We start from the raw sequence: 257,076 nt of genomic DNA, 5'->3' as shown, positions 1-257,076 counted from the left end.
ATTTACATTTCTTATGACTATGGATTGAATACAAATGTATTCAGTCCGACGCCCAGATCTACTCATATTTTGATTGGATTTTGGAATCTCAGGCATGTATCACGCCTTCTGAAATAATCATAGCTTCAGGCACTATGGAGGGATTAACCTGCAAAGACAAAATGCATTCCAGCTGTAGACAATAGGCAGGCAGATCCCCTCAGTCAGCAGTGCCTGAATCGGGAGGGGGGTGGTCCCTACATCCAGGGATGTTCAAGGAGCTAAGTTGCAGGTGAGTGATGTCAGATCCTCCTGGCTTCCAAATTAAACAAATGTACAGGTTTATCTCCAGGTACAGGGATCCTCTAAGGCAGTGGTTCTCAACCTTTCTAATGCCGCGACCCCTTAATACAGTTCCTCATGTTGTGGTGACCCCCAACCATAAAATTATTTTCATTGCTACTTCATAACTGTAATTTTGCAGTGGGAGGAGTAGTGCCATGTCGTTGGTGTCAGTGGGGGGAGTAGTGCCCCATCGTTGGTGTCAGTGGGGGGGAGTAGTGCCCCATCGTTGGTGTCAGTGGGGGGGAGTAGTGCCCCATCGTTGGTGTCAGTGGGGGGGAGTAGTGCCCCATCGTTGGTGTCAGTGGGGGGGAGTAGTGCCCCATCGTTGGTGTCAGTGGGGGGGAGTAGTGCCCCATCGTTGGTGTCAGTGGGGGGGAGTAGTGCCCCATCGTTGGTGTCAGTGGGGGGGAGTAGTGCCCCATCGTTGGTGTCAGTGGGGGGGAGTAGTGCCCCATCGTTGGTGTCAGTGGGGGGAGTAGTGCCCCATCGTTGGTGTCAGTGGGGGGAGGAAGAGTGCCCCATCATTGGTGTCAGTGGGAGGAATAGTGCCCCATCATTGATGTCAGTGTGGTGGAGGGGAGAATAGTGCCCCATCGTTGGGGTCAGTGGGGGGAGGAATAGTGCCCCATCGTTGGTGTCAGTGGGGGGAGGAATAGTGCCCCATCGTTGGTGTCAGTGGGGGGAGGAATAGTGCCCCATCGTTGGTGTCAGTGGGGGGAGGAATAGTGCCCCATCGTTGGTGTCAGTGGGGGGAGGAATAGTGCCCCATCGTTGGTGTCAGTGGGGGGAGGAATAGTGCCCCATCGTTGGTGTCAGTGGGGGGAGGAATAGTGCCCCATCGTTGGTGTCAGTGGGGGGAGGAATAGTGCCCCATCGTTGGTGTCAGTGGGGGGAGGAATAGTGCCCCATCGTTGGTGTCAGTGGGGGGAGGAATAGTGCCCCATCGTTGGTGTCAGTGGGGGGAGGAATAGTGCCCCATCGTTGGTGTCAGTGGGGGGAGGAATAGTGCCCCATCGTTGGTGTCAGTGGGGGGAGGAATAGTGCCCCATCGTTGGTGTCAGTGGGGGGAGGAATAGTGCCCCATCGTTGGTGTCAGTGGGGGGAGGAATAGTGCCCCATCGTTGGTGTCAGTGGGGGGAGGAATAGTGCCCCATCGTTGGTGTCAGTGGGGGGAGGAATAGTGCCCCATCGTTGGTGTCAGTGGGGGGAGGAATAGTGCCCCATCGTTGGTGTCAGTGGGGGGAGGAATAGTGCCCCATCGTTGGTGTCAGTGGGGGGAGGAATAGTGCCCCATCGTTGGTGTCAGTGGGGGGAGGAATAGTGCCCCATCGTTGGTGTCAGTGGGGGGAGGAATAGTGCCCCATCGTTGGTGTCAGTGGGGGGAGGAATAGTGCCCCATCGTTGGTGTCAGTGGGGGGAGGAATAGTGCCCCATCGTTGGTGTCAGTGGGGGGAGGAATAGTGCCCCATCGTTGGTGTCAGTGGGGGGAGGAATAGTGCCCCATCGTTGGTGTCAGTGGGGGGAGGAATAGTGCCCCATCGTTGGTGTCAGTGGGGGGAGGAATAGTGCCCCATCGTTGGTGTCAGTGGGGGGAGGAATAGTGCCCCATCGTTGGTGTCAGTGGGGGGAGGAATAGTGCCCCATCGTTGGTGTCAGTGGGGGGAGGAATAGTGCCCCATCGTTGGTGTCAGTGGGGGGAGGAATAGTGCCCCATCGTTGGTGTCAGTGGGGGGAGGAATAGTGCCCCATCGTTGGTGTCAGTGGGGGGAGGAATAGTGCCCCATCGTTGGTGTCAGTGGGGGGAGGAATAGTGCCCCATCGTTGGTGTCAGTGGGGGGAGGAATAGTGCCCCATCGTTGGTGTCAGTGGGGGGAGGAATAGTGCCCCATCGTTGGTGTCAGTGGGGGGAGGAATAGTGCCCCATCGTTGGTGTCAGTGGGGGGAGGAATAGTGCCCCATCGTTGGTGTCAGTGGGGGGAGGAATAGTGCCCCATCGTTGGTGTCAGTGGGGGGAGGAATAGTGCCCCATCGTTGGTGTCAGTGGGGGGAGGAATAGTGCCCCATCGTTGGTGTCAGTGGGGGGAGGAATAGTGCCCCATCGTTGGTGTCAGTGGGGGGAGGAATAGTGCCCCATCGTTGGTGTCAGTGGGGGGAGGAATAGTGCCCCATCGTTGGTGTCAGTGGGGGGAGGAATAGTGCCCCATCGTTGGTGTCAGTGGGGGGAGGAATAGTGCCCCATCGTTGGTGTCAGTGGGGGGAGGAATAGTGCCCCATCGTTGGTGTCAGTGGGGGGAGGAATAGTGCCCCATCGTTGGTGTCAGTGGGGGGAGGAATAGTGCCCCATCGTTGGTGTCAGTGGGGGGAGGAATAGTGCCCCATCGTTGGTGTCAGTGGGGGGAGGAATAGTGCCCCATCGTTGGTGTCAGTGGGGGGAGGAATAGTGCCCCATCGTTGGTGTCAGTGGGGGGAGGAATAGTGCCCCATCGTTGGTGTCAGTGGGGGGAGGAATAGTGCCCCATCGTTGGTGTCAGTGGGGGGAGGAATAGTGCCCCATCGTTGGTGTCAGTGGGGGGAGGAATAGTGCCCCATCGTTGGTGTCAGTGGGGGGAGGAATAGTGCCCCATCGTTGGTGTCAGTGGGGGGAGGAATAGTGCCCCATCGTTGGTGTCAGTGGGGGGAGGAATAGTGCCCCATCGTTGGTGTCAGTGGGGGGAGGAATAGTGCCCCATCGTTGGTGTCAGTGGGGGGAGGAATAGTGCCCCATCGTTGGTGTCAGTGGGGGGAGGAATAGTGCCCCATCGTTGGTGTCAGTGGGGGGAGGAATAGTGCCCCATCGTTGGTGTCAGTGGGGGGAGGAATAGTGCCCCATCGTTGGTGTCAGTGGGGGGAGGAATAGTGCCCCATCGTTGGTGTCAGTGGGGGGAGGAATAGTGCCCCATCGTTGGTGTCAGTGGGGGGAGGAATAGTGCCCCATCGTTGGTGTCAGTGGGGGGAGGAATAGTGCCCCATCGTTGGTGTCAGTGGGGGGAGGAATAGTGCCCCATCGTTGGTGTCAGTGGGGGGAGGAATAGTGCCCCATCGTTGGTGTCAGTGGGGGGAGGAATAGTGCCCCATCGTTGGTGTCAGTGGGGGGAGGAATAGTGCCCCATCGTTGGTGTCAGTGGGGGGAGGAATAGTGCCCCATCGTTGGTGTCAGTGGGGGGAGGAATAGTGCCCCATCGTTGGTGTCAGTGGGGGGAGGAATAGTGCCCCATCGTTGGTGTCAGTGGGGGGAGGAATAGTGCCCCATCGTTGGTGTCAGTGGGGGGAGGAATAGTGCCCCATCGTTGGTGTCAGTGGGGGGAGGAATAGTGCCCCATCGTTGGTGTCAGTGGGGGGAGGAATAGTGCCCCATCGTTGGTGTCAGTGGGGGGAGGAATAGTGCCCCATCGTTGGTGTCAGTGGGGGGAGGAATAGTGCCCCATCGTTGGTGTCAGTGGGGGGAGGAATAGTGCCCCATCGTTGGTGTCAGTGGGGGGAGGAATAGTGCCCCATCGTTGGTGTCAGTGGGGGGAGGAATAGTGCCCCATCGTTGGTGTCAGTGGGGGGAGGAATAGTGCCCCATCGTTGGTGTCAGTGGGGGGAGGAATAGTGCCCCATCGTTGGTGTCAGTGGGGGGAGGAATAGTGCCCCATCGTTGGTGTCAGTGGGGGGAGGAATAGTGCCCCATCGTTGGTGTCAGTGGGGGGAGGAATAGTGCCCCATCGTTGGTGTCAGTGGGGGGAGGAATAGTGCCCCATCGTTGGTGTCAGTGGGGGGAGGAATAGTGCCCCATCGTTGGTGTCAGTGGGGGGAGGAATAGTGCCCCATCGTTGGTGTCAGTGGGGGGAGGAATAGTGCCCCATCGTTGGTGTCAGTGGGGGGAGGAATAGTGCCCCATCGTTGGTGTCAGTGGGGGGAGGAATAGTGCCCCATCGTTGGTGTCAGTGGGGGGAGGAATAGTGCCCCATCGTTGGTGTCAGTGGGGGGAGGAATAGTGCCCCATCGTTGGTGTCAGTGGGGGGAGGAATAGTGCCCCATCGTTGGTGTCAGTGGGGGGAGGAATAGTGCCCCATCGTTGGTGTCAGTGGGGGGAGGAATACTGCCCCATCGTTGGTGTCAGTGGGGGGAGGAATAGTGCCCCATCGTTGGTGTCAGTGGGGGGAGGAATACTGCCCCATCGTTGGTGTCAGTGGGGGGAGGAATACTGCCCCATCGTTGGTGTCAGTGGGGGGAGGAATACTGCCCCATCGTTGGTGTCAGTGGGGGGAGGAATACTGCCCCATCGTTGGTGTCAGTGGGGGGAGGAATACTGCCCCATCGTTGGTGTCAGTGGGGGGAGGAATACTGCCCCATCGTTGGTGTCAGTGGGGGGAGGAATACTGCCCCATCGTTGGTGTCAGTGGGGGGAGGAATACTGCCCCATCGTTGGTGTCAGTGGGGGGAGGAATACTGCCCCATCGTTGGTGTCAGTGGGGGGAGGAATACTGCCCCATCGTTGGTGTCAGTGGGGGGAGGAATACTGCCCCATCGTTGGTGTCAGTGGGGGGAGGAATACTGCCCCATCGTTGGTGTCAGTGGGGGGAGGAATACTGCCCCATCGTTGGTGTCAGTGGGGGGAGGAATACTGCCCCATCGTTGGTGTCAGTGGGGGGAGGAATACTGCCCCATCGTTGGTGTCAGTGGGGGGAGGAATACTGCCCCATCGTTGGTGTCAGTGGGGGGAGGAATACTGCCCCATCGTTGGTGTCAGTGGGGGGAGGAATACTGCCCCATCGTTGGTGTCAGTGGGGGGAGGAATACTGCCCCATCGTTGGTGTCAGTGGGGGGAGGAATACTGCCCCATCGTTGGTGTCAGTGGGGGGAGGAATACTGCCCCATCGTTGGTGTCAGTGGGGGGAGGAATACTGCCCCATCGTTGGTGTCAGTGGGGGGAGGAATACTGCCCCATCGTTGGTGTCAGTGGGGGGAGGAATACTGCCCCATCGTTGGTGTCAGTGGGGGGAGGAATACTGCCCCATCGTTGGTGTCAGTGGGGGGAGGAATACTGCCCCATCGTTGGTGTCAGTGGGGGGAGGAATACTGCCCCATCGTTGGTGTCAGTGGGGGGAGGAATACTGCCCCATCGTTGGTGTCAGTGGGGGGAGGAATACTGCCCCATCGTTGGTGTCAGTGGGGGGAGGAATACTGCCCCATCGTTGGTGTCAGTGGGGGGAGGAATACTGCCCCATCGTTGGTGTCAGTGGGGGGAGGAATACTGCCCCATCGTTGGTGTCAGTGGGGGGAGGAATACTGCCCCATCGTTGGTGTCAGTGGGGGGAGGAATACTGCCCCATCGTTGGTGTCAGTGGGGGGAGGAATACTGCCCCATCGTTGGTGTCAGTGGGGGGAGGAATACTGCCCCATCGTTGGTGTCAGTGGGGGGAGGAATACTGCCCCATCGTTGGTGTCAGTGGGGGGAGGAATACTGCCCCATCGTTGGTGTCAGTGGGGGGAGGAATACTGCCCCATCGTTGGTGTCAGTGGGGGGAGGAATACTGCCCCATCGTTGGTGTCAGTGGGGGGAGGAATACTGCCCCATCGTTGGTGTCAGTGGGGGGAGGAATACTGCCCCATCGTTGGTGTCAGTGGGGGGAGGAATACTGCCCCATCGTTGGTGTCAGTGGGGGGAGGAATACTGCCCCATCGTTGGTGTCAGTGGGGGGAGGAATACTGCCCCATCGTTGGTGTCAGTGGGGGGAGGAATACTGCCCCATTGTTGGTATTAGTGACACAAATGATGGGGCACTATTCCTCCCACTGACACCAATGATACTTACCTTGCTGACCCCTGCTCCAGCCTGGGCTCGCTCTCTCACTTACCTGTCAGCTGTCTTCCTTCTCTGGCCGCTCTCCTCTTCACTCGCTCCCTCGGTCTTCTTTGATGTACGTGCGCTGCCGCTTGGCTCCTCCTCTCCAAGCTCCACCTCCTCGCCGGTGATTGGCCGCCTGTGTGCCTCTCCTGAGCTACAGTTCCGGTGGCCAATCAGCGGCGAGGAGGCGGAGCTGCTGAGCGATCCCGGAGGTGTGGCCGGGTGACAGCAGCGTATCATCCCGCCCACACATCGCCGGAGACTGCAGCGGTGTCTCGGTTCCTAAGACCATCGGAAATATGTGTTTTCCGATGGTCTTAGGCGACCCCTGGGAAATGGTCGTTCGACCCCCAAAGGGGTCGCGACCCCCAGGTTGAGAACCGCTGCTCTAAGGGAAGTAGTGAATTCTTTGATGGTCTGTGGGATCAGTGGACTTTGATCTATGCCTTTCCTCACCAGAAAAATTTGTATCTGCTTTGTAGGATTGAAATTGAGGGCATTCTGGCAGATATTCTGTGGGCTCTGCCAAATCATCACAGTCTGATGTTCCAAAAAACCGATTTGCCATCTTGATTTGCTGGCTTTAATGGCATTGTTGCTGAAGCCCAGGTTCTGAGGGACAAGGGCATCTTTAATTCTGTGCTTCCTCTGATGCTTAACCACTTCAAGTCCGGACACTTTTACCCCCATCCTGTTCAGGCCAATCTTCAGCTTTCAGTGCTATCACACTTTGAATGACAATTGCGTGGTCATGCAACACTGTACCCATATGAATTTTTTAGCATTTTTTGAGACAGATAAAGCTTTATTTTGGTGATATTTATTCACCACTGGTATATTTATTTTTTTTGCTATATAAATGAAAAAGTCCAAACACTGTGAAAAAAAGTGTTTTTCTTATAAAATTTTACAAATAAATAATTTTTCTTCATAAATCTTGGCCAAAATGTATTCAGCTATCTTTTTAGTAAAAAAAAATAACCCAAATTACCGGTAGTTTATAACCAAAAATTTAATTTTTCTAAACATTTTTATATTATTGTTTTTTTTTTTACATACTGTCACCCTAGCAGCACAGTGTCACCATAGTGACACTGTACTACTTGTGGGGGGTGATGAAGATATATTTTTTTTTTTATAACACTGATTGCTGTTACACCCATAAAGGCTGTAAAAGCAATCATTTCTCCTCACTGGCTGAATTCTTGCAGCCATTGAGAAATACTGTGTGACCTGTGATTGGTCACAGCTTGTCACATGGTACAAGGCTGTTGTGAATAGCCTTGTACCATGTGACCTCTGTGATCATTCACATATTTCACACGTAGTAAGCAATGATGTCAGAAGTGACATCTTGCTTACTACTCTTCACGTGATCAGTGATTGACCAATCAGTGATCACATGATCAGGACCTCACACAGAGGTCCCGTACATCACGGTGTAAGTGTCATGGGGTAAGTGTGAGCTGGCGGTCCTCTCTGATTTGTGTACATGTCCGAGTCCTCCCAGTGCCATCTGACTGTAACTTTGGGTATTGGGGCCACCCTTGTTTAATAATGAGGGTCACCCCTGTGTAATAATGGGGGTCACCAGTTCTGATTGTGTGCACCCACCTATGTACTCTGTACCATGTGATCATATGTGGAGGTCCCCTCTGATCTCTATACAGACAATTCACTACAACTCATCCCTGATCAGGTTTGTATGCTTTGCTGTCCTTTGCTAAATCTGGGGTTCTCAATTTGTTATATGTGGCTCCATTCTCATAGACGTAATGCTACATTGCACTTTTTGTTCTGCACTTTGCAGGAAGGGAAACGTGGGTTTCAATAAGGAGCCCTATGCATGGCAGAAGCTCATGCACCCTTTTGGCTTTCTTTAGGGCTTGCTCACACTTTGAAGTGTGTCAAAGATCGTGTGCTTTTCGGGCATTCCCACATGTTGCATTTTAGGGAAGCCCTTTACTATCAATGGGCTGCCATGTGCACTTGATGCACACAATTTGAGACCTGATTTTTAAAATCATACCACACCAAACTGCATGGTGTAGATTTACTATACATTTTGGCAGGCACGAATACATGTACATTTGCTATGTGTGAGCAGGTGTCTTATTAATGGCACCCATACACATCTGCAAAATGCAGCGGGTTTTTGCGGGGTGCAGGAAAATGTGCAATTTTACTAGCATTTTCCCACACTGCACCTGGTGTGAACAAGCCTCCACATTGGTGCTGAGCCCTGTACAGCATGAAGAGACATTGACCTTTTTTTGGTGTAGCGCTGAGCTGCATGCATGGACACACAGTGGCTGTTTGGACGCACCTGTACCGAGTTTGGAAGGGATGGGTACATACCGTCTGCATTCAGGGCTACATACCTATCCGTGCAGCCGCTGCATCACCATTTACACAGCCTACACACTTTGCACTGGGAAAGAAATGTGAACCAACAGCTCTTCATTCTGTATGGGGCTCAGCTACCCTGTGAATGAAGACTTACAGCTTCGCTCGTTTCACATTTTGAGGGCTCATTAATATGTGCTTTGGTCTCTAAAGAGCGATCAGAGTGTTCCATCTGAGTGTTCAGATTCAGAGCCAACGCCAGCAAAAGGTTGCTTCGGCAGTCAACTTAGAGCGCCATCCGGGTGGGAGGGGGCAGTAAAATGCACCTTCACCTTTGTAGACAAAAATCATTGCACCAACCCTGACTGCAAGTAAATCCCACGGGCTTCCTGTAGTGCAGGTGCGGGAGAAGAGAATTCGGAGCATTGACAGCCTGATTTGAATGGTGACTCTGATAAGGGAGAAGTCTGCATTCATGATCCTGAACTGTGAAGTGAAGATCCTCCAATGATCAAGGTGAGGGAGAAGTGAGCATCAACGTGTTTTCCCCAATAGAAATGCAGGAAACACAGGGAGCTGTTAGAAATGCCTGTGCCCCCCTTTAATAACAGCCATTGTAATGCCACTTATATTCCTGACCTTTTTAACAGGGTGAAAGTAAACTGTGCAGCATAGGTGTTCGCTTACTGTCACATTAAAAGGACAGGAATATCTGGGTGGCATTACAATGACTGTTATTAAAGGAGGGGGCACAGGCATTTCTAACAGCTCCCACAGTGGATCGCTTTTCAGAGTGCAGTTTAGTGGCCGCTAACAGGTGTTCAGGAGGTGATATTGTCACCCCTTGAATGCCAGTTTTTGTTTTTTGCCAAATGGCAGTACACAGTATAATAGTGTTAATGCATCGCCACAACAAGCCAAGTGTATGGCTCACAGTTGAGGTGCAGCCCCATTGACTTGAATGGTTTGAAAGTCAACATTCCACATTACATTTTTTGCAGCCATGGCATGTGAACAGCCTCCCTCAGCTGTAATTTAGACCTTAGGTCAGTGGCCAGGGGGTAGTAAAACTGGGGCTCAGCCACTTCTTTTTAAAGCCTCCCAAGAGCCCATTTATGCTCAGTTCACTCTACATTACATACGCCTCACACCTGCACTCTATGCATTACATACTTCTGATCCCTGTACATAGGCTTAAATTTTAAGCCCCTTCTACTGTTAACTCAGTTTTGGCACACCTGCATGATACCTCATAATTCTCCTCTGGGTGCCCAAGAGGGGGTCATAGCAGGCAGTCTGTACAAGGCCTCATGATTGCTAATGGCAACCCTGCTGATAGAACATGCAGAGGGAGAGCAGAGCTCTGATTCACTGCATTGACAGCCTGATTTGGCACCCTGATTTGGCACCATTCACTGGCAAAAAGAAAGCACTGGAGGGGGGGGGGGGGGTGTTTGAGAAAATAGAGGTTAATAATAGAACTCACAGGTGGGAGAGAATGCAGGTGGGAGCCTACAGCGAGAGCCAGAAGAGACTGGCGAGCAAGCGGCTTGCAGTACAGGAGACATTGTGTTGGGAGAGAAAACTGCAGCAGAGAATGCTGTGTACAAGAGAGGCATGAAGAGTGTAAACCCCCCATTCACAGCAATGCGATTTGACAGTTCAAAATCACCTGACAAGTTGCACCCTATTTGTGCCTACGGAACGGTTCAGATCAGTGCAAATCTGACTTTGCAGTGCAGCACTGGTTTTGTAAAAGGTTCCTGCACTATTTTTTGTTGACTTTATGTGCGACTTGCATAGACATCTGTCAATGAAGTTGAACAGATATCTGGCAAGCCGCGCATGAAATCACACTGATCAGCGGCTTTGAAATCGCACCACGCCAGGTTTGAGAGGGAGGCCCAGAGGATTACTGACTATTTCTCGATTTCAGAGTAGGAGAGATTGATCGCCCCTCTCAATGTTAGCGCAATTTTGCCAGGCACACTAATTATTGTCCTCTGGGTAGCCAAGGCTGACCCCCCCCCCCCCCCCTGAAAAAAAATGATCTACAGCCCTGCCTAAACAGTGTACGTTTAGGAGATATTTACCTTCCTATAGGTAAGCCTTACCTATAGGTAAAATTCAACTAAGGGAGTTTACTGCCATTTTAAGGTGCTTCAAGTTGGTCTTTAAACCACTTCCCGTCCGGCCGCTGTTTATAAACGGCAGGACGGTGGCAGTCCAGGGGCGGGTTGCCGTTCATAAACAGCACATGCATTTTCAAGCTGTGTCCTCCGGACACAGTGCAACACCAGTCATTGGACGGGACCTCTGTGCGAGGTCCCGATCATGTGATCACTGATTGGCCAATCAGTGATCACATGCAAAGTAGTAAGTAAGATATCACTTCTGACATCATTGCTTACTACGTGTGAAATCTGTGAATGATCACAGAGGTCACATGGTACAAGGCTATTCACAACAGCCTTGTACCATGTGACAAGCTGTGACCAATCACAGCTCACACAGCATTTCTCAATGGCTGCAAGAATGCAGCCACAGAGAAGGAGAAATGATTGCTTTTACACCCATAAAGGATGTAAAAGCAATCAGTGTAAAAGAAAAAAAAAAAATCTTCATCACCCCCACAAGTAGTACAGTGCCACCATGGTGACACTGTACTGGTAGGGTGACAGTATGTAAAAATAAAAATAAAATAAAAATGTAAAAAAAGGTTTTAAAAATTATAATTTTTGGTTATAAAACTAATTTGGTTTTTTTTTTTACTAAAAAGATAACTGAATACATTTTGGCCAAGATTTATGATGAAATATTATTTGCAAAATTTTATAAGAAAAAAAAACACTTTTCAAAATTTTTGGACTTTTTCATTTATATAGCAAAAAAAAAATCCCAGTGGAGAATAAATACCACCAAAATAAAGCTTTATCTGTCTCAAAAAAGGTAAAAAAAAAATAATATGGGTACAGTGTTGCATGACCACGCAATTGTCAAAGTGTGATAGCGCTAAAGGCTAAAAATTGGCCTGGACAGGAAGGGGGTGAAAGTGTCCGGACTTGAAGTGGTTAAGTTCATCTGGGCCCTGCCTTGACCCATTTGTTACATACATCTGCTGGCGTTTGCAGTATTGCCTCAAAGAACATGTGTCTTATAATGTTCGATTAAGAAAACTGGAGTTTTGCCTTACAGGTACAATCCTTTTTTTGGAGTACATTGCAGGACACAAGTTCCCTCCACTCAGTTTTTTATGATCCGCTCCTATTATTGCTTGCTAAAAAAAAAAAAAAAAAAAAAAAAAAAAGGGAGAGGCTTGGTGGGGGTTATTTAGGGCTAGCCTTACAGCTTTGTTTGCCAATGTTCAGTCACTTTAAGGAAGTTGCATAACCCAATGGTCTAAGGCCCCATGTACAAGGGACACTTCTAAATGATGGAAACCGACTGCTGGAAAACGTAGGTTAAAAAATTATTTTTAGCCACACTTGCATAATGCGTTTATGTGCGTTTTTTAAAGATAAGCACAGGAGAACCTCCCAAATGCCCAGAATGCACTGAAAAGTGGTAAATTATTAACTATTTCAGACTGTTTCCGAGAAATACAGAGAGTAGAAGCAGAGACAGCAGTATGTGTTGAGATAATTAGGTGTGAGTTGCTCATTAACATTTCTTTTGTTTCCAAGGGTGGGAAAGGTGTCTGGTGGAGTGAGTCATTAAGGTCACCTGGCAGGGGGTCTTCATGAGGAATTTGAGGTGTGAATGGTCATTAACATATCTTTTCTTTCCAAGAGGTCTGAGGTGTGAATTGGTCATTACAATGTGTGACAAGCTTGATAGGAACATCCTGTGTTCAGTGTTTTGTGCATCTGAGTACCTTGAAAATGCTTTGCATTTATTTCTTCATGATGAAAAAAGGCTCTGGACAGCTTTGGGAACTGGAAGAGTTAATAAAAATGTTTTCCAATGCTTATAAAACGCGATTTGCTGCATTTAGCGTTTGAAATGCTGATAAAATCGACAGCTGAACGCAAGTTTTCTGCATTCAAAAAAACAACTGTAAACTCAAATGCCTGTACATGGACACATAGGAAAACATTAGGGAGAGTTCAGGGGCTGCTTAAAAAAAATGCTGAACAGCTCCTAAACGTGAGTTTATCAGCTGCAGTGTACATGAGCCTTAAGACTTGAAGAGCTTGTGTCTTGTAATATGCTCCAATAAAAGGATTTTAGTAGCAAGACAAAATCCAGCAGTACTTACTCTCTCCATGCTCTGGTTCGGTCACTGGCGTCCTCCTCTGCTATCAGTCACCTTTCAGGTTAAATCATTCCCAGCATTATATTTCCTGTAGGGTATCAAGATCCAACCCCAGGATCATGTCTTCAACCTGCCCTGGAATCACAGGAGAATGCTGTAGAGAGGTGTTTACCATCCATATGTGACACTTGTCTGCAGCATTAACAACCCACCCACAGCCAGGTGATGAAGAGGCCTGATGAGATCATGTGAAACGAGAAGGGAGAGAGGAACATGGATTTTGGGCTTTCAGTTAATAGATGCTAATTATTGTGTAAGTGGTAACACTTTCAAGTATTTAATACTTAACAAAAAGATCAGTCACCCCGACAGTGCCTTCGCCTTTCTTTTTTGCCCATAAGGTAGTCACAATCTACAGCCTTGGATGAGAGTGTAGAAATGCTTTATCCTGCCTACAGCAGATAACATTTTTTTCTCAAGATGCTCCTTTCAAGCCTAGGCACCATTACTGGTAGAGCTCAAGAGCTTCTTTTATAAAAAGGTACAGATTAGATGATCAAATGACGTACATTGTGACATTTCCAGCATTTATTCACACACAATTCTAAAAGTAGGGATTGGCCCATTTTAACAAATGGTTGAGCAAATGGACATTTGATCATCTTCTCCCATTGTTATGGAGGCAAAGACCAATCAACAACAGATTTTCAAATTTATAAAGAAAATGATACCAATTTGAAGTTGGAAAATGTGTTACTTTTTGAAAGCACAGATGCTGTTTATGCAGCTACGTTGTCAGTTTATTAGGAGAATGTTTAGTTTTTTGTAAAAGCACATCCTTTAATTAAACTACTTACAGCAGCCATCTGTGCACAATTGAGAAGTGCCCATGTTTAGCAACTTAAAGTGATCAATTGTTTTTTGTGCTTATTGTAGAGCTTGTTTTAAATATATGGAGCAAGCACGCCACATAACAAAAATGCTTTAGCTATAAATTTGAATTAGGTATATACATACAATTACACAATAGGTACAAATATCCAAGTATGTCAAATCACATCAAGCATACTACAGCATAGGTATTCATTCCACTGTTAATTCCAACCAACAAAAATGCATGCATGCATACATACATATAGGTACAGTGAACATAGCATCCTTCTGTAGTGTGTACCAGGGGCGGACTGACAACTCATGGGGCCCCCGCGCAATAGGGGATCATGGGGCCCCTGTGTCCTTGCCCAAACTCAAAAAAAGCCTATGAAAAAGGTAACAAGGGTATCCCATGGGGCCCCCTACTGACCCCGGGCCCTCGGGCAGTGCCCGAGTTTCCAAATGGTCAGCCCGCCCCTGATGTGTACTTGTCTCAATCCAAAGCACTGAGGGTCATTTCTGTCTGCGGCCTCACTCTGCTACTACAGGTTTTCCTGACTGCAATAGAAAAAAAGGTGACCGTGGAGGGAACTCTAGCACATAACTTGTACATATTCTGCATCATTCCAGTTTACTGTGGGGGCTCTCTTCACTAAGCTGTCCAGTGTGTAACTTGAGATCCCTGCCCAATGTTGCTAGAGCTGAGAAAAAAAATCTTTTGATCTGTGTGTTTTAGAACAATCTACAGAAGAAATGGTTGTCAATAAACGGGTACAACTTATGTAAGAGGATTTGTTTCATCTCTGTGCATCACCTGAGGCCAGCCACTTCATTGGGTATATGTAAGGGTTTTCATCCACTTTAAGTCATATAGAGGCTGATGTTCAGAAATACATACAGAAACTCTGTACCCAGAAGGGAGTAATAAGAAGGATAGCGGAGTCAGACCCTGGTGAAAAGAGAAATGAGCAGGAAAAAGCAGGATGGACCTGGAAGTGATATTCCTGGAACCAGAAGTGATTTGGAATAAGTAGTTCAATTTTATTATTATTATACAAGGTTTATATGTCGCCAACAGTTTGCTCAGCGCTTTACAATAGAACGGGAGACAATACAGCAACAATACAAGAGGGATAGGAGGGCCCTGCTCCTTGGAGCTTACAATCTAGGATTAGACACAAATTCACAAAAAGAACATTGGGGAACTGGGGAAAGTACAGAGAAGGGAAACCAAACTGATAAGAGGCATGGAGGAGCTCAGCTATGAGGAAAGATTAGAGTAAGGCCGGCCATACACTATACAATTTTCTTACAATTTTCTGTCCAATTTCTGCCTAATTTCCTTTAGATTTACCTTCAACTATGTAGTGCAAGGGCCTGCCTAATTGGATACAATTATTTATTTATTTCAGGTACTTATATAGCCCCGTCAATTTACGCAGCGCTTTACATATATATTGTACATTCACATCAGTCCCTAACGCTCAAGGGGTGTACAATCTAAAGTCCCTAACTTACATTCATACACATACTAGGGCCAATTTAGACAGGATCCAATTAACCTACCAGCATGTCTTTGGAGTGTGGGAGGAAACCAGAGTACCCGGAGGAAACCCACGCAGGCACAGGGAGAACATGCAAACTCCAGGCAGGTGGTGCCGTGGCTGGGATTCGAACCAACGACCCGAGTACTGCCAGGCGGAAGTGCTAACCATTTAGCCACTGTGCTGCCCCATTTAGCCACTGTGCTGCCCCAATTTAAAAAGTTATTTAGGTTTGACCTCATATTATATGGTTTTTGGTAAATATAAGGCAAAAATCTGAAGAAAAATGGATAATATATGGCCAGCCTATCTGAATTTATTCTCTCTTGAAAAGAGGAGATTAAGGGGGGATATGATCAACAGGTAGAAATACATCAGTGGTTCATATAGTGAACTCGGTGTAGAGTTATTCACCCTGAGGTCATCACAGAGGACAAGGAGGCACTCTTTACCTCTGGAGGAAAAGAAATGTAATCTCCAAACATGGAAAGGTTTCTTCACAGTGAGAGCTGTGAAAATGTGGAATAGACTCCCTCAAGAGTTAGTTCTGGCCAGCTCAGTGGATTGCTTTAAAAAAGGCCTGGATTCTTTCTTAGATACACAGAATATAACTGGATACTAACATTTATAGGTAAAAGTTGATCCAGGGAATATCCGATTGCCTCTCGGGGGATCAGGAAGGAATGTTTTTCACTGCAGGAGCAAATTGGATCATGTTTTGCTGGTTTTTTTGCCTTCTTCTGGATCAACTGTGGGTATAGGATAACTTTTTTTTTTTTTAAATGGTTGAACTGGATGGACTTTTGTCTTTTTTCAGCCAGACTATGTCGCATACTGTCAGCCGGGGTAAATAGCTGCAAGTAGCAGCCATTGAATTTATGGAGCATGTGATTAGCTTGTGAGTTAGGCAGTAGGTTCTTCATAAAGGTATACAGTTTTCCTACTCCTCTGTCTTTCCATCAGGGTCTAGCTTAGGTAGCCTTCTTATTACTCTACTCTGGATACTGAATTCCTGTGTGTATTTCTAAACATCAATTCAACTATGCCAAAAATGGTAAGGGAAAGGGATAAATATTAAAGTCCACTGCCTCACCTTAATAAATGGTGTGGATCTAATTACCTTTAAACCAAAACACTAAAGAAAAAACAGCCATAAAGGACCCACTGGTGAAGAAGGTTCCCTGAATGATCCACGCAGTGTGACTAATGCAAAAATTAATTATTCCTCTATTTATCAAAATATTAAAATATTAATATATAAAGCAAATATTAAAAAGTACATAATCAAAAAAGCAACAAATTTATACCTTCATCATCCACCATTAAAAATGACAACACTGTAAATCCGATGTGATCTGGGGCATCGTTACCTCAGTGGTCATTTTTAAAGGAGTTCATGCCATGCAGGAACTAAATTTAAGGTATTGGTAGCCCACTTTTATTAAGAAACAAAGTCTTTACAATGTATGACTTCTCAAGCGGGGGGGGGGGTTCAGCTTCAGCAAACACAACTGAAAAAAATACAGAGCTACCTGCCTCTTAAGGCTCACTCATCCTCAGTCACAGGACAGGGCCAGTCCTAGCCTCTAGGTAGGGGTTCTTCTGACACCCCAGACTCCTCCAAGACTCACTGTTTCCTCTGGTCCCCAGGACTCTCTCCCAGTTGTCTCAGCATCTAGTCTGACCCAACTCTCTCAGTCCACTTACCTGGCACTTTTCAGACATGGAGTGCTGTCTTGATTGGTTTGCCTCTGTCCCAAGACAGAAGCACACCTCCCTTCTGGCTGCAGCAACTCCATCTCCTCCTCCTGCAACTGCATACCAGACCATCATTGTAAGGGCTGTATGCACCTGGGTGCACACCCTGCTGGTTTCCCATAAAACCAGGACACTGGCCTGGATATTTCTTTCACTATGAAATCTCCAAAATATGGAGCCCCATCCAGAAATATCAAAATCTGGAAAAAGCTGCAAAAGCAGTTTTCTCCACTCAAAATCTATGCTCCATATTCTTGTAGTAAGCAAATGTGCAAATCCTGTGTCACACCACATAAGGTCTGGACTACAGTAAACCATTTTCCAATAACACATGCATCCCAATCTGGCTACCAGATAAGGTAAAGCCAAAACTCCAAAATATAGTACATGCGTCCACTCCTGCTGGAAAAAAATAAATACATAAGTCTATATGTCTAGGCATAAATGCCCATAATTACAACCGAGTGACATTATCACATCTGGAAGCAGCAATGGTCAAGTCCGCCATGAGTATCTGACATCGGCAATCCAGTACATAGTGCACAGCATGGCACGAGACAACCAATAGTGGAGATAACAAGCCGCAAGTCCAGCTGGATGAGACTGGGGTTAAAACCCCAAGGGGACCAGCAGAAGTGGAGATATGTACTAGATTTTGGAGTTCTGACTTTACCTTATCTGCTAGCCAGATCAGGATGCATGTGTTATTAGCAAATGGATTGCTGTAGTATAGATTTTATGTGGTTTAACAACATTATCAATTTTAATGGTGGATGGTGAAAGTATTTAATTTGTAGCTTTTTTCAATTATTTTTTACTTTTTAAAAATATGTTTGATAAAGCGCTGCACAAACTGTTGTCGCTATATACATCCTATAAAATAAAGAAATTAATTGTTGCATAAAAGTCTCACTGCATGGATCATTGAGGAAACCTTCTACACTTGTGGGTACTTTACCCTTGGTTTTTCTTTGTAGTATTTCTAAACATAAGCTGCTACATGACTTACGTAGTGCTCACAGGGGCGGACTGACAACTCATGGAGCCCCCGGGCAATAGGTGATCATGGGGCCCCTGTGACCTTGCCCAAACTCAAAAAACCTTTGAGAAAAGGTACCAGGGGCATCTCATGGGGCCCCCTACTGACCCCGGGCCCTCGGGCAGTGCCTGAGTTTCAAATTGGTCAGTCCGCCCCTGAGTGCTCACCATACCTATACAGATGTAGTTGTGTTGTGTGGAATTACCCATATGGAAGAAAAATATATTTTAAACATATTCCTCCCAAATATATTGCCATATATTTGAAATGCTACAATTTTGGCCATATTCAATATATTTCAAAATATATTTTGAAAATATTAAAACACATACATACATATATATATATATATATTATACACACACACACATACAGTGGGGATCGAAAGTTTGGGCACCTCAGCTAAAAATGTGTATTAATGTGCATAAAGAAGCCAAGGAAAGATGGAAAAATCTCCAAAAAGCATCAAATTACAGATTAGACATTCTTATAATATGTCAACAAAAGTTAGATTTTATTTCCATCATTTACACTTTCAAAATAACAGAAAACAAAAAAATAGCGTCTGCAAAAGTTTGGGCACCCTGCAGAATTTATAGCATGCACTGCCCCCTTTGCCAAGCTGAGACCTGCCAGTGTCATGGATTGTTCTCAATCATCGTCTGGGAAGACCAGGTTATGTCAATCTCAAAGGTTTTAAATGCCCAGACTCATCTGACCTTGCCCCAACAATCAGCACCATGGGTTCTTCTAAGCAGTTGTCTAGAAAACTGAAACTGAAAATAGTTGACGCTCACAAAGCTAGAGAAGGCTATAAGAAGATAGCAAAGAGTTTTCAGATGTCAATATCCTCTGTTCGGAATATAATTAAGAAATGGCAGTCATCAGGAACAGTGGAAGTTAAAGCAAGATCTGGAACACCAAGAAAAATATCAGACAGAACAGCTCGCAGGATTGTGAGAAAAGCAATTCAAAACCCACGTTTGACTGCACAATCCCTCCAGAAAGATCTGGCAGACACTGCAATTGTGGTTCACTATTCCACTATAAAGAGATACTTGTACAAATATGGTCTTCATGGAAGAGTCATTAAAAGAAAACCTCTTCTTTGTCCTCACCACAAAAATCATCGTTTGAACTTTGCAAATGAACATAGACAAGCCTGATGCATTTTGAAAACAAGTTCTGTGGACCGATGAGGTTAAAATTGAACTTTTTGGCCGGAATGAGCAAAGGTACGTTTGGAGAAAAAGGGGCACAGAATTTAATGAAAAGCACCTCTGTCCAACTGTTAAGCATGGGGTTGGATCAATCATGCTTTGGGGTTGTGTTGCAGCCAGTGGCACAGGGAACATCTCACGAGTAGAAGGAAAAATTGATTCAATAAAATTTCAGCAAATTTTGGATGGTAACTTGATGCCATCTGTGAAAAAGCTGAAGTTAAAGAGAGGATGGCTTCTACAAATGGATAATGATCCTAAACACACCACGATATCCACGGGGGATTACATCAAGAGGCGTAAACTGAAGGTTTTGCCATGGCCTTCACAATCTCCTGACCTCAACATAATTGAAAATCTATGGATAGACCTTAAAAGAGCAGTGCGTGACAGACAGCCCAGAAATCTCAAAGAACTGGAAGACTTTTGTAAGGAAGAATGGGCAAAGATACCTCAAACAAGAATTGAAAGACTCTTGGCTGGCTACAAAAAGCGTTTACAAGCTGTGATACTTGCCAAAGGGGGCAGTACAAGATATTAACTCTGCAGGGTGCCCAAACTTTTGCAGATGCCATTTTTTTGTTTTTTGTTATTTTGAAAGTGTAAATGATGGAAATAAAATCTAACTTTTGTTGACATATTATAAGAAGGTCTAATCTGTAATTTGATGCCTTTTGGAGATTTTGCCATCTTTCCTTGGCTTCTTTATACACATTAATACAACTTTTTAGCTGGGGTGCCCAAACTTTCGATCCCCACTGTACATACATACACATACTGCATGTTGAAATGCATTTTTACAAAATATATGAAAAATATTTTTAAAAATACATTTCAAATATACTGTATGTCTTTAAAAATACAAATCTACATTTTTGGCTTGCATTTACAAATATATGTAAAATATATATGTTAAAAAAATCTGAAGAATATATTTAATATATATATATATATATATATATATTCTTCAGATTTTTTTAAACATATAAAAAAGTAATTTTAATATATATTTTTACATATATTTGTAAATGCATGCCAAAAATGTAGATTTATATTTTTAAAGACATTCAGTATATCTGAAATGTATTTTTAAAAATAATAAATATTCATTTCAACCTGCAGTGTATATATATATATATATATATATATATATATATATATATATATATTGGAAACTCCTTGGTACCTTTTTCATAGGCTTTTTTGAGTTTGGCAAGGACACAGGGGCCCCATGATCCGCTATTGGCCGGGGGCCCCATGAGTTGTCAGTCTGCCCCTGGCCTACACTTGTATACAAACTGATTCTGAGAGCAAAATTTATGAGCACTTCTTTTCTCTAAATCAGAAACCAAAATTAAATAATGCATGAAGATGAACTAGTAAAACTGGGCCCATTGGTCATGGATGTGAACAGGTGTACAGAGGGAAGTGGTGTTAAGCACTGTATATGACATATAGAGAAACTATGTATATTCTATACAGCTCGGTGTACAGAGAACTGACAGATGTGTGCCATTAGCTGCAGCTGCTGAGCTTGTACAATGCAATGAAAGGCTGTCAGTGGCTGCAGTTATTTGTGACTGTTCACACAGCCAGAAGCTACCTGCAGGGATCATGGCTGGGTGCAGAGGTAGACTGACAACTCATGGGGCCCCTGTGTCCTTGCCCAAACTCAAAAAAGCGTATTATAAAAAGGTACCAGGGGCATCTCATGGAGCCCCCTACTGACCCCGGGCAGTGCCTGAGTTTCCAAATGGTCAGTCCGCCCCTCGCTGGGTGCATTTTGTGCATACATCTGGCAATTCTAGCCACAGGAATACGCAGATTCTTGCCACTGGAAATTGCAGCTTGTGTAATGGCTCATGCAAATGGAGCACATTATGTACACCACAACATACAGAGTTAGGCCTCATGCACACAGGGCGTTTTTGCAGTCACTTTTAGGGGCATCAGGAGTTTGTTTTTACTGCTTCCAAACAACCACGTTATCCTATGTTTCTGTGGACACAGACTTTTAGAAACCTTTAGTAGCAGTAGCGTTTACCAGCAGGAAAAAAAAACACAGAGCCAGTGCGTCCAGGAGCAGCAGTGTTCACGGCTATATGCATCTAAATGTGCCTAAACACGTCTAATTGGTAGGTGAGTTTAGTGCTTGTTCATTTCAATGGCCAGAATAAATTATCATTTTGGCCAATGAGATAAATTAACGCCCAAGCATTTGACACTTGTAAACGCACCTAAATGCTTGTAAAAGCAAGTGGTGGATACTTTTACAAGCGTCAGGCATTTTATTCTGTAAAAACGCTGCTGCCAGGAGAGTTTTTTTTAACTGCTTTTCCGCCACTCTATAGCAGAAATACTGCTACAGGACAGCAGAGGTATGCAAAATCACATACATATACGTGATTTCGCATTTCCGGGTAGGGGGTGTGTATGAGCGCCCTACCCATGCTGCTATTCGCAGCCTCAGCTGTCAATCACTGGGTCCCGCCACCCGGTGATCGCTGAGTATTACTGACGGGGGGGGGGGGGGAAGTAAACTGTATGTAAACAATACAATTCTCTCCCCTGTCAGCTCCAGCAGACTGCTATGCAGAGCCATACAAAGCAGTGTGCTTACAGTTGAAAGGACAGCCACAGCTTACTGTGAAACAGCACACAGTTAACCCTTTGATTGCCCCCACATGTTAACCCCCTCCTGCCCAGTGTCATTAGTACAGCGTCAGTGCTTTTGATTAGCACTCATCACTGGTGTCACTGGGGATGTCAGTGACACCAAGTCAATTCCCCCAGTGCCAGAATGCCTGCTGCAAGTCACTGATCGCCGCCATTACTAGTAAAAAAAAAAATCAGTATGTGTAACGCCATTTGTAAACACTATAATTTTCACATAAACCAATTAATTCAAACGCATCAGGACTTTTTTTTTAGCAAAGACATGTAGCAGAATACATTTTGGCCTAAATTTATGACAAAATTAAATTTTTAATTTTTTTACTGGACAAGTTTAATAGCAAAAAGTATTGTTTTCTCAAAATTGTTGGTCTTTTTTTCCTATAGCGCAAAAAATAAAAAACACACAGGCGATCAAATACCACCGAAAGAAAGCTCTATTCATGGGGGGGACAAATTTAATTTGGGTGCAGCATTGCATGACCACGCAATTGTCAAAGGAACACAGCGCTGTAACACAAAAAATGGTCTCGTCACAAAAGGAGGGGGGGGGGTAAATCCTCTGGAGGGCAAGTGGTTAACACTCTAAATGCCTACAGCATGGAATGTACAGCACCAGAGTGTGTAGAGCAGTGTAAAGAATAAAGCACATTTCCTTTTGGATATATTATCCCATACTGCTATATAGTTGGTGACTAGAAGTACTGCAGCAGGGCTGTGTGTCATGTTTGTATGTGAGGTTTGTTAAATGTACACACAACTGCTGATAAAAAAAAAAATAGCACAATGAAAAGAGTGGTGATCCAGCACAATGTACAAAGCAGAGCAACTTGAAGCATGATGTGTACAAAGTAGAGCTATGTGGGGAATAAAATGTACACCATGGTGTACAGAGCAAACTACAAAGTAATCAGTACCAGTACACAAGGCAGCGTAAAGTATAAAAAAACACAGCACAGTGTTACCTGGTCCAGGCAATTGTCATTTTCTTATTTTGCCAGTTTAGCAATGCCTTTCTCAATGCTGATTGATTTGTCTTGTCTGACCTACAATTGGAAAGTTTTACTAGTTGAAATGGAGAGCACTGAGGCTGCAATCAGTGTTACCAGAACACAACAGTGTGCACCTGGCCTGAGACACAGGAGTGAGATTACTTGGTGATAAATCAGTACTACAGTAATATGTGATAAAAGGCACTGCATACAAGTTGTAATGATACAAAGTAACCAACAGGATACAAAGTAATCATCAGTGGCTACATGCAAAAGTAACAGAAACTTATCTATAGATAATTCTATAGAGATAAATGGAATAGAAAAGCTGATTAGAATGTGATGGAAAACTAAAACCTTCTAAACAGCCAACACAGAAACATTGGGAAGGGCACCTGCTGGTGATCACTGAATGCACAACCAACAGGATAGGAACCGGTTCTTAACCACTTGCCCTACAGAGGATTTACCCCCCCCTTCCTGACCAGGCCATTTTTTGTGTTACGGCGCTACATTACTTTAACTAACATATGCGCGGTCATGCAATGCTGCACCCAAATGAAATGTACGTCCTTTTTTCCCCACGATTAGAGCTTTCTTTCTGTGGTATTTGATCGCCTGTGCATTTTTTATTTTTTGCGCTATAAAAAAAAACCCAACAATTTTGCGAATTTTTTTTTTTTTTTTACTATTTACTGTAAAACATATCTAGTAAAATCCAGGCCATTTTTTGCATTATTTTAACTGCATTTAACTGCATTATTTTGCACGGTCATGCAACGCTGCACCCAAATTAAATTACGTCCTTTTTTCCCCACGAATAGAGCTTTTTTTCTGTGGTATTTGATCGCCTGTGCATTTTTTATTTTTTGTGCTATAATAAAAAGACCAACAATTTTGAGAAAAAAAACAATATTTTTGACTTTTTACTATAAAACATATCCAGTAAAATCCAGGCCATTTTTTGCGTTCTTTTAACTGACAATTGTGTGGTCATGCAACGCTGCATCCAAATGAAATTTACATCCCCCCCACAAATAGAGGTATTTTTTGCACTTAAAAAAAAAGAACCAAACAATTTTGAGAAAAAAAAACCCAATACGTTTGACTTTTTGCTATTAATCATGTTCAGTTAAAGAAAAAAATTTAAATCGAATTTCCGGATAAATTTAGCCCAAAATGTATTCTGAGACATGTCTTTGCTAAAAAAAAAATCCCAATATGTGTAAATTAATTGGTTTATGTGAAAGTTATAGTGTTTACAAATGGCGGTATATATACTGGGCTGTTTTTTTTTTAATTTTTACTACTAATGGCAGCGATCAGCGACTAATAGCGGGACTGCGGTGGGCATTCTGACACTGGGGGTAACTGAGTTGTTGTCACTGACATCCCCAGTGACACCAATACAGTGATCAGTGCTAATAAATACCCGGAAATGCAAAATCATGTATATATACCAGGGGCGGACTGACCATTCGAGCACTCGGTCACTGCCTGAGGGCCCAGGGTCAGTAGGGGGCCCCATGAGATGCCCTTGGTACCTTTCATTGGCTTTTTCATAGGCTTTTTTGGGTGTGCGCGAGGACACAGGGGCCCCATGATCCCCTATTGCCCGGGGCCCCATGAGTTGTTAGTCCGTCCCTGATATATACGTAATTTTGCGCATCACTGCCGCCCTGTAGCAGTATTTAAAGGTTAAAGGAGAAGTTTACCTTTTAACCGGTGGCGCCAGGGAGAGAAGACGGCCGGTGAAACCAGCCGTGTTGAAGGACAGGTAAGAGGCTCTATTTTAAAAGTCAGCAGCTACAGTTTTTGTAGCTGTTGACTTTTATTTTCAGCTAGAACTCCGCTTTAAGGTTATGGGTTAATTATTATTAATGTATTATTACAGTATTTATTTATAATTATTTTTATTAATTTTTGTATTTCTTAAATTCATTATTATCATCACCCTAACAAAAAATAAATAATTAATAAAATAGTTAATAATAAAATAATAAATTAATAATAATAATAAAAAAAGAAATACAAGCTGATGGAAAAGCTGAAGCAGAAAAACCTAGCAAAAATGATGCAACAGATGATATTTTTCTCTATTGCCTAATAAAAAAAAACCCCAAAGCTCAAAAACGCTGTATGAAAACGTGCAAAAATTGCAGTAAAATATGTGCGAAAAATGCTACGCTCAGATGTGAATGGAGCCTGAGTGAGTTTAATTACCACCTCAATCAGACACAGAACCTGTGTAGTTAATATGTTTTCGGTTTTAAAGGGATGAGGTGGCAACCCTAACCACGGCCCTGTGGAGGGAACATGTCGGGAACATGTGCACAATAATGCGTGTCCTGACATGCATGTAGGGTTGCAACCTCATCCCTTTAAAAATGAACACATATAAATTACACAGGTTCTGAGGCTAATTTTACGCACATAGTGCACTAAGTGAGTTTAATTACCCCCTTAATCAGCCACAGAACCTGTGTAATTCATATGTGTTTGGGTTTAAAGGGATGAGGTGCCAACCCTACATGCAAGTGAAGCACACTGGTGGGCGGGATCAATACCTGTGATGTCCAATAGAGAGGGAGCACTCTCACAGAAACCAAATTGAACTGTAATTCCTTGTATTTGGATACGTAGTAATAATACAAATTGCGGTGACACCGGTAGATAGTGATGGGCTGAACACTCCCAAACATTTGAACCTACTGAAAGTCTGACCACGGACTTCAAACAAGGACAATTCACTAAGCAGTATCTTACCACATCTGAATATGCAGCTACTAAAATACCGCATGAGTTATATTATTAAGTCCTGTGATATTTTAGTAGCCAAATTGTTCTTTACTGTTTCAGCTCTCAGCGGGATTCCCGAAAACCATACTAGACCCTTATCCAAGCATGCAGCCCAGCAAGTCAGGAAAACGCCCCCCCCCCCCCGAACCTTACCAGATCACTTGCCCTCAACATGGGGGGGGGGTGCTTTGGGGCAGGGCCCCCTCCCCACAGCACCTTGTCCCCATGTTGATGGAGAGAAAGGCCTCTTCCCGACAACCATGGCTGGTGATTGTTGGGGTCTACGGGAGGGGGGCTCATCGTAATCGTAAGCGCTGAGCAAACTGTTGGCGCAATATTAATCCTGTATAATAATAATAATCTGGAAGCCCTCAGATCCCTCCCCCTCATGTGAATGAGTACATGGTACCACTACTCATTCACAAAAAAAAGTGTAGTGTAAAAAATGACAGGAGACAGTCTTTGACAACTCCTTTATTAACCACTTCCAGTCCGGACATTTTCACCCCCTTCCTGTCCAGGCCAATTTTCAGCTTTCAGAGCTATCACACTTTGAAAGACAATTGCGCGGTCATGCAACACTGTACCCATATGAATTTTTTAGCATTTTTTTAGACAGATAAAGCTTTATTTTGGTGGTATTTATTCACCACTGGGATTTTTATTTTGCTATGTAAATGAAAAAAGTCCACAAATTTTGAAAAAAAGTATTTTTCTTATAAAATTTTGCAAATAAATAGTATTTCATCATAAATCTTGGCCAAAATGTATTCTGTTATCTTTTTAGTAAAAAAAATAACCCAAATTAGTTAATAGCCAAAATTATAATTTTTAAACTTTTTTTTATATTATTATTTATGTTTTTTTTTCATACTGTCACCCTAGCAGTACAGTGTCACCATTGTGACACTGTACTACTTGTGGGGGGTGATGCAGATTTTTTTTTTTTACAGTGATTGCTTTTACACCCATAAAGGCTGTAAAAGCAATCATTCCTCCTTCTCTCTAAGAATGGCTGCATTCTTGCAGCCATTGAGAACTACTGTGTGAGCTGTGATTGGTCACAGCTTGTCACATGGTACAAGGCTGTTGTGAATAGCCTTGTACCATGTGATCTCTGTGATCATTCACAGATTTCATACGTAGTAAGCAATGATGTCAGAAGTGACATCTTGCTCACTATGCATGTGATCACTGATTGTCCAATCAGTGATCACATGATCGGGACCTCGCACAGAGGTCCGGTCTGACGATTGGTGTTCCACTGGATAGCGGTGCTGCATGCTCCCAGGGAGTGCGCACAAGCAGTTTATAAACGTCCACCCGACCCTGCACTGCCACTGTTCGGCCGTTTATATACATGGGCCGGATGGGAAGTGGTTAAAAACAAAAATAAAGAAAATGAAGTAGATCCAACGTCAATCACGATGCCTGCCCCCACCACTGATCACTGGCTCCCACAGTCTGACAGCTGCAACAGCCTGACAGTTCTTAAATACTGTGATGACGTCACAAAGGGGACATGTCATCATGCGCTGTGATTGGCCAAAGCATTGCACCTAACCTGTGGTCAGGTGCATTGCTTTGGCCAATCACAATGCACTGTCAGGGTGCAATACATTGTGGGGCGCTGCAGGCGAACAGCCCGCTGAACGCCATTACAATTCTGGTGTTCGCAGAACACACGAGCGGCTGATGTTTGAGTCGAACTTATGTTCGACTCAAACATCTAGCCGAACCCTATTTGTAGGCAGTAGTACTCTGTTCTTATACAGCATATACAGCGCGTTGAAAAAGTATTCATACCCCTTTGAAATTTTCCACATTTTGTCATGTTACAACCCAAAATGTAAATGTATTTTATTGGAATGTTTTGTGATAGACCAACACAAAGTGACACATAATTGTGAGGTGGAAGGAAAATAATAAATGGTTTTCAAAATGTTTTACAAATAAATATCTGAAAAGTGTGGTGTACATTTGTATTCAGCCCCCTTTACTCTGATACCCCTAACTAAAATCTAGTGGAACCAATTGCCTTCAGAAGTTACCTAATTAGCACATAGCGTCCACCTGTACGTAATTTATTCTCAGTATAATCATAAATATCAGTTTTTTTACATCCACTACAGCAGGCCATACATGGGTCGATTTCCAAACAATTTTTCGACTGAAAATCGAAAACATCATTCTGTAATCCGATGGTGCCACCAATGATTTCAAAAATCTGAATGAACACTTTATTGATTGAACTTGATTTTTTTGAAGTACTTTATTTTGATTCACACTTTTTTTTTATGGTTTTTTGTTTTTCATATTTATACATTTTATATATATATATATATATATATATATATATATATTGTTTATTAATATATTTTTTTCTACTATTTTTTCTTCTAATATATGTTTATTTCTTCACTTTGTTTTTCTGGTTATATAATGGTTTGTACCACTGATTCATGTAGCGTAGCATTTTTTCACTTCACATTATGATTTTAAAAATCTGTCGTTTTTCACGAATTTTCCAGCATACCCGATAATATGGGCAGCACAGTGGCTAAATGGTTAGCACTTCCGCCTGGCAATACTAGGGTCGTTGGTTTGAATCTCAGCCACAGCACCTCCTGCCTGGAGTTTGCATGTTCTCCCTGTGCCTGCGTTGGTTTCTTCCAGGTACTCCAGTTTCCTCCCACACCCCAAAGACATGCTGATAGGTTAATTGGCTCCTGTCTAAATTGGCCCTAGTGTGTGTATGTATGAATGTAAGTTAGGAACCTTGGATTGTACACCCCTTGAGAGTTAGGGACTGATGTGAATGTATAATATATATATGTAAAGCGTAAATTGACGGTGCTATACAAGTACCTGAAATAAATAAATGAAATGGGGAGGAACCATGAAATTGGGGAGGAACCATGAAATTCGGCCAGTGCCATTGCCCCACTAACAGAGTGAATATTGTCCGATTATTCTTAGGTCTGATTTTCGAACAAAAAATAGTTCAGAAATTGACCTGGGCCTACCAATGCAAAAATGGACCGTTTGTCAGTTTACATCCTTTTTTGTGTTCATTCCATATTTTTTTTTTTTTTTACAGAACAAAAATAGGGCTTTGATGTTGGGGGATGTGTATGTAAATGGGCATTATTCCCCACTAGACAAAGCACTTCCCACAGGTGCGTTGCATTTTTGCGGCGGTTTCCATTAATTTCAGTGGAGGGATGCATTTTGGTGTTTTTTTTACCTGAACAAGCATGCACCAAAAATACAGCCAGTAGCCAGCGCCATAGGATTAAGGCCTCATTCACACCTGAGCATTGCGATTTTTTTGCACGTTTGCAAACATTTGTGTAAGATTTATTGAGACGTTTTTGTATTGGTCAATAGAAAAAAAATGCCAGAAAACCACTCTTGGTCACGTGACATAACGCGCATTTCAATGTATTTTTATGGGAATGAAAACATGCCAAAACCACATCAATCTTCCCAAATGGAGCTATGAAAGTAAACTTTTCTGAGCTTTAGGCGTTCAGCTTCAGGTGAACTGGAATGGAGATGTGAACCATCTCCACAGAATATTATTGATTTTTTTCTCCCTGAGCGTTTTGAAGCTTCGACTGAAGAGCGCAGCAAAAGCGGACCATTGTGAAATGGGCTGTAGTAAACAACCTGCTTTGTGTTGCCTTGACAAAACACTTGATTTCAGTCACACCGAATCCCACTTTGAAATCATGTGACTTCACTTGAATTCACACAATGTCAATGTTGGATGTCAGTCTGACTTCAGGTGCGACTTTGGAGACATTGGTGTGACTTCATAAACTATGTCTACGCAAGTCGCACCTGAACTTGCAAACAGTAGCTCATGAAGTACTTTTATCACCGCTTCCATTGCTGACAACAGGGTGTAAACTATCAAATCATGACAAGTCGCACCAGCGTGACCGGTACGTCTTTATCTGATGCTTGCACAACTGTTTCAGCTACTTTTAATACCTTACTTTAGTGTGCAGTGCAATACTATCAGCCACCTTTACTCCCCTTGACCTGTATCATTATTACTATGCAATGTGTATGGCCTGATAAGAAGGCAGAACACAGTCTGACTGGAAGAACACCCAGCCATGACGAGCCCTCAGCACGGACCTCTATACAGAGGCCGCTCTATTAGCTTTGTTCCACTGAACTGTACGTAGCGTCGGTCGCAGAGGACGACGGGACACGTAGTTCCTCGGCCAGTTATCGCTCTCCTCAGTCGCCTTGTGGACGGACCACAACTCCCAGAGTGCAGTGCGGCGGAGGAGCATGCGCTCTACTATGTGACTTTAGTGTAAGCACGGAGGGAGGAAAAATAATGAAGGAAATAAAATAGACTGTGTGTAGAGTCGCAGCGCCGCGGTACGAGTTACACCTGCGGCCGGCTGCACACTGGCTTTCCGTAGAGGGCTCTGCTGGTAAAGGAAGCGACTCCCGGCGCCTGAGGCAGCGTCACTTCTTTAGGTAAGGCAGAGCCCGCGGGAGTGTGTGCGGCGGATGGCTGGAGCGGAGCCGGTGCTTTTATTGTGCAGAGAGTCGGTCTAACTCCGCTTCGGGTTGCGTGCTGCCTAGCGGACTCCTGATTGGCGCTTTTGATACGCGGGGGCGGGGAAATTCGCTACTGCTTGGTGAGGCAAGCAGCAATTATTTGTCCGCACCCATGGAAGATAACCCGCTTCCAGATATCAGGATTGGCTGTGTGCAGTACTGTGATGTTCCTCGAGGGCCCTTGATCCTGGGTGTGCTCTCTATAGATATTTCATCCTGCAGCCTAGTGCAAAGTTGTGGTGTTCCCTTTTATTACACGTCAGTACAACTGATTGGGAGGACTGGCTACCTTTGACCAGGGTGGGGATAAAATGGACCAATGAGCCCTTTCATAATGGGGGCGGTTGTCTGTGGACTAGGCGATGAGCGCCATCGCTCCTCATTGATTGGTGACCGTGATTTACTGTAACACCTTCCCGAGCGAGCCTGCCAGGAAGGGCTCACTGTACCAATTGCCTCCTCATCCCTTTAAACCCAAACACATATGAATTACGCAGGTTCTGAGGCTAATTTAATGCAGATAAGGCACTAGGTGAGTTTAATCACCACCTTAACTCCTTGGCACTGGTGCATCCTGGCCCTTTAAGGGTTTCAGAAGCTGGGGGGTGGGATTTTAAGGTCATGTGACTGCCGTGATTCGTCGTCACATGATCGGGAAAGGTCCCAATCAAAAGAGGAGATTGGGACCTTTCCGTGAGTACCGTCTGTGTGTGCTGGGTGCGTGCAGGGAACACGCTCTCAGCACATATGTTTTTCTTAATTGCTCACAAATGTGTGGTCACTCGGCTTCAAGGCCCAGATATCGGGAGGCCACACATTTGTATGCAGCCGTCACGAAGCGGTTAATCAGCCACAGAACCCAGAGGCGTAGCTAGGGGGGCACATATGCACCCAGGTGCCAAGGTACAGGGGTGCCAAAATGAGGTCACAAGATCACTGCAGAGAGGAGGGCAGTGAGCCGGGCATGTGCTGGAGGGGAAAGTAGAGAGCCGAGCCGGGTGAGTAGTGCCATGGATGAAGGGGGGGCAATGTGATCGGAACGGGGGGGTGTCTACAGGGACCATATGAAGTGCGGGGGGGGGGTGTCATGAGGTGACCGTTCGTCCCCGGGCGCAAAATATCCTAGCTACGCCTCTGACAGAACCTGTGTCATTAGCCTCCCTAGCGGTCTGATTATGTTCATATTTCTGTGCTCAAAGCGGTACATTTTTTGCATGGAAATATGAATGTAGGCCTGTCATTTTTAGGAATAACTCACTGAAATCTGTCCGCACAAGAGTGTAGTAAACATCCCGGGTATGTTAAAACTTGAAACCCAAAATCATAAATTATAATATAATGAATAATCATAAAAAATAATAATATAATAATACATTTAAGTCAATAATATAATCAAACCAAAAACACTGAAATTGGAAATATAGCGCCAAGTTCACACATCACTGAGCAAAGTCGCAAAATTGTTTTCAGTGTCTGATGACGAATTTCCCCACAAATCATTATCACTCAATTCTGCAAGTGGTTCTAATTTACTATCGCTGTTTTCTAGCTGATCTAAAACCACTTTTGACCTAAAAGGACGCTTTTTGGACACCATGAACTTTTCTCAGTTTCCAGGCAGAAAGAACAGTAAAAATGTTGAAAATCAAAAACATTGTAATCCGATGGTGCCACCAGTGATTTAGAAAATCTGTCGTTTTTCATGAATTTTCCAGCATGCCTGATAAACGAAATGGGGAGGAACCACAAAAATCGGCTAGTGCCATTGGCCAATTATTCTTAGGTCTGATTTTCAAAAGAATGACCGGCCTAAAGGCCAAGGCAATTTTGTGCATGTGCCATTGCCTATGAATGACTAGTTTATAGATGATATGTGAATAGTAGCGTGTAATCAGCGGTGGTGACACTGCTGGCTACACACTGTTGATATTCACTCACCAGCCACTTTATTAGGCACACCTGTTCAACTGCTTGGTGACAGAAATTGCTAATCAACCAATCACATGGCAGCAACTTAATGCATTTGGGCATCTAGATGTGGTGAAGAGGACTTGCTGAAGTTCAAACTGAGCATCAGAATGAGGAAAAAAGCAGATTTAGGGACTTTGAACGTGGAATGTTTGTTGTTGCCAGACGGGCTGTTCTGAGTATTTCAAACACTGCTGATCTCCTGGGGTTTTCATGTACAACCATCTCTAGGGTTTACAGAGAATGGTCCAGAAAAGAGAAAATATCCAGTGAGTGGCAGTTGTGTGAACCAAAATGCCTTGCTGATATCCGAGGAGAATGGGCAGACTGGTACGAGATGATAGAAAAGCAACAGGAACTCATGTCAATATGGACCGACACCTTGTTGAATCTTTGTCACAAAGAATTAAGGCAGTTCTGAAGGCAAAAGGGGGTCCTACTAGCAAGGTGTACCTCAATAAAGTGGCCGGTGAGTGTATACATGCTGGCCCAGAGCTGTGGTGGCGGCCAATGGGGTCCATGTATGATGTGTGCACATGAATGTTAGCAATTATGTCCCCAGAATGAGTTTTTTGCTGCCAGGCGCTAATGTGTGAATGGCTCCACAGAATTCTGTATTACTGCATAGAGATGCATACGAAACTACAGGGGTTGTACGAAAATATGGAAACACTGCATGATTTGCAGGTATGAAAGTGACGACATGTTTGGTGTTGAAAGCGGAAGTGATGTAATGTTCTTTTGCTTCCGCTGTGTGATGAGATACTTGTGCGATGAAACTGCAGAGCTCAATCTCAGTCTTCTAAAGCTTGTGTCCACAAAAACTGCGTGGAGGGAACTCCATAAGCAAAACATTCGCGGGTGAGCTGCAATTGCCAAACCACTAGTGACCAATATTAATGCTCAGAAGAGGAGAGAGTGGTGCAACACCCATAAATCATGGATTATCGATCGATGGAAGACACTAATGTAGTCTGGTGAATAGCGCTTCAGTGTTCCCAACCACCGGATGTGTTTGTGTGGCAAACACCGTCCCAAGCTTATGACTAGGACTGTTGTGTTTAAACGGTAAAGCACAGTGGCGACCAGGGGCGGACTGACAACTCAAGGGGCCCCCGGGCAATAGGGGATCATGGGGCCCCTGTGTCCTTGCCCAAACTCAAAAAAGCCTATGAAAAAGGTACCAGGGACATCTCATGGGGCCCCCTACTGACCCCGGGCCCGAGTTTACAAATGGTCAGTCCGCCCCTGGTGGCGACACAATCATGATTTGGGCAGCCATATCTTTTTGATCTGCAGGCCCCATCATCACCTTGAAAGGTAGAGTTGCTGGCAGTGACTATGTACAAAGTTTGACCATGTGCACCCCATGGTGCTGACATTGTTTCCCAAAGACATCGCCATTTGCCAAGACGATATGCTCCAATTCACACAGCTTGTGTTGTCAAATCATGGTTTGACGAGCATGCAGATGAAGTCTCGCACCTTCCCTGGTCGCCGCAGTCACCGGACCTCAATATCATAGTCACTCTGGTCAATTTTGGAGAACAGGGTTCAGGATCGTTTTCCACCTCTGGCATCTCTGCGAGAACTGGAACGATTTTTGCATGAGGAGTGGTATCAGATTTCATTATCCACCATCCAAGACTTGCATTATATTGCCAAAAGTATTGGGACTCCTGCCTTTACACACACATGAAGTTGTAATGGCATCCCGGTCTTAGTCCGTAGGGTTCAATATTGAGTTGGCCCACCCTTTGCAGCTATAACAGCTTCAACTCTTCTGGGAAGGCTGTCCACAAGGTTTATGATTGTGTCTGTCTATGGGAGTGTTTGACCATTCTTCCAAAAACACATTTGTGAGGTCAGGCACTGATGTCTGATGAGAAGGCCTGGCTCGCAGTCTCTGCTCTAATTCATCCCAAAGGTGTTCTATTGGATTTAGGTCAGGACGGTGTGCAGGCTAGTCACGTTTCTCCACCCCAAACTCACATGTGTTCATGGATCTTGCCTTGTACACTGGTGTGCAGTTATGTTGCAACCGGAAGGGGCCATCCCCAAATTGTTCCCACAAAGTTGGGAGCATGGAATTGTCCAAAATGTCTTGGTATGCTGATGTCTTAAGAGTTCCCTTCACTGGAACTAAGGGGCCAAGCCCAACCCCTGAAAAACAAACCCACACCATAATCCCCCCTCCACCAAATTTTGCACAATGCAGTCAGGCAAGTACCGTTCGCCTGGCAACCGCCAAACCCAGACACATCCATCAGATTGCCAGGTAGAGAAACGTGATTCATCACTCCAGAGAACACGTCTCCACTGCTCTAGTGTCTGTGTTTATAGGTAAAAAAAAAATACAAAAACAAAATGCGTACTGTTTTTCTGGGCTGTACTACGGGTACAAACAGCAAATAACATACACATATATGGTATCGCTGCGATCGTCAAGAGCTGAAGAATTTATTTTGGGTTGTTCTTTGGTGCCAGGTTATGGTAGTGACAAGAAACACACAGCTAAATAAATTATTATATTTTTTTTTTTTTACTATTTTGGGCCAGTTTTCCTTTGATAATAAAAAAAAAATCAGGAGATTTCCATTAACATTTACCACCAAATGAAAGCCCAATTTGTCCTGAAAAAAACAAGGTATAATTGACCTGGGTCTACAAAGCAGTTGTGATATGTACCGTTTTACTAACAGATGTCAACGTTGCAAAATTGTGCTTAGGTATTTAGATTTGTTTTACCCTTAGGCGGGAAGTGGTTAAAGCAATATTAAACCTCAAGCAAAAAATTTAATATATTGCAGCTTACCAATCATTTGCTGTGGTAGCTTTGGAAGAATGAGTAAAGAAGGCACAGCAGGCAGACAGCATTGCCAGTCTGGAAAGGGGGGAGGGTAGTGTTAAATGTGGTAGCAGATTTGAATACACCAATATTTGGGCTAACGGTTTCACATGAATAGATAAAAGCTGATCATTTTAAGCACTCCTGTCAGTGGTAAATAGGTTGTCTCATCCATGTAAACTGATACATCCTGCTCTGGAGCTTCTGCTTTTGAAAAACACTTACTGGCTGGATCACCAAATAAAAATAGAGGAAAAAAGCCTAAAAAATAAAAGAAATGCAGCCATCACATCTAAGAAATGGTAATCTGCAATATATTTGCTTTTGGGTTTAATACTTCTTTAAGCCATAGCAGGTTCAGGCCAGAAATGCAGGGGGTACCAGAGAGACAAAGTGTAATATATATATGTGGATTTTACAAGGATCTTTGAGGCTGACCAATATCTTTCAGCAAGTCAGAGGCATTGCTAGATTTTGGAAAAAAAAGGGTAGAGCTGTATTCAAGGGCCCCTGGATAGCGGAAAAGACAACAGAAGTTCTAATCTGTCCCACTATATCCAAAACCAGAAAAAAAAGAATTTGGTTTGACCTAAAACTTTAAGCAAACCGTCCCAAAGGAAAATGTTCATAGCAGCAAATAATACATATTACTTGCAAATTGGACGTAGAATGACTTTTTCATTTTTTAATTGGCGGTTTTCATTTTATTTACAGAAATGTCTGTTTTAACATCACCAGTCTTGCCAAAGAGTACCGAATTCCTGGTGGGAAGAGACGTTGTAAAAGATCTAATGTCTGCCTTGGAGCAAATGGTAAAATAAGGCAATTACTAAAATGTTTGGCTTTATCTGTATGTATAAATGTATATAAGGTGTTGACATTGAGTGATGTATACAACCTCCTCCATGCAGCAAAGAAGAAGTGGCCATACTTGCACTTAGTAAAAACAATTATATTGTTTGGACATGCCTCTGTGCTGAATTAGAATGTACAATCGCCAATACAAATACTACTTGCTGGACAAGCAGGCACCACCAGGACAGTGCAGTTCAATTTATGCACAGTGCTAAGAGCTTCCAGCTTCCAGGTTTTTTTTTGTCAAAGCTTAATTGAACAAGCTGAAGTTAGAAGCAGATTGGCTACCATGCACAGTTGCATCAGATTTTGCACTCTCCAGCTTTTGTAAATCAACCCCAATAACTCACCTGGTAAAAAAAAAAAACTAGTTTGACTACCACTTTGGATATCAGAGGATTTACTAAGGCTCCATGCACACTGGGTGTTTTGAAAATGCTGGTAACGTTAGCTGTGCAAAGTCACGTTAAAAACATGAGTTTTTTTAGCGTTTTTTTTTTTGTAAAAAAAAAAGTCCAAAAAACAACGGTTTGCGGCTTTTTGCTGCATTTTTCAGCGTTCGAGCTTTTTAACAGCTAAAAACTCTAGAAACCCACTAGTCCTGTTTTTTTTTTTTTTTTTTTCCAGCCAAAAAACGTCCCTGCCAAAAAACATTGATTACAGTCTGTGTGCATGGACACATAGGATAATATGCTGCGGAGTTTACTGGCTGTAGAAAAAAAACGTCAAAAGCCAAAAACAGCCGCTGTAAAAACGTTCTGTGTGCATGAGGACAATGTTTTTCTACTGTTTATTTTGTAACTGCACTATAGATCTCATTTTTTTTTCTTTCTCCTTTCCTGATTCTTCTTATATATCTACATTTGGTATTATCTGATATTCATGTTATTCATAAACAATTTGAAGTAGCTTTGATTGGATCTGTAATTTTTTTTTTTTTTTCCTTAACCACTTGCCTACCGGGCACTTATACCCCCTTCCTGCCCAGGCCAATTTTTAGCTTTCAGCTCTGTCGCACTTTGAATGACAATTGCGCGGCCATACAACGCTGCACCCATATGAAATTTTTAGCATTTTTTTCACACAAATAGAGCTTTCTTCTGGTGATATTTAATCACCTCTAGGTAAAATTAAAAATTAGTGAAGCGCTTGTATCACATGAATACAATCATGTATCTCCATATAGTGTAATTATAAATCAAAGTGACCACTATATATAATAAATGTGTGTTGACTCCCTCTAGTGTAAAGAAAAAATAGTGTCAACCAAAATAGCTAAATAACACACATTAGGAAACTAAATATATAGTGCATAAATCAAATATAATGAACAGAATATATATATACGTGAAAACAGAATATTGGCCACATACAATGGTGTCTAAATTATACATAAATGATATATGCCATAGGTGAACAAGACAATATCAAAGGTGAAAAAAATATTCCATGCATGTGACTGTGCTTTAAGCTGGAACACACACGTGATCTCCACTTCTAAGTGCAAGTACTCTCCTTCAAATGGCAGCAATGCCTGCTCACCTCCCTTCCTCGACCCACACAGGGCCTCAAAGCAGTTACCACCTCAGTGGTGTATTCCTCTGGCAGACTCCTTATTCCTCCTCCTCTCTTATGCAACTCATAAAAAGACAAGAAAGCCTTCCATAGTGTAGTAAATTTAATAGGCAAAGTTAAAAATTACAAAGTTTTCCACTCACATGCTCCTTTCCATAAAAAAGCGTTTTTCCCAGCCTGTGGGTAGATATGCATGCACCTGGGGGAATCCAATATGGCCACTGTGTCCGGACATACGTCACCAGGAAGTAGACAAACCGACGCGTAGCGTCACGTGCGTCGTGACTTCATCAGGGTTCATCAGGCCTGATGAAGTCACGACGCACGTGACGCTACGCGTCGGTTTGTCTACTTCCTGGTGACGTATGTCCGGACACAGTGGCCATATTGGATTCCCCCAGGTGCATGCATATCTACCCACAGGCTGGGAAAAACGCTTTTTTATGGAAAGGAGCATGTGAGTGGAAAACTTTGTAATTTTTAACTTTGCCTATTAAATTTACTACACTATGGAAGGCTTTCTTGTCTTTTTATGAGTTGCATAAGAGAGGAGGAGGAATAAGGAGTCTGCCAGAGGAATACACCACTGAGGTGGTAACTGCTTTGAGGCCCTGTGTGGGTCGAGGAAGGGAGGTGAGCAGGCATTGCTGCCATTTGAAGGAGAGTACTTGCACTTAGAAGTGGAGATCACGTGTGTGTTCCAGCTTAAAGCACAGTCACATGCATGGAATATTTTTTTCACCTTTGATATTGTCTTGTTCACCTATGGCATATATCATTTATGTATAATTTAGACACCATTGTATGTGGCCAATATTCTGTTTTCACGTATATATATATTCTGTTCATTATATTTGATTTATGCACTATATATTTAGTTTCCTAATGTGTGTTATTTAGCTATTTTGGTTGACACTATTTTTTCTTTACACTAGAGGGAGTCAACACACATTTATTATATATAGTGGTCACTTTGATTTATAATTACACTATATGGAGATACATGATTGTATTCATGTGATACAAGCGCTTCACTAATTTTTAATTTTATTTTGCACTTATTGGTATCAGCTAAGTGACAGCAGCTGTATTTTGTCAATTATTCCCATGAGCGCAGGAGGATCCCTTATTAATCACCTCTAGGTGTTTTCTTTATTGCGCATTAAACAAAAAAAGAGCAAAAAATTTAAAAAAAAAGTTTTTGTTTCTATTATAAAATTTTGCAAACAGGTAATTTTTTCTCTGTCACTGATGTGCATTGATCAGGCTGCACTGATAGGCAGCATGTTGCATGGCTTACAAGGCAGTACTTCGTAGAGAAATTGCTGGAAAGTCTTTTTAATGGATAAAATAGGGATTGAGGGACTTGGTATGAATGCTAGTGCTGCAGGAATGGTAAGTAAAACATCGATGAGTGCAAATCCCGGTCAGTGAATTTCTTTGGTAGTTGGAGTTTTTTAAACTACAGTCTGAGCCAAAGGTAAAGTGCATGCCCCACAGTTTAGTCATGCTTTGCTATGGAAAAGAGCCCTCGTCTGGGAGCGTTTCCAGCAGTTTCATCCTGCACCCCAGTCTGTCTCATATGACAAGCCCATGGAAGACTGTGGGGAATTCCAAAACATACAGGGAAACCTATGAACAGGATGCAGCTGCTGAAAACACTTCCATGTGCACATGTCAGATTGAATATCATCATAGCGTATCTTTAGAAAGCTAGAGAAAAAGTAAAAACACACACTGAGATGAAAAAGCATGTATGCCTTTCTGTCACTTTGCTAAGGACATGCCTTCCTTTTTCGGTCATAAAATCTACAGTAAATATTTTTTTTACCCTATTTTTTCAGTTCTGGTTTATACTAAAGTGTTTCGCTTTTTTCTTCTTCCTTTTGTAGGTCGCTGAGTTTGCCAGAGTAAAAGCAGAAGTAGCATGCATTGCAGTGTATGATTCGGAAGCCCTCATAGCTGGTAGCAAAAAAGGAAAAAGCTTCTTGGAGGTTAGAAATGATTTCCAGACAGATTTCATACAATACTGTAAGTATATTCACACAATATTGGTGCCCAAATATTCTTTATTGATTTTTTTTTTCTTTCTTCTACATCTGGTATGTTTCCTATGGCATCAATACTTGGTACAGTATAAAGTATGTTGTCCCCCACTGGATCATCCACATTTTCTAGTGTTGCACTCTTCTGTAAAATCGTATTTTTCAGCAATGACTTATTCTTGTCACTCTTTCATCGGCTTAGTGGAGCATCCAGTTTATGGTTGTCCAATGCATGATGGATAATGCCTATGCAGCTAAGTTATCATTGAATTCTTTCTTTCTAACTCATGATCTGCTTATCTGGTCACTAATTTTTGGTGGACAGATCTCTTGGATAGAGTCAGAGTTCCACAAACTTTTTTTTTTTTTAATTTTAATTCTGATAAACAGGTGTATTATACTGAGAACATTTGACACTTTGACATAGACTTGTGACTTTAAATATACATATTAAAGTAGGGTAAAGCAACAGGTTCTCTTCCACCCCCACTGCATTTAAAGCGGTAGTAACTGTTGTATTAGAAGAAAAATACTAATGCCTGCCAGTTAAGGGCTTAAAGTGTTACTAAACCTACAACAGTAAAATCAGTCTGTATATGCAGTAAAGCATGTTTTTTATACTCAGTGGAACCTAAGGGGTTAATCCTCCACATTGTGTTTGATCCTGTCTTCTCTGATTCCCCCCTTTTTTCTACTGTCCCCAATCCATCTGCAGATAGAACAGAGCCTTGGGGGGCAATCTGCACATGCTCAGTTTGGCGTGTATTGCTAGAGAGTTTTTTGTTGTTTTTTTTTTTCTTGGGAGAGTGCATGTGATCAGCACGGGCAAATCAGTGCTGTCCAGACATAGGGTCAGCGGTTATGCAACCTCATAGGACAACCATGGGAGAATGAAAAAACCTCCTACAAGCTTTAACGAGTGCCCTGCTCAACACTGATAGAAATCACAAGACTGCTACATACTGCTGATGAGAAAACTTATTTAGCAGTTTCTATTTACTAAAATATTCACATTTCTATGTTGTGTGTACTGTGGGAGACCAGATATAGTGAATGTAGGCTCCTGGGTTTAGTAACACTTGTTCTAGTATTCATTGCTTTACTAGCACATTATGAAACATATACAGAAAGTGCAGCGCTTATGTCCAAAGCATGTGAAGAACACAAAATTATTCCTGTGTAAACTTCTATAGGAAATAATTCTACAAAAAAAAAAAAATATATATATATATATACATACATACATACATACATACATACATACATACACAGGCCTTGAAATTTCTGCTCGCCAATGAAAAGTGGAAATTATGGTGGGGGCGAGTGTGTCCCCTAGGGCCGTCTTGCTGAGCAGGCTCGGAGCTCAGGCCGGATCTGTTATTGACACTGGGAGCTGTCAGACTGCTCAAAAGCTGAGCGCAGTGAAAGCAAAGGAAGGAGTGTGTGCTGTGCTCTCTGTCTCTCCCCAGAGTACAGTACCCGGATCTGTGAGTGAACAACAAAGTACTGCAACTTTTTATAGGGGTGTGTGTCTACCTAATTTCAGCTCACTCTGGTCACATGATCCTCTGTCAGCCAGTGGTGGCTCCAGGGAAGAGGAGAGAGCACTTAACAGCGTGCATGTGTGTGTGTTTGTGTGTGTCTGTGTATGCATGTACATGTGTCTGCGTGTATGTACATGTGTGTATCTATACGTGTGTGTGTACGTACATACATGTGTATGTATGTACATGTGTCTGTGTGTATGTACATGTGTCTGTGCGTGTGTATTTCTGTGTATGTACATGTATCTGTGTGTATGCGTGTCTGTACGTGTGTGTGTGTACAGGTGTCTCTGTTTGTGTGTGTTTGTTGGTGGCAAGTAACTCTTAAGGCCTGGCTAGTAGCTCAGGACTTGAAATTTTAAGCCCTGTGTGTGTGTGTGTGTGTGTGTGTGTGTGTGTATATATATATATATATATATATATATATATATATTTAACTTAAATAATAAAGTCCAAAAAGTGCTGTGTTCAGTAGTGTTGTAGAGATCAATCATGACCAGTGACCTCTGTGAAGAGTGCATCTGTGACAATCCTCCAGCACTATGCACTCACCAGAAGTAAGAGGCAACTAGGCTCTGTACAGAAATCCCTCCGAAAGATGTAACCTTTCCACTGCAGGGATAGATTGCCCATGAGCAAGAAACTCAAGAAGAACAGGTCGGAATGGAGGTCCTACGACGCAGCTCTTTTATCTAGGATTTACTATCTCCGGATTGATTGCTTATCCATGCACTGGAGCTGATACATTTACCTTAGAGGGATCCCTATATAGAGCCCAGCTGCACTGGATATTGTGATACATATGTGACATGGATGTATAGAATGTATGTGTGAAGGATGATTGACACTCAATTGCCATAATTTTAGTAGGATAAATCAGTGGAGAAGTAACTGAGTTTAGAATAATAAGACAAGGACATTGTAAAAATCTGTCAAGGCTAGACCTATGATTCATAGTTACCAGATGTGCAGTCACAATCAGTCAAGGACTCATAGTTACAAGATTTATAGTCGGAACAGGTCAAGGTTAATAGTCACAATAGATACACAAACAGAGTCTACTGCGCATGGCAGTAGACAAGGACACTGCAAATTATGTATATAAAAGACGGTGGATTCTAGGGGAATTTGGGACTTGAAGACACGGCAGACGTGCCTTGCGGTGATTTCCCAGATTCCCCTTTGCTGATTGCTGAAGTTCCCCAATCGTTGGGTAACGGGTGATGCTACAAAATCCGGTGATGTATTGATGCTTTTTTCTTGCTATAATATGATCTAAATATGATTTGCAATTCTGACAATTCCTTTGTTATTATACTAACAGAACTTATTCAATAAATCATGTTTTGCTTTAATATTTATTAAGCCTAATCCGTGTATTAGTGAGCGATTGTAGTAAAAACACTTTGTTAAAAACACTTTGTTTTGAGGCAAAACAGATATTTGGCCATCTATCCCTGCAGTGAAAAGGTTACATCTTTCGGAGGGATTTCTGTACAGAGCCTAGTTGCCTCTTACTTCTGGTGAGTCCATAGTGGTGGAGAATTGTCACAGATGCACTCTTCACAGATGTCACCTTATGTCACTGATCATGATTGATCTCTACAACACCATTGGACACTGCACTTTCTGGACTTTATTTATGATTTAAGTTAATGTTTTATTTATATATATATATATATATATATATATATATATATAATTTTTTTTTTTTTTTTTTTTTGTATAATTACTTCCTATATAAGTTTACACAGGAATAATTTTTGTGTTATTCATATGCTTTGGACATAAGCGCTACACTTTCTATATATGTTTCTGTTTTTAGTGGACTTAGGAAGGGTTACCGCTTTGTGCTAGCTGCTCATTCACTAGTTCTTTTTCTTTGCCCTCACTAGATATTTTTGACACTTTTTTGATAGCATATTATAAAAGACTTACCTTGAAACAAAGCCCTCCAGTGGCACCCTGTCACTGCTGACAGGGCTTCCAGCTTCACTCAGCCTTCCTTCTGGGTTAAGGGGCTCTGACCATTGAATAGCCCAACCACAATTACATCACCCCTGCACATTCACATGGGAGACATGGCAGCAGAACAGAGCTCTGAAGAGACGGCATGAGCAGGCTGTCCCTTCAGAGTGCATTCGCCTGTGACGTAACTGACTTCAGAAACAGTGAATATCTCCTAATTGGTGCACATTTGAGAGATATTCCATGTGCCTACAGGTATGCTTTTTTTTAACAGCTTATCTGTAGGTACAAGTATCCAAGCAGTGTTTTACTATCTCTTTAATACTCATCTTCCCTTTTGTTTGCCATCAGGGGAAGCTCTTTTGTAAGCTCAAGCTGGATCCCAGGAAGAGATTACACAGGGCTGAGCCCCCATGTGATAGTGCTGGGCAATTGCCAACATAATTTCAATACCCAGAATTACCCTACATTTTTTGCTGTCAGACAGGGCAGGAAAGGAGCAAGGGAAAGGTTAGCTTATTTAGAGGCAGGTCTAGGCATTAAAGGTATAGCAAGGCAAAATATATATTGCTTACATGGAACACATGCCCCCTTTTTTATCTCTTCAACCACTTCAATACTGGGCACTTTCACCCCGTTTCTGCACAGGCCAACTTTCAGCGCTGTCACACTTTGAATGACAGTTGCATGGTCTTGCAACACTGTATCTGTATGAAATTTTTATCATTTTTAGATGGCACCTTCTTTTGGTGGTATTTAATTACCACTGGGTTTTTGTTGTTGTTGTTTTTTTTTTAAACAGACTGAAAATTAAAAAAAAAAAGTTTTTCTTAGTTTCTGTTGTATTTCAAATTTTGCAAATAAGTCATTTTTCTTTTTCCCTGTTGTGCGCTGAGGCTGCACTGATAGGCGGCACTGATGAGGAGGCACTGGTCAGATTGCACTGATGGGCACTAATCAGGGCACTGATTAGTGCCTTGATTACCCATGTAAATAATGTACTGACAGTCTTGCTGCTTATTGCCTCTCCTTACCTCACACAGACACAGTGGGTGGGGGGGTGGAGATTTGCTAAAGCCGGTTCACTGGAATCTCATGCAGCTGTGTATGGTAGCCAGTCAGCTTCTAACCTCAACTTGTTCAATTAAACCTTCGCTATAAAACCTGTCAGGCTGGCCATATACTATACAATTTTCTGTCCAATCTCTGCCCGATTTCCTTTAGATTTACCTTCAACTATGTAGTGCAAGGACCTGCCTAATTGGATATAATTGAAAGTGTTGTTTCGGTTTGACCTCATATTCTATGCTTTTAGATAAATCTAAAGCAAAATTCTCAAGAAAGTTGTATAATGTATGGCCAGCCTTAGTAAATAAATCCCAGTGTATAAGGAAAAGACTGTCGATAATCGGCAAGTCTGTTTTACATGTGATCAGCTGTGATTGGACACATCTGATCACATGGTAAAGGGCCGCTGTGATTGGCCCTTTTCCCTGATCAGTGATCAGCTGTGTCCAAAAGACACAGCAGTCAGATTGCACCCGATGTGTGTCCCAGGGGACATCCATGGGCACCCTTCCAGAACTGGATAACCGTGCTGTAGTTGCCTATAGCAAAGTCGACGAGGTCAAACATGCTGCAAGTATAGAAAAATAACTGTTGACATGCCAGACATATAGGTGTTGATTGACTAAAACTGGAGAGTTCAAAATCTGATGTAGCTCTGCATAGAAAACAATCTGCTTCCAGTTGTTTGTTTTTTTTTTTTTGTTTTTTTTTTGGCAGAGCTTGATTGAAGCTGAAGATAGAAGCTGATTGGCTAGCATGCAGAGCTGCACCAGATTTTGCACACTCTCCAGTTTTAGTAAACCAACCCTATAGTGTACTTCCACCATTCATCTTTGGCATAACAGGGCTCTGAATTCCTAAATGCCAGCCCTGCCTACTTCATTTCTGATGGATTACAAAGAGCACAGCCCTCTCCTTATCTTCTCCTTGTTCACAGGCAGAGAGCACAGAAATGTATTCGCTCACAAGAGGTATGGCAAAATTGGCATGTATTTTAAACGCTTTAAAGCAGTATTAAAACCAAAATGTATTTTATTGCAGCTTACCAATCATTAGATGTGGTGGCTACATCAGTTTTCTTTTCTTTGGCTTCTTTTCACCTGGTGATCTGGCCTGTAACACATCTCCTGTATTAGTGAGACACAACTCCTAAATGAATGAGCATAGGAGGCACAGCAGGTGAGCAGCATTGTTCGTCTGGGAGGAGGGGTGTGTTTATATGTACTAGTAGACTAAAGTACGCTAAACAAATTCAAACCAGCTCACCCTTTATAATCAGTTACAGCAAACCATTTTTTTCTTTTTGGGATAAAGGCATTATATGAGTAAATAAAAGTTGATCATTTTAATCATCCCTGGAAGTGTTAAGTAGTTTGTTTCATCCATATAAACTGATACATTTTGCTGGAGAATTGGCAAGCTGCAATATAATGTTTGCTTTTTTGGTTTAATAACTGCTTTAATGGTATCTTTAGCAGACCAAAATGGAGCATATAAGAGAAGTTCATTGTTGGTATTTATGTACACTTTAATCACTTGAGTCCTAAATGCCACGGGGACAATGGGTATTACTTCCAGCACCATTTTAAAATGGTACGTGGACTCAGTAGTTCCTGTGGCATTTAGTGAAAAAATCAGCTTCTGAGCTTTAATTCTTTCTACAGATTGCTTTATAGGCGCACAATGTAGAAGAGAATGTAAACTTACAGCTTCTACTGTTGTACAGCTGCATGAGAGGGGTTTGGATCCAGTATTCACTAACTAAATCCAGACCATGAAGAAGAAAAGGTTAAAATAATAGAAAAATAAGTGTGTGTGTAAGATATCTATAGAGAGATAGATATATATTGAAATATCTCGTAAATATAAAGTTGCAATAGTAGTGCTATGTGATCTGGATAATAAAGTGAACACAAAAAGCAATTGCACATCTGTGTGAAAGTCACCACTGTTATGTTAAATTGAGCCCTCGTCAACGCGACATAATCTTATCTAATGTTTCACTAACAATTTATGCAGTCCTTCCTTGTTTCCTGCTTGCAATTCAAAATAGTGCTGAAATGGGAAAATAAAACTTCTTTAAAGTAAAACACATGCTGTATGTTCAATTTGGGCTCCTTTCTTGCAAAAGGTCTGATGCAGGCCGCTAAAAAAAAGAAATAGGAGATCTGTCCCCCTCCATCTATGTGGATTGGAGGGCATTTGGGTGTTAAGGGACAATGAAGTCTGTATACACCCAGCCGCCCCATAGAGCACAGAGGGCTCTGTCTGTGTCCGTTCTGCACAAACAGAGCAAACATGGACCTGTCATCCACCTGCTCTGCTGAGCAGGGGAACAGTGGATAGATCCTCTGCTGATCTAAACAGAGCCTTGGGCTTCACCGTTCTGCTACGTTACATAAAAGTCTCATTGATATTACTGTAATCGGCAGACTTTGTTGATTATATGTTAGAGTAATTATATGCGGGTCAGGAAATACAGAATTCTTAAATGCTGCATTGGGGAAAAATTTTTTCTGTCCTGAGTACAAACTAGGGAAATAAAAATATAGGTAACCAAATCTGCTAAAAAAATAAAAGCCTGTTCTCCTCCCCAAAAAATGGTGTATATTACAAAAGGTATAAACTGCAGAACTAAGTCATGCCCAAAAAACTCTCAGGGACTCAAGGGGATGAAGGAAAAAGGCAAGAGGGTAAGTAAACCTGTTTTAGGCTGGTCATACATTATACAATTTCCTATGCAATATTCCTTTTAGATTTACCAAAACCATATACCGTATTTTTCGCTCCATAAGACGCGCCTAGGTTTTAGAGGAGAAAAACAAGAAAAAAAATATTCTGAACCAATGGACTGCAGACATAGTACAGGAGATGACCAGAGACTGCGGACATAGTACAAGAGATGACCAGAGACTGCGGACATAGTACAGGAGATGACCAGAGACTGCTGACACGGTACAGGGGATGACCAGAGACTGCGGACGCAGTACAGGGGATGACCAGAGACTGCGGACACGGTACAGGAGATGACCAGAGACTGCGGACACGGTACAGGGGATGACCAGAGACTGCGGACACGGTACAGGAGATGACCAGAGACTGCGGACACGGTACAGGGGATGACCAGAGACTGCGGACATACTCAGTTGTGTATTTAGATTTTGTGCTGCCCTAGGCAAAACAAAAATCGTCTGCCCACATGGACACCGACCAACACAACCCCCCTTCCCCCTCCCGCGGAAAGAGAAATGACATTGACCAACAACACCCCCCTACACCCCACTTGGGAGAGCCTTCCACTAACCCCCCCTGGCGATAGAGACACTCATCTTCACAGCTCTGGACATCCACGGGAGTGAGAGCCAGGCTCTACATACACCATCAAACAGCCCGCATCCTCTCTTGGATCCCACCTGGTTCCCATGGTGCACATGACCCTTCTTTCATCCCTTCTTCTAGGGGGAGGTGCTGCCCCCCTGAAAAATGCCGCCCTAGGAAAGTACCTTGTTTTCCTTGTGGTAAATAGGCCCCTGGACATACTACAGGAGATGAACAGAGACTGCAGACATAGTACAGGAGATGACCAGAGACTGCAGACACAGTACAGGAGATGACCAGAGACTGCGGACACAGTACAGGAGATGACCAGAGACTGCGGACACAGTACAGGAGATGACCAGAGACTGCGGACACAGTACAGGAGATGACCAGAGACTGCGGACACAGTACAGGAGATGACCAGAGACTGTGGATCTTTGGGGAGGGAGGGGGAGCGGGTACCTGAATTTGACAGGTACCCGCTCCCACTTTCGCAGAGTTGTCCTCCCTTTAGTGTGGGTATCCGGCTGTGACAGGTCCCAGAAGACGCCGGACCATTCACAAAGCTCAGCGCTTCTCGCGCATGCGCAGTTGGCACCCGGTTGTCAACAGCCGGGTTCCTACACTAAAGCTGCCGGCGCGGAAAGACTGTACAGCGCTGGACCGAGGAACAGGTAAGGTCCTGCTGCAGAGAAGAGCTGAGCGGCCAGCCCGGTATTCTGACACGGTGCCGGCGGAGGAAATACCGGGCCGGCCTCTCCATATTCGCTCCATAAGACGCACTGACATTTTCCCCCCCTTTTTGGGGGGAAAAAGTGCGTCTTATGGAGCGAAAAATACGGTAATATGAGGTCAAACCTAAAAACACTCAATTTGGCAGGACCTTACACAACATAGTTGTTGGGTAAATAGAAAGGAAATTGAATAGGAAAATTGTATAATGTATGGCCAGCCTTACCACACTCGTGCAAAGCACAGATTTACTTTAATTGCATACAGGTGGCTGTATGTTTACACTGGTTTCGCCCTCCGAAAAGCAATCTGAGGGCATTTGACAGGCAATGAGGAAGTGTTATATGTTATCCCTAAGAACCCGCACCATTCGAAGTGGTCGCTGAACGTGACAGATAGTTTTTGCCATGGCATGTGTATATCTCTGTCCGCTATCTATGCAGGGTAAGTTCAACTTTTTATTAAAAATAATAAATGCACATATTTCTGCAGAAAAAATGCATTTATTATTTTTACCTGCAGGAGCCTGGAGAGCATTGCACCCATGATCATTGGATTGGGGGTGCAGTGTCAAGCTTCTGCAGATAAGGCCTGCAGCTTTCCACCCATACCTTCATACGGGCTGTTAGTTTGAAAGTTGCAGTGCTTGTGAATGAACTATAAGGGCACTCATCAGCCCCCTCGCAGTTCATTCAGAACTACAAGCTGTCTGCTGCGGTGACTGACGGTGCTTTTAATTCAATCATTAATTTACAGGAAACTGTGAATGAATGATGTAATCATATGTGCAGAGCCCCAAACGGCCATTCTGATTTTGAATTGTGACCGTGGATGTGGGGAGAAGATTCCCCCTCCCCCCCAACTGCTGTCACACTGAGGGTGGGATTGGTGGGGGAGATGGTGGGAGCTGGAGCGTAACATGTTCCACCATAAATATGAGTGGATGATGTAACATGTTCCTGAAGGTGAAATGATCTTTAAAGGGGGAACGGTTGGGATGGGGAGGGGGTTTTAAAAACATATCACAACTGCATGTTTTTACTACCCCCAACTGCAAGTGTAAATGAGGTCGAAAGGGTATTGGTTGCATGAGAGCTTATGTAGGGATTTTGCAGAAAAGGAGCTAAATACATGTGGTCTATTCATCATTAAGATGCAGCAATGCATGTTAGATGCCTTAGTGCATGGAGGTGCCAATAATTTTTAATGTCGCTCTAACTCACTAAAATCACATGCCTGTATTGCAGCACATGGTAATGCACTACTGTGCATTGTGGTGCGCTGTGTTGGAAAAATATTTTCTAATTAACTGTTCTTTTCAGCAGTGAATCAAAATGCGGAATTTGGGAGCCTTTTTCTCTATATTGTTAATATAGTTCTGTATTTTTAATCACCACCACCCCTCTTTTTCATTTGATTGCACAGCTAAATATTGTAAAGTATTCACCACTCTTTCTGTTAATGTGCTGTCACCATCTTAATTTGTGTTGTAACAGTAATGTCTAACGCCCTTTCTTTGTTTTAATTACAGGCAACTTGGATAAAAATTGTGTTTCAGAATCTGTAACTAAGAGATCTAGATTAAAATCTGAGCATTCACATATTGAATATCTCTGGAAAGCAGTGGAGGACTTGTTCTGTGTATGCTACGGTAATGTATGTTCTGTTTTAGCAATGTCTCTGAATACTCCAAATTAACAGCTCTACACAAAATGTTATTTCAAATGTCAGTGCTCCATTCATTGTAAAAGAAACACCAGTGCTTTTGCTATGGTAGGTCACTTGCAGTGTTAAAGTGTATTTCAGAGCAGAATAAAAAAACGCCTCCTCGCAGGTGATTGGCCGCCTGTGTGCCTTTCCTGAGCTACAGTTCTGGCACCCAATCATCGGTGAGGAGGCAGAGCCAAGTGGCAAATACGCCCCTGCCGGTGTAGCGGCAAGAATGCTTGATCGCCACTGAAACTGTGACATGCGCAGATGCATCAGGGACACATCTTCATGGGGGAACTGATCTTGCCGCTACACCGGCGGGCCGGATAAGTGTCCTCGGCAGGCCACAGTTTGAGGACCCCTGCACTACATTGTGTTTCAATTATTTCTAGCCTACTACTATTAATCTGAATGAGCTTGAAGTTTACAAACTTATTTTATGAATGATCCCACACATGTCCTTCCTTGGATGCAGCAACACTCATTCACTATGTCCTGTGAATATGTACTGCTTGTGTCACACATTTCACAGAGCCTGCTTACAGAACTACAGCTGTGCTGAGAGGAGGAGTACTGTGGGTTGTGTTGTCCTTAAAATTTGAAATTATTCCAAAGCAATGAGCAGAGGAGAAGCTGCAAGTCATGCTGGGAATCCAGGCAGTTGTGGAAAGAGATGGCAAGCAGACAGGCAGCACTCACAATATAAAAATACTTTTAAGTAAGCTTGGAATGTCAGAAATAACTATTACAGGCATATTTTGGTTTACGAACACCATGGTTAACGTAATTTTTGGTTTACGAATGAAAATCCATTGAAAATAATGGCTCGGTTTACAAATTATTTTCGCAATATGAACGGAATAATTGGTTTTCAATACAGTTAGTATTTTTTTTTCTCTAATTGTGTCCCTGTACAGTACTATGCCTTTTAACGTGCACTTTATAAAGAGTTTTGAACAGATAAGACTTTTTTTTACTTTTTTCTGACCTCCAGAACGCATTAATTGGTTTCCAGTGAATTTAAGAATTAAATTTTAATCCTGTCCCTGTACAGTACTTATGCCTTTAAAGTGCACTTTATAAAGAGTTTTGAACAGATAAGACTTTTTTTTTTTTTTTTACTTTATTCTGACCTCCGGAATGGATTAATTGGTTTTCAATGCATTCCTATAGGGAACTGCATTTCGGTTTACAAATTTTTCGCAATACGAAAAGTCCCACAGAACGAATTAAATTAGTAAACCAAGGTACGCCTGTATTGCTATTAGAATGTTGAACTTCTGAAATAAAAATGTTTTCTGTGATTGTAGATCTACTCTTTAAATATTTTAATAAATGTGTCCACTGAGTGGTAATAGATTTCATCTAATATCTAATTCTTTTTTACAAATTTTAAATGGTTGATTTTTGAAATGTATAAATATATATTTTCAATTAGGTAAAGCTTTAGGAACATCCGCTCCAGTGCCTATCCCTTATGACTTGTTAACTAGAGACCCCACTGCTGTTACAGTCTGTGGACTCCCAGAAGAAATATCAGTCAATGAGCCATCCATGTATGATATTCAGACAATACATCAGATCTTGGATAACAAATCCAACATATATTTTAATATTAGAAGGTGAGGCATCTACATTTGAATTTCCATATGCGTTTTTAATGGTATCAGTTTGGTTTATTGCTGTTTGAATCTAAGGATTCACCTTTTCAAGAACGTATACCTATACACTTTAAAGCATTTACGGTTATCACAGGACTGCGATTTGAGCTCTGTAGTCACTTGCAGCAGTAAGGCTTCCCACCTGTTAGCTAGGTGTCTCATCACACAGCGGAAGCAAAAGCGTCTTACATCATTTCTGCTTTCAAAGTGAAACACATTTTATCACTTTCACAACTGTAAATCATGTAGTGTTTCCATATTTTTTTTTCCGTCTAACCCCTGTGTGTGTGCTCGCACATAGTCATTTTAGAACACCCTATCTTCATGTAGTTTAGCTAACATTTAGGGTGCCTTGTGGAATCATTAGAATTTTAGCCCCTTTTTGTGGATGCTTCTGCCATAGATAAGTATTGTGAAGCAGGAAAAAAAAACACCTGTAATTATAGTGTAGTGATGATGTTTGCTTTACTTGCATGCTGAAAATCAGTGGTATATCTTCTATGCGTGCTATATGTTCAGGTGTAAGAAGTAAGTGTTGCTGAGATCAGAGGTTAGTAGTAGGTGACACTGAATTCAGATGTCAGTAGTAAGTGGTTCACTCATAAGTGATGCAGGGATCAAGGGTCACTTGTAAGTGATACAGGGGTCAGGAGTAGGTGACGCAGGGATCAATAGTAAGTAACTTATTGGTGACCCAACATCTAATGTTCCCTATTCAACACTAATTCTATTATATGTAAATCAATTCAGACTTTATTTAACCATGCCTTTTTAAGCCACACCCAATATTCAGGGCAGTTAGAAACATACCCACATTCTGCCGCTGTGCACACCACATTTTCCTATTTACTCGCCAGAGGGCCCAACTTCTAATCTTGCTCCCAGGCCCACTGGTTTCAGACAAGAATAATGTCAATTTCAAGGGTAGCCTGTGCTGTATTTATTGTTGATAACTGTCATTTTAAGTTCTACATTTTAAATCATTTGTTACGTAAAGCTTTGATTACTTTTTTATGTTTATTTTTTTTATTATTTTTCTTATCAGGCCCTTTCCCTATGGGAATAACTCAAGTAAGTAGCTTTTACTTTCATTCTTGTGTGGTGGGGTTTTTTTTTTTTTGCTGCCTTTTCTGCTTATTTTTATAGTTGGTGTTTATTTAAAAAGCGTTCGTTGGGATGTAGAAGTCTTAATAGTGCAAATCACTGGTGGTTTTGACACAGTTTGTGTTATGAACTTAATTATGTATGCTTCTTTTGTAATTTTGTTGTAGACGATGACCTTGCAGGTGAAACCCAAACCTCTGCCTCGGAAAGGTATTGACTTGCTTTCAGTGGGTGTTTTATGTAGCATGTGCATAATTTAAAGAAAAAAATCTTCCATGAAATTAAGGATATAGTTAGTAACAGCTCTAAATGTGGTTTCTAACTGTGAATTTGCACAGAGAAGCACTGGCTACAACTTTTTTTTTTTTGGCAAATAATCACAGAACATATTTGAGGGCCACCTTTTAGTGCTATACATACTTAATATGAAAGTACATGCGCTCATATCTTTGCACTCTGTTTTCTACTCCTATCAAAATTAAGAATGTACCGATATCTGTATAGGTGCCAATACCGAGTATTTTCACGAGCCATTAGAATACAATAATCACTGTTGGTGGTTATAGCCGCTGGCATTGATCGAACAAAAATAATTTGACATGCCAGTTGTACTGAAGTAGTTAGAGTACAACCTGCCTGTCCATAGATGGATCATAATTTGGCCAGTTCCTGCTGAATTAGTTGAATTTCAATCTGTCAATGGCCAGTTTAAGACAATTGGATACTCCCTGGATCAACAGTCTATGGTGTTATCACTTAAATAGTAATAGCCAATTTTCTGTGCATTTAGAAACACATTAATTTTTTTTTTAAATATTCTACTTAGCTGGCTAGACTAGTTCATATAGATCAATGCACATTTTTAATGTAAAGAAGTCTTTCCATGTGCAGAGTAAACCTCTTTTCTTGCAGATGCAAAGAATGCCCCCTTACTATTTGCAGTGACCTTGAAGTTAGCAACCACGTTCACTATGTGGCCAGTTTTTGTATTTATACATGGTGATCTTTCCTCTTTTTAAATGCCTCTTTTCAAGGAAGAATACACTAGTTTAGTTGATCCTTTCATTATAGCTCTGATCCTCCATGTCCAATTGCCCTTCTTTGCATATCTTCAGTTCCTAACATCCTTTTTTTTTATGAACTAGTGCCCAAAACTGAACTGCACATTTGAGCTGAGGTATTACTAAAGATTTGTGCTATTGAAAGATTGTCTCTCACTGGAGTTTATACCATTTTTAATACGAGTATGTTCTAGAAACTGCAGCTTGGCATTCCATAATTCTATGAGCTGCCAGTACACCCAGATTCTTCTCCATCATTACTCCTTCTGGTGTACTCCCCCCTAGGATGCATGAAATGATGCAACTCTGTATTGATGTAGTGAATGCTGAAGTTAAGCTTTGCAAGTTTAAAATCTATAGTCAGACTGGTTTGAGATGATCGAAAGGCAACAGTAACTCAAATAACCACTCATTACAACCATGGTATTTAGAATACGTCGAACCCTGAAACAGATGGGCTACAGCAGCACAATATCACACCAGGGGCCACTCCTGTCAACTAAGAACAGGAAACAGACTACAATTCACACAGGCTCACCAAAATTGGAAAATAGAAGACTGGATAAATGTTGCTTGGTCTGATGAGTCTCCATTTCAGCTGTGACATTCAAATGATAGGGTCAGAATTTGGTGTAAACAACATGAAGCATGGATCCATCCTGCCTTGTATCAACGGTTCAGGCTGGTGGTGGTGTAATGGTGTGGGGGATATTTTCTTGGCAGACTTCGGGCCCCTTTAATACCAATTGAGCGTCGTTTAAATGCCAAGGCCTACAAGAGTATTGTTGCTGACCATGTCCATCCCTTTATGACTACAGTGTATCCATCTTCTGATGGCTATTTCCAGCAGCATAATGCACCATGTCACAAAGCTCAAATCATCTCAAACTGCTTTCTTGAACATGACGAGTTCACTGTGCTCCAATGGCCTCCACAGTAATCAGATCTCAATCCAATAGAGCACCTTTGGGATTTGGTGGAACAGGAGATTCACATCATGGTGTGTGTGTATATGTATGTGTACATGTGTGTATATATATATATATATATATATATATACACACACACATATATAATTAGTATGTGTGTGTGAAAAAGTATTTGCCCCCATCCTTTTATTTCGCATATTTGTCACACTTAAATGATTCAGATCATCAAGCAAATTTTATAAGTAATTTCTGCCCCCGTCCCTTGCTACATCATGCATGAACTGTAATTAACCATATTTTTTGGAAGGCTTAAGTTAAATTTCAATTGCCACACCCAGGCCTAATCACTGCCAGGCCTTTTGAATGAAGAAATTGCTTAAATAGAAGCTGTCTGACAAAGTGAAGCATGCTAAAATCTCAAAAAGCAACACATTCCGCGATCTAAAGAAATTTAAGAATAGAAGGGAAATGAAGAATTTGACCTGTATCAGCCTGGAATGGGTTACAAAGCCATTTCTAAGGCTTTGGAACTCTAGAAAACCATGGTGAGAGCCATTATCCACAAATGGAGAAAATTTGGAACAGTGGTGAACCTTCAAAAGAGTGCCAAGCATATCAAAATTTCTTCAAGAGCACAACAACTCATCCAGGAGGTCATAAAAGAACCCAATACAACATCTAAAGAACTTCAGGCCTCTCAGGTCAGTGTTCATGATTCAACAATTAAGAAACAGACTTGGCAACAAAATGGCATCCATGGGAGAGTTCCAAGGTGAAAGCCCCTGCTGACCATAAAGAACACAAAGGCTCATCTCACATTTGCCCAAAAACATCTGGATTATCCCCAAGACTTTTGGGCAAATATTCTGTGTAGTTTTTGGAAGATGTGCGTCCCATTACATCTGGCGTAAAACTAACACAGCATTTCATAAAAGGAACATCATACCAACAGTCAAACTGTGTGGAGGTAGTGTGATGATCTGCTGCTGCTTCAGGATCTGGACAACTTGCCATAATTGATGTAGTCGTGAATTCAGTGCTCTACCAGAAAACCCTGAAGGAGAATATCCGCCCATCAGTTTGTGACCACAAGCTCAAGTGCACTTGGGTTATGCAGCAGGACAATGATCCGAAACACACCAGCAAGTCCATCTTTGAATGGCTCAAAAAAAAAACTAAATTAGGGTTTTGCTGTGGCCTAATCAAGGTCCAGACTTATCTCAGATTGAGATGCTGTGGCATGACCTTTAAACATGTTATTCATCCATCGAAAATCCTCCAGTGTGGCTGGGGTGGGCCACAATTCCTCCACAGCGATGTGAAAGACTCATTTCCAATTATCAAAAATGCTTGATTGCAGTTTTTACCGCCAAGGGTAGCACAGTCAGTTGTTAGGTTTAGGGACAATCACTTTTTGACCTAGGGCTAAGCAGGTTTGGACAGCTTTTTTTCCCTTTAAACACTTGCCTTCCAGAGGATTTACCCCCTTCCTGACCAGGCCATTTTTTGCAATACGGCCCTGCATTACTTTAACTGACAATTGTGCGGTCATGCACCCAAATTAAATTATGTCCTTTTTTTTTTCCCCCACAAATTCTTTCGGTGGTATTTTGATCACCTCTGCGTGTTTATTTTTTGCGTTATAAACAAAAAAAGACCGATAATTTGAAAAAACAAAACAAAACATATTTTTGACATCTGCTATAAACCATATCCATTAAAAAAATCTAATTTCGTCATAAATTTAGACTAAAATGTATATTTTTTAATACTAGTAATGGCGGCGATCAGCGACTTATAGCATGACTGCGGCGGGCATTCCGACAATTGGGGGGACTGACTGTCGCTGACATCTCCAGTGACACTAATACAGTGATCAGTGCTAATAAAAAGCACTGACCCAGTACTAATGACACTGAGTAGGAAGGGGGTTTACATGGGGCGATCGAAGGGTTAACTGTGTGCTGTGTGTGTTTTTACTGCATAGCAGAGCAATACAAAGCAGCGTGCTGGAGCTGAAGGGAGAGATCTGTATTGTTTACAAACAGACCTCTCCTCTGGCATTGTTCTTCGGCGATCACCAGGTGCCACCAGTGATGAATCTCTGGCCGGGACCCAGTGATCGACAGCTGAAGCTGCCAGTGGCGACGCAGATAGGGCATGTGCTCCTCCTACCCTGAAATACAAAACCGTGTGTGTGTTTTTTATTTTTATATATAATAGGGTGGTCGGGAAACAGTTAATAAATTAAATCATCATTTTAAAAACTGCATTTTGTGTTTAATCAGGTTATCTTTGTGTAATAATAAAATTTGTTTAATCACTTGCCCTCCTGAGGATTTACCCCCCTTCTTGACCAGGCCAGTTAAGGTAACAGTGCTGCGTTACTTTAACTGACAATTGCATGGTTTTGCAACGCTGCATCCAAATTAAATTTACGTCCTTTTTGTTTTTTTTTCCCATGAGTTGAGCTTTCTTTCGGTGGCATTTGATCACTTGTGAGGTTTTTATTTTTTGCGCTATAAAAAAAAGCGACAATTTTGAGAAGAAAAACAATATTTTTTACTTTGTTTTGCTATTAAACATGTAAAGTAAAAAAATTTTAAAAATCAAATTTAATCATAAATTTAGGCCAAAATGTATTCTGCTACGTCTTTGCTAAAAAACAAAAATCCCAATACATGTAAATTAATTGGTTTACATTAAAGTTATAGTGTTTACAAATGGCAGCAGATACTGGATTTTTTTTTTTTCTAGTAATGGCAGCAATCAGTGACTTATAGCGGGACTGCAGCGGGCATTCTGACACTGATAGGAACTGACTTGGTGTCACTGACATCCCCAGTGACACCAATACAGTGATCAGGGCTAAAAAAAAAAAGCACTGGGCAGGAAGGGGTTAACATGAGGGGCAATCAGGTTTAATTGTGTGCAGGGAGTGTTTTACATAAGGGGTGGTGTGTGTGTGCTTCATTGTAAGCCATCCAGAGCAGTGTGCCCAAGCTGACAAGGAGAAGGACTGTTAGTAAACAAAGCAGTCCTCCTCCCTGTCAGAGATGCTCGGTAATCACCAGCTGGGACCCGGTGACTGACAGCTGCGGCCTCGAATGGCGGCGCGGGTAGGGCGTGCGCAGGCCCCCTACCCGGAAACACAATATTACGTGTATATACGTGATTTTGCACACCCCTGCCGCCCTGTAGCAGTATATCTGTGGTGTGACAAATATGCAAAACAAAAATTGTGTGTGTTCTTGTCCCAGAGACACCGCAGAAAGTAAGAGGGCTATTCACACTCATACAGTTGTCGTCACCAGAACAGGGTTGCCTGTTTTGATGATTTACCAATACCTCCCTTTCTTTGACAACTAAAAAACTGACATGAAAAACTGAGAGGTCCTCTGTATTCCCAAGGCATTGGTTGGCATTTTGTCTATTTAACATTAATTTTTAGTAATCTTTCATAAATAAATATACCAGTAGAGTTGATGTACTAGTAATAATATGGTGGCAAAGAGACATGTATATAGAATGGATTCTGAATATTTTTTTCTCTGTTATTACAGTTCTTACCCTGTTCAGGTGAAAACTGAGCCGAGCGATGACTCTGGTATGTCACAGAAGGATTACAGCTGTTTACCAGCTTATACTAGTAATTTTTACAGCAGGGGTCTGCAGATTTTTAATAAAGGACAAGTTTACGGTCTATCACACTCGTACCATTTGGGGGCCAGACTGGGGTCTGTAACACATAAAAAAAAAAAAAGTGCCCCAGTATTGATGTTTAGCAGAATAAAAATAAAATGGCATTAATAGGAGTAAAATCCCCCTAAATCACTGGTCAGTGGGAGTTAAAAAAATCCCTCTTGAGAGTACAAATGAGTCAGTAGTCAGAAGAGCTTGCTCTTGCTTCATGGTCAGTGGGGGGTAAGCAATGTTTCAGTGTTAGTGGTAAAAAAAAGAGTAAAAAATATATATGCATCAATGGAATTGTGTGTTAGTGTTAGTGGACAGATTGGTGCCCTTGGTCTCTCTGCTCAACAGTGCCTGTTAAGCTAAATTTAGACATGCGGTTGGGGGAGAGGGGGTGAGGTGATAAAAATGCTCAGTTGAACTGCCTCAACTGACCCCCCTTAAGATACAATGGTAACAGACAGGGGTGTTTACATGCCCTTGTCGCAAACATGTTGAATGTGACCCATTCAAGAAAATGAGAAAGCTCTGAAAACTCCTTGTGGCACACTTGTTGGCAAAAATAGGGTTAAAACAGGTGGTGAGGAGGCTTCACATTGCCTATCAATCACCTCTGAAAGGTGATCTAAACCTGGATTGCTCTTAAGAGGACTAGCGGGTTTAGACACACATCTAAATTCAGTCCCTATATTGCCAGGCACTAGAACACTGTCTTGGGTGCTGGCACTCTATACACAGTGGTTCCCTTCATTCTAGATTGCAATGATAAAATCCTGCATTTGGGGCCTTCTCCTTGCAGTGGGCACTGCTGTAAAGTGACTGTAAGTCAGTAGAAATGTTTGTCGTACAGTAGGGGGCAAGGAAGCTCCTTTTTACAACTAGGAGAAGCCTGTAACTTGCTTTAGTTCTGCTAGCTTCTCCTTTTTGTTTTATTTTAAATTGCCAAAGTACATATCTCTGCAGATGTGATCATTTAGTTTGCTATGCCATATCAATACATGATTATGAAAGCATGATGAATCATCATTGTTTATAATGTAACCATATGCCGATTATTTTATAATATTAGGCATTCGCTATCTAGGGCAGTCTTTTATATTTGCCACTAGTTCACATCAACTTCTACTGTTTTTATATAAAATGGCAACGAAAAAAATTACTTTATATCTCTGAACACTTGCTAATGGTAACTGCCCCCAAAAATGCAGCTTGTAAACGTACAATAATACATACCAGTCCTAATACCAGTGAAAGGAATGTTCATTCTTGCTACAGCTGGAGTCTCCGTATCTGACTTTTCCAGGTGTGTTGGATGCTGGAGTCTCCCCTCTGCATGCTTTAGTTCCACCATTTAGCTCTGAACGGAAGCTGTGGTGACGAAATGGCTCATGGGGGGGACTGCTGTGCTTAGAGAGGAAATGGATATCCTTGGAAGTGTTTGATGCTGAAAATCCTACTGGTGGTTGTAGCTCTGCAAGAGATTAAAGATTCCATTTACCGATACCTAGAGTATAAAGTAATTCTTATTGTATATATTCTTGTGGATGAAACACCATTTAAAGCAAGTGTTTTATAATGTAACCCTGTAAATGATATGTTTGCCCCTGGAAATAACCAAAGTATTACATTTCAATAACTTTAGCTATGGATTTTTATCATTTCCCCTAATACTGTCATGTATACGAACTCTCTTAGATGTTTCTAAGCATTTATCTGTCTTTGTATTTCCTCTGTTTATCATTACAAAAAAATAAGTGAATATTTTTATTATATGTAATCACAGATAATGCATTTGAATTAACCACAGTCATAATAAAAGAAGAGTCCAATGATCGAGATTACTATCAGTTCTGTTATCAAGGTAATAAATATGTATGTGCAGAAAAAAGGTCTATAATGTCTAGCAATGTGTACTCACAGAGGTGACTCGGAGTGTAATGCAGGCCATAGACGGGTCGATTATAGCCGAATTTTCATCCGCACGTCGGCCGTTTTTCGCGGATCTCCTCATTTATTTTTATCGTTCATACTGGAAAATCCGTGAAAAACGGCCGTGCAAGTGTTGGCAACGGGGCCGACAGATATTTCGTTTATGGGCCGAAAATTCGGCCGATAAACGGCCCGTCTATGGCCTGCCTAACCCGTATTTGTACAGCACATACAGGATTATATAGTCTAGAAAAAGTATGAAAGACATTGGGGGAGATTTACTAAAGCTGGAGCACTCGGAATCTGGTGCAGCTGTGCATGGTAGCCAATGAGTTTCTAACTTAAGCTTGTTCAATTAAGCTTTGACAATAAAACCTGGAAGTTGATTGGTTTCTCTGCAGATTTGCATGAGATTTTGCACCATGCAGTTTTTGTAAATAACATCCATTGTATAACTGTGTTTTGGTTCACCTAACATTGGGCACTCTTTGATTTTTTAGTACTAGTACCCATTATTGTGCAGGAATACAGGTATTACAAATTATTCAAACAAATGGATTGTATATGGTGCACGAGGATCCACAAGGCAGATAATGTTTTTCCTTAAAAAAACAGACAAAAATATTTATTTATTGAGAACCTAAACAAAAATTGTACACCAATATTAGGTTATCCAAGGGGAAACGTTCTGTATTTCATGGATAACCTGCTTCTTCAGGAGAGCAAATTATAAATCATACATTCTTTACCCATAATGATAAAGGAAATTCATGTATTTATATTGCTACAATATACCGAGCTATTATGTTCAGACGGTTTGTACAGTGTAACTTTATTACCATTATGGTTGTATAATGTATAACTTATAATTTTATGTTCAGTTTGTAGAGGTACAAGTGGGTTATCTGAAACGCATAGAGAAATACAGAAATTCTCTACTTAGATACCTGGTGTTGATCTGTGATATTGCTTACGTATTATTGAGGATAGCATGTCTACTATTTCTACCAAGCATTTGGGTTTCCAAGGAGATTGAGCTGTATGAGGGAATGAGTCACTTCCTGTCAGTAAGCAAAGTCATACAGGAATATTTTTAATCTGTAAAAGGTTTTTATTAGGTTTTCAATGAATAATAGTTTTTGTATGTTTTTTTTTTTTTTAAATATATTTACTGCCTTGTGTATCTTCTTGCGCCATATAAAGCTCATTCGTCTAAATAATTTGTAATATACCAAATCATAGGACGCGGTGCTTTCTTTACACATCCACCTCCTTGTTCCTTATCTGCAGGAATATCTTCTATGCAATCTCCTATATGTTATATAAACTTACTAAAGGAAGAACCTTCTGGTGTACACTTACCACTTGTTGAGAACCTGTGTAGTGTTGTAGCAGAATAATATGCAGTATATACAATATAGTGGAGCCGTTTTGGGGGGGAAAAAAGCAGTTTAGCTTGTACAATTGAGCAATGTAGAAGATATCATGTATAGCACAATATATGTAACTGAACATTTGTGAAGTATATAATGAACAGCTGGATTCTATGGAATATGGAACATACAGCAGAGTTTATGGAGTGGGGCAGTGTAAAATATATAGTTTACTGTGCACTGTAAACAGACAAAACGCGTTGAATATATTCAGTACGATATATATAGAGTAAACCAGAGTAAAGTGAAGTATATCATGTTCAGTAAAGGTTTATATAGTCAAGCTAAGATATTACATAGTGTGTGAGGTACATTACAGAGGGGAGCTGTGTGGGGAATATTAATGTATAGCACAGTGGGGAGCATCTATAGCACTGTTTGAAATCTCTAATATACAGGGCCCTGTGTAAAGCTTAGCATTGTGCTGTATGAAGTGTACAGCTCAAGGTATGTAGCCAAGTGGCATGAAGAATATAATGTACAACACAGTGTATGCAGCCTAGCAACGTGTACTATATCATGTATAGGCCACATCTGAAGCTGAACAGTGTGGAGAAAATAAAGAATCGTTAAGTATTACTGTACATTAAATGTGAAAAGGTTGGACCATTTTGGTCTAAAATTACAAATTTCATTTCCCATCACTTTGATATAACCAATATTTGTTGCTCACAATTATCTTTAGGGTATCTTTAAGGATCTAGAAATCAATCTCAAATAATGTATTAAAAAATACATTATTTGAGATTTCTTCTATATTACAGTGCCTTGAAACAGTATTCATACCACTTGAAATTTTTCACATTTTGTCATGTTACAACCAAAAATGTAAAAGTATTTTATTGGGATTTTATGTGATAGACCAACACAAAGTGGCAATTAATTGTGAAGTGGATGGAAAATGATAAATGGTTTTCAAAATTTTTTACAAATAAATATTTGAAAAGTGTGGTGTGCATTTGTATTCAGCCCCCTTTTACTCTGATACCCCTAACTAAAATCTTGTGGAGCCAATTACCTTAATGAGTCACCTAAATTAGTAAATAGAGTCCACCTTTGTGTAATTCAATCTCTGTATAAATACAGCTGTTCTGTGAAGCCCTCAGAGGTTTGTTAGAGAACATTAGTGAACAAACAGCATCATGAAGGCCAAGGAACACACCAGACAGGTCAGGGATAAAGTTGTGAAGAAGTTTAAAGCAGGGTTAGGTTATATAAAATTAAAATATCCCAAGCTTTGAACATTTCACAGAGCACTGTTCAATCCATCATCCTAAAATGGAAAGAGTATGAAACAACTACAAACCTACCAATACATGGCCATCCACCTAAACTGACAGGTCAGGCAAGGAGAGCATTAATCAGAGACGCAGCCAAGAGGCCCATGGTAAATTTGGAGGAGCTGCAGAGATCCACAGGCAAGTTATGAGAATCTGTCCACAGGACAACGATTAGTCGTGTACGCCACAAATCTGGCCTTTATGGAAGAGTGGCAAAAAGAAAGCCATTGCTGAAAGAAAGCCATAAGAAGTCCTGTTTGCAGTTTCCAAGAAGCCTTGTGGGGGCATGGCAAATGTGGAAAAAGGTGCTCTGCTCAGTTGAGACCAAAATTGAACTGTGGCCTAAAAGCAAAACGCTATGTGTGGCAGATAACTAACACTGCACATCACCCTGAACACACCATCCCCACCATGAAACATGGTGGTGGCAGCATCATGTTGTGGGGATGCTTTTTTTCTGCAGGGAAAGGGAAGCTGGTCAGAGTTGATGGGAAGATGGATGGAGCCAAATACAGGGCAATCTTAGAAGAAAACGTGTTAGATTCTACAAAAGACTTGAGACTGGGACGGAGGTTCACCTTCCAGCAGGACGACAACCTGAAACATCCAGCCAGAGCTAAAATGGAATGCTTTAGAGAAAAGCATATTCATGTGTTAGAATGGCCCAGTCAAAGTCCAGACCTAAATCCAATTGAGAATCTGTGGCAAGACTTGAAAATTGCTGTTCAGACACTCTCTCCATCCAATCTGACAGAGCTTGAGCTATTTTGCAAACAAAGAATAGAACAAAAATGTCACTCTCTGCAGCTGTAATTGCAGACCCCGAGTCAATACAAAGTATTGACTCGGGGTCAGCCCAAAGCATACAAATGCACACCACATTTTTCAGATATTTATTTGTAAAAAAAAATTGAAAATCATTTATCATTTTCCTTCTCCTTCTACTTCACAATTATGAGCCACTTTGTGTTGGTCTATCACATAAAATCCCAATAAAGTTTTTCTGGTTGATGACAAAATGTGGAAAATTTGAAGGGGTATGAATACTTTTTCAAGGCACTGTAGCTTGGGAAAACAGTGGCACTCTAATGTCCATTGACTCCCTCTACCCTAACTTTTAGAAGTCTACTACTCTTAGATTGACCTATGTTTTCAGTCGTCGTCCATTAAAATTTGGAAAAAACTACATTGGGGTTCTTGGAATCTTTGAACAATTTATACCCCTAATTCAAATCTGATGTAACACCTGAAAAAGCACAATATATGTATATAAATAAGATACTATAGTTTTATTTTATCCAGTAAAATGACATTGCACAGCAAGTGCTTCTTTGTATATTTTTTTATCAGGTCATATTGTTGTGCAGGTTATGATGTATAGTGTCATATGTGCTAAATATGCTGATAGCTATACCTGGACACTGCTGTGACTTTGCATGTAATTATTGCTCTATATGTATTATTGTACATGAATCTTTGAATAAAGTCAAGTTTTAAAAAAAAAATGTTACAGGAGGGAAGGTTTTACAACTACAGTGGAAGATCCCAAAACCCCCATCCTCAGGAGCCTCTACCTCCCAAAACATAGAGCATCTAACCACTCTACCCAGGATTCAACTTTTAAAAGTCATCCTTAGCTTTCATATGCATACCTTGGGCCACAAAGCCCTCTTTCCAAAAAAAAAAAAAAAGCCCCCTCACTCCTAAGAGTGGGAGAACATCTGTCACAGTTTGCCTGTCTCTGGGTCCCAGACCTTTTGGGTTCAGTCTGTGGTTGCAAAGTCTAAAAAAGATGTTACCTATCCATGAACAAAAATCTTACTGTCCTTATAGTTGTTCCTCCATTTTTAAGTATTCTGCATACAGAAAATTTAAGACGCTCCTAAATGCTCATTTTGCTCAAAATTTAGCTTTACAACCAGCTATCACTGCAATTTCTGCTTATCAAACTGAATCTAATTGGACTAGGGACTTAGAACAATAAATAGGATCCTATCTTCCAGGAATGAACCCTGGTCAAGCATTTACCATCACTGCCCTCCACCCTACTTTTGTGTGTTGATGCCCTAGAACGATTCTGACACAGTTTTTCATATCTGTACATATGCACAGAATTTTATGGCATAAAGCCAGTGAAGCTGAATCTACCTGTAAAAGATGCCTAACTTGTGTGCTCTTTGAAAAAGGACACCTCTTTAATGGTGTGATTGACCAGTTCCTAAGAATATCACAAGTGGAAAGGTCCTTCTTCCACAACAGAGGCTACAAAACCCCCCAGTTCAGGGGATTCTACCCCCCCCCAAAAAAACAAACAAAAAAAAACGGGGAGCAACCCATCACTCTCCTCAGGTTTCATCTTCCAAGCTAAAATTCAGCCCTTCCTTTTGGCACTATTTGGAACACAAAGCCCTCCAAGCCTACCCCCAAAGGCTCCTTTTACAATGAAGAGGAGCCCTGAATCTTAAAAGTAGGGGTCATCTGTTACAGTTTCGAACGACCTAAATCTATGGGTGCAAGCAGTGGTTTCAAAGGAGTACAAAATAAGAGTTTCAGATTCTACTGTATCTCCTCTTTTTTGTTTTCTTTTAAACTAGCCAATATTTGCCCTAGTCAGATTTGCAGACTGGCTTGATCAATCTCTTGTAACATGGAGTGGTTGTCCTTGTCCCTCTGGAGGATTTGTTTAAAGAATTCTGTTCAAACCGCTTCATGGTACCAAAACCCAATTCATCCTATCCTGGACCAAAAATCCCTAAACCAGTACCTTCATGTTCCAAAGCTTTGCAAGGAATCTCCAAGGTTGGTTATTTTTTATATGAGACAAGGGGAATACCTGTCATCATTAGACATTCAAGATGCCTACTTATATACCCACCTCATCAGCACTTCCTGCATTTCTCGGGTAGAGGCACCCTTCCAATTTGTCAAATTGCAGCTTGCCCTATTCTCTGCATCCAGTGTATTTACAAGGTTGCTTGAAACCCTATGTATTGCTAGAGCGTGTGATTGGCACAGGGCCAAGCACTATCCAGACAGGATCAGAGGTTATGCAGCCTCCTAGGACAATAAGGGGAGAATGAAAACTCCTCCTACCAGCTTTAACCAGTGATCAGCTGGACACTGATAAAGTTACAAGACTGCTATATACTGCTGATGAGAAAACATATATAGCAGTTTATATTTACTAGAATAATTGCATTTCCATGTTCTGTGTACTGTTGAAGACTGGACATAGTGAACTCAGGGTCCTGGGTTTAGTAACACTTTAAGGCCTTTACTGGCTAGTCATGCAGTGGGGTACCTTGATGCATGCGATGGAGCATTGTCTTGCATAAATATCATGGTCTTCTTGAAAGATGCAGACTTTTTCTTGTACCACTGCTTGATGAAAGTGTCTTCTAAAAACTGGGAGTAGGTTTGGGAGTTGATTTTGAGTCCAGCTTCAACACGAAAAGGTCTAACTAACTAGGTCATCTTTATTAATAACAGCCCATAGCAGTACCCCACCTCCACCTTGTTGGCGATTGAGTCAAAGTTGAGCTCTGTGCCCATTACTGATCCAGCCATGGACCCATCCATCTGGTCCTTCAAGAGTCACTCTCATCTCATCAGTCCATAAAACCTTTGAAAAATCTGTCTTTAGATATTTCTTGGCCCTGTCTTGATGTTTCAACTTATGTGTCTTGTTCAGTGGTGATCGGGTTTCAGCCTTCCTTACCTTGGCCATGTCTCAGAGAACTGAACACCTTATACTGCTGGGAACTCCAGGAAGGTTGCAGTTCTGGAATATGACAGCACTGGAGGATAATGGGTTCTTGATAGCTTCACGTTTGATTCTTCTCAAATCTTTGGCAATTTGTGTCTTTTTTTTTTTTTTCTTGACACGTTTCTTGTGACCCCCGATGACTATTTGCAACAAAATGTTTGATGGTTCTGTGATCACACCCCAATATCTTCAAGAGTGCTGCTTCCCCCTTAAAACTTTTTACAATTTTTGACTTTTCAGAGTTCGTTAAATTTTTTGCCCATTTTGCATGAGGAAAAGAAGCTGCCTAATATTTATGCACACCTTGATATAGGCAGCAGTCATTTAAATGGCGGACCGCGGTCCAAACACGGACCGAGCGACGCTCCTGTCCAGACCGTCAGCCTGCCAGTCTAAAATGCCAGATCCCTGCTGCTCAGCAGTCATTGGTTGCTAGGTCCGCGTGTGTCTCGGCAACCAATGACATCGTGTGTGCTCCCCGCCCCCTGCTGCTCGCTATCACTTCCAATGCCTTGTCCCTGCAAACTATAGTAATGGGCATGCTGATGGGCATTATATGTTAAGGGGGCACTCTGGTGGGCCCATATTGTGGAAAGGGGCACTTTGATGGCCACACACGGTGTAAAGGGGCACGCTGATGGGGAAATATGATGGAAAGGGGCACTTTGATGGATACAACTGATGTAAATGGGGCACTCTGAGGAAAATTAATATGATGGAGACACCTGATGTAAGGGGGCACTCTGATGGGAATACCTGGTGTAAGGTGGCACTCTGATGGGGACACCTGAAGAAAAGGAGCATTCTGATGGCAACACCTAATATAAGGGGGGGCACTCTGATGGGAACATCCTATGTAAGGAGGCACTGTGATTGGGAAACCTTATAAAATGGGGCACTCTGATGGGGACAAATGATGTAAGGGGTATACTGACTGGTGGCACCAGATGTTAGGGGGTGCTCTGACAGGAATACCTGATGTAAAGTAGCACTCTGATGGGAACACCTGATATAAGTTGGTACAAATTGTACATTTCTAAATTTTTGATAGAAATACAGTGACTACAAACTTGAGATTTGGACCTCGGCCAGAAAATTTTTTTTAGTTACCTGACCTCCTTGAATTTTAATTCAATACCCCTGGTATAGGGTGTTGATCACCCTTGGGCCACACTCGCCCTCATTACACAAATACACATCACCTAATATGCTTAAATCCAATAAGCATTCAAGTTTATACAGCTTGGCGTTGGACAATATACATGAAAAATAATGATTTGGGCAAAATACTCATTTGTCTAATAATTGTGCACATAGTAAAGCACCTAAATCTAATCCTTAAAGCTGAACTTCAGGATTTAAAAAAAAAAAATCATTTAAATGTGTATTTAACGCTGAAGCGTATTCCATAAACACAACCATAGGGCCCTTTGCTAAGGCAGCACATTCATTTTGAACAAGCTGGCAGCATGCTTTAACATGCAAAAAATGTTTAAACACTGTGCACCACAATGCAGAGATGGTTTACATCAGTGTGTTGCTCTGCATTCCAACATAGGTGCATTGTGCTCCACCACCTAGGTGTATTGGAGTGGCATTCAAAATAAATGACGCTGCAAAGCTGTATGTCTAACGTGTTGTGGTAACGTGGAAAAATTTGCCTAGGGCTATAGCTTACCTATTGTTATGAATGGATTTTTTTTGCAGAAAAAGTTGCATGGTGCCTGGCAGGGCCTTACAGTGATGATGTCCAGAATGGGAAGAGAAGACAAGTCATGAGTTTGTGGAATTAAGTAGAGGACACGTTACTTAAGAGTGATTAATGGTTAATGGACACTAATTGTATTGTAGGGTTTAGTTACAATTTATGCGCTCCCTTTTTTTTTTTTTTTTCGTGCTGCTTTCCTAAAAAGGGAAAGAACCTCATTACGTTTTTAGTTTTGTCCATTCAGTTCAGCAGGATTGATGTGTTGCATACAGGTACATAGAAGTGTCAGTTCACATACATGTGGATTGGATGTGGTTTGAACCACATTCAATGTGCATAACATGTGAAATAACATTGCTAACTATGGTGCCTGTTCACATATGTCCGGTGCACTGGTGGTGCGGATTCAGTGCAGTTTTGAAATAGTCATGTATGATTTCTGAGTGAGTCAGCTCTTAGAGGGAAAGTTGACCATGAAAAACAAGCTGAAATGAAACCTAACTATTTAAAAGTTCTGGTAAACTTTAAAATACCTGCTGAAATCAATTTTAATGAATCAGTGAAAATGCTCCAGGCAGATGTTACCTGTACCTTTTTTTTTTTTTTTTAATTGCAGTAATTAGATAATTACGCCTAATTTCTATTGTTTTTTTTATTATGCTAAGGTCATGGTTTTGGTGAGGATTCCAACGAAGCAGCAGATATGGAACATAGTGAAGGTATTGCTTTCTAACAGCCTAATTATATAAAAAAATATTCTCAACAAGAATATAGGAAAATAATAATGCTGGGGTTGTTTTTTTTTTTTTTTTTTTTTTTTTTTTTACTAAATGATTTTTTTAAACTAAACTTTTTGAAAAATAAACTTTTTTTTCTAGCAGTACTCCTAATTGCTTTGCCCCCAAAATGCAACAGGCTGAAGATCAGGGCTGACATTAGTTATATAGGACAAAATCCTATTCTGGTCCCTTGACCAGGTCCCCAGTGAAAAAAAAAAAAGAAATATTGGCAGTTCCTTGTCTGCTTTTCTGCAGCTTGAGTACACAGGCTGCACTTGTTATAATCTGCATGTGACTACACATAACTCGCATATTTAATTGGTACATTTGTTATGTTGTATTGATAGTATTAGCAGTTTGCTAAATGTTATCACTTGTTGCTGGTATTTACCTTTTTTATTGTCCTTTCCTGTCTTCAGGTGATGACTATGGACCACCTCATAAGAAGCAGAGGAGTGCTGGAACAACATCAGCCAATCACCAATGCAAGAGAAAAGCCAAAGAGTTCAACTTTGGTAATTTTTTGTGAATTACAGCAAATTAAACCCCTGTAATGTCAAATGTCTATTTAATTTCTTGACACTCGGATTATTGAATTTGTGGCTTCCCTTCCCTTTTTATTCACCATGGTTAGATTTTTTTTTTTTTTTTTTTTTTTTTTTTCAATTTGCATTTACTGGTTTCAGTGTTTTTTGTTTGCTCCTTCAGAAAAATGGAATGCCAGAATTAATGAATTGAGGAAACAAGTGGAAGAATTGTTTGAGAAAAAATATGGTATGTTGTAATTTTTTTCTTTCATTGGCAAAATCTATAGATCTGTACTTTAAATACTGACACAGATAAATGTGTCATGGCACTTAAATTACCTGACGTGGTTTTCTGAAATCATGCCTTTTAATTCAGTAAGCTGGAGTTACATCTTGTAAACTTTGTTTTTGTAGACCGCAGATAGCCAAATGACGGCTACACTGCGGCCGGCCAGTTCTGGGAGGGCGTCATATGACGTCCTCCCAGAACGGGCTCCCCTGCGCGCCCCCGACGATCCTATGGACACAGCTGACTCCGTGATCACGTGATGTGGTAAAAGGCCAATCACAGCGGCCTTTTACCACATGATCAGCCGTGTCCAATGACACGCTGATCACTGGGAAATGCAATTGCCGGTTCTCGGCTGCACTTTCCTCCCTCTGTTCGATATGAATCCCCACTGTTTATTATTGGCCACATTAGATTGTTTATCTCCAAGATATTGTTCTCTAGGTGCACTTAAGCACCTCTTCAACAATGCTTTGTGGAGATTCTTTCTCATATCCCTTTTCCACAATTCTTTCTGTAATTTTAGCTTGGATTGGGCCAAAAAAATCACTATCACGGTGACAATTCCTTCTAACTCTCATTATTGTGTAAAAAGGTTGTTTGATCCGGTCTTCTCTGATCCTTCTTTTCTACTGTCCGCAATCCATCTGCTGATAGACCAGAGCCTCGGGGAAGGGGGGGGGGGGTTGCACATGCTCAGTTTGGTGTGTATTGCTAGAGAGGTGTTTTTTTTTTTCTTGGGAGAGTGCATGTAATCATCGCAGGGCCAATCAGCACTGTCCAGACAGAGGGTCAGGGGTCCTGCAATCTCATTAGACAATCAGGGGAGAATGAAAACTCCTCCCACAAGCTTTAACCAGCACTCAGCTGGACACTGATAGAAGTCACAAGACAGCTCTAACTGCTGATGAGAAAAGGTATTTAGCAGTTTATATTTAGTAAAATAATTGCATTTCATGTTCTGTATACTGTTGGAGACTAGATATAGTGAATACAGGGTCCTGGGTTTAGTAACACTTTAAAGTGATAGTACTCATTCTATCCCTAAACAGTCCAAACCATGTAGTATTAACCAAATAAATATTTAATTAATGTACAATTCAGGATCTGTTTTTGTACTGATAGACTATTTTATGTGTTTTTTGTTAAAAGCTGAAGCCTTAAATGCAAGTGGTCCAATAGCCGTTCCATATCACCTTTTCCAGTCTTATTCAGAAGATTTGTATGTTGAAGGACTGCCAGAAGGCATCCCATTTAGGAGGCCATCAACATATGGAATTCCACGCCTCGAAAGGATACTGCTGGCGCGGGAAAGAATCCGTTATGTCATCAAAAAGTATGTATTAAATTTATTTATTTTTTTTTATAATTTTAAATCTGCTTCCTAAAAGAAATGTACAAGTGTTTTTACAACACCTGCAGCAAAAGATATCAGCTTATTATGTAAATAATGTGTTTTCAGAAAACTTTTTCTATGATAAAATGTACAGTATATGTACATGGGGACATACATATTTGTTCAATACAATTGCAGGATCAACTTTCTGCAGTGCTACACAATGACTATGCTGTATGGGCCACTGATAGAAAACAATGCACTCCCCATCTGGCAGGTCGACAAATGTGTAACAAAATATTACAAAAGACCTCCTGCGCTTATATGGAATCCTAGCCTCAGAGAAAGCTGCTGGCATTAAACTTATACCCAAAGTAAGCGAATAAACAATTAAATAAACAGTGCAGCGCTAATAAATATTACATAAAAATATCCAGTGAATGAAATACATAAACTCAATATATACCCCCTCAAAATATATATGATTAAAATGGTAGTGTCATGCGTGTAATCCCTCATCGGGAATATACAGTGCAATAAGTGACAAATATACTCATAAAACAATATAGTTTCTAACAACGTACAGTGCTCAAAGTAAGTGAACCAATATTCAAAAAAGGTCTATTATAGTGGCAAAAACAGCCACTTGAGTACCAGCTGTAGTACCGCTTTATTAACAGGCCATTTTTCAGATTCCAGTGCTTTGGTATTTTGACAGTTACCCAGTCGTGCAAGACTGTACCCTAAATAAATGTTATTTTTTTGAGACCGATAAAGCTTTCTAGTGGTGGTATTAATTAATTAAATATTGGGTTTTTATTATTACACACTAAATGTGATTCACACACCAAACAAATAAGTAAAACTAGTTCAACACTCTCAAAAAAGAAATATTCTATAAACCATGCTAAATACCTTATGTTCAGCCTGAAATACTGTATATTGGTGACAATGGATTAAAAAAACTATGCATGAATATATCAGCAACCTTGTAAAAAATTATATATTGGAAGGTTGGGGTGACCATCAGGGGGTAGTAGGTCAAACCCCAATAGGTAACAAAGTACCACGTCCCTATATAGAATATTGGAAGGAAGAATATGGAAATGGACTTTCTAGGCACATGAAAGGAATAAAATCAATGTTCCTTTATTGACATCACATCATCTCTAAAATGTATCTTGTATGATATCATTGCACAATTAGCCCACAGCTAATATCCCATGACCCACCAACCACATAGAATGATTGCAAAAGATGGTAGCAATATTGATAGTACCAACAAAAGTAATCCTTCAAAGAGGTAGGGGATATTCAAGCTCTGCCGGCTGCGCCTGACATGTTTCACAACATGTTTCACAACTGTTGCTTCCTCAGAGGCTAGCAATTTATCTAGGGAGGATAAATATACTTAGACAATATATAGAAACACATAAAAGATTACAAAACACCATGGTATGTTAAATGGTAGTATTCACTTCCAAAATTTAACCAGTATGCACTGGGCAATGATAAACTTCCCTGGTTCCAAAGGCTGGTCCCCTCAGGCCACCCACAAGGAGAGCAACCTTCAGAGGTCAGGTATGAGGGAGCAAAACCCAGGTTAGGGCGAGCGAAGGGCCTATGGGGCTCCTCAGACACAGTTTTCCACGTGTTGAATGACAAGGCTACAGATAAAAATGTCAGGCGCAGCCTGCACAGCTTGAATATCCTCTACCTCTTTGAAGGATTGCTTTGTTGGTACTATCTATAGTGCTACCATCTTTTGCAATCATTCTATGTGGTTGGTGGGTCATGGCATATTAACTGTGGGCTAATTGTGCAATGATATCATACAAGATACATTTTAGAGATGATGTGATGTCAATAAAAGAACATTGATTTTATTCCTTTCATGTACTGAGTTTCTGTGCTTAGAAAGTCCATTTCCATATTCTTCCTTCCAATAACCTTGTAAAAAAAACTGTGAAAAGCATCACAAAAAGCCAAATAAACAATATCCCCCAGTCATCACACGCAGTGATATATGTATACATACATACATACATACATACATACAGGTGAAACTCGAAAAATTAGAATATCGTGTAAAAGTTCATGTATTTCAGTAATGCAACTTAAAAGGTGAAACTAATATATGTTATAGACTCATTACATGCAGAGCAAGATAGTCCAAGCCGTGATTTGTCATAATTGTGATGATTATGGCTTACAGCTCATGAAAACCCCAAATCCACAATCTCAGAACATTAGAATATTACATGCAATCAATAAAACAAGGATTGTACATAGAACAATATCGCACCTCTGAAAAGTATAAGCATGCATATGTACTCTGTACTTGGTCTGGGCCCCTTTTGCAGCAATTACTGCCTCAATGCGGCGTGGCATAGAAGCTATCAGCCTGTGGCACTGCTGAGGTGTTATGGAAAACAAGGATGCTTCAATAGCGGCCTTCAGCTCTTTTGATTGTTTGCTCTCTTGTCTCTCGGCAATGCCCCAGATTCTCTATGGGGTTCAGGTCAGGTGAGTTTGCTGGCCAATCAAGCACAGTAATCCCACGGTCATTGAACCAGGTTTTGGTGCTTTTGGCAGTGTGGGCAGGTGCCACGTCCTGCTGGAAATGAAGTCGGCATCCCCATAAAGCTTGTCTGCGGAAGGAAGCATGAAGTGCTCTAAAATCTCCTGGTAGACGGCTGCGTTGACTGGACTTAATGAAGCACAGTGGACCAACACCAGCAGATGACATGGCTCCCCAAATCAACACAGACTGTGGAAACGTCACACTGGACTTCAAGCATCTTGCAGTGTGTGCCTCTCCATTCTTCCTCCATACTCTGGGTCCTTAGTTTCAAAATGAGATGCAAAAGTTGCTCTCATCAGAAAAGAGGACTTTGGACCACTGGGCAACAGACCAGGTCTATTTTTCTTTAGCCCAGGTAAGACGCTTCTGACGTTGTTTATTGACAAGAGGAATATGACATTTGAAGCCCATGTCCAGAATCTGTCTGTGTGTGGTGGCTCTTGATGCACTGACTCCAGCCTCAGTCCACTTCTTGTGAAAGTCCCCAACACTTTTGAATGGCCTTTTCCTGACAATCCTCTCCAGGCTGCAGTCATCCCTGCTACTTGTACACCTTTTTTGTGTGTGTGTGTGTATGTATGTATGTATATGTGTGTGTGTGTGTGTGTGTATGTATGTATATATATATATATATATATATATATATATATATATATATATATACATTTTTTTTTTTTCGGAGCTCTGCACTAGTTTTACTAATTATTCTCCAATTCTTTATTTATAGCACAGAGTATGAATTTAAAGCATAACTTCGGCCACATAAAATTAATCTAAGTTGCTTTTCCTTGAAGACCAGCAAGAACAGCAGATTTGACAATTATAATTTTATGGCCAGAGTTAGACTTTGCACATATACCCTGTGCCAAACTAACCACTATATTCACATATTCCCCTAGCCGCAACAGTCGCAACCCCCCCCCCCCCCATACCATTTGTCAAATTTGAAACCAGCGCAGCCGTGTAGGGCTCCGCCCACATGGCCACGTCATTCATTCATGGACTCGTACATCTGGTACGGCAAGCAGATATTCTAACAGGTCTGCAGGAGACCTGCATGGCATCAGCGATCTACTGATTGCTGGTGCAATGCTTTCCAGGCTCCAGTAGACAAAAATAATAAATGCACATTTTTTTACCTGCAAAATAAGGTGCATTTATTATTTTTGTCTAAAAGGTAAACTTCTTATTCAAGATTTTTAAAATGTTATATAACACTATTCTTTTGAAATGTACTTGAATCTGAAATTCACATTGAAGCATTCTCCAATTTATCTCTAGACCTGAACTTCTGAACACTACAAAAGAAGCCATGGCTGTTGACAAATCAAACACAGGAGGTAAGTTGACCTATTTCAGTGCTAATTTCTGTATTAATGGAGACAACTTCTTTCTAACCCTATTTAGTAAATAGCTCTAATTCTTGAGGAACAACCAGAAGAATCTGAATTTCTTTACTTTTGATTTTTAGATTGAATGATTGATTGAATCCTGGTTATTTCCCACTTATAAATTGACTAAACTCTGGTTTGAACAAAAAAATATATATTTAAGTATATATTAACTCAAAAAGTACCTTCTATTGCTCTCAGCCTCCTCCAAATTCCTTCTTTTTTTTTGTTAATTCTTTTTTCCTGCTGCCATTTTTCCTCCAGTTAAGCTGGCAATATATGGTCAGTTTTTTACTTGTTCAGCTAGTGGGTTGAATTTAAAAAAAAAACAACTGACCCCTTTCCCCTATCCACAGATTTGATCTGGATGCTGGAATCCTCCACACTGTGTCATTGTATTCTGACAGCGGGGCTCCCCCACTGCCAGAATACACTGATCAGCGTTGCAGCTGATTTGGCTGTGAGCGCAGATCAAATGGAAATTTTCCATCAAGGATATTCTATCGATCGACTTCTCATGAATAGGAATGGTCATAAATGATTTGAAATTTGTACTTTTACTGCTCAAGAGGGTGGCCAGCTTTTAGAGGGTGGTTATTTTTACAGAGTCATTAAGTAGTGGGTGTGTACGGATCATTTTGTGTCACTGAAAGTCTCTATTAAATCAATGATCTAGTTACATTTCTGAGTTCACATAAACTGTAAAACTCTTAATATACTTTTTTTTCATTTGCACATTAGTGAAAGAAGAGTGGTATACAAGAATAACAAAATTAAGGAAAATAGTTGACCAGCTGTTCAGTAAAAAGTTTGGTAAGAATCATTTTAACTCCCATCTATTTTTATGTGACATTTATTTCATTATTTTATTTTGAAGTCTCGCAAACTGTTTTGTTTGTGGTCTGGTCCTACTTACTTTTCAAGGCTGATTTTTCATTTTCATGTGTACCTATTATAAAGCAAAATGGACTTAAATTCGTGAAAACACTCCCAAAACAATTTTCTGAATTCAAAAGTGGCATAGAGTTATTCTCTTTCTCCACATAGGAAGTCTTCATTCCATTCATACAAAAAAGGGGGAAAGAAGGCAAGGAGAAGGAGTGCAGATGGACTTTAGAGGCACAGAAACCATAAACACATATCCGTAAAATCACCTGTACTTTATTTGACAATAAGTCATGACAAAAAACATTTTTGATTTAAAAATTCATTGTGCAATGTCCCTGCACACAATGTCCCACATCCCACCATATTGTAAGGAACGAAACTAGTGATAAGACATACTATAACCACCAGGATGGACTTATGGGGGGGGAGTGAGAGACATAAAGCCGCTAGAAGGATGGCCCAACATGTTTGGCAACAACAATTGCTTCTTCAGGAGCTAAGTAGTAAAATCTAAAATAGATGTATACATTATATTAAATATATCAAATTACATCATATAAATATGTAAAGACTTATACAAGTATATCATAAGACTTACATATAATATCAATGTGCACCAAGCAGCAGTAAACCTCCCAATCCTAGAGGGCAAACCTCCTCCACCGTTCCCACGAGGCAAAGGACTATCCAGGGGCCAGATATGGGGGCACAATAATGGCCAACAGCCAAGAGCCTCACAGGTCTGAACCGACCCATAAAGAAGGGAACAAAAATAATATATACTGAGACTCAAACCAAAATATGCACAAGTATATGAGCTACAAGTCTTTTCTTACATCAGGCCATACCAGTAATGGTAATACTAGTTAACTAAGTATTACCTTGAAATAAAGATCAGGATTTCTTGCGAGCAGAAGAAGGCCTTGTTCCCGAGGCTAAGCAGAAGATGTAAAAAAGAATAAGGGGTTCACCCCCTAATATCCGGAAAACAGGAGGGACCGTAAAGATATTACAATAAGACAAGTTTTGAAGGTAGAGGTGCTCCCTGAAATATTGGATTTAGGTGTAGCATACAACAAAGTTTTCCTGTCCTGAATCAAAGCTCTATTATATGTTTTGTGTAATAGTGTTTTACTATATCCATGTATTAACAGACGTTGTCTTAACAATTTAGCTTGATGTTTAAAATCTTATAAATACATACAATTCTGCCGCAAGCGGATATATTGCGCAAAAGGAATGCTTCTAACTAGTGCAGGAGGATGAGAACTATTAGCATGAAGTATCGTGTTGCCAGCAGTTTCCTTGCGGAACAAAATAGTGGCAATACATCCCGTAGTGTCTACAAAAATGTGCAAATCCATTCAGCTGCCTATGGAAGGATTGATCAGACAATCTCTGACTTGGGAGAATCTCTTAAAAGGGATCAGTGCATAGGGCAATTTGGCTACAATGCTGGACTGGGGAACTGTTTTTTGTAAGAAAAATTTGATCTGCATCCCCTTCAACAGACAGTACATCTTTGAGCAAGCCATAGATGTTCTTATCAAGGATGTTACTGGTGGTAAGAGTACTTTTTAAGGAGAATCTGACTGTATGAGCATCAAGAAGCATTTCTTTCATTTCTTGGCTTCAGCAATGAGGCTCTTCAAGCTTGGCTGCACATAGTTTGGCATTCTAAGTAGATCAAGTCCTCAGACCAGCCTTCCTTGGCATGACAGTGAGGCCCCATCTTCCAGAGTGAGAGGACATCTGTTACCCTTTGCAGGTGCTTGGACGTATTGCATTCCAGATGCTTGGTTGTGAGAGGTGATGTTACGGGACTACAAACTTGAGGTTTGTTCCCTGCTCCCCCTTTGCTTTCTTCCTTCTGCCAATTTGTGAGGATACACAGGAAGGTCTGATCTCCATCTCCACCTTCTGGACCAAGATGTCTTAGCTTCGGTCTCTGCTGTGCAGTGGTTCCAGTGGTTTTTGTGCAACCTCAAATATTACAGAGGTGCAGGTGGATCCTGAACTGTCAAATATTGCTACTGCAAAAACTCATTGTGTAGAGTAACTGGGCCTTAACATGTTTCAGGCAAGAGTTTTACATTTTCAAAAGTAGCGCCAGCCTCCTCTTTTTTGCATTGGAGTCTTGGAGTTGATGGTAGCCTCCTTTTGAGGCGTTTTACCTTTGCCCAATTTCACTCCAGACATCTGCAACCCAATATTCTGCTATTGTAGGGCAAATCTGCCCTACCTCTGCACAGGCCTATTCAGTTGATGTCAAGGACAACAGTTTGCGGTTTAAGAATCTGGCTGTGGAGGCCTGGGAACCTTTGTCAGTGCAGGGAACTCTGCTACCTACAAACATCTTGAAATGTTGGCCAATTGGTTATCCCTTCACCTTTGGACCAACCTGTTGGAGGACCATCTACAATCACTATTCGGTCAAACTGCGGTGCCCTACATCAACCATCTGGGAAGAACCAGCAGTCTTTTTTTTTTTGGAACAATGGTTAGAATGGATCCAGTCCTGGGCAGAACTGCACGTTCCAGCCTTGTCAGCTGTTTACATTCCATGCATAGGTATCATGTTACACATACATTGTTGTTTGTTTGCTTTTTAAATAATTTTGTCCCTACCTCACTCTGTAGCTAGGGGATATTCTGTGTAGTATTCTGTGGGCAGAGGAGGATGTGGTACACTGACCAGGTATGGCCTCTAGCAGGTGCACCGTGGGCTCTGCCAGCCCATTGAGATCTGTCTTGAGGGTCAATTTGCCATCTGCTTCTTGATCACTGGCTTTGATTACATGGCTGTTGAACCTAGGTTGTAAGGGACGGGCATATCTGAGTTGCTGATTCCTACAATGCTCAAAGCAAGGAAGCCCACATCCCACAAGGTCTATCATTTGATATGAAAGGCTTACTTCATTTTGTCCAGTTGATCTTACTCTAGGAGTTTCTCCATAAGACAAATACTTTTCTTCCTGCAGTTAGGTCTGAACCGGCATTTGGCTTTCAGCACTATCAAATGTCAAGTCTTTGCTCTTTCTATTTGTTTCAGAGACCATTGTCCACACAGGCTTTGATTAGGACTTTTTGTGCAGGGGTCTCCCATGTGATCCCCCCCCCTCCTCCTTCCCCCATGGTGACGGTGGTGTTACGGCCCAGGACTTGCTTCTTGTGTAAGGTTGTCTGTGCCTTTCACCTTACCCTGGACATTTGTCCATTGCCTGGATGTGGAAATCTACTTCTCAGGCACTGTTCCTTTCAGAAAAACTGATTTTCTTTGTCATTCTAGATGGACTCTGGAAAAGCCAATCTCTTGTTTCACCATTTCTAAGCTGTTTTCAGCCAGACCATTTTCAGGCTTCTAGTATTAAGAAATTGGGTCCCCCTTTTGCTGGTAAGGTGATTTCTAAAGGCTATAGATTTTTTTTACCTTCATGCATGCTTGCCATTGGTTTGTAACTCAAAAATCGTTACATCAGCATGCAATGATGCATGCTGATGTGAAATTGAGTCCACTTTAAGTAGCTCCTGTGTTTGTGGCTGTTTCTTTTGTGTTATGGGACGTAGTGTACATGAGTTTTCTTTTTCTTTTTTGTGTTTTCAACTTTTTAAGCTGGCATCATTTCATCCAAAAGGACAGTCATGCCCTGTATATGACATTCTCTTCGAAGGTCCCAATTAGGACCAATGCACACTGTGTGGTGACAGACGGTTTACCGCATGGTAAAATGTCTGTCAGTGCAGGGACACACAGGAAACAATTATGCACCACACTGCCCCCTAGTGGAGCCAGCAATGGAGAGCTGTTGCAGCAGTAAAGCACCTGGACTGCTTTCCATAAAGTGTGAACTTGGCCTTAATGATCAAGTGAGCTTAACCACTTGTATGCCAAAACTGAAAAAATGGCTCTGGAAAACATCTTAAAATGCACATTGCAGATTAGTTAATTCCCCCAAACAAAATATATATATTCCCAATGCAAAGATTGGAACCTAAAATGGTGGTAGTTGCACTTTGTCACATGCTATTAGCGCACATATTTTATCAAACACAAATTTTTGGAAAAAATACACTAAAGTTAAATTTAGTGCACACAATCACAATATATTACACATTTCTTTTGGTAAAATAGAAATGATGAAGCTGTGATTTTGTTTTTTATGTTACTTTTTGTTCAACTTTATTTTTTTATAAATATTGCTGTCACCTACTGCAGAGGGGCCAATAGCCGTTATGTGATGTGGTTCTTTTTACTGAAATATCAGAGGGTCTGACCCCCTTCCAATGAACTTAATAAAGAGCAGATCAAAAAAATGACAGCCAAACTCAGAAGTGACATAATACACTTCACTTCTATGTTCATTCACTGGAAGGGATATCAGGGAATGTATAGTTGCTGGTTTCCCTCGAGTCCACCTGTTGACACTTGCCATGCTGGTCCCAGCAGGTGAGACAGCGGAGCCAGGGATACACGGCAGGGGCATTCGGACAAGGGGCAGTGGAAGTGATCAAGTGGCTTTACAGCCACTCCAATCACTACCACTTGAAAGCCCAAATCCCCATTTATCTTCCGCCATTTGTAAACGGTACTGGTATACACGTGGTTAAAAAATTAGTGTGCTTTAAATAAAGTTCAGTTATTCTTTTTTGCCTGCACCCTTCCCAGATTTATACTTACCTTTTACCCCGTTTTTTTTTTTTTTGTTTTTTTTTTTTTTTTAAAATAACTTTTTGGATATGGAATACGTTTGTGCCCTGGCCAAGATGAGACCGCTGAGTAGTTACCATAGTTTTTCATGGGGCTCTGTCCCAAGGCCAGAAACACTTGGGATGTGATCCCAAAAAGGTCTATAGGAAGCTACTGTGCATGTGTGAATACTTCACAGATTTTCAGAAAGAATGCAAACAATCACATGTGCAGGATACAGGTATGTATGCATCTGGGGAATTGGCAAGGGTGGGTAGTTTGGTAAGTACACTTATCTTTAAAGGTTGTCTGGCCACTTGAACTTCATCCAGGTTGAACTTCATCCTTCTCTGCTGGTTCCTCACCCTTTCTGCATGCTTTGCAAAGGGCATCCCAAGTGGCTGTCATAACGTAGTGAAAGAAATGTCCAGGAAACAACTGCCACTTTCCTAAATGTTGAGGCTGCAGTTACTGCTTTTCATCAGCTAGCTAACATCAGTGCTTCTCACATAGGCACAGATTTTATTGATGCTTGTATAATTATATAGCGATACTATGTTAGTGAATAAATATAGCATCTAAGGTGCATTACAGTCATTTTTGTTTAACTGCTTCCCGTCCGCCCTATAGCAGAAGTACTGCTACAGGGCGATACGGGTGCGCAAAATCACGTGTATATATATATGATTTTGCATTTCCAGGTAGGGGGCTTATGCCCTACTTGCGCCGCCAATCTCTGGGGGGGGTGGTGAGAGAACTGTTTGTAAACCAGTTCTCTCCCCTGTCAACTCCTGCACACTGCTTTGCATGGCTGTATTGGCGTCACTGGGTATGTCAGTGACACCAAGTCAGTTCTCTCCTCTACCCCCCCCCCCCAGTGTCAGAATGCCACGTAAACCAATTAATTTACATGTATTGAGATTTTTGTTTTAGCAATGACCTGTAGCAGAATACATTTTTGCCTAAATTTATGATGAAATTTGATTTTTAATAAATTTATATTTACTGGACATGCTTAATAGCAAAAAGTCAAAAATATTGTTGTTTTTTTTTCTCAAAATTGTCAGGTTTTATTATTTTTATAGCGCAAGAAATAAAAAATGCACAGGGGATCAAATACCAACGAAAGAAAGCTCTATTCGTGGGAAAAAAGGACATACATTTCATTTGGGTGTAGCGTTGCATGACTGCACAATTGTCAGTTAAAGTAATGCAGCGCCGTAACGCAAAAATGACCTGGTCAGGAAGGGGGGTAAATCCTCAGGAGGGCAAGTGGTTAACCAAGGAGATCATAAAAATCCCATAACATGGCTAACATAACACAAGCTATTAAAAACATTATTAACTTTTCAGCTTCGTTTTATTATTATTATGACCTGATACTCTAAGAGCTTTCTTTCTTTAATAATATTGAATTATTAAGTATCAGTTGTGTTCTGTTTTGTTTGTAGCTGAAGCTTTAGGAAAAACTGAGGCCATGCTTGTACCTTATCAGAAGTTTGAGGCTAATCCTACAGATATGTATGTAGAGGGATTGCCAGAAAACATACCTTTCAGAAGTCCCTCCTGGTATGGGATTCCAAGACTGGAGAAGATCATTCAAGCTGCTAACCGGATAAAATTTGTTATCAAAAAGTATGTGGTTCTCTTCCTGTTTTGGACATAAATTGTCATCTGTATATGTAATACTTCTGTAGGCTAATAAAATAGGCTATCGACAAGAATTGAAGGACTGTACATTGGTTCAGAAAGTTTTATCATATAGAATTTTCTGTGTTACTATCCTAGACACTTGGGGGATGGTTTAACCGTTTCCCGACTGCCCTATAGCAGAAATATTGCTACAGGGTGGCAGGGGTGCACAAAATCACTTGTGTATATTTACGTGATTTTGCATTTCCGGGTAGGGGGCGCGTGCACCCTACCTGCGCTCTCATTCACAGCCGCGGCTGTCAATTACCGGGTCCCGGCAGGCGATTACCGACGATCTCCGACGGAGAGGAGAACTGTTTTGTTTACGAACAGTTCTCCTACCTGTCAGCTCAGGCGCACTGCTTTGGATTGGATGGCTGTGCACAGCCATCCAAAGCAGTGTGCTAACAGTGAAGCACACAGACTCCGCCCCCTAGTAAAACACTCCCAGCACACAGTTAACCCTTTGATCGCTCCTCATGTTAACCCCTTTCTGCCCAGTGCCACTAGTACAGTGTCAGTGGCTTTTTTTTTTTTTTTTTTTCCAGCACTGATCACTGTATTAGTGTCACTGGGGATGTCAGTGACACCAAGTTTTTTTTAGCAAAGACATATAACAGAATATATTTTGGCTTAAATTTATGCCTAAATTTGATTTTGTTTTAATTTTTTTTACTGGACACGTTTAATAGCAAAAAATCAAATATATTTTTTTTTTCTCAAATTTGTCAGTCTTTTTTTTTTTTTTTTTTTTTTTTTTTACAGTGCAAAAAATGTAAAAACCGCACAGGCGATTGAATATCATCGAAAGAAAGCTCAATTAGTGGGAAAAAGGGATGCAAATTTCATTTGGGTGCATGAATGCGCAATTGTCGGTTAAAGTAATGCAGTGCCGTAATGCACAAAAATGGCCTGGTCAGGAAGAGGGGTAAATCCTCAGGAGGGCAAGTGGATAATAAATTGAAGAGTGGAAAATCTTGTGCAGCTCTGAATATAAATCAGTCCTCTTCCAGGTTCTTTTGTCAAAGTTTTAATTGAACAAGCTGAAATTAGAAGCTGTTTGGTTACCATGCACGAATGCACCAGATTTTGCCCACTCCAGTTTCAGTAAATCAACCCCTTGTTGTACAAACGTGCAAATAACAATAGGGTAAGTGAGCGCAAAATAAAACAAGAAAAACCACAACACAGCAGCTGGCATACAAGGTAAATCTCAACACCTTAAAACTAAAAATCACATACAAACAAGGTATGCAGCGCTAGACAGAAGATATAAAGAAAGCTGAGTTCCCAATAGTTCCGTATAAACGAAATGATGATGCTAGTAGCCTGTTCAAGTTCCGAATACGGTAATTAAACCATATCAGTTAGAGTGAAAAAAATGTTCAAAACAGCAAGACATCAGTTTGCAATCCTGAAGAAACCAACAAAATTATGCGCTTACCACAAGGGCATACAAACAAGGCGTTGTATGCATATACACTGGTGTATCATCAGTGGGCAGGGGAGCCTGGTTCACACTGCAGACAACATCCGGTCTCTAGGAGGACGCTCAGGAGATGTCAGCACACACTCTGGGATCCCATCCAGCTCTTTGATAGGTCCACCGGCGTCCAGCCTCACAGTATATACTCCTCCTATGGTGGTCCACCTTTCATGACTCGCAAATGAATGAGTCATAAAGCAAAAAATGGTATGATGGTGAAGTATGTCTTTATTAGGAATTTCCAAAAGAAGGTAAAAAACTCACATGTGAAAATAGCGAAGCTTATAAGAGCCAGGTCAGATGTCAACCATCTTTGTTGTACAAAGTTCAGGACACAATACATTACTGGGATCCTGAACATTTTGGTAATGTTAATTTACAGTCTACAGTTATCCACAGTTTCTCCGTTCTGGATGAGTGTCGGCATGCGCGTTTTTTATGTGTTCCAGTGCGTTCTGGTGCGTTGTTCCTCTCCCCTTTTTTGTTTTTCTTCATCTCAATGAAGAAAAAGTGTTACAGATTCTTTATTGGAAATCCAATTTCCTGACAGACTATCTGTAGTGTGAGGCATTCAATCCTGAAAGATGGTCCCTGCTTTTGGAAGCATTTCTTGAATTATGCCAGCATTGGGGATTGTTAGTGTTAAATTGTTCATTGTGAGGTAATATAATGATTTTGTTTTCATTCCAAGCAATCCCCTACACAGTTTAGTATTACACTCTGATTTTGGTGTATTAATATGAAATATTTAATTCAGAATGCTTTGATGTTGAACCTTTTTTTTTATTTGTGTTGCTTATTTCTCTTCTTCTTTTGTAGTTTTCACTTTTTCTTTATTACATAGGCCAGAGCTGCTTACACAATCAAATATAGAACCGAACCGAGCAAATATGGGAGGTAAATGTGGCAGTGCTTGAAATTTATTGCATAAGTAGAGATATCAGAGTGCTTGTCACTTTCCTAATATTTTAGTACTAGTAATTGTATATTTGAATAAAATGCTATATACACACTTTTTTGTCTTGCTTTCCTAGCTAAAGAAGACTGGAATATCAGAATTACTAAACTAAGGAAACAAGTTGAGGAGATATTTAACATGAAGTTTGGTAATCCTTGTGTTCTATGTTTTCACTAGTGTCATTAAGCCATTATTGACTAAATTACAAAATTAAAAAAAAAAGAATTGATATCATTATTACCATTTTTCTTATCTATACCACCTGTATTTATTGTTCCCTTTTATAGCAAATTATACTGTTTTATGTTAGGTGGTGAAGCCATTTTCTGATTATTATGTAATTTATATAAATGACATACAACCATTTCTTGTTAAGGCTTTGGAATTCCTACATTGCAGGGCCCTTATACATTTATCCTGTTGAATGTGGCTTGGGGAACCGTAGCACCTATTGATCTTTAACTAGTATACAGCTATATCCTAAGGTTTTATATCATTGGATCTTTTCGGAGAGTATCTCGTCGCATATTTGGGCCGTCAGGTCATTGTGGATTTGAGGCCCCTGTGCCCATCCCCAGACTTGTTACACATGATGCCAGGCTGCCATTTTCAGTAAAAATATACCCCATAATTTAAGGTCCTGTAACAGCTCCGCTCCTTGCAAAATGCATTGACCTGCGGATTGGGACCTATCTACCTTATTTTACCTGGTTTGGATGTACATAGTATATAGGTTAATGTTTCCTAATCTCTTTGGAGTATTGTTTTTATATCAGATTGTTGTATATGTGTTCATTTTTATAAATTTCTTCTTTGTATGTTTTATTGAGGTATTATAATAAAATTTTCTATATATCTCATGATGTGCCAGTAAAGTCCAATAATTGCTGTGGGGATGTTTTCCCACATTCTTTTTTGTTTGTACATAACTGGATGTGGCACAGTGGAAGTCTTAGAAGTAGTGGATATGTATTGATTATTTTCTGAGAATGATATTGTTTAGTGTCACTTTAAAACCACCTTCCCTCCTGCATTCTGTAGGTCAGTGTTCTACCAGTTTGTTTTGCATTCTGGGAGAGCGTTAATTAGCATTCCATCATCTGAGCACTCCAATAAGCGCACCTATCTGTGGGCCAAGCTGCTATTAACAACTTCTGGCATCCTGCTAGAGTGAGAACCATTCTGTGTGGTTCTCAGAACATATGATCACCATGGCCAGTACTTTGAAACAGAGAATGTTTGCTACTATAGCTTGTCCATTGCTCAATGAGCATACAGTTCTTGTTACCTGCGCCAATGTTAGCAATAAATAAAGACCTTAAAAGACTATGGATTACTTTCCTCTGCATATGCACTTTTTTCCTGCATTGCCTGAGGCATTTAGATATGCTAAGTTTAAAATGTTGTTGTGGATTTATTTTTTATTAGAATTTCCTTGAATTTTTTAAGTCCGTTTTTGTCTTTCAGCACAGGCATTAGGACTTTCAGAACCTGTAAAAGTCCCTTATCCAGTGTTTGAGTCCAATCCAGAGTTCCTCTATGTTGAAGGATTGCCAGATGGAATTCCATTCCGGAGTCCCACTTGGTTTGGGATTCCTCGGCTGGAAAGGATTGTAAGAGGAAGTGCCAAAATCAAGTTCATTGTGAAAAAGTATGTACAAAGAAAATATCTACCTTTTTGTACCCAATTGTATGCTTGATAGTAACAAATAACAGAGCCTTGTAGTTGTTTGCATTCATTTAAATAACAAAGTATTTTTTACATAGTTATTTTAACAGATGTTAATAGGCAGAGTGGGTTGTCTGCTTGAGGCAAGACAGTTGACAGACCAGCAACTTTCAGACTTTAGGCTACCTCTGACTCTCAAGACTCTAAAGCTCTTTTGGCCCTACTTCTCTTGGGGATCACAGGAGTGCACTTCGTTCTGCACTCCTGTGACCTGTATTCAGCCGACAGCTAGCTAAAGTCCACTGTCGGATGACGTCACTCAGCCTGTCCACACACTGGAGGGATCCTGGGTTTAATGTTGGGATCCACCCAGTTGCCTGGACCAGCAGCTGGCTTGGCGTCTCAGGGAGATGCTAAGAGCCTGAGCCAGCCGCTCTCACTGCATGTCAGTCACCAGCTCTCTGCTCACTGAAGTCCGAGAACTGAGTGATCAGCAGACTTTTATCGCTCCATTCTCGGTGTAAAGCCTGCAGGGGACAGGCGCAGCATGTATCAGTCTAGATGAGTGTAAATTTGTAATGCATGGATTCCAATTTTTTTTACTTAGAGTATGAGTGCTGTTGCTCTTCTTTTCAAAGTACTCGTTGATACCTATTGCTAGGAAGAGTAGGTAGTGGGGTGGTTTAGGAGGTGGGGAGGGGAGTTGGGTGGTAGAGGGTTAAGAATTAATGGCACCCAAGCGTGTCTACAAAAGGCAGCACATTTTTGTAATTTTTGCAATTTTGCACGTTACTGCACTTGTAGTTGTCTGTAGGTTGTAAAAACCCTCTCTTCCCACAAATCCCCCCTCCTAACACAAATCCCCCTCCCCCTTCCACCCTAATCACCCTCCCAACACAATCCCCCCCGCCTAGCACAACATTCCTTAAAATCTCCCCTTTTCCTAGCACAAATTCTTTCCCTACAGTAGTGACAGCAGCAGGAAGGGGGTATGGGTTGTACCATTATCGGGGAGAGAAGATCCCCTGCTAGCTGTCACAGCAGAGAGGAGCGAAGGATAATTCGTTTGTAAAATATTACACCCTGAGTATGGGTGTAACATGTTATGAAAGGAGAACTTATCCTTTAAGACTAGTGAAATAACCTTTTTAAGCCTACTTTCCACAAGCTCGCCTGTTGAAGTGGCACTGCTTTCAGAGGCGCTTCTCGAGACTGTCAATAGAAATGAATAGGAAGCTGCAGCTTGAACCTTGTATAAAGTACTTGGGCCATTGCACTGCCTGTAAGCGGTTTAAGATGTGCAGCCAAGTAATGGCTATCTGGATCACCAATTGCAAATTCATTTTTAGCTGGTAAAAAAAAGCTTGCATCACATTACTAAATGTTTATACTAATGTCTCTTTTCTCCCTTCACAGACCTCAGCTTGTAGCACCCCATGTACCTGCTGAACTTGCTAGTAAAATTAATGTTAATGGTAAGAAATATTTTCGGGTTTCAGGCTTTGCAAATATTTCTGCTTGAACTGTTTGTTCTGTTTATGCCTCTTTTGTGGACTCAAGTAAGAGAAGTGCATCATTCTGATTACTGTTCATAATTTTGTCATAATATGGAGCGTGGTTCTAGATTTTTCTATTATAACTTGAAAATTACTGTTTTGTAGCTGTTCAGAACTTGGCCGAAAAACAGGATCAAGAGGAGGGTACAGATGAAGGTAAGATGAATGCAAAGGAGGAGTCATACTTAGACTATTGAATCTCAAAAGTGTGTTATATTTGAGTTAACAAAACACCAGAAAATTCCCCTCCAGTTCACTCTCTCTGACTTGCTGGTAACATTAGGGACATGTGCTCAAAACTAAACTGAAAAATGAGACATGCTGTAATAACCCATACAGGGTGGGATTAACATTTTTAGGTATTATTTTAAATAAGGTGCACATATAGAAATGCACATGGTAATCTCAATTCACTGTAAATGAAACCTAACATAACACTTTATAATATCTTTTATTAAATTACTACTTAAATTAAACTGTGAAGATATGAAGAACAGCGTAAAGTTGTGGACTTTTATTTCCTATGTTGGCTTTATTTTATCCTTACCACAATGGGGATAACCCAAAGGCAATAAGAAATGTATGCGACTTTTAAAATTGTAAACCGTATTTATCAAAGAACTTTTCTGCACTATATAAAGTGGGTACTATTTATACTGGGTACCTTGTTCCCTTAACCACCTCCCGACCGCCATATAGTGAAATGACGGGCGCAAGGCGGTTCTCTCGTTGTGGGAGGACGCCATATGACTCGTCCCATTCTAGCCATGCATGCGCGGCTTCGGGAGCGTGGCGATCGGTGGTGCGCCGTGTCCCTCGGACACAGCGGATCACCGATCAACGGAAAGGGCCGAAGATGTCGGCTCGGTCATGATCAGCTGTGTCCAATCACAGCTGATCGCATGTAAATAGGGAAATGCTGGTTATAGGCATTTCTCTCCACACAAGATGTCACGCTGCGGTAATCCGCATCCCTCAGAGGGGACATGTGCACTGATCATCAGGGCACTGATGATCAGTGTGCCCTGATGATCTGTGTAGCCCCAGCAGTGCCACCTGTCAGTGTCCATCAATGCCAGCTGTCAGTGCTTATCCGTGCCACCTGCCTGTGCCCACCAATGCCACATCAATGCCACATATCAGTGCCTACCAGTGCACATCAATGCCACATATCGGTGCCCATCTGAGCTGCCTTTCAGTGTCTTCCATCAGTGCCAGTCAGTGCTACCTATCAGCGCCAGTCAGTGCCACCTATCAGTGCTGCCTATCAGTGCCATATATGAGTGCTGCCTTTCAGTGCTCATCAGTGATGCCTGTCAGTGCCCATCAGTGCCACCTACCAGTGCCTCCTCATCAGTGCCCATCAGTGCAGCCTATCAGTGCCCATCAGTGCAGCATTAGCGCACATCAGTGAAGGAGAAAAATCAGTTATTTACAAAATTTTATAACAAAAGCTAAGAAAAAACGTTTCTATCCGTCACAAAAAAATGATAAAAATTTCATATGGGTACAGTGTTGCATTACCACGCAATTGTCATTCAAAGTGTGACAGCGCTGAAGGCTGGAAATTGGCCTGGGCAGGAAGGGGGTATAAGTGCCCTGTAGGCTAGTTAAACCACTGAGATATACTATGTTTACATTACAGCCTTAGGGCTCATGCACATGGTCACAATGAGGCTGTTCAGCATGCAAGCGTGTACAGAACTTGAGTAAAATGTTTTCTAATACAGTTGTATAACTCTCTTATAAATAAGCAAAGTCCACAATACATCAAAACTATTGTTTTTGCTACAGTGGGTAGCACCTTTTCATCTATGATCCAAATATTTGGCTTTGGTGCTGTTGACCTACAGATTTCATCTTCTGTTATTATGATTTGGCCAATCTTATAAGATTTGGACACCTTTAATTCAAACTAGAATGGTGGGACCGTTGTGACTATGGAGATCGTCTAAAGATGCAGTTTCAAGTGGATGGCTACATTCTTAACAGCATGGATGTACAGTTTTTTTGGCAGGGAAAAAGTCCTTTCAGTAGATTTAAAAGAAAGCTGTCTTTCGTTCATTGGAGGACACAGCACTCCTTTCAATCATTACACCTGTACTGTGTTCTCTAGTAAGCACAGAGAAAATCACTTTGTTGAGGACAAAAAAAAAACCCTATTATCTCTTTTATACATTGAAAGACACAGCACAGTTGTAATGATCTAAAGCAGAGCTATGTCTTTCAATCAACACAAAGAAAAGGATTTTACAGAGAATACAAAAATTCAATTATTCAATAAGAAATTGGAAAACCTTTTCATGATGGTACATGAGCTTATAAATAAAAAATAAAGCTAAGAGTTTGGATGGTGGTTGCATAGAGTTCTTTGACCCAAAGCAGCTCTGGTTAAAGGAACCCATGACACCTCACACACAGATCAATCTGTGTAGCAGAATGTTTTCTGCAAAATACACACAAGCATGCGTACTAAAATAATAATAACAATTAATTATTTCATCCCAAAACCCAAAAATTAAAAAAAAACAAAATTCCTGATTCCATCACCTAATTTGCTGTATGTATTTACTTCTAATTCATATTCAAGGTTTTTTCTTTAGAGACTTTTTATAACACCAGAGTATTTTTTCCTACTTTTTCACAGAAAAATCAAAAACGGTTTCAAGTCCTCCACCACAAACGAATGGCTCTACGACTGTGACCTGCAAACAACGAGGAAAAGAATTCTCATTTGGTAAACAAGAAAATTAGAATATTACACATTTAACAGTTAAGGACCCTTCATTTGAAGACATATTTTGTTCTGATGAAAACATAGCCGAACTGCTTTGTAGAATCTCTGCTTTAAAAGGAAAAAACAAAACAAAATGTACAAAAAAAAGTTATATAATAATTTGTTGTGCTTTTTACCTGTTTAAATGAAAAAAGTAGACCGTTTATAAAATTGAGAGATCTTCCTATGACTTTTTGTTATGACACTTTTTTACTCTTAATCCATCTTGATATTTTTTTCCATAGCTTAATATTTTTAGGAAAAATTTCAAACCAATATGTGTCAGGTTTAACCTTTAGCATATGCTTCTGCAGAAGTGGGCCTTCAGTCATAGACAAATTTGTTGGTACACTTCCATGAAAAAAAAAACCCGCATTTTTTTTTTTAAATTGACAAAATTGATTGATATCAATCATTTTTACACCGTATTTTAGATGTATCTGTGGTCAAAATGCAAAATCATATATTTTATTTTAATATTGAATTTCAAATCTTTTTAGCCTACTTTTTTTTATTCTGGATGATCTTGAAGTATGTGAACTGGATGAAAAATCCCACACAGTTACTACTTTGAATGCAGTCACACACATTCACTTCGTCCTGTGAAAATGCACTGCTTGTGTCACACATTGTACAGACCTCTCTGTCTAAAGAAGAAGGACTTTAAAAAGGCACAGTCAGTATAGGAAACAAGCCACATCATCGGTGCTTGCCGACAGCAAGGTACCATGGGATATCTGGTCCTCAGAATTTGAAAGTAAAACAAAGGAATGAGCAGAGGAGAAACTGCAAAGCATGCAGTGAATCCAGCATGTTTTTTAAAGAGCTGTACGTCAAATAGGCAGCATTCACAACATGAAAGTTAACTATTGTTTGAATTGCTATCACAATGCTGCTTTTAAAAAATGAAAGAGTATGCTCTGATATAAGATCTCCTTTAACCACCTCCAGTCCAGACCAATTCTGGTATTTCTTTCATACATTTAACTGCTTTCCCACCGCCCTATAGCAGAAATCCTGCTACAGGGCGGCAGGGTTGCGCAAAATCACATGTATGTATGTATGTATGTATATGATTTAGCCAGAGGGATGGGTTCTTGTAATTTTCCACCCATTGCACTGATCACCCTTGACTGTCCATCGGATTCCCCCTGTTCCCCAGGGGCTGGTAACATGTCATTTACTGGCCCCTTCCATTCCTTAATGACAACAGCGAGTACTTGGTACTGATCACTCACTGTGTTCATTCATAACTATGAATGAACAGGAACCTCTGGGGAATGTTTTCTTAGTCCCTTTCTCTGTCTCAAAAGTGAAATTTCCAGGATTTGACAAACGCTAGAAGCAGATAGACCCTGGAAAGTAAGCTGCTCCATTTTTCCCTATGCAATCTTTCTCTTGTCCATTCTTTTTCATCCACCTTTTCATTATTAAAACACTCTTTCATACTTTCCTCCCTGCTTTTTGTGGTGCAGCTACTTCCAACACGACTTGTAAAAGTGACCTTGCTCTGTTCAATCTGGTTATACATCTGTACATGTGGATCTGCTATCAACTGGTGCAAGGGCCTATCTAATGTGATATATATTGAATGCATTGTTTAGTTTTGTCCTCTTATTACATAGTTTTGTGGGTCTGGAGGAGATTGTGCAATTGGATTGTATGGTGAGCTCAAGACTCACACATGACTGCGGATTTTACTAACGTGGTACTGGCAGAGAAGAATATAATAACATCTGCAGACTGGAAATAAAAAGCAATAACACCCAAAAAAAAGTGAAATTTCAGGGTTCTGTTTAAACCCATGATATTTTACCAAAGCCCCAACAGGACTGTAAAAAAAAACAATTGTAAAAATTAATGAAAAAATTTAGATTGTCAAATGTAATAAAAAATGTTAAAAATAAAAAACTGTTGACATGGTTCACTGCTCTGACACCATACAATGCCCTCCCACAAAAGCATTGTGGAAAAAAATGTGGAAAAAAAAATGAAGGGCTCATTCACATATGTTCTCTTGTGCATACAGTGTGAATAAGCAATGTTATTCTATGAGGATTCAGCAGCTGTACAAACACAGCCACAGATCTTAATTTGACAGGTGTGCAGGTGTTGGGTTAGTGGCCCCAAAAGCACACTGTCTGTGTTTGGCACTCTACACGGGCATCCATATGTCAAATTAGGACCTGCGGCTGTGTTCATACAGTTGCTATGTCCCCATAGATTAACAGAGGCTTTCAAACTGGGCCAGGCCCATGGTCTCTCATGCTCGTGTAGATTGACTAGAAATGTGGGCAGAGGTGACCAATTTAATTGTAATTTTTGGGGGGAATACAACAAGGAGTTGTATGGAAGTTTGGAAGGTTAGGAGGAGGTGATCAGTTGACCTTAGGATGGGGAAAGAAACTGCCTGCATTTAAAGTAGGTACTGTTTATAATCCTAGAAGGCGTTACCAGAATCAAGAGTAGGCCATAGCTGCATTATGAATATGCTTCTTTGCTCCCTTTTAATGAGGGTGCTATCACCAAATAAAACATTGGGAGGCTCTGTAAATAGAACCCGTACTAGGCTAGGCAATTGCTTATATGTTGTCAAGCCATATTGGAGATATCCAGCTACTATCAGAGCATTGGGGTCAGCCGAGGCTTGTTCTGGTGAGAAAAGTGGGACCTGGTGCCAGAAACCTGTCAGTAATTCGTGGACGGACTCCCAAAAGTTGGGTATGCGTTGTAGGGGTAGATTGTAAGCTCGAAAGAGCAGGGCCCTCGAACAACTTGTGTATTGTTTTGTTACTGTATTGTCTCATGCTCTGTCCCCCACTATAATGTACAGCAGTGAGCAAACCTTTTGGCGCTATATAAATACTGTATAATAATAATATAATTAGCTGCAAGGCGATTGGGCAGTCCAGAAGATATTTTATCCATGCATTGTAGCATGTATGATGCATGTGTTTTTATGCTCCAAAAGCAAAGTCTGATTTTGCTTGAAATTCACCCTGGTACATGACCTATCTTATTGTCAGTTCACCCCCCCCCCACTAACCCCAGTTAGCAACTGTCAGGCTAAGTAAGAGCATGATAAGAAATATCTAAATTAAGCATAATAATAATAAACACTAAGTTCAGTGATTTATTTTTTTTTTTATTAAGTACATAAAGCTTGCAATCATCCCCATAGAAAAGTTTGACACTGATCTAATGTTGCATATTTTTCCAACAACAGAGGCTTGGAATGCTAAAATCACAGACTTAAAGCAACAAGTTGAAGCACTCTTTGATAAGAAATGTGGTGAGTATTTGTCAATTCATTTGTGTTACTGTGGCATGTTAACCATATAAATGAAAAATCACTATTTCTGAAGGATCCTGTATGTTAAAAGTGCAGCTATGCCCAGCCTATGGACAAACCATAAAAAAACTTTAAAATAAGTCTTCACTAACATCTCTAGCTGCTTGTACTGTACTTAAATCTACTTGTACTTAAAGCAAAATTCAGGGAGATCTAAAAGACATAGATTAATGCAGTTCTGTATCTTTTAACACGTCTTACTAACATACCAGTATCATTACATTAAATGTATTTGTAATGCAAGCAATGTAATTACCTGAATTTGTCTTGGTATTGGCCTCTTGCAATCCCTGGGGGTTAAATAGGTAACACAGGGGGCCAATCAGATGTGCTGTAGTACAAGGGCCATGCTCTTAGGAGGAGAGGGCAGAGGATAAAGATGAGATCTTAAGTCTGATCCTTCTACTTTCACCGTTTTTAGTCACAGGCTGGGAGAGAGATGAGACCTGTGTTACTGAACTGGATCAGAAGAGGATTTTATCCTTGTTGTTTCATATTAGAATGAGAAGATGGTTACTATATTGCACTGTTTAAATGTTTGACATTTTGTACATATCAGCGATGGTCTAATTGTGAGACTGATAGATGAGATAAATGAGGCAGAGGATACAGCCTTGAAGCTCTCAAATATATGACCGCATACCAGCACGGGTACAGCCCTGTCTGAATATTGGCTTGCACATGTATGCCAGCTCAGAGTTAGTCTTAATTACCACCAGTTCCCTAAACTGAGAACTGGCGATACTACTTTAACCATTTGCCAACCACCCATAGCAGATATACTGATTTGTCACAGCAGAAGGTGATCAGCGTGTACCGGCCAATGGATGAGTGCCGTCACACGCTGATCGTCTAGGAGACTGACAGAACACAACTCTGCCTATGTAAACAAGGCTGAGCTGTGTCCTCTGAGTGGCAATGTGTTGAATTTTCTTTCCTTGCAAGGCAGGGATTAGAATCCAGCACATTACGTAGTCAAAATAGCACAGTACCCATTACACTTGGCTAGGCACACAGTTAACCCCTTGATCACCCAAGATGTTTAACCCCTTCCCAGCCAGTGTCATTAGTACAGTGTCAGTGCATATTTTTAGCACTGATCACTCTATTAGTGTTATTGATTCCCACAAAGTGGCCGATTGTCCGCCACAATAACGCAGTCCCACTATAAGTCACCGGTCGCTGCCATTTACTAGTATTAAAAAAAAAAATGAAAAAGAAATTCCAGTATATATACCATAGTTTGTAGACACTATAGCTTTTGCGCAAACTAATCAATATAAAGTTATTGGTATTTTTTTTTTTACGAAAAATATGTAGCAGAATACATATTGGCCTAGATTTATGAAGCAATTTGATTGTTTTTACATTATTTTTAATTGGATATGTTTTATAGCAGAAAAGGAAGCTCTATTTGTGGGGAAAAAAGACATACATTTCCTTTTATGTACAGAATTGCATGACCACACAATTGTCAGGTAAAATAACGCAGTGCCATATTGCAAAAAAAAATGGCCTGGTCAGGAAGGAGGATAAATATTCCGGAGGTCAAGTGGTTAATCCGCTTCCCGACCGCCCTATAGTAGAAATACTGCTACAGGGTGGCATAGGTGCGCAACATCACATCTGTATTTACTCGCCGGCGCCCAGTGATTTCCAAAGATCTCTGATGGGGAGGAGGACTATTTTGTTTACTAACAGTCCTCCTCCCTGTCAGCTGAGGCACACTGCTCTGGATAGCTGTGCTCAGCCATCCAGAGCAGTGTGATTCAGTGAAGCACACTGACATGGCCCCCTAGTAAAACACTCCCTGCACACAGTTAATCCTTTGACTGCCCCTCATGTTAACCCCATCTTATCCAGTGCCAATAGTACAGTTTTTTTGTTTTTTTTTTAGCACTGATCATTGTATTGGTATCACTGGGGATGTCAGTAACACCAAGTCAGTTCCCCCCAGTGTCAGAATGTCCACTGCACTCCCGCTATAAGTTGCTGATCGCCACCATTACTAGTAAAAAAGGAAAAAAATTCCAGTATACATACCGCCATTTGTAATCGCTATAACTTTCACATAAATTAATTTACACGTATTGGGATTTTTTTTTTAGCAAAGACAGGTAACAGAATACAATTTGGTGTAAATTTATGCCGAAACGTGATTTTTTTTTTTTTTTTTTTTTTTTTTTTTTACTGGACATGTTTAATAGCAAAATGTCAAAAATATTATTTTTTTTCTCAAAATTTTTTTTTTTTTCTAAACGCAAAAAAATAAAAAACGCACAGGCGATCAACTACCACCGAAAGTAGGAAAAAAAAGGACGTAAATTTCATTTGGGTGCAGCATTGCATGACCACACAATTGTCAGTTTAACACAGCGCCATAACGGCCTGGTCAGGAAGGCAGGTAAATCCTCAGGAGGGCAAGTGATTAAAAAAAAAAAAACAGACGTCACACTTACCTGCTCTGTGCAATGGTTTTGCACAGAACAGCCCCAATCCTCCTCTTCTCTGGTCCCCTGCTGGTGCTCCTGCCCCCCCCGCTGAGTGCCCCCAAAGAAGCTGCTATAAGACCCACAGAGCATGATTCAGCTGCGTTTGCTCCTTACTGGCTGTGATTGACAGCAGCAGGAGCCAGTGGATCTCACTGCTGTGTCTCAGCCAATGAGGAGCGAGAGACCTGGGAGAGCCAAGGGTCCTGTGCACAGCACTGAATTGCAATCAGGCTCAGGTAGGTATTAGGGGGGCTGTGGGTGGGGCAGCGCACAGAAGGTTTTTTTTGTTTTTGTTTTTTTTCTTTATCCTTCAGCCGTTACTACCGCTCTTTAAGAAATGGTCTCTATGGCAGTGACAAGTCTTAAAGCAATTGTAAGAACTAACTAAATTTATCACACGCATCAGTAAACCAACACTGGCACAAATTCTTGCCTGACTTATGTGCAGGTAGTTCTTAAAGGGAACTTCTGCCAGAAATATGTTAATGCTATATTGAATTCCCTTGAGTGTGTTTCAAATTAAAAGGCTGAGGTGGCATTCTGCTGGAATTATTTAGTTAGGATTCCTTTTTCTGTTGTTGTACACTATTATCTAAACTATAAATAAATGGATACTATATTGTGAATGTAATGTATCCTTTAGGAGAAGCATTGGGAATGAAAGATCCATTCAAAGTTCCATTTGCCTTGTTTGAGTCCTATCCAGAAGACTTCTATGTGGAAGGTCTTCCAGAGGGGGTCCCATTTCGCAGACCGTCCACTTTTGGCATCCCTAGACTGGAGAAGATTCTTAGAAATCAATCCAAGATTAAATTTGTCATCAAGAAGTAAGAAAAATGTACTGAGAATACTATGGCCTTTACTCAGTGAGGTGCAATTTGTAGTAACCTATAGCAACCAGTCTGAAGAAAACGGGTTGCATCGAGAAAGTAAATTGTTTGTTGCTGATTATTTTGTAAGCTTTTATGTTTGTAAATGTGTCCTAAAATGTATTAAATGTATGTTTATTGCTTATACATACAACTTTGGTAATATTATGTTTTTTTGGTAGACCAGAACTGTTTGAAGCTGCAGCTAAAGATTCATCATTACATTATCCACAAAGTAAGTAACATTTTCATTTTTGTAATGAGCCCTTTTTGAGAACCACATTAACTGCTTTCCGACCGCCCTATATAGGATATACTGCTACAGGGTGGCACGGGTGCGTAAAATCACGTGTGTGTGTGTATATATATATATATATGTACAGGTGATTTTGCATTTCCAGGTTGGGGGCGCGCACCCTACCTGTGCCGACATTCACAGCCGTGGCTGTCCGTCACTGGGTCCCGGCCGGTGACTACTCGCCGACGCCCAGTGATTGCCAAAGATCTCCAATATGGAGGAGAACTGTATGTAAACAATACAGTTCTCCTCCCTGTCAGCTCGTGCACACTGCTTTGGTTGGCTGTGCAAAATTACAGTGTGATTACAGTGAAGCACACACACAGAGTTTACTGTGTAATGGCTTAACACGGTTAACCCTTTGATCGCCTCTTATGTTAACCCCTTCCTGGCCTTTGCCATTAGTACAGTGTTAGTACTTTTTTTTTTTTTCTAAGCACTGATTACTGTATTGGGTGTCCCTGGGGATGGCAGTGACACCAAGTCAATTTCCCCCAGTGTCAGAATGCCCACTGAAGTCCTGCTATACTATAAGTCGCTTATCGCCGCCATTACCAGTAAAAGCAAAAATTCCAGTATCTATACCGCCATTTGTAAACAATATAACTTTCACATAAACCAATTAATTTACACGTATTGGGATTTTTTGTAGCAGACATGTAGCAGAATACATTTTGGCCTAAATTTATGACTAAATTTTATTTTTTTTTTAACATTTTTTACTGGACATATTTAATAGCAAAAAGTCAAAAATACGTTTTGTTTTTTTCCTCAAAATTGTGGGTCTTTTTTTTCTTTTATAGCATAAAAAATTAAAAACACACAGGTGATCAAATACTACCAAAAGAAAGCTTTATTTGTGGGAAAAAAAAGACTGTCAATTTAATTTGGGTGCCCGCACAATTGTCACTTTAAAGTATCTCAGCACCGTAATGCAAAAAGTGGCCTGGTCAGGAAGGGGGATAAATCATCAGGAGTGCAAGCGGTTAAACCATATTGATGTTTACTTTAGAATACTACAGTTTTCTTGTGGGTGTGCAGGGCATGTACTGTATATTGTAGAAGTGTCATTGAGGCTCGTTAGTAAAAACTACAGTGAAGGATGCAAAAATTTAAATTGTTCAAAAGCTATGTTAAATTTGTATTTTCTTCTAAAAAAATGTTTATTAAAGTATATGTATTTTGTATCACTTTTTAAGAGAAGCTACAAGTCCAAAACACTCCAACCACAACATCTGGGCATGAACATCTTAATATCATTCAAGTATCTTTACCAGGTATGTAGTACAGTTACTCAGTTTAGTAGAAATATCTGTTTATAAAATGTTCTGCATTTTCATTCAAAGTTATTAAGTGACCATGTCTGTGTAAAAAAAAAAAGAATGCCTAAAAGATTTCTGCAATAGAAGAGCATTTATACTCTCCTCTCCAACAGCCTGTGTCTCCTACCATTCCTCCTTCCTACCATTGCAACCTTCATCAGTCTCTTGGGCTTTCAGGAGTGTTCGATACCTGTGTTCCCCATTGCACACTTTGGTTTCTTACTCTGACCCCTATGTTGCTACAGGGCACAGAGATTGGATGAAACTGGGGGGGGGGGGCATCTGATTCTACCGAAAATATTGAATGTTGGAGATGTTGACAGTAGCTGCAGTGCTGGAATTATAGCTTTTCTATAGTATGGACATTCCTTTAGGATTTTCCTTTACCCTAATAGGGTTGGTTTATTAATAGTCACATACACGGAGTAGTTTTAATCCAGTAGGACCGTGTGTCTCAACCGGGACTCTGCAGGGTTGAACCTGATATGTTGCCGCCGTCTGCCTCTCCACTCGTGCTTCACCAATGTCATTTGTAACCAGTTGTAAAATTTGTGTAAAAAGTAATTTTGTTAAATAATTGTTCTTAACAACTTGCTGATCATACCAGTGTTCGTGAGCTGTAGATGTGAACATTATTTCAGGGGTTCCTTGAGATCTCAAACTTTTTGCTGGGGGTTCCTCGAAGGTAAAAAGGTTGAGAAACCCTGCATTAGGGTATCCAGCGCAAAAACCACACTAAAGATACTGAAATCCCCTTATGGATGGATGGATGGTAAATATAAGGAATTGGTGACTACTGCTAGCAGGAACCACAGTTTGTAGAATGAAGGTGAGCATAACATTATTGGACACTATTCAATTTGCGTGTATAAATATAGCCAACGGTGATCGAAATGGAGGAGTCCTGGCTGGATGTAACTACCTGCACTTCTTGGCCAGAGAGGTGATGAAAGCCAGCACTGTCAGCAGAAGAAGAATAGGAACCCGCCGGAGGGGGATCACAGAGCCACTCTCAGAACCAGGGTCTTCCACAAGTGTTCTCGGGGATTAGTTAAGATGAAGTCACAATTGCGCATTTTGATTGTTGGGAATTGATACTCCAAAATGGTAGTAATGTTTCTCACTTCTTAAGGACTTCAAGATTGACTTTACACAAGATGTTGCTCTTTAGATACCAGAGGATTTGTTTAATCATTAGCCACAAAGAAACTGCATGGCCTTCCCTCCTCCCTGATGACCGGAATTAATGTTTTGAGTCAGTGAGAATGCATGCAGTTTTTTTTTTGTCACCAGTCATATGATGACGCTGTACTGCACTGGTGACAGTATGTAAAAAAAAAAAAAAAATTGGGGGGGGGGAACAAATGTAATTTCTTAATTTTGACAAAAAATTACAGCTTCAGAAACCTTGCCGTGCATCTTACTCAATACCCCAGACTGTCTACTTTACAAAAAGGGGTCACCTGGGGGGTATTTGTACTGACCTGGAATTTTAAGGGCCTCAAGAAATGAGGCTGTCAGTACATCAGAATTGATCAATTTTCCAATGCATACATATATACCATAGTTTGTAGACACTATAACTTTTACACAAACCCATTTAATATACGCTTACTGGGATTTTTTTTTACCAAAGACCTGTAGCAGAATACATGTTGGCTTAAATTTATGAAGAAATTTGATTTTTTTTTAAAATGTTTATAGGATAGGTTTTATAACAGAAAGTTTTCAATATGTTCAGTCTTTTTTTCATTTATATAATAAAATAAAAAACCCAGTGGTGGTCAGATATCACCAAAAGAAAGTTCTATTTGTGTGAATAAAATGAGAAAAAAAAAATCTCATTTGTGTACAGTATTGCATGACTACGCAATTGCCAGTTAAAGTAGTGCAGTGCTGAATAGCTAAAAATGGTCTGGCCACGAAGGGGGTGATAACTAAATTTTGTAAGTGTGTGTGCTCTATATATATATATATATATATATATATATATATATAACGTGCATATGTAATAAAATGATGGACCCGAAGACCTGTATATATTCTGAAACGGCTAACATACAACCCTCTTTCCTTGCATTGAATCCCACTAGGGACACTCTTTGCATTGCCTTTGTATGTTTTCTGTGTAAGTTATCCTCCCTCAATCCAAAATCATGCAGGAAGTTAACTGGTTTTGACCAAAATTGTCCCTACTGTATGTGAGGAACAGTTCAGTATTCTTCATAAGGTGCCATGGAAAAGTTTCTGTGCTAAACACATGAAATAAATACAGTTCAAACTATGTGATATTTAATAACCCTAAATAAAGTTTGTATTTCAGATGGGGATAATGAGAAAACAGGAAAAGTAGACAAAGCTCGCCAGTTAAGGGAACAAGTCAACGAACTGTTCAGCCGGAAATTTGGTAAGCTGTACAAAGGCACTGTTTTGTACTTTGTCAGAAAAGAAGTAAAAATATAATCAAAGTTTTCTCTCTTTGATTGTACTTGTAAAAATGTGATCATGGTTATTAGGGAATGATCAGATTATCAACTTTTTCACATCACTCACATATATTGCTTAGCACATCTGTATTAGCTCCTGTTCACATCAAGCCCGACTTTGAAATCGTGCGACTTACAGTGAAGTTGCACGTTTTCAAAGTTGGGGGACATGCCGATTTCAAGTGCAATTTGCAAGACATCTGACACAGATGTCTATGCAAATCGCACAAAAAGTAGTGCATGTACGACTTTAGAAATCGGTGTGGCTCCGACCAAGTCGGAACCGCACCGATTTGACTGCTGTAATTGTGGTCAATAGGGTGCGACTTGGCACATGATTTGCAAATCGCATGCCAAATCGCACCCGATGTGACCAGGGGCTAGAGGTGGAGTTCTGGCCAATGCCCCCCCCCAAAAAAATAGCAGTTAGCAGCTACAAATACTATAGCTACTGACTTTTAATATTAGGGCTCTTACCGGTCAAGTGCTGTTCTCATCCCGATTTAATTCTTCAATCAGCTGTCGGGTGCTGGCGACATCTTGACTAAGGGAAACCTTGTGGCTTCACAGCCATTTTCCTACTATGAAAACATGAAGCGCTCTGTACTTTGTGAATGGTCTGCAGTCCTCTGGGACCTGTGAAAATGTCCCAGAGGGCTGTGGGGGGGGGGGAAGGAGGGGGGCTGAACTTTTATGGTGAAGTGAGCCGGATGTGAGAGCAGGTACCTGTCAAAACCAGGTACCCACTTCCCCCTCCCCTCCCAAAAGGTGCCAAATGTGACAACGGAGGGAGGAGGCAGATAAGCGGAACTTACACTTTTAGATGGAACTCCGCTTTAAGAAGAAATACATTATGAGTCAAAAACATTTGACTCAAAGACATTGTTGAGTAGTATTGAAATCCGAGATTTTAAAAGATGATCTGTAGCAGGGTTTCTCAAACTGTTCCCACTGGGGCTTTACATGGTAGACTGCTTACCTAGTGTAGACAGCTTGCCAGGTGTCAGTGTTGAATATTATAACACAACCTCCATTTTAGATTTTGGGTAGCTTTACAGATAAACGAAGGCATTTTGGTTCTTTCAGACAGGGGTGAGGAGGGGTATTTACTAAGGCTGGAGAGTGTGAAACGAGGTGCACTTCTGCATAGAAACCAATTGGCTTCCAGATTTTATTGCCAAAGCTTATATGAACAAGCTGAGGCTAGAAGCTGATTGGCTGCCATGCACAGCTACACCAGATTCTGAGTTAACCAGTTTTAGTAAATCTACCCCACTGCCTTTAAGATTTTCTTGTGACCTCAAATGATTTCCTGCACTGGAAATGCCATTTGGACAGACAATTCTGAACAGTATCTGCTATTCAGAGTATGTCCTTAAGAAAAATACTCTGTCTATAGATTGCCCTGGAAGGAGACTATTATATTAATATATTGCTGTAGAGTGAAAAAGCAATGTGGGATGATTTGTCTGGGAAAGGAGTGTGACAGCTATATTGGATAGAGACCGCTGTGTTAGTAGTTGCCATGTGAATATTTTACCTTGGAGAGAGTCTTCAAAGTGCAACAGCTATTAAGGGCTGTTAGCGAAGTTGCCATTCATTCTGCAGCATGCATATTGTGGGGGTTGCTGGATTTTTTTTTTTTGGCAGATGCCATTTAGAACTGGTTCATACCATGCTTGCACAGGAATTGCACAGGAACATGCTGTGCGTTCTTGTGTGATTTACACCGCATTCAAAGCGCAGTCCATTTACGATCTGCACCGGTTGTTAATCATAAGTTAATTACACCTCAAATGCAGGCCGCAAACACAGTGCATTTTCCTGCACAAGATCACATGGTACAAAAGTATCATGCAATTCGGTTGCAATGCGTTTCTAAAAGTAGCGAATGCATTACTTTTGGTGCGATGTGATTTTAGCTTATTCAAACTGAATGGGCTGAAATTGCACCACACAGAGCCGCATGTGAATTGCACTGGAATGCACAGCACTTTTCTATGCGATTCCTCGCTAGGCTCGGTGTGAACTGGCCCTTACATCGTATTACCACTAAGCAATGGTACATTTTCACATGTTCACGTGTTGGACTAAGGAAGCATCTTATGTAAGGCCTGATTTAAAAATTGCATATTTTCAGATAAAGATTATTTGGTGATTAAATTATTTCTTAATAATCAACTCGTATGTACAGCATGATCCATTGGGTGTCTCCTGTAACCAGCTGAGGATGCCACTTCATAATTTATCTGTTGGTCATAAGTTCATGTAATATCCTTTATTGCTCACCAAGCATTACTCCCTACTATTACTACATTTCCTTAGAGGGATATTACACAAATTCTTTCGAACACTGAATATTACACTACATTTGTACATACATTTTCTTTTTTGTGTCCAACAGCCTGGTAGGGATGTACTGTTCTACCACAGGGCACAGTGTTACTGCAACCTGGGGAGGAAGGCACATATTTATATTACATACTGTGCCAAGCAGAGCTGCCCTGTGTTGTTTTTTTTTTTTGTTGTTTTTGTTTGTTGTCTTTTTTGGAGCAGCACATCTGCCATAAATGTGTTAGTCCATGGACCAGTTGTCCACCTAATGCTTTGAGTGTAAACTTTTGCATGTCGAAACATAGTATAGTATATATGTGAACTCCAGTTCTGTTTTTGCAATGTCATTAACATCTCTTTGCTGCTTTGGCTTGTGATATACTATGTAATCATATAAAAAGAGATGTAATTCAGCATTACTGTGCTTTGATTCTGTTTGAAATTCAGTACCTGTTCCTTTCAGCACATGCCCTAATAATCTAAGGAATGCCCTGATAATCTAAGGAAATTACAATACATATTGTCACTATTGTAATGGCCCTAGTATATTCAATGTTAACACAGTGTGCTAACATTTGGCAATGCTGTGTTTATAGGTGAAGCCATTGGAATGAACTATCCTGTGAAAGTTCCCTACAGAAAAATTACTGCCAACCCTGGATGTGTAGTAGTAGATGGAATGCCATCAGGTGTTACATTCAAAGCCCCCAGTTACCTAGAAATAAGTTCTATGAGAAGAATTCTGGACTCAGGAGAATTCATTAAATTTACAGTTATAAGGTGAGTGCAATAATATATACAGGATACTGTCAGCTGATGTTGGTTATTAAAAGACATGTTTTTGCACCTAATTGGACCTGGATATACGGTTACCCATTTTGGAAGTGAGAACAGTTAAAATACCATGTTGCTCAAAAAATGAACAGGTGAAAAGAATATTAAACTGGAGCTAAATATAAAATATAAAAAAATTGCAAGCAGGTAGCTACATGAGTAGTTCAGCGTGCATTCCTGGCAAACTCCTGCTGTGATGCAATTACTGACTCTAAGCACATTCATGTGATGATGTCATCCCCACCTGCCAATAAAGAGGCTGAAAACGTGACGTTGCCGACGAGGGATGTAACTGTTGCTTCACCGGAAGGTGGAGGTGATTATTTTGCAGAGTTAGTTCTTCTTCAAAAGACCCACAGAGTATTTGTGTTTTGGTCATGTGGAGGGCAGCAAACTGTGTTTTATAAAATGATATGTCTTGGTACACAGACAGCATAATGAGTAGGAGAAACAAATAAATGCAAACAAGTTTGTCTTTTAGCTTTGTGTTATCAATTGCATCTCAACTGAGTACAATTCTCTTTATCTAGTTACTGGCAAGATTGATTTTCCATTGCTATTATGGTTCCTGTGGTTGAAAATCCCAATCGGGACGGCTGAGACAGCAGACTACACATACACTAAAATTTTGCCTATTCAGTATTCAAAAGCATGTCATTCAGTCACCCTGTCATTGAAACAGGCATCTGCATATTGGGTAAAAAGCATTTTATCTGCCCAAGAGCAGGCTGTGTTGTGCAGGAGTACATTTAGGCCTGTTGTATTACATGGATTACATATCTGATTACAAAAGTTGTATGTACTTTATTGGAGGAAGTCTTTGAAAAGTAATTGAACACCACATTTCTGGATAAAGGAAAAAATAGAAACAGCACTTTTTTCTGAAAGGTCAGAGTTTAAACAAACCACACAAGCTTTTTTTCTGGGTTAAAAAGAGAAGTCCTCAAACATGAATTTCCTAAATGGAGTAAAATACACCATCACAAACAGTGATGGTGTAAGAAAAAAAAAAACGCACAACAAGCTTCTAATAGTTTTCTTTAGTTTTGAAAAGATTAAGTAAATGGAATATATCAGAAACATTAATATTCTATTTGTACATTTCTTATAGACCTTTTCCTGGATTGGTGTTAAATACTCGTAAGTATATATATGGCCTGAAAAGCATATTTGAATGTTCCTTAAGGGTCGGCACAAAAAGTTTCCATATCAAAGTTGATGTTTAATGGCCAATTATCTTCTGAGGTCAAATAATTAGAGTTTTATTTGCAATGAAAGCGTCACTTTCTGTCTCAAAATAATTGCATAAATGTTTGGAAAGGTGTTTGTGTGAGAGCATATCTAAACAAACAACCTCATAATGGCCGTGGAGTTATCAAAACAAGTAATTGAGGAGTAAGGTCATACTCTGGAGCACCACTAAATTGATATAGTTGATTAGTAAAAAATTAAATTCAAATGACTCAAAAAAAATGTCCACCAAAACTCAGTGATTGGGCAAGATGGGCAGTAGTAGCTCTAAAGGAATTGTAGCAATCTATGGCTGATATATTGAGGAGGCATGCAGTTGAACAGGTATAATATGGATGCTCCACAAAGTGCCTTATAGAGCAGTTATGAATAGAGAGCCATTGCACAAAAAAAAATGTGGATCAAATTCTGTTTGGATGAAGGGTCTAATTTCAGACCTCTATTCCTCCCTTGTGACCGCCACAAGCTACGGCAAACTCTCTCTTGTGGTGGAATGGGAAACAGACCTGAGCAAGACTTTGGATTAGATGGCCTGGAATAACATCTGGCTAATTTCTTCTAAGTGCTCTCTAAAATTGCCTCACGCAGGAGAAAGCATTTAAATTGCTTCCTCGTTGGTACGTGAACCCTGATCGTGTATATTGGTTTGCTCTTGGTGCATCTTCAATGTGTTTTCGGGGCTGTAGAAAGCAGTGTACCTTACTCCAAATTTGGTGGATCTACCCCAAAGTGATATACTTTTGGACACAGGTGTATGCTGTGATCAGAGCTTTACTGAACATATCCTTGGCCCGTAATCCGTTGAAAACTTTGCTACGTAAGCCTATAACAGCTCTTATCTAAGAACCAGAGAAGATTGGTGGGTTTTGATTTCCTGGCAGCCTGTCAAACACTGGCCAAGGGTTAGCACCTTTTACTCTGGATTTACTCACCTTTTATTCTGGATGATACTCATGCTAAATTTTTGAATTGTGTATAAGGACAATTTGAACCTTGACCACTCCTTACTTTCAGGAAACTTCCAGCTGTGGACTTGTGATTGTGTCCTTTGGGATTCCCCCCCCCCCCTTTTTCCTTTACTTCTCTAATTGTTCAGTTCTTCTCTTTATTTTTGTGTCTCAGTAGTTTTTTTTGGTTTTTTTGCTTGCTGGCTTGACAAGTGGCTCTCAGGTAGTTTCCTCTCCTAGGTTATGGGTTATACTAGTTATTTACGGGGAGCACTTCCTACGAAGTGGGGCTGTTCCTTTTGGCATTTGCACTCCCACACCCTGTCTATATTTACTGTATAAGATGTTATGACATTATCATGTCAGTCTTTACTTGCTTGCCGATATACTGTATTTGGCATATCTGCTTACCTTTTTCACCTCCTCATCCATATAATATAGTTTTTTGCACTATTGTCCTGTTCTGTATGAAAATTACTGTAAAAAAATTAACATTTTTGTAAAAGAAATCCTGTTTGGAGATTGTCAACAGGCCCATGGCAGTTTCTGGTTTGATGAGACCAAAACTAAAACTTTTGACCTTGGCATTAGACCATTTGTATGATTGAAAGCCAACATTGTTCATTACCCTGAGAACAGCATCCCCAAAGGGAAGCGTGGTGGTGGTTGCATCATTTTGTGGGGATGATTTTTATTGGCAGGAATGTTGGTCAAATATTTAGCTTCATTATTCTATGCTCATTGCTCTTAACTTGATCTGTTAAAATGTACAGGGAACCAATTTCCCCAATACGAGAACCAGAACTTTTAGATTTTTTTTTTATTTTTATAAAAAAAAGACCAAGTAGGATTTATCCCAACCTTTCAAGCCAGTAATAACATTGGAGAATCCTTTTATTAACATATAAAACAAAAAATATCTTAGGCTGCACTCCACAGATACCAGGCTTTTGATTCTCACTCCTGGCCTCATTTGTTTCATGTTTTTCTTAAATAGGACTTTGACCCTCATTGTGTTAATTGGATTTACTCCTTAGGTTGGCCATAGACAGTGCAAATTTCTTTCCTGCAATCTTGGGTTGATCAAATCGATCAACTTGGGTACATTCAGCCTTCCTGTACATGGTTTGAATCTTGGCCTTTTCCTGCTGAACAGGCCGAGACTCAAACCATCCATGGGCAGCTTTATATCTTTCTCCAGTAATTTTTATAAGATACTCATGTTTTAAATGAGCTAGTTTTAATATCAAGGGGGGAGAGTCCCAATATAAGGGGTTTTGAATTGGCAGGCATGTCACATATTATTATTATACAGTATTTATATAGCGCCAAAGGGTTTGCTCAGCGCTGTACAGTAGCAAGGGGGACAGAACATGAGACAAGACAGTAACAATACAATACACGAGGGTTCGAGGGCCCTGCTCTTTCGAGCTTACAATCTAGGAGGGAGGGGAAGGTGGTACAGGAGGAAATGGCTGTGGGGGATGGAGTGGTGGGAGTAGTGGAGGAGGTTAGTTGTTAGGTGGGGTCAGGTGTTAGGTGAGGTTGGGGTAGGCTTCCCTGAAGAGGAGGGTTTTCAGGGTGCGCCTAAAGGTGAGGAGGGTACGTGACAGTCTGATGGATTGGGGTAGGGAGTTCCAGAGGATGGGGGAAGTCCTAGAGAAGTCCTGAAATCGGGCGTGGGAGGAGGAGACCAGGGAGCTAGAGAGTAGGAGGTCCTGTGAGGAGCGGAGGGCACGGGTAGGGTAGTATTTGGGTATCAGGTCATGTAGTTTGGGGCGGCGTTGTGAATGGCTTTGTAGGTCAGAGTTAGCAGTTTGAATTTGATGCGTTGGGCAATCGGGAGCCAATGAAGGGATTGGCAGAGGGGGAAGGCAGATGTGGAGCGGTTGGTGAGGTGGATGAGTCTAGCCGCTGAGTTCAGGATCGACTGGAGTGGGGATAGCGTTCGTTTGGGTAGGCCGGTGAGAAGGGAATTGCAATAGTCCAGGCGTGAGATGATGAGGGAGTGTACGAGTTGTTTGGCATGCCTTTTTGTGGAAAACACCTTACTTTTTATTAACCTCACTTCCTAATCTTTGGACACTCTCCATAATGATGCAGAGATACTTAAGTTAACAATCAACAATGCAAAGACTATGGCCCTCAATATATCTCTCCTAATCAGCCCTAAACTCTTCAGTCTCTACTGTACCTTTTTTCTAATCTTGTCTCAATACATAAATCTCTCAAAGTATGTACATTCATAGGTTAACAGTCATTAAATCTGTACTATTTTTTATTTCCGTTATAAATAAATACCTTGACATCTGAGTTCATGTTGTTAGCGATACTTTAATTGTCATTTAGTTCAAGTACGCACACACTTATCATACCTCCCTCCTTTCTCTTTTTCTTTTTTTTGTTTTTATTCTTTTTTTTTTTTATAATCATTTGATTATCTTGGACTGTCAGAGTTTGACCCTTCTATCAGAGTTTCCTTCGTGCATTAAAAATCCTAATAAAAAAATACACCAGTAGAATTTTGTTTAAATATTTTAAGAGCAGAGGCCTACAACAATCGGTGGCCCTTGAAGATTTGTGCGAGGCTATCAAATTTTCATTTTACTTCCCAGCGGAAGAGCTGGCATCCGGGCAGAACACTACTGACCTCTGCCCAGTACCAAAAGCACTTCCAGCCCTTCTCCCCAGCAGCAGGCTGATAAAGTGGAAATCGTAACCCCAGCTGACATGCTTGCAGGGGGGCAATTATGCCAGTCTCTGCCCATAACCAGTCCCAGTAGAAGCACTGGCAACAGGACAGATGGTCTACTACCTGTGGCTAACACCTACAGTGGCACGGGAACCTCAGGGAGAAGTAGTCAGTGTTGCTTCTCCCCAGTGGCAATTCCACAGTCCAGGAGAGGAAGGGGTCATCCTCCCTCCCCAGTGGCAGTGTAGGCACTCGGTAGAGCATGAAGTTGTCCTTGCTTCACTACGAGAGTCTAGGAGATGGAGCAACCGGCTCATCTCCCCAATGGCATATCCATAGTCCAGGAGAGGAGGTGGTTGCCCTCCCTCCCCAGTGGCAGATCCACAGTCCGGGAGCAAAGGAAGCCTTTCTCCTTCCCAACAGTCAGCCAGAGTGGAGGATGTGGGGTCCCCAGGTAAAGCGCTGGTAACAGGGCAGAGTGCTGCTAGCCTACAGTTGTGACCAAAATTATTCAACCCCCAATGCTGTAAAGGGGTTTAGGGACTATAGTGTACATTTGGAATTGTATTCAGAATCAAATCCTACAAGGACGTTGTAACTACCCAAATGCAACTAAAATGACATCAATTGTTTATGTAATACAGTAGTAAATGGTTCTTATGTGGTTTCTTCATTGCCACAATTATTCAACCCCTTAAAGACTACCACTCTGAAGAACAGAGGTTCATACAGGTGCTTTCCATCAGGTATTGAAAACACCTGTGGATGTCACCGAGCAGCAATCAAGCATAATAAGCACCAATTAGGCAGCTTTAAAATGACTGTGATACTCAGCTCCTTCTAGACATTTACTGGTGTGGTTACAAACATGGTGAAGGCAAGAGAATGGTCCAGGAAGACAAGAGAAGAGGTGATTTCTCTTCACAGGAAGGGCAATGGCTATAAGAAGATTGCAAAGATGTTAAACATACCAAGAGACACCTTAGGAAGCATCATTCGCAAATTCAAGGCAAAGGGCACTGTTGAAACGCTACCTGGTCGTGGCAGAAAGAAGATGCTGACTTCGACTGCTGTGCGCTACCTGAAGCGTAGAGTGGAGAGAAGTCCCCGTGTGACTGCTGAGGAACTGAGAAAAGATTTGTCAGATGTGGGTACAGAAGTTTCAGCCCAGACAATAAGACGCACACTGCGTAATGAAGGCCTCCGTGCCAGAACTCCCAGGCGTACCCCCTTGCTGTCTCCAAAGAATAAGAAGAGTCGACTGCAGTATGCCAAAAGCCATGTGGACAAACCACAAAAGTTGTGGGATAGTGTTCTGTGGACTGATGAAACAAAATTAGAACTGTTTGGGCCCATGGATCAACGCTATGTTTGGAGGAGGAAGAACAAGGCCTATGATGAAAAGAACACCTTGCCTACTGTGAAGCATGGTGGAGGGTCAATCATGCTTTGGGGCTGTTTTGCTTCTGCAGGTACAGGGAAGCTTCAGCGTGTGCAAGGTACCATGAATTCTCTTCAGTACCAGGAGATATTGGATGGAAACGTGATGCAGTCCGTCACACACCTGAGGCTTGGGAGACGTTGGACCTTTCAACAGGACAATGATCCCAAGCATACCTCCAAGTCCACTAGAGCATGGTTGCAGAGGAAAGGCTGGAACATTTTGGAGTGGCCATCGCAGTCACCAGACTTAAATCCGATTGAGAACCTCTGGTGGGACTTAAAGAAAGCAGTTGCAGTGCGCAAGCCTAAGAATGTGACTGAACTGGAGGCCTTTGCCCATGAAGAATGGGCGAAGATACCCGTAGATCGCTGCAAGACACTTGTGTCAAGCTATGCTTCACGTTTAAAAGCTGTTATAACTGTAAAAGGATGCTGTACTAAGTACTAAGATTGAATGTCACTTGGGGGTTGAATAAAACTGATAATGCTGTGAGCACAGAAAAGACATTTGTGGTTATTTCATTATAACTGTTATGTTATATTTGTCTGACCTACAAGTGCCTCTTTAATGTAAATGTAAGCAAGATGACTGAATGATCAAAAGCAATGTCAAACTGGCCAAAACACTCAATTTCAGTGGGGGTTGAATAATTTTGGTCACAACTGTATGTCCAGCACCTACCGTGTGTTCATGGTGCCAGGGAGTTGGGGCAGTAGGCCCTTCTCCCCAGCTGCAGACCAAGCTCCTGATTGATAAATACCTCCCAGCTGAAAAGCAGGCAATAGGGCAGAGCACCACTGGCCTCAGCCTAGCACCTCATGAGTCTTAACGGCTCCAGGGAATCAGGGCAGTTGGCCTCTCTCTTCAGCAGTAGACAGAGCCCCTGAATGTTAAAGACCTCCCAGCTGAAGCACTGGCAGCCCCACACCTACCAATGACAATTTTTCCTGCGGCCAAGAATGGAGATCATGTGGGTTCATTCTGCCCGACTAACACATGTCCAGACCAGGTGGAGGTCTGGGACCTGGTTAGTCTACTTGTGAGGGGGTAGTAATGTAACAGACCCATCTGGGACAGGGGCATTTGGAGGGAACTGCAGGCTAGCCTCTTGACTACTGACCATGGGCCCATGCATCTGAGGGGGCTCTGTTCTTTGGAGGTGTGCCTGGGGGGGACCTTTTGGAGTAGTTTTATTTCAGATTCAAGTCCACGTCTCCCTGAAACACATAAACTCTGAGAACTGGAGGACCAGGATACAGATTTGGGGTCTCTGTGCCCACACCAGCATTGACTGCTTCATCCACTTCCCTGGACTCAGAGACTTTCTTGCTGTAATCTGTTTATTAACCACTTGCCTACTGGGCACGTTCCTGTCCCTTCCTGCCCAGGCCAATTTTCAGCTTTCAGCGCTGTCGCACTTTGAATGACAGTTGCACAGTCATGCAACACTGTACCCATATGAAATTTTTATATTTTTTCACACAAATAGAGCTTTCTTTTGGTGGTATTTAATTGCCACTGGGTGTTTTATTTTTTGCGCTATAAACAAAAAAAAAAAGAGCAAAAATTTTGGAAAAAAAAGGTTTTCTTTGTTTCTATTATAAAATTTTGCAAGCAGGTAATTTCTCTCCTTCACTGATGTGCTTTTATGAGGCTGCACTGACAGGCAGCACTGATGAGCATGGATAGGCAGCATTGATGAGGTGGCATGGATAGGCGGCACTGATGATCAGTGCCAATCACTTCTCTGACAATTCCCAGTTATCAGCAGTACTTTCCTCATGCTGTGACCGCGTGCGGAAAGTGCAGCCGATAACAGGCAACTGTATATACCCGCTAATCTGCTGTGTCATTGGGCACAGCTGATCATGTGGTAAAAGGCTGCTGTGATTGTCCGTTTACCATATCACAATATCAGCTGTGTCCGTAGGACACAGCGATCACTGGCGGCGCTGAGTGCGCGCAGGGGGCATGTTCTGGTATGACGTCCATGGATGTCGTCCCAGAACTAGACAACCGCGATGTAGCCATATTTCGGCTATAGCATGGTAGGGAAGAGGTTAAGGTGTTATGTGTTTACTTTGTCTTTGTCCCATTGTAAATTGAGTCACCTATTGTTTGTCTGTTGGCTAGTCCTCCTGGAGGTTCCTACCTGATGAGATTAGTCTGGTGTCGGCTTTACCTCCTTATCTAATCAGTGTGGGATGTATATCCCAATGCATAATATTTTGTTTTATTGTTCATGTGGGGACTGACCCAATTTCTGAGGTGTATAAAAACCTGTATTTCTGTTCAATAAAGCATTCCAGTTGAATCTAATGTCATCTTGTTCCTGGGTGCAAAGGCCAGCTATAATACCTTGGTCCTGTGTCCCATTGGCGAGGAAGCAGTTCTTGGATGGAAGCACCCAGGCAGGGTGCCAGGCAGTCTGTCCGGCAGTCTGTCCCACGGTCGTTCAATATTTTAATCGTTAGTGGAGTTAAATTGAATTTTCTTGTTACTGTGGTAAAAAACGAATGTCAAAGGAGCAGAATGGAAATTTTTCACCAAAATGGAAAAAAAGTGTATGTTCTTTTGGGAAATTATTCTTTCCAATAATTCCTTGCTGGTTTCCCATCCTCTGCCAGTGTGAGGGGGAAGTTTGAGTTTCTTGCCAAAGTATCTTCAAATCGTCCTAGTTGTTGCACTGAAAAGAAACAGATGGCTTTGTTTTGATGTTGTCATTAAAGACAAAATCTTACATGATTTTAGGTATTAGGGTAGGGTATGGGGGAGACAAATCATTACCCCACCCCATCTGTACCAATAATTGTGGGAAATTAAATTTAATCTCTTAAAAAAAAATAATACGCAATGGTATTTAGCAGGCGCTCACAAATCTATGGTTTTGATTTCTTTGCATGGCCCAGTCAAAAACCCATACTTTGATAATATTGAGAAATTGTGTCAAGTCTTGAAAGTTGCTGTTGACCAGTGGTCTTATTTCAACTTGAAAAAAAATTTTGTTAAGGATATCCGAAAATTGTACCATATAACTGTGCAGATCTAAAAGACATAGAGCTGTAATTACAGCCAAAGGTGGCTCTACAAGGTACTGACTCAAGGGATGGGTGTTACAAATACTTATGCATGTATATAAAATCTCATTCTGGAATTTGGCAAAAGAAAACATATAATGTAAGATTTTATATAAATAAGGACCCTTGAGATAAAGAATATTCAGTTTGTCCTATTAAAGGGCTGCCTGGGCAAAATATTAAAACACTGAGCAGATTACAAAGGGAATAGGTGGTACACTGTTTAAAGATCTCTAAATGTAGATTTCTTTTTTTTTTCTTTCAGAAGCACTGGAGGAGAGTGAATCTTGGCCTTCTACAGAAACTAGTAACTATATCTTTCAAAACTAGATTCAATGTTCAGGGGTTCGTAACCACTATAATATCTTTAAGCAGACCTCTACTGAAAATACTGGTCCATACTTCTTTGTGAGGTCAGATTTACTATATGCAGTATTACAAAGGAAAGTTGGCAAAATTTAAATGTTTGCACCCCAAAAGATAAATTATTTGGCAACTGTAACCATAACCAGTCAGAAAAGCCCACAGAAAGTATTCATCCTATGTTGCTATTAAAAAAGGATTAACTTTTAGTCTGTGTTACATAACAGTGCAGTTTAGTAGCATTATTATAATATATATTACAAAGAGAAGGTGGCAAAATTAAATGTTTGAGCTCCAAACATAAAATAATAATTGACAACCTTTTACAGTTCAACCGCTTCCCAACCGCCCTATAGCAGACCTACTGCTACAAGGTGGCAGGGCAGAGCAATACAAAGCAGCATGCTTACACAGTAAAACAGCACATAATGTGAAACACACACAGCACACAGTTAACCCTTTGATTGCCCCAGATGTTAACCCCTCCTGCCCAGTGTCAGAGTGTCAGTGGCAGTTAGTCAGTTCCCCCCCGGTGTCAGAATACCCGCCACAGTCCTGCTATAAGTCGCTGATCACTGCCATTACTAGTAAAAAAAGACCTGTAGCAAAATACATTTTGGCCTGAATTGTGTGAAGAATTTCGATTTTTATTTTTTTTATTTATTTATTTAGTTTTTTTAAAAAGTTTTTACTTATATGTTTTATAGCAAAAAGTCAAAAGTATTGTTTTCTTTTTTCAAAATTGTCAGTCATTTTTTGTTTATAGCACAAAAAATAAAAACTGCAGAGGTGATCAAATACCACCGAAAGAAAGCTCCACAAAAGGAGGGGGAAAAGGGACATAAATTTCCTTTGGGTGCAGCATTGCACGAACACCCAATTGTCAGTTAAAGTAACGTAGTGCCGTATTGCAAAAAAATGGCCTGGTCAGGAAGGGGGGGTAAATCCTCTGGAGGACAAGTGGTTAAGGGCTCATTCACTCATAGTGCAGTTACTGTCATATTTTGCACTGTATACATGCCAGCCACCACTAGGACACATGTAAAATAACTGTTTTCTATGTGCCCTGTTCACACTGCAATGCAGCCCAAAGGTGCAGTGTAGTGAGCTATGGTAAAATGCTGACATGTAACAGGAAGGCACCATGCTACTGTACAGAGACATGAATAAAGTGTTACTTTGTGTACTTCACATGAAATAAAATAAACCGTGTTATGTACTGAAATGCACATCACTTTGCCTTTCTCACTGCGGCTCACTATCTGAAAACTGACATCAGACTGCATGTTTAGTGTGCATGTAGTGTAAACAAGCCCTTAACAGAGAGGCTGTGGAGAAGAGCAGTTATTGAGACATCTGCCTATCCTTATTCGTGTTGCCATACTATCAGGGCCTGCCATGTGACTGTTAAAACCCCTTTCATTTATGGGTCTTTTCATCAATGCTTTCAACCAATATTCACCCAACAATTACCCAAGATACACTAGTTTTTCTAATTTGATCTTCTGCGAAAAACTACTGAATGTTTTTTTGCTTTGATAAATGGAACAGCTCATAGATTGATCAGTTGTTTTTTTTTTTTTTGTTTTTTTGTTCAACCAGGAGGTTGAATGTAAAAAACTGACTAGATTCCCCCATCCACACATTTGATGTGAATAGAGCAATCCTCCCCACTGTGCTATTGCATTCCATGAGAATACACTGATCAGCATTGCTGGTTATGGCCAGCGGAGCTGACCGAGCAGCATTTATCTGACAGGCTGGTTGTATAGAAGTTGATTGGTAGATCGATTTCTGTACAACTACTGCCCCCATACATGGATCGAAATTGTCTGGTCCCTGCTGAACCGACTGAATTATGATCCATGCGCAGTATGGCCGGCTTTAGTTTGACCTGCTCTAGGCAGGTGTGGAAAAAAAACATGAAGAGTAACGTGCGGTTACTGAAATAAATGAACTTTTGCACGATATTCTAATTTTTTTGAGTTTCACCTGTATGTGAACAGGCACCATAGGAAGCAATGTTTTTTTCGCACATCATGCGGATTGGATGCGATTAAAACCGAATCCAATCTGCATATATGTGAACTGGCACTAATAGTTATATCTTCATTAAAAAAAAATTTGTATTCTTAACCAAATTTTTCTGCAGTGCACATTTAGGATCTAATTATGCTGCTTGGCATGGGAGCCTGGATCATGAGACATGCTGAAAAGCGGCATTATAATTTCTTTAGCTGGTAGACGGGTGGGTGTGTATGTGTTTATATAATATACACATAATATATAACACTGGCCAATATTCTATTATTATTCTATTATATTATACACATGAGTATATTTTGGCTGATTAATATGTGATTTATTTCTTTTGGTTGCTAGAACCACAAGAGGAATTAAACATAAAGGAGGAACCAGACCCATAAAGCAAGACCATTATCATTTCTGAGGTAATGTTTACTATGATTCTATATCGAACACCTTTCTTTTGTTTTTTATAAATACTGAAACCGTTTCACAAGCCAGAATGAAGCAGTGAAATATACTCCGCTGCAAGAAAGAAAACACTTGCAAAGTAAGAGACTAGGGAGTGACTTGTTCTCAGGTTACATGATGTTGGATAATTCTGAATACTTGCTATTTACTCATGACTTTAAAGGTTAAGTTTACCTTTCATAACATGTTACATGTCAGACCCATATTCAGGGTGTAACATGTTATGATCAGACCGGCCTCTGCTCCCCTGCTTTGAGAGCTAGTGGGGGGATCTTCTCCCCCCTCACTAGCTGTCAAATGTTTAAAAAAACAGGGCCGTGCAGGGCTCACTCGCCCGGCCACGTCACTCATTCACTGTGTTCTGTGAATGAGAAACTATAGGTCCCGGCAGCCTTAATGGCTTGTAGATGGTTACCACCAGCGCCGTGGTAGTTCACTGATTCTTCCTGTCAGTACAGTATATATGCTTTCCCATATATCCTGTATCTGACAGATCTGCAGGAGACTTGCCTGGCACCAGCGATCTGCTGATTGCTGGTACAATGGTTCACAGGCTCTTGCAACAAAAAAATAATACAATCACCTTATCCTTTAAAATGTATGCCTGGGCAACAAAAAAACACATATTCAGTACATCTGCAATAGATGTACATTTCCCGATCTTTTATTCTTTTAAAAACAAGGTATAGAAACACCTGTTGATATGCCAGAAATGCATTTGCTATTACTACTAGTACTTGTGCTGGTGGGTATCCTCGTAGTTCATTGATTCTTCTTGGACTGAAGTAACCACCTGCCCATGTTGGAGGTATGGGTAGACAGTCTGCAGAAGCCTGACACTGCACCTGCAATCTGATGATCGCAGGTACAATGCTTTCCGGGCTCCTAAGAAAAGAAATGGTAAATGCACCTGCAAAATTAATACATTTTACCTGCAATAAAAGTGCTTTTTTTTTTTTTTTTTTAAGGTGAACTTATACTTTAAGGGGGAGGGAGCTTCATTTTAATAATCTAGATTCCATTTGCTGCAATATAGGTGTTACGTTAAGAGATTCAAATTCACCAAGATCTGGGTGAACCTAAATAATTGAATTGAGTGGATAATTATAATTTAGATTGTTGCAGGTAGGAATACGGTCGCAATGAAAAGCAGTAGACTTGTCTCAGCCTACTTTTAGCCCTGAAACATCCCCAAACCCTCCACTGCCTGCCTCAGAGTATAGAAAGATATCAAATGTTTTTTGAACATCTAGTAAAAGAATCGACTATGATGTGATATGCCAGCACTTTGGATATGTAAATATAGTCTCTTGATGTTATCGTGTATGCCTTTGCCCAGCAAAATCCAGATTGGTCTGGAATAATAGGAGAAAGAATAACTTGGTTTAAGTGAGAAATCAGAAATTATTTTCAGCAAAGTTATGTAGTACAATACATTTAGGCCTAAATTAGATTTTTTAAATTTTTTTTACTGCACGTTTAATAGCAGAAACTCAAAAATATTGTTTTTTTTCCTCAAAATTGTTTTTTTTTGTTTGTTTTATAGCGCAAAAAATAAAAACGCACAGGCGATCAAATACCACCGAAAGAAAGCTCAATTCATGGGGGAAAAAAGGACATAAATTTAATTTGGGTGCAGTGTTGCATGACCGCACAATTGTCAGTTAAAATAACGCAGCACCATAACGCAAAAAATGGCCTGGTCAGGAAGAGGGGTAAATCTTCAGGAGGGCAAGTGGTTAATAAGAGCAAAAGTTGTATTGATTTCTGTGGGATCCATAGTGATCGCATCGTCAGGTATGCCAGTGCTAAATCAAAATGCTTAGTGTGTAAAATGTGCCTACATTCCCACTGTGCTCACATAGATGTGCTGATGAATATAGTTGGTTTTCTTGCAACACATCAACAGCATGGAGATATAAGGCACGATGATCATATGCAAGAATGCTCTGGGTAGTAGGAGAAGGATCTGTTATATATTTTATACAGGCCACCGCTGAGGTAGCTAGAGATACAAGGGTAGAACAACAGGAGGTTCTCTTAAAGGATATGCTCACCTTTTGAAAAAAAAATTATAAATTCACATTTTTTGCAGGTTAAAAAAATGGGTTTATTATCCTTTGTTTCTAAGGAGCCTGCAGAGCATTGTATCTACGATCAGCAGATTGTGGGGGCAATCTCAGGCTCCTGCAGACTCTCAGCATAGCTGTCTGCCTGTACCTTGTCCTAAATGCAGGAAGAATTGGTGAACTACCAAATCACTCTCTAGCGCCTTCATAGTTCATTGAGAACGACATGCTGTCAGACGCAACAGATGATGGTACATGTAGGCATTCATTCACCGGAAACTGTAAATGAACAACGCAGCTGTGTGGGCGGAGCCTTGCACAGTTTCCCCATATTCAAATAGTGACAACGGGTGTGGGGAGAAGATCTCGGATTAGCTTTGTATGTCAGTGCAGTAGAGGCAATATGTTGTCAACTCAAAGAGGAAGTTTGATGCTCCCTTCCTTTTCAGAAGATTGGCAGTTATGTTGCAGCATTTTTAAAGAGATGAAACAAGGGAAAGTGTGCACATACTGCAAAAATGTACTGAATATGTTTTTATTTTGCACTGATATAAACGTTAAGCTGACACACATGATGCAGTGTACAGTGCAATCTAAAATGAAAATTGTGTTTTATTATTTGACTTGAAACCCGTAAGGAAAAAAAAAAATCAGTGTACTTAACATTTTCTGTTTTTTTTTCTTTTGTTTAGTTACAGCGATCATTGCTGTAAGAACCACAAGAATGTGTATTATACCCAAAGCATAGAAGTATCTTCTATATGGACCATTTTTATATGTTTTACATAAAGAACATCTACTTTTTCTTGAAAGTTCTATGAATCGGTTAATACGTCTATGATAAGTGGATGGTAATGCTGAATAATTAGGACAATGATTGGGGTATTGGAAGAAATGCCATAGCCCTGTATATATACATTACCAATTAACTGAATTCCTGACACACATTGAAGACTATGAATGGATAGAAGTGTGCAGAGGAAAAAAGTTACCAAAAAATGGTTACCTGGATTTACACTGCATGTTCTCTGGCTTAGTTGTCTTCTAAAAGCCTTTTAATCATGCGTGTCTTGGTCCTAGCTGAAGGTCAGTTATGAAACTACACTACTTCAAATAAAAATTTTTTTATTAGCAAAGTTGCTATAGCATCTTTTTTGAGCTGTATCTTTGAACAGATTCCTAGTAGATACATTTGTATTATGTCATGTGATTTTCTTGGCGTATGATATTATTATAATTTTAAAGTGAACATTTTCTATGTTGTTGGGGGAAGTTCTTTCTGGGTCCTGAATCTTAACTACATGCCATCCGCCCTATAGCAGAAGTACTTCTACAGGGCAGCACAGCTGCGCAAATTCACGTATATATACGTGATTTGCATTTCCCGGTAGGGGGCCTGCTATTGGCGGCTGGGGATGTTAATCACCGGGTCCTGGCTGGCAAAGCTGACAGGGGAGAGACCTGTGTGTAAACAACACAGATCTTTCTCCTGTCAGCATAGACATACTGCTTTGTATCTCTCTGCACAGCATGTCTCCCAAGTAAAACGGTACACAATGTAAAACACACACAGCACACAGTTAACCCTTTGATCTCCCCAGATGTTAACCCCTTCCTGCCCAGTGGTTTTGTTTTTTTTTTTTTTATTGGCACTGATCACTGTATTAGTGTCACTGGGGATGTCAGTGGCTATTAGCTCCCACCCAGTGTTAGAATGCCCGCTGCAGTCCTGCAAGGGGGAAGTAATTCTGGTGGAGGCTATCTTCCTTACTGCCAAGATTATTTGTTTATACACGCAATTGCAATCTTTTTACATGTGGATGGATGAGCATTTAAGAGATTTCCAGTGCATAGGTACGATTCAAGCACAGTTTCTGAGGAACACACTAGAGGAGACATCCATGGGATTACTATATTAAAGAGCTCCATGACCTTTCTTTAACCAGAGGGTCATGGTTATCTAGTAAGCCTTCTTGGTGTTATTTGGTGGAGGCCCTTTTCTACTCAAAAATATTGTGTTTTTTATGTTTTTTCAAAATTGTCGGTCTTTTTTTGTTTATAGTGCAAAATATAAAAACCATAGAGGTGATCAAATACCACCAAAAGAAAGCTCTATTTGTGGAGTAAACAAATTACAAATTTCATTTATGTACAGCATTGCATGACCCCACAATTGTCAGTTAAAGTAGCGCAGCGCTGTATCGCAAAAAATGGCCTCGTTAGGAAGGGGGGGGGGGGTAATGCAGGCCAATGACGGGCCGATTGTCGGCCGATAAACTAAAAATCGGTCGTTGCTGCCATAGATGCTGCCACCAATGCTTGCGAAAAGCGGACGTTTTTCGCGGATTTTCCAGCATGACCGATAAAAGAAAAATGAGAAGATCCGCGAAAAACGGCTGACGGCATTGCCCCACTAACAGTGTGAATATCGGCCGATTTTTCGTTCGGATGAAAATTCGGCCGATAAACGACCCATCTATTGCCTGCAGTAATCCTCTGGAAGGCAAGTGGTTAAAGACTCCTTTTCTACTCCAAAGTTAATTATTGGAGTTTGTAATAGTCTCCCTCCTCCAGTGTTGAGGAAGTAGAGACTGTGTTCCTTACACAGATAGAAGGGCTGGGACAGTGGTAATAATGGGAGATTTTAACTACTCCGAAATTGACTGATGTAACCCATTGCTGGAAGAGTAAAAGGGCAGAGACACAAACTTATTACAAGACAATTTTATAGTGCCGTTTACAGAAGCCCCAACTAGACATGATACTCTGCTGGACCTGGTAATATCAAATAATGCAGAGCACATTACAAGTGTACAGTGACCATAAAATGATTTCAGTTAAGTTGTAAACTAAAAGCACATACTGGAAAGATTAAACATTAAGAATACAAATTTTCCAGTGCTAAAAGCTGGTCTCCAAGACTTGGGCTGGGAATAAAATTGTCATTAAAGAACAGAACAGAAAAAAGAATGTTTGTTTGTTTGTTTGTTTCAAATCGACTATATGCAAGCACACAGAAAATATTATTCTGGGCAATACATTTAAAAGGCTGAAAGTAAAACCTGTGTGGCTCACTATCAATCCTAGTTAAGCCATAAAGAATAGGAAAAGGGCATTTAATAAAATATAAAAATGAAGGCACGCTTTCATTATTTGAAATGTACAAAGGAAATTAGATTGCAAAATTTCAAATCGAACAACAGGTTTCCAAAAAAAAAGAAACTCCAACAAATTCTTTAAATATATTTTTAATAAAAAGATCTGGTCTGAGCATGTAATCTCTCAAAATAACTTGAGTTGATGACTAGGGACAAAGAAAGAAATGTATTAATTGCCTTCTCTCTGTATACAAAGGAAACTGGTGAAGCTCAACTCCATAATGCATTGCCTCCTTCTCAAATGAACCGCAGTATGGTCCAGAAACAGTTGGGCAAAATAAAGGTGAATAAAGTACCTGGATCATATGGTACAGGCAGTCCCCGGGTTACGTACAAGATAGGGACTGTAGGTTTGTTCATAAGTCGAATTTGTTCATAAGTTGAATCAGGCACTTTTATAAGCACTAACTACTAACCAAACGACAGGATATTAGATTACGTTTTTGTAATAAGGTTACAGAAAGCAGTAAAACCTCAAGAGGCTCTAAACTGGTGTTTTGCATAAGAACTGCAGCTTGGACACATGTTTGCCTTAACATATTTAACTTTTATGTGCATGTAAATGTTTAAACATCAAATTCAACATTCAAATATTATACTGTAAACTCTTGTACAGTGTAGAGTACAACTTTAAACTATCTTGGCAGAGGATGGCATGTTGGAGAGGATTGGGCAGCAACAGTGTCTCCGACATCCAAATGTAATGCAGAGCTTGATTTTGCTGCTGGGGTCAATTTTGTAAAGTAGGCATCAAGGGAGGTTTGTACAGAGCTTTTCTTTTTCTCTTCATAAATAGTCTTATAGCATTTCAGACCTTCAGTAACTGCACGATAAACTTTTGCAAACCTCTCTGTATCAGGATCTTGCTCCTCTAAATTTGCCATTCCTGCTTCAATGAGATCAAAAGCATTAGCTAACGCTTTTGTAGAAAACTTTTTGGTTTGTGGAGTTTCTAGCCCCTGAGTTTCTTCTCTAAATTCTATCTGCTCATCTAGTTCCATAAGGTCTTCATTGGTTAGTTCTTTGCCATGGGAGTCGAGTAACACTATGACATCATTTTCAGTGATGTCTAAATGCAGTTGATTGCCAATCGCAACCACAGTTTGCCTGGTTTCTGCAATTTCATCATCTGTAAACCCCAGAAATTCTTGCGTTAATTGAGGGCACAATTTTTTCCAAACTCCTCTCATATTTGTGTCTTTCACTTCATCCCAAGCTTCAGCAATATTTTTGATGGCATCTCTTTATTATTTCTACTTTATCTTCCAAGGAGATTGTTTTTCTTTTCTTTGCTGTGCCAGCACTTGCATCAGCTTTTTGCTTTGGAGGCATTATTGCAGGGTAAAAATACACTGTACTGTAATGTACTGTATGAGAGAACTCTGCTCTCCTTTACACAGCACACGCTGCCCCCTCCCCCCTGCAGAGACGGAGGATCACTTCAGTGAGCAGCCTGACAGCCTCTCCTTTCCTCTCCCCGGAGGTGCAGACAGACAGTCTTAAATCACTTTGGAGATAGTGGGCAGACACTGCTAGCCCCACAAGTAACGAGCAATGGATGTCTCTGTCTCTTATGTCTCTCTGATGTCTCTTATCAGCTAGTCTCTTATCAGCTTGCTGCACAAGAATGCTGACAGCTTGACTTCCGGTCCCGAGGGAAGTGTACGTAAGTATGAGTATTACGTAAGCCGAATGTACTTAACTCGGGGACTGCCTGTATTGATATGTCTATTTCAAAGACATTGGGATTGATTTACTAAAACTAGACAGTGCAAAATCTGGTGCAGCTCTGCATAGGAACCAATCCGCTTCCAGTTTTTTTGGTCAAAGCTTAATGGAACAAGCTGAAGTTAGAAGCTGATTGGCTACCATGTACAGCTGCACCAGATTTTGCACTCTCCAGTTTTAGTAAATCAGCCCCATTGTTTCACATTTTTAGAGATTCTTTCATTGGCATGGAGGTGCTTAAATTGAGAAAAGGATGAAAGTCCTTGCCAAGTAACTACAGACCTGTTAGTTTAACTTCTATAGCAAGGGAAGGATGCTTAAGAATTTGCTAAAAGACCACATAGAGTTATTAATAGAAAACAATATTTTGGGTGATAGCATGGATTCACAAAAGACCAAATTGTCAGCCAAATCTACAAGAAAAGTGGTTATTAATAGCGTATAGTTGGACTTTGCAAAAGCATTTGACACTATTCTCCACACATGGCTAATGTGTAAGTTAAAGTCTATAAGTTTAGAAAAGCCAATATGTAAATGGAAAAAGAATACTGGCTTAAAGACCAGTGATTGACCAGTTCCAGACCGGGCCAGTTCTGTAATTTCTCTCATACATGTAAACATAATTTTTTTGCTAGAAAATTGCTAAGAACCCCTAAACATTTATATATTTTTTTCTATTTCAATGGTTTATATTCATTTTTTAAACAATATAAAGCAGAGGCAATAAAACACGCCCACACAGGTGCTATCAATTGCACAGATTAAAAAAAATGCAAAATAAAAAAAGGAAAAGCAGTGCTCTAACGCCAACAGGGCAAAAGGTACGCCCGCGCAGGGGCTATCAATGGCACATAAGTTGCAAAACATTAATGTAACTGCCCATAACAACTAAATGCAGCTGTCCAGTCACACCAAAAACAGAGAGAGAGAGAAAAAGGAAGAAAGAGGAAAGAAAAAAAAAAAGGGGGGGGGGCAAAGAGCAGGGGTCCAAGAGCGCCAATACCGAACGCCATTACATCCCAAGACTAGCCGGGGGAGTGACGGAAAGGCATATTGCAACCACGGCTCCCATATTTTCAAAAATTTACGTTGGGAGACGTTGCGGATACTCGACATCTGTTCGTTGAGCGTCATAGTGGTCATACGATCCCGCACCCCCTGAAGAGGGACAAACGGACTCTTCCAGGCCTGAGCAATTGTTCTAGTGGCCGATAAAAACAGATAGGAAGCCAACTTCTGCTGGTGAGCCAAGAGGCCCGGTATGGGGCAATGAAGCAAAGCATAACATTTATATATTTTTTAAGCAGAGACCCTGGAGAACAGAATGAGTGTTGTTGCAGTTTTTTATGTTGCACGTTTATGCAGTAGTTTATCAAACACAAATTTGCAGAAAAAAATACACTTTAATGCGTTTTTAGTGCACACAAAAACAATAGAATACCCACTTTTTTGTACAGCATAAAAGATATTACTCTGAATAAATAGATGCCTAACATGTCACGCTATAAAATTGCATACACCTGTGGAATTATTATTATTATAATACAGGATTTACATAACGCCAACAGTTTGCGCAGCGCTTTACAAAATGAAGGTAGACATTATAGTTTCAAACTACTAAAATTCTCCATAGGTGACTCTTATACAGCCATTACAGGTTACCTGTTTAGAGTTGCATAGGAGGTCTGGTGCTAAAATTATTCCTCTCTCTCTGATGTTCATGGGGATACCTCACATGATAAATCAGCATTTACATATATGTGCAGGACCTGTGTGTGCATTTGCAGGTGAGCATGGCGGTATGTTAAATTTTTTTAACATTTTATTTTAAAAAAATGTTGGATCAACTTCATTGCTATCACAAGGCATGAACAACTTCCCTTGTGATAACATGGACCATGACTGGTCCTTGTTAATAGAGAGATCTGGGGTCTATTAGACCTCATATCTCTTCTCTGGCCTCCAAAGCATCCAATGAAACTGAGATTGGTTTAATCAGATGCTTTCACAGGCAGGTAATGGCTTGTTTGTTTACTTAAAACTGAAAGTGGAGGTGGCAAAATCCTTGTTGTGTCCCATTTCTGATGTTAAAAAGGGAAAGAAACCACGTTGGTTCCTTTCACTTTGTCCACAGCATTGGACCCAACTGGTCGCATCTTTACCAAGTACATATTATGGACGGGAAGTGGCTAATGATCCATACTCTGAATTCAGATAACAGCAAGCTCTGTAGTGGAATAATGTATTTAATGTCGATAAGCAGACAAAAAGGAAATTAACTTGCAAACTGCTCTTGGTGGAAGGGGAGACAATCTCTTGCATCAAAGAGTTAGTCTTATAAAGACTCCTTTACATTAGCATCCATCTATATATTAGGCAAATAGCCATGTCAGGAAGTACCTAGTAAAAGCCAGGCTACTAAAAATTCATACCAGTGCATCTTGTGCATTGCAGTATATAAGCCTTCAAGGACAGGAGGTGTACACCCATTGTAACCAAAAAAAAAAAGAGAATGGGGTTAAGAATTCTTGTTCTCTCCTCTCTAGTTTTTCTTCATTTCTACTTTGGAAAAGGACAGCAATTAAACATAATTGTTGACATTTGACTAGTGTTAGGAAGGCTTTTTAGCAGCTCTGGTTGGCTTAGAGAGGGAAGATTTATCATGACTGGAAGGACCTGCAGGGTCTGTACAGCAAGAGATGCATAATGCAGAGTGAATTGTGATTAAGTTAATGGGATCTGCAACCTCTCTCATCAGTAGTTATTCCAACGTATTCAGCGAGGGACTTCCCTTTAAGAGCATGCGCAAAAGACCTTTTACCGTGTCAGATCAGTTGCCCAGGCTTTAAGCCATAGGATTCTGCTCATATACACGTATAGTTAAAGACACAGTCTGAAGATCTGACAAACCAGGCTCTCCATGGCATTCACACAGAATATTAGGGCTGAAGGTAAAAGTTATCATTTTGATTATACATTTGGGTTGTTTACCTCAGGAGAAAATTCATCAGTTACCCAAAGTTTGGGCAATCGCAAGGTGACAGCGACAAACATCATCCCCTGCAGAGTACATACGAATGAAGATTAAGGGAAATCAGTGTGTCCACTTTGAAGAAGTTGCAGTAACCCAGGAGCTAACCAAGTTCCACTGCCTGTTTCTATTCAAGCTTGCACAACAGGTAGTGTAACAGGTGGTCCAGGCATGGTGGGCATACTGTCAGAGGGGTCTTCAAGGTCTGGGTGCCATAGGAATGGATCACAGCCCTGGACCTGTATAGCACCCTGCAGCTAACTACACACTCTGCCCAGGTGAGCACCAAACTCAGGATCCAGTGCTCAAAGCAAACATTACAGCAGGGTCCAGAAACAATTCGAAAGGTGTGCTCAAGGGTCATCAATCCAGAAACTGCTAATGAACCATGAAGGGGGAGGTAATTCTGGTGGAGGCTATCTTCCTTACTGGCAAGATTATTTGTTTATACACGCAATTGCAATCTTTTTACATGTGGATGGATGAGCATTTAAGAGATTTCCAGTGCAGAGGTACGATTCAAGCACAGTTTCTGAGGAACACACTAGAGGAGACGTCCATGGGATTACTATATTAAGGAGCTCCATGACCTTTCTTTAACCAGAGGGTCATGGTTATCTAGTAAGCCTTTATGGTGTTATTTGGTGGAGGCCCTTTTCTACTCAAAAATATTGTGTTTATGTTTTTTCAAAATTGTCGGTCTTTTTGTTTATAGTGCAAAAAATAAAAACCGTAGAGGTGATCAAATACCACCGAAAGAAAGCTCTATTTGTGGGGTAAAAAAATGACAAATTTAATTTATGTACAGCATTGCATGACCCCGCAATTGTCCGTTAAAGTAGCGTAGCGCTGTATTGCAAAAAATAACCTTGTTAGGAAGGGGGTAATGCAGGCCATAGATGGGCCGTTTTTTTATAAACTAAAAATCGGTCGTTGTTGCCATGGATGCTGCCACCAATGCTTATGAAAAACGGCCGTTTTTCGTGGATTTTCCAGCATGACCGATAAAAAGAAACAAGAAGATCCACAAAAAACAGCCAACGGCATTGCCCCACTAACGGTGAGAATATCGGCCGAATTTTCGTTCGGATGAAAATTCGGCCGATAAACGACCCGTCTATGGTCTACATTTATCCTCTGGAAGGCAAGTGGTTAAAGACCCCTTTTCTACTGCAAAGTTAATTATTGGAGTTTGTAACAGTCTCCCTCCTCCAGTGTTGAGGAAGTAGAGACTGTGTTCCTTACACAGATAGAAGGGCTGGGACAGTGGTAATAATGGGAGATTTTAACTACCCCGAAATTGACTGATGTAACCCATTGCTGGAAGAGTAAAAGGGCAGAGACACAAACTTATTACAAGACAATTTTATAGTGCCGTTTATAGAAGCCCCAACTAGACATGATACTCTGCTGGACCTGGTAATATCAAATAATGCAGAGCGCATTACAAGTGTACAGTGACCATAAAATGATTTCAGTTAAGTTGTAAACTAAAAGCACATACTGGAAAGATTAAACATTAAGAATACAAATTTTCCAGTGCTAAAAGCTGGTCTCCAAGACTTGGGCTGCAAATAAAATTGTCATTGGAGAACAGAAAAAAGAATGTTTGTTTCAAATCGACTATATGCAAGCACACAGAAAATATTATTCTGGGCAATACATTTAAAAGGCTGAAAGTAAAACCTGTGTGGCTCACTATCAATCCTAGTTAAGCCATAAAGAATAGGAAAAGGGCATTTAATAAAATATAAACATTTTATTTCTAATTTTTCTAATTACCTCAGAATACCTTTTCTTCAGTCAGTTTACCTTTGGATGTGGCTATGTGTTATCCCTTCTTGTTCCCCATTAGGACTTTTTTGTTTGTGTGTGTGTGATTTTGCGATCATTTTTCATGTCATTTTATATTTGGTCATTTATTCATGTTCACATTATTTGAAATAGCGCAGCACATTTTTCATACCATATTTTTCACTATGCAAATGTTTCATCGTATGTCTGCAGCTTTTATTCATTAATATTTTAACACACATCAGCACAGTTCACATTTTTTAATTAACACAAAGAAACTTATAAAAAACAGGAGACTTACAGAGTGGGTAGGGTTTTTTTATGGAGATGCTAAGGTGAGGGGGGGGGTTGATGGATGAGTTACCAGCAAAGCTTCGGCCTGTGTCCAGGTAGCGGCATACAGCCCATGGTCTATAAATGTATTCTTGTGTCCTGTACTGTGTGATAAGGATATCATATTTTCTTAGGAGTAGAGGACACAGGATATTTAGTTGTCAGCTCTGGAAAGCAGCATAAGTGAGGAGTGGGAAACACAGCAAACAAATGCTAACAGGCCCACAGAACAGATGGGTTAAGAAGGGCTTGGTAGAACTGTTAAAACAGTTTGTAGCACCTTATATGAAAAACTGTCATCAGAAAGCCAGGCAAAAGAGTAGCAGCCGAGAAATAAAGAACAGCACCTATCACATCCAACCAATGGAAATAAAACGAGGATACACAGGAGCAGGACAAAGTTCTGGTTAAGGTGAATGAAGATTGATGAAAAGAAGCCATTGTCTCAAAAAACCTTGTCCTAATGAAGACAAAAAGGACTACTAAGCGGTTAGGCACCTAATAGGACCAAATCTTACTGCACAAAAGCAATGGCAACAAGAAGGCAATCAAACAAGTGAAATCCCTGTCAACATTCCTGGGGTGATCAAAATGAATCAACAGAAACTAGATTGAAACTCTCCTAAATCACTAAGAAAAAATATAGAAAGAACGAAAGCAGACAACATCCTGCACAATGCCCCCCACCAAAAAGTGAGGGGCGAGCAGTCTCTACAAAAGTCACTTCCTGAACCAGAAGGACATAGGTGAGGATAAAATAAACAATGAAATTACTAAAGCACCTACGGCAAAAGCTATCCTTTGACCTGGAGACAATCTAGTGCAGTAGTGGCTGAACCTGAAGGTTAGGAGGGTCACATCTGGCATCCCCTGACAGGCTTTTTAAGCAACTCGGTGGGAGAACCAGCCACCAGAATTCAGATATTGATGACTGAATAAGTCCACTTGCCAAGTTACCATGATGGGAAAAAGATGGTCAGGGTTGGTGTGGAAAATGGTACCTGAAAGGAATGATTTTCTTTTCCCCTCAGAGACCCCCGGTCTGTGGAGAGATTCCTGGTTTATCAGCAGAATTCTGGGAACACCCCTTGAACACGGAAATCACGACAGCTTATGTTCAGAGATGTTCAAAGTTTATTAGACATTAATAAGATTATATAGACTACAGATAATAATAAGGGAGGGGGGAGCGAGTTTCAAAACTGTAACTTGTAACTTTCCATCATGAGCTAACTACATGAAACATGACATATACATTTCTTGGTACAAATTATTTTGGCTAACTTTCTGGGAAAACAGCCAGACAAAGACATTGTCAGGGTCGTGTTAGCTTCTGTTGATACATCCTTGAACAACCAAAAACAGTTTCATTAAACTTTTAATATCTCTACAAAAAGCTAACTTAATACTTAAAATGGCGTACATAATACAAAATTGAAGTTATCTAGATCCTTTCAATCCCCTCTAAGATCATGAACATGATCTCAATTCTTTACATAGCCAGATAACCTTCATTTGTATTTTGCGGCTTGGTAGCTCTAGCAATACAATATAATGAGCATTTAAAACATAGATATAAAGATAAAACAAAAAACAATATCATGACTATGATTACAGCGATACCTTTCATCCATGAAAAGATGGAACCAAATCCTGATCCTAACCAATCAAAAGGAGTCCATCCATCTTTTCCTATAGCTCTAGCTTCTTCCATCAAACCATCTACCTGTTCCCTGTGTTGCTTTATTATTTCATAATAATCTGGAACAGTCATTGTGGTATTATATATCCAAGTACAACATTCATAATCCTCCGTCATCTCACACAAACCTGTCAGGGCAGCACTCATACTTTCAATAGCTAATTCTTGCATCTCCAGATGTTTTCTAATAGCTCTGGTCTCAGTATTTAGCAACCCTATGTCCTTAGAGTTCCTCTTCAGTATGTCATCAATAATGTTTGTGTAATTATTTATTTTGTTCATAAGTGTTATTCCCCATCCAGTGTAAGTAGGAAACCATGACCAAACCTTATCCCCTGTAGAGAATAGATCTACCTTTTCTTGTTTGGTTTCCCTTCTCTGTCTCAGAGTTAGTTGGTGTTTTGGGTATGTACTGGCTTTTACCTGGTGTTCCTTTTGGTCTATAGCTGCCATAATTGGCACTAATTGGGCTACATAGCACCAGCCCTGGACATTACTCGGTATCCAAGGGTAACAGATCTTACCACAACAGATATAGGTATTGTTTCCCAAGGAGATTGGCAATTTTTGTATTGCAGAATGAAATTCAGGGGTGACAACAAGTGTAAAATAAAAACTTTTCCAAACATAGTTTTCCCCACATTATCTTGTATCCCTTCTAAACTTTCATTCAGGGTTTTACCATTTACTTGCCAGAGTTTCACAGAAGAAGTTCCATCCCTCCTTCCAGGATCAGATATGTTTAATATGGACTGAGAGCACATTCCCCTTCCCTTGTGGGAAGTATTCCCAAGTCTAAAACACCAATCGGGGAGTTGAGTGACTCCCAGAGTTGGAAAAGATATGGTGGCATTAGAAGTAATATTGGTCAAACCAATACTTACATTCCCTTTTATTAACAAAAATATTTTGACTGGAGCGGCCAGAAGAGGAATTTCATATGTGCTAGGATGTAACTTACTACATATCCAACATTTATCATAACCTGACTTTTGAGCATAAGCATATTTAAACTGCATCATCAACATTTTTCCTGAAAAAGGATTGTTCTCTTCAAAACTTTCTTTTTGACTTTCTTTCACTTTTGGTTATCTGGGTCTCATTTAAAACTAGTCCTTGACCACAGATACCTTTTATTAGGCCCAAGTCCTCAGGGTGATAAATACAGTTAGTTAGGATCCATACTGGCAGGAAAAAGAGCACAGTCAGTGTGCCCAATAGGACCCAGAGTTTCAAAGCACCATGAGGGGCAGTAAAACATTTCATCTTCAGGGCCTTTTTAACTTACTTCACCCACTCTTCGAGGATTTTTCTCTCATACTTCACCTCCTTTTTCCATCTCATGTTTCTCAGGTGTTTGGTTCACCTTCTTCACTCGACTAGCATGGATCCAGGACTGGGAATTCTCCACCAGAACAGCCGTTCTGGTAACCGCTATCACCGTAGTAGGTGGTCCAAAGGGGTAGCCTTGCTTCTTGTCTTTAGCGAGTTGGCGGACCACTACGACATCTCCCACTTGGAAAAGGTGTGTTGGTTCCTGAAAAGATAAAGAAAAAGTGCGAGCAACATTTCTTTCAACCTTATCTAAAGTTTGAATCAATTTTCTCACATATTCTTGTTGTACCAGGTCAAAGTCCCCTCTTTCTAACATAAGTGGCTGTCTAGCCCAAGGAGTGGGGAACGGTCTTCCCATTAATATTTCAAAAGGAGATAACCCTGTAGTCTTATTAGGTGTCATTCTTACCTCTGCTAGAATTGCAGGTAACATCTTCTTCCAGTGGGTATAGGTTCCTCCAGTGGCCTTCCTCAACTTATCCTTAATCGTCCTGTTTTTGGCATGTGGGTAAAATCTATTTGTAAATGGGTGAAAGGTGTAGTTGGGTACACTAGATGCTGGTGTTGTGATTTCTTTGGGTTCTGTGGATTGTTCCTTATATATGTAATGCACCTAGAAACATATTCTTTCACCAACCTAGATAAACCTGTAATGTAAAAATCCTGCAATAATGTTTCACATGTCGTTTTCCATCCTCTATGTCCTAGACTGTGGTACTGTGCAATGAACAATGGGGCACTTGACATGGGAATGCATGGTTTCCCCTCTAAGCACACTAGACCAGAAGCTGGATCTAGTTGTGCTCCAGAACCATCCCAGTCTGCTAAATTGACTTTTGTAGCAAATTTTTGTAAATCTGCATACATCTGGTCATGTGGGGTGGTTGTGATGCCTGAAGTGAGCAAAGGCATCTGCTCACTGGCCACCTGTTGTAATACGGCTTCCTTTGCTACCTTATCTGCTAATGCATTTCCTTTGGCAATATGATCTCTGCGATTTGTATGTGCCCTGCAATGAAGAATGGCTAATGTTTTTGGTAACTGTATGGCTTTGAGTAGATCAGATATCAAAGAAGAGTGAGATATGATTTTGCCATCAGCAGCAATGAATCCTCTTCTCTCCCAAATGACCCCAAAATCATGTACAGCACCATGGGCGTACTTGGAGTCTGTGTAAATGCTGACATCCTGTCCTGCAAATAATTGACATGCTCTTGTAAGGGCAATCAGTTCAGCTGCTTGGGCTGACTGATATGGGATTGGCTTTGCCTCGAGTATTTTGTCAGGAAGTTGCACAATGGCATCTCCTGCATGGTAAGTATTATCATTTGGCCTAGAACATGAACCATCAACAAACACATCTGGGGCCCCATCAAGAGCCACAGCTGACATGTCGGACCTAGGGGAAGTGTCTTGCTGTATGTGGGTTATACAAATGTGTTCTGGTGCCACTTCACCCTGTTCCCCCTTTAGCCCCAGTAGGGCATTCAAAATTGGAATAGGACCTGAATTTGCTGAAGAATATTTAATAATCAAGTTGGGATCAGATAGAAGAATCACTTCATATCCGCTCAACCTTTGTGCTGACATGTGTTGAGTGTGTATGTTTTTCAGTAGTAAGGACACTTGGTGTGTGGTGTGTAGGGTAGTTTCATGTCCCAATGTGAAAGAAATAACCATCTCCACCAGAATTGCGCACGATGCAACAGCTCTCAGACAAGCAGGCATGCCCTGAACCTGAGTTGGCACTACTTTGGAAAAAAAAGCTACAGGGCGGAGCTTGCCTCCATGTTCCTGAGCCAGGACCCCCGCCATGGTTGTACAATTTTCCCTAGCATACAGATGAAACATTTTCTTATAGTCAGGTAGTCCAAGACCAGGGGCCGTTACCATAGCATTCTTCAGGTACACAACGGCATCAACCATTTCATTTGACCATATGAGAATGTCAGGTGATTCTGAAAGTGTGGCAGACCTCAGAGTGTGATCATAGAATGAACAATCAGGTATCCATTGGCGGCAGTAACCAATCATACCAAGAAAAGTTAGCATGTCCTTTTTTGTTTGTGGGCGGGGCAGACCCACGAGAGCCGCAGCTCTTTTGTGACTGACATTCCTCTCACCATGACTTAGAATAAAACCAAGGTATTCAACCTGTTTTTGGCACCATTGCAATTTCTTTTTAGATGCTTTGTGACCATTCCCTGACAACCATTCTAACAAAGACCAACTATCCTCCTGACTGGCCTCCTGACTTGAACTACAAATCAATAGGTCATCCACATATATAATGAGGACCGAACCATTGGGAGGGGTCCAGGACCTCAGTGTGGTCTGGAGGGCAAGTGAGTAGACTGCAAACAAATCTACATAGCCCTAGGCATTCTACACCAGCTCATCTGGCAATTTTCAGAATATAAATACAAATAGCGCCCTTGTCTGGTGGTCCACAGGAACCGAAAAAAATGCATTTGCTAAATCAATCACTGTAAAATATTCTGCATCGGACGGAATGGAGGTGAGGAGTGATGGCACATCAGGCACTATTGGGGCTAATGGAACCACCAAATTATTTATGGCCCTCAAATCTTGTACAAACCTGTAAGAGCCATCCGGCTTCTTAACAGGATTGATAGGTGTGTTGTAAGGAGAAACAGTTTCTTCTACCTTCTGTTTACATGCTGTAGCAATAGAGAGGGAAGCCTTATTCTTGAAAACCCTTTTTAATTCTGTGTCAAACTCCTCCCACATAGTTTCTCTCCCTTCTGTGGTGTTCAGTTTATTGGCAGTAGCCTGTGTATTACTTGGTTCTATGTGACTAATGCTTTTTACATTTATCCAATCCCAAGCTGGATTGTTTCCCAGAATACCATCAATGATCAATCTCATATCTTCCTGTGTGTAATTTCTTCCTAAACATGCCTTTTTTAAATAAGCAAGTGTACCTCCAGGAGATACTGTAGGCTTGGGACAATGTTTAACAATCTTATTAATATCTTCTAATTCTATGGGTTTTTTTAGAATTAGTTCTCCTGCTGTGAGAAAAGGTAGTGTCAATATAGCCAACTCCTTTCCTCCTACGGCCCCCTCATCTTCTCTTTTTCCCTCTGGTTTCTTATCCATGGATCTAAGCTGCATTCTAAATTCCTCCACCTCTCTCTGCCCTTTCTATGACTGGTGTCACTTCTTCTCCATTGACCATCCGTTTTCTGTAATTTTATTATATTTACCTGTCCCTGTTCTTCGTATTCCAACTCTCCTTCGTTGTCATTATTCTCTGTAAGGATGCCTTGAACTTGGCTACCCTCCTCTGGTGATTTTATACTAATAATCTGTTTGGGTCTAGTGGAGGGGCCTGGCTGTATTGGTTGTAGATCCGGGACGGAAAGTGGCGCAGGGACAGGGGCAGGAACTGGAGGGACAGGGGCAGGAACTGGAGGGGCAGGGGCAGGAGCTGGAGCTGCAGAGACAGGAGCAGGGGCTGGAGGGGCATTAGGCTGGGGAGTAATCATCCCCAAACTAATCAAAAAATCATCATCAGCAGCATTTTTAAAACCACTTAATGAAGGATATATATTATACGGAGGGGGTGGGGTTGGTGTCTGAACTGTTTTCAGTCCAATCTTGGGTCTGCATGTCTTTTCAGATTGATGCTTTTCCTGGCATATTTTTAATGTATCCAATTTCAACTTCCTCTTTTGTTTTAAAGAGAAAATCAAATTGAACTTTCCCTTGCTATTATCAACCCAATACGGTGACCATTTTAACCAGTTTTCTCCCCCTTTCTTGGGAATGGGTCTGTACTCCCCATAGCTTCTGTCCAGCCTGCCATACAATCCACCCAGGGATTTATTAAATAATAGTCCGTTCCACAAACTCTAGCAACATAATCCTTACAATTTTCTCCCTTTTCTGGGGGACCTGGTGGGTAACTACCTCCTTGACCCATATTTAGACAGTGGATAAAACAATTTTAGCTTAAAATCTTATTTTGTTCCACACAACAAATTATCTTATACTTCTACGCAACAGAAAGAAAAAGCAAAAGACAGATAAACCAGAATCTGCTCCACAGACTTATTAACCTCTTGATAACTTCCCAAAAGTTATCTCTTCACTGTTTTACCAAAAACAGTGTGTTCTTCCAGAGAACTGTGTTTACCAAAACACCTTTTTTTATATTATAGTGCACTATTTTGTAACTCTTACCAAAGAGTTAAGTCTGCTTTACCAAAAGCAGCTACAGGTTATCACGGGTCTATATAGACAATACAGAATGATTCAAGACCTTCCCTCAACACAGGGCAAGAAAGAGCTTTTAGTCATAAAAAGACAAAAGGTTTACTTACCAAGTGAGGTGGGTGGTCATCCCGGACGAGCCCCCAGCTGAAAGGAATGATTTTCTTTTCCCCTCAGAGACCCCCGGTCTGTGGAGAGATTCCTGGTTTATCAGCAGAATTCTGGGAACACCCCTTGAACACGGAAATCACGACAGCTTATGTTCAGAGATGTTCAAAGTTTATTAGACATTAATAAGATTATATAGACTACAGATAATAATAAGGGAGGGGGGAGCGAGTTTCAAAACTGTAACTTGTAACTTTCCATCATGAGCTAACTACATGAAACATGACATATACATTTCTTGGTACAAATTATTTTGGCTAACTTTCTGGGAAAACAGCCAGACAAAGACATTGTCAGGGTCGTGTTAGCTTCTGTTGATACATCCTTGAACAACCAAAAACAGTTTCATTAAACTTTTAATATCTCTACAAAAAGCTAACTTAATACTTAAAATGGCGTACATAATACAAAATGGAAGTTATCTAGATCCTTTCAGTACCCAGATCAGACGTAGATCCGCTTCCCCAAAAGAGCAGAACACTCCCTTGTGGTCAATTAAAACAACCACCATGGCATAGTTTAACAGAATCCATGTCATAGACGAGAGATCTAGTGATGAAGAAATAACAGAAATGCCCTTGGTCTAGAACACTGAAACATGTTTCACCCAAGTTCTTTACCAAGCGCCTAAGACTTCTGCCATGCCCTAGGGCCTGATTTTTGTAGGGAGCACTAACCAAGGCACAGAGCTGTAGGGATTTTGTCCACATCCAGTGTCAAACTTCAAGACAAGTCTAGTGGGGTGATCCAGAGACTGCACCCTCATATTCCACACTGCCATAGAGAACGCAAACAGTCTAGAGTGAAAATCAGAACATGGGACTGCCTTGAAGAGGACCCCACTAAACCAAAGACCCCCCCTTAAAATGCAGGGTCATTTACCTCCTGGACTGCAGAGTCTAAATTTGGAAAAGAAGACACTGGAATTTGTCCAGGGGAAGGGAAAAAACTAAAGAGAGGATAGACTAGAAAATTATCCTTGAATACAACAAGCAGTGAAACTATTCCAGAGCTGAGTTCTGAAGAGTTAAAATTCTTCTGGGCCCAGTAGGGTCTGCACCACTGTCAGGCTGACTGAGCCTGAGTTGTTTTTTTTTTCCTGTAATTCCTTTATTTGCACAAATAACATGCACATAGAAGGAAGGAAGTGCACTGAATAATAAGAATGTGCCATATTGTACAAAAAGTTAGAAAAAAAAACATTGTCATAGCCAGTAAGAAAAGGTATATAAGACAACAACAAAGTATTGACAAAAACAATGGTTCATATAGAGCAGGGGTGGCGAACACGCGGCTCTCGAGCCGCGTGCGGCTCCCGGCCAAAATGAATGCGGCTATTTGCCTCTTATCATATTTTGTATACTGTGGCTCTTTGCCAAGTTTCATCTTTCTTTGGGGAGGTGGGGAGCGGGTACCTGAATTTGACAGGTACCCGCTCTTACTTCTTTGTTCTTTGATCTTACCTGTTCCTCTATCCAGCGGCGCGCTGTCTTCCGGCTTCTGTAGTGTGGGCACTGGGCATGACAGCCGGGTGCCAAGTGCGCATGCGCAAGAAGCGGTGCTTTTTGTGAATGGTAAGGCCGTACCTGGGACATATGACAGATCCCAGAAGCCGCCGGACCAATCACAAAGCGCAAGTGCTTCTCGCTCATGCGCACTGGGCACCCGGCTGTCATGCCGAGCGCCATTACAGAAGCCAGGAAGACAGCGCGCGGCTGGATCGAGGAACAGGTAAGATCAAACAAAAACTCTGCGGAAGTAAGAGCGGGTACCTGTCAAATTCAGGTACCCGCTCCCCACCTCCCCAAAGGTCAGCAGTCATCTGTACTGTCCGCAGTCTCTGGTCATCCCTGTGCTGTCCGCAGTCTCTGGTCATCCCTGTGCTGTCCGCAGTCTCTGGTCATCCCTGTGCTGTCCGCAGTCTCTGGTCATCTCTGTGCTGTCCGCAGTCTCTGGTCATCCCTGTGCTGTCCGCAGTCTCTGGTCATCCCTGTGCTGTCCACAGTCTCCGGTCATCTCCTGTACTGTGTCTGCAGTCCATTAGTTCAGAATTTTTTTTTCCTGTTTTCTGCCTCTAAAACCTAGGTGCGTCTTATGGAGCGAAAAATACGGTAATACGCATGCAGGATGTTACCCTCGTCGTCAAAATGGCAAAATGCAAAGCTAAACGAAAATATGAAGATGAACACAGGACATTTTTGGAAGAATGGGAAGATGCTTTCTTCTTTATTGAACGGAATGGGAAATCGCTGTGTTTAATATGCAATACTACGATATCACATTTCAAGGCTTCAAATCTTCAGCGTCATTTTAGCACTCTCCATGCTAATATTGACAAGGAATTACCCAAAGGTACTGAACTACGCAAGCACAAATTGAGCACCTTGAAAAGCCAGGTAAAAAGACAGTCTCAAATGTTTCAGCAATTAACCAAGCATGGAGAAACTGTGACACTTGCATCCTATAAAGTGGTGTGGAACATTGCCCGTGCTAAAAAACCATACAATGAGGGCGAGTTTCTAAAACAGTGTTTTGTGGATGTAATTGAAACTTTGGCTCCAGACAATAAAAAACTCAAAGATTCCATCAATGATCTCCAGCTGTCACGGCACACAGTTGAAACCAGAATAGCAGACATAAATAATGAGATTGAGTCAGATCTACATGCAGACTTGAACGCATGTGCTAATTTTAGTGTTGCATCAGACGAGTCATGCGACATACAAGACAAGCCACAGTTGGCAATATTTGCGCGAATGGTTTCTGAGGACTGCGTGATTAAAGAAGAGCTTCTCGACATTGTCCCATTAAAAGACAGAACTCGCGGCACTGACATAAAAGAAGCAATGACTGACGTTTTTAAAAAAGCGAATATGTCTTTAGAAAAACTCACCGTAATAGTCACGGATGGAGCACCATCGATGATTGGCTCAGTAAATGGACTTGTGGGTCTTTGTAAAGGTGATGATGCCTTTCCTGAATTTTGGAACTTCCACTGCATCATCCATCGTGAGCAACTCGTGTCCAAAACACTGAATTTAGACCACGTTATGAAGCCTGTGATGGAGATTGTGAACTACATCCGTACGCACGCCCTTAATCACCGGCAATTCAAGAATCTCATTGCGGAACTTGACGCAGACTTGCCCGGTGACCTGCCACTGCACAGCGCAGTGAGATGGCTCTCAAGAGGCAAAGTAGTTTCGTGCTTTTTTGAGCTTTTGGAAACAGTAAAATTGTTTATGGCAGAGAAGAACAAAACGTATCCTCTGCTTTCAGACCCCAAGTGGCTTATGGATTTGGCTTTTTTAGTGGACATGCTTTCACACTTGGATAAACTAAACGTGGACCTGCAGGGGAAATTAAAAACTCTTCCTGAGCTGACACAAAGTGTATTCTCCTTTGTAAACAAGTTGAAGCTTTTCAAAGCGCACATTCAAAACAGCAATCTATCCCATTTTCCTTCTTTGCGCAGCACTCAGCAGAAGACCGGTGTTAAAGCAAATATAGCTGGATACGTGAAACAACTTACACAACTGCAAGAGAAGTTTACTTTGCGGTTTGAGGACTTGGACCAAAAAAGACCACAGATCACTTTTCTCATCGACCCGTTTAATGCTGACACCGACTGCCTGAAAACCCCGCTTGTCACTGATGAGGCAGCGAGTGAACTAGAAATGATTGAGCTACGCGAGGACGATAGACTGAAATCTCTTTTGAAAGAAGGCCATGTTACGTTTTGGAGAGCTGTGCCAACTGAAAAATACCCGTGTGTAAAAAGAGCCGCTCTCAAGCTGCTGTCTATGTTCTCGTCAACATACGTCTGTGAGAACCTGTTTTCTACTTTGAAACACGTGAAATCAAAGCACCGGTCCATTCTGACTGACACTCACGTAAAGGAACTGCTCCGAGTGGCTACAACTGAATACAAACCTGATTTGCAGAGGATTACTGAAAACAAAAGATGCCAGAAATCCCACTGAGATTATCATCCCATCACTCTAACAAGGTAACAAAATATGTGAGGTAGTTTGGAAAAAACACCTGACTGAGCATGTTTGTGTTAATATTTTAATACTCCATCAATTTATATTATACATCCCCTACCAGTGTTTCTGAAGTGAGTTCAGTAGTTGTGTGTATACTTGTGTGTTAGAGTGAGAGAGAGAGAGCCTGATTCACAGGGATCAAGTGGCTTTCATCCCTGGGAGACAGGCGGGTGATAACGTTCGTAAGGTGGTTCATCTTATACATTTTCTACAACAATGGAAAATACCGGGATTCTTACTGTCCTTAGACATATATAAAGCCTTTGATTCTCTATCCTGGGACTATCTGCGGTTTGTGCTGTCTCGCTGGGGTTTTGGGGATTCTATTCTTTCTTGGATTCAAGCCATGTATTCTTCCCCGTCGGCTTCTGTTAAATACGCTGGGTATTTCTCAGATTCCTTTCCTATTTGGCGAGGTACGAGACAGGGATGCCCCCTGTCCCCAGCACTCTTTGTCCTGGCGCTTGAGCCGTTGGCTATGGCGCTCCGGACTGATAGCAATATATCGGGGGTTCCATATGCTGGACAGGAGTTCAAGTTGAACTTTTTTGTAGACGATGCCCTCTTGACTCTCACTAACCCCTTGATGACGCTTCCAAATTTGCAACAGGTTCTTGAGCGCTTCTCCTTGATTTCGGGTCTCTGTATCAATTTGGATAAGACTGTCGCGCTTAATATTACTTTGGCCTCAGATTTGGTTTTGCGCCTACAGTCCCACTTCCCTTGTAAATGGGCTTCTTCTTCTCTGGAATATCTAGGCATCCGCTTGACCCCCACCTATGACTCACTGTTTGCTGCAAACTACTATCCACTGCTTCGCTCTGTGTCCTCTCTTATGCATTCTTGGCAATTTTCGCACCTGTCGTGGATTGGACGGATTAATTCAGTAAAAATGACCATCTTGCCGAAACTGCTATACTATTTTTGCACCCTCCCAGTGCGGGTTCCTCCTCATTTCCTTCGGTTGCTTCAGGCAAAGATTATGTGTTTCATCTGGGCCAATAAACGCCCCAGAGTTTCCAGAACTACGCTTTTTGTCTATAGACTTCAGGGTGGCCTTGGGGTTCCCAATGTTACTAAATATTATCAGGCGAGCCAGATCGCCCCGCTATCTATGTTGCATGCTTCCTCAGACATACCTCTCTGGGTCCTCCTGGAACTACCTAATTGTGCCCCTATTGCGATATCGACACTTCTATGGCTTCCCTCTGCCCTGCGTCCCACGGCACTGAGTCCGATTTTGCTCCATGGCTTGCAAGTGTGGGACTCGGTATGTTACTCCAGTGGCCTAATGTCACCTTTTTTGCCTTTGCTCCCAAACACTAACAACCCCCTCTTCCCACCAGGTTTAGATCAACCAAGGGCATTTTCTTGGTGGGTGACCAATGGTTTTTCCCAGGTACGACACTTTTTGACCTCTCGGTCCTTCCCTACCTGGAATTCTCTTCAGGAGTCACGGGATGTCCCTCCGGCTGAGTTTTTTCGTTACCTTCAATTGCGGCATTGGCTGATCTCATTGCGGGGCACGTCTGTCTTCCCGTACCAGAAATCTGCCTTTGAACAGCTTTGCCAACAACGGCCAGGCGCCCCAGGCCTTACTTCCCTTCTTTATGCAGCTTTGAATAAACGCTCGCCGCATACTTCTCTTTCATATGTCATTCAGTGGGAGCGCGACCTGGGAGTGGCCGTGGATCCGGAGGACTGGAATAAGGCCTGGTCACTCATAGCTAAATGCTCATTTAATACGACCACGCTGGAGGCAGCCTATAAGGTATTGTTTCGCTGGTACTGGGTTCCGGCTCGGTTGGCCCGGGCTAACCCTGCCTGTAGTGATCAATGTTTTCGGGGTTGTGGCCATCGTGGAGATGTATTGCTTATCTGGTGGTTATGCCCGAGACTGTTTCGTTTTTGGTCTCGTGTGTTTGGCCTCCTTTTCACCTTGTTCCATCTCTCCATCTGCCGGGATGCTCGGTATGCTTTGCTTCATTGCCCCATATCGGGCCTCTTAGCTCATCGGCAGAAGTTGGCTTCCTATCTGTTTTTATCGGGCACTAGAACAATTGCTCAGGCCTGGAAGAGTCCGGTTGTCCCTCTTCAGGGGGTGCGGGACAGTATGACCACTATGATGCTCAACGAACAGATGTCGAGTATCCGCAACGACTCCCAACATAAATTTTTGAAAATATGGGAGCCGTGGTTGCAATATGCCTTTCCCACACTTTCCCCGGCTAGTCTGGCGTTCGGTATTGGTGCTCTTGGACCCCTGCCCCTTGCCCCTCTCTTTTTTTTTTTTTCTCTTTCTCTCTCTTTCTTTTTCTTCCCCTCCTTTTTTCATTCTTTCTCTGTTTTGGTTATATCTGGCCTGCTGCGTTTAGTTGTTATAGTCAGTTACAGTAATGTTTTGTAATTTATGTGCCATTGATAGCCTCTGTGTGGGCGTACCTTTTGCCCTGTTGGCATTAGAGCACTGTTTTTCCTTTTTTTTTTTTTTTTATTTTGCATTTTTTTTATCTGTACAATTGATAGCCCCTGCGTGGGTGTGTTCTATTGCCTCTCTTTTATACTGTTTAAAAATTAATAAAAACCATTGAAATAGAGTGAGAGAGAGAAGGGAGAGAGAGAGAGACAGGTGCCACAGCAACCTCCAGGGTAGTTGATGTGTTAACTCTGGCTAAGTTGCATTTGATCTGTGTGTTGAGGGTGGACACTTACCTTGAAATGAACACATTGTTGTTTTGTAAGGGGAAGAAAGTGTTATGGTGAATAATATGGTTTTAATTATGTGTTTTTGTGTGAGTGTTTGTCTGTTTTGACAGGTCACTGCGTGGTGTGGCTCTCTGACTTTCACAGTTTAAAATTTTGGCTCTTTGTGTCTAACTTGTTTGCCACCCCTGACCTAGATGATTGCAGCAGAAGTGGGAGCGGGTACCTGTCAAATTCGGGTGCCCGTTCACCCCTGCTCCCCAAAGGTGCCAATCCTTAATAGGGAGCGGGGGACAAAGGCTTAAAGCAGAATGTCCCCTTTTGGGTGGAGCTCCACTTTAACCATGGCAGCAAGAAGAAGGAACAGAGTGAATACCTCTACACCATTAGGGCCTACAATGGAGAGGGCAGATACAATACCCATCATGCTTTCACTAGGATTGTGTCATTGCTAACCTACATCCCTTGCTCTGGGATATGTCACAAGGTAGCCAGGCGGCCTGGTATTTTCTGCTAACTTATCCTGGATCCATTTCTGTGTACATAGTGAAGGAAGTTGTCCTCGAGTTGTTCTAAGTAAAGTTGGCCATCCCTTATCCCCATCCAAGTTGTTTTCCTTCAATAAAACAGAAAAAAACAAGCTCATGGATTGGTCATTGTCTCTGAGAGGAAAGCTGGAAAATGCATGTTGCCTGGCTGTGCAGGAATAGTGGGACCCAAAAATCCAGTGGCTTCTTAGGAGGTAGCGCTACATTTATGATTACTTTTGTACCAAGTCCATTATATGGACCAATTATGTATACATAGTGAGCATATCCTCCTCTTAAACTCTCTTCTGAAGGGAGATAAACTTCAGATAAATTATTTAGTTCCCCAATATCCTATTTCTGAATTGGTACCCAAAACTGAACATCATATTCCAGATGAGGTCCTAATGCTTGGTACAGTGGCAAGATTATTTCTCCCTCTCTCTCTGGAGTCTCTACCTATTTAAAAACATATAGTATTTTTTTTTAGAAACTGCAGACTGGCATTGCTAGTATTAGGTCTATAATCTTCCAGGACTACCTGATCCTTTTCAGTTATTGATTTGTCTAGTTGTAATCCCCCTAGTATGTATGATGAATGTATGTTTTTATAACTTTACATTTTCAACATTAAACCTCATTTGCCACAAAATTGCCCAATAAAACAGTGTATTCAGAATGGCTTGTAAGTTGGAGACATCCTGTAAACCTTCTTTCACTGACATGACTGACTACTTCAATTCACTATGCATGTGGGGTGCTAGATAATCAGAATTTTTTTATCAACCCCTGGAACAGCCAGTACAATCACTTTGTTTGTGGAGTTTGTGGCTATAGGCCACCTGCATTCTGTTGTCCAAAACCTGATAACTACTACTCTCCGCACTCCCTAAGCCCCCGGTCACATCAAGCCCGATTTTGAAATCGTCCGACTTACAGTGAAGTCGCAGAATTTCAAAGTCGGGTGACTTGCCGATTTCATGTGAGATTTGCCAGACATCTGATACAGATGTCTATGCAAATCGCACCAAAAGTAGTGCATGCACTACTTTAGAATGACCGCTCTAATAGCGTACAATAGGGTGCGACTTGGCCTACGATTTGCAAGTCGCATGCCAAGTCACACCCAATGGGACCAGGGTGTAAGGGTTGTGTGGAATTAACAGATACAGTGGGTATAGAAAATAATCATTTTGTTGTGATTATAACAATTTATGAGTTTATAAGTTAACAATTTATAAGTGAAAGATATAACACAAACATGTCAGAAAAAAATAAAACAAATTTCAAAACATAATCACAGGGTTAGAAAAAGGATCTCCCCCCAACCTAAAAATAAATGACTTGTAAACTCAATCAGGTGTAGCTAATCACCTTCTCAATTGCGCACAAAGGCATTTGATTTTCAACTGTGATCAGCTGTGGTCATTCTGATTAGCTCAGCATGAAAAGAGCTTTCCTGGAGTGCAACTGAAGCAATCAATCAACTACATGTAGCAAGGCACTGTCAAAAGATCTCCGTGATAAAGTTGTGGACAGGCACAAGTCAGGAGATCCAAAAACAAACGAAACCAGCGCTCAAATCTTCATGCAGACTAAACGGTATTCTGAATGCCAAATGATGAGGTGCAGCCCTTCTAAAATCGGGAAATCTGGGTACTGGTGGACAAAAGCAAACAAGGGCGCACTCTCATCGTGCATTACCGTGGTACACCACGTATTTATTAAGATAACAAATAGATATATACTCACAAACCCAAAAGTGAATAAAAATAGAACAGGTAGTCCATGACAACAGACCAATGCAATACTGCGCCCTGCATAGGGATAAGCTGACGCGTTTTGGGAGATGAACCCCCTTCTTCAGAGCTAAAGTGTGTACCTGCTGATCCGACATATATATACCAAAGTGTGCTAAAGAGGTCAGAAAAAAAACGCCCCCCCCCCCCGCACACATAACAGCCCAATCACAACAGGCCAATCAAATTCACCTCCAGAAGAAGAAGAAGAAAACAAACCCACAACACATCGATGAATGAAAGAGGAATACTCACTTACAGCACCAGGACGTGTATACATCAATGACTCTTGTAATTCTTACAATGGGGCACGTTTTTACAAATAGCAATCAACTGCACAAGATGATGTAAGGTGATGAATTAGAAACATTTATGTCTATGAATTATGGATGTATAGAATAATGTGCCACATGTAGGAACCCGCGTGGCGTCTGTGCTGCTCGCCTCACTGGTATCATGTGGAAGTGACCAGAAGACAGATGGACATGTCAGTTCGCTTGCGCATGCGCACTGCGCTGTGGATGATCTGCGCATGCGCCTGGAAGCCGTGCCGCCCGACACACGCCGAGGAAGTGTGTCAGAGTGAGGGCGGAAGGGGGAAGCTGGTTCCATATGTAGTGCTGGAAAAGCACTACTAACAAGTATTGTGGCAGATATAAAAACAGAAATGTGTGGAACGAGGTGTACTTGTTGGCAATCAGGAGTCACAGCACTAATACAAAGGGTATGAAATATGAAATCAGGCTGTAGTTGAATAGTAGTAAACATGTATACCAAGCCCCTGAGAGTGCACCTTTGTCTGCTTTTGTCCACAAGTCAGGAGATACGAAAAAATGTCAACGGCTTTATCAATGCCTAGAAGCACAGTGAAGTCTATTATTAAGAATTGGAAGGTGTTTGGTACAACATAGACCCTCCCTGGATCAGGATGCTGCTCCAAACTGGATGAAAGAGTCAGGAGGAAACTGGTCAGAAAGGCTACCAATAGGCCTACAGCAACTCTGATGCAGGTGCAGAAATTTATGACAAACAGTGGTCATTGTGTGCATGTGACAATATCACATTCTCCACAAATGTGGCTTGTATGGGAGGGTTGCAAGGAAAAAGCCACTCCTCAAGAAAGGCCACATGCAGTTACAACTGAGCTTTGCCAAAACTCACCTTGAAGATTCTGAGGCCACATGGAAAAATGTGTTATGGTCAGATGAGCTAAAAATTGTATTATTTGGCCTCAACAGTAAATGGTATGTCTGGTGGAAACCCAATACAGCTCACCATCCAAATAACACCATTCCTACAGTAAAGCATGGAGGTGGTAATACCCTGTTATGGGGGTGTTTCTCTGTAGCAGGGACCAGAGCACTTATCAGGATAAAACGAAATATGGATGGGGAAAAATACTGTCAAATTCTTCAGGGAAATCTGCTGCCCTCTGCCAGAAAGTTGTCAATGGGAAGAAGGTTTACCTTCCAACATGACAATGACCCAAAGCACACAGCAAAAATGACCACACAGGAGGAAAATGTGAATGTCCGTGCATGGCCTAGTCAGAGCCCAGACTTAAACCCCATTGAAAATCTGTGGAATGACTTGAAAACTGCAGTCTACAAAATGGTCACCATCCAATTTAACTGAACTTAAGCAGTTCTGCAAAGAAGAGTGGGCAAATATTGCAACGTCTAGATGAGCAAAGTTAGTAGAGACATATCCCAACAGCAGGGAGTAGTTCAACAAAATACTGACACAAGGCGGGTTGATAATTTTTTCCAACTCAGTGATTGTGTTTCGTTTTTTTGGGGGGGTTTTTCTGACATGTTGATGTTATATCTTTCATTTGGATGTTATAAGTTGCACTGAGTAAATACAACTGGATAAAACAGAACTGTGTCTGTCTTCATTTCAGGCTGCAAAGCAACAAAATGTGATTATTTTAAAAGGAAGGTGAATCTTTTCTATACCCACTGTACATAAAAAATCCTTTTATCTTTATTGTACAGGACACAGGTCCTTCCCCTCTCTTCTCCGTGACCTCTTTATTGCTTACTAACAAAACTGGAACTTCATGGAGTGGGCATGGTTATATGGGGACACTAGGGTTGGACCCAAGAAATCTTTTGCCGTTGTCCAATCACCTGATAGTCTATGAATTGATTACTGTGCCCTGCTCTGTACTTCAAGATACAAAACTTCTCTTTTTTGGGCTTACCTGTAAAATCTGTTTCTTGTAGTACAGTACAGAACACAGGTTCATCCCCTGCTATTTAACATTGAGGCTTGTTGGAATGGAAAAAGTTTTATCAATTAATTCCCCAAGTGATCTTCGCTTGGGAAGTCTTTTAGATAGCATGGTGATCAATTGTTGGATATAAATAACGAGCAGAATTCTCACCGTTATGTTGGAGGGGATGTGGAATTAAGGGTACAATGGCACATATATGGTGGGATTGTCCAAAAATACAAGGGTTTTGGCAAGATGTAATCCAATTCATACAAGAGATATTGGGGACAACTATACAGAAGGACCCATGGGTGTATTTATGTTATAGGACAGAGGCATCATTGAAGCAGTATAAAAACAGTATTGTACCACCTAATCAGCGTGGCTAAAGGACTTATTCCAAAATTTTGGAGGTCACAGGAACCTCCAACAATGAGGGACTGGTTGGACAGGGTGGAATATATAAATATGATGGAGGAACTATACCATATAGATGAAGGTAATATGACCAAATTTAGAAAGGATTGGGGAAGATGGTTTGACTTCAAGACATCTGGAAAATATATTGAAGTGATGGGAGGTCCAGGAATCTGATTGGATGTAGGAGAATAAAAGGGAATTATCTGTAAGGCAATAGCATGAATAAGGAGAAGGAAAAAGAAAGGCTGGAGGGAAAGGAAGAACAGTAAGGAAAGGAAAGAGTTGGAAGTGAGGATCGAGGAGAAAGAGGTATAGAATGGAAAGTTAGAAAGAGAAGGGAAGAGCTACATGGACCAGGGTAAATTATTGGGAGGTTTTGGGTGTGGGGAGGTGGGATTGTAAAATTTTAGGGGAATGGTTGTATTTTGGATGTAAATGTTATTTTGCTGTGTTTTTGTAAGGAAAAATTTTTTTTATAAAAGATTTAATTTAAAAAAAAAGATAGTATGGTGATAAAGTAGTTTACCGATGATTGATGACCTCTGTTCCGTGTTATAGAATAAGTCCCATACTTGCATCAGTTTAGTATGGTGTCAATGATATAAAGGGAATTTATAGTGGTTTTGTTCAGTGCATATGCATTTATTATGAAGAGGACTAAAAAAAGAAACATTTAGTGGCAAGCAAATAATGGCATTGCATCTTCATATTGTGTAGTCTTCTCTGCAAGCAGCAGAGCTGGTCTATTTACATGTTAATCAGTTTTTAGCCAGCCAGTAATGCTTTAGGAATCCTTTGTCATTCCTTGTAAAACAAAGGTCACGTGTATGTATACGGTATATGTGTGTGTACAGCACCAAACCCATTCATTATATGTAATGTGTGTATCCCATTACCTACAGACATCTGCTCCTGCTAAAAGTCTTCCATGTTGTGCCTCCTTCAGATCCTTTGGATACTACCCTGTCTTCTAGCACTGTAAAAATTAACAGCAGCCTTTATTACTGAGAAAAATTGCCCTCTCTGCCATTCACAGAATTTGTACTATTTGTGTTCCACAATACATTGGTTTTGTGAATGGAGGTGGAGCAGTTGAGTGACAGGATCTTCTCTGCCCATTCACAGAACGCAATGCATTGCAGTCAATATTAGAGTTCTGTGAATGGCAGAGAGAGCTAAACAGTAGCAATGGCTACTGTCAGCCTTCATAACCAGGGCCGTGGATAAAGGGGTACCACCGGTCCTCATGTACAGGGCCAGGCAGCTGGGTGAATTGGATGTGGGCAGGGAGGGTGAGTGGCACGGTGGGGGAGGAGGGGGCAATTGCAGAAATTAATCCCCTGTATGGCTCTCTCTGCAGCAACTGAAAGCTGGCATCATCTTCTCTCCCCCCTCTTCTGGCTTTCAGCTGCTGCAGAGAGAGACATACAGGGGATCAGTTCCAGTAATTTACCAGCCCCTTCCTTTCCTTAATGAATACAATGAGTGATCGGTACAGATCACTCACTGTGCTCATTCACAACTGAACCATAGTAAACTGTGTTTTTTTTTGTGGGGATGGGGGGGGGCCCTGTTAGGTTGGTATGGGGCCTTGTGGTTTGGTGGACCCTGTCAGATTGGCTGTAAGGGGCCCTGTGGTTTCTAACAGCAGCCCTGTTCAAAACTCCTGCAGTGTGCGGCAGCTTTGAAGCAGGCACAGCAGATTTTTAGTAGGCACAGCCACCTACAGATAATGGGATACACGTCATTACACCTAACAAATGGGTACACATTCCTCTTCCCACTCCCCCCCCCCCCCCCCAAAAAAAAAATACTGATTCCAGCTTTAGTTATATTTTGCTGCTGAAAATTTCCACAGTGAAAAACATGCAGTTCCTAAATAGCTTGACAACAATTTTCTGCCCACATCTGTGAGGTTGTAAATGACCCACAAGTGTTGCAGTGTGTTCTGTATTTTTTGTTCATTTTGGTAACACTTTTCTCCGCTGGGTGTTTCTGGTTTTCTCCCATGATTCTATTCTATTCATAATTATTTTATATTATTAGTATAGCATGAGTAATTTCCAGCTAGAAAGCAGAATAATAAACTATATTTGGTAATATTTGTTTTTGTTTTTGCTCTCTAATACGTGCATTTTTATTTTAATTTCAGTTTTCTTTAGTGTGTTTGGTATCAGGAAGTAACTGATTAAAGGAATCAATAGCGCACTGTACTTGTGATGACAGACTGAAATTAATTGTATTGTCTTTGCTTCTGACATTTCCTCTTCTCATGAGTTCATTACATATTTTCTTATGATAATTTTGAAACCCAGTATTTTGAAATTGCCTCAACTCAATGATAAAGCTCACAAAATGAGAGGATATACTGCCAATGAGGTCATAGACAGTATTAAAAAGGTAATTGAAGTTCCAGCACTTCGTATCAAAACCAGTAAAAAAAAAAAGTTATAGCTGGAAATAGGCTTTAATACTCATTTACTATCACACATACTCTCAATAAAACATTTCAGCAGCAAAATGTTCCTCTTTTTCTATTTATCAAGGGTCATAATTTGACTTTCTACATTGCGATGTATTCCAATTACTAAGATTGCCAGGCTATTTTTATCTCATTAAGTGACTCAACCCACATATAGTTTAGAAAGCAAATATAAATCTCTCAAAAGTCTGTAATTGAACAGTATAGGACACAGTACTGCTGTTATAGATCATGGGCTATACGCAGGCTTCTTTAAGGTAATTGGACACTGGTAAAGAACTTTGCCAGGACAGCCCCTTAAAATTAAAATTTCAAGTCCTGAGCTACTAGCCAGGCCTTAGAGTTACTCGCCACCAACAAACACACACAAACAGAGACACCTGTACACATACACAGACATGTACATACACACAGAAACATGTACACGCTCGCACAGAGACACATGTACACACACACATACAGACACATGTATACACACACACAGGCACGTACAGACACGCACACACACAGATACATGTACATACATACACAGACACATGTAAACTCAGACACATGTACGTACATACACACAAACACACATGTACATTCACACACACACATATGTACACACACATATACATGTACATACACACAGACACATGTACAATTGTACATGCATACACATACACACACACACACACCCCATAAAAAGTTGCAGTACTTCGTTGTTCACTCACAGAACCGGGTACTGCACTCTAGGGGGAGGCAGAGAGTACAGTACACACTCCTTCCTTTGCTTTCACTGCGCTCAGCTATTGAGCAGTCTGACGGCTCCCAGTGCCAATGACAGATCTAGCCTGAGCTCCGAGCCTGCTCAGCAAGACGGCCCTGGGGGACACACTTGCCCCCACCATAATTTCCACTCGCCATTGGCGAACAGGCGAGTGGAAATTTCAAGCCTGGCCTAGCACATGCTCATATAACCCCCCAAGGTTCGTGAGACTCCAGTTTTTTGCTAATGTCTTTAGGTAATGGATCTTTTTTTCTTTTTTTTCTTCAGATTCTTTTATCAAGATTTGACTGCTTATTGCTCTGGGCTATTTAGCAGTTTCCAGATCTGTAATCCTCAGTATTGTACCCAGTCCCCACTGTAGTGGAGCAGGCCTGTATGCGTGCATGCAATGAAGTCATTGCGTATGACACGTCATGATGACACAACATGACGGCTATTTTGGACATGTCCATTGTCTGAAACGGGACAGGAGAGCGTCCCTAGGACAAAGAGGATCTCAAATCCTAAGTTATAATTTTTTTTAATTGTTTTCCAACCCAAGGGATCCAGAAATATAAAGGAAATATACAACATGGGGGATTTATATACAAATTATAAGTTAGAACATTTGGAACAAAAAAGTATACAGTATATATAAATATTCATATTTAAATTAAACAGCCAAGTAGTTAGGTATTCCGGGAATACAATATTGATCTTATTCGATCAATATTAATGTGTCTCTACGCTATTTAAAAAAATAAGTCCAAAATGTGGGCTGTCATAGAGCATACCACATTTAATATCAGATGTATAGTATAAAGGAAACAGAAGGCCGTTAACAGAGTCAGTATAAATCAAAAACTACAGAACATCATTCAGACCTGGGGGTCAGGTTACTGCTAGCTGATGTATCCATCTAGCTTCCTTTTGTAGGATCTGCTGATCCCAATCACCACCCCTCATCCCCAAATGTACCCTGTCCAGGGCAAAGAATTTCACACAATTGGGGCTTTTGTTATGTTACTGTAGCACCCTCTTAGTTTAGCTAGGGGGAGCTAGACTCCAATGGTTAAACAGAGGCTGAGCAACAGCCTAGGTGTAATAGCCATAAAGGGGTCAAATTGTGGTCAGTGCTGAGAGGCTCTGCAGGCCAGCACCTCTGGAATTTCCCCCTGCTGTTGGGCTTTTGAAGGAAGGTCTTTGAGGCAGTGGGTGGATCTGAGGAGTAGCTGGCTTCACTCTTGAGGCGTCCTAGCCAATCCCCGACAATAGGTTGGCAAGGGGTTGGACACCCTTAAAAAGTGTTGGAGCCTGCTCAGTGGCAGGAGAGAGTCTGGAGGAAGATGTGAGGCTGTGAGGAAGGAGGCTTCCAGGAGGCCTAGCCAGATGGGGCCTGCCTTTGAGCCTGGATCTGGAAACGTTTGGAACTCACTGGCCCCCTGAGAGAGGACCAGCTGTATGGCAGGGAAGGAGCAGCCCAGCTGATAGGACTGGTAGCATCAGCAAACCCACAGGAGAGGATCTGAGTGATTTACACCTTCACCCCTGGGTGGATAGGGGAAGGAGCACTCTGGTGGGAAACCAGATTAGCCCCCTACTTGTGAGAGATCACCTATTTAAAGAGACAGGAACCAAAACCCTTGCTCAGGGATACCTCCAGATTGCTGGGTGAAGAGGAGAAGTTCATCTAGGGTCTGGGGTGGTACTTCAAGTAGATGCTGGCTAGCATAGTTTTATATCATCCGTCTCCCTTTTAAACCTCTACATCATAAAAGTTGTTGGCATCCTTGGCATCCATTCACAAATGAAGCAGCAGCTCAGACCTGCCCCCTCTCTTCTCATTCGCTCACTGTCTGTGATTGACAGCAGTGGGAGCCAGTGGCTCCTGCTCCTGTCTCAGACAAAGAGGAGAGGGAATCCCAGGATAACTGAGACTCCAGTGCACATCGATGGATCGAGAGAGGGTTTAGGTGAGTATTGGGGGTTGGAGGGATGCTGAACAGAGAAGGTTTTTTTTTTACCTTCATGCATAAAATGCATGAAGGTAAAAGACCTTGAGCCTTTACAACCACTTTAAACAGGTTGTAAAGCTGATATTTACCATGTAAGGTGTGGGCTCCAATTATTTCTGCTAAAAGTAAATTTTGGGGTTTGTTTCGATCAGTGGAATAGTCAAAATATTTTCTGTGACATCCCTATGCTTAACAGTAGGCAAAGATTTTCACTAAACCAGAATAACAGCCAGGTAAAAATTTTGGAAGAAGGTCTGAAATATTGAGCTGTGGAATTTTTATATCTTCATGTAATAAAGTCATTTAATAAGTGCTTGTGTGAGAAATATAGAAAGGTATCTGAGGTTTCATTCTAAAAATGTTATCCTGATATAAGTGAATTAGCACTTGTCAATGAACTGAAACATGTAAGGAGTTCAGGAAGTGTGTGATTTCTCCAGATTGCTGCATGATTGTTACTAATCAATGACTGGAAGTGTTCAATTCAGACACATCCCGGATTCTGTCTCATGACAGGTAAATTTAAATGACTTATACAAGTGGGCAAAAATGTGGATCAAGTGGAAGGATTCCCAAACTTTTGCATGTGCCACATTTATTTTCATTATTTTTAAAATATTTTTTTTTTCATTTCTTTTAAATTATTTTTATAGTCCATTTAACTCAGCAAACAAATATAACTGTATTCAAATCTGGAGAAATACAGTATGTTGTCGTGTTTGGTTGTTAAGGTTGTCTCTGTGCAGTATATTAGTACCTTTTAGAATATTAGTAGGTGAACCTGTTTATTGCAATAGAATTTAAATGCAGCTCTTGTTATTCTAGTTAACCCTGTCCCTTCTGTTCTGGGATTCTATAGCTAGTTTTAGCCTAGGGCTCAAAACCCACATGGGCTAGAGACAGGTTATGCATCTGATGGCCACATGACAGATTTGAAACTACCAAAGACTAAGATGCAGAGTAGATAGGCTGATCCTGATTTCCAATGCCACTCTACAGTTTCTGTGGGTGACAATCTGTGTTTCAGGCTGGTTGGACAACAGTTAGAGGATCTCCTTATTACAGCTGATCTTGTCTTTAAGTATCTGACACAAAGATGGACGCCACATTGCGATCATCCTCAGGGGACCCCTGCAACCAATCTTTGATGCAACATTCACTTAGGTATATGTGCACAATTCCACCAGGACACTTGCTAGGCCCTTTGCTGATAATACCCGTTTGTACCTTGGATGTACTAATCTTTTCTTATATAAATCTTGTATTTTTTCCATACTGATGTGCCTTTATATATTTAAGGTTAACGTTCTATGCTAGTTGCAGTAGTTCCTCTGCTCCCAATAACTTTAATTAGATTACTGGGTAATTTCTCAAGGAAAGGATTACCCTATGTTCTCAGAGGCCCTGTCCTGGTTGGAGACACTGCCAACTTTGTTATGAAACTCACTTTTCCAGATAGCGAAGACAAGCCCCACTGTTCAGAGATTAGTAGGAGTCAGCAGCCCACTGTGTACCTCTTTCTCTGTCACCAGAATTGATTAGGCTCCCCCATATGAGTTTCATCACTGTGACATCATCAGGGGCACACGTCACAGTGACAAAACGTGTAGGGAGTAGCTTAATTGATCTGGAAGAGAGAGTGATGTACACAGCGGCTTCTGGCTCCAACTGATCTCAATCAAGCGTACATATAAGCCACACTGTTCAGAGATGTGAGAGGAGGTGACGGCTTGGTAGTTTAATTTTTATGTTACTACTGTGAATGCTTATGTAGTTTTTTTTAGAAATAAATACATTTTATAGAGTGTACACTATACTGATTTTTTCTTTTTTGTGCTGGGATTGTGTCTGAGGTTAAGTCTCTTATTGAGTCCATTGGCCATCCAAAGAGTGCATACATGCCCATGAGAAATCCACCTGCAGCAGACATTTGAAATCCTTGGCTTACTGTGTAAAGGCTCCATTGGCCTCTGTAATAAAGTCCCATCCAAGAGGTGAGCATACACCCTTGGGGTTTCCAGTGGTGGCTTTCACATCAATTTATTTTTCATTGGATCTCACTTTGCACACTGTGCTTTTATGGACATTGATGTGGTTTGATTCACAGATCTTTGTACACAGACTGTTCTGGACTTTACTAACCACAGGACTCACAATGTGTGTTTATATATTTTCATTGAGTGTTCCTTTTAAGTCCTGGTTCACACTGATGCCATGCGGCACATTGCACGTGATTCGTACCACACCGCAATCCTGTGCAAATCACATGCGATTTCTGTGCGGTGCAAATTGAGCTATACATTTTGTATGGCTCAATTTGCACCGCATCTGCACCAAAATAGTGCAGGAGCCTTTTTTTTTGTCCTTAGAAGAATCAGATTGCATGGGTGTTCACACCATGCGATCCGATTCTGCACATTACACCATGTTTTACGAATTGATTTTGGGGTGTTGTTAACTTAAAATACACACTCGCAGTGGTTATGATGTGGTGCGGAAATTGCACAGAAACCGGTGCAAATTATGCACTGCATCAGTGTGAACCAGCCTTAAACAATGATGTCAATTTTCAGCATTGCATTTTGTGTATGTATTTATATTGGTAGCACAGTCCTGAACACATTTAGTATCTGTCTAGTTCAGCTTTCTATAGATTCAGGGTATTTCAGGATGTTTACAAAATACTAAAGAAGCCATATGATTCATAGCATGTGTGTTTATTTGCACACACCGTGATAGTTGCAGTCTTTATTTGGATCTGTTAATTGAGCAAACTGGATGAAGAAAGTCTAAAGGACTCTACATGAACACACTTCTCTTTTCTGAAAAGTGAAGAGGAAGTATTATGTTCATGGTTTAAAAGCAACCATATATCAAGCAATAATAAAACTTGCACTTTGAAATCCCTGGTCACTGTGATGACCTTTAGAAGTGGGTGCTAACAGTGGAGATGTACAGGTCTGGGAAATTGCCCCACTGGTGCACTGACAGCAAAAAATATCTTAGAGGGTTCTTTTTTCTCCTTTTTCTTTTAACTGCATGTAGTAACCGCTAAATAGATACCAAACATATCAAGATATAAAATTGTGCAGCCTATGAAATGGCGATAAACTATGGTACTGAAAGTTGACCATAGGCGATGACTTCTCAGTTTAGAGTTAAGCATGAACTATGGAGCTAGAATTATTGCTCTTAATCTGACATTTGCGGTGATACCTCACATATGTGGTACAATCACCTTTTACATATGCAATTGTATTTGCGTGTGAGCATAGGGAGCAGGGATGCTTTAAAATTTTTAATTATTTTTGTTTAAATATTTTTACACTTTATGTAATTTTATTTTTCATTTAACTTTGTTGCTATCACAAGGGGTGAACAAGCCCTTCATTCTGAGAATTGTAAGAGTGATAGGGTGGCTATAAAGTCTCTCAGATCACTTTTACTGGAAAGCTGATTGCCATGATCCTGGTATAACCACTTGCTTCCCAGGATATATATCCAGCTTCTGGGCAGCAAGTAGTTAACCTGGTAATCCTGATATTAAAACACTTTGGGGTTTATTTACTATTACTGGCGAGTGCAAAATCTGGTGCAGCTGTGCATGGTAGCCAATCACCTAGCTAATTTCAGCTTGTTCAATTAAACTTTGACAAAAAAAACCTAGGAGCTAATTAGTTTCTATGTAGAGATGCACCAGATTTTTCACGCTCCAGTTTTGGTAAATCAACCCCTTCATGTCTTAGGGTGACAACTGTACAGAGCAACATTGTCACCCTAGGACAAGGGAGTGGGTTAGACACAATGCCTCCATCTCTTCTCCATAACTGATGTTTTGCAGTTTACAGAGATAGCAGGGAACAATGGTAACTGATAACAGTCTAGAGCAAGGGTGTCAAACTCGATTTCATCGCAAGCCGCATCAGCATTATGGTTGACCTCAAAGGGCCATTTGTGTCTGTAAGACTAGACTGTATTTTAGAGATATTGGAGTGGTTCATTAAAGCACTTTTTGGGTAGCATGGCCCGTTATAAGTCCCTACTGCCCATTTTAGCAGATTTAGTAACATGTGCTACTGATTCAGGTAGTTCTTAGTGGCATCAAAGTGAAGTTTTCACTGCACAAAATTCAAAAGTATGTTTGTAGATAACAAAACTGAAGGTAACTATGTTGATGTACAAACACAGGCAGACAGCCTGTCTTTGTATGCTGTGTAGGAGAACAACAAAAGAGAAGCGCACCAACCTTGCGCATTACCTCAGTAACCAAAATTTATTAAATAGAAGAATGGTACTCACTGAGCGCAGGAGATATTGCATTTGTATGCTGTGTAGCAGAGTTGCATGTTTGCTGATGCTACCCTTTCTCTCCTTCAGGGGCTCATCACTATTTTTTAACAGTCTGGGTATACTGTCACCTACAGGAAGTTAGGACACTGGTGAACATAAACCGGCCAACATAAGTAACTATCCTTGGCCTCAGTTCGGATCCCATGGAGGTTCTGTAATGTGTTAAAAGGCAATGGCAGACATTTTGTTTTTAAAGTGACAGCTGAAGGGTTTGTTGCGTATCGGAGACTATTTAGATGGGTTTCGCCCACGGTCCCTTCAACATTTTTTGACAAAATATCAGATGCCTCCCAGAGAGATATTTTGTTAATCGCCAACTTCGCTCTTTTATCACTAGCAAACTTAGATTACTCCCAGAACCTTGTGCGATTACTTCCCTTGAGGTCTCCTGTGGGGCAAGTGGGATGATGCGAGGTCGTTTTTATCTATTATCTATGCATCCATTGTTGATCCCCTCACTAAATTGTCCTACATGACCCAATTGGAGGGGGATTTAAATAGTTTGTTAGCTCTGGATACATGGCAGAATGCGGCTCATACTTTATCAAAGATCTCGATTAACACTGATCTTATTGAATCCAATTATAAAACGCTACTTCGCTGGTATTTGGTTCCTACTCGTCTAGCCAAAATGTACCCCTCAGTATCATCTAGCTGTTTCCGACGCTGTGGTCAAGAAGGCACTATGTTCCACATTTGGTGGGAATATCCAGTTGTGAGTAGGTTCTGGATCCGCATATTTAATTTTATATATTCAGTAACAGGAATTAATATCCGTAGATCACCGGAAGTGGCCTTGTTTCATATACTACCCGCTCACGTTCCCAAAACATTGATTAAACAAATTCTATACCTCTTGCTGGCGGCTCGTATTACCATAGCCAGAAGTTGGAAACAATCTTTGATCCTGTTAGACTGGGTAAAACGAAAACTTAATTGGATAATGGTGTACGATAAACTTACAAGTATTGTCAATAATGATGTGTCCAGATTTGAGGGAACTTGGGAGCCTTGGATCAGTTATATTTCTGTATCATGAGAGTCTTACAGCTGACCCCCCCCCCCCTCTTTTTTTCTTTCTCCTTTTCCCTTAAGAGTTGTTTCCTCTTTTTTCCTCTCTCTCACTTCCCTCCCTTTCTTCTTTATTGATTGCTGAAACTTGAATATCTTGATGGTAATGGCACTCTCTGGGTATATCACTATAGCCATTGTTAGTCACTTTTTTGGCGTGCCTATCTGTGTTCTGATCATGTTCTATATGTTGTTCCGTGTGGGTGGACTTTAATGCCATCTCATTTTATGCTATTTGCTTGTTTCTTAATAAAAATATTGAAATATAAAGTGACAGCTGTATAAAGTGTTTCTGTATTATCTGCAGCATAAATTGATGTATTAGCATAAGGATAGTTACTTATGTTGTAAAGAATCCCGTATATGTTACCAGTTATGTGATACACCCACTTTCATCATGCATCCCTGAAGAAGGAGTTATGTCTCAGAAATGCGTTGGATGATCACGGATTAACAACACCTTATAGACAAGCCAAGATGGTCTTGAGTGACTTGTGTTAACCGGGTGCATTGGGCGTTCTTGTTATTATGCTGTACAATACTGATTATGCACAAAACACAGCCAAGACCATATTTTAATTTAAATATGGTATTATCGTTTTTTATACAATAAAGATTGTCATGAATTATTTTTAAACATGGTGTATAAATATTGCCTCTTGGGAAATTTTTCTTTGCATTGGTATTACTTTGAGGGATCTTGGCACTTCTGTAGCTACTTCTGTTCCATTGTAACTGCTGCTCTATGTAAGTCAAGGTAATAGTAAAATAAAAATAAAATACATTCCACAGTGAAACATGCTACCATAGTACAATGTCACTGAAGCTGTCAGTGATTCACTGGACCTTGGTGAACTGATGTTAGGCAGATTGATCCTGGTGATTCACCCTGGACAGAGCAGGGGAAAGGGGAACTATAACAGCCGATCAGATTTCAGTTTATTGGAATTGGCTGATGTGATTTCTGATAATATTCAGTGATGCCCTGCACAACAGTATAATGAAAACACAAACCTAGATAGCTGCTCCACAGTGCATGTGAAACCACATATAACAGATCAACAAATAAATAATAGCTGCGCTTATCCAATCTATAAATCTTAAATTATAGATATAAAGTGCTAAACATTCCATTAAAAGTACATAATGCCAAAAAAGTGCATTCATGATATACAATAATTATTGATGAGAGTCCTCTTTAAGAAAAGTGTGACACTCCGTGACTTTCCACCACACCACAAACTCTTCACTGTGTGTGTATGGTGTCCCACACCCTTCCTGGACCGAACTCACCAAATGGTGTGGACCACCTGAGTGTATACTGAGGTAGGTCACAAATGCTGTATTGCAAATATCTCAGGGTCACTGTATTTCTGGTGCCCATACAGGAGAGGAATAAAACAGAGAAAGTTCTCATAGTGTTTATCGTTACTGTAATAAAATCTTAATAAAACATCAAAAGAATCACACTCATAATATACGGGGCCCAACCTGGCACCCAGGAATCCTCTGCCAAAGCTCCGTGTTACTAGCACTGCCACTCCAACCAGTTGGTGTGCTATTCAGAAGGCGGAAGTGGCATGCAAACTGGAAGTTCTTGCTCCGACGCATTTTGTCACATCTGAGTGTCATCAGAATGTGTTTTCTGGTTGATTATGGGTCAGTTCACTTTGTGCGTCATCTTTGCTCTGTGCTATCTTTATTGGAATTTATAGCTTTGTCTTGCGATACTGTTATAACCAGAGGCAGACTGACAACTCATGGTGCCTCCGGGCAATAGGGGATCATGGGGCCCCTGTGTCCTTGCCCAAACTCAAAAAAGCCTATGAAAAAGGTACCAGGGGCATCTCATGGGGCCCCCTACTGACCCCGGGCCTCGGGCAGTGCCCGAGTTTCCAAATGGTCAGTCCGCCCCTGGTTATAACCACTTATGGGACATGTCTGCTATCAGCAGGAGGTCATACAGCCAGTAGATCATACTTTAGGTGATCCTTTAAGCTGGCCAGACACACTTAGATTTTTTTGGTTCAGCTTGCTGAACAAGAGAGATCACTCGATTCTACTCTCAACAGCGTGGATGGATGAATCTCCTCTGCTGGCTATTGTATCCTGACAGCTGGCACCTGTGGCTGTCAGAATACCCAAACAGTGACTACAACTAACTGGCTCCAGCCACTGTTTGGCTGACATTTTTTCATCTAGCCCCTTCAATTTTTCAATCAGGGCAAGTTCACACTACAAAAATGCACTCCGGATGCATTCTTGATATGTTTTTGCTTACAGTTTACACCACACGCAGTTCCGGTGCATTTTTGATGCAGTTTGCTGCATTCCAGTATGGTTCTGTGCAGAAAAAATGCAGTATGTTCTACTTTTTTCGCTGCACCGGAAACTGACTGGAACTGACTGCACTAGTGTGAACCGGGGCCATTGGAATATATGGAAAATACTGTGCATGCATTTTTGATGCAGAAAAAGAGAGCACTGCTCTGCATCTAGTGTGAACTAGCCCTCTGGGTCAGTTCACACTACATGTGTTTCAGTTGCTTTTTTTCTGCATCCAAAATGCACAGAATGTAGGTTATATGGTTGCCAATGTCATAGTTCACATCAGTGCTTGCAGTTCGTGTGTTCCAGTTGTAGAAAAAAAAAGTAGAACGTGCTGCATTTTTTCTGCACAGAACTGTACTGGGATGCATTAAAATGCATCAAAAACACACTGGAACACACCAAAATGCACTGGAATGCACATGTACCTATTTAACTTGAAGAAAAAGACAGGGAAAAAATGAACTGGAATGCATAAAAAACACTCTGCAACGCTTCAAAAATACATCGAAAATGCACTGGAACACGCCAAAAATGTGTATAAAAAAGTGCATGCAAAAATGCATCTGGAACGCATCAGGACTGCGTTTCTATAGTGTGAACTGGCCCTCCAAGTTTGTAAATCAGGTGTTGCTCACAGGGCCACCCATGGTTGGAATTTTGATTGATATACAGTTGGAAATGGCCAGCTAGAATGTATGGCCAGCTTTAATGCCATGGTAATACTCAAAGTAAAGATAACTCTGGGGTCAAGTATAAATCTTGTGTGGGTAAGCGTGCACATTTATGATCATTTACCACCAAATATTCAGATTCTTGCATAAAATTAACTGTCACTGCTTTTTTTCCAGCATTTTGTGAGCTTATAAAAATGCTAGTGTGCATGGAGCCTGAATTCATTGATACTTTTTTTTTTAATCTTGGGATGGGTCTTCAGTTTCATACCCATCAAGAAATAGGCTGCAGTATTGTACTTTGCCTGAAATAACACCAGCTCTTATGCAATTGCAATCATGTGTGTATAGATGGAGTATTAATCATCAAACAGCCTCTCCCTAGGAGGCGGTACAGTTTATTTTGTCTTCTTCTAAACTCTTTTTGCTGCTGATACAGCCAATGAGAGCAGTGCATTGTTCACACCTACTTCTGGAACAACCTTTTTTTAGTTTGGTACTCTGGTGGCCAGAGCTTCAGTCTGTAACCTCTACAGCTGGGAAGGAACCAGACACCCTTGGGATTGCTTCACTGAAACTACGAAATACTTGTGATTAACTATGGCAGAGCCTTTCATCAGGCACGTCCAGCTCCTTGGCTTTGAGAAAAGATTCTTCCCCAGCCAGCACTATGTAAGTAATCGTAAGAATAGCATTATATATTTTGAACATGACAATTGGACCAAATACACTGCTGTTCCAGCTTGTTGCCCATGCATGCTACTATTATGAGTGTCAAACAGTTCAACTACATTTTGGCATAAAACTGTAAATATGACTTTCACAGAGGGTGAATCAATCACTGTATTTAACCACACCTGCGCCAGGAAGATTCACCTTCAGTGTTTGGTGAATGTCAAATCCACTGCTTTTTAAATATACCATTTAATGTACTGCACTTTCCTTGTGTTTTTCAATCACTGAAATTATACAGGAAAGCAAAAGAATTGCGAATGAAATCTAAAACCGACTTTACAGAATTACTACTATATTTGAAATTACAGAGGAAAAGGGAGAGACATATATACAATGGTCTCTACCCTTGAAAATGGGTTTTACTGGTGCCACACACCTTAATGAAAAGACACAGAAAAATAGGACCTAACTAAAAAGAAACTACTGGGGCTTTAGCGGGCACCATACCGTCAAAACTCCATACACAAGTTATAAAATATATATATATTTATTAAACAACATTAAAAGCACAATTGAGATAGAAAATGTGAGCATAAATCATGCTCAATGTATAAAAACATGTAGTCACTACATACGGTGACTATACAAATCATCAGGCTTGGTTTACAAAATATTCCAAAGGGTTCCCATATACAATGCAATGGGTATATAAACAGCTTGTATATAATGTAAATATGTTGTATACAGCGCTAGTGATGATAATAAAGCAGCTAGCACGCAAGGTATAGGTAACAATCCCTGCAGGTATATGTATAAAAAGGTGTAGCGCTAAAAACACAAAGTAAATGTATCGAGTGGAACAATAAAGTGCAACATATAAATATATATAAAACTTGCGAATATATAAAGAACAGAAAATCAGCAAACGGTAGGAAAATATAGTCTGTGAGATAATGTGATAAAAAGTGCAATAAAATAAATTAATCAATAGTATTATAAATTATATTCACAGTTACACTTAATTGATTTGTGCAATATTATAATCAAAAGGTCCATCACACAACTGCGTTCAAGTAATGTCCTTATATTAATAAAGTGCAATGTTGCCAAGTGCAGGATGTGAGTGTGAGATCAATCACAAAGGGGAATCCACCACCTCGGATGGATGTTCACTCACCAGAAGGTATATGATAACAGGCATAAGGTATATCACATCTGGAGGTGAAGAGGCAACCAGGGGGTTAAACGTACTGCTCCATCAGGCATAGGTGGAAGGAGGAACCCTTGTCCTAGGGAAGATAGCTCAACCACAAGAGCCAGAAATTTGTATAGAGTGTAGTAATTTATTGAATTGAAAAAGCGGAGTTAACAATCCACGTGGAGCGATAAAGGTAAAAATGACAGGTACCAAAATGGCCATCGCCCCGTCCTTCGGCAGAGGCGGCATGACGTCAACAATGTGGCTCCATCCGACACGTTTCGTGTGCACGCATGTCCTCAGGGGTACACCCATTCAAACTTGTATATAATGTCTTGGAAAGTTTCTCCTACACGTTTCGCAGGGAAATAGCCTGCTTCCTCAGGGAGATTTTACACTCAGCACAAATGATGGCATCTGATTTTCCATGAGGCAGCCAGGGAACCATGATCATATGGATCCCAGAAGAGTTACAAAAAAGGAACAGAGATATTGGCCTGCCAGATAATAGTATTAGTCCCATTCTATCACAATCTCAGAATTTTCTATGGTAAATCTCCAGCTCCATCAATGCACCCAATGATAGTAATATACTAGTGCGCACAAGACGTAATGAAGCCCACAATTAAATTATATTAAAAATACTCACAGGCAACAATAAAATTCTAAAATATTTAACTTTTTTCTATTTAAGTTATTTTGAAATACCATTTTATTTTGTTTATAGCACACAAAAAAAATTGGTTGAAAACCAGGTGAATTGACATGCTGGAAATAAATTATTCTCCTGAATGTATTCCAGCCAGCAGATAATTATAGAGTTCATGAATCAGGAGTGTCTTAAATCTTAAAGTGATTTAATGACTGACGGCTTTGCAGATCAGACAGATCTACATGAAAATATTCAGGAGAATTTAAAAAAGTTTGAACTGTCTTAATTCCAGTCTTGATAATCAATAATGTTTTTAATGTCTGGATGCCAGTGGCATATCTGGCAAACAGATTGCAGCTCTGTAAGTGTATTTCCACCAAGTTAGTGGATACTTGTTTGTAAAGAAAATCCATACTCTTGATAATCTAGCAATAGGAGTTTTTAAAATTAGATTTCTGCAGGTGCCTGTCTGTACCCTATTTTAGTCTCAAATGTACCTGGGGAGCCGGAGCCCGATTAACACGAAGGCAGGAGAGGCTGCAGTGGAGTCGCTGATCCACCACTTCACCAGATTACGCTCCCAATGTAATCAGAAGACAGTGGTTCCTGTATGGGCCAATGCCAACAGTAGTTGCAGGCTTTTTACATTGTAACAAATTATTATGATACCTTTTATAATAGTGTCTATGTTGTTCTTTGATCTGTACATGCTGGTTTCAACAAACCTGTGTGTGTAAAAAAAAAAGGCCTCTTTCACGCGGGGCAGAATCCGATTGAATCAGCAGGGGGTCTGACTGCTGATCCACTGCTGAGCAGAACAGAGCAGAGCAGGTGGATGACAGGTCCGTGTCTACTCAGGTTCTACAGAGCAGACATAGACACAGCCCACTCTGTGCTATGGGTGATCCGGTGTAAAGAGAACGGCTGTCTGTTTATACCCAATTGCCCCCCAATCCAATTCGCCTAGATGGAGGGGAATGGATCCCCTTCCATTTAAAGTTTTTAATGGATTGGATTAGAGATAGGCAGGTGTAAATGCACACAAGCCCGTTTACACCCGCTGGTCCATAGGTATAGCTGTACCTTAAAAACTGACAGGTGGACCTGAGTGGATAGCCCGTTGTTAGCACTTATTTTTTATTATTATTATTATTATTATTATTATTAGTTACATGTATTTACACTTATTAACTCTTTGCTAACCCTAATCATCACTTATTAAGTCTTTCCTTCTTTAGCCATTTTAGATGGCTTTTTATTGTATGTAATTTTTTCTTTCATTTTTTTTGTTTTGTTTGTTCATTTTTAAATTTTTTATTTCCAATAAACAAATGTTGGTTATCTTTTTTACCTTGTTTATTATAACTACATTACACTAGTTTTATATTGTTGATACCCACTCTCCATCTTGTTCAGTTTTCCATGGCCAAAATGGCAACAAAGGCCAAACCTGGAGACAGCAGTTGTTACTGTTGTCTGGACACTGTGAATGTGGAAGCATGGTGTGTCCTTAACTTGGGGGGTTAGGGAGAGAGGCACTTTGTCACATTCACCTTGTGTGCTTTGTCTGAACAATGCTGGGCGCACCTGACATTGGGTGCTGTGTATCCCTTTGACAGCCTCCAGCTCTGAAGCCATACTTCCCCATACCCCCATGTGCTCTCCCAAGCAAGAGATAAGTGAAAAGTATCACTGGCTCAAGGCGTAAAGTATAACTAAAGGCAAAAATGTGGTGAGAGGTTAGAACCACTGTCAGGTTTCTAAAATATCATCCAAGTGCCATGCTTCACTTCCAATTTAAAACAAAATCAACCTAAATGTCTTTTTATAAATGTCAATTAACTGGTATCTTCACAGATGCTTGAATTACAACCAACTTCTTGAACCTTGTAGTGCGATAAAACACTGCAAACCAATGTGTGTAACCTCCACCAGATGTGCTCTCAGCTGGTGTATATGAGCAAACCACCAAGTGAGGTCATATATAGCGTGTGTCCCTTGTGTGGACTGTGATATGATGTCCAATAAGCATGGGTCACCTCTGCTCTTCTAACTGTCCTACATCAGATATATAACGAAAAAAGATCAAAACGTAGTGCTTTATTCTTATAAAACATTTATTGATAAAAAAGTGTTCCATTCACATGTATGATGTGTATTTTTGAGTCTATTGAAGTAACTCCAAAGATACTGCTACCAATATGGATCCTCCAACCGCTATCCTAGGGGAGGGGCTTTGATGTCACGATGCTCATAGGAAAGGCAAGTGCGGTACAGCTGGCTGCAGGATAGCAGTTATAAAAGGACATTTATGTTGGTTGATTTTGGTTTAAATTGGAAGTGAAGCACAGCACTTGAATGATATTTTATGTTGTATATTTTTTATTTGTTTGTTATTTTTTTTGTTTTATATGTTATTTTGCATCACGGATCTGGCATAGCATCTCATAGCAGCTCACAAGATCTTGCACTTTATTCACTGTCAGCTTTTTATTGCGGGCTGTGTCTCCATCAGGGAGAATTACTCCCTCAAATTGTCCTGATTACTGATGTCATGGGGAATGAATGTGTAGGTAAGTTCACAATTCTGAGTCACCACCAGAATAGGAATAGAAGGAGAATCTTCCAGCAGGGACACTTATTCCTGCAACAACTGTCTGAGACGGGAAATGCCTCAGATTGCAAAGGTATATGCTCACTTCCTGTTGAGTTTATAGAACAGGAAGTTTAGGGAAATCTGTCCTATGAGACACAGATGGCAAAAAAACAAACAAGCCAACAGCAGTTTATTGTGAGGGGCAATCAAAGGGTTAACTGTGTGTAGGGAGTGTTTTACTAGGGGGCGGGGGGGTGTGCTTCACTGTAAGCACACTGATCACTGTGCACAGCCATCCTGAGCAGTGTGCCCGAGCTGACAAGGAGGAAGACTGTAAACAAAACAGTCTTCCCCCCTTCGGTGACTGTCGGTAATCATCAGGCGCTGGTGGATAATTACCGGCCGGGACCCGGTAATTAACAGCCGCGGTGGCAAATGGTGCCGCCGGTAGGTCGCTCGCGTGCGCCCCCCTGCCCAGAAATTCAAAATCACGAGTATATACTTGATTTTGCGCACCCGTGCCGCTGTGTAGCAGTATACCTGCTATATGATGGCGGGTAAGTGGTTGAACTAGGGATGCACCAAAATTATGGCCTCCGAAACATATCGGCCGAAAATAGCCCTATCGCCATTTTGCCAATAGGAAAAATTTAGCTGATACAGATGCCAATACAGGGAACTGTGTGTACTGCAAATGTGGGGGGGGGGTGGAGAAAGGCAGGAGAGGAACAGTGACTGGCTGCCTACATGTCAGTGCCGGTTTTTAAATGTAATTACCATCTTTTTTTTTCTTCACTTTTGCTTCTGAGTGACATCTTTCAGGTTTCAGTGTCACTTTGATAACCCTATCCAGGTGACAGGCATACGTGCTGCTCACACTATGTTATTAATGGTCTGTGTTAAATGGGTTTTGCATTCCCATGCGCAAACTGCAGATTTAATGCACCTGCCAATAAATTCCGATGAGCTCAAACGCGTCTTAAACTGATGTCAAACTGATGCCATCAGCACAGACACAAATCCTATATTAGTCTCTCAGCACATTGTGTTAATTAGAGCCTTCGACTGATATGTAAATTGTATGATTATTTTATACCTACAAATTATATGTCTACAAAGTGTTTATCATAATGTACAAATGTCACTACTATTCTTTCTTTTTTTTCTCCTCTAACAGGTATACATGTTCTTGATAAAATGGCAAGATCTCACAGAAAAACTTGTATACAGAAAGTATACAGACATTTATGAGTTTCATGTGAGTATATTTTATTGTTCATTTTGATTCTTTTATCGATCTCCTGTATCTATCTATCTATGAAACAAAGTACAGAGTTAACAGGCTACCATTTGTTCACATAGGGACTTTGTTTTGGGCCTGTGTTGTGTTGTGCAGCCTCGTTCACTATGGTGTCAGTTCACACAAGCACTGTGGTGGTGTGCCCTGAAAAAAAAGTACCAAATGCAGTATTGGTTTTCAGTGCAGCCAGGGCTACGGTTTTAAACCATGGGACCCCTTGCAGCCAACCTAACAGGGCCCCCCTATCCCCACAAAAAAAACACTGTTTACTATCCTTCAGTTATGAATGAGCACAGTGAGTGATCTGTACCAACCACTCATTGTGTTCATTCAGAAAAGGAATTGGCTGGTAAATTACTGGAACTGATCCTTTGTATGTCTCTCTCTGCAGCAGCTGAAAGCCAGAAGAAGGCGGAGAGAAGAAGATGCCAGCTTTCAGTTGCTGCAAAGAGAGCCATACAGGGGATTAATTTCTGTAAATACCCCCTCCTCCCCCACTGTGCCACTCGCCCTCCCTGCCCACATCAGATTCACCCAGCTGACTGAGCCCCCCTGCTGGCCTGGGCCCTGTACAGGAGGACCAGTGGTACCCCCTTATCCAAGGCCCTGAGTGCAGCGTAGTGCAATTCAATCCACTGCATCACACCATGCTGCAGCCAAGTATGTAAAATCAAAATTTCATATTCCTCATATGCGCCTGCTGTACCATGTATTTGTATAAAATAGTGTCCTGTTCTCTTTGTATTACAGTGGGGCAAAAAAATATTTAGTCAGCCACCAATTGTGCAAGTTCTCCCACTCAAAAAGATGAGAGAGGCCTGTAATTGGCATCAGAGGTAGACCTCAACTATGAGAGACAAAATGAGAAAAAAAATCCAGACAATCACATTGGCTGATTTGGAAAGAATTTATTTGCAAATTATGGTGGAAAATAAGTATTTGGTCACCTACAAACAAGCAAGATTTCTGGCTCTCACAGACCTGTACCTTCTTCTTTAAGAGGCTCCTCTGTCCTGCACTCATTACCTGTATCAATGGCACCTGTTTGAACTTGTTATCAGTATAAAAGACACCTGTCCACAACCTCAAACAGTCACACTCCAAACTCCACTATGGTGAAGACCAAAGAGCTGTAGAAGGACACCAGAAACAAAATTGTAGACCTGCACCAGGCTGGGAAGACTGAATCTGCAATAGGCAAACAGCTTGGTGTGAACAAATCAACTGTGGGAGCAATAATTAGAAAATGGAAGACATACAAGACCACTGATAATCTCCCTCGATCTGGGGCTCCACGCAAGATCTCACCCCGTGGGTTCAAAATGATCACAAGAACGGTGAGCAAAAATCCCAGGACCACATGGGGGGACCTAGTGAAAGACCCGCAGAGAGCTGGGACCAATGTAACAAAGGCTACCATCAGTAACACTCTACGCCGCCAGGGACTCAGATCCTGCAGTGCCAGACGTGTCCCCCTGCTTAAGCCAGTACATGTCCGGGCCCGTCTGAAGTTTGCTAGAGAGCATTTGGATGATCCAGAAGAGGATTGGGAGAATGTCATATGGTCAGATGAAACCAAAATAGAACTGTTTGGTAGAAACACAACTCGTCCTGTTTGGAGGAGAGAGAATGCTGAGTTGCATCCAAAGAACACCATACCTACTGTGAAGCATGGGGGTGGCAACATCATGCTTTGGGGCTGTTTCTCCGCAAAGGGACCAGGACGACTGATCCATGTACAGGACAGAATGAATGGGGCCATGTATCGTGAGATTTTGAGTGCAAACCTCCTTCCGTCAGCAAGGGCATTGAAAATGAAACGTGGCTGGGTCTTCCAACATGACAATGATCCCAAACATACCGCCCGGGCAACGAAGGAGTGGCTTCGTAAGAAGCATTTCAAGGTCCTGGAGTGGCCTAGCCAGTCTCCAGATCTCAACCCCATAGAAAACCTTTAGAGGGAGTTGAAAGTCCGTGTTGCCCAGCGACAGCCCCAAAACATAACTGCTCTAGAGGAGATCTGCACGGAGGAATGGGCCAACATACCAGCAACAGTGTGTGCCAACCTTGTGAAGACTTACAGGAAACGTTTGACCTCTGTCATTGCCAACAAAGGATATATAACAAAGTATTGAGATGAACTTTTGATATTGACCAAATACTTATTTTCCACCATAATTTGCAAATAAATTCTTTCCAAATCAGCCAATGTGATTGTCTGGATTTTTTTTCTCATTTTGTCTCTCATAGTTGAGGTCTACCTATGATGCCAATTACAGGCCTCTCTCATCTTTTTAAGTGGGAGAACTTGCACAATTGGTGGCTGACTAAATACTTTTTTGCCCCACTGTAATTCCTTTGTGTGAAATCCCTGGTGTTCCTGCCAGTCCCTTTGACCATGCCAGGCAGTGGTCAGTTCTCTAGCTATGCTGGGAACTCAGTTTGCTCTTCTCCAATGATCAGACTTGAGCTGACATGCCCCCCTGCACGGTATGCTGCTGTTTCTCCTTCCTCAACTCTCTATGCAACCTTGAACAGAGGGTACATAAAAAGGGGAAATGGATATTTCTAATATTTTTATATGTATACACAAATGTTTTACCTTTCATTTCTATTTTAAACTGTACGTGTTGTTTTACAAGGTGAGAGTTTACACATTCTTTAATAAAATGTGACTTTTAATAAAGTTTGCCCAAAAAAAGTGAAAGTGTGACAGGGCATGATTGGGACAGTGTATGTACAGAGCATTGGCGCCACTGCCTTCACACTGCACACTATTGGCTGTGTTCTAATCCTGCTGCTGGTTTGAACGGGCTCTGAATGTGTGGTTTTCCTGGGGATTTCCTTTTGTGCTTCACTCAACACAGGTGTACTTTTAACAACTCAGAAATCCCTTTGGCGTTTACCGTTTTTTGTAGCCTATGTATCAATACTGATGTTTGTACAGAGATAAACTGGTAGGAGGGAGTATAACACAGATGTGCACTCCTGCACCCTGGTCACAGCAAACATACATCCTTTGCTCTACAATCTACATGATATATGAATGATTGGATATGAATGATACATCCTGAGGTCACATTTTTTTACTTCTGTGTTGTATTAGAGAAATGTGATAAATGTAATTATAAAAGCAATTTCAGTATAGCTTCAGTATATATGTTTACCGCTGCTCAAGGTAGAGAGACTCCCAGTCTCCAAGCACAACTCCTCCTGTAGGTGCTAGCCCAGCTCGTGTGCTGCATAGATGAGAACAAAGTCGTTCAGATCGGCTGCACTCCAAACAATCCACTTTATTGAACCAAGATAAAACCAATACAGACAGTGGAAATACAGTGGGGACTGGCATGTAAACGCGCTTCACGCTAAAGACAGCGCTTATTCATTACCCAGTGGACCCATGTACAAAATGTTAATTTTAAGCACCAACAACAGCTGTTCCTCCTAATCAACACTGAGTCCATCTCTTGCTACACCAAACCGATTTAAAGGTAAAGACAGTTCTGCAACTGACAACAATTTTAACATCCCCAAAGTGCAACGCATAAAATCCAACTCACCAACCACAGGATATGTGCAAGAATTCCCACGTTGCACAATGGAGATGGTAAAGATAAAAATGAAAATAAAGCTGTAAAGAATGTATGGGAAGAAGAAACAAAAAATAACATACCATGAAGAAAACATCACATGTATAAATGTATGTATATTGGATCCATCCCAAATAAGAAGATATACAAATTATAAAAATAGATATGTCTCAGATCGATAACAAAGTCTCTGTCCTATCCTCACCATTGTCAAGTACAATATCTTGGCTAGGATCTCCATGATCATATTTATGACATACAAAAGAATCATTCTACCAATGTCGCCAGAGTGCTGGTGGAAGTGACCTTAGTGCTTTGAGCATACAGGGCATTGAGAGGGTGGACAGGTCTCCTAGGGGTGGAGATGGCTTTAGATTGCTGTGCAAAGGTGAAGTCTTTTGGATTTTTTATTTGGGTACATGTATCCCCAATAGTTTGAATTTTGAATGGGATCTTACCCATTTTTAGAAGTGACGTCCTTGCCCAGCCATGGCCCCCTCCCTCTCTGATGACTGATTCAGCTTTTTGAATATATGCGTTTAATTGACGACATTTGTTTATTTGGTCTGATCTTTTTTGATAATTTTCAGTGTCTCTGCCTGTTCCATTGCCTTATTAGCCTTTTTGTTCTTTAGTTTATCTGGGATGGTGAGGATAGGACAGAGACTTTGTTATTGATCTGAGGCGTATCTATTTTTATAATTTGTATATCTTCTTATTTGGGATGGATCCAATATACATACATTTATACATGATGTGATGTTTTCCTCATGTTGTTTTTGTTTCTTCTTCCCATATAATCTTTACAGCTTTATTTTTATTTTTGCCATCTCCATTGTGCAACGTGGGAATTCTAGCACATTTCCTGTGGTTGGTGCTTTGGATTTTATGCATTGCACTTTGGGGATGTTAAAATTGTTAGTTGCAGAACTGTTTTTACCTTTAAATCGGTTTGGTGTAGCAGGAGGTGAACTCAGTGTTTATTAGGAGGAACAGCTGTTGCTGGTGCTTAAAACCAACACTTTGTACATGGGTCTACTGGGTAATGAATAAGCTCTGTTTTAGCGTGAAACGCGTTTACCTGCCAGTCCCCACTGTATTTCCACTGTCTGTATTGGTTTTATCTTGGTTCAATAAAGTGGATTGTATGGAGTGCAGCCAATTGGATGTCCTTTGTTCTCATAGTTTCAGTATAGTTGTGTGCTGCATTTGTAATGGGCAAGTTAACCCCTTCAGGTCTTTTCATACTACTTGGGCCAGTGAAACTATGTTTCAGCTATAGGCCTATTGTTATATAGGCCTAACTATGGTGTCCGTTTATGAACCAGCAGTAATAGATCGCTGCTCAGTTCTCCGGCATTCTCGGAGAACACAGTTCTCCTGTGAATGCCGTTTATGAAGCATATGTAGATCAGTTCTCCAAACGAAGGGAGAACGGTCTACAAACGCTGGAAAATGGTTGATTTTACTATAATCTTGCGAGATTACAGTAAAAGATCAGTTTACTAAACAGAGGTAAATTATCTCTGCTTAGTTTGCGGTCCCTCCGATTCTCCAGCTCTGGGCTGGAGAATCTGGAGGGAGAACACAGATCTCCAGCGAAGGGCTGACATGTTCTCCTGAGTGTCATAAACTGTGAATGACCAGAGAATAGCTGCAATCCTCTGAATCGCAGCTATTCTCTGTGTCATAAACGGACACCTATGTTGTATCAGCATGGCAAAAGGTCCATTTTAGTGTGCAGGCTGATGTGCGTTTTGGTGAACCATGTGGTTTACAAACTTTATTGAGCGTGTACAAATGTACACTTCATCCAAATCTCTACACAGCAGCACAGCGCAATGCGCTGTACTGACCTGTACAACTGAATTGTGCATCTACAGGTCTGCATTTTTCTGCACTGCATACCATGCCAGCTTTATGGTGTGAACAGGGCACATAAAAATATTTGCTTTCTATGCACCCTTGCAGTGGCTGTCGTAGATTAGGTGCAGAAGAATGCCAGTCGCTAGGCTCTTACTTATTTTCTATATTTTAAAATAAGAACGTTTAGTTTTAAAATGAACACTTCTTAAAAACAGTGTTACTATAGGTACAACAAACAAATTAGAACCTTTCAGTTTGTACAGTTTCTCATGACACTAAATTTAAGTTTCTAGTATAACGCACATTGGCTAAGGCTCGGTTCACACTTATGTGGGTGGAAGCCGCTGTAGGACCCACACTTCGTCCCGCAGCTGCAACCACCTGTACACAAAATGGCACACCGCCCGCACTGGAAATCGCACCCGTACCGGGAACTGCACGGTAGTGTAGTTCCCGTGCGGGCTATGATTTTTGGAAAGGTGTAGGGACCCTTTTCCTGTGTTTTGCAAGGCATGGCAGCCCATTCAAATGAATGACAGTGGGAACTAGCAAATCAGTCATTTCTTAAATGACTCAAGCAACTGTAGAAAAGTGAAAAAAAAATACTGTTTGTTTTGCGCTTTGTGCTTCACACCACACTTTAAAAAATCCTGATAAAGCACGATATGCAAAAGTTAAATTGTATACAGGAACAAATTATAAAAATACATTTTACACGTGACTTGTAGCTTTTCATTGTGCTGTCACTGGTGCTAGGCATGCAGTTGCTAATGCTTTACTGATGACAGCAAAGAGTACATCTCTTTGTATCTATGTGGGAGCCATCTTCAAAAAAGTCAGTGTAATCTGCAACCGAATATGCAGAACATGCTACAGAGCAAAGCTACTCAGGCATATATAAAATCCCCATGGGTATACACTATAAAATCTCTAAAACACAAATAGCCTAAGTTTCTGTATTTATCTGTGTTGTTCTGAGTATCAGACAGGTGCATTGGTAATCTTCAGCAATGTTTCTTCAGTTCTTGAATTTTGAGTGATTTTGAATTCTGAAATTTTCCTGACATTACATGAATGGGAAACATATACATCTTATGCAATGCTGTTACACATTGAATTAAAAAGTGTGCTATTCAATTGTAATTAACAAAGATTTAGATTTAAAGATTGTAATATTACCCTAACCCAGTGTTTCTCAACTCCAGTCCTCATGGACCCCCAACAGGTCATGTTTTCAGGATTTCCCTCAGATGAAACAGCTGTGGTAATTACTAAGGCAGTGAAACTGATCAAATCACCTGTGCAAAATAATGGAAATCCTGAAAACATGACCTGTTGGGGGTCCATGAGGACTGGAGTTGAGAAACACTGCACTAACCTAAACATTGTGGTATGCTGATATAGCTGTATAATATTACAAAATAGTTATTTTCTTTATCTTTTTTTAAGTCTGTGGGGAGATTAAGGTTGTTTTCACAGATTCATTTTTGTTCCACTTTTGCATTAAAAAAAATTTTTGTGCAGGTTTGGTATGGTAGAAAAAAAAATGCACCAAAATCAATGGAAAGTGGGGAAAAAATGCATCTCTTGGTGCGTTTCTGGTGCAGTTTTAAGGCATGTTAAAAACGCACCACAACCGTGGTAAAAACACATTTTTGCTGCAGATCAGTGTGAAAGTAGCCTTACTAAAACTGGAACACTCAATATCTGGTGCAACTGTGCATGGCAGGCAATCAGTTTCTAACTTCAGCTTGTTCAATTAAAGCACAGTATACCTAAAGGCAAAACTGTTTTCTTAATTTTGGATAGAGTGGAGAGGGATTAGACCACTTGTCAGTTTTCATTGCTGTTTATGCCCCCGTTAGGGGGATTCAATGATTCACCCTCTCTATTTATCCTGTTTACCATTATCATTGAAAGTAAAAGAAAATCCAAATTTTGCGTTGTTCCCAGAAAAGAAATAGAGGTGAAATCTTCCAATGGGGACACTAGTTCATGTAACCTGGGGCTCCCCAAGGAATTCCCTTAAATTTCAGGGATTTCCTCTCACTTTCTGTTTGGCTATGGGGCAGGAAGTGAAAGGGAGCTCCCCAATGGGACACAGATAATGAAAAAAATCTGACAGGGGTTATAACTCTCCCCTACTCTATCTAAAATGAAAAAAAAAATGCCTATAGTTCTACCTTTTAGCTTTGGCAATAAACCTGAAAGCTGATTCCTTTCTATGCAGAGTTATACCAGATTTTGCACTCTCCAGTTTTAGTAAATAACCCCTTATATCTTCTGGTTTCCTGCCATTGGCTTTAGGCTGACCCTACAGATTACAATCCGATTATTGTGTCAGGGCAAGGAATTAGGGTTGATTTAACTTGAATTAACTGTACAAGTAGGCCCTACAGTTACATAGTTGTTGGTAAATTGAAATGTGATTGCTTAATCAGATTCTAAAATGTGTGGCCATCACAACAGAATAACCTCTGTTGGTTAAGGCCAGAACATGCCTGGCAAAACACAACACAGCAAAAAAAGAACTACAGACTCCAGCAGGCAGTCATCTAGGGATATATGTACAAACTCTCTGCCAATCCCTCCACTGGCTTCCAATTGCCAAACGGATAAAATTCAAAACACTAACACTGACGTATAAAGCCATTCATAACACTGCCCCTAATTACATCACCGACCTTGTCTCTAAATACCACCCAAACCGTACTCTCCGCTCCTCGCAAGACCTCCTACTCTCTAGCTCCCTTGTCTCCTCTTCCCATGCTCATCTCCAGGATTTCTCAAGGGCTTCACCCATCCTCTGGAACTCCCTACCCCAATCTATCAGGCTATCGCCTACTCTGTTCACTTTTAGGCGCACTCTGAAAACCCATACCTTCAGGGAAGCCTACCCCAACCCCAGCTAATACTGGAATCCTCTACTCTTCCTACCACTCCATCCCCCACAGCTTACTACCTTTTGTACCACTATCCCCTCCCTTCTAGACTGTAAGCTCCAAGGAGCAGGGCCCTCTAATCCCTCATGTATTGAACTGTATTGTTACTGTATTGTCTCCCTCCATAATGTAAAGCACTCAGGCAAATTGTCGGCGCTATATAAGTCCTGTATAACAATAATAGAAAACTCACTTTTGGATTAACCATAAAGCCTACCTGAATTAAAAAAAAAAACATGTTTTGTTTTGCCTTTAGATACAGTGGTGGAAGTGTTAGAACTTCGATCAGGTTTTCATTTCTGTTAGGGTCCTGTTAGAGAAATAGTTTTTTTTTTTCTGTTTGGTCTGAGACCATGACAAGAAGTGAGATGAAACCCCAATGAGGACAAAAGGGCAAATAAAACTTAAATGTGGTTCTAACCCACCCCCACTACTAAAAAAATATATTTTTTTTGCTATTGGTCCCAAAGGGGAGATTTATCCCCCTTCTTTTCTCCCTGATACACATCAAATAGTAAGTGATGGGAAATCTCTACAAGGGAGAAAACAGAAGCAATAAAAACAATAAAGAGTAGAAACACATACCCCCTCTATCCAAAACTGAAAAATATAATAATTTTAACTTGTGTCAGACATTAGGAGCAATTATAGTCTTCTTATGGTGCTGGTTGAGTTTTTTTACTGTCATATGGTTATTATCTTTACATACTGTATTTGCAGAAAGCACTTAAAGAAATGTTTCCTATTGAGTCTGGAGAAATTAACAAAGAACACAGAACTATACCTCATCTGCCAGGTAATCATCTAAAAAATGCATGTAATTGCTGTATTAAATATAGAGGTTTGCAATTTAAGAGGGGGAATGTAGGGTTCCTACAAACTGAAGTCATCCAATCCTATTTCGGGATTAGTTTTACTGTATTAAAGGTCTTGGATATACTTTTTGGGCAAGGCTGCTTTACTTGTCTCTAATTTCAAAACAGTAACAAAGTTATACTGCATCTAAAAGGAAATCATGAATCTAATGATTTTCAGATCTATCTAATAATTTATGATCTGAAAATTTATCATAAATCTTCCCTAAATTTAAAGCGAAACTTCAATCTCCAGGGCACGTTGCCTTCCATGCATCCCTTCTCTCCTCCACTGCAAAAACTGGGGCTTTTTTCCCTTCCTTTAGTTTTGGTAAAAAAGACCTGGTTCGCCCCCTGTGACCATAATTTGTCTAGACCAGGGGTAGGCAACCTGCAGCTCTCCAGCTGTTGCAGGACTACAAGTTCCATCATGCCTCTGCAAGTCATAGCTGTAACTGTTGGTTTTGTAATGTTACAATGCCTCATGGGAAATGTAGTTCCACAACAGCTAGAGGGCCATAGGTTGCCTACCCCTTGTTTAGACAACTGATGTGCACTTTGCCCGCATCACTTCCTGGGATATGTGGTCTCATATCCCAGGAGGCATAGACCTTCATTGGGAAAAGAGGAGGAGGCAGGGCCAGGTGGCGCCTCATCAATAAAGCTGTGGGCTTAATCCGGAAAAGCCGTCAGCTAGCGATGACGTGACACAGGACAGAGAGGGGTGCAGAGAAGAAGCGGATCTCAGCAGGACAACGCTGGATCCACTGGGCAGGTCAGTGCCTTCAATGTGCAGGACCTGCAATCAGGGTAAGTGGGGGTAAAAAAAAAAAAGGCGGGGGGGTTGGGGATCCTAAAGTTCTACTTTAATACAGAGAATTAACTTATGTATTTTTGGATTTCCTCTCAATTTCTGTCTTGGTGGCAATGATCACCAAGAGATACAGGGAGGATGAATTTCCCTTGTGAGGACACCGACAGCAATAAAAATTGATAATCTCTAACCCTTCCCTAATTCCTAATACTATAATTATCCTTTCAATAACATATTTTAGCTTTATAACTTCACTTTCTAATAATATAAACTGGTGTTGGTATCCTTGAATATATAAAAAGTCAATGAAGGAACAAGACAAACGCACACACATTTCTGCTATTCCTTATATGTTGCATTGCATTCGAAAACCAATACAACACAGCTCTATTCAAAGTTCTGTCCCTAGTTCATTCAGCACATGTACACTCACCAGCCACTTTATTAGGTATACCTGTTCAATTGCTTGGTAACACAAATTGCTAATCAGCCAATCACATGTCAGCAACTCAGTGCATTTAGGCATCTAGATGTGGTGAAGATGACTTGTGAAAGTACAAATCGAGCATCAGAATGTGGAAGAAAGGGGGTATAAAGGACTTTGAACATGACATGGTTGTTAGTACCAGACAGGCTGGTGTGAGTATTTTAAAAAACTGGGGATCTACTGGGATTTTAACACACAACCATCTCTAGGGTTTACAGAGAATGGTTCGAAAAAGAGAAAATATCCAGTGAGTGGCAGTTGTGTGGACGAAAATGTCTTGTTGATGTCAGAGGAGAATGGGCAGACATTGCTGCAACATTCAGATGGTAGGTTTAGAATTTGGCGTAAACAACATCAAAGCATGGATCTATCCTGCCTTGTATCAACGCTTCAGGCTGGTGGTGGTGGTGGTGTAATGGTGTGGGGGATATTTTCTTGGCACTAGCAAGGTGTACCTAATAAAGTGGCCGGTGAGTGTATGTTAAAGCAGAAGAAATTGTGATACAGATATGTGGAAAATTATAATTTCTCCATTGTTTTTTGGAGGGCACAGCTCTGCTTTTGATCATCACCTACTGGGTAATGTGCTACCTGCAGAAGCAGCTGATGATCTAAAGCAGTGCTGTGTCCTCCAGTGAATGCAATAAGACCTTTAGCTAATAACAAATTGCTTTTCTCCTTATTCTTATAGATAGGAGACATATTATGCAGTGCTCTACAAATATAAAATCTTCACACAAATCCCTGATCCCTAAAGGAGCTTACAATTTAGCCATACAACACTTGGGCCAATGTATCTACCATTATATTTTTTTTGAAAGGAAACCAACTTGAGTTTTTTCCTTTAGAAAAACCATTTACTAGGAATAACATATAGTACAAAATCTGTAAAGACAGCAACCTTAGAGACATATAAACCTCAAGACCAATAAACCTCAAGGGATGCATACTTACTACTTAGCCACCATGCTTTGTAAAAACCAAGTCTAAAAACAACACAAAGAATATGCATTAATATGTACTAATATGCACTTATTGTAAAGTACTGCACAAACTGTTGGCGCTATATAAATCCTGTATAATAATAATAATAAGTCTACAACTCTTAGGACCCTTGACCTCGATAATCCTTGACCAATGGAGAAAACGGACCATCAAAATAAATTTGAAAAAAAAAAGTTGTTTATTGCATAATGATTTCAATTTTCGTGGGACTATATTTGTACAATTTTTACATACTGAAGCATAGAAAGGAGAACTGAAACAGGTCGATTAAACCACCTGTATTTTCCTTTTTCATCCTTGGTTGTTATTGTGAAAGATCAGTTAAGAGTTTTAGTGTTATGAGTTTAAAGGGCAGTAAGCTCACTCCACAATATAGGAAAAATAGGCAGCTGTTAACACCAGCTGAACAGAATTTTCATATTCTAGACTGTGCAGATGAAACTAGTATGGTTTTTATACACTGCTGGTACAGTACCAAGCAATATTGTGTGTATGATGGTGTGCTAAATGTTTGTTACTTAACAGGTTAGGTTTCTCGTACAATGTGGCTAAGCTCATGCAGAAACATATCCTATTCTTAAACATCACACCTCCCCAGGCACTAATGGTCTACTGAGAGAAATATATGGGTCGCCATTGCTGGCATTTTTCTGAAAATGCTGGTTACCTGGCTTCAAAATGTATAATGTGGAGGAGCTCATCTATGAGGAAAGATTAGAGGAACTGAATGTATTCTCTCTTGAGAAGAGGAGATTAAGGGGGGTTATGATCAACATGTATAAATACATAAGGGGTTCATATAGTGAACTCGGTGTAGAGTTATTCCTGAGGTCATCACAGAGGACAAGGGGGCACTCTTTATGTCTGGAGGAAAATAAATTTAATCTCCAAACATGGAAAGGTTTATTCACAGTGAGAGCTATGAAAATGTGGGATAGTCTCCCTCAAGAGTTGGTTCTGGCCAGCTCAGTGGATTGCTTTTAAAAAAAGGCCTGAATTCTTTCTATGATTCACAGAATATAACTGGATACTAACATTTATAGGTAAAGTTGATCCAGGGAATATCCGATTGCCTCTCGGGGGATCAGGAGGGAATTTTTTTCCCAGCAGGTGCAAATTGGATCATGCTTTGCTGTTTTTTTTTGCCTTCCTCTGGATCAACTGTTTGTATAGGATTATAACTTTTTTTTTTTACTTTTTTTTTTTAATGGTTGAACTAGATGGACTTTTGTCTTTTTTCAGCCAGAGTAACTATGTAACTAAAACTGACAAACTATGTAACTATATAACGACCCAGAACAAGCAAGGAACAGCTGAAGTCAGAATTCCTGTTCTGCATACTTGTTTAAGGTCAATGACTCAGAAAGTATTGAAACCACTTGACTGGCTGGCATTTTTACATCTTTCTTTTACAGAAGATGACAACATACAGAATCTCAGTTAAATTACCCTTAAAGTGCACTCCGGGTTCATTGGTTTTTAACTTTTTGTGCCTCCCCCTCCCCCCCCAATATAAGAAAAAAAGTGCCCAAGTTGTACTTACCTTCTCCACAATCCATCATGTAGGATGGCATCACAGTACTCCAGAACTGAACCTAACTCATATTTCATTACAAGACCTCTCCTTGCCCCCTTATCATGATGGCATGAAGAAAGACTAGGAAGCTCCAGTGATCTCACTTGATCGGATAGAAGACTATAGGTAAAGGGTATGTACAGGGATTAATAAAAAAAAACCTGAGAGAACCTTTTGGGGGTAAACTGAGTGCTGGGTTATGCAATCTAGAGCTGGAATTCAGCTTTACGTTATTAGACTCAAATTAGAGTGTCCCTGTTGTGGATGAAGGAGCACAGGGCTCAACGTTGGACAGCAGCATTGTCAGTCTGGGAGGAAGGGAGTGGTAGATGTACTAGCAGATTTAGGTACACAAATTGAAGCCAAAATCCACATAAATCCACATAAGTAAGTAACAGCAAATGTTTTTTTCCTGGTGCCACCCACCAGTGCCCCCCATCAGTGCCCAGCAGGCCACCCATCAGTGCCGCCCAGTGCCCATCATTGCCATCAGTCAGTGCTACCAGTCAGGACCGCCTGTAAGCATCGCCCATCAGTGCCACCTATCAGTGTCGCTTATCAGCATCATCAGTGCCTATTCATTAATGCCCACCAGTGCCACCTCATCAGTGCAGCCTATCCTTGACCATCAGTGCTGCCTATCAGTGCAGCCTATCAGTGCAGCCTCATCAACGCACATTAGTGAAGGAGAAAAATTACCGTTTCCAACATTTTATAATAGAAACAAAGAAAAACTTTTTTTTTCACTTTTTTTGCTTTTTTTTTTATAGCGCAAAAAATAAAACACCCAGTGGCAATTAAATACCACCAAAAGAAAGCTCTATTTATGTGAAAAAAATGGTAACATTTTCATATGGGCACAATGTTGCATGACTGCGCGATTGTCATTCAAAGTGCGACAGTGCAGAAAGCTGAAAATCGGCCTGGGCACGAAGGAGGTATCAGTGCCCGGTAGGCAAGTGGTTAAAGCATACCAATTTCAAACAAAAAATGTAATATTTTGCAGCTTACCATTTTCTATGGGTCCAGGAGTTGTAATCCTAAAACATCTTTCCCTGTTTTACTTTTCATTTTAAATCTTCTTCTTGGCTGTAGCTTCCCATTTATAGAATTCTAGTAATTTTTTTGGAGTTTTGATATAATAGAATAGGAAGGGCTAGACACTCAGGGGTTTATTTACCAAAGCTGGAGAGTCCAAAATCAGACTCCCTTCTGCATAGAAACCAATCAGCTTCCAGGTTTCATTGCCAAAGCTTCATTGAACAAGCTGAGGTTAGAAGCTGATTGGTTTCTATGCAGAAGGGAATCTGATTTTGGACTCTCCAGCTTTAGTAAATAAACCCCTCAGTGTCTTTGTGCTCATTGGGGATATTTCTTATCAGTTCTGGTCCCAGTAACACAACAGAAAGTGAAGAAATGTCCTCAATGGGCATAAAGACAGCGAACAATGAGCCCCTGAGAGCAGTTCTGCCCTTTTCCAATCAAAAACTAAAAGAAACAGTCTGTTTACCGCTGCTCAAGGTAGAGAGACTCCCAGTCTCGAAGCACAACTCCTCTTGTAGGTGCTAGCCCAGCTCGTGTGCTGCATAGATGAGAACAAAGGACGTCCGATCGGCTGCACTTCACACAATCCACTTTATTGAACCAAGAACAAAAACCATACAGACAGTTGAAATACAGTGGGGGACTAACAGGTTTACCTGCCAGTCCCCCGCTATATTTCCATTGTCTGTGTTGGTTTTATCTTGGTTCAATAAAGTGGATTGTTTGGACTGCAGCCGATCGGACATCATTTGTTCTCATAAAAGAAAAAGTCTCTTAGAGGGTTTAACATGTTAATATAATTTCAAAATTAATTTTTATTGTTTTTAAATCTCTACAATGCCACCAATACTTCTGATGAAGACTCCAATTGGCCACTTCAACACACATTACTCAAATATAGTCCACTGTTGTCACCATCAGGAAGGGTAGTTTGATAAATGCTATGCAGATGCAGCAAAGATTGGAAAAAAAGGTGAAAACAAATATTTAACTATAACAGAAATTGACAATTGTGTATGACATACAGAACTTTAAAAATGTTATCTATTCAGGGTGTGCATCAATTTTAGGTGTATGTTTCTTTTGACCTGATTTAAATCAGTTATATTTACATTTAAAAAATGCAACTTGCAAATAATTGTTTTTCAGCACCGAAATGGTTTGATGGTCTGAGGTCTACAGAGAACAGACAGGTCACTCTGGCTGACTACTGCTTGTCTCTACTCAACCTTCCTCCTAAGATCTCCCGTTGTACTCATGTTGTCCACTTCTTCAAAGTTAGACCTGATGATCTAAACCCCACATCGAGCAATAAGTGAGTGTGTTTGACATACAGTACATTATACAAAACATTCTACAGTACTATTATGCCATTACTGCTGTTAGAACGCTACATGCTTATAGTTAGAAATAGACAACTGTTTTGTTATTGTGTATTGCATGAAGCATAACTGATACTGTATTTGTAACTTGTATGTGGTACATTTATAAGCCATCTTAGGGTATGTGCACACTCTAGGGCAGCCATTCTAAACTAGGGTTCCTTTAAAGGATGCCAGGGGTTCCTTGAGTTGTGGCTAACTAACCTCCCATCTGATGGTGCCTTCATAGTTCAAGGGGCAACACCACTTAGCAGAATTGGTGGCAAGGCACCAAAATGTTTTTAACTATCTCTAAGGGTTGCATTTTTACCACCACTGTAAGGGGGCATTTTCCTCACTGGGTCCCAATGAATTGGTTTTAGCAGGGGTTTTTCAAGCCTGAAATTATTTCAAGGGTTCCTGTAAGGTAAAAAATTTGAGAAAAACTGCTCTAGGGTACGTACACAGTATGGTTTACAGTATGGTGGCCATACTCTGACTGCATCAACTTTGATTTTTGCACTGCATCTTATACATTGTATTTGCTGTCTGCATGCTAAGGATGCTAATACTCTTTAAAAATGTTGTTTTGCTTAGCGGTCGAAAGCCTGAAACTTTCTTGCTGAAGCAAGAAACCTCAAAGAAAAATGTGTCAGGTAAGGAAAATCTGGGGGTGGATTTTGAGTTTTTGTTTTTTTCTTTACAGCAATGGAATCTCACCATGTTTTGAAATTTACATTGTATAATGAAAAGTTTGTTTCTTTTCCTGAAATTTTAATGGCAGATATGTTTGTTTCTGGTTCCTGTGTAAAATAATTTAATCTGCACCCTTTTGCTTTTAATACACATATTGTGCTATATTGGCAAAAGCTGTTCTTGTGCAGTTGGATGGTTCTTGTAGCTTCCCTTAGGTCCAGCCCTACTCAGATTCTCCTAATCTTGGGGAATACAATTGATACTCAATTTTGACAAAGTGGGGTTAGAACATGTGTGTATTATTGTTTTATAATAGATGTTCTTTAAAGTATCATTGTATTAATCTTGTGTAAATGCAATAGTTTGTTTTACCAAATGTTCCTGAACGACTTTTTTTTGTGACAGATATAACAGGTCCCATTATACTCCAGTCCTATCGAGTAATTGCAGACTATGAAAAAAATTCTAAGAGTGAGCTGTCTGTGAAAGATGGTGATGTGGTTGACGTGGTAGAGAAGAATGAGAATGGTAACTTATGTTTCGGGAACATTTTTATTTAATTTTCTGAACAGCATTACAGCAACAAACAGTCCTACTCATTCACTTACATACTGGTCATCTGCTGTCAGGGCTTTAGCCTTGGTTTCCACTGATGCAGTGCGGAATTCACAGCGTTTTCAGTGCGAATCCCGCACCACATCAGAATCGCACCCCATTCATGCGAACCGATGTGGGTGTGTATGTTAAGCTAGCAACACCCTGAAAGCAGTCAGCAAAACATGGTGTGATGTGCAGAATCAGATCACATAGGTGTGAATACCCATGTGGTGTGATTGTAGTGCAAACCAAAAAAAAGAGTCTTGCACATTTTTGGTTCGGGTGCGGTGCAGTTAGAGGCATAGAAAATGTATGGCTCCAATCGCACCAAACACAAATCACATGTGAATCACGTGCGATATACCACACCACATACAGTATATGTGAACCCAGGCTTAAACTGTTAAGTGAGAATTAAGTCAAAGTGACCACACATGGTAAGATTTAAAGGTAAGTGCACATTTGGTGGCACTGCCCAAAATTCCTGATCTGCACTATTTCTGCTACAACAACTATTTCTGCACAGCAGACTACACTTTACAGGTTGCTCAGAGTCAGGATAGTTGCTCAACTTCTAGCACTGTTACTGCTCCTCTGGAATCTTGGGCTCATGTGTTGGGTCATGCTATGGAAAACAATTGCTGTCCTACTGTTACACACCAGAGACATTCTTTATTATAAATGGCCAGGCCCAGCACATGTGCCCTACTGTCGGCAGGCAGGACAGTGTAAACCATTATTTTTGCAAATTGGAGATATGGGATTTTAAGGATATTGCGTTTTCTATAAATAGCAGAACTGTGTCTAACTGGTCTTAATTTCACCTTTGAGAAAAGTGTAACTTTGCCAATTATGCATAACATAATGATGATAGCAATATGGATATATTAACATATACATAAACTGAAAATGCAGAATTACAAAAACCAGGTGATTGCATATAACTGCACACATTTTTTCCTTCTGTTTAAACATTGTCTTTTTTATGAAAAGGCCATTCTGTATTATATTTCTTCTTTTCTCCAGGATGGTGGTTCTGCCAGATGAAGGACAAACGAGGCTGGGTTCCAGCTGCTTACCTTGAGCCTCTTGACAGTCCAGATGAGTCTGAAGAGCAAGAGCCTAACTATGAAGGTAATAAGGAAATACTGCATCCCACTTTATTTTTCAATATTAATGGAAAAATATGCAAAGAAGGCAAGTTATCCAGAGCAATAAATCAGATTCCTGGTTCATGTTACAAAGCAAACCTCACTGGTTGCAGTTAACAGTCATAATATCTAGCCTTTTTCTTTCTTCTTGTTTTCACAAATTAGCCCTAGCAATAGAGTCCCTAAGCATGACATACATTCATGGATTACCCACAATGTGGGGCAGGTACTGAATGGAGGGAACAATTTAAGAGAATGATGCTATGGGTTGGGTTATTGTGCTGTCTGGTTAGGGACGAAGGCTTGGTTTCTACAGTGTGAACAATGAAACTTGTGCTCATGTGAAGGTAATTCCAGGCAACATGTGAAATCCATCAGAGAGCTATTTATGGCCGAAATATCACTCTGCTTGCCTTAATCTGATTGCTCTGTAATCCCCTGAAATGAAAGCCTAGTATACACTATCAGAAAATCATATTCCTCACCCCAGACACCACCAAACAACTTGTACACTCCCTCATCTCACGCCTGTACTATTGCAACTCCCTTCTCACTGGCCTACCCAAACAAATGCTATCCCCACTCCAGTCGATCCTAAACTCAGCGGCCAGACTCATCCACCTCACCAAGCGCTCCACATCTGCCTCCCCCCTCTGCCAATCCCTTCATTGGCTCCCAATTGCCCAACGCATCAAGTTCAAGCTGCTAACCCTGACCTACAAGGCCATTCACAATGCCGCCCCGAACTACATAACTGACCTGATACCCAGATACTACCCTACCCGTGCCCTCCGCTCCTCACAGCACCTCCTGCTCTCTAGCTCCCTGGTCTCCTCCTCCCACGCCCGATTGCAGGACTTCTCCGGGACTTCCCCCATCCTCTGGAACTCACTACCCCAATCCATCAGACTGTCACCTACCCTCCTCACCTTCAGGCGCACCCTGAAAACCCTCCTCTTCAGGGAAGCCTACCCCAACCTCACCTAACACCTGACCTCACCTAACAACTAACCTCATCCACTCCTCCCACCACTCCATCCCCCACAGCCATCTCCTCCTGTGCCACCTTCCCCTCCCTCCTAGATTGTAAGCTCAAAAGAGCAGGGCCCTCGAACCCCTCGTGTAGTGGATTGTTACTGTCTTGTCTCATGTTATGTCCCCCTTGCTACTGTACAGCGCTGAGCATACCCTTTGGCCCTATATAAATACTGTATAATAATAATAATATGAAACATACAGTTTTAGAAGTGATCATACAATAATCTGATCATTAGTACACAGCTCTGAAACTATACAAAGAGACAAGCACAAAAATGTTTCTCGTACGATACCAGATCATATGATTTTCGTTTACCCAGTACAGTTTTCAGCAGAAAATACAATACAAATTGAATACAATACATCACTTCCTAAATTTGTATTCTGTTGAACAAGAATTTTTGTAACTTTAGTAACCTCTTCATTTTCAATATGGAGACTTGCATGCAAAAAAAAAACATACAATCATTCGTCTGATATTCTCATCGTGTGTACGGGGTTTATTAACCCTAATGCCATTCCCTAAAAGTGTGCCTCCTGTTGTATTTTCCTTTATAACTTCTTCTTCCTCTGCTTTCTGCATTACCAACAATATTCACACTTAAAGCTTTCTGTAGTGACATATTTTTACATAAGGCTTTATTTACATAGGCCCTCTCAAAAAGCTGTATGAAGGAGATAACAAGGACTCTGCACTGGGTGTGTTTGAGAATATCTTGTATGTGTCACAATCAGAGACTGTTGGATCACCAAATTACTGACCAGAGTAAAGTGGGGTTCAAACTAGTCCACAAAAGTGAATTTCTGGTAGGGATAAGGCTGACCATACGCTATACAATCTGACTGTACAATCTCCTTTAGATCTACCATCAGCTATGTAGTACAAGAGTCCAGAAGGACCTATAAGTAAGTGGTGAATACTGTATTAGGGGAAGTTACTACACTGACTTCCAGCTTCCAAATGGATCAGCCAGTTATGGAGCATACATACTTACATTGGTCCAAGCTGGATCAATGTAACTATCCAAAAAAAATATCCCTAAGTTTCTGCTTTAAAGGACAACTTGTACCAGAGTTTCAGATTTCAGTTTTAATCCCTGTATACAGATAAGTTCAATTTTTTAAAAAAAGGTCTTGAGTGATAGTCAGTCTTTAACATCACCATTCAATGTTACTTGGAATTATGTTTACTTTCAATAAAAAGGTCTGATTTAAATTTATCAGTGAAACAAGTGTTTTTCACAGCTAATGTTTTGTCCTTGTGTATACAGGGGAAACGCATATTGCTACAAAAGATTACACTGGTGAACTGGAGGATGAATTGGATGTAAAGGAGGGTGAGACTGTTGAAGTTATTCACAAACTCCTTGATGGCTGGTGGGTTGTCAGGTATAAGCAGACAATCAATGTTGGAAGTACTTCAAGGTTAATACTTGTCAATTGAGCAAGAAATTATTCTATAAATGTCTTTTTTTTATTCCAGAAGGGGCAGTGTAACTGGCTACTTCCCTGCAATGTATCTGCAGAATTCAGGGGAAGCCGTTTCTGGAGAGAGAAGTCAAACAAAGACAAAGGGATTGCCCCCCCGAAGGTAGGAATAAGACAAGTAAAAATGGAGCTAGCTTCCTATAAAGTTTTATAGAAAACACAGTTTAATAAAATATTTACAACACTTCTCTGGCATTATGTTCCCTCCAGATTCATGAAAACCTTGCAACAGTTTTGGTAACAGTTCGGACTAGGGATACACTGATACTGATACCAGTATCGGTGCTGATACAGTGTATTTTCACGAGTACTCTGGAACTGATACCTTGCAGTGCGATTTGCATCAATCCAAACCGCATGCGGTTTCCCCACTGCTCCTGTGTGAATCCAGGCTTGTCATAGCCCAAGTTCACACAGGAGCAGTGTGGGAAACTTCCCTGCAGGCATCCAGTGCTGAGCGGAGAATGGGTGTGTAAGGATGTATACAATGGAAGCAGATGGTCCATATTCTCAGCGGTAGGAGAGGAGAGAAAGCAGCATGGATTTCCTCACAGGGATGACAGTTTAGGCTAGAGGACTTTTGATTGGTCAGCACAGTCATATAGATGGTGCTGACCAATCAGATGCCGTCTAGCCTGTACTGTCACCGCTGCAAGCGGAGAAGAGAAAGCCATGGGGATTTCAAATCCTGAGACCTGTGAAGCGGCTTTCTCTTCTCTCCTTGCAGGGATGACAGTTAAGGCTATGAGGGCTTTTGATTGGTCAATACTTTCACATGGATAGTGCTGACCAATCAGATGCCATCTAGCCCATACTGCCAAGTCAGCGTTACAGCAACCAGTGATGTAGGGCAGACTGACAGTGGGTGGAACCTAATAGGGAACTCTGAAAGACTAGTTCCCCCATCAGATCCATCTTGCTTATCATTGATAGGGGGCGGCAGTGGGTGGATTTCATAGCCTATTCAGTCTAATAGCAGCTATGAAATGTCCACTGCTGTTCACTGTCAATCACAAGCAAGGTACACCTGATGTGGAACTAGTCTCTCAGAATTCTCTCTTTAGACTCCGTGCTCCCAACAGGTGCATTGGTCATGGAATTGAGTTGGGTGGGCACAGCCTGATAGATGACTCTAAAACTAGTTTCCCATCAGGTCTGCCTCCTGTGTGTCTGACAGCAGATGATCATGGGTGGATTCCACAGCCACTATTGGGCTGAATAGCATCTAATCAAATCCCCGATTGTATTGGACCTGATGAAGAAATAGTCTCAGAGTTCCTCATCAGGCACCACATACCCTACAAGAAAACTTCTCAGCATTCTCCTGCATGCATGACATGAACAGTGGATCAAGAGGAAAGGAGCTAACGCTGAGCCTGTAATGGTAGAGGTGTCAAGCTAGCCATAGATGGTTTGAAACTTGGCTGGTTCAGCAGGGACCCGTCGAGATTCAAACCATGTATGGACAGGCTGAATGTGCCCAAGCTGATTGATCAAGTGCAACCTGCAGGAAAGAAAATCGCCCTATGACTGGCTTCAGTGTTATTGAGCTGAACTGAGGATGAAGTTTCTGGTATGGACACTCTGGCCTTAGTTCCCACCTCCATGTGTCAGGTTCCCAACAGGTACATTCGTATGTAGCAAACACTGACATTTGTTGTGAAGGTGTGATGGAACTCTACACAGTGTCTAAGACAATTGATTTACAAGAATAATTTCACATTAATTACAAAAGTGAAATTTACATAATGAGTTATTCAGTTAAACTATTACTGTCCTGTTAACATATTTTGTGTATATATATATATATATATATATATATATTTATTGAGAACTATCATCAAGGGTAGAGCTTTTAAAGCACACAGCCACTCGCTTTCTTTTTTTTAAGGTCCGTTTTTGCCCAGTTTTATTTAAAAGAAAGTTCCATACAATATAGGCTTACCAGAAAGGGCTATCCACTATCAATGCAAAAGCAAAAAAAAGATTCAGCCTCCTGGTTCTCTTTAGCAGCACCACTGCTCAGGCTTTATGCCTCGGTCCTCTTGACCATTCACATACAAAATGCTGTACCTTGATAAGCTCCCTTTCACAGCATTCCTGCTTTTCCAGTCCACAGGCTTGAGCCCTGTCTGCTCTGTCAGACTACTCTGTGCCACCATGCACACTGGTGGCTGCTCCCTTGCACCCACATGGACTCCTCAGGAGGGTGGAGCCCAGAACCCTGGTCCTGACTCTAGAAGAGACTCACACACACCTGCACAATCAGTCTCCTGGCCATTCCCAAAACCTGGTCCCAGGATCAGAGATTTAATCCCTCCCAAATCACTTTGAAATCTCCAGGTTCCAGGTCCCACAATGGACTTTACACACAAATGAGAAAACTGAAAAGCCAGTTTCCTCTGCATTAAGCAAACCCTCTGGAGCCCCTTAACCTGTCTTGTTGAGAATCCTGGGTGAAATATTCTTTTTACATTGTGACAGATCACCCCCACTGTCACATATCTTCCCCCTTGTTTCGACCTGGAGGGTGAAACACACAACTTACAGCTTCTGGCACCTCTGTGTGAGCTCTCACTTACAGGGGTCCAACCCTGTCTGCCTTCATTTTCATCAAAGGGAGATGCTACTCCCTGTCTCGAGAGGTGACTTCCCCTTTGTCCCCTTGCTAGCCCTACTTGGGCTCTACAACGACATCCCTGTGCCTTTTTACGAGTGCTCTTCCATAAACACTTCCTCTCCTGAAATCTTAACTGGGTCCCCCTGGACTTTCTATCAACCTTTCTGCGTCTTTGCTTCAGGTTCCCAGGTTTCCTGATACCTCTCTCTGTATTACTGTCCCAAGGCTGTAGGGGACCTATTTCTACTGTATTTGTACCAGGATCACCCCTCTTATTTCTGGTACCTTTGGATATCAAACCTTGATGACTCATCACCACAGTATTCAGTTTACCATAAACAGTTATATTCCAGTCAATATTACACCTCTCAATATCCTTTCCAGCATTTGTTAGGACAGTGTCTGCAGGGGGCACACACCAAAGGGCAGCCATCACCCACGGGAACCTCACAAGATGCCACTTCACCTGGTGTCATGCACTCTGCAGGCAGCTGTCCCACCATTTTAACTTTTTCAACCCCACATGGATCTGTATCCAAATCCTGAACAGATGAGCTCTCTTCTGATCCATTTTGCCAGTTTTTACATACCATTTGTCCCTGTATCTCAGTTGTCTTATCAGACATGTTACATTTTTGGCCCATTGACCCTAATTTCTTTAAGCACATCCGTCTGAACCCTGGTCAGAGTCTCTGCTGTTCTCTGGTCCATGCTCGGCCCTCCCATCTCATGTGGTTTTTCCACTGGTTCAATAAACGCACCCTTCACCGACAAATGACCAACACTATCCTGGACGATAGCAGCAGAAATGCTTCCCACCTGGCTGTTAGGAGGTGAAACATTTTTTGACTCATTCTTCATTTCTCCAAAACCTCTCTCATATATCATAATTACAGGAAGTAGTCCAGCAGCGTACCCATCAACAATTTCAGAAATAAACCACTTCTTTCTTGTTCCCTATGTACAACCGGCCATTCGGTGCTCCACCTAGTGGTACTCCGCAGTACCAGACCATCTAACTGTGGAGGAGACACCCCAGTATAGATTGGCTGTACATCCCAAAGTTCAAGCATCTCCTTTAATACTTTTGTTACAAACCAGCCACTTGACTCCAGATCCAAGTCCTTCCTGAAGATATTTATGACACTGGGAATGCAGAGAGACTCACCTGCTGAGACTTGAGAAGTTACAACTTTTTAAAAGGACCTCCTCCCAGCTGGAGGTAACCACAGCCTGGTGCTCCACCAGAGTGCTGCCAGGTGCTGGGCTCACGCTCAACATCTCTAGCTTGGCATCCGTAAGCTGCCCCTGATTATTCCCAGTGAGAACATCAATTTGTCACTGCATGCCAACATCACTTTTGTGGGTCACAGACTATGTCTCTGCTGTATGCTCACCCTTATCTATAGGCTGTTCTGTAGACCCTATTGCTTGAACAGCAGAAACAGTGTCCACCTTTATTTTTTTTGCATAATAGCCTCATCTATCATTGAAATTAGCCTTTGACCCCAACTATCCCAATCCATTGTACATGTGCTCCATTCACCAGTGCTCCTCAACACTGATCCATCCACCCAAGGAGATACATAAGAACCGACGGGCTTAGTTGCAGACCCATTGTACATCACTCTGAATCATGTCAAACATAAGTAACACCTGCTTTATGACTGCAGGCTGCAATACCTCACATCCACCACTTTGCTCTGGTGGTGCTTCATGAATTACCTACATATTTGCATTTTTCACAGGCTGTATTAACCCGCTGTTTACCTGAACACTTTCAGTATTAGTAGATTGCACCAACATACTCTTATTACAAGGTGCAGTTTCACTCTGCCCTACCAGAGTGACATCGTAGTTGTCCAGGGTAACCTCTGGCTCCATTACATGGAGTTACCCGGAGATTTCTAGGAACACCTGTGCTGTCTTACCACCAGTTGCTATGGGAAATGACCCATCTTTAATTACGTCTTTTGCTCTGCACGAGTTCAGGGTTTTCCCAACAGCAGTAAATTTCTCATTATCACCACCATTATTAGCTCTTGCGGGCTGCACTACCCCACTACCAACTTGTGACTAGCAGACATTAGTGACATCGCTTTCTTTTTGAGAACCACACACAGGTTTTACTTTAATCCCTGCGTCCCCACTGTACAAGGTACTGCACAGGGAAAAGTCACTCTCAAGAGCACATTCAGTGGCCCAACTAACTGGGGGCACTCCTGCATCAGAATGGACAGTCTAATAATCAATCCTTCTCAAAATGAAATTAGCAGTCCCAGCCATGATTATATCACAGACAGTCTTACCCACCACAGTAGGTGTCGCCATCTTCATTTGAGTGCGTTATCTCATGAACCAGTCCTCAGCTGCACTTTCTTTGGCAACTTTTCCCCTGGTAAGAGTGTTTTTGGTGGTGGTGAAGGATTCTTCCTCTCTTTCCTCTTGGCCGTTTTTTGAGACATCCATAGAAGTGTTGTGGATCCAGGGGAGAGGGGCTGATTTCCTATATTTCAAGCCTTGTGGATTGGACTTTTGATTTTATTCTTATATGTGTTTTGCATTTATATGTAAATCATCTGTAGTACCGCACTTCATTTATTATTATTGTTTTATATTGTTGCCTGCAATATTGTGGTGGCTGCTTATGTGGTTTTATTGTCCACTATTACCAATTTTATACACCATAGCGTGGAATTGTATACATTTTTTTTTACTTTTCCCTTGTGGCCACAAGGTGAAGTGTCAGATGCCCCCATAGGCTCCATAGACTCTCTGGCATCCCCCCGTTACATATCACTCCACTGTCACAATATATATAATTTTGTTTTTTCCTTATATTGTCTATATACATATTTGAATACCTTATGTAAAGATATGTACAGTATATATGTACATTTATATAAATAATACTGAATTTGTGAAAATACGTTTTCATAAATAGATTTATATAAATTTCTCTCTTAAACTTGTCATATAATAAAAATTTGTCATCTTGTTAAAAGTAAGAAAATGATTTGTTCTTTAATCACAGAGGCACAATTTCAAATGCTAACAGTATCCACAAGCAGAAACGCAAAGAAATCAGCCAGGAAACGTACAGGAGAAACAGCAAAAGATATCTGAAAGCACGTCAGTCTATAATTGAGGCTGTGGAGACTATGACTATTGGTAGGTACTGAAATTCAAAATGGAAACATTGTAAATATGGTCCAGTCTTTATGAAAAAAGAATGCCATCAATAGGAAATAATCGAAAGGCACAGATCGTATTTTTTTTACTTCTGAGAGGAGGTCGGCAGAAAAGTAATTTGTTGTACCTATGGGGAAAAAAATGTGTGTGTGTATGTGTATATATATATATATATATATATATATATTGTGACAGGATGAACGGCGAGGTGTAGAGGGACGCTATGTGTCACCTCGCATATGCTCATACCTGACCGTTTAGGTGGAGTCCACTCTGGGTTTTCGGGGCCACAGTTAAGCAGGTGGGTCCGGACCAGAGTTTGGGCTCCACTGATGACCACCAACAGGTGGTATAAATAAGGCAGGGCTGGAGCAAGGAGTTGCTTGTGGCCTGGGACTCAGAGAGGTGTTCTGAGAGAGCTGTGTGTGTACTATACCTACAAGAAAAGGTTTGCTTTTGTTTTATTTCGGTGACAGGGAGAAGCCCTTCACCTCTGAGAGAGGAAATGCCTTTTGTTTAGTTAGTGCCTGGATGGCAAGGGTTTATTTTCATGTTTTGTTTATTTTCTGCAAACCTTTTAAATAAAGCTGACAACCAGTCAGATTTTGATGAAAGCCTGCTGTGCGGTCTACCTTTGTCCCAGGGAAGGAGATCCCCCACCTGAGCTAACCCCACAATATAAATAAATATATATATATATATATATATATATATATATATATATAATTTTTTTTACCTTTAAACAGAAACTCCTTGTGAAGTTTTCATGCCTTCATAAGTGTTGACTACATTACAGTCTATGTGCAGCCAAAAGAAAAAACTGAAAAAAAATCAGCACAAGGGATGAAACTTACAGTCTTGCAGTCAGTAGGATGTGTCTCTTGTGCTGATGCCTCTTATTTTTAGTAGTAATCTTCCTCCATCTTGCCCTTCCCCCCACTACCATAATCTTTCAGTGCAGCAGGGGTTAATAGAACTAAGGGGCTGTCACAGACTCTCATCCAGAGATCCTGACTATGCCCTTCCTTCCAGCCCAGCTGCTCCATTCATATAAGCCATATCACAGCTTCTATGAAAGGAACACGAGCTACACTCGGGCTTACCATGCGGCGCTGCTCCGCGATCGCTCAATCACTTACCTTGTCCTGTGCTCCCGCAATGTCCCTCCTGCAGTGTCCCCGGCAATGTAATCCGGCAGATGCCGGCATCTGTCATCTGGGTTCCGTCCCCTGCGAGCGTCGGGACGTACGAGGGACGGAACGGTGGCAAATTTAAAAATGTCAAAAAGTGACATTCACTAAAATCACATAGTAAAACATTACTGTATCAAAGCATTTCACATACATTTTGTCCCTAGTGCTTTGTCCTGTGCCCTACCTGCATTTTTACTGTTCTTTCTGCCTGGAAACTGAGAAACGTCCATGGCGTCCAAAAAGCATCCCTTTAGGTCAAAAGCGGTTTTAGACCAGCTAGAGAACAGGGATGGTGAATTAGAACTACTTGCAGAATTGAGTGATAATGATTTGTGGGGAAATTCGTCATCAGACACTGAATACAATTTTGCGACTTTGCTCAGTGATGTGCGAACTTGGCGCTATATTTCAAATTTCAGTGTTTTTGGTTTGATTATATTATTGAATTCAATTTATTATATTATTATTTTTTATGATTATTTATTAAATTATAATTTATGATTTCATGTTTCAAGTTTTATCCTACCCGGGATGTTTACTAGACTCTTGTTCGGACAGATTTCAGTGAGTTATTCCTAAAAATTACAGGCCTACAATAAAAAAACTACATATTTCCTTGCAAAAAAATGTACCGCTTTGAGCACAGAAATATCGACATAATCAGACCGCTAGGGAGGTTAAGTGCAGTATGCCAATTCTTACCACATGCTGACTAAAGAAATAAAGCAATATTATGTGTCCATAGATTTGTTTTCTTCTGTTCTGATTTAGCTATCTATCTTTGTGTTGTTATATTGATGTACATAACCCTAAATACTAAATCATGAGTTATGTGATATTTTAGAGCAGGGGTCTCCAAACTTTCTAAAGAAAGGGCCAGTTTAGTGTCCTTTAGACTTTGGGAGGGGGCGTACTGTGCTCAGTGGGAGTAAACAATGGCCGATCTTTGTTCTTGGGTGAAGAAATAGTTGGTGCCAGTGGGAGGGATAGTGCCCCCTTTTTTGTTGTTAGTGGAAAGAACCATGCCCCATCATTGGTGTCAGTGGAAGGAATAGTGTTCTATTGTTGGTGTCAGTGGCAGGAATTATGCACCATTAGTGGTGTCAGTGGTAGGAATAATGAGTAAGACCTCCTGCACTATAAATGGCGAAAGCTACAAGGGAGCTGCTGTCACCTAACCTGACTTCACTAGGTAAAAAGTAATGATAGAAACAATGGTGAAGCGCTAGCAATATAATACAGATATAAATGACATAAAGAGTACATATAGACAGCAAAAAATAAATGATGCATAAAAGTGAAGAGAACATACAAAATGCTGGTCCGATCGGATCTAATGAGGTGCTGCAAGAAGTGGAACAGGTAAACCTGTAACTATAAACGTGGACCCTTTTCCAAATGGAAGAACAATAAGCAAACCAACCTCCGTCTGTCCACATAGGGGACTGATAGTAAATATATAGGGGGTAAAGACACAGCAACTGTGACCAATGTAATATTAAATAGTGGAAATAGTTTGCTTATTGTTTTTCCATTTGGAAAAGGGTCCACGTTTATAGTTATAGGTTTACCTGTTCCACTTCTTGCAGCACCTCATTAGATCTGATCGGATCAGCACTTTGTATGTTCACTTTTATTTTTTGCTGTCTATATGTACTCTTTATGTCATTTATATTTGTATTATATTGCTAGCGCTTCACCATTGTTTCTATCAGTGGTAGGAATAATGCCTCAAGGGCCGGATAAAGGCAAGCAAAAGGCCGCATCCGGCCCCAGGGCCCTAGTTTGGAGACCACTGTTCTAGAGTCCTCATGAGTTATGCTTTAGGGCCTATAAGCTGTTTTAAAGACATATGCAGTGACTACCCATATTTGTAACATCAAATACTTGCAGCATATTTCTATGACAAAAATTTTAGTGCACTATTTGTGCTAACTGTAGTAAACAATGTGTATTTTCTCTTTTAAATACAGATGAAGAAAAAGAGGAAGACAAATCAAAAGCCCAACCTGCTATTCCTCCACGGCCAAGCAAAAAGCTCATTTTGGATCGTTGTTCAGAGAACACAAAGCTCAAGATCCAAACAGTGACCTAAAAGGACTTCTTAAACCTTATTTAAAGATATTTACGTATATTTTTTTAACTCAATTTAGGAAATAAGAACACTCCGAGCACTGCTTTTAAGATATCATGTTGTTGCACAGTTAACACCTGCATAACTCAACAAACCTTTTCTTCTTGCCAGTGGAAACCACCTCCTTCCACAGTCGACAGATTTCCATTTTTTAAAAGCTATGCTTTTCTAGTATTAATAACTATTCAGGAGCCCGTTTGTCTGTGCAAAGAATTTGGAAGTCCAGAAAAATGTCTGTTACTATGTATGTTTTAATATATTAAAATATATGAATATTCAGTGCACATGTTTCTTTTAGGACCGCCATGATCTCCAAGTGCAGTTAAAGTGGAATGCACTGCATCTAAGCATCACAAACCAAAAAATGCTATTTAATTAATTGTTAAGATTCAAAACAAACTACCCCTTTCATCCATCCATCCATGATTCCATGCTTTATTTTGCTGAGAAATCATTTTGAAAAACACACCCTGGCATTTTTGACAGTGGCCATCTTTAGTAAGGGCAGAAGATTCATGTACCGTTTACTTCCTGGAATCCACCAGCCCTTAGCACAGGCATTGGCTGAGCTGAGAACCCTCCCTCCCCTCCTGAAGACTCTTGGGATGTGTGACATAATTTGCCTAGGTATAGAAACTAAGAAGTAACTAAAGAAATGTAAAATAAAAAGCTTAAAACAAGTAATTATGATATACTTTCCTATCCATTTACTAATGCTAGTAGCATAAGGATTAAACATAATCAATGCTGATTAAGAGAATGAAGTTCCACTTTAAAGCCTATATTTAGGTAACACGTAAAAAAAAATAAAAATAGAACATGGAACAGTACTTACATTTAATCTGAATTGTCCCTTGTGCTGGGGCCGCCTGCCATATTTGAAATCCTCTGCCCTCCTCCTATACCTTGCAGCCATAATTCTCCAGTGCCGGGGGGGGGGGGGAGGGTTCACTACAATTTCAGTTGTTTTCTCTGTAAAATCAGTCATTGTTAACACCAATCTATCCCAGAGAAACAGAAAGCTATGATGGAGGAACCCCTACTTGCACCAAATATTTTGTGGAAGTCCAGCTGCACCTAAATTGTGAGAAAGCTCTTATAGCATGCACCTCTTATAGCATCCAGAAAGACTGAAAAACTGCTTCACAATAACAGGAGCTTTCTAGTGTACTGCAGTATGTTTCAGTTCATGAAAATATGGAACTGAGGAAACCTAAAATCATGCTTTTAATTTAAGTTGCAATGTAACTATTTTTTCACCAATTACAATCAAACCTGCTTTTATAAAGTGGCTGTAAACCCTTACATATACCCAGTGACGTGACTGGCCTCAGATGATACACAAAGATTAAACAAATCCTCCTACATAAGTTGTACAGGTCTAATTGCAGTCTTCTCTACAGTCATTCAAAGTGCTGAATTTATAAAGCTTGTTTGAGGGTTCAGAAAAAAGTGGACAGAGAGCTGAAGTTACACACTGCAGAGCTCAGTAAGGAGAGCTCTGAGAGATAATTGGAGGGAAGTGCCACACCCCCTCCGCACAATACAGGAACAAAGCTGAGGCTGTTAATCTGCTGGAGGTCCCTCCCCTGTTGCGATTTCTCCTGCACTCTAGGGCCCAGACCACCAGTTTATTTAAAAGGTTGTGCAGCTCCAAACAAGGCTGGGGAAGCCCGACCGATGCTGCAAAGTGAAACAAAAAACAAGAAGCGCACCAACCTTGCGCATTACCTCAGTAACCAAATTTATTAATTGAAGAATGGTACTCACAAACAGCGAATAAAATCAGGCATGTAGTCCTCGAAGGGACTTCAGAGATAAGGAGCCAGCGCGAATCACATCATGGGGGTAGACACTCAATACAGCTGATGCATTTTGAAGGCCATGCCTTCTTCCTCCCTTGTGACCATTTTTCTCTTGGTGTAAGGAAAACTTATCAGAAGTGATTCATGCTGATAGCAGAGGAAGGAAGCAGCAGACAGAAATGACGCTTAGTGCTCTTAATTGAGACTATACAAACCATAGAGGGATATGCTTCGTTCATATTTCATGTCTGAGTTTTACAACTATTTTAACTGTGCACATTAATGTATATTTTCCATGGTTCTCTAGTGGTTACTCTTACATTTCACAATTTATCCATTAGTATAAGGACTCATGTGCACTGCAGCTGATAAAATGAAGTTTAGGAGCAGTTGGGTAATTTTTTCTGAAGCCCCTGAACTCTTCTCTGTTATTCTATGTGTTCATTTACACAGTCATTTAGAGGAGTTTACTGCCATTTCACTGAAAGCACAAAAACTGCATTCAGGACAAGACTTTACCGGCATTTTAAATGCCAAACGCGCCTAAACATATCTAAGCACTCCTAAATGCACCTAAAAGATATGCGCGTTTAGCACTTATTAATTTTAATGGCCAGAATAAATTAAAATTCTCACTAATGAAATAAACAAACTACAAAACACCAAATGCTGCCAAACTCTGCTAAACTGGTTTGAAAAAATGCAGCTTAGGTACGTTTTAAGGCCTCATGTACACATGAAATCACCTAGTCGTTAAACTCTCCTGGCAGCAGAAAAACGCTAAACGTGGCAAAAACACGTTTAAATGCGGTGCCACATTTAGCCGCATTTACTCACGTTTAGCGATTGGACATTGATTCATTTGATTGGCCAGATTTTTTTCCATTGACATGGATAAATGCCAAAGCGATAAATGTGGCTAGTGTTAAGATGTGTTTGGCTGCATTTACAAGCGTTTTTGCAGCATTTAGTGTTTTTTGGCCAAAAAGTTTCTCTCCTGAACGTGATTATACTGCATTCAGAAGAGGATCATTTAACTGCCCCGAATCTCTGGTAAAAACCTATTTGTACATGGACACATAGGATTCTATTGTGTTGAGTTCAGGGGCTTTGGCAAAAAATAAAAAAAAACGCCAAAAGCTCCTAAACTCATGTTTTACATGAGGACTAACACTGATTTTCTCCTGTCAGGAAAAAAAAGAAAAATAAACCAGTGTACATGAAGTCTAAACATAGCTTTTATGTAAGTACTGTTGTTAACCGCTTCCTGTCCGTCCTATAGCAGAATTACTGCTACAGGGCGGCAGGCTGCACAAAATCACGTACTATACACGAGATTTTGGATAAACAATACAGATCTACCCCCTGTCAGCTCCAGCACACTACTTTGTATTGCTCTGCATAGCAGAGCAATACAAAGCAGGTTACTTACACAGTAAAACATACACAGCTCAACCCTTTGATTGCCCCAGATGTTAACCTCTTCCTGCCCAGTGTCATTAATACAGTGTCAGTGCTTTTTATTAGCACTGATCACTGTATTGGTGTCACTGGGGATATCAGTGACAGTCGGTTCCCCCCAGTGTCAGAATGTCCACCACAGTCCCGCTATAAGTCACTGATCACCGCCATTACTAATATAAAAAAATAACAAATATTCCAGTATATATATCACCATTTGTAGATGCTATACCTTTCACGTAAACCAATTAATTTACACGTATTGGGATTTTGTTTTAGCAAAGACATGTAGCAGAATACATTTTGGCCTAAATGTATGATGAAATTTGATTTTTTTAATTTTTTTACTGTATATAGTGCAAAAAATAAAAACACACAGGCAATCAAATACCACCAAAAGAAAACTCCATTTGTAGGGAAAAAAAGACATACATTTAATTTGGGTGCAGCATTGCATGACCGCGCAATTGTCAGTTAAAGTAACGTAGCGCTGTATAACAAAAAATGGCCTATTTAGGAGGGGGGGGTAATCCTCTGGAGGGCTCATTCACTCATAGTGCAATTACTGTAATTTTTTGCACTGTATAAATGCCAGCCACCACTAGGACACATGTAAAACAACTGTTTTCTATGTGCCCTGTTCACACTGCAATGCAGCCCAAAGGTGCAGTGTAGTGAGCTATAGTAAAATGCTGACATATAACAGGAAGGCACCATGCTACTGTACAGAGACATGAATAAAGTGTTACTTTGTGTACTTCACATGAAATAAACCATGTTATGTACTGAAATGCCTTTCTCACTGCGGCTCACTATCTGAAAACAGACATCAGACTGCATGTTTAGTGTGCATGTAGTGTAAACAAGCCCTTAACAGAGAGGCTGTGGAGAAGAGCAGTTATTGAGACATCTGCCTATCCTTATTCGTGTTGCCATACTATCAGGGCCTGCCATGTGACTGTTAAAACCCCTTTCATTTATGGGTCTTTTCATCAATGCTTTCAACCAATATTCACCCAACACTAGTTTTTTTAATTCGATCTTTTGAGAAAAACTACTGAATACTTTGAATGTTTTTCTAATTTGATCTTTTTGTGAAAAACTAGTGAATGTTTTGGTTTCACTGGGGATGTCAGTGACAGTTAGTCAGTCCCTCCCCCCTTCCCCCCCCAGTGCCAGAAAGCCTGCAGCAGTCCTGCTATAAGTCGATGATTGCCGCCATTACTAGTATAAAAAATAAAATATTCCAGTATATATTCCTCCAGTTGTAGACGTTATAACTTTCACGTAAACCAATTAATTTACACATATTGGGATTCAGACAGGGTGTTGAAACAGGTTATAAGAATATGTTTTTGGTTTTTTGGTCATCTAGGATGGAAAAGCTGAAAAGAGAAAAGGTGATGAAGAGTGCGGTGAATGGTGGCAAGAATGTGGTTAATGTTGAAAGATTTTTGGTCATAAAGTATGTGAGTATGTGTGTAAAACTGAGTAAGAAGGAGAGTCTGGCAGGATGTATGTTAAGGTATGCAGGTGGTGGGGTATTGCGAAAGTATAGGTTGTGTGAAATCGATCTAAGGAAACCGGTGTGTTGTAATAGTCCATGGTTTTATGTAAGGATTGAAAGATATATGTGAAGGTATGGGTTACAAGAGGTGACGCGGGAGAAATGGTATGAGAGTAAGAGAGTGATGAGAATTTTGGAAGAAAGGTAGGATTTGGAAGGAGTAGCTGGATTAAGTGTGAAAAAGTTTGGAAGAATGTATGTAATAAAGGATTGGATAATAGGCACAAAGATATTGTATGGATGTGTGTGCATGGATGTCTGCCTATGAGAGAATTTCAGAGAAAAAGGAGGTTTGTGGATACTGAGGCATGTCCGAGGGAAGGGTGTGGGAGGACTGAGAGGGTGGCACATGTCTTTTGGGAGTGTAGTTATGCAAGAAAAGTATGGAAGAGGAATTAAAATATGGTAAAGGGTTTGACTGGGGTTGTGCAAATGACGTATGAAATGATATTGTATGGGCTGTCTAATTTGGGAAATAATGAGGAAAGAGTATTGTGGATTGTGGTACATTGTGTGAAGGAATGTTTGTGGGATGTTATAAATATTTTGGTGTTTAGGCAAGAGAGGGTGAAAGTGAAAGATTGTACGGCCATGATCCATGGAAAGATATATGGCTATGCATCACAGCGGACTGGCAACTCATGGGGCCCCCAGGCAATAGGGGATCATGGGGCCCCTGTGTCCTCGCCCAAACTCAAACCACCCCCAAAACAGCCTAGAAAGGTACCAGGGGCATCTCATGGGGCCCCCTATGTGACGGGCGCGGCGTCAGACCCCCAGCCCTTCTCACCAACTTGTGACCGAAGGACTAGCCAATCTAAAACCGCGCTGTAACAATGCCACACTCAGCTGCACCCTGCACAAAGATTTTCCAGCTCACTGGACCACAATCTATGTGCCGCAGCCTGAGAGCGATTGTTACTGGGTCAGGTTAATGACGCAATTAACCCTTCACACTGCCACCACTGCCTTTTTGTACAGAGAAGGAGGAAACTCGCCAATCTTAGCAGTAACACTATGATGTTTGTATAAGCGTCTGTATACACACTGTCACTGCAGGCAGATGTATGGAGAAGTTTTAAAACACACAGTGCCGCTCTCCAGAGACAGGGATTCTTAGTTTGCATTAAAGAGCTTTAGAAACAGTTCAACACTTTTCAGAAAATAGGATTTATTACTAAAAAGGTCAAAATGGTGCAATAAAAATATTTCCAGAAAAAGATGTAGCCAATAATATATATATATATATATATATATATATATATATATATATATATATATACACATATACATACAGAGAGCAATAACACAGCAGAGAGATAACAGAAAGAAGTTTAGAGAGGTAGAATACTTGCCAGAGTACTTGGTTTAAGCAGATTCAAGTGTCCTGAGCAAAAGGGTACCGTTTCTCCCAAAGTTGGTTCCTGATGTTAAAAGGGAGATCTCTTCATCTTACTTCTCCAGGCCTGACAGTCTATTTTGTAGTTCCCCAGCAGGGGGTGTCTCTGAAGCCAAGGGCCAATCGCCTCATTTGGGGAGGGGGGTCTAGGTGGAGACCCAAGCTAGGACCAAAATCCCTCCCAAGTTATACCATGGTCAATAACCTTCCATAGATACATGTAGCATCCTATCCACTGGTAAGATAATATGCAGAATGATATTCTGAACGCCCAGACATCACATATGACATATCTGGCTGTGCCGGTTAAAGAGATATCGCTTTCTGCTCTCGGGTAGGCGTAATCTAGGGGTGTAAGGTATCAGGCGACTTGTATTAAAATGACCTCCCTTAATATATGCTTTGTTTTCTGGTACGTATTTCCTGCCCAAAGATATGAAAGTGTATTAAAAAGTGGTTTCCAAATGAGATATATGTTTTACTGCTATTCCAGACTGCTTTCAAGTCCAGTGACTGGCGGGCTTATAGCTTTACGAGCAGCTCAGAGCAAGAGTGGGACAGACACCATGGCATCAGCTAATTGGGTTTACAACCATGAAGGGTATCCAGCTGTGTCCTGTGCACTCCTGAACTCAGCACCACCAGACCACATGCCATTCAACAGAAAGGGAGGAGGGGGATGATTTGGAGCGAAAATGACACAAGATGGAGGATCTTTGCAAGATGGATGTCCGCGTCAATGTTTGTACGTACAATTGCTACACCCTACTGAACCTGGGCCTCGGGCAGTACCTGAGTGCCGGAATGGTCAGTCCACCCCTGCTATGCATACTATGATGCCAAAAAGATGGGTGAAGATACATCCAGAGAAATCTGGAAGTTACAACAGTGGAAACTGTGGTGTAAATAATGTAAATATGAATTATGTTTTTGCTTTAACTTGTGTGTGTTTTGTTTCTTCTTAGGGTAAGTGCGGGTGGCGGTGGAGGGACGGTGTGGAAAAAGTTTGCAGGAATATTGTTGTTTGCGTAGTGGAAGGGTGGAGGGAAGTATAGAGTGGATGGTTTTGACTTGTGAATAAGAGGGTGAGAATGGGTTTTTGTATATATTTTGTTAATGCCAGTATTTCTTTTGATTAAAATGTATGTAATATATATATATATACACATATATATATGTGTGTGTGTGTGGTGTGTGATGTTTGGTTTCTGAAGGGTTGGATATGAGGGTAGGGGAGGAGATTTTGTGATGTGGTGAGGGAATGGTGTTGGGTTTATTGATGTGGATTTTGAAATTTGTTTTGTATACTGAATTGGAAGGGGAGGGGCTATGCTTATTTTGTAAAGATGTCTTTGTTAAATTAAAATTGTGTGAATTATTTGTTTTGTAAAAATTTATGGAAAATATGTTTTTATCTGTGAAATTTTAAATAAAAGAATTTAAAAAAATTAATTTACACATAGGATTTTTTTTAGTAAAGACATGTCGCAGAATAAATTTTGGCCTAAGTGTATGATGAAATTTGTTTTATTTTTTTTACTGGATATGTTTTATAGCAAAAAGTCAAAAATATTATTTTCAAAATTGTCAATTTTTTTTGTTTGTGATGCAAAAAATAAAAAACGCACAGGCGATCAAATACCACCGAAAGAAAGCTCCATTTGTGGGGGAAAAAAGGACATAAATTTCATTTGGGTGCAGCGTTGCATGACTGCACAATTGTCAGATAAAGTAACGCAGCACCGTAATGCAAAAAAATGGCCTGGTTATAAAGGGGGGTAAATCCTCTGGAGGGCAAGTGGTTAAAATGTATATTCAGATCAAGTTAACTTTTTAGGAATGGATACATTTTGCATCTTGATTGCTGCTTTTCATTTTAACTACACTACATTTTTGATTATGGGCAATATCCTAATACATGTGGAAATGAATTAGCACCAAAACCTTTATGTGCACTTAAACTGTGGCAGCAGTGTTTGTGACACTTTTGATAGCTCTGGGCCAATATCTGCTAAAAGAAAATGTTACAGAAATCTTACCAGGAAATACTGTACAGCAAGTTAGAAAAGGGAACAAGTGTCACAATATACTATACTTGCACAAGTGGTTTTGTTTGAAATAATACATACTCTACTTCCTAAATTACCTAAAACTAAAAAGTATGTGCTAAACCCTAGTGACTGTTTTGTTGGTATAACAAAAAAATTGGCTTAAGGTAGCCATAGACTTAAGATAACAATTGTCCTGTCCAATCATTTTTGGTGACAATCTCACTATGTGTGGAGTGTGTGCATTTTACATGCTGCTGGACGTGTTAGAAAACTTGTCTCAATTATTATTATCACTTTTTGATAAGCCAGGACTGGTTGCATCCTCTACTCCCTAGGTCTCCCCTATCCAATCGCATAAACATGTAGAAACCAGCAGAACTAGCTTTATACTCTGGGTGGGTCCCAAAGCCAGCACCCGGAGACCCCAGAAGGGTCCCGAGGCCAGCACCCCAGGTGGGTCCCAATGTCAGCACCCTCAGACCCCAGGAGGGTCTCGATGCCAGCACCCTCAGCCCCAAGATGGGTCCCAATGCCTGCACCCTCAGACATCAGGAGGATCCCGATGTTAGCACCCACAGACCCCAGGTGGTTATCGATGCCAACACCCTCAGACCCCATGTAGGTCTCGATGCCAGCATTCTCAGACCCCAGGTGGGTTCCGAAGCCAGCACCCTCAGAACTTAGGTGGGTTTCAATGCCAGTACCCTCAGACCCCAGGTGGGCCCCGATGCCAGCACCCTCAGACCCCAGAAAGGTCCCAATGCCAGCACCCTCAGACCCCAGATGGGTCCCGATGCCAGCATCACAGGTGGGTCCCAATGCCAGAACTCTCAGACCCCAGTTGGGTCCCAATGCCAGCATTTTCTGACTGAAGGTGGGTCTCGATGCCAATACCTTCAGACTCCAGGAGGGCCCCGATGTCAGCACCCTCAAATCCAAGGTGGGTCCTGATGCAAGCACCCACATACCCCAGGTGGGCACCAATGCCAACACCTTTAAACCTCAGGTTGGGCCCGATACCAACACCCTCAGACCACAGTTGTGTTGTGATACCAGCACGCTCAGACCCCCCGTAGGTCCCGATGCCAACACCCTCAGACCCCAGGTGGGTCCCGATGTCAACACTCTCAGACCCCAGGTGGGTCCCGATGTCAACACCCTCAGACCCCAGGTGGGTCCTGATGCCAGCACCCTCAGACCCCAGGTGGGCCCCGATGCCCACACGCTCAAACCACAGGTGGACCCCGATGTCAGCACCCTCAGACCCCAAGTGGACCCTGATGCCAGTACCCTCAGACCCTTGGTGGGTCCCAAACACAGCACCCTAAGAACAAAGCTGAGTACGGATGCCAGCACCCTCAGACCCCAGGAGGGTCCAGATGCCAGCACCCTCAGACCTCAGTGACTTTCACTGTTTCACGGTATTAATTAACCCCTTATAATAGTTATTATCTGCTGTTTTTGTACTATAAAGGGCTAATTTTTGTTTTTTTAAGCCCATCATGACAGGTGATAAAACAAACAAACAAACAAAAAAACAAACAAACATGCTGCTCCTAGTAAATGTCTTATGCTGGCCAATACATATCAATTTTCCAATGAGAACATTCATACATAGTATTTGTACATTCGATGAATTGACAAATGTTCAAAAATTTCACTTGCTTTTAACAAACAATATTAAAATGAATGTAATTTCTGAACGAAAACCACATACACTGGCTGAAAATTTGTTCAAATGAGAAAATCTGTTATACTCCTTCGAATCACTGTGGTTCAAAAGTTTCAATTTGACCCTATTAACTGTTAGAACATTGAACAAACTTTCTTCAATTAAAATGTTGTTCATGTACAGCCAGCATAAGTGCCAGCAGCCGTGGGGAGCTTGTATCAAGCTACCTGCCTATGACAAGAGAGTCTGTCATGCATAATATTATATTACAATCCTGTCTCAAACTCTGCAAAACAGCATTTTAGGTCTTTTAAAATCTTTTTTCTTTAAACAAAAATGTTGATCTCTGGGTCTGATGATTTGTACCAAATTCAGAATCTAATAGTATATACAGTATATCTCTTTGTCGGTTATTCTCAGAGTGGATTAGATAGTTTGTTTCCAGACTATATAGCTGTTTATTTATAGTTACCACTGCATATAAATATTCAAAAATAAATTGTCTTCTGCATTTTTGGTGCAGGTTTGGTGCGGTAAAAAAAGTACTAAAACGCACCTCCCCATTGAAATCAATGGAAAACATGGGAAAAATGCATCAAAATTGCACCCACATTGCGTTTTTGGTGTGGTTTTTTGTGTCACATGTCCTTTGCATTTTTGCTATGGATCAGTGTGAAAGTAGCCTTAGAAGGCTCATGTGTGGCTTTTTTGAATCAGTGAGAAATCGTTTATTGTTTACATTGGACCACAATTTTTTGTACTGTACATTTATTTGTCATTTCTAGTATATCAAAGGGATAGAAGCTGTTTTTTTCTTTACTCGCTATTTTTGATTTACATCATACGAAGTTGTAGGGCAGCCAGGTGTTTACTGTCATTTTTTTTTTACGTTATTCATGTTCAATTGGTATATGAACGTTCCCAGTGAGTGTTGACATTTCTGCATCCCTGAGCACAGTGACAAAGGGTAGAAAGTGCTGAGCCTGCGGCGTGAACCTAATACCAGACTAACATGTCTGTGGATATTGCTGCTGAAACCTCTCTAAGGACAAAGGAGACTGGGAGCCAGCAAGTCCTGGTCCTTCATGGACAAATAGTGAATGATCCTCTGAGTTCTCCAACCACTTATGCCGGCACAAAGTCAAGGACGCAGCCCTGCACAGGAGTACAGGGCACCGCAGTTAGCCTTCCTAACCAAGGAGGCCCAGAGCCCATCATAGCCATCTTTATTCCTGGCTCTGAGGGCACCTTTATCCAAGCTATTCAAATTTGCCTTGCACCTGGCTTCACCAGAGGTAGAAGAAGGCCGATCATCCTCCTTGAATAGACTAAGCAGGGTTCAAGTGTCTCTCGGGTCCAGTCATTCATTAGGGTAGCAGGCCCATAATGGGATAACCCAGATGACTGCCTTTTGAAGTCAGAACATATTTCATATTTTCAAAGCATGACCTTTCATTCTCCCCGATGAAAGGAAGGATGAAGAGGTTGTTTCAAGAGGAGTAGCAGTAGTGGTATGAAGTTTTTCATTAGTAAGCGGCAGCAAAATTATACCCTACCCAGGAGGAAAATGCCACTTCTCTGTTGAAGAAGATAATGGCACTGCCACTTAACATGCATTGCAGTAACACACACCTTACAGCACTGCACTCCACTGCAAAGATGTGCACAATACTAAACTAACTGTTAAATGCCCTATGAAAAGTGACTATATGGGATCACTTTTCAGAGGTTCAGCTATGTTAGCTGCACATGTAAACAAGCCCTAATTCTCATGTTTGACAAGCAGCTCTGTATACCAGTCACTACATGCTGTATAAAATGTTTGCAACACCACAGAGCATTGCAACCACATGTACAGCACCGCTAACTTCATCTGTCTGTTTTTACCAACCCCCATGTGGATGAGGCCTTAGCAACTAGTCACCAGCAACTAGTGCAAATACACTTGAAGCTTCAAAATACTGTTAATGGCTGGCATTATTCCCTGATAGAAACCCACCAGCCTGACACAGGCCTTAGACTATAATGGTGGGTCTGGCCTTCTCTGCACAGCCCTGTTTCCTCAGGATTCACACTTCTCTCCTGCTCCCTCCAGCACAAGCAGATGTTCTGATATTCTTCTTCCCAGTCATTCAAAGGAATCTTCCTGTGCACCCACTGCACAGCACAGCAGCCATGGCATTGCATTCCGTGGCAGCAAGGAGGGCTATCCTTGGTCAACATTCCTGTCCTCAGGCAGGGTGGTTGGAAGTGCCTAAATGATGAGTTTTTTTTTCTCTGACCAGTAGTTGAATGGAACTATTCCGAGAGACTTGGCCCTGGATGTCCTCAGTTGCTGTGCAGATGAATGGTGCTCACAGCTGCATCCTGATTGCTGTATAACATTAAGTTTCATAAAGTGGCATACATCTTTGGAATGTCGTATACTCTTTATTAGTCGCAACTAATAGTTACACGTATATCCCTATGCTAGCACTATTCCAAGAGCTGTCAATGGTTAGTCTGGCCCAGGGGTTGCCCAGTTGCTATAGTTTCCTCACACAGATCTGAATTTGGGGCTCAGCCTAGTTCTGTAAGGGCTCACATTTCATACATTTCAGCTTTCATCAGGGAATGAGAGTGTGAGCTGCAAGGGGAGTGTTTCAGGAGTTTGGTCCTGAGACTTTGCCCTGAGGAGGAATAATGTTCCCCAGTGGGATTTTATTTTGGTACTGAATTTCCTTGCCATGCTCTGTTTGCACCAACAGAAAGCAGTCCTCAGTGGGACATCACTCAAGAAGCAGTGTCCCTCAATAACATCAAGTGATAACTTCAGGGGGCAGAGTTTTGGATCTGCAAGCATTTCAGGCTTTTAGGTTACAGAGTCCTACATCTTATTTCTTCTGAACAAGTTGGGGCCAATACCCCTCGAGCACTTTTGTTCCCAGGTGGCTTCAGCTTTCATCTTAAAAATTGGTGATTCCATCCTTTCTGGCACAGATGGTACCTAACCTACACAAGCTGGATGTACCAGGTGTCAAAGATGCCTACCTTTAAGCTGCTTTCTAGTTTAAATTCTCCGGGAGGCAGTTCGTGTTTCCATCAGGCACATTCGGAGGAGAAAGCTGCAGTAAACGTTGTCATCTTGGAATGTCAAGATCATCCTGAAACCATAGTGCGACCAGGCAAGAGGTTCCAGAAGTGGTAGAGGCTCATTCAGCCAGGTCCATCTCTACATTTGGTGCAGCGCATGCAAAGTGTCTATGCAGACTTTTGCAAAACAGCAGGCTAGTTGCCATAGTGTGCCTGCCCCAGGCGCTACAGGGAAGATCCAGGTGCTTGTCCGTCAAGTAGTCTAGGCTTCCATGTCCATTGTAATGCAGTTTGATTATACAGTTTAGCCCTCCCTGTTTAGCTTGTTATTTGTCACATGTATGCTGCCATGTTGGCATCAGGAAAGCGGAAAATTGTATAAAATACTTGCCGTAATGTTCCTTTCCTGACACGCAATCCATGGCAGCATACGAACCCTCCCTTGTTTGATCTTGTTCTTTGTACGGAGAATGCGGGAGGTTGCTCTATGTCAGAGTTTTATAGATTTACACAGGTCCTGTGGGTGGATATAGGGGCAGAACTATACCACATGCACCAGGGATGTTGAATTCCTATTGCCCGACGCCTGGGACATGTAGTTCTGGCTGCTGGGCAGGTATTTTTCTTAAACCTTTAGCTCTGCTGCGGACAAGCAGCAGGGTTCACCTGTAAGGTGGAAGCATTCGGGTGGTAACACTGCTGCCAGTTGCTTCCTCACAGTGCCAGCCTCTCCGCGCCCCCCCATGTGAACCTCCCACCGCCCACTATCTCCCAGACTCCGCTTGCCCATCTGCGAGCCCGGGACCGGCTAACGTCCGTCAGCTAGAGTGGAGGGAGGAGAGCGGACACGTCCACTCCCCTCCCCTTCTTGTCATGACCCAGAAGTCACGTTATGATGTCACTTCCAGGTCCCCGTTGAGAGAAAGAATGTAATGCAGTGCGATGTTCACTGCATTACATTCAGTGTAGTACAGGGGAGACATCCAGGGTCTTTTAGACCTTGGATGTCTCAATAAAGAAAACCTGTCACCAAAAAATCACCACATAGGGGCATTGTCTCCTAAGTGATGAAAAAAAATTAAGTAAAAAAATAAATAGTAATTTCATTATAATTGTAAAAAATTAAAGTTACACCCAAGCACATAACCTCACCCCCTGCCCCAAAAAATGAGCCCCTCCCCACCCCCCACATATACGCATGTACAAACCTAAAAGCACGTTCTGGGGTGCCTACGCATGAAAACATCGATTGCGGTACACATGTTACATATCACCACGCACGCTAGGATGAGAGCAATACTTCTAGCACTAGACCTCCTAAGTACACTATACTGAAGACCTATAAGGGGCTTTAAAAGTGTCACCTACAGAAAATATAGGGTACCGAAGTTCATTGCCATTTCACAAGCACATGCAAATTTAAGGTTTGACATGTTGGATATCTATTTACTCATTGCAACCTCATCTTTTATATTTTACAAAAAAATAGGGCAATTTTTTTTTTGTGTACCAATAAATAAATAATTTGCGCTAGTAAATGTGTATAAATATATAAATATATATAAAGAAATCATCAAATCATAAGTCCAGAAAAAAATATATATATATGCCAATACCACAAAAAAATATAAAAAAACTTTTAAGTGCAAAAAACTTTTGTGCAAAAAAAATGTCTAAATATGAAAAATTTCACCAAAAAACCTTGATAATATAATGGCAGATCATCCATAAATATATCTTCAGAAAAATTTTTTTTTGTGCCCTTAAATTAACTAATTTGTATTTTTACTGAAATTTTGCGGTAATATCACATGACATAAAAAATTGGAACTACCACTATTTTATTCTCTAGGGTCTCTGATTTCACTCCCCTTTCCTGATGAGCACCCAATAGGTGCTCATCACACTGCAAGGTCTCTCCCCTCCCTGCTAGTCCCCGGGTGCGGTGCTGGAGAGAGGCAGGGAGAAGAGGGGAGGAGAAGTGAAACAGCGCAATGTTAAAAATGTTACACATTTAAGTTGCCATAAAACCCCTTTTGATTTTAGAACAATCCTAAAATCATCTCTGATTTAAATACGGTTTTGGTTCAAATTTATTTTTTATCTGGACAAGTAGATTGTCATGAGGGACAAGTAGATTGGGGCACCGATTTAGTCCCTGGACAAGTGTTTTTTTCAAAAATTTCCACACCCCTGTGTACGCTGCCATGGATTGGCGTCAAGAAAGGAAAATTACAGCATTTGATACACTTTTCCATTTTTGTTGAAACAAACAAAAAATGACTGCAAACTGAAGCTCCACTCAACAGAAAACATGTGACTTCCACTTCCTCGAGTTGTGAGTCGAGTGGAGGTCATATGTTTCATGTCGAGTGGAACTTCAGCCTGCAGGCATTGGTTGGTTGTTACATTAAAGTTCATTAACCACTTCCCATCCGGCTCATGTACATAAACGGCCGGATGGGAGCAGTGCAGGGGAGGGTTGCCGTTTATAAACGGTGCCTGCATTCACAGTCTGTGCGCACTACCTGGGAGCATGCGACACTGATCGCTGTACGGGACCTCTGTGTTAGGTCCAGATCATGTGATCACTGATTGGCCAATCAGTGATCACATGAATAGTAGTAAGTAAGGTGTCACTTCTGACCTCATTGCTTACTACGTGTGAAATCTGTGAATGATCACAGAGATCACATGGTACAGGGCTATTCACAACAGCCTTGTACCATGTGACAAGCTGTGACCAATCACAGCTCTCACAGTATTTCTCAATGGCTGCAAGAATGCAGCCAGAGAGAAGGAGAAATGATTGCTTTTACAGCCTTTATGGGTGTAAAAGCAATCAGTGTAAAAAAAAAAAAAATCTTCATCACCCCCCACAAGTAGTACAGTGTCACTGTACTGCTAGGGTGACCTAAAAACATAAATAATAGTAAAAAAAATAAAAATTTAAAAACATTTTTTGAAAAGTTATAATTTTTGGTTATAAACTAATTTGGGTAATTGTTTTTTACTAAAAAGATAACTGAATAAATTTTGGCCAATATTTAGAAAGATTATTTATTTGCAGTTTATTTTATTTATAAGAAAAACACTTTTTTTTTACTGCCCCCCAATAATAATAACAATGATATAGAAAAAAAATAAAAATCCCACTGGTGAATAAATACCACCAAAATAAAGTTTTATCTGTCTCAAAAAAATGCTAAAACATTCATATGGGTACAGTGTTGCATGACCACGCAATTGTCATTCAAAGTGTGATAGCGCTGAAAGCTGAAAATTGGCCTGGGCAGGAATGGGGTAAAAGTGTCCGGACTTGAAGTGGTTAAAAAAACAATGGTGGAGTGGAGGTCAGATGTTTCCTGTGGAAAAAGAAGCTTTAGTCTGCAGCCAGACCCCCTTGCCATAGGGACAGATAAGGTTTTTTTTTTTTTTAATGTGTACATTTGAAGTTCCAAATGTGTTTTCTACTGCACAAAGACAGTATTTATGTTTATTCTATAGTATTTCAAATGAAGAAAATTGAAAGTGAGGCTAGGAACATACTGCAGATTTAAAATAAGGTTTGGAACGCAAAATCATGGTCTGAGAGTGAGACTTGGAACGCATAAAGAATGACAACAATATTTGCTGGATTGCATATTAATCTGAGAGTGAGGCTTGGGTGACTCATAAATGAGAATGAGGCTTGGGACACAGGAGAATGAGGCTTGAAACACAGGAGAATGAGAACGAGGCTTGGAACACAGAAGAATGAGGCTTGGAACACAGAAGAATGAGAATGAGGCTTGGAACACAGAAGAATGAGGCTTGGAACACAGGAGAATGAGAAGGAGGCTTGGAACGCAGGAAAATGAGAAGGAGGCTTGGAACGCAAGAGAATGAGAAGGAGGCTTGGAACACAGAAGAATGAGGCTTGGAACGCAGGAGAATGAGAATGAGGCTTGGAACGCCAGCATAAGGAAGGAAAGAGATATACGATCATAGGAAGAATAGTGAGGGGGAAGATGTGGACACCATAGAGAAGGTACTGGAAAGGCTGATTTGTAGCAGGGATATCTAAGCACTCGCACTAGACTGAGCTTGTTGTTTGGTGGGTAGGAGCTGTTATATACTATTGACTTTGCCATGTGAGTATCATGGAGGCTGCCATTGCTGAATACTCTTAGTAAGAATGCTGGTTCCCTTGGCTGTCAGTTCAAGCTTCAGTGTCTTCTGAGTTGCTGATCCAGAACACATAGGCTGCTTTCACACTGATCTATTTTTCTTCTGATTTTGCATTAAAAAAAGGGGGGTAGGGAAGAAAAATTTGTGACCATGTATTCCTATGGGGTGCATTTTTTAAAATCCTGTTTGGTGCAGTAAAAAAAAAAAAAATAGCAAACATGCTCCTCCCTATTGAATCAATTAAAAATGTGTCAAATGCATGAAAAAATGCCCCTGCGTTGCGTTTTTGGTGTTTTTTTGAGGCACATCCTCCAAAAAATGCACCACATGTGCCTTTTTTGCTGCAGATCAGTGTGAAAGAAGCCTTATAGAGATAAAGAATTATTTTGACATTTTAAGTGTAATTCTAGTTAAATCCTAACTGTACACCCCAATTCTAAGCCTAATCTAACTACCTTGTAAAGGAAAGATATCTACTTACCTAGGCATTGGGCACTCCAGTATGTTCACATGACAGATTCCAGTGCTGGCTTCACTGGAGCACAGGGGCAGCTGACAACAGATGCCCCATAGTAAGTCTATGGGTGAGTTCACTTCATAGGCTCTGAAGCCATTGTCTGCAATCTCTCCCCTTCACTGAAGCCGGACGCTGGGGAGATCATATGGCCGGACCGGCGCAACACCACTTCAGAATAGGTAAGTATAGACTTCTTTCCTTTTACAGGGTAGTTAGAATGGGGGTGGGAGCAGGTTTAAGTATGGTTAGGATTTAACTGAACTTCTTCTTTATGACAACATTGTTGTTTTGGGTTTGTGACTAAATGTATTTAAAGGCTTAGTCCACCTTTTTTACCATGTTCCATCCCTATTTAGGGTGTAACATGAAACATGGTCACATTCCAGAGCCTCCCACCCATAACCCCCCCACCTAAATTGTGGGGATTTGTCTCCTTGAATTATTTAATCAAATTTAGTGGCTTCACCTGCATAGCATTGTGCCGGTTCACATATATGCGTTTTGAACCACATCCAATTCGCATGATGTGAAATAACATTGCTTCCTATGGTGCCTGTTCACATATGTCTGGTGCACTGTCGGTGCAGATTGAAAGAGTCACCCAGGATTTCTGAGCAGTGCGGTCCGGTTCACATTACAGGCTACTGAATTGTATGGGAACAGTTTCTAAAGTGCACACGTGTGAACAGGATAAAATCCTGACCTGAACCTGATGTAAACCTGACATGAACCGCTGAACAACTACTGTATCAATTAGCTGTGAACCCTGAGCTTCAATCCGCACCGAACATGTGTGAATCAGCTCTAAAAGTCTGCAACCATAGCAGAAGGATATCTAGTTCTAAATGGAACACAACTGTGGTGATGTCACCGCACTCAAAGTCTACTCATTACATTCTCCAGCCCAAAAACCGAAGGTTGATACTGAAGTATGAACCTGCAGCTGGAGGAATAGTCTTCATGTGCACTTATGATAATTGATCATGGTTGAAATGACCTAAAGGCTCCAGTGCAGAAATTAAATTCATATTAACCACTTTCCCGCTGCCCTATAGCAGAAGTACTGCTACAGGGTGGCAGGGCTGCGCAAAGTGACGTAAATATACATGATTTGCATTTCCAGGTAGGGGGTGCGTGCGAGCTGACCTACTTGTGTCGCTATTAGCTGCTGGACATGTCAATTGCCGGGTCCTGGCCGGTGATTCTCAGTCGGGACTCTTCGGCAGAGCTGACAGGGGAGAGACCTCTGTGTAAGCAACACAGATCTCTCTCCTGTCAGCATGCCTCCATAGTGAAACACAACACAGCATGTAATGTAAAACACACACAGCACACAGTTAACCCTTTGATCGCCCCAGATGTTAACCCCTTCCTGCCCAGTGCCATTAGAACAGTGTCAGTGTTTTTTATTAGCACTGATCATTGTATTAGTGTCACTGGGGATGTCAATGGCAGTTAGTTCCCACCCAGTGTCAGAATGCCCGCCGTAGTCCTGCTATATAGTTACATAGTTAGTCTGGCTGAAAAAAGACAAAAGTCCATCCAGTTCAATCATTAAAAAAAAAAGTTATACTCCTACACCCACAGTTGATTTGGAGGAAGGCTAAAAAAAGCCAGCAAAGCATGATGCAATTTGATCCTGCAGGCAGGCAATCAGATATTCCCTGGATAAACGTTACCTATAAATGTTAGTATCCAGTTATATTCTGTGTATCCAAGAAAGAATCCAGGCCTTTTTTTAAAGCAATCCACTGAGCTGGCCAGAACCAACTCTTGAGGTAGTCTATTGCACATTTTCACAGCTCTCACTGTGAAGAAACCTTTCCATATTTGGAGATTAAATTTCTTTTCCTCCAGACGTAAAGAGTGCCCCCTTGTCCTCTGTGTTGACCTCAGGGTGAATAACTCTACACCGAGTTCACTATATGAACCACTGATGTATTTATACATGTTGATCATATCCTCCCCTTAATCTCCTCTTCTCAAGAGAGAATTAATTCAGTTCCTCTAATCTTTCCTCATAGCTGAGCTCCTCCATGCATCTTATCAGTTTGGTTGCCCTTCTCTGTACTTTCTCCAGTTCCTCAATGATCTTTTTGTGAATTGGTGCCCAGAACTGAACTGCATATTCCAGATGAGGTCTTACTAATGATTTGTACCGGGGTAATATGATATCTCTCTCTCTGGAGTCTATACCTCTTTTAATACAAGAGAGGATTTTGATTGCTTTAGAAACTGCAGCTTGGCATTGCATGCCATTATTAACCCATTGGCTCCCAGCACAAAGACCAGGGTTTCACTGAGAGCCCCGGGTCCTGTTCTAACGATCAGGACCCGAGACTCCTGAATCTGGGTCACATGATCACTGTGATAGCCTCTGATTGACTATCACAGTGATCAGTCACTGTACAGCCTGGCTCCCTTGTTTTTTTTTCTGTCTGTGAATGGAGGAAAGGTACATTATATCTCTCTAACTCCTGGCATAGAGGGGAAAAAATGTATGTTTAAAATAAATAAATATTAAAAATATAAAAAAATAAGAAAATACTTAGATCAAGGTTTGATCTAGTTCAGTGCCAGGGTAAGTGTTTGGGTCAAGGTCAGGGTCAAGGGTCAAAGGTCAGGGTTTTAATTATTATTGGTATTAGTGTCAGTGTGTTTTAGGTAAACAAAATACGCACTATTGTTTCTGGGCTGTACTACGGGTACAAACAACAAATAACATACACATATATGGTATCGCTGCGATCGTCAAGACCTGGAAAATTTATTTTGGGTTGTTCTTTGGTGGTAGGTTATGGTAATAACAAGAAACACGCAGCTAAATTAAAAAATATATATATATTTTTTACTATTTTTGTCCAGTCTTCTTGGTCCATCAGGAGATATCCATTACCATTTACCACCAAATGAAAGTCCAATTTGTCCTGAAAAAAACGCGGTATAATTCACCTGGATGTACAGAGTAGTTGTAATGATATGTACAATTTTACTAACATGTCAACGTTGCAAAATTGTGCTTAGGTGTTAAGACTTTGTTTTACCCTTAGGCATGAAGGGGTTAAACTTGTATGTATGATGCATGTATATTCTTAGCCCCCAAGTGCATAACCTTACATTTATCCACATTAAACCTCATTTGCCCCATAGTTGCCCAATTAAACAGTACATTGAGGTCGGCTTGTAAATTGGAGACATGCTGTAAGCACGTTACTCCACTGCACAGCTTGGTGTCATCTGCAAAGACTGAAATGGTATTTATAATTCCAGACCCTATATTGTTTATACATATTTTAAAAAGTAAGGGTCCCAACACTGAACCTTGGGGTACACCACTGACAACCCTAGATCATTCAGAGTATGATTATCATTAACCACTACTCTCTGAATATGATCTTTTAGCCAGTTTTCTATCCATTTACATACAGATTTTTCCAAGCCTGTAGACTTTACCTTACACGATAGCCATGTGTGGGGAACTGTGTCAAACGCTTTTGCAAAATCCAAGTATACCACGTCCATCGCCACCCCTCTGTCCAAGGTTTTGCTCACCCCCTCATAAAAAGAAATCAGATTTGTTTGACCCATACTCTGGAACTCCCTACCCCAATCCATCAGACTATCACCTACTCCTCTCCATTAGGCGCACCCTGAAAACCCACCACTTCAGGGAAGCCTTCCCCACCCCCTGCTAATTGCCGACCTCCTCCACTCTTCCTACCACTCCATCCCCCACAGCTATTTCCTCCTGTACCACTATCCCCTCTCTCCTAGATTGTAAGCTCCAAGGAGCAGGGCCCTCTAACCCCTCATGTATTGCATTGTATTGTTATTGTACTGTCGCATGTTCTGTCTCCCATTGTAAAGTACAGTGCTGAGCGAACTGTTGGCGCTTTATAAATACTGTATAATAATAATTTGACAACTTCTGTCTCATGAATCCATGCTGCAAGTCGCTGATTGCTGCCATTACTAGTATAAAAAAATGTGAATTCCACCAGTCTATATACTCCCATTTGTAGGTGTTATAACTTTCATGTAAAACAATTATATACTAATTGCAATTTTTTTTTCTCTTTAGCAAAGACATGAGACATGTAGCAGAATACATTTTGGCCTAAATTTATGAAAAAAAATTATTTTTTTATTTTTTTTTACTGGGTATATTTTATAGCAAAAAGTCAAAAATATATATTTTTTTCAAAATTGTCAGTCTTTTTTTGTTTATAGTGCAAACAATAAAAACCGCAGAGGTGGTCAAATACCACTGAAAGAAAGCTCTATTTGTGTGAAAATATGGCATAAATTTCATTTATGTACAGCATTGCATGACCGCAATTGTCAGTTAAAGTAACAGCACCGTATCTTAAAAAATGCCCTGGTCAGGAACGGGGGGTGGGGTAAATCCTTTGGTGGTTAATTGGGTACATTTATGACATTTTTGCAAAAGGTGGACTGTGCCTTTTTAAATCAGATACATCAAGGCAAAATCATTTTCTTCAGGAGGCTGGCAATAGCGGCTTCTGTACTTTACTTGTGACTGCCACTTGCTGATATCTGTAATTGTGGAGTTTGTATTTGATGGTAAATCGGCATGCAGTCATTGCATTCAGTTGTAGACGTCTCCAGTAAGCATAGATGCACTATTCAGTTGCACATCTCAGCCCTGGCTCTAATTACAGATGTTACAATGAACATTAATAGTTACACTACATACAGATAGAGCAGCACCTTGTTCTCAAACCTCTCCCTTTACAGATCTTACAGACAATGCTTTATGAAGTACAGGAACCCTTAGCAACATCACACTTCAGTTTTTAAAAGGTAAGTGCTTTTGTATCAGAAATTTCCTCCTCCTGTCACTATTCTGTTTTGGCAGTATCAATACTATGGCAGTATTAATTAGCCACAGAACATTTGCTGCAGGTCCATGGTTACCCAGATTGGTTAAAAAAAAGGTTAAAAAAATAAGTCAGGACATTTTTTTTGTTAGAGTTAGGAAAAATTACAATTCTTATCAGTCTTGTATTCCTCTGACAGAAATAATTCATGTCTGTGTTTCCCTCACTTTCTGTGATTTGGGTGCTGTTGTCCCTGGTGCAGGAAAGCATGGGCAGCATTAAAAGCATAGTCAGAAGTTCTAACCCTTTCTTAGGCCTCATTCACATGTTATTTTAGTGCCAGATGCAGCAAGAATCCAGTGTATTTGTGTGGCTGGATCCACATGTGGATATGGATATTTGTGTCCTTTTATCCTTTACAAAGCAATGGCAGCTGACAGTGGCTACAGCTGTTTGGCAGTGTTCAGATGTGATCTCACATGGAGTGTTTGTGAACAGATGATCGACTCTAGATGCAAGCTTTACATCTAAACATATGAATCAAAATAGACAGGTGCAGCGCTGAGTAATGATAAACACTTATAATATACACACTTTCATGTTATATCAACAGGTGCAAACAGATGATGTCACCGAATGGTGATTCTCAGTGTCTAAATAGTTCGATAGGATATAATAAAATTGTGTGGACCCTGAAGGGCACACAATGCCAGGTGCGTGGATATCCTGATCCGGCAGTGACAGATGGTGTGCTTCAAATGAAGGAAATACGCACTCACCAGAAGTGCGTTTACAATACACAATATGAAATCCTGCGTCTCCAGACAGTTAGTGGATCATCTGTTCCCAGGTCAGGTCACACATTAGATAATCATCTGGTCACATCAGCACAGAGGTACCACGGTCCTTTGGTGCGTATCACCATCGTGGGTCATCTCTTTTAGAATGGGCACTGCGAATGGAGGCACTCACACGGAGAGCCCAATAAGAGACCACATAGTGTGATACTGTATAAAGTACCTTTTATTCCAGTAAGATGAGTATTACAAGGTAATAAAATAAATATACTGACCATATGTTCAGAGTGGCCATATCTAAACACCCACAAACAGCTGTGCCTGCTGTCAGCCTGTCATTGCTCTGTACATGCTGACCAACTGCAAGTGTCCGCCTCAGGGGCGGACTGACAACTCATGGGGCTCCCGGGCAATAGGGGATCATGGGGCCCCTGTGTCCTTGCCCAAACTCAAAAAAGCCTATGATAAAGGTACCAGGGGCATCTCATGGGGCCCCCTACTGACTTCGGGCCTTCAGGCAGTGCCCGAGTTTCCAAATGGTCAGTCTGCCCCTGGTCCGCCTCCACCTGTGGATCCAAATGAATGACTACCGTGCTCTGTCATAGTATAAAATATGAAGTGTGAAACTGCTTAACACAGTAACACCATAAAAAAAGTGGTTGGGAAAATTAATTACCATAAACATTCAGTCCACTAACTCACCTCTTTTGGTGCGGATCACAGTACATGCAATGAAAAATATATGGGGACGAGTCCCTAGAAAAATAAATTACTATGAGTGACCCAGGTAGTTTGACTTGAAGAAGAACTTTTATTGAAACCACATATAAATTAACCAACATGGAAATCCACATTGCAAAAAATAGATCTCCACCCGTCACCATTGAAAACATGATAGTTTATCAATGAAAAGTTAGGGAGTCCGGATTCATTCTGATTAATACAAGATGTCAACCGCCAAATAATGCTGTGTCCAATACACCTAATACCTCCGCTTCAAATCGAGCATTCATTTTAAATGGAGCCAAAAAAATGGTGGATTAAAGAGGTTAGGTCAGGACACAGTATTGGGGGTGGCACACCGATTGCATACAAAAATAGGGCTAGAAATAGATATGACCATGCAGGAAGATCAAACTTCACTAGAGGAATATAGATCTCTTCCCCGGTATCAGACTGACATTTTTCATTTTGAACCAATATGCAGTCGGGACAGAACGCTTGGATAGACCCATCTGTGATGGCAAAACTGAACAGGAGAAAAGTAGTAAATAAATGTTTGCTAATTGCACAAATCAATGTGGCAAGGGCAAAATTGCAGCTGGTCAGTTCATAAATTGATGATTCATAACTGTATTCACAGACTTTCAGAAAACATGCCCTCCGGCTTGATAAAATATCAGCTCGCTAAGAGGCTTCAGAGGGGTATCCTTCCTTTCAACCAAGATGCACAGCCCCAGTTTCAACAATCCCAGCTTGAGTGGCTGTGGATACCAGGACATGAAAGGAATGAGAGATCAGTGTTCATAGGGTCAGACCAACTGCGGGCCAGGTGACAAAAAGGTTGAAACAACTAAGTCCTTATAGCCGTATCCTAATAGGTAAGCCAAGCTGTCAAGATGTACTTGTAGGGTTCCCACTCACGTGCAGGATAGTCTAACTATCACCATGTCTTGCACTGCAAGGTAGTTCACAGACCCGTAATAGACTTGGTGTCCACTCTTCCATTCAGTCCATCACCGCTCCTTCCGGAGCTGGAAAGAGACCACACATGCGCATCGGAAAGTTTGCTGATCCTCCACTAATTCTCAGCTCAATACAGACTCTGTCAAGGATATGCAAGGCCAGACATCAGGTCACTGTCCCGGAGCATCCAAAGACGAGAGCTACCGTCGACATGTTTCGCCTGCTTAGTTTGAACACGGGATTCCTCAAGACTCTTGAAGGAAGGAAGGAAGGATATCCCTCTGAACCCTCTTAGTGAGCTTATATTTTATCAAGCCAGAGGGCATGTTTTCTGAATGTCTGTGAATACAGCTATGAATCATCAAGTTTATGAACTAACCAGCTACGATTTTGCCCTTGCCACATTCATTTGTGCTATTAGCAAACATTTATTTACTACTTGTCTCCTGCTCCGTTTTACCAGCACAGACGGGTCTATGCAAGCTTTGCCTCCCAAGTGCATATTGGTTCAAAATTTATAATGTCAGTTTGATACCGGGGAAGAGATCTATATTCCTCTGGTGATGTTTGATCTTCCTGCATGGTCATATCTATTTCTAGCCCTATTTTTGTATGCAATTGGTGTGCCATCCCCAATACTGTGTCCTGACCTAACCTCTTTTATCCGCCATTTTTTTTGGTTCCATTTAAAATGCATGCTCGATTTGAAGCAGAGGTATCGGGTGTATGGGACACAGCATTATTTGGCAGTTGACATCTTGTATTAATCACATTGAGTCTGGACTCCCTGACTTTTAATTGACAACGTTGTTGTGTTTTTAATGGCTGGGCATGAGTGACATGAGTGAAAGTGAGCATGCGCTTTCTATCAATAGCGGAGATATTTCCTTTCAGAGTGTTACATAGTTCTTGCTTCGCATAGAAAACCATTTACTAAATTGGCACTAAAGTAAACTGACTTTGGAATATGGTGGGGGGAGAGGATTTGTTTAGTGAAGCCTTTGCAGTGACTAGCAGATCGTTTATCTCTCCTATTTCTATCCATGGAAGTCTGCAGTTCTAAAGGAATCCTCTATAGCTATTTTTCATAACTAGATCCTGATTTTTCACCTGGAGTTGCCATCAGGCTGATTATGGCTGGTATTGAATCTGGAACATTTGAGTTTATATAAAAAAAAAAAAACCTTTATACTCATCTCTATGCGGCAGCATGAGTCTGATGCTGCAGCTGTCTTGTCAGCTCTAAGACCGAGAACTGAGCGATCATATGACCGTTGATCTTTCAGTTCTCATTGTGCCTGGAGTGGAAAGCAATGATTGTCAGTCACTTCGCTCTGCTCTGCCTCTCCTGCGCTCAGAAAGCTGGGCTGTAAAGGGAGCGAGGGTGGCTGGTTTGGACTCTCAGCCATGCTCTGAGAACCAAAGCCAGCTGTCAATCAGGTAGCTAGGTGGATCCCAGCAATATAGTCAGGATTGCACCAGAGCCTGGTGTGGCTCTACCACATAAACTGACAGTAGGCTATAGCCCACTGTTAACCAACTCTGGGTCACAGGACTGTAAAGGAAATTCATCCTGTGACTCAGGAGACGTATGGACAAAAAAAACGTATTAATAGTAGACACTCCATGTTTAGGAGGATTCATTGTTGATGTGTTTCTCTTTTCAGCCCCGCATGCCTGGAACAATGTGCACAGTAGCGGCACGCTGCCTAAATACTCTGACTCACAAATATGTGCTTGTGCGACATCTTACTTCTACAGTGGGGAAAGGCAAACCTGGGGATGATCTCCCAACCTTTCAGTATGTTGGTAAAAGATCCAAAAGGAAGGACCGAGTTTTTGTTTGGGGCTTTTCTTATACAGGAGCTTTGGGCATTCCCAGCTTTGTAGTACCAGACACCGGAAGTAAAAAGCCAAAGCAATACCAGATGACTCCATATAGGTTGGATATGGATGAAAAGGTAAGATGTGCTACAATTGTCTACAGGGTGGTCTTTTACAGGGAAATAACATGTGTAATATATGTTAAGTGCACATACAGTGCCTTGAAAAAGTATTCATACCCCTTGAAATTTTCCACATTTTTTTTCATGTTACAACCAAAAACGTAAATGTATTTTATTGGGATTTTATGTGATAGACCAACACAAAGTGGCACATAATTGTGACGTGGAAGGAAATTTTCAAGGCACTGTATAATTGTATGGGAAGCTTATTGTAGAAATGAATGGTCAGGGGGGTGTCTCTTTTAATTCTGAATATATGAAAACGATCAACCAAAACCTATGTTCAATTGCAATCTACAATAAACCCATACATAGACAATAAGAAGCGAGAGTGTTATGCACTCTTAGAAGCCTTGTTGAGCAGTTCTAGATTAGAACTCTGGCATGACTTTTTGATTCCATAAGTACTTGAAGCTGAAATTTAATTTTGAGTATATATGCCATTATGGTAGAAATCGCTTTGATAACTGGCATATTATTACATCACCTATTTATCTCTTCTGATGTGTTTCAATCTTGTGTGGTATCAAATTTCCTGTTATGAACCTTTTTAAAAAAACGTTCCTGCATCATAACTCCCTAGGGACAACCACCTTCCTTTGATAGTAAAGTAATCAACAAGACATTCAGGCTGGGTTCACATATATGCAGTGCGATATATCGCATGTGATTCGCACAGGAACCACACCACATTCCTGATCCAATCACATGCGATTTGTGTGTGGTGCAAATGGAGCCATACATTTTGTATGGCTCAAATCGCACTGCACCAAAAAGGTGCAGGACCCTTTTTTTGGTCCGCATTAGAATCGGCTAGCATGGGTATTCACACCTACGCGATCCGATTCTGCACATTGCACCGCGTTTTGCAGACCACTTTTGGGGTGTTGTTAACATATGCACCCGCAGCGGTTCGCATGAACAGGGTGCGATTCTGATGCGGTGCGGAATTCGCACAGAATATGCTGCAAATTATGCACCGCATCAGTAGATATGTCACCCTGCTTGACAAGTTTTGCACATGTGTTTCTGTAGAGTAGAATGAAAGCAGGGAAGTATAACACAGAACTGCTAGATTTGATAAGGTTAATAAATTAACAATAACTGTAGGATACATAACTCCCAGGCAGTGATAAGATATACCCTCAATAATCCCCAGTTCTCTCTAATTTGTATGACCATTATAAAGTCTGATGATGGTATTGAGCTTCTCCAACGAATTCTCTGTAATCTAAAATAATTGGGGAACCCAGATGCAAGGTGGCACCTTCATTGTAGCCTTGTTAGAGGGGGGCAGTATGGGATCCTACTGCTGGATGATGTCTCTTTGAATTATATAACACATTGGTGGTCAATACAGTACTTAGCTGTGTCCACGAACATCACCAGGGAGCCAAATATAATGTTCAGCACATGTAATGATACTGTCATACTATGGATATTCTTCAGTCTGCAAATGTACTGCTGGTCTGATAGGAGATTGGAAACCTGCTACAGCAGACGGTCAGAGACTGGGTACATGTTACAAGAGATCACTATCATTACAGCACCTTAACAATAACAATCCAGTGCTCCCACTATTGTTAAAATCCAGAGGACCCACAAGTACCAAAGGGCTGCAGGTTGGGCACCAGGGATCTAATAGATACAAGAAGCCAGTACATTATTCGAATCATACCACCACTCAAAGCTGAAATATTACTTCTTGATGGAGTTGACTGTGAACAAAACTGATGTTTCATTTTAAGAAATAACTGATTGCTTTGACTTTCCATTTTTTAGATTTCATCTGCATCCTGTGGGTATGGATTTACTCTATTATCTTCTAAGACAACAGATCTCACAAAAGTTTGGGGAATGGGACTAAATAAGGATTCTCAGATTGGCTTTCATAGGAGTAGGAGAGATCGAAGTAAGAATATTATCTGAATGAATAAAAAAATTAACATAACTACACTGCTGCAGTTGCACCTTGTATTGCATGCATGTAGCAAATGAGATGAACATTTACAGATGGCATTTGCTCCTTGAGGACAAATTTTCTTCCCTGACATTGAGTGGAATTATACTTTCGAGATCCTGGTAATGAATCCAGCTAGTATACTCAATGTCATGAAGAAATCCTTTCCACATGTGAGGCAAAAGTCTTATTTTAAAGATTCAACGTGACTGAACTAAATATTATTGTGTATCACTGATAACCAGACAATAAAGCTATTGGACTGAATGCCCCTCCTTTTTGTTGTACCCTCCAGGCGTAGGTGGATATCGGAATACAAACACAAAATGTAGTTTTAATAAAGCTAATTTTCTCAGTGTTGACAATATGTTGTGCAATGGAACAAGCAAGTATATTCCAGAAATCTAATCTCCATTTATGCAATTTTTTTTCACTTTTGTATTATGTTTGTTTATAGCAAAGTGTTATGAGTACATCCTGGAGCCATCACCAGTACCTCTACCTTTGGACAAGCCACGGGAAACCCGAGTTTTGCAGGTGTCGTGTGGCAGGGCACATTCTCTCATCCTAACAGATAATGAAGGAGGTATATGGCCCAACATTGAGGCATTTCTATAATTCGTTTTTACTCTGCATTTATAGATACAGAAGCAGACTCCCAATACTGTTTTGCTTCTGTATGTGAATACTTTGAAATATTAAAAAGCAATGGCTGTGCTAAAATAAGAGCGTTCAGTCAGTTTATATTAAAGTAGTACTAAAAGCAAAAGTTTTTTCCCATTTTGGATAGAGCAAGAAAGGGTTATAGCCTGTCAGGTTTTTTTTTTTCCCCAGAACAGGAAGTAGGAGGAAAGCTATGAAGGAAGTGAAGAAATCCCCATTGGAATATTTCTCCTCGATTAGTGTTCTTAGGACAACCCAAATTTAGGATTTTGTTCCACGTTCACTTTCGGGTATTCCAGTAAATGTGACAAATAGAGAAAATAAATCCCCCTAATAGAGCCACAGACAGTAATAAAATCTGACAGGTGTTCTAATCCATCTCCACTCTACCCAAAACTAAACAAAATGCATTTAGTTATACTTTTATCTGAGTTTCAAGTAATCAAGTGATCACTTCACAGATCACATGGAGTGTACTTCCTGTGGTGTGCAACTTCCACTCTCTGTTTCCTCCATCACCATTCACAGTCAACCTTCCAAGGCTGGTCTGATTGTGAACTTTGAGAAACTTCCTACTACAGTTTGTTGTTATACTGGGTTGTATGTGAAAGAGTCTACTGTGGGTGTGCTAGGAAATCCTGAATAAAAAAACAGGTTATCTTCCCTTATTATAGACAGAATGGGGGGGGGGGGTGTATTGGCTGCTTCAGCAGTGTCTGGATGAATTATAGAGAATGTAGCCTGGGTTCCCTGTACTCAAGATTTAATTTTTACATTTGCCTTAATTGAATGTTAACCAGTAAATTAACAGTATCATGGCTTAGTGGCTAGCACTTCTTTGCAGTGCAAGAGTCCTCGATTAAACTCTGATTTCCTCCCACACCTTAAAGTTTTGCTGGTAGGTTAATTGGCTATTATCTAAATTGGCCCTAGTATGTGTATGTATGCATGTGAGTTAGGGGCCTTAAGCTGGCCATACACTGTGCTCATTGGGTAGCCCTGCTGGCCACTCTGTATTCAAGCAACATCATTTGATCAACTTTTTTTCAAAGGAGCTTGCTTGAAATTTTTTTTGGCTGAGCAGGAACTTCATCCACCAAGATGCAGCCACTGTAGTTTTACAGCCAGTGAGGTGGACTGTCAAAATGCAAAAGCCACAGACATAGAATTGTCCATTCGCTCTGTATAGCATGGAAGGAGGGGTATGTTTTTTTTTTTTGTTTTTTTTTTTTCGTTCAGTCCCAGCTTTAGATAGTAAGCTCTTTCAGGGCAAGGACTGATGTGAATGTACAGTATGTAAAATGCTGTGTAAATTGATATAATATTTTTACATATATATATTGAGATGGAGATATCTATCTGTCTAATAAATAACTAACCACATCCTTGCCGCCCTATAGCAGATATACTGCTACAGGGTGCAAAATCGTGTGTGTGTGTGTGTGTGTGTGTGTGTGTGTGTGTGTGTGTGTCCAGCAATGTTCACTGGAGTCTCGGCAATCCCGGGACTCCCTCTTCTCATTGGCGGAGACAGAAGTGGCAGCCATTGGCTCCCACTGCTGTCAGTCATATCCAGTGAGCCAAGGGGGGGTGGCGGAGCTGAGCAGTGGCTCCGTGTGTGAATGGACACACAGAGCAGCGGCTGCCCCATAGGAAGCTGCTTGCTGTGGGGGCACCTGACAGGAGGGAGGGGACAGGAGAGTTTGGGGGGGATCTGAGAAGTGGAGGATCCCAGGTTCTCTGTGCAAAACCACTGCACACGCAACAGGTAAGTATAAAATAAAAAAAAAATAAAATAAACCTTCAGAATCACTTTAATCAACATAGCTATAAAGTTATACATATATTTACCATGGTCGGTGGTGAAAGATGTACCTGGGATGCTAAAACTGTTTTGTTTTTTCCTTTTCAAAAGAAGGTGACAATTACAGAATTTTGTTTTTTTATTTGCATTTTAAATAGTCTGTCATCAGTGTTACAAGTTAACCATAAGATTCTGATTTAGCTGACCTGATTTTGACAGGCAATGTGGAGTATGCAAGCAAAGTTAAATGAAACAAGTATCCACAAAACAACCTAGTTTAATGGATATAATAAACTTGGAAAAAATGTAATAAATCACAATACGTGTTGTTACTTTTAAATGAATGCCTTGTTTTTACTTTGAAATTAAAGCCTTGTCTGTGTGTTTTGATTTTGAAATTAATGTGTTTTTTTTTTTTTTTTTTTAAGCATAGTTATTAAAATGTTCAATTACTATTGGTCGTGTTTTATTTCAGAGTAGATATTACAGTTTGATAAACACTTTGAACCACTCAACTGTATTAAATTAAAGTGCCAAGATTTAATATGAAATATTATTCCAGTTTTCAGCATTGGGAACAATTCATATGGCCAGTGCGCAAGGCGGATTATCAAAGGAGAGATTTATAGGTAAGAAATATTCAGCAGATGACCTTGTTGTGACATGGATCTCTCGCTCTTTAAAAACTGGAAAGGGATTTATGAATGGTTGCACTACATTTATTTTTCACATCTTTGCTGACTAGCGGAAAGTAGTTTAATAGAAATCATTTTGTTCTTAGAGGGCTTCAGAAGACACTGTGTATACAGGCCCATTTTGTGGGAGGCAAGAAACTAAAGACATCAAAAACCTCATCCTTCCACTCCATAACCCAAAGGGTTTTTTTTTTTTTTTTAACTAAAACTAAAGAATGCAAAATCTGGTGCAGCTCGGCACAAAAAACAATCACCTCCCAGGTTTTATTGCCAAAGACCTATTTGAACAAGCTGAAGGTAGAAGCTGATTGGCTACCATGCACAACTGCACCAGATTCTGAGTGCACTAGTTTTAGTAACTCCCCCCCAAATTGTCTATTGTTTTTGCCTTTTGTTCTTCTTTTTTTTTTTTTCTGGATCAGAAAACCTGACATTTTCAGCTATAGTTCTGTTGCCTGAAGCATTGCAGCATAAAGTCTGATTTCTCCTCTCCACTCTATGCTAATGACATGCCTGTTGTGAGTGATCACTCTTCTCTGTGCAGCTCTGAGAACTGTCTTGCCTTGCAACTGAATGCATATAACGGGTTGAAGCTACCTTGTGGCATTTTTTTTTCCTCCTCCTCCTTTTGTTGCCATGGTAACCCACCATTTCAAGTAAACGGAACCCTGTAACTTAACCAGTATTGCCAAAACGGAGAATGCCGTAATCACTTGTTCTTTCCATGCTTGCTGCCTACTACTCATGCACGTTTACTCTACCAAACACACTCAGATGAAACCAGGTGATTGTTAGAATGTATAAAATCACTCCAGGGGAGATTTACTAAAATTGGTGCAGCTCTGCATGGTAGCCAATCAGCGTTTAACTTCAGCTTGTTCAGTTAGCCTTTGACAATAAAACCTGAAACTTGGGCTCTATGCAGAGTTGCACTAGATGTTGCACTCTCCAGTTTTAGTAAATAACCTCCTCTGTATCAACAGAAAGTAAGTAGAAAGTAAAAAATGTCTTTTGTTTTTACTCTTGAAAATGAAAAATCTTTTTTTTACATTAATTCCAAACACTGTAGGGGAATGAAATTGAGACAAACTGTCTCAACTAGAACTCAGCCATTCAGCTTTTAAATTTTAATTTTCCAGGTTGTGGAAAAAATGAATGGTAGAAGCTGATTTTTATGGGCAAGGACACCAGATGACTTTTCTCAGACACTTTATTAAAATTACCCCCTGTGTTTACGTTAACAGACATGTTAAAATATCTGCCTTATATCTTTTGTTCACTAGAATAGCGATTTGCCTAAAAAATGTTCATACATGTCTTTAGGATATAGATATGGGTAGCTTCAGTCCCATCTTGACCAAGTGGAACAAGAATGCTCTTTAGTCCTTCTCTCCACAAAGTGCATTTTTCGGAAACCTTTGGCACAACTTTGGCATTTCACCATGAGTTCTCAGCTCAGGAGGCATGTAGAGGAGCCACTTGTTCTCTACATACCCTCATCAAACCTAGATTATTACATTGTAAATTAGCATTTTAAATTCAGTAGATGCCAACTTTATCGCACAGGCTGCAATTTCATTATTTTCCTTCAACCCTTATTCTGTTGTGGAGATAACCCAAAAGTCTCCTTTTATCCTTCAGTTGGATTTCTTACCATTCCATAAGAGCATTTCAGGTTGCTTAGTGTCTTTGCTTCTCAGTTCATAGTCTATAGCTCCAGTATCCTTTTGTGTCCCCATGTATTTTGTGAAAAGCATTCAAAAGTAAGTTTAAAAAACCATAATTTGTTTGACTTTCTTTTGCTTTAGAACATAACGTACATAAGTTGATGCTGTCTGAAGGAAAATAAGCAACATTTTTAAGCTTTTCAGACCCTGGTCTGGTTTGATTTCTGTATCCTTTAATCTTCCAAGGTTAGAATCTGCATATTCTGACACTTCTGTGTCACGTTACATTGAAACAGATCTCTAGAAAATGCTGCTTAAATCTCCACATTCTACAAGTGCTGGTCATGTGACCAAAAGCGTTTGCATTCTTTATTATCTCAGCTGAAGGAAGGGGATGCAGTTCAGAGTGGCTGATTATTCCATTCCCCAGCATTCTGTGATAGAGCATAACTTAAATGCTGTTTCTCAATGAGCAACAAACAACACTATGTTCTGCTCTGCGCGGCAAAGCAATTTTTCTAAATTTTGCCAGTCTTGCTCCTGGCTCTCTGGGCTTTCTTATTCCTTAACTCCATTCACTTGAGCGAAAAAAGAAACATTTCTTTGCTGATCAAGCAATTGATGGGACTTTCCTATTTAAGAGAATAGAATTGGGGACACGCATGTGGTGGGGCAGGGGAACAGGAAATGGAAGTTTTGGAATGAGAGTGCCCTAAGAAGGAAAAGTACATGAAACCTAAACCATTAGTACCAAAGCAAATGTTCTGAGTTTTTGCCTTTGTTTGGAAGAAGGTTACATGGATTCAGCCAATGCAAATATTACAACTCCTGAAAAACTTTCTTTTTTTTTCTCTAAGTGAAAGCCAGTTGGTCCACAGAGTAAGACCTTTCGAGAGCAGAGTTGTTCAGGTAACATTAATAAAATGTATAATTGAATAACTAGACCGTTTTTAAATTCACCTACTAAATATACTATTGGCATTCTAAGAATGTGTGTATGTGTTTCCCCACTCTGTGCCTTCCCTTGATTGATTATTATCTTTGTGTTTGCAGGTAGTATGTGGTCAAGATCACAGTCTCTTCAGGACCGAGCTAGGAGAGGTGTATGCATGTGGCTGGGGAGCTGATGGCCAAACAGGTCTGTGGGAGATTGTTTCTAAATGGATTTGCTGAATTGTAAAGAATTTTGTGCTTACAGATGTCAGCCTTGTTGAATATGATATTGCAAAAATACAACCAGGTTTCCAAGATGAACATTAATTGTACTGATGGACTGTACACGAAAACCAGGTTGATTCAATTTTTTAATACACCTTCTTGCTAATGCGATTCATTTTTGGGAAGAGTCTGTTGTAAAGCACAACTGGTGTGTGTAGATACCATTTGGTATCATTCTATAAAGGATATAAAGTAAATCTCATTGCCTCTGAGCTGCTCCTGTCTCTTGGGGCAGAAAGTGGTGACTAGTCACTTAAGCTGGCCATAGATCAATGGTTCTCAACCTGTGTGTCGCGACCCCTTTGGGGGTCGAACGACCCTTTCACAGGGGTCCCCTAAGACCATCAGAAAACACATATTTCCGATGTATAAAGAGCAGCTACTGTGTAGAAAGCAGCTACTCTGTTAAAAGCAGCTACTGTGTTGAAAGCAGCAGTATTGGAGGTAAAACGACACTCATGAATTATAATTACTGGGTAAATAATTTTATGGTTGGGGTCACCACAACATGAGGAACTGTATTAAAGGGTCACGGAATTAGGAAGGTTGAGAACCACTGCCATAGATGGATCGAATTGCGGATGGTTCAGCAGGGTCCAGCCAAGATTCAATCCATCCACGTGCAGGCTGATTGTACAACCCACATGTCGAATTTTTAACATGTAGTTGTTGCCAGCTAGCAATAATAGTCAGCTCCCCCTACCAGGGGAACATAGTACCACAGAGGGAGGGATTCCCCTTTTCAACATTGAATGTGTTCATTGGGGAATTGAGCAATATTGATTTTTTTTTCTGGTTGCAGGGAAGAAATTTGCATAATCTATGGCCTACCTGCCATAAGTGTATGCTGAAAAAAATTGGAGAAGCAGAGAAGGCATTGTTGGCAAAGAACTGCAGTGGCTGAATTTACATTATTTGCGATGTAAATGTAACAGACAGAACTTTAGTTAAATAGTTTAGTGCACATGTGGCAACACATCTTTTTTTTTTTTTTTTTTTCCTTTATATTCTCTCCCATGGGAGGAAAGTGAAGGACATGCTCTGTATATTTATGTGATGGAAGTAGATCATGTGTGTGCATTTTCCATACAGTTGTGCTCAAAAGTTTACATACCCTGGCAGAAATTGTGAAATTTTTGGACATTGATATTGAAAATATGACTGATCATGCCAAAAAATGCTCTTTTATTGAAGGATGATGATCATATGAAGCCATTTATTATCAAATAGTTGTTTGGCTTCTTTTTAAATCATAATGATAACAGAAATCATCCAAATGGCCCGGATCAAAAGTTTACATACCTTGGAATGTTTGGCCTTGGTACAGACACACAAGGTGACACACATGGGTTAAAATGCCAATTAGAGGTTAATGTCCCACATCTGTGGCTTTTTAAATTGCAATTAGTGTCAGTGTATAAATAGTCAATGAGTTTGTTAGCTCTTATGTGGAAGCACTGACTAGGCTAGATACTGAGCCATGGGGATCAGAAAAAAACTGTCAAAAGTCCTGCGTAACAAGGTAATGGAGCTTTATAAAGATGGAAAAGGACATAAAAAGATGTCCAAAGCCTTGAATATGCCAATCAGTACTGTTAAATCACCTATTAAGAAGTGGAAAGTTCACATAATTGTGCAGTGGAGGGAAAATGAAAAATGGTTTTCAAAAGTCTTTACAAAAAAATATCTGCAAAGTGTGGCATGCATTTTTATTTAGCCCCCCTGAGTCAATACTTTGTAGAACCACCTTTTTGTAGAACCAAGTATTTTTGGGTATGTCTCTACCAGCTCTGCACATCTAGAGAGTGAAATGTTTGCTAATTCTTTGAAAAATAGCTCAAGCTCTGTCAGATTGGATGGAGAATGTCTGTGAACAGCAATTTTGAAGTCTTGCCACAGATTCTCAGTTGGATTTAGGTCTGGACATTGACTGGGCCATTCTAACACATGATTATGCTTTGATCTAAACCATTCCATTATAGCTCTGGCTGTATGTTTAGGGTTGTTGTCCTGCTGGAAGGTGAACCTCTGCCCCAGTTTTAAGTCTTTTGCAGACTATACCAGGTTTTCTTCTAAGATTGCCCTGTATTTGTCTCCATCCACCTTCCCATCAACTCTGGCCACCTTCCCTGTCCCTGCTGAAGAAGAGCATCCCCGCAACATGATGTGGTCACCAACATGTTTCCCGGTGGGGATGGTGTGTTCAGGGTGACGTGCAGGGTTAATTTTCTGCCACACGTAGCGTTTTGCTTTTAGGCCAAAAAGTTAAATTTTGGTCTCATCTGACCAGAGCACCTTCTTCCACATGTTTGCTGTGTCCCCCACATGGCTTCTCTCACAAACTGCAAATGGTACTTCTTATGGCTTTCTTTCAACAATGGCTTTCTTCTTGCCACTCTTCCATAAAGGCCAGATTTGTGGAGTGCACGACTAATAGTTGTCCTGTGGACAGATTCTCCCACCTGAGCTGTGGATCTCTGCAGCTCCTCCAGAGTTACCATGGACCTCTTGGCTGCTTCTCTGATTAATGTTTTCCTTGTCTGGCCTGTCCGTTTAGGTGGACAGCCATGTCTTGGTAGGTTTGCAGTTGTGTGCCATACTCTTTCCATTTCAGATGATGGATTGAACAGTTCTCCGTGAGATGTTCAAAGCTTGGGATATTTTTTTATAACCTAAACCTGCTAAAACTTCTCCACAACTTTATCCCTGACCTGTCTGTTGTGTTCCTTGGCCTTCGTGATGCTGTTTGTTCACTTTAGTTCTCTAACAAACCTCCGAGGGCTTCACAGGACAGCTGTGTTTATACTGAGATTAAATTACACACAGGTGGACTCTTATTTACTAATTAGGTGACTTCAGAAGGCAATTGGTTCCACTAGATTTTATTTAGGATATCAGAGTAAAGGGGGCTGAATACAAATGCATCCCACACTTTTCAGATATTTATTTGTAAAAAATTTTGAAAACCATTTATCATTTTCCTTCCATTTCACAATTCTGTGCCACTTTTGTGTTGGTCTATCACATAAAATCCCATTAAAATAAATTGACGTTTTTGGTTGTAACATGACAAAAAGTGGAAAATTTCAAGGGGTATGAATACTTTTTCAAGGCTCTGTTTATGGTATCATAGACCTGCTGTGCTATTGTGCTTCCTAAATGCTAATCCTTGTAAACTGCCATTGTGAAGGCTCTCAGCAGATGCTATTTACACAGTGCAGATGATGGAATTCTGACAGGGTTGGTAAACTAGAGGATGATTGATGAGCAAGTAGAATTACTATATCTTTTACCTTTTTTCTATGTAAAAAAAACAAAACAAACAAAGAGTACACTGTTGAGAAATAGGTTGATATATTTATCATGTTTTGCTAGGCCTTGGTCATCACAACACTTGCAGTGTTCCTACAAAGTTGCCTGGGGATTTGGCTGGTGTGAATGTTGTCCATTTGGCAACTTATGGAGATTGCTGTCTGGCTGTATCAGAAGAGGGTCAGGTGTTTGGCTGGGGAAATTCGGAGTACTTGCAGCTTGCATCCATCACTGAACTTACACAGGTAAGGTACATCTTTTGGCAGGGATATATGGTTATAAAAGCTTGTCATTTCATGGATAATAGTGTTTACAGGAAGTAAATGGTTAGCTGCTCATTACCTTTACAAAGTCTTCTGTAAGCAGTTATTAGGGATGATGCATTTGTTGTACCATATATCTTCAGAAAAAAACAGTTTAGCATGTTTGACAATTTATCTTATTGACACATCAGTAAAAATAATCCAGTTTGTGTGCACAATAAATAAAAATCTAGTTTAATCTCTATACAAATGTCTCTTCAACAAATGCAAGTCAGTCCATAAGTTAATACATTAGCAAGTCCCACTTTCTAGCAGAAGGCTCTTCTTTTCCATTTTCTTTTTTTTTTTTTTTTGCATAAACAAGAGCAGTGGCTGCATACCATTTTTTATTTTGTGGTTGCTGGGTGCAGAATGTCGATTGCTCATTAACAGAAACCCTCAAACGGGTTAAAGATTGGAGACCTGCCACCTGTTTCCTACTTTAGACCCATACTGTGAAATCCATGTAGCAGCGGCAGAAAGAACTCTTTCAACCACAATAGAGAAACACACCCTTTCACATTTGGAGTTAAAGGGGATGTCATGGTATAATTTATAGTTGCATCTATAGACTTATACAGTACATAAAGTCTGATCAAGCTTGTTACAGTAAATGAATTTTCTTGGTATACAGATTGTGATATCTACAGTAAATACATGTGAATGACATATTTAGCATTTTAAGCACTGTAAGAATCATCAGGTTCAGTGCTGTAACTGTAGAATGAGGAGAATTACACCTTCAAGAAATTAACATATCTTAGAGGATGAGATCCATTGTGTAGTCAGAATGGCTTTCTAGAAAAGCTGTTAGTTTCAAACAAAGTTCTCAACCTTTTTGTTTCTTGCACTTACCCTTATGTAGGTCAATGTTCCACGGTGTCTACCATTTCAGCATGTTGGGAAGGTGAAGCAGGTGGCGTGCGGTGGACCAAGCTGTGCTCTATTAAATGGTAAGTGTAAAGCTCCACTTTTCATTTTGATGGGTTATGTTATATTGTTTTATTTGTTTTGTTTTTTATACAGGTGACCAGGGGCGGACTGACAACTCATGGGGACCCCGGGCAATAGGGGATCATGGGGCCCCTGTATCCTTGCCCAAATTTAAAAAAGCCTATAAAAAAAGGTACCAGGGGCATCTCATGGGGCCCCCTACTGACCCCAGGCCCTCGGGCAATGCCCGAGTTTCCAAATGGTCAGTCCGCCCCTGCAGGTGACATTTCATTTAAGGGCATTTTCAAATCAAATTGTCAATTGAAAAGGAATTGTCTGTATGAGGTAATCAATCTATTAAAAGTTGTTTATACTGTACATGGACATTTTTACTCTTTAGAAGCAATCTGGACAGGTAAAAGTACTTTTTATGCTACACAGAGGGAATTTACAGAGTGGTGCAAGAACAAGCTTGCATCACTCTTCTACACTTAGAAAATGGTGCATCTAATTAACAAAAGAGGCGCAAGTTCTTTTTGTTAATTAGTACTGATCTGCTCCATGTTCTACGCTTTGTCTATCCCAGCACATAACAATATGCTCACACCCCTAGAATGCTGAGAATACATTGCATGGAACTGGATGGGAAATTTAGGCCGCTTCATAAGATCAATAGTGTATGTGGTCCTGTGAGTCTCTTGGAGGCAGACGATGGTGGGGTTCTGGTGGCAGATGGAAGTAAAGACAGTTCTCTTCTTAGGGTCATGCAGGCCACGAACATTCCAAGAGAGAATATTGTCCTTTATATCGACTCATGACCGACAAGAGAGGAGTGATAAAACTGGTATCGATCCTTACGAGGTAGCTTCCAGTATCCAGGAGAAAATAAGAGGTTACTGTCACAGAGAAAGGGAGCTTTCATCTGTGGAGGCCTAGGCAGATGTATTTGCTGTGTTGTAGGTGAGAATGGAAGGAGAGCAGAGGCTGGTCACTCCGTCAGAGACAATTTTAAAAAAAGAGAAATTTCACATCCTGGGCCCAAGGAGGCCAAAGCCAGAAACTTCCCGCAGGGTTGCTCAGGAGAAAAGCAAAACAGCTAGAACCGACTTTCCGAAAGGAACAGCCATGTGAGTAGAGTGCAACAACTATTACTCGAAAAAATCCTGTAGCTCCAAAAAAACAAAGTAGAAGACTGTGTCGGGTGCATAACTGTGACACCGAGTCATGTGTAATCAGGAAGGAGCTGGTCGTAGTTGCCTTTTTATTATGGTCAAGCCAATGAGCTGCAGATGAGGAGTCTAAGAACTGTGAGACCCCTCTGCTATCACTCACAATTTAGCTGGGTATAGCATGAAGCAGGAGACTTGGAGACCCCGCATGCAGTGTTTGACGTCAATTAATTTAGCAAGTCATCGTTGGATTTCAGCGGAGAAGTCGGGAAAGATAGAGATTCCCCCCCCCGAATCTCCATATTGGGTTTTTTGTCTGGCCAGTCTGAGAATAATATATCTTTATAGTGCAGAAGTTTCACCCAGCCAATAACAGTAGCTGGAGCTTCATATTCCAGATTCCTCTGTCTGTGACCACCCTCCACCTGAGCTCACATTCTATATTATTTATTACAGGTACTTTATATAGCGTCGTCATATTACCCAATACTTTACAGATACAGTACATTGCACATTCAAGTCAGGCCTTGTCCCCTAAGAGCTTACAATCTAAGGTCCCTAACTCACATTCATACACACACATACATGCCAATTTAGACAGGATCCAGTTACCTAAGCAATTACCCTGTCTTTGGAGTATGGAAGGAAACCGGACTACCCGGAGGAAAACCACGCAGGCACAGGGAGAACATGCACACTCCAGGCAGGTATTGCCATGGTTGTGATTCTAACCAATGACCCAAGTGCCACTAAGTGGAAGTGCTAACCACTTAGCCACTGTGCTGTAGGTCATCTCTGGAGTTGCTAGAGACCTACTTCAATGTTCTTTACAGAAAACAGATGTGATCTCTTTGTTAGTTACAGAACCAACTGCAGTTTCTATTTCACTCTGACATAGAAACTGGCATGGGTGACCCAGATACACCTAAAACAGATCTATCTGCTTAGTTAATGTGGTGGATTCCACTATAGATAGTGTCTTGAAAGCTTAGTGAATTCCCCGGTCTGCCTGCATGGATGTACAGTATGTGTCATGTTAGACGAGTTTAATCTTTTGCTTCCTGCTTTTCCAAGGCACTGGTAATGTAGCTGGGGCTGAACTGTTGCCCATTGGGAAGGTTATGTCACCAGTGTCTTCCAGAGAGCTGGAACTGCAAGAGTTCGCAAGATCTTGGGTGGTGAGGTAAGGGCCTTTTTTGTTTACATGTCAGGCAGTGGCTTCCAGCTTTGTGCTGGCTTAAGCGATCTACAATAGGTTTTATTATTGTTTATACATTGCCATGAAGATCACATTGCTAAAACCATGGCAATGTCTAAAGAATAATAAACCGCATCAGATGTCATGCGGACATGTGCGAGATCTAGTTCTGACATCATTGGTCAGCAAGCCCAATGCTGTATTTTCTGAAAATGGTGATGGGGGTTTCCAAGCATGGGGTGGACCAATCAATGGGTTTGGGGAAAAATGACAAATAAGAGGTGATCTCACAACAGAGTGGTATGTAAAATGACTCTTTTATTAAGAATGGCTGTGTAATTGTGGTCCGATGGAAGCAGCTGTTTTTTTTTTTTTGTTTCCTTTTTGTTTTTTTTTTGGTTTTTAAAGAAGTTCAAGTTTTGTAACATGTTACACTCTTACTTGGGGTGTAAAATGTTACAATTGAACTGGCCCCTGCACCATTCTCCCCAAATCCACCATTGTGACAGCTAGCGGGGGATCTTCTTTCTCCCCCTGCTGGTTGTCACAATCTGGAAAAAAAAGTGACCACGTGGGGCTCTGCCTGCCCAGCCGTGTCATCCATTTGCAGTGTTTGCGGCTGTCTGCTTGTAGTTCTTAATGAACTACCATAGCGCTGTAGTAGTAGTTTATTCTCTCTTCCTGTCAGTGTGTATCTGCTTGCTCGTGTGAGGTACAAACAGACAGATATACTGACAAATCTGCAGGAGTCCTGCATGGCACCAGTGAACTGCTGATCACAGATGCAATGCTTTACAGGCACCAAGTAAAAAAAAAAAAAAGGGGGTGAATTTATCCCTTAACTTACTGCTGCTTTATTAAATCCAGTCTTTGAAACCAGTGAGTCATAGAATACGTTTAGCTTGACTGCTGCAAAACTATAACTTGCTAAGCTAGCACATTGAACTAGTATGAATTGTGTAATGGCTGCTTTGAACAGCACCTAACCACAAAGGTGTTATGTGACATATTCTATTTTAACTCAGCTTGTCATAGACATTTGTTTCTTATTCCTTATTACCTATTGTCAAGAAACCCTGGGACAACTGGAGTCAGAAGTGTCTGTGGTTTGGGTGGACACCTGATTACTAAACTGTTGGTAGACATGGAATGCTGGTACAAAAAGCTATATGCATGTACTGTCACATACTGTGCACCCCTTGGAGCCCCAGAACCCAAGGCATACTGATATGTAGCTATCTTGTGGTCAAGCTTGGATCCCACACCCCCTCCACAGCTTTCTTTTGGTTAGCAAGGCAACCCTTCATTATCATGGACTGCTATTGAGGGGTAGAAAGAGGTTGCCCCCCCCCCCCCCCCCAGTTACATATTTTTTATGATTGAGCTTGCATGTTTCACAGTCCCTAGGGCACTCTGCAAGCTATGTGACAGTATATACAAGTAACTCTTGGTGTCTGGTGTTTCGCAAACTCACGTTTGCCTGAATTGTATGCTTTGATTCATACTAGTGACATGGACTTTCTATTAACTTTTGTCAGATTCAAGTGTTTCATACTCTTAAGAATTCTTTGCTGTATATGTAAGAGCTTGGTTACAAATATCTGCAAATGTTTGCACAAGAAGAAAATGCATAATACTGAAAGAACGTAGTTTGTTTGAGGTAACTGGTGGTGTTTAAACTTATTTCATATATATATTGGTTCTTCTTTTAGATGATGGCAATGTTTTTGTTTGGGGTTATGGAATACTGGGGAAAGGGCCAAAATTTCTGGAGTCGGCTGTCCCTGAGATGATTCCTCCAACACTATTTGGTCAGAGTGACTTTAACAAAAACACCAGGGTCTTGAAGATCTTTTCAGGGCTCGGCCATTTTGCTGCTTTAACAGGTATGTATCACCAGGAAAGGTTTGTAAAAAGCTGCTTGCTAGACATTAGAAATACACTGATCATCCATAACTACAGTCAGGTCCATAAATATTGGGACATCGACACAATTCTAACATTTTTGGCTCTATACACCACCACAATGGATTTGAAATGAAACAAACAAGATGTGCTTTAACTGCAGACTGTCAGCTTTAATTTGAGGGTGTTTACATCCAAATCAGGTGAACGGTGTAGGAATTACAACAGTTTGCATATGTGCCTCCTACTTGTTAAGGGACCAAAAGTAATGGAACAATTGGCTTCTCAGCTGTTCCATGGCCAGGTGTGTGTTATTCCCTCATTATCCCAATTACAATGAGCAGATAAAAGGTCCAGAGTTCATTTCAAGTGTGCTATTTACATTTGGAATCTGTTGCTGTCAACTCTCAAGATAAGATCCAAAGAGCTGTCACTGTTTGGATCTCATCAACAAACCCATCAGAGAGATAGCAAAAACATTAGGCGTGGCCAAAACAAGTGTTTGGAACATTCTTAAAAAGAAGGAACTAACCGCTGAGCTCAGCAACACCAGAAGACCACGGAAAACAACTGTGGTGGATGACAGAAGAATTCTTTCCCTGGTGAAGAAAACACCCTTCACAACAGTTGGCCAGATCAAGAACACTCCCCAGGAGGTAGGTGTATGTGTGTCAAAGTCAACAATCAAGAGAAGACTTCACCAGAGTGAATACAGAGGGTTCACCACAAGATGTAAACCATTGGTGAGCCTCAAAAACAGGAAGGCCAGATTAGAGTTTGCCAAACGACATCTAAAAAAGCCTTCACAGTTCTGGAACAACATCCTATGGACAGATGAGACCAAGATCAGCTTGTACCAGAGTGATGGGAAGAGAAGAGTATGGAGAAGGAAAGGAACTGCTCATGATCCTAAGCATACCACCTCATCAGTGAAGCATGGTGGTGGTAGTGTCATGGCGTGGGCATGTATGGCTGCCAATGGAATTGGTTCTCTTGTATTTATTGATGATGTGACTGCTGACAAAAGCAGCAGGATGAATTCTGAAGTATTTCAGGCAATATTATCTGCTCATATTCAGCCAAATGCTTCAGAACTCATTGGATGCCGCTTCACAGTGCAGATGGACAATGATCCAAAGCATACTGCAAAAGCAACCAAAGAGTTTTTTAAGGGAAAGAAGTGGAATGTTATGCAATGGCCAAGTCAATCACCTGACCTGAATCCGAGTGAGCATGCATTTCACTTGCTGAAGACAAAACTGAAGGGAAAATGCCCCAAGAACAAGCAGGGACTGAAGACATTTGCAGTAGAGGCCTGGCAGAGCATCACCAGGAATGAAACCCAGCATCCCGTGATGTCTATGTGTTCCAGACTTCAGGCTGTAATTGACTGCAAAGGATTTGCAATCAAGTATTAAAAAGTGAAAGTTTGATTTATGATTATTATTCTGTTCCATTACTTTTGGTCCCTTAACAAGTGAGAGGCACATATGCAAACTGTTGTAATTCCTACACCGTTCACCTGATTTGGATGTAAATACCCTCAAATTAAAGCTGACAGTTGCAGTTAAAGCACATCTTGTTCGTTTCATTTCAAATCCATTGTGGTGGTGTATAGAGCCAAAAATGTTAGAATTGTGTCGATGTCCCAATATTTATGGACCTGACTGTATATGACCACTGACTGGTTAAGTGAATAACATTGATTATCTTATTACAATGACATCTGAAAGTCAGTGGAATATATTGGGCAGCAAGTAAGCCTGTTGCCCCTGAAGTTGCTGGGCATCACAGTTTGTGGTGTAAGGGACTGCATAGCCACACAGTGGTCAGGGTGCCCATGCTGACCTGTGTCCACAGCCATACTTGCCTACAATGGGCATGTGAGCATCAGAACTGGACCACAGAGCCAATGGCCTGGTCTGATGAATTAGGTTTTTTTTTTTTTTTTTACATCACGTGGATGGCCAAGTGCGTGTGCGTCTCTTACCTGGGGAAGAGATGGCTCAAGTATGCAGTATGGGAAGAAGGCAAGCAGGTGGAGGCAGTATATTGTTTAGGGTAATATTCTGCTGGGAAACCCTAGACCCTGCCATTCATGTGGATGTTACTTGACATGTTCCACCTACCTAAACATTGCTGCTGACCAAGTACACCCCTTCATGGAAACAGTATTCCCTGATGGCAGTGGCCTCTTTCAGCAGAATAATACTCCCTGCCACACTGCAAAAATGGTTCAAGGAACACAACAACATGGTTGAGGTGTTCACATGGTCTCCAAATTCTTCAGATGTAGAAAAACAAGTCTGATCCATAGAGGCCCCACCTTGCAACTTAAAATATCTGTTAGTGTAAGCTTGGTGCCAGATACCACAGCATACCCTCAGAGATCTAGTGGTGCCCAATGCCTCAATGATTCAGGGCTGTTTTGGTGGTGAAAGGGGTACCTACTCAGTATTAGGTGTGCAATCATAAAGTTGTGGCTGACTGGTGTATATCCATGGACCCACACTGGGAACTTTAGGCTGAATTTCAGCACCCCCCTCCCCCCCCCCCCCCCCCGATTTGGTAAGCAAGGGTTAGATGGCCATTTATCTGAATAATAAAAATACAGATAATTTCTAAACTTTATTTTTTGATCATATTAATCTGTCAATATACTTTATGTACTCTTGTTGCAAATGATGTAAGCTACTGAAATAGTCTTTTTCTTTAAATCTAAAATTAAAATGAGTTCAGTGTTTTTTGTCTGATACTGGTCAATTTTATTTTCAATTTATGTACAGATATCGGAGAACTTTTTGTTTGGGGTAAAAACCTGAGAGGTTGCTTAGGTACTGGAAGGATGGAAGATCAGTATTTTCCCTGGCGGGTAAGAGCAAAATAGACTGTAGTCTAGACTTTGTGGATATATACAAATCTATCTAGGACAACATTTATTTATTTATTTCAGGTACTTATATAGCGCCATCAATTTACACAGAACTTTACATACATATATTGTACATTCACATCAGTCCCTAACCCTCGAGGGGCGTACAATCTAAAGTTCCTAACTTACATTCATACATACTAGGGCTAATTTAGACAGCAGTCAAATCACCTACCAGCATGTCTATGGAGTGTGGGAGGAAACCGGAATACCCGGAGGAAACCCACGCAGTCACCGGGAGAACATGCAAACTCCAGGCAGGTGGTGCCGGGTTGGGATTCGAAGCAGCGACCCTAGTACTGCCAGGCCGAAGTGCCAACCATTTATCCACTGTGCTGCCTTTTTTTTGTCTTTGTGTACCATAAAAATAATAGACAAATCACATAGGGCAAAAAGGTAATGCTCTTTAATATATGTAATTTCTACTTTATAGATTAATATTGGCTACTAACACTTAGGGATTCATTGTCCAGCACCACCTTAATACTACACACGTTTACATGTGACACATTATGTAGTAATGCAATCCGTAAATCCATAGCAAGCAGTGAGCAGATATGATCCACAGTAAACTGAAATGTAATTGGTTACTGTGGATTACTGAACTTGTCTTTATCCTTTCTTCATACAGGCCCAATCACACCTATGCACACTTGTGTTGCAGCATGCATAGTAAGACACCGGTGTAAGTGTGTATGCATCCACATAGCTTCACTTTAAAAACCTTCAATTTCTTTAGAGAGTAGATGTAAGCCAACCACATAGAAAATATTAGAAATTTTAATTGAAATGCAGATGAAGTCAGATACTTTACTGCAGGAAAATTAGTAAGTTGATGATGTAATGATCAGCTCATTTGATGGTCATGCGCTTTAACCCAAAAGCACTTGTCACATATTGGATTGTTCAACTGCTTTCTATGGTATCTGAATAATCATCCCTGATATGTTTTTTCTATATGCTAAAGGCTTTCCAAAAGCTGCTGCATATAGATGTGTTGAAATTTGAACTTACTTTTTAAGGCCAGATTCGCACTGTATCTCTGCAGTAACACTGTGGGGTTGATTTAATAAACTGGAGAGTACAAAATCTGGTGCAGCTGTACGTGTTATCCAATCAGTTTCTAACGTCAGCTTGTTCAATTAAGCTTTGACAAAAAAAAAAAAAAATAGAAGCTGATTGGTGTTTATGCAGCGCTGCACCAGATTTTGCACTCTCCAGTTTTAGTAAATCAACCCCAATGCGTTGGTGCGCTGTGGTGATATTAAAGCATATATATGTTTTTTATACAGACACATCATACTTACCTGCTCTGTGCAGTGGTTTTGCACAGAGCAGTCCTGATCCTCATGCCTAGCGCCCCCCGCACCCCCCCACCACCCATGCTCTCTCCTCATTGGCTCACTGGCTGTGAGTGACAGCTGTCTCAGCCAGTGAGGAGGGAGAGACCCTGGAGAGCCGCTGCTCTTGTGCACAACGCTGGATTGGGCTTGGGTAAGTATTGGGGGGGCTGCTGCGCACAGAAGGTTTATTTTTTTTGTCTTCGTGCATAGAATGCATGAAGGTAAAAAAGACTTTGAGCCTTTACAACCACTTTAAAGTAAAAAACCTTTGATGGTCATCTCCACCCCTCACTCACCCATACCCCGCCCCCAATAACTTACCTGACCCTGATCTTAATCTGGAACTGCCCTTTCTCTCTTTACAAGACATGGAGGCAGCAGTGGGAGCCATTGTCTCCTGCTGCTGTCAATCGGATCCTGTGAGGAGGGAGCAGAGGCGGTGTCAATAGACGCACACAGCCTGGCTCAGGCCTGAGCCCACACGGGTGCTTCCTATGGGGGCTCTTGGAGAAAACAATGACCCTGGAGCACCAACAGGGGACCCCAGGAGAAGAAATTCAGGGCCACTTTGTGCAAAACCATTGCATAGAGAAGGTAAGTATGACATGTCTGTTTAAAAAAAATTATAACTTTACAATCACTTTAAGGCACCCAACTCACCTGTGCTTGTTTGTTGCAGCACACTGTAATGCATTTCTCTTTTCTGTGGTGCACTTTTTTGGTGCTTTAGTATGCATGCTAAAGTGTTAACATGCATATGTTAATGCACCTCTGTAGTGTAAAAACAGCCTAAAGAGGCAAAGCAAGCAACAAGGATATGTAAAGTGCAATAATCCAAATAAACCTACAGATTTCATTTTATAGTAGTTTGCCTTCCTACACTTTGCACATTCCTATTGATCTTTGCACTGCTGTGCTGAATAAGGTAAATGACAAAATCTATGTTTTTTAGAAATGGTTTTATTGTAAAACACACCTGCAGGGTCTGTTAAGTAAGAGTATGTTTTTATGTTTTTTATTACAACTATGGTAAAGGGATTAGTTTAAATAATGTGTAAAGATCTTGTAACATTACTTTTCTTGTAATTCTCATTATATATGTAGACCCTGTTGTTACCTGCTTTGCAGTGCCACACAATGGTTGTTCCTATGTTCCTCCCGATTCTTTTACGTAAGATTGAGTAAACCAGTCCTTTGAATACCATGCAATTCCACTTCTGTGGACGATGTCCTAAAGTAGATCTTAGTCCTTAAAAAAACAAAACAAAAAAAACTAAACCTGACCATTATCTACTGGCCACCCACCATCCCAGGCAAAATCGCTAAGAAAAAGATACCCATCTTGAGGATCTCAAATCTAACAAGTCTGCACTCCATATACAGCTCTTTATATTCCGTATAACTGTTACTGTTGTATGCATTTTTGTAAATATTGAGTTTATATTTAGATACTGATGATTTTTATTCAGTCTTTGCGTTTTCATTTAACAAATTCAGAATGCAGTCGTCTAATTAGCACAGTTTTAGAGCTTTGTTTTATTTCTCTGTAGGTAACTGTTCCTGGAGAAGTGGTGGACGTTGCCTGTGGTGTAGACCACATGATAGCACTTGTGAAATCTATTTCCTGAATGTAGGGGGGGAAAAAAAGCATTTTACAGGACAGTCTGTTATTTATTGTTACACATGAAAGAAATAAGGAGCTCAACCCTTGCCCCTAAGCATTGCAGTTTCATGTGACAAAGTTGTTTGTGTCTCTCTGTGTATTATGAATTACCTCCTCACACTGCAATTAACTTGTTATAAATAAAATTACTTTTTGTTAGAAGCATGGTTTGTTGGTCACAAGTGTGTGTGTGTTTTGTGTTTTCTCTAAAGGTCTTTTTGCTGGTCCCATAAGAGCCCAGGTCCTTCCTCCTCTCATCCAGCGGAAGCAATCCCTTACTGCTACACTGAACGGCACCATCATAGTGCCATGTGAGCACTGTTTAGTCATATTAGTGCTGTGAGCCCAAATCAGTGCGATGAGACACCCCAGAGGGTCTACCCATCACTGTCTAAGCTCACAGGAAGTGGCTATGACAGCCATTCACCCTGAAGAAGAGTTTCATCTGTCAGAGGACAGAACTTTATATAGGGGACAATTTTTACAACAGCTGTTTTTGTTTAAAAAAAAAAAAAAAAAAGTTCCGCTTTATTTGCAGTGTTGGTTGCACTAGAACTCACTCAACACGTCCCACTTTGTAATTTCTGTTCTTCCACAGATATACATACCACAACATTCATCAGAAGCTGTAGACTACATTGTTCATTTATTCATTTTTTTTCCCCCAGCACATCTGCTGTACAAAATGTGACTCCCTGTCTACTAATCACTTTAAAATCTAAGAAACTGGCCACACAGAGAACTACATTTACCAATCTAAACAATGGCTATTCTGTCAAATTTTGAGATGTTGCTGTGTCCATGCAGCCACAGCCTCTGCATCCACCTTAATAACCAAGATACGCTCCTTCCTTACCCCAGACACCACTAAACTACTTGTACACTCCCTGATTATCTCACGCCTGGACTACTGCAACTCCCTCCTCACCGGCCTACCCCAGTGCAGGCTCTCCCCGCTTCAGACCATCCTGAACTCAGCGGCCAGACTCATCCACCTCACCAGCCGCTCCACCTCTGCCACCCCCCTCTGCCTCTCCCTCCACTGGCTCCCCATTGCCCAACGCATTAAATTCAAATTGCTCACCCTGACCTATAAGGCCATTCACAACACTGCCCCTAACTACCTCACCGACCTGATTCCCAGGTACCACCCTACCCGTACCCTTCGCTCTTCACAGGACCTCCTTCTATCTTGCTCCCTGGTCTCCTCCTCCCACGCACGACTGCAAGATTTCTCCAGGTCCTCCCCCATCCTCTGGAACTCACTACCCCAATCCATCAGACTGTCACCTTCCCTCCTCACCTTCAGGCGCTCCCTGAAAACCCACCTCTTCAGGGAAGCCTACCCCACCCTCACCTAACAGCTGCTGCCCTTCCCTCCTCCTACCACTCCATCCCCCACAGCCGTTTCCTCCTGTGCCTCTACCCCCTCCCTCCTAGATTGTAAGCTCGAAAGAGTAGGGCCCTCTTACCCCTTGTGTACTGTTTGATGTTACTGTTCTGTTTCATGTATTGTCCCCCTCTATTGTACAGCGCTGAGCAAACCCTTTGGCGCTATATAAACTCGATAAATAAATAAATAATAACGCTGCACTTTACTATATGTTTTGTATTTTTGGGTTTCTATTTGGTTACCTTGAGGTGCCAGCTGCTACACTGGGAAGCGCTCACTATATTTATTTCATTACACCTTAATAGGCTGCCTGCACACAAATCAGGGCAAATGCAGACACCAAAACATGTTCTATGGGTGTCGGCGCCAATGCTTATGCAGTACATCTCTGCAATACATGCACATTTCCTGAGGTGTTTTCAAGCACCCTCCAAATACAGAGTACTACCTGCTAATGTGCTGGAAATGCACCCTGCTCTCAAGTCCTGCAGTGGACTGACAACACTTGCCTTTTTCTGAACTGAAACTGCAAGAAATGGTTCCAGCCCTACCCAGAGGTTTCCTGTAAAGTCATGAATCCCCTCCAACTCTTCTCATCTCCACAATTGTTCTGCAGTCTGTGATAAGAACTTGGGGGCCTCCTTTGTGTAACACAGAAAGCATGCATAGGATGCAGAACAGCTCTTCCTTTCTGACATGATCAATGGGTATTTTTTTTTTGCACTTGTCAAATAAATAAATATATAATAAATACATACACTCACCAGCCGCCTTATTGGGTACACCTGTTCAATTGCTTGGTAATACAAATTGCTAATCCGCCAATCACATAGCAGCAACTCAATGCATTTAGGCATCTAGATGTGGGGAACAAAGGGGATTTAGGTGACTTTGAACATGGCAGGGTAGTTGGTGCTAGACAGGCAGCTCTGAGTATTTCAAAAACTGCTGATCTACTGGTATTTTAATGCACAGCCATGTCTAGGGAAATCGAGACTCATCAGACCAGGCAACGTTTTTGCAATAGTCTATTATCCAGTATTGGTGAGTCTGTGCCAATTGTAGCCTCCATTTCCTATCCTTAGCTGACAAGAGTGGCACCCGGTGTGGTCTTCTGCTGCTGTAGCCCATCTGCTTCAAGGTTCAGCGTGTTGTGCGTTCAGAGATGGTATTCTGCATACCTTGGTTGTAACAATTGGTTATTTTCATCCACACAACTGCCGCTCGCTGGATATATTCTTTTTTGCACAATTCTCTGTAAACCCTAGAGATAGTTGTGTGTGAAAACCCCAATAGATCAGCAGTTTTTAAATACTCAGACCAGCTCATCTGGCACCAACAACCATGCCACATTCAAAGTCGCCTAAATCCCCTTTTGTCTCCATTCTGATGCTTGGTTTGACCTTCAGCAAGTTGTCCTCACCACACCTAAATGCATTGAGTTGCTGCCAGGCGATTGGCTGATTAACAATTTGTGTTACCAAGCAATTGAACAGGTGTACCTAATTAAAGTGGCCGGTGAGTGTATATATAGATATATACAGTGTGTGTATATATATATTTTCTCATACACACATACTATATATGTATGTGTGTGTGTATAGGCTGCTTTCAAGTGTGAACAGGGCACATAGAAAAGAATTGTTTCCTGTGTACCCTTATACAGAACTGAAGTCTTACTAATGCTGAAACCCGCTGCTCTCCACATAAGGGCTCATGTACACTGCAGCTGCTAAACTCAGGTTTAGGAGCTGTTCAGCGGTTTTTTCAGCAGCCGCCGAATTCACCCTAATGTTTTCCTATATGTCCATGTACACATCTTTGTTTACAGGCATTTGAGTTTACAGTCGTTTTTTTAAACGCAAAAAACTTGCATTCAGACGTCAATTTTAGCAGCGCAAAACGCTTGTAAACATGGCAAATTGCGTTTTATAAGCGTTTGAAATCTTTTTTAACTCTTCCAGTTCCCAATGCTGTCCAGAGCATTCTGGACAGAGTTTTCTAGGTGCTCAGATGGACAAAACACTGAACACAGGATGTTCCTACCAAGCTTGTCACACATTGTAATGACCAATTCACACCTCAGACCTCTCCCACCCTTTGAAACAAAAGATATGTTAATGCGCATTCACACCTCAAATTCCTCATGAAGACCCCCTGCCAGGTGACCTTAATGACTCACTCCAGAAGACACCTTGCCACCATTGGAAACAAAAGAAATGTTAATGAGCAACTCACACCTAATTATCTCAACACATACTGCTGTCTCTGCTTCTGCTCTTTGTATTTCTCTGAAACAGTCTGTAATAGTTAATAATTTACCACTTTTCAGTGCATTCTGGGTATTTGGGAGGTTCTCCTGTGCTTATCTTTAAAAAAATGCTTCTAAATGCGTTATGCAAACGTGGCTAAACAGATGTTTTTTAACCTACGTTTTCCAGCAGTCAGTTTCCATCGTTCAGAAGTGTTTTCTAAATATCCAGTGTACATGGAGCCTAAGTGTGAACGAGGCCTAAAACCATCTGCCTGTCTCTTTTGCCCCTGGTACCAATGCTTCACTGTAGCACTTGTGTGATAAAACACTTTACCATGTCTCCACGCAATTAAATAGTCAACTAATTGTGTAACGTTATGGTTAATATACTGGTTGGACCAGGGTTTCTCAATCAGGGTTGCTAGGGGTTCCTTGAGTAATGAGCAATTTCTGCCTCTCAGATAAGTTCCCACTGACACCATTGGCCTTTTTAGCTATCTATAAGGGGGTCATTCTTCCCTGTAACCACAAGTATAAGGAGCATTCTTCCCACTGATCATCACATTGATGTATCATGAGTTGTAGATATAGTCATTTTTAGCAGGGGTTCCCTGAGACTTGAAAGTTATCTTGGGGATTCCTCTATCTCAAAAAGGTTGAGAAAGACTGGGCTAGACCATGTATGGCTAAGCTGACTCCAGACAAGATTGCTTAGCAGTAACTGGAATAGGCTGAGATTTCATTAAAGCTCCCTGGGACCCTAACGCTGATATGCACCTGTATTATAGTAATTGTATTCCTGGATTCTTTTCTCTTCTCAGTCTATTGTAGTTGTGACAGGGCTCACCCAAAGTTTCCAGAGTGGACCTGTACTCTTTGCTGCTCCAGTGATGTAACATCTGCAAGCTTCCTCACCAGCACTGGTGTCTTCTTGATGGCTTTTTCTGGCATTGGGTTCTTCAACCGTCTTGACTGGCCAGGATGGAATAACATAGCTCTTGCATATACACAAAGGAGTTAATTCATCTTGGCATAAGCAAGGATTTTACACTGAGCTGTGCAGTGATTGTGATGAGGAAGGTAAAAGTCTTTTTTTCGTAGAAGAGACAGAGGCATATTTATAAAACAGTGGGCATGACTTTCTTCAGACATTTATTGGTGAGTAAGTCACTGTCATATAAAACACTTGTACTTGGAAGATTCACCTGCAGTGAATTTTGTGCAGTGTGCTACCATAGAGTCAAAGGACACTAGCATGAAAACTTACATACTCTAAGATTTGGGCATAGAGTAGCCCTTGTCAGTCAGCATTAGAGGTCTGGGTGGGCATCAGCTTAGCTTTGTAGGAATAAGAGCAAGTGAAGTCTAATCATAGGAACTGCATATTGCTGTACTGTTCTTCACTGTTATGGACACATTTGGATCTTAACCAGTTTTGTTTTAATATTTGTGTGAAAAATTCAGTAATCTGGACACAACAGTACATTACCTTTTAGATGCAATGAACATCTTGAAAAATTCAGTAATCTGGACACAACAGTACATTGCCTTTTAGATGCAATGAACATCTTGTATTTCAAGTTTCAGAAAAAAAAACAAAACGTAAGGTTGGGTTCACACCTATGCAGTTTGCATTTGATCTGTGTCTGCAGTGCTTTTCGCACTGTGTTTTTGACGCGTTTTGCATTTTTTTCCAACTTGTTGCTGAGCAGAATAAAACACATTAAAAACTCACTACTGGCACTTCTGCAGCATCTCCAATAAAGTCTATTGAACCCAAAATGCAACGTTTTGCATTTAAAAAAAAAGTCCCTGACCCTTTCCAAAAAACGCATCGGGTGAAAACGTGGAGATGGGAACCTGTCCCATAGGAAATCACGTTAAATGGACTGCTGTGCGTTTCTGCAAAATGCAACAGAAAACACATAGGTGTGAACCTAGACTAAAAGTACAGAATAGAAGGTAATGCATATAATCTACAAGAGACGCACTGGGAAGTTGGTTCTTTGTAGTGATCACTTTGTTAACACTATACATTGCAGGCACGAAGTGTTAAAAGCATAGCATAGTGTTGGTGTCGCCCATGGTAACCCATTGTGTCCCACTTGGCCTTTTATAATGTTGATTGGTAGGTAGAGATGCTTCTAAACATGTAATCCATGAACTGTATTAAACCTTCCCCACCTCAGCCTGAGGCTTCATGCACACTAGTATTTTTTTTTTTAAGCTCCTAGAAGCTGTTAGCATTTTTTTGGCTCCTAGAAGCTAAATAGTGCTATCTTAAGTGTCCATGCACACTGCTTTTAGGCTATTCACAATTTTTGAGCTAGGAGCAAAAAAAAAAAATATTGTTTTTTGGAGCGTTTTTCCAGCAGGAAAAAAAACGCTAAACACTACTAAAACACTCCTAAACACTTCTGATCGCTACTACATAAATGCTATTACCAGAGTTTTTTGAGCTAAAAAAAAAAAAAAAATGCTAGTGTGCATGAAGCCTTAAACTGTACTTTAAGAAGTACTGGTTTAAAAATGAAAGGAAACACCAGTGACGTTCTCTGGGACATCAAAAATCCCTTTACTGCCTTGTCTGTTACGCCGCGGTCCCTCCCTGCATCTGCACGCATGTTACATAAATGTAAATATGATGTGGCTTATCTTATGTTTTGTGCATGGGAACCACATTATTTGTTAATGGTATAAATAACTTGTTTAAGGGTAGAATTGCCCATACACAAATGATTGTCTGCTGAAAGCATTTGTTTTCTACATAGTGCTTGAAAATCTGTATGAAATTCAGATAACTGTGTAATGATAAAATGGCTCTTCGGTTGGTAGCGTATTTTGAGGTGATTAGAGGTACCTTAGCTGTACAGGTTTCTAGCTGCTGTAGGTGATATTCTCTGGAGATAGGAGCAAGTGAGATAGCAGTAAAAGCTGACATTTTCAATCCAGCTTGTGTGTGAATATGTGAGAATAACAGTTGCTACCCTGGGAGACAATGCGAAAGAGATCTTATTTTTTCAAGGGTTTTTTTTTCTTTTTGTGCCTAACAATTCAATTTTCTGCTTGCTGTTGGGAAATGTGTCTTAGGTATAAAGACAGGTTGTCATCTACTGGTCATTTTCTTTCCTATTTTAATTTAATGCCTAACAACATCGATGCAGCCTACTGATTCAATGAAACATATTTAATTTATCATGACACTAGCAAAATTGTACCTCTTCCAGAATGGACAAAGTTTGGACTATTTTGAGCATTATTTGGGGGGGGGGGGCAGGTGCTATAGTGGTGAAAGCAGGAGGGAGGAACAGGTACAGCCACATACTGTAAGCTCCACTATGTTCCTCAGCAGTACAGGCAACGTTCAATCTGTTTCCAGAACTTAAATGGATTAGCCTGAGAGCATCTCCCCCATTCAGGAGAACCCCTTTTTTCATCAATGAATACAGGGCTTCCTCTAATTGACCAAGGCGGAGAGGTGGGCAGAATATGTTGCAATTTCCATCTTGGTCAATCATAGGAAGCTTTGTATTCACTGATAAAAAAATACAAGGTTTCTCCTGAATGGAGAAGGAGCCCTCCGGCCAACTCTATTTAGTTCCAGCAGCAGATGGAAAGTCGCCTGTGCCACTGCCAAAACATAGTGCTGCATAAAGAGTAGGACAAACCCCCCAAAATTCTTAAAATATATTAATAGTAAAAAGTTCAGGTCTGAGCCCTTTACAAAATGATCTAGAGTGGGTTACTGTCGACAAAGAGAAGGCAAACTTTATTAAATACCTTCTTCAGGTCTGTGTATACAAAGGAGCATGGGGGAGCTCTTGTCCATAATGGGAATGATATTGACACAGCTCCAAATGAACCCTATGCCTCAAAATTGATATGATCCAGAAATATTTAGACAGAATAAAGGTGAATAAAGCTCCTGAACCAGATGGCATACACCTATGGGTCCTAAAAGAATTGTGCTTTTTCATTTGACTGGCATAGTACCACTGAATTGGTGGCCAATGTGGTGCCTATATTAGAAACAAAAGGAATTATAGACTTTACCAAGTAACTACAGACCTGTTAGTTTAACTTCTATAGTTGGGAAGATACTGGAGAGTTTAATAAAAGACCACATAGATGAGTTTTTGCTAAAAAAAAATATTTTAAGCAACACACAGCATGGAAAAGACAGAAAGACAGAAGTTGTCAAACAAATCTGATTTCTGTTTATGAGGAGGTGAGCATAACCTTGGACAGAGGGGTGCCGGTGGACGTGGTATACTTGGATTTTGCAAAAGTGTTTGACACAGTTCCCCACACACGGCTAATGTGTAAGGTAAAGTCTACAAATTGGGAAAATCCGTATGTAAATGGGAAAAAATTTGGCTAAAAGATCATATTCAGAGAGTAGTGGTTAATGATTCATACTCTGAATGATCTAGGGTTGTCAGTGGTGTACCCCAAGGTTCAGTGTTGGGACCCTTACTTTTTAATATATTTATAAACGATATAGGGTCTGGGATTAAAAATCCCCATTCAATCTTTGCAGATGACACCAAGCTGTGCCGTGGAATAACGTCCTTATAGGATTTCTCCTTCTTACAAGCCAACCTCAATGCACTGTTTAATTGGGCATTTGTGTGGCCAATGGGGTTTAATGTTGAAAAAATGTAAAGCTATGCACTTGTGGACTAAAAAATCTGCATGCATCATTCCTTTCTAATTCTTCTCAATGTCTTTGCAGATGACTACCTAACCACTATTACGTAGTTAAGTACACATTATTTTAATTGCTTGTCATATTTAGTGGAATTTGCTAGGTGGCAACAGCACTACCTTTGTACTTTTCTTCTTTTTATAATGTACCTTCGCTACAATATGCTAATTGTTTGTACGATCGGCTCTGGAAAAGTTTTTTCAATAAACACTTATTAAACAAAAGAAACGACAGTCCCTATGTGAACCGGTGAGTTCTGGGATTACATGTTCATTTCTGTTGGAGGCAAGTGTGCTTATTGCTGATAATAAGAGTAAACAGTGACTTCTGGGTTTCTAAGCAATTTAGTGCTTCTTCCCAGAAATGTTTTTAATACCTCATTTGTGAAGTTCTATAGGCAAGCTTTCTGACCTTGTTTAGCTGGGATAAATTGTACAATTTAGAAACCCATGGTTTAGTCACTCGTATACAGATATAGCAAGTGAATAATAATTATACATTCTATTATCTCTAATGCATTATACTGATGACTGGAAATATCTGTTAATAGTAC

General features: G+C 41.1%; 4 protein-coding genes across 8 annotated transcripts; all 4 read left to right on the top strand.

Moving 5' to 3' along the window:
- Nucleotides 1-29,992: 29,992 nt before the first annotated feature.
- GTF2I (general transcription factor IIi) lies at nucleotides 29,993-120,552 on the top strand. 3 transcript variants are annotated; one of them, XM_089655390.1, is made up of 32 exons: nucleotides 29,993-30,196; nucleotides 35,811-35,908; nucleotides 39,419-39,557; nucleotides 49,733-49,852; nucleotides 51,350-51,533; nucleotides 52,618-52,643; nucleotides 52,844-52,886; nucleotides 58,230-58,273; nucleotides 60,140-60,217; nucleotides 69,138-69,191; nucleotides 69,671-69,766; nucleotides 69,960-70,025; nucleotides 71,220-71,403; nucleotides 75,269-75,327; nucleotides 76,120-76,191; nucleotides 82,405-82,588; nucleotides 84,976-85,028; nucleotides 85,166-85,237; nucleotides 86,557-86,740; nucleotides 88,175-88,233; nucleotides 88,420-88,470; nucleotides 90,962-91,051; nucleotides 94,317-94,382; nucleotides 97,578-97,761; nucleotides 97,986-98,038; nucleotides 99,301-99,378; nucleotides 101,747-101,830; nucleotides 104,840-105,023; nucleotides 106,189-106,217; nucleotides 114,754-114,795; nucleotides 117,234-117,301; nucleotides 120,109-120,552. In XM_089655390.1, exons 2-31 carry the CDS (start codon nucleotides 35,813-35,815, stop codon nucleotides 117,275-117,277), a joined length of 2,718 nt encoding a protein of 905 aa, XP_089511516.1. In that variant the 5' UTR covers nucleotides 29,993-30,196; nucleotides 35,811-35,812; the 3' UTR covers nucleotides 117,278-117,301; nucleotides 120,109-120,552. The 3 variants fall into 3 exon arrangements, with proteins under 3 accessions (XP_089511516.1, XP_089511515.1, XP_089511517.1); XM_089655389.1 differs by having other exon boundaries at nucleotides 101,735-101,830; XM_089655391.1 differs by lacking the exon at nucleotides 60,140-60,217 and having other exon boundaries at nucleotides 101,735-101,830.
- An 18,499-nt stretch (nucleotides 120,553-139,051) lies between these two features.
- On the top strand, nucleotides 139,052-140,790 carry LOC149443687 (general transcription factor II-I repeat domain-containing protein 2-like). Its single transcript, XM_089655379.1, has 2 exons — nucleotides 139,052-140,729; nucleotides 140,771-140,790. Exons 1-2 carry the CDS (start codon nucleotides 139,052-139,054, stop codon nucleotides 140,788-140,790), a joined length of 1,698 nt encoding a protein of 565 aa, XP_089511505.1.
- Nucleotides 140,727-198,639, top strand: NCF1 (neutrophil cytosolic factor 1). Of its 2 annotated transcripts, none has more exons than XM_089655388.1 (11): nucleotides 140,727-140,913; nucleotides 168,590-168,670; nucleotides 177,831-177,906; nucleotides 184,040-184,205; nucleotides 184,849-184,907; nucleotides 185,353-185,475; nucleotides 186,571-186,678; nucleotides 189,005-189,122; nucleotides 189,217-189,324; nucleotides 194,876-195,012; nucleotides 198,200-198,639. In XM_089655388.1, exons 1-11 carry the CDS (start codon nucleotides 140,869-140,871, stop codon nucleotides 198,319-198,321), a joined length of 1,143 nt encoding a protein of 380 aa, XP_089511514.1. In that variant the 5' UTR covers nucleotides 140,727-140,868; the 3' UTR covers nucleotides 198,322-198,639. The 2 variants fall into 2 exon arrangements, with proteins under 2 accessions (XP_089511514.1, XP_089511513.1); XM_089655387.1 differs by lacking the exon at nucleotides 140,727-140,913 and adding an exon at nucleotides 162,804-162,963.
- A 16,647-nt stretch (nucleotides 198,640-215,286) lies between these two features.
- Nucleotides 215,287-249,766, top strand: RCC1L (RCC1 like). 2 transcript variants are annotated; one of them, XM_089655385.1, is made up of 13 exons: nucleotides 215,287-215,417; nucleotides 220,833-220,898; nucleotides 225,066-225,359; nucleotides 227,187-227,316; nucleotides 227,822-227,950; nucleotides 230,394-230,460; nucleotides 233,051-233,102; nucleotides 233,247-233,331; nucleotides 236,787-236,968; nucleotides 237,891-237,978; nucleotides 242,038-242,211; nucleotides 245,017-245,102; nucleotides 248,056-249,766. In XM_089655385.1, exons 3-13 carry the CDS (start codon nucleotides 225,072-225,074, stop codon nucleotides 248,131-248,133), a joined length of 1,359 nt encoding a protein of 452 aa, XP_089511511.1. In that variant the 5' UTR covers nucleotides 215,287-215,417; nucleotides 220,833-220,898; nucleotides 225,066-225,071; the 3' UTR covers nucleotides 248,134-249,766. The 2 variants fall into 2 exon arrangements, with proteins under 2 accessions (XP_089511511.1, XP_089511512.1); XM_089655386.1 differs by lacking the exon at nucleotides 220,833-220,898 and having other exon boundaries at nucleotides 215,293-215,417.
- Nucleotides 249,767-257,076: the final 7,310 nt, after the last annotated feature.

The sequence above is a fragment of the Staurois parvus genome, unplaced genomic scaffold, assembly GCF_062004578.1.
Source record: "Staurois parvus isolate SC_StPar_1 unplaced genomic scaffold, SC_StPar_1.0 ptg000839l, whole genome shotgun sequence".
NCBI lineage: Eukaryota > Metazoa > Chordata > Amphibia > Anura > Ranidae > Staurois > Staurois parvus.
The sequence above is the reverse complement of the archived record's forward strand: the minus strand, read 5'-3'. Positions and strand labels throughout refer to the sequence as shown.

Coding starts and splice junctions, on each gene's coding strand:
- LOC149443687 (XM_089655379.1), top strand. CDS start 139,052: ATGGCAAAATGCAAAGCTAAACGAAAATATGAAGATGAACACAGGACA. Junction 140,730..140,770: donor GTTCTCGTCAACATACGTCT/GTGAGAACCTGT, acceptor GTGAAATCAAAG/CACCGGTCCATTCTGACTGA.
- NCF1 (XM_089655387.1), top strand. CDS start 162,892: ATGGCAGAGCCTTTCATCAGGCACGTCCAGCTCCTTGGCTTTGAGAAA. Junction 162,964..168,589: donor TCTTCCCCAGCCAGCACTAT/GTAAGTAATCGT, acceptor CTCCTCTAACAG/GTATACATGTTCTTGATAAA. Junction 168,671..177,830: donor CAGACATTTATGAGTTTCAT/GTGAGTATATTT, acceptor CTGTATTTGCAG/AAAGCACTTAAAGAAATGTT.
- RCC1L (XM_089655385.1), top strand. CDS start 225,072: ATGCCTGGAACAATGTGCACAGTAGCGGCACGCTGCCTAAATACTCTG. Junction 230,461..233,050: donor ATCAAAGGAGAGATTTATAG/GTAAGAAATATT, acceptor TTTTTCTCTAAG/TGAAAGCCAGTTGGTCCACA. Junction 245,103..248,055: donor ATCAGTATTTTCCCTGGCGG/GTAAGAGCAAAA, acceptor ATTTCTCTGTAG/GTAACTGTTCCTGGAGAAGT.
- GTF2I (XM_089655389.1), top strand. CDS start 35,813: ATGTCTGTTTTAACATCACCAGTCTTGCCAAAGAGTACCGAATTCCTG. Junction 97,762..97,985: donor ATTAAATTTGTCATCAAGAA/GTAAGAAAAATG, acceptor TTTTTTTGGTAG/ACCAGAACTGTTTGAAGCTG. Junction 106,218..114,753: donor TGGATTGGTGTTAAATACTC/GTAAGTATATAT, acceptor TTTTTCTTTCAG/AAGCACTGGAGGAGAGTGAA.